At 47.9% G+C, this 281,886-nt stretch overlaps 2 long non-coding RNA genes and 14 pseudogenes across 2 annotated transcripts; 9 read left to right on the top strand and 7 right to left on the bottom strand.

Annotated features, from left to right (window-relative positions):
• Window positions 1-13,095: 13,095 nt before the first annotated feature.
• Window positions 13,096-13,214, bottom strand: LOC143958959 (5S ribosomal RNA; annotated as a pseudogene).
• A 287-nt stretch (window positions 13,215-13,501) lies between these two features.
• LOC143959001 (5S ribosomal RNA) lies at window positions 13,502-13,620 on the bottom strand (annotated as a pseudogene).
• A 26,949-nt stretch (window positions 13,621-40,569) lies between these two features.
• Window positions 40,570-141,649, top strand: LOC143958944 (uncharacterized). Its single transcript, XR_013270152.1, has 2 exons — window positions 40,570-40,950; window positions 141,448-141,649. It is a non-coding gene; the product is annotated as an uncharacterized LOC143958944 (long non-coding RNA).
• An 11,365-nt stretch (window positions 141,650-153,014) lies between these two features.
• Window positions 153,015-153,205, bottom strand: LOC143959023 (5S ribosomal RNA; annotated as a pseudogene).
• A 1,902-nt stretch (window positions 153,206-155,107) lies between these two features.
• LOC143959057 (5S ribosomal RNA) lies at window positions 155,108-155,226 on the bottom strand (annotated as a pseudogene).
• Window positions 155,227-156,001: 775 nt separating this feature from the next.
• Window positions 156,002-156,120, bottom strand: LOC143959108 (5S ribosomal RNA; annotated as a pseudogene).
• Window positions 156,121-156,414: 294 nt separating this feature from the next.
• Window positions 156,415-156,533, bottom strand: LOC143958989 (5S ribosomal RNA; annotated as a pseudogene).
• Window positions 156,534-165,234: 8,701 nt separating this feature from the next.
• On the top strand, window positions 165,235-165,353 carry LOC143958976 (5S ribosomal RNA; annotated as a pseudogene).
• A 294-nt stretch (window positions 165,354-165,647) lies between these two features.
• Window positions 165,648-165,766, top strand: LOC143959107 (5S ribosomal RNA; annotated as a pseudogene).
• Window positions 165,767-166,541: 775 nt separating this feature from the next.
• On the top strand, window positions 166,542-166,660 carry LOC143959056 (5S ribosomal RNA; annotated as a pseudogene).
• A 1,929-nt stretch (window positions 166,661-168,589) lies between these two features.
• Window positions 168,590-168,780, top strand: LOC143959022 (5S ribosomal RNA; annotated as a pseudogene).
• Window positions 168,781-205,830: 37,050 nt separating this feature from the next.
• LOC143958964 (5S ribosomal RNA) lies at window positions 205,831-205,949 on the top strand (annotated as a pseudogene).
• A 294-nt stretch (window positions 205,950-206,243) lies between these two features.
• Window positions 206,244-206,362, top strand: LOC143959106 (5S ribosomal RNA; annotated as a pseudogene).
• A 775-nt stretch (window positions 206,363-207,137) lies between these two features.
• LOC143959055 (5S ribosomal RNA) lies at window positions 207,138-207,256 on the top strand (annotated as a pseudogene).
• A 1,931-nt stretch (window positions 207,257-209,187) lies between these two features.
• On the top strand, window positions 209,188-209,378 carry LOC143959020 (5S ribosomal RNA; annotated as a pseudogene).
• An 11,045-nt stretch (window positions 209,379-220,423) lies between these two features.
• On the bottom strand, window positions 220,424-281,339 carry LOC143958943 (uncharacterized). Its single transcript, XR_013270151.1, has 2 exons — window positions 280,876-281,339; window positions 220,424-220,923 (listed from the first exon to the last, which is right to left on the bottom strand). It is a non-coding gene; the product is annotated as an uncharacterized LOC143958943 (long non-coding RNA).
• Between the last annotated feature and the right edge of the window lie 547 nt (window positions 281,340-281,886).

Below are 281,886 nucleotides of genomic sequence, written 5' to 3'. Positions count from 1 at the left end.
AGCAGGCGCTTTCATTCCGGGTGGCCATCCCTGGACGTCCTGTTTACTTCGGCAATGCGCGCCGCCGCGGGCGCGCATTGGAAGTTCTGTGTTTGCCGTGTCACCCGGGGACAGGCAAACACAGATCGCTGTAAACTGCCAATCACAGCGGCCGTTTACATCGCGATCGGCGTGTCCAATTGGAGATGATCTCATATGTAAACATATGAGATCTCTCAGCGCCGCTCTCCCTCCTCACACAGACAGAGTGTGAGAAGGGAGAGATGAATGGTTGCAGCGGCCGTCATTGTTAAAAAAATAAAAATAAAATTTAAAGTGCCATCCTGCCCCAGTGCCACCTGTTAGTGCTATCTGTCCCCAGTGCCACATGTTGTCAGTGCCATTTGTCCCCAGTTCCATCTGTCATCAGTGCAATCTCATCAGTGCCACGTATTAATGCCATCTGTCAGTGCCACCTGTCAGTGTCACGTGTCATCAACGCCACTTATCAGTGCCATGCGTCATCGGTGCCACATTTGTGCCATCTGTCATCTGTGCCACATTTGTGCCATCTGTCATCGGTGCCACATTTGTGCCATCTGTCATCGGTGCCACATTTGTGCCATCTGTCATCGGTGCCACATTTGTGCCATCTGTCATCGGTGCCACATTTGTGCCATCTGTCATCGGTGCCACATATTAGTGCCATCTGTCATCGGTGCCACATTTGTGGCATCTGTCATCGGTGGCACATATTAGTGCCATCTGTCATCAGTGCCACGTGTCATTGTCCTGGTGCTCCAGGGCATTCAAAAGTGTAATAAGTAGTCAACAAGTTAGATGTGTAATTTATGCTCCTAGAACACGTGATGGCGCTCCCTGCATGTTGGGCCTCTCTATCTGTGAAAAAGTCCCACACATGTGGTAATGTAATACTCAGGAGTAGCAGAATTTTTTTGGGTGTGTCATTTGTAGTATACACATGCCATGTTGGAGAAATAACCTATTACAATGACAATTTTGTGGAGTAATTTTGCAAAGAATAGTGGGAAAAAAATGACATCAAAAAGCTCCCCATGCCTCTTACTAAATACCTTGGAATGTCTACTTTCCAAAAAGGGGTCATTTGGGGGGTATTTGTACTTTCCTGACCTGTTCGGGTCACAAGAAGCGAGATAGGCCACCAGTACATCAGATGTGATCAATTTTGTGTGATTCGCACCACAGCTTGTAGACTCTCTAACTTTCACAAAGACCAAATAATATCCACTAATTTGGGTTATTTTTACCAAAGATATATAGCAGTATAAATTGTGGCCAAAATTTATGAAGAAAAATTAATAATTTGTATAATTCTGTCACAGAAACAAAGAAATATGCGTTTTTTTCAAAATTTTCGGTCTTTTTTCATTTATAGCGCAAAAAATAAAAACCCCAGAGGTGATCAAATACCACCAAAAGAAAGCTCTATTCGTGGGAAAAAAAAAGGACAAAAAATTAATTTGGGTACAGTGTTGCATGACTGAGTAATTGTCATTCAAAGTGTGAGAGCACCGAAAGCTGAAAATTGGTCTGGGCAGGAAGTGTTTTTAAAGTGGTTGTAAACCCTTACAAACCACTTTGACCTACAGGTAAGCCTAGATTAAGGCTTACCTGTAGGTCCAAGAAATATCTCCCAAACCTATACGGTTTAGGAGATATTTGCCCGAAGACGGGCACCGCTATCTACGGCGCATGCGCCGTAGACAGCGGTGCACTGAGCGGGGTATCGTCGATGATGGCAATGCCGAGAGTCTCAGCTCCCGTGCACATGTGCAGCAGTGACGACATCGCTGCTCCAGCGAATCACAGTGCCGGAGCAGCGAGACCCACCAAGAAGATGGACGCTTGGAACTACAGGGGACAGCGGTGACTTTGCTGGCTCCTGTGTCAGGTAAGTGACACATAATGGACTACTATGTGATGCATAGTAGTCCATTATGCTTTGCCTTTACAGGGAATGAAAGTGGAAGTAAATTTATCAGGGTTTACTTCCTCTTTAAGTGCCCAGTAAGCAAGTGGTTAAATAGCATCAATGTGTTCCTTCAAATGGTGACATAGCAGAATACTTGCTCTGTTTTAAAGGTGCATTCCTTGGAGTAAACGTTTACATCTTTTACAAAATCAGGGTCATGATGGCAAAACCATTTTCGCCAATGAGATTGCCGGACATGGCCATCACCCTTGCACTGCACAGTTATGGTTTATTTATTTGCAAGTACTTGTAAATATATGTAGATGTGACTTCAAAGGCCTGATTTTTGAAAAAGCGTCGATACATTGCTTCAAACAATTGCATAGCAGAATATGTGCTCTGTTTTAAAGGGTGTGACCATTGGCGTAAACATCGTTGCGGTATCTCCCAAATCTGGGTCGCAATGGCAAAACTGTTTTCTCCAATGAGATGGCCTGCCACGGAAAGCACCCTTGCACTGCACAGCCACCTCATACAGGGTATGCCCTGTTTTATTTATGTATTTAGAATTCCTTGTAAATGTAGATGTTCATTCAAAGGTCAGATTTTTTTAAATAGCGTTGGTACGTTGCTTTAAAGAATCGCATAGCAGAACACATGCTCTGTTTTAAAGGGTGCAACCATTGGAGTAAACATCGTTGTGTTTTTTCCCAAATCTGGGTCGCATCGGCAAAGCTGTTTTCTCCAATGAGATTGCCTGCCACGGAAAGCTGGGGTTTGCTGTGAGTGGGCCAGGTATGCCAACAGCCTACTATTCTTATTACCAAATTCAAATATGCGCTGCGCCTGGTATAAAAAAATGTTTCCGGGTCTTTTCTACTAATACAAGATCTAAGTGGCGCACCCCTTCCCTCCAACCTCTATATGTATCTGAATTGGGGTTTGCTATGTATTCCACCTCTGCATCTGTCACTTTCCTTTCTGCCTCCAGGAGTTTCTACTGCCTATCCGATCTAAGTTGTTTAATAACAACGGGCTACTGAGCCCCTAAGTGTGGCCTTAAACGCATCCCAGGTGACTCCGACAGGGGCCCCTGCCCGGTTGTCCACCCAGAAGTCACCAATAGACGACTGCGTAGACCTCTCAAAACTTTCCTCCTTGAGCCACAATGGGCTCAACCTCCACACCACGTACCCTCTCGGTCTCTCCATGTCAAAGGTGACCAGAAGTGGGGAGTGATCCGAGACAGCACGAGGCAGATATTGGGCCTCCAGCACTCTCGGCAATAATTCATTGGACACAAAACATAAATCAATCCTAGAAAGAGTATTAAACATTGTGGAGTGACAGGAGTAAGCTCTAACATGTGGGTTTTTCCACCTCCAGGCCTCCACCAGGTTATATGACCCAATACACTGAGCCAGCGGGGAGCCATGCTTAGGCGCCATTCCAAATCTGTCAGCATCAGGTGAGAGCACCACATTCATATCCCCAGCAAGAATAATGAGACCCTCTGCAACTCGGAGGGCAGCATCCATTATTATTCCCCATACTTCTATAGTAAAGGGGGGAGGAATGAAGAGGTTAGATTCATCACCACATTCAAAGAACAACATTTGCAAATTAAAGGAATCCTTCAGAGATACTGGTATCTCTTGAAGGGGGATCTCCTCTTAGCAAAACATCTCCCGGAATATCCGGGTATCACGTATAGGAGATCACGATCTTTGAAGGATTCTCTAGTACAAAGTCATTTCTCCCCTCCCCGTAAAGGTGGGTCCTAAACAAACAGGATGTACCCCGTGCCACAAATGTGGTTTTTGCAGATATTTACATGCATCGAGATCCATATGTCTGCCAAATGGTCGTTTATTTGAACCCAAATTTGCTGTGACCTGTCAATCAGTGGGGGTGGTGTACATTATGGTTTGTCAATGCAATGCTTTCTATGTTGGGAAGACAAAGCGTCCCTTCTTCCACCGCATCAGGGACCATGTGTCCCTGGTGCGGGGGAAGAAGATGGAAACTCCAATCAGCCGACATTTTGGTTTATATCATCAGTTCAACGATGGTCTCATGCACTTCTTTCCTTTGGAATATGTTCCCCCGGGAGATAGAGGGGGGGATTATAATCATACTCTTTTACAACGAGAGACTCGATGGATATTTAATTTGGAGGCTACCCGATCCCCGGGACTTAATGATGCAATCAGTTTCGAACCTTTTCTTTAAATGACTTTTTTTTTTTTTTTTTTTTTTTTTTTTTTTTTTACCCCCTGGTATATTGTAATAATAAATGATTGTATTTTGTCAAATAGGCAATATATTGGCGTGGATGTCTGATGGCTCGCGGATTGGGAGGGGGCTCCATACCTGAGGGGGACCCTCCGAGTGCTCCTTGCCCTTCCTGGGTCTGTACGGGCACCCCGGGGCGGGTCTGACCTACAACCTTTTCCAACCAGTTGGGGGTTCGATCGGCCCGCCCCGTTTCTAAATGTGAGGTCCCCTTCTCTCTTTTTTTGCTTGTCTGTTGCAAACAATTCTTTTTTCCATCTTTGAAATCAGGGATGTATGGTGATTGACATTTATGTCGGCCCATTTTCATCTCTGTGTATTTGCACTTTGATTTATCCGAGAGTAAGATCAGGGCATATTGCCCTTAGCCATCATGGCTGCCTGTCTCTGACCGAATGTCAGGTCTCTATCAGAGTACTGGCACAGATGGATCATCACTGGCAAATTTCCTGACTCTGGCCAGAATCCAACATGGCCGACGCGCTATACGGACGTAAATCACGTCCTTCGCGCATGCGCATCTGCCATCTAGACGCGCACGAAGGAGATCGCTTGTAAATCTCCTGACTTTTAGCCAGAATCCAACATGGCCGACGCGCTATATGGACGTAAATTACGTCCTTTGCGCATGCGCACTCGCCATCTAGACGCGCACGGAGGAGATCCTCCCAGTAGGTGTGCCCGCAGCCCGGCGGTGACGTCAGATGCCGCCGGGCTGGAAGCACGAGTTATAATGCGGGTCCCGGTCAGTGTCATCCAAGCAAGCGATGGAAGCCGACATGTGGAGCTGCTGCACGTATGAAAAAGCACTTAAACCTTTTTGACTGTATCATACCACTATATTCAACAGGTAGGAATGGAATGGCTCTGATGGGACTAGACGGATGATCCGGAAGTCCAAGTCTAGAGTCACGCATTCTATATTCTTGAGATGTTTATACAACACTGATGGGGACATGGCTTTTCTTCTTTTCTTTCAGAAAACAGCACAGAGAGATCTCTTGTGTTCAGAATTTATACCTTGTTTAATCTCTATCTGACAACACATAGGGTTCGTAGGTACTGGGTATGCCTAACTGGTTCTAGTTCAGCCATTTCCTTGGCTCCACCAGGTATGTTCTATAGTGTTTATTGTGCCATTTTTGACACTTCATTGAAGTGGTCTACATATATTATATTATATATATGTTTCTTGTGCTTCTGCAGATCCCTGGGGGGGAGCAATTGGGGGGTCCTCGGTGGGTGCCCTCGCCACGGTCCGCATGCTTGATGACAAAAAAGTTTGTCCTCACTTAAGTACTAATAGATGCATAGAACATTTGAAAACTACGATAGACAATTTGTATTAATTTACCAGACATATTGGGTAAGATGCTTTTCTTGTTCTCATTTGTTATATATTTTTTTATTTTCATTACAATATTTTTTACTTTTATTTTTCACCTTTTTCATTGTATTTGTATTCTTCACACATTTTATTTTATTTTCATTCTTATCTTTATTTTGACCCTATCTGCAATCTCCATAGAGGAGAACTATATTTTATACCTTATGTATTCAATCTTGGGACACCATCCATATGGTATGGTCTGGTTGTTCCCTTTTGGAGAACTAATAGGTTACTGAATATTGATATGCAAACTATGCTCTGTGTTTTAATACTCTAAGGGTGGGGGCTTCATTCCTCTCCAACCAATATGCTGGACATGAATGAATCCTACCACCAGATCTACTCAATGTAGATGTGTCAGCCTATGTGGGCAAAACACCTCTTGTACCCCTCGGGGTTGTGTGTGTACAGAACTATCTATGTATTTGTATCTCTAAACAAATGATCTGTTTGTATAATTTCAGTTTTCTACTGATTGCCGTATTCTGCAATTGTCCTGAGGAAGCTCAGAAGAGCGAAACATGTAGGAAAGAGACAATGCAGTTTAAATCGTATATAAATGTGGTAACTTATGGAGCCTTGTAGGCTTATATACCAACTTTTGTATACCCGCATCTTTTATTTTATATGGAAATGGATGTAATTGTTTGATAAATGCTTTTTGTACACTAAAATAAAAACTTCAATGATTTTATTTATGGATTGAATATATTTGGTGCCGTTGTAAAAGTCCCGGGGGTTGGTTACCCTCCAGTCCCCCTTTTTTTCAATTTCCCCTTTTCTTCAAATAATATTAGCCAGAATGGTTTTTGGCCAGAAAATTAAATGAGGGGGGCAACCCCCTCATTATTCACTTAATAAGTTTCTAATTATGTGAGATCCAACGTCAAAACCACTTGATCTTACCGGATCTAACAAATATTTTTTTTCTGGCCAAAATTGCATGTGGGGGGCTAATCCGTCCATAATATCTCTATTTTGATGGGAAAGGAGATAAGGGGAGGGGGCAGCCCCTCTCATTAATCTCTTAATAAGTCTCTAATTATGTGAGATCTAACATTAAAACCACTTGATCTTAGCGGATCTAACAAATATATTTATCAGCCTGAATGATTTTTGGCCAGAAAATTTGATAAGGCGGGCTGATGACGGGTTAGCCCCCCTGCAAATAACTGTTAATATTGCTTCTTCTGTGTGAGAACTAACGCAAACAGTTGATCTAACCTGATCTAACAAACTGAATACGATTTTTTTTAAATATTGATATGGGGGGGGCTAACCCGGCAAAGGTACTTTTACCTACTGTGCATTGTAATAAATCACAGCAGAGGGAGGCTAGAGGTTACAGAAAGGTCACTGTGCAATACAAACAACCAAACATTGAATACCAAAAATGGTCCTCAGTGATCAAAAAAAGCCTGGCCCTTCTAGGCTAAATATTATCCTTGGAGGCCAAAAATGGGCCCCAGTGAAAAAAAACAGCACACCCAGCTGTTTTTGGTCACCGACAGGGGCGGACGGACCAGTCGGTCACTCGGGTGCCGCCCGAGGTCATTAGGGGCCCGGCCCGGTCTCGGCCACATGAGAGGCCACTTGAAGTGGCTGTGCCGTATCACATGCCGTGATCATGCCGATTACAGTACTGCTAACGGTACTTCTAACGGTGCGCTGCTCCCCGCCGCCCCCCTCCTTCCCTCCCGTCCGTCCCAGGTGATGTCACAACGCATACCGTACAAGCACCTGGGACGGACGGGAGGGGAGGAGGGGCCAGCGGGGAGCAGTGCGCCGTTAGCAGTATTGTAATTGGCATGATCGCGGCATGTGATACGGGCACAGCAGAAGAGTGGAGGGGCCGGCGGGGAGCTGCGCCGTTATTATCGGCATTCGGTAAGTGAAGCCTGGGCCTGCCACAAGTGATGGGAGGCGGCGGTACAGAATGCATGGGGCCCCGGATCCCCCCCAACCCACAGTGTCCCCCGTGTGTGTGTGTCCCCCTGTGTTTGTGTCCCCGTGTGTGTGTGTCCCTGTCCACCTGTGTGTGTCTCCCCCTGTGTGAGTGTGCGTGTCCCCCTGTGTGTGTGTGAGTGTATCCCCCCTCTGTGTGTGTGTGTGTGTCCCTGTGTGTGGTGTGTGTGTGTGTCCCCGTGTGTGTGTCCCCCTGTTTGAGAGAATGTGTCCCCCTGTGTGTGTGTGTGTGCCTCCCCTTGTGTGTCTCCCCCTGTGTGTGTGTGTGTGAGAGAGTCTTCCCCCCTGTGTGTGTGTTTCCCCCTGTATAAATGTGTGTGTCTGTGTGAGTGATTGTGTGTCCCCCCCGTGTGAGTGTGCGTGCCCCCCGTGTGAGTGTGTGGTGTGTGTGTGTGTGTGTCCCTGTGTGTGTCCCCCTGTGTGTGTGTGTGTGTGTCTCCCCCTGTGTGTGTGTGTGTGTTTCTTGCCCTGTGTCTCTCCCCCTGTGTGCGAGTGTCTCCCCCTGTGTGTGTGTGTCTTCCCCTGTGTGTGTCCCCGTGTGTGTGTAAGTGGTTCCCCCTGTGTGTGTGTGTCCCTGTGTGAGCGTGTGCATTCTTCCTCCAGTTTCCCCCCTGTGTGCTCCCCCCGTGTCTCCCTGTGCAGGTGTGGCGCCCAAGGGGGCCCCATGAGCTTCTATTGCCTGGGGGCCCCATTAGTTGTCAGTCCGCCCCTGGTCACCTGACCTTTGAATGCCAAAAAGGTCCTCGGAGTGTGCCTTTTTTAGTCACCAAGGACCATTTTGGGCATTTAATCACTTCAGCGCCGGACCATTTGGCTGGCCAAAGACCAGAGCACTTTTTGCAATTCGGCACTGCTTCGCTTTAACCACTTGCCGACCATTGCATTCTGATGTACGTCCCTACTTTGGGGACAAACAGAGGCGTCTTTAGGGGGTGGCCATAGTCTGGGACCAATAGCCCAGAGTCTTGAGTCTCGGTCCAGAATGCAGGGAACAGGGGCAGACTGAGCCATGGTTGGCTCCAGCTTTAGCTCTGCCCCGCTTCCACCCGACTTTACTCTTGGTCACTGATTGCTATAGCCGCCTGGCGGCTAGCAACCATTAACATCACTGCCCACTGTGCCCACACTGCCCAACATTCAAAGCAGAGGAGGATTGCACTTCCTCCTCCTCCGCGCTAGTGCTCATGGGGCCTGGCCTACGACTTCTGGTCTGGATTGTCCCGCAGCTGTTATGGTAGCGTGGAGTGTAGAGCCCAGGAGGGAGAGAAAGGGATGACGTCGCCACCCTGAGCAGCATTCGCAGCGGCTCCCTTAGCCTACACTCCTCCAATCTTAGTCCTCTCCCAGCTCGCTGTCCTGGAGCAGGAAGAAGGCGGCAGAAATGACAATGCGGCGGCCGCACCACATCAATACCCACTTGGGTGGGCGGCTCTCCTCTGGCTGCCTTGCACACCAGCACCACGGATGAGCTGCTGCTGTAGTACCTGAACAAATGAAGTCTATCTCCTCCTGGTCAGGTAGGTCAATCAAGTTTGTATGTCAGGTACCAGGTCAGTGTGTGTCAGGTAGGTCAGTGTATGTCAGTGTGTGTCGTGTAGGTCAGTATATGTATGTCAGGTAGGTCAGAGTGTGTCGTGTGGGTCAGGTAGGTCAGTGTATGTATGTCGGGTAGGTCAGTGTGGGTCACGTAGGTCAGTGTATGTATGTCAGGTAGGTCAGTGTATGTATGTCAGGTAGGTCAGCGTGTGTCGGGTAGGTCAGTGTGGGTCACGTAGGTCATCCTTTTTTCCCACAAATAGAGCTTTATTTTGAAGGTATTTGATTGCCTCTGCAATTTTTTATTTTTTTTGCGATATAAACGGAAAAATCTAAAATATTGAAAGAAATTTATATTTTCTGCTTTTTGTTAAAAGAAAAATCCAATAAACTCAATTTTATTCATACTTTAAGGTCAAAATTTATTCAGCCACATGTCTTTGGTAATGTTAATAAGCGTATATTTATTGGTTTGCGCAAATGTTATAGCATCTGAAAACGATGGTACATTTTCTGGAATTTACGCATCTTTTAGTTTATGACTGCCTATCTCATTTCTTTAGGTGCTAATATGGCATAGTTGACTTCTTTTTTTCCCTTGTTTCCCAAGGTGACCATCTTGGTGTTAAGAGGGTTGAGGGTGCCAAAAGTGAGTGCCTATGGCAACATCACCCTGAAAGCATCTGATACTAAGCAGGGACGGGCCTGATTAGTACCTAGATGGGAGACCGCCTGGGAATACCCTCTTGAGAAATGCCAAGATGGTCACCTTGGGGAACCACAAAAAAAGGCGGTCTCCCATCTAGGTACTAAACAGGCCCATCTCTGCTTAGCCTTCAAGGCCAGATGAGCTTGGGTGCTTTCAGAGTGGAATGGCCAGAGGCAATCTCTTCTGGCACCCAAAACCCTCTTGAGAAATGCCAAGAAGGTCATCTTGGGAAACCAGAAATAAAAAACAGGTCAACTCTAAAAAAAAAAAAAAAAAAAGCCTACAGCACCTGGTATTCCCAGACGGTCTCCCATCCAGGTACTAACCAGGCCCTACCCAGCCCATAGGCAATCTCTTTGGGCACCCTCATCCCTATTGACAAATGCAAAGATGGTCACTAGGCCCGACCCTGCTTAGCCTTCGAGATCAGACGAGATTGGGCGCTTTCACGGTGATATGGCCGTAGGCAATCTCTTTGGGTATCCCCAACCCTCTTTGACAAGCGCCAAGATGGTCACCTTGAGAAACAAGGGAAAAAAACAAGTCAACGGCAAAAAAATAAAAAATTACGGCACCTTGTATTCCCAGGCGGTCTCCCACTCAGGTACTAACCAGGCCCGACCCTGCTTAGCCTCTGAGATTAAACGAGATTGGTTGCTTTCAGGGTGTCGTGGCCATAAGCAATACCTTTGGGCACTCTCAACCCTCTTGACAAGCACCAAGATGGTCACCTAGGGAAAGTAGGGGAAAAAACAAGTCAACGCCCAAAAAAAAAAAGAAGCAAATGGGACTGGTTATTGCCAGGATGTCTCACATTTGTTACTAACTAGTAGACATGTGCGCTTCGTTTCGTACGAATCGCAAATTCGTACGAATTTCTCAAAATTTGTACGTTCGGGAGGATCCGAAATACAAATTGCCGTGCGTCCGAATTCTGTACGGAATACGAACTTTTGTTTACGAATTCCGGATCTCAATCATTATGCTTATCATGACTTGCAGAAGACTTCTGTGATAGAAGTCAATGTAAATTGCCTGAAGACATCAGTGAAGGACTTTCAACCTCTCTGGGCAGGCTGCCAAGAAAAGAACAAAATGATACAATGTTTCTTCTTCAATGGGCTGAACTCCGTGTGTAGAAGTTTTCAGTTTAACCATTTAAAGACTAAATCTTTTCTGACACTTGTTGCTTACAAGTAAAAATCCAGTATTTTCTGCTAGAAAATCACTCAGAAGCCCCAAAAATTATATTTTTTTTTTTTAGCAGAGACCCTAGGTAATAAAATAGCGGTTGTTGCAATATTTTGTGACGTGGTATTTGTGCAGAGGTCTTTCAAATGCAAATTAGCCCTTTATCATGGTGCAGGTGTCATTGCTGTATGTCACACTGCTGTCAGTGCTCTCTATCACGGTGCAGGTGTCATTGCTGTATGTCACGCTGCTGATGTCAGTGCTCTCTATCACGGTGCTGTTGTCAGATCACTCTATCACGGTGCAGGTGTCATTGCTGTATGTCACGCTACTAATGTCACTGCTCCCTAGAGGTCGACTGAAAAAAAAAAGGGCTAACTTGCGTTTGAAAGACCTACTGGATTTTTACTTGTAAGCAACAAGTGTCAGAAAAGATTTAGTCTTTAAATGGTTAAACTGAGAACTTCTACACATGGAGTTCAGCCCATTGAAGAAGAAACATTGTATCATTTTGTTCTTTTCTTGGCAGCCTGCCCAGAGAGGATGAACGTCCTTCACTGATGTCTTCAGGCAACTTACATTGACTTCTATCACAGAAGTCTTCTGCAAGTCATAATAAGCATAATGAGCAATGTTTTTGCCTTTAAATTTATCGTAAAGAACGTTCGTACACGTTAACGACAATTCGTATTTCGTACGAAACAGAACGGAATTTAGGGCACGAAATACGAAGTACGAATTAATTTTATTACGAATCAAAATGGAACAGAACGAAATGAATTTATCGACGGCGTCCATGTCTACTAACCAGGGCAGACGCTGCTCAGCCTCCGAGATCAGACAAGATCAGGCACTTTCAGGGTGATGTGGCCGTATTAAATCTCTTTCGGCACCCTCAACCCTCTTGAGAAACTCCAAGATGGTCACCTTGGGAAACAAGTGAAAAAAACTAATCGTCGCCAAAGAAAAAAAAAAAGAAACCTACGGCACTTGATAATCCCAGGGGGTCTCCCCATCCAGGTTCTAGCCAAGCCCGACCCTGCTAAGCCTCCGAGATCAGGGGCTTTCAGGGTCATGTTCCCATAGGCAATGTCTTTCGGCACCCTCAACCCTCTTGACAAACGCCAAGATGGTCACCTTAGGAAACAAGGGAAAAAAACAAGTCAACAACAAAAAAAAAGAAACCTACAGCACTTGGTATTCCTAGGGTGTCTCCCATCCAGGTTCTAACCAGGCCCAACCCTGCTAAGCATCCGAGATCAGATGAGATTAGTTGCTTTCAGGGAGATGTGGCCATGGGCAATCGCTTTGGGCACCCTGAACCCTCTTGAAAAAAAAAGCCAAAAAAAGAAAAAAAAGAGAAGCCTATGGCACCTGGTATTCCCAGGCAGTCTCTCATCCGGGTACTAACCAGGCCTGACCATGCTTAGCCTCCGAGATTAGTCACTTTGAGGGTGATGTGGCCATAGTCAATTTCTTCAGACACCCTCAACCATCTTGACAAACGCCAATATAGTCACCTTGGGAAACGAGGGAAAAAAACAAGTAAACGCAAAAAAAAATAAGCCTACGGCACCTGGTATTCCCAGGCGGTCTGCCATCCAGGTATTAACCAGGCTCAGCCCCTGCTTAGCCTCTGAGGTGAGACAAGATGGGGCGCTTTCAAGGTGATGTGGCCGTAGCCAATCTTTTTGGGCACCGTCAACCCCCTTGACAAATGCCAAAATGCACTTTGGGGAAACAAGGGAAAAAACAAGTCAACGCCCAAATGAAAAAAAAAGGAAGCCTACAGCACCTTGTATTCCTAGGTGATCTCCCATCCAGGTACTTACCAGGCCCGACCCTACCCATGGGCAATCTCTATAGGCAACCTCATCCCTCTTGACAAACGCAAAGATGATCACTAGGCTCGACCATGCTTAGCCTCCGAGATCAGATGAGATTGGGCGCTTTCACAGTGATATGGCTGTATGCAATCTCTTTGGGTATCCTCAACCCTTTTTGACAAACGCCAAGCTGGTCACCTTGAGAAACAAGGGAAAAAAACAAGTCAATGCCAAAAAGAAAAAAAAAAGAAGCCTATAGCACCTGATATTCCCAGGCGGTCTCCCATCCAAGTACTAACCAGGCCCACCACTGCTTAGTCTCCGAGATCAGATGAGATGGTGCGCTTTCAGGGTGATGTGGCCGTAGGCAATCTTTGTGCAACTTCAACCCTCTTGACAAATGCCAAGATGGTATCCATGGGTAAAAAGAGAAAAAAAGAAAAGAAACCTACATCACCTAGTATTCCCAGGCGCTCTCCCATCTGCGTACTAACCCGGCCCGCCCCTACTTCTCCTCAGATATGCGGTGAGATGGGGCGCTTTTAGGGTGATGTGCCCGTAGACAATCTCTTTGGGCACCCTCAACCCTCTTGACAAATGCCAAGATTGTCACCTTGGGAAACAAGGGAAAAAAACAAGTCAACACCAAAAAAATAAACCTACGGCACCTGGTATTCCCAGGCGGTCTCCCATCCAGGTACTAACCAGGCTCGACCCTGCATAACCTCCGAGATCGGATGAGATGGGGTGTTTTCAGGGTGATGTGCCCATAGGCAATTGCTTTGGGCACCCTCAACCCTCTTGACAAACACCAACATTGTCACCTTGGGAAACAAGAGAAAAAAACAAGTCAACACCAAAAAAAAATAATAATAATATTTACGGCACCTGGTATTCCCAGGCGGTCTCCCAACTAGGTATAAATCAGGCCCGATGCTGCTTAGCCTCTGAGATAAGACGAGATTTGTCGCTTTCAGGGTGATGTGGTCTTAGGCAACCACTTTGCGCATGCTCAACCCTCTTGACAAAATGCCAAGATGGTCACCTTGGGAAACAAGGGAAATAACAAGTCAACGCCAAAAAAAAGAAAAAAAAAAAGAAGCATGTGGCAATGGGTATTCCCAGGCAGTCTCCCATCCAGCTACTAACCAGGCCCAACCCTGCTTAGCCTTTGAGATCAGGTTCTTTCAGGGTCATGTGCCCATAGGCAATCTTTTTGGACAGCCTCAGCCCTCTTGACAAACGCTACAGTGGTCACCTTGGGAAACCAGGGAAAAAAACAAGTTGATGCCAAACCTACGGCACATGGTATTCCTGGGGGTCTCCTATCCAGATCTAACCAGGCCCGACCCTGCTTAGCCTCTGAGATCAAACAAGATCGGTTGATTTCAGGGTGTCGTGGCCATAGGCAATCTCTTTGGGCACCCTCAACCCTCTTGACAAGCGCCAAGATGGTCACCTCAACGCCAAGTCAACGCCAAAAAAAAAACAAAAAACAAAAAGAAGCCCGTGGCACTGGGTATTCCCAGGAGGTCTCCCGTTTGTTACTAACCATTTCAGACGCTGCTCAGCCTCCGAGATCAGACAAGATCGAGCACTTTCAGGGTGATGTGGCTGTAAGAAATCTCTTTCTGCACCCTCAACCCTCTTGACAAACGCCAAGATGGTCACCTTGGGAAACAAAGGAAAAAAACAAGTCAACGCCAAAAAAAAAAAGAAACCTACTGCACATGGTATTCCTGGGGGTCTCCCACCCAGGTTCTAACCAGGCCTGACCCTGCTAAGCCTCCGAGATCAGACAAGATCGGTTGCTTTAAGGGAGATGTGGCCTTAGGCAATAGCTTTGGGCACCCTGAACTCTCTTGAAAAACGTCAAGATGGTCACCTTGGTAAACAAGGGAAAAAAACAAACTAATGCCAAAAAAAAAAAGAAGCATATGGCACCTGGTATTCCCAGGCGGTCTGCCATCCAGGTACTAACAAGTCCTGAATCTGCTTAGCCTCTGAGATCAGACGCTTTCAGGGTGATGAGTCCATAGACAATCTCTTTGGGCACCCTCAACCCTCTTGACAAACGCCAAGACTGCCACCATGGAAAACAAAGTAAAAACAAGTCAACGGCAAAAAAAAAAAAAAAATTCCTAGAGCACCTGGTATTCCCAGGTGGTCTCCCATCCAAGTACTAACCAGGACCGCCACTGCTTAGTCTCCGAGATCAGATGACATGGTGCGCTTTCAGGGTGATGTGGCCATAGGCAATCTCTTTGGGCACCTTCAACCCTCTTTTTTTTTTTTTTCAGTTTAGTTTTTATTAGAAATATTTTCAGAACATAACAGAAGTATAAATTTCCATACATATTTGTTACAAGAGGTCGTTATAGGTGTATAAAATTCCATAATGTCATGATAGTATCAATAATCAGCAGTAAATCTTGAGCCAGTATACATATATCACACATGGAACATTTGGATCAATAGTCAACAGCATTGATTAAAATTTTTTACAGGTGATTAATGTAGTACTTAACAGTTGCAGACTTTCCTTTACACGTAAAAGGATATATACGCCTCTAAGTTAGGAAAGCAGATATATAGAAAAGGTGAAAGAAAAAGAAGACCATAGAAAAAGAAAAAGAGAACTGAGAAAAACCAAGACCGGGATTTAAGTGGTCTGGCAATAAATCCTCTAACAAAATATAATCTGAAGAGTATTATATTACCAATTTGGACCTCCAGTATGGACCTATAGGTATATATCCGCTATGGTACAGCATAAATAACTTCCTGCCTTATCTCTTGAAAGTAATGGACTCACCCTTTTGGGCAAACTTCAGTATTTACTAGTATAATCTCACGACTACTGTGGAAATTTTTCCAGCCAGCATTTCCACCTACCATCAATCTGTCTCTTGGAACCTGATTTTACAGCCCATAAGGCTTCCCCATTTGTAGTGTGTTTGTATGATAGGATATATGTCCGAAATGTTTTTGGGAACATCACTTTTCCACTTCCTAGTAATAAGTAATCTAGCCGCAATCAGTATATGTGTAACCACCGTGCGAAAATCTGGCGGAAATACCTCAATTCCCAGATTAAATAGAGCCAAGCTGTTCTTTGGATATGTAATCAACCCGGTAATAGAGGAAATTAATCGAAACACAGCATTCCAAAAACTAGTTATATGTTTACAGGTCCACATGATGTGCATAACCTTACTCACCTCTCCACATCCCCTCCAGCATAAAGAGGAATGACCTGGAAAAAACGTATGAAGACGGTATGGAGTCAAGTACCATCTCAATGTGATTTTGTGAGTCAATTCCCAGTGATTCACACACTTTGATGATTTATACACAGTGTTTAGGGCTTTTTGCCATTGTTGAGATGTGAATGTGGTCTGCATTTCTGTCTCCCATTTCTGAAATGGTACTGATTTAATAAAGGTGGTTTTGCGTTGAAAAAGCGTGTAAAAAAATGGAGATCCCTTTTGGGGTAGCAGCAGAGACTGTGAAAAATTTCCAAGCAGCTTCTTGAATATATAAATGATGAACCCCTAACGGTTTTAAGAGATGGGAGATCTGATCATATGTGTAACGTTTCATTACTTGGAAGACCGTATTGTTCTTGCCGCTGTGGGAATGTTTTTAGGAAGTCGTTATGGAACATATCACTTAACTGGGTAATCCCCCTGGACGTCCAATTAATAAGTCTGTTTGGAATAGCACCTTCAATTGTAACCAGGGGTATTGGTATTTCTATTTGTTTATCCGACGGGGTTAAGGCACCACATAGATCCCTCCAAGCTTTTCATGAGGCCCGGAGGGTCATGGGTAAGTTTTGTAAAGGAACATGGCTCCAACTATCAAGTAAAAGAAGGTGAGAAAGATCTCTGGTGGGGCTTAGGGTCTGTTCTAGTTTGCACCACGGAATGTCCGCTCCACATAGGAACCATGTTCTAAGTTGAGTGAGCAGAGATGCACGGTAGTAGTCCAGCAGGACTGGGAACCCCATACCCCCTGCCCCTCTTTGTTTAGCTAATATGACTGTGGTACATCTCAGTTTTTTTTTTAGTTAGATATATTTTGTCAGTATGGAATCTAGTGCTTTTAAATGGGTGGTCTTGAGGGGTATTGGGAGGGTGCGGAAGATGTATAAGATTTGGGGAAGAAGTAACATCTTAAAAGACGCTAGGCGTCCAGACCATGTTAATTCGGATTTGGCAAGTCGAGCGGTTTGTAAGGTTAATTTCTTTATAAGGGCATGATAGTTAGTATCTGCTAATTTAGAGGGGTCTTTGGTAATTTGGAGGCCAAGATAAGTTATTTGTTCTGCAGTCCATGAGTAGGGGAATTGGAGTTGTAGTCGATTTTGAAGAGCAGGTGGGACATGTATAGGGAGAGTTAGTGATTTGGTGAAATTAACTTTATAATAGGAGATTTTACGAAATTCGTTAAGGACTATGTGGGCATTGATTAAGGAATGTGACGGGGAGGTTAGGAATAAAATAACATCGTCGGCAAATACGTTTATTTTATGAGTATGATTGGGGAAAGAGAAACCTGTGATATTTGGGTGGGATCTAATTTTTTCCGCTAGGGGCTCCATAAGAAGGTTGGAAATAAAAGGGGAGAGGGGGCACCCCTGTCTAGTCCCGTTGGAGATTGTAAAGGATCGCGATAGTGTATTGGATGTGTATACTTGTGCGGAAGGTGAGGAGTATAAGGCTAATATGGCTGACAATATAGGTCCCCCAAGGCCAAACTTTTTAAGGGTATGGACCATGTATTCCCAGTGTATCCTGTCAAACGCCTTCTCCACATCCAAAGATAGGAGCAGAGAAGGCGTCCGACAGGAATTTTTACAGTGGAGGATATCCACCACCCTGCGAGTTGCGTCCGATGGCTGCCTACCAGGTGTGAAACCCGATTGGTCAGGATTAAATTTTAAAAGAGGAATAAGCTGGGCTAGTCTCTGGGCAATTATTTTAGCGTATAATTTAACATCTGTATTTAAAAGAGAAATCGGACGGAAATTGGTGGGTTCATCAGGGCTTTTCCCCGGTTTGGGTATAGTGACAATGTATGCTTTAAGCATTTCAGGGGGGGAACGAAAATGTCTGTATTGCATGAGTAAATGTATCTTTTAGAGGAGACACTAGAGTGGAGGCAAATGTTTTGTAATAATCATTGGGTAGCCCATCTGGGCCTGGGGATTTGCCAATCGGTTGAGAGTGGATTGCTTTCTGTATTTCTAGTGGTGAGATTGGTGCATTTAAAGATTGTAGTTGTTCCCGGGAAAGGGCCGGGAGAGCTATCTCCTCCAAAAAACCTTATATGTCTGATTCTGAGGGTTGATAGGTGTTTCCATCCTGCTGGAGGTTGTACAGGGTAGAATAATAATTAGCGAAGGCATCAGCAATACCCTTAGGATCAATGATCCTGCCGTTGCCCACAGAGCATTTAATATAAGGGATTCTGGTACGGGCTCTGTGTTCTTTTAAAATATAGGCCAGTAATTTACTTGCTCTATTGCCCAGAGCATAATGATTAAACCTTAATAGCTGCGATATATTTATCATAGCGTTCTAAAAGCATACGTCTAAGATCACAACGGAGTTTGGTCAATTTGTCTGCCAGAGAAACCATGGGTGCGACCTTATTCTGGATTTCAAGTGATTTAATCTCTTGTAATAGGAGATCTAGTTGTTTATTTTTTTGTTTATTAATTCTCGAATTTAGTTGTATCATTATGCCCCTTATGTATGCCTTATGGGCACACCACAGAACTGACGGGTCAGAGACTGAGGATGAATTAATTTCAAAATATTCCTTTAATTTGTTTGATATGAAGGTCGCATGTTCGGGTACACTGAGCAGATTAGAATTGTCCCTCCACACAAAATCTCCCAAATAAGCGTTCCCCTCCGCCACCGCGACTGACACTGTAGCATGGTCAGACCATGAGATGTCGTGGATGGCGGAGGAGGACAGCTGTTGCAACACAACTCTATCTACTAAAATCATGTCAATACGAGAGTAGGAATTATGTCTGGCATTATGTGGAATGAAAAGTCCCTTTCTCCTGGGTGCTGACACCTCCAGGCGTCGTAGAGCTCTTCCGAATGAAAGAGCGTTTGTAGGGAAGACAAAGGGCGTCTGGACTTAGTGGTAGTGTCGATTGCATAGTCTGCGGTAAGATTGAAATCTCCAAAAACCACCAAGGCCCCTTTCTTAACAGTGGATATGCTCTTTAATAGCCATTTTAGGAAACTCATCTGGTGGGAGTTTGGAGCATAGAGACAAACGATCGTGTAGGTTTTGTTATTTATATCTCCTATTAAGATCAAATACCTCCCTTCCTTATCCGGGATTGTCTCCAGTTCTTTAAAAGAAACAGTATCTCTAATGGCGATGGCAACTCCTCTGGTTTTTTGTGCAGCAGAAGCAAAAAAGATTTGGGGATATCTGGGATGTTTTAATCGAAACTGATCAGATGGTAGCAGATGGGACTCCTGGATGCATAAAATATCAGCCTGCAGTTTCAGAGCTTCCTTCCATAGAGCAGTTCTTTCCACAGGGTGATTTAAGCCGTAAGTGTTAAAAGAGATTATGTTCAACATTTTACCTTACTATCGGATGATAGGTAGTTGCGTTCGTATTGGACGTGATTACGTCTATAAAAGATCCACGAGTCCATATTCGAGGGTTCAGTTCCACAGAGTGACAAGAAGTAAACATGCTTGGTACTGAGGTCCATCCTGGAGAGAGTAGAGGAGTAAAAACAAAAAAGCAAACCAAAACTAGCAAAAATAAACATAGTAGAAACAGGTAAAGGTCTGTATCCCAAACAGTAGGAGTAAAAAGAGGGATTACGAATTGAATTCTGAGGCAGTAGGACTGCCCAACAATATTTGGGGTGAAGTATAATGTCTTAGCCATCTAAGTGGCCATGAGAACTAAAACGTTGCGTTAAAGTGGTAGCGTAGGGTGTTCAACCAGTGTATTTTCATTTCTTAGCTTTGTGCTTGCGAGAAACTGTTTGGCCAGGAGTTATCGGTGTAGCAGTGGAAGCTGGGGTAACTGTTGAAGATTCTGGAATGATGTCACGTCCTTAATAGAGCCAGCCCTTCTTCTAACGTAGTCACTACTTCAGTGTGATCATCTCTTGAAATAGTTAGCTTTGAAGGGCATCCCCAGCGATATATAGAATGGCATGGGATCTGTGTTTTGTTCCTGGCTCTGTACACTGGTTGTTCCCTCGTCTGTACACCCGCTGGCCCCATTATGAGAGGGTTCTCACCATCCCTGTGCAGAGTTCCCGCATCTGTAGACATGTGCACATTGAGGAGTTCTTACCGTTGCTGTGCTGAGCTCCTGGGTCTGTACATCTGCTGGCTGCTGTGCCCATTAAGAGTGGGCACAGTCTGTGCTGAGTTCCCAGTTATGTACACCTGCTGTGCCCATTCTGAATGGTTCTCACCATCCCTGTGCTGTGTTCCCAGGTCTGTATAACTTTTTCCCCATTATGAGGGGCTCCCATGTTTGTACACCTGCTGGCTGCTGTGCCAGTTGTGAGTGGTTCCCACCATCCCTGTGCTGAGCGCTTGGGCACAGGTGTACAGACCCATGAGGGGTTCTCACCATCCCTGTGCTGTGCTCCCAGTTCTGTAAACCTGCTGGCACTAACCCTGTGATGATTTCCCAGGTCTTTACACCTGATGTGATTATGAGGGGTTCCCAACATCCTGGTGATGTGTTCCCACGTCTATACAACTTACAACTGCTATGCCCATTATGTAGGCTTCCCACCATCCCTGTGCTGAGTTTCCAGGTCTGTACACCTGTTGTGCCATTATGAGGGGTTCCCAGGGCAGATGGAAGAATTTGGCACATTACAGTATATATTTAAGAATTTTAAGACCCTTTTGCATTTACCCAACTGTGAAGCATCAGCATGCAAGAAAAATCCATGCGTTTTAGGCTACTTTCTCTCTGAGGCGCTAAAAATAGCACTTGCAAAGCGCTCTGAAGAAGCGGCTCCTCACACTGTAGTGGATGTTGTTAGGCACCTGTGGACCTGTAACCTGTCATTATCCTGTGTTAGGAGGGTAACTTTGTGCTTTTTTTTATAGTAATTCCTTTAACCACTTGCTTACTGGGCACTTAAACCCCCCTCAGTCCCAGACCAATTTTCAGCTTTCAGCGCTGATGCACTTTGAATGACAATTGCGCGGGCATACAACACTGTACCCAAATGAAATTTTTATCATTTTTTTCCCACAAATAGAGCTTTCTTTTGGTGGTATTTAGTTACAGCTCAGAGTTTTATTTTTTGCTAAACAAACAAAAAAAGATGCAAAAAAAAAAAAAAATCATGTTTTAATAGTTTGTTATAAAATTTTGCAAACGGGTCATTTTTCTCCTTCATTGAAGTGCGCTGATTAGGCGGCACTGATGGCTGCATTGGTGGGCACTGATGGGCTGCATTGGTGGGCACTGATGGGCTGCATTGGTGGGCACTGATGGGCTGCATTGGTGGGCACTGATAGGCATAGTTAAGGCGGCACTAATAGGCACAGATAAGGCGGCACCGATGGGCACAGATAAGGCGGCACTGATGGGCAAAGATGGGCACAGATAAGATGGCATGGATGGGTGGCACGGATAAGTGGCACGGATAGGTGGCACGGATGGGCACTGATAGGTACCACTGATAGATGGGACTGATGGGCACTGATAGGTGGCACTGATAGGTGGCACTGCTGGGCACTGATGGGCGGCACTGCTGGGCACTGATGGGCGGCACTGCTGGGCACTGATGGGCGGCACTGGGGTGCAGCACCTTTGAGGCACATTGTGGGCACTGTGGGTGGCACTGTTGGTGGCACTGCTGGATGGCACTGTGGGTGGCACTGTGGGCACTGCTGGGTGGCACTTACTTTTATTCAGGATGGCACTGCGGTGGGCAGGTGGGCACTGGCAGGGGGCAGGTGGTCAGCTGTATTGCTGGCCGCGATCGGGACTGATCAGATCAGCCGGTCATTTAAAGGTGTTTACAACACCTTTAAATTTGTTTGCAGATATTAAAGATTTTAACTATCTGGTGGAGCTCTGTACAGAAACCAATCTGCTTCTAGGTTTGTCAGTTTGATTGAACAAGCGAAAGTTATAAAGCAGATTGTCTACTGTATTTTGCACTCTCCAGTTTTAATAAATCAACCCAATTGTGCTCTGTTGGCAGGGATCCTTTCCAGCCGGCAGACCGCAATAGCGCTGTGGATGGAATTCCCCATCAATACAGATATGTCTATGGGGGAACAAGGAAAGGGAAAAAAAAAACACATAATCCACAAGTTGCTCAATATGTAAATATGGCCCAATTAAAAATATACCAAATATAAAATACAAATACCCACCAGCGCATAAGTGTATCTAACCCAATATAAAATACACATGAAACAAAATATATATAAAAAAATTTAATTATGGGACCTGCAAATCATGTCCATGTATGTGTGGCTGCAGCTCAATAGTGCAGAGAATGTTCCTCAATCAAATGTCATGGACAAAACAATGATGGCTAGCATAGAAGATAAATGGCTTAAATGAAGATTCAAAGAACAGTATAAAATCAAATGCACTTACTCCTCTGATGCCATGGTAGATTTTTTAGAAATCCTAAAATACAAAAACAGGTTATAGTACAAACAGAAGTTCAAATGGAAATAAAAAATATTAACCAGTATTAATGCAGTGCACAGTAACTGGCAATAATAAACAATAATAATAATCTACACAATATCTATAACTATAAAAAGGGAGGCAATCTTCAAAATGGCAATCCAATATCGCAAGCGATCTCAGGATCAGGAGTTCTGCTTGAAATGGCTGTGTTTGTAGAATTTATAGAGGTTTGGAATTGCGGACAACCAATAGGACTTTTTCTTTTTTTTATATACTACCAATGATTGGCTAAGCCCTTTTTACACTGATGTCTGAAAATTAGGAGCCTTAAAGAGGAGGGCCGTTTAAAAAAAAAAAAAAATTAAAAGTCAGCAGCTGAAAACACTGCAGCTGCTGACTTAATAAGCCAACTTACCTGTCCAGGGCACCCGCGATGTCGGCCGCCCGAGGCCGACCCGTCCCTCGGCTCTTGGGTCCCGGCGCCGCCGTTCCTTCTAAGGGAAACAGGCAGTGGAGCCTTGAGGCTTCACTGCCCGTTTCCTACTGCACATGCGCGAGTCGCGCAGCACTTTGTGAATGGGACGCGCTGTGTTCTGGGACACACAGTCCCCAGAACACAGCGCGACCCATTACCCAGAAGACAACGCGACGAGGGAGAAGAAAGAAGATCTCCGCGGAGGAGGAAGAAGATTAGGATTATGTGCCTAGCAACAGGCATTTCTGGTAAGTAAGAAGAAAAAATTTTCTTCATTTTTTTTTTTTTTTGATTTTTTTGTAATTTTTAATATTTTTTTTTTTTCAGGGTGGCCCTCCACTTTAAGGTCTGAGTCTATCTTTTTTTGATTTCTCATCTCCACCTTTGTCTGTGACAAGTCTGGGACATCATGCCTCATTAGCATAAAAAAAAAAAAATCACACCTGTTCAGTATTGCTCTTCAATGTTGATGTATACGTTCTACTGAAACAGACATCTGAGTCTCAAATTGCTTCATAATTGTCACGTTATAAAAGTCTAATCTCTTTACGCGCATAAACAATTCTCCCCAAATATGCAAATCATAGAACTCATTTTAATAGATGTCGTTTTAGTTTTCTGCCTTAGTACCTGTAATTTTAAGTTTTAGCCCAGTTTCACACTGCTGCGATCTCAGACATAGCATGTGATTCGCACCCGCACCGCAGGTGTCGATCACATGCGATTTCTATGTAATGCCAGTACAGGCACACAGTTGTATGTCTGAACTCACATTAACCACCTCGCGCCCGCCCTATAGCCGAATGACGGCCGTAGAGCAGGCGCGTTCATCCGGGTGGTCGTCCCTTGGCGTCCTGATGTTTACTTACGCAATGCGTGCGGGCGCGCATCGCGGAAGTTCGGTGTTCGCCGTGTCCCCCGGGGACAGGCAAACACAGATCGCTGTAAACGGCCAATCACAGCGGCCGTTTACAGCGTGATCGGCGTGTCCAATGGGAGATGATCTCATATGTAAACATATGAGATCATCTCTCAGCGCCGCTCTCCCTCCTCGCACAGACAGTGTGAGAGGGGAGAGATGAACGGCTGCAGCGGCAGCCGTTCTGCCTCTAGTGAAAAAAAAAAAGTAAAAAAAAAAAAAAAAAAGTGCCATCCTCCCCCAGCAGTGCCATCCTCCCCCAGCAGTGCCATCCACCCCAGTGCTACCTGCCCCCAGTGCCACCTGTTGTCAGTGCCACCTGTCGTCAGTGCCATCTGTCGTCAGTGCCATCTGTCATCAGTGCCACGTATAAGTGCCATCTGTCATCAGTGCCACGTATCAGTGCCATCTGTCATTAGTGCCACCTGTCAGTGTCACGTGTCATCAATGCCACTTATCAGTGCCATCTGTCATCAGTGTCACGCGTCATCGGTGCCATGTATTAGTGCCATCTGTCATCAGTGCCACGTATTAGTGCCACATGTCTTCAGTGCCACATATTAGTGCCACGTGTCATCAGTGCCACGTATAAGTGCCACGTGTCATCAGTGCCACATATTAGTGCCATCTGTCATCAGTGCCACATATTAGTGCCATCTGTCATCAGTGCCACCTGTCATCATTGCCACGTATCAGTGCCATCTGTCATCAGTGTCACGTGTCATTGTCCTGGTGCTTCAAAAGTGTAATAAATAGTCAACAAGTTAGATGTGTAATTTATGTTCCTAGAACACATGATGGCACTACCTGCATGTTGGGCCTCTCTATGTGGCCAGGCTGTGAAAAAGTCCCACACATGTGGTATTGTAATACTCAGGAGGAGTAGCAGAATTTTTTGGGGGGGGGGGTGTCATTTGTGGTATACATATGCCACGTGAGAGAAATAACCTATTACAATGACAATTTTGTGGAGAAAAAAAAAAAAAGAAGAAAAATCTTAATTTTGCAAAGAATTGTGGGAAAAAAATGACAACATCAAAAAGCTCACTATGCCTCTTACTAAATACCTTGGAATGTCTACTTTCCAAAAAGGGGTCATTTGGGGGGTATTTGTACTTTCCTGGCTTGTTCGGGTCACAAGAAGCGAGATAGGCCACCAGTACATCAGATGTGATCAATTTTGTGCGATTCGCACCACACCTTGTAGACTCTCTAACTTTCACAATGACCAAATAATATCCACTAATTTGGGTTATTTTTACCAAAGATATGTAGCAGTATAAATTGTGGCCAAAATTTATGAAGAAAAATTTATAATTTGCATAATTCTGTCACAGAAACAAAGAAATATGCGTTTTTAAAAAATTTTGGACTTTTTTCATTTATAGCGCAAAAAATAAAAACCCCAGAGGTGATCAAATACCACCAAAAGAAAGCTCTATTTGTGGGGAAAAAAAAGGACAAAAAATTCATTTGGGTACAGTGTTGCATGACTGAGTAATTGTCATTCAAATTGTGAGAGCACCGAAAGCTGAAAATTGGTCTGGGCAGGAAGGGTGTTTAAGTGCCCAGTAAGCAAGTGGTTAAATTCACAGGGAAAAACAAAAGTAATGGGACCCCCTCCCACACTGAAAATCGGATGGCATAGGTGTTCTTACCTATGCAAGTTCACAGTTTACACTGCGATCTATGAACCAATCTGGTGGTGTTAATAACAATGTAATGCATCTGCCATGGTTTGCAGAAGCCAGTGTGAACTGCCTGTGGGAGAGGAGCGATGTGGGAACAAATGCTGGAATTGCACTTGTTCCTACATTGCAGCAGTGTGAACCTAGGCTTAGGGCCAGTTCACACCAGATGCCGTTCCGTGTGATTTTCTCTGCGCTAAAAAAGCATATTTATCGAATACATTTTCCATGTATTCCAATGGCTCTAGTTCACACCAATGCAGTCAGTTCGTCAGTTTCTGCATGGTGAACTGACTGCACTGGTGTGAACTAGAGCCATTGGAATACATGGAAAACACTGTGTATGCATATAATGCATAAAAAAGCGCACGGAACTGCATGCAGTCAGACTTTGGGGTAATTTTACAGACATTTATGAGGGTTCATACAAATAAATCCCTTCAAATCACCCTTGAAGTCGCCAAAAGTAGTACAGGCATTACTTTTGGTAATCAGTGCATTGCCACAAAGTCGGCATTGCACCAATTTGGACGGCACCATTGCCGGCAATAGTCAAATCGACTCAATGTGAATGTGGGCTATTTTTTTTTTTAAACAAAGTTACATGGCCCTTTGTCATTTCCAGCAGCATTGCACATGGTAATGGTGGCTCACTTTTTTAAAACCATCATACCTATTTAATGAAGTTTTGTTTAAGGCTGATTGTACCTTATTAATGTTAGGTGCCTTTCACACATGGCATGTCTATTTTGATAGACTGCTAGCTCAGTGAGGATCACTCTGTTTATGCGTTGCATTTAAAAATTGAAAGGTAGAAAAAGTAAAAAGCCCCACCTACTCAATGGGCAGGGGCATTTTGAAAGCGCTAAATACAGTGCTTCCAAGCCGCTCAAAAATGCTGCTTGGAGGAATTTTTCTAACATCCCGCAAGTGCACTGCCCCAGTGTGAAAGCACACAATGCACAGAATGGGAGGCAGTTTCCAGGCACTTTTTAGAGGCCATTTTTAGTGCTAAAATGTCTGAAAACCGCCTCAGTGTGAAAGGGGTCTTAAGGAGATTGTATAGTGTATGACCACCCTAAATGTGCATAACAAGACAGAAAAACTAGGTCTATGCAATGCGTTTTTGTTATGGTTGAAGTCAAGATCTCAAATAGGATACAAGTCCCTGGCATATTCCCTAATCTGTAGTGTCTTAATACAGTAAACATAAGGAACACAGCAAATCAATTTCCCTCATGCTTCATTCACAAATGGAACATAATCGCCAACTTACAGTAAACTGAAAGATACACTTGAGTATCTGCACTTCAAAATAAGCCCCTCTATCACCTGGAATGTTATTGACAAGAGACACTAAAATCTTTTGCATTTTCAGCTGGCCATACAAAAGACAATCTGATTGTACAGAGGTTGTGCTTTAGAGTTAGCCTGGCTGTACATGGAGTCAAAAAATTCTGCTTGTTTAGCAGGAATGGCTGAATTTTGATCCATGTATAGGCTGGCTGGTTGTACAGAAGTTGATCTATTGGATGACTTGTGTACAACCAGACAATTTTCCCCAATGATCAGTGTGGCTATAGCTGACAACACTAGTAATTTGAAAACAGCCCACTGTCATACTGCAATGCCACAGTGCGAAAGATTACCCCATCCAAAGAGAAATGTGTGAATGGGGGGGGGGGGGGGTCCACTTTTCCCTCCTTCAACCTGCATGTTAAAGTAAAATAAAAAAAACACCATGTGTATGGCTTGAATAAAACTATGCGAAAGAACACAAATGGACAGTCACTTGCACCGTATAGTTTCTGGTAGTTCTAAAGAAGGTTGTAAAATCACATTGTACAGTGTATGGCAAGCTTAAATGTGCTTACAATACAGAAAAACTACAGAATGCAAGATGTTTGCATTAAATATCACATACTGCACAATATAGAGTATACAGCAGTCAGTGGCGTAACTAGAAACTTCAGGGCCCCGATGCAGGAAACCTTGGGGGACCGCCCCCCCCCCCCCGACCTCCGGACAGGGCTCTTTTCTCCGAGCCCGATGGTGGAACACCAGGGCCCAGTCCCAAGTGGGAACCGATTTAAAAAACATCAATTAAAGCCACTGTGCCCATCAAACGCTACCACTGTACCATCAAGCGCCACCACTGTACCATCAAATGTCACCACTGTGCCCATCAAACTCTGCCGCTGTGCCCAACAAACTCTGCCGCTGTGCCCATCATCAAATGCCACCGCTGTGCCCATCAAATGCTGCCAGTGTACCCAACAAATGCTGCCACTGTGCCCATCAAATGCTGTTGGTGTGCCCATCAAATGCCGCCACTGTGCACATCAAATGCTGTTGGTGTGCCCATCAAATGCTGCCACTGTGAATCCCCACCACCCGCTCGCTGTCTGCCCGCCACTTACCCTGTCTGGGTGGGGCAGGGGTAACGGCCATGAGTGGGGTCCTCCATGCATCTCCTGCAATCCTCATCTCCTGTCCTCTCCTCCTGATAGGCATCCAATAGCTGCGCCTATGGTTTCAGCCAATCAGGTGATGGGTAACAGACCCGCACACCTGATTGGTGGAGAGGCGGTTCAGTGTTAGGAAAGTGAATATTAATTCACTTTTCTAACACACCTGGGTAGACTGTGAGCGTCAAGCATGGCACTCGCAGTTCACCTATTTTGAAGCCTATTAGAGCCCATGGCTCTAATCAGGTGCTGCAAAAACACCCCCCGCCGCTGTAATTCAGGCGCCCGACACCCCAAAAGGGACCAGGCACCTAAATATGAGGGTGCCAGCGGTGGCTATGGATAGATTCATGCTATGCTATGCATGAATCTATCCATTGGTCATAGAGGGTGTGGCTGGAGAGAGGGGGTGGCACCTGTGCACCCTTTTGGATGCACCGCCACTGATAAACACATGCACATTCACATACATACATATGCATACATGCACACTCACATACATGCGCACACACACATGCATACATACACATACATATATGAACACACACACACATACATGCTTACACACACACACATACACGCATGCTCACACACACGCATGCTCACACACACACATACATGCATGCTCACACACGCACATACAAGCATGCTCACACACACACACATACAAGCATGCTCACACACATGCATACATACAAGCATGCATGGTCACACACACACACACACACGCACATACTAGCATGTTCACACACACACACACACACACACATACAAGCATGCTCACACACACACACACGCACACATACAAGCATGCTCACACACACACACACACACATACATGCATGCTCACACACACACATACATGCATGCTCACACACGCACATACAAGCATGCTCACACACGCACATACAAGCATGCTCACACACACGCACATACAAGCATGCTCACACACACACACACACACACACATACAAGCATGCTCACACACACATACAAGCATGCTCACACACACACAAACAAACATGCTCTCACACACTGTGCCCATCAAATGCCGCCACTGTGCACATCAAATGCTGTTGGTGTGCCCATCAAATGCTGCCACTGTGAATCCCCACCACCCGTTCGCTGTCTGCCCGCCACTTAGTCTGTCTGGGTGGGGCAGCGGGTAACGGCCATGAGCGGGGTCCTCCATGCATCTCCTGCCATCCTCATCTCCTGTCCTCTCCTGATAGGCGTCCAATAGCTGCGCCTATCGTTTCAGCCAATCAGGTGATGGGTAACAGACTCGCACACCTGATTGGTGGAGAGGCGGTTCAGTGTTAGGAAAGTGAATATTAATTCACTTTTCTAACACACCTGGGTAGACTGTGAGCGTCAAGCATGGCGCTCGCAGTTCACCTATTTTGAAGCCTATTAGAGCCCATGGCTCTAATCAGGTGCTGCAAAACACCCCCGCCGCTGTAATTCAGGCGCCCGACACCCCAAAAGGGACCAGGCACCTAAATATGAGGGTGCCAGCGGTGGCTATGGATAGATTCATGCTATGCTATGCATGAATCTATCCATTGGTCATAGAGTGTGTGGCTGGAGAGAGGGGGGTGGCACCTGTGCACCCTTTTGGATGTACCGCCACTGATAAACACATGCACATTCACATACATACATATGCATACATGCACACGGACATACATGCGCACACACACATGCATACATACATATATGAACACACACACATATACATGCTCACACACATACATGCTTACACACACACACACACACACACACACACACACACATACATGCATGCTCACACACATACATGCATGCTCACACACACGCATGCTCACACACACACACACACATACAAGCATGCTCACACACATACATGCATGCTCACACACGCACATACAAGCATGCTCACACACACACATACACACATACAAGCATGCTCACACGCACATACATACAAGCATGGTCACACACACGCACATACAAGCATGCTCACACACACACGCACATACAAGCATGCTCACACACACACACACACACATACATGCATGCTCACACACACACATACAAGCATGCTCACACACGCACATACAAGCATGCTCACACACGCACATACAAGCATGCTCACACACACACACACACACATACATGCATGCTCACACACGCACATACAAGCATGCTCACACACATACACACATACAAGCATGCTCACACACATACATACATACATACAAGCATGCTTGCTCACACACCCATACATACAAGCATGGTCACACACACACACGCACATACAAGCATGCTCACACACACACACATACATGCATGCTCACACACGCACATACAAGCATGCTCACACATGCACATACAAGCATGCTTACACACACATACATACAAGCATGCTCACACACACACAAATACAAGCATGCTCACACACACACACACATACAAGCATGCTCACACACACATACATACAAGCATGCTCACACACACACAAACAAACATGCTCTCACACACTGTGCCCATCAAATGCCGCCACTGTGCACATCAAATGCTGTTGGTGTGCCCATCAAATGCTGCCACTGTGAATCCCCACCACCCGTTCGCTGTCTGCCCGCCACTTAGTCTGTCTGGGTGGGGCAGCGGGTAACGGCCATGAGCGGGGTCCTCCATGCATCTGCAAAAACACCCCCCGCCGCTGTAATTCAGGCGCCCGACACCCCAAAAGGGACCAGGCACCTAAATATGAGGGTGCCAGCGGTGGCTATGGATAGATTCATGCTATGCTATGCATGAATCTATCCATTGGTCATAGAGGGTGTGGCTGGAGAGAGGGGGTGGCACCTGTGCACCCTTTTGGATGCACCGCCACTGATAAACACATGCACATTCACATACATACATATGCATACATGCACACGGACATACATGCGCACACACACATGCATACATACACATACTTATATGAACACACACACATATACATGCTCACACACATACATGCTTACACACACACACACACACACACACACACATGCTCACACACACACACGCATGCTCACACACACACACACACACGCATGCTCACACACATACATGCATGCTCACACACACGCATGCTCACACACACATACAAGCATGCTCACACACACACACACACACACATACATGCATGCTCACACACACACACATACACACATACAAGCATGCTCACACACTTACACACATACAAGCATGCTCACACACATACATACAAGCATGCTTGCTCACACGCACATACATACAAGCATGGTCACACACACGCACATACAAGCATGCTCACACACACACACGCACATACAAGCATGCTCACACACACATACAAGCATGCTCACACACACATACAAGCATGCTCACACACACACGCACATACAAGCATGCTCACACACACATACAAGCATGCTCACACACACACACACACATACAAGCATGCTCACACACGCACATACAAGCATGCTCACACACGCACATACAAGCATGCTCTCACACACACACACACACACACATACAAGCATGCTCACACACACACATACATACAAGCATGCTCTCACACATACAAGCATGCTCACACACACGCATATAAACACAAATGCAGTAGCTAGTCTTATAAAAAAAACGGCAGACGTTTACAGTAGCTTGGCTCTTCCTGCTGGGTACTGCACTGTAGGGGGAGACAAAGAGCACACACTTTACCCTAATGTGAGGAGCTCCCGCACAGAGCCGATTTCAGTTCGGCTGATGATAGAGGAGCTCCTCTCAGCCTCCCCTCCTACGGAAGATTACAGGGGGCCTGAGGGCCCCCTGCAGCAAGGGGCCCGGTCGCCATGGCGATCTTGGCGACCCCTATAATTCCGCCACTGACAGCAGTATGCTCTACCCTTGCATTCTAAGTATATAACATTTAAAAATAAAAAAGGAAGAAGAAACCCTGCAAACCAACTTTCTAGATAAATCTCTCATTCACCAATAGACAGCATCACGCAGGTTTACAAAAGCGGCAAACTGCACTTCAAAAATAAGCCCACGTCACCTCTCTAGTGACTGACAAACTTCACAACATGAAAGTTGTGTACATACCGGAATGTGACTTGATATTCACTTCTTCCAACGCACTGGATGATCTGGTCACAGACTCTGATAAATTCAATCCACTCTAGATAAAATCCAAAATGGAAAGTAAGAAACAGCACAGAGTCACCTGGGTTTAAAAGTCCAAAACCTGTCCTGAAAGGAGGATACAACATTGTAACAAGTTAGGGTTCACTGTCTGGTCACAAGCAAAGGCCAGTGCTCCAAATTTTAAAAAAAATGCTGCAAATCTCTTGTCTGAAAAACTGGCATCCTGGGAGACAGAAGAAAGCTTTTGCAAGCAAAACCTATGCATTAAAAAAAGGTAAGGGTTTTTCCTTGGATAGGTTTTTCTTCATAAGCTATAAGGCTTGATTCACACCCATGCATTTTTGGTGCTTTTTGCATTCTGCAGATTTTCACTACAGCCCACTTAAAGCGGTTCTGCACACATAATAATACATTTTCCCATTCTGTTGCCTCTAGACCGTACATTTGATAATGCCACATTATTATTATTTTTTTGATTAATCTACCTTTTGTAATTTGTAGTATTTGATTTTCCTCCCCTGCGGCGATGGGCGGTCTCTTGCGGGGATCAGCATCACTTCCTGCTGAACCCCGCACTGTCTCCTGGGATCTCGTCCAAGTAATCCCAGGAGACATTGCGGCTAATACAGCCGAAATCTCGCGTGATTTCGGCTATTACAGCTGAAATCTTGCGAGATTTCGGCTGTATTAGCCGAAATCTCGCGAGATTTCGGCTGCATTAGCCGCAATGTCTCCTGGGATTACTTGGACGAGATCCCAGGAGACAGTGCGGGGTTCAGCAGGAAGTGATGCTGATCCCCGCAAGAGACCGCCCATCGCCGCAGGGGAGGAAAATCAAATACTACAAATTACAAAAGGTAGATTAATAAAAAAATAAAAAAATGTGGCATTATCAAATGTACGGTCTAGAGGCAACAGAATGGGAAAATTTATTTTCCTGGTGCCTCCATGGCAGCATACCTGTGACAAGCTCCGCCTTGGCTCCTCCCTCAGGACTAGTGAATATTATAAAATAAAAGGTTAGTACAGCCCCCGCATTCTCCTTTTTTTCCTCATACCTCATGGCAGTGAATCCTGGTCGGCGTCCTTACCTTCTGCAGTCGGCAGCTTCCGTCCGGGTTCAAGCCTCTCCCAGACGCAGTTCCTTCTCTTGGGCAGCTAAACGCGCTTATAAGGTTGGAAGTCCCTTCTGTAGGATCTTTTGGGACAAGTAGTTTGTACACACGCGCGGACTGTTCGCCCAACTTTGTCCGTCCAACAGTTTCGGCAAACAGTCCGCTCAAACTTAGCATGGACGGACATGGCCACACACGACGGACGAACAGTTTGCTGAAACCGTGCGCGATGACGTGAACGGCACGTACGACGGGACGAAAAATACGACGTCCTATACACTGCATTATAACTTTCGGCATGAAAATCCTTTCTGAGCATGCGCGCAACTTTGTTTGACGAACAAGCCTACACACGAGCGGACTGTTCGCTGAAACAAGGTTTCAGCGGACAGTTTTACGGAATTTCCGAAAAACCTTGTCCGTCAAACTGTCCGCTGAAACTGTCCGCTGAAAGCCCACACACGAGCGGACTGTCCGCCCAAACACTGTTCAGCGGACAAAGTTGGGCGAACAGTCCGCCCGTGTGTACGCGGCCTAAGAGCTTTATCTGCAAGTTGATCAGGCACCAGCTCATTCATGGTAACGGAGGCAGCAGCTATTTCTACATTTCTTTTTTTTTTCCTCCTTCTCTCTTTTCTTCCTTCCTTTCCTTTCCCTTTTAGGTTTTATATCTTTTATCTTTTCTCTTCCCTCTCTCTTTTGCTCTCTTCCCCTCCCCAACCTTCCATTTCTTTCTTTCTTTCTTTCTTTCTTTTCTTTTGACCTCCCATTTGTTTGTTTCTCTCAGAGAAAAAAACCTCCCTCTTAGCCCCTGCCGCCATTCCCGGCTCCATAGGAGCCGTGCGCGCTCAGCGTCGGCGTTTTATTTAACTTTCGGCATTCCCCGCCGTGCTCTGCGCATGCGCCGGCGGTGTGAGGCTTCTAGCTTACTGTTCCGCCGATCGGCGCATGCGCAGTGGATTCGCAGGCCGCGGCGGCCATCTTTGATAAGGGCACAGTGACGTTTATGCCCTCAAAATGTCAAAGACAGGATAGAGGCGTGCCCTGCCTCTCCTGTTCTACTGTTTATCTCCCTGATGGCCTCAGTGGGACGCCTGTGGCTGCAGGGAGAACTGCTACTCTGAGCTTTAATATAATAAAAAAAAAAAAAAAAAAAAGAGAAGATGGGTTAATTAATTAATTAAATAGTATAAAATGACATAAACATATTAAATTATCAAATAAAATTAATAAAAAATAATTAAATAAATTATATTTTATTTACAAAAAATAAAAAATTAAAATATATATATAATTTAACCCCCCCAAAAAAAAAAAAAAAGGGACAAGAAGACAAAATGCAGATTTAGACGTATTTTAGATGTATTTATCGAAGTCCCTTTTTCCAGTCAAGGACACGGTTGGTTGATTTTTCTCCTCTAAAACTCTTTTCTTAGCTGCTGCTTCTGCTAATCCGTCTAGTATGAGCCATTCGCCACCCGCACAAGATCCTACTCTACACCTGAGGTAAGGACCTACATCCAGGTAAGTTGATACACTTTAAAAAAAACAAAAGAGTGCACTCAGGCTGGTACTTTATGTATTTCAGCCCTGTACCCCAGAAGATGTCTAAGAGGACCTCAAGGCGACATGAAGACGATGATGACTCTAGTCACAGCAGAGACAGGTCGTCCTGGCATGGGGATTATAGAAGTGGCAGAAAGCATCGGCCAAAAAGGCGCCATCACTCATGCTCCCCGAGACCTAGATCTCCAAGATGTCAGGCGTGTGGAGTTGCCCCACTTTGAGACAAACTGATCTGTTTGAGATTGCCTCAGGGACGATGCAGCGGACAGAGAATCTGAAGGTCTGCAAATGGCGGACCTACTTAAGAAAGCAGTAAAGGACTCCCTTGCGGAATTGGTAGCCACAATGACGACGCAACAACCAGCGTCTCCTCCTCAGGAGCAAACGGCTGAGGCTTCCATCCCGGGGCTGTCCACAAGTGGAATTTTTCGTCTGATGTCGGCATCCTCCTCTAAACATCAGGAAGAGAATGCCATCTCAGAGGAATCATCTGATGACCTAGATGCCTCTGGCTTTGCTTTCGCCATGGTCCAGCCTTATGTACAGGCAGCTAAACAAGCGATCGGCTGGGAGAGACCAACACCGAGGTTTAAGAAGTCTAAATCGTACTTCCCCTTTCTCAAACGCCAGATCTCAGTTTTTCCTCTCATGGAGGAGATCAGGGATGTGATTGAGGAAGAGTGGGAAAAGACAGAGGAAATGTTCTCTATTAAATCCGTTGGGAAAGTTATTCCCTCTCTCATAGGCTGATTCCGCAATGCTGGAGGGTTCTCCAGTGGTCGATGCAGCAGTGGTAAGGTTGGCAAAGAATGTCACATTGCCCCTGGAAGACTCAACTTCTTTTAAGGCTCCACTGGACAGAAGGATGGATCTCGATCTCAAGAAAGCGTACCAGATGGCAGACAACGCCTGTAAACCTGTCATAGCCCTGACATCAGTGTCCAATGCGCTACGCGTCTGGACAGATAATATAGAGTCGGCAATCCAACAGGACATCCCAGAGGAGGATATAATCAAGGCCTTGGATGAGCTGAAGTTCTCAGCAGACTTTATTGGTGAAGCCGCCATCGATTCAATTCCTTGCTCCGCAAGGGCAATGCTCCACACAGTTATGGCCAAATGGGCCTTGTGGCTGAAACCGTGGGCAGCAGATATCGCCTCCAAACAGAACTGGTGCAAGATACCATTTGATGGTGAAGCCTTGTTTGAGGGAAAAACTGGACAAGGACATCTCTCGAGTCACTGGTGGAAAATCAGGCCTGCTACCCCAAGACAGGTGATCTAGGCGCTCCAGGACAATCGCACCCAGATTCCAATACTCCAAGAATAAGGATTACCGATAGTCCAGGCAGGGAAAAGGCTTCAGGCATAATTGGGAAAGCACACAGTCCACGTTCCTCAAAACCCGAAGACAGAGACCAATACCTACCCCACAGGATTCTACTAAATCCTTTTGACGCCTGGCCAGCCCAAGCGATTCCTGTGTGGGCCAAGCTAAGACACTTCTCAAAGATCTGGGAACAAAAGTGCAGGGATTCTTGGGTAGTCTCCACAGTCAAATACGGCCATTTTTGGTCATTCCTAGACAAACCTCCCAAGGTCTTCTTCTCCCTGACAAGGGTGTCAAGGTTCCCCCCTAAAAAACGGAAGTGCTACAGCAATTTCTTCTCTCCTTGCAGTAACAGCAAGCGGTAGTTCCAGTGCCTCCATCAGAGAGATTTTTGGGTTTTTACTCAACCCTGTTTCTAGTCCCCAAGAGAAATGGAGGGTGGAGACCCGTGATAGACCTAAAAAGTCTAAATCGTTATTTCTTCCTAGTAAGATTCAAAATGGAGTCACTACGAACGATTATTTGTGTAGACCAACCAGGGGGCTGGATGTTGTCAATAGACTTGCAGGACGCTTACCTGCATATACCCATACTCCCTCCTTTCCAGAAGTATCTGAGATTGGCGGTGGGGCAGGTACATCTCTAATTCCAGAGTCTTCCATTGGGCCTCTGCACATCGCCAAGAGTCTTCACAAAGACCCCGATTGCCATCATAGCCCCTCTGAGAGAATTGGGGCTTCGGGTATGCCACTACTTGGACGACCTTCTACTCCTGGCAAAAGACTGTGGAACAGGTGGTATCTATCCCAACCCATACACTTGACGACCTTGATGCTCAGGAGTCTGCATTGGTGGACGAAGAAACAGACACTTCTGAAATCACGCCCGTTAGGGCATGTCGACTGGATCACAATTACTACCAATGCCAGTGCAGCAGGTTGGGGAGCACACTGCAACCGGATCTCAGTGCAGCGTAGATGGTCCTTCCATACAACAGGCCTGGTGTCGAATGTCCTGCAGGTCAGAGCGGCCTACCTTGCGTTACTAGCCCTAAGGTTCGAGGTTACAGGGAAACCTGTTCTCCTCCGAATGGACAACAGGGCTGCGGTATCCTATGTACACCGGCAAGGGGGGACACGCAGCAGGTCCCTCCTGAAGGAGGTGGAACCCATAATACTCTGGGCAGAAAGGAATCTAAAGGACCTGAGGGCAGTTTATCTGCCCGGCCATCTCAACTTGAGGGCCGACCGCCTTTCCCGCAAGTTTGCGGATGCCAACGAATGGTCTCTACACCCGGAGATTTTCGACTGGATAGTGAACCAGTGGGGTCCCCTCGAGCTAGACCTATTTGCAACAGCATTCAATACCAAGCTTCCAAGGTGCATCTCAAGGCTTCCTCAACCCCAAGCGGAGGCATTAGATGCCCTCTCAGCCCCCTGGGCATGCAATCGGGCCTATGCCTTCCCTCCACGGCCTTTCATTCCAAGATTCCTGTCAAGGCATATGATAGAAACCTCGACAGTGATAACGGTCCTACCGTACTGGCCAACACATCCTTGGTTCCCCACAGCAATGTATCTAAGTACCCGACTTCCAGTCAAGGTTCCAATAATATCTCTTCGCCTCTCGCAAGGATGTCACACCCTTCCAGATCCCCGCAGGCTGGATCTTCACATCTGGCAGCTGAAAGGGAAAGGTTCCAATCTCTAGGGTGTTCCAACAAAGTGATCGCAACCCCGCTCAAGGCAAGAAAACCATCCACAAACAAAAGTTCAGGGCCTTCATGATTGGCAGAAGCTGTGATCCAGATTCTCCATCATCCTCTCAAATTCTTGAGTTTTTGCAGGCAGGCCTAGACCTAGGTCTTGCACTAGGTACACTAAAAGTACAGGTATCAGCAATTTCATTGGCAAACCAGTAGAAGATGGGCCGAGGACTCATTAATAATACAGTTCTTCAAAGCTGTCAAAAAGATCCGACCGCCAACTAAACAATCTTTTCCCACTTGGGACCTTGCTATTATCCTAGAGTCCTTAGCCAGTCCACCTTTTTGCCCCTTCGGAGTCAGCATCGCTTTGGAATCTAGCCTAGAAGCTAGCCTTCCTGATAGCTATAACCTCTGGCAGACGGGTTTCAGAGCTCCAAGCTTTAGGAGCAGATCATAATCATATCATATTCTATCCGGACAGAGTAGAACTCAGAACAGTGCGAGGATTTATTCCCAAAGTCACATCATCCTTAAACATGTCAGAGCCTTGGGCACTCCCAACATTTTCAGAACAGGACTCTGGTTCTCTTCATGAGCTAGACATTGCCTCCACTTTGAAATGCTATCTGCAGGCCACAGCATCATTCAGGGATTCCATCAGGCTGTTTATAATTCCCTGGGGCAAACACCAAGGCAAGGAGGCGTCAGCAAGAACGATTGCCTCATGGATCGTTAGACTCATCCACAAGGTGTACAGGACAAAGGGGCTGGAACCCCCTTTGGCGGTCAGGGCGCTCTCCACCAGAGCAGTTTCTGCCTTTTGGGCGGCAAGAGCGAATGTGTTAATTGAAACTATTTGTGGGGCAGCGACTTGGTCGTCCCGACATACATTTCTGAAACATTGCAGGGTGGACCCAGGAGCTCTTGCATCGGTGGAGTTTGGCAGACAGGCAGTCACATCAGCCCTCGCTTCTTCTAAATAATAATTTCTTTAAAATAGACTTCTAAGCATCCCACCCATCTCAGCTAGTTATTTGTCACAGGTATGCTGCCATGGAGGCACCAGGAAAACAGAAAATTGTACCATACTTACCGTAATTTTCTTTTCCTGGTGCCTATCCATGGCAGCATACAATCCCACCCTCGGTATTCTATATTACGGAGAATGCGGGGGCTGTACTAACCTTTTCTTTTATAATATTCACTAGTCCTGAGGGAGGAGCCAAGGCGGAGCTTGTCACAGGTATGCTGCCATGGATAGGCACCAGGAAAAGAAAATTACGGTAAGTATGGTACAATTTTCTGTTATTATGTGTGCAGAACCGCTTTAACATGTTTTCATATGGAACACGTTCTGTAGTACAAATCTCCAAAATGCACAGGCGTGAATCCAGCCTTAGTGCCCATGCACACTGCAGCTTCTAAATCTGTCCAAGGTCTGATTCACACTTGTGCAGGTTGCAGTTTGCATATTGCAGGTGTATTTAATATTTTTCGATGCGCATCTTTAGACCATTTAAACCATCTAATGTAACCAAAAAAAACGAAAATCCCTGGCCCTTTCCAAAAAATGCACAGATGTGAACTACATCCATAGCAAACCATGTTAAATGGACTGTAGGGTGTTTATGCAAAACTGAAAATGCACAAAAAAAAAAAAGCATAGGTGTGCTTTTTTATGCATTTTACTCCAGACTATTGACTATTAGGCCTCATTTACACTGGCACTGTCAAGGCTGCATCTATAGTCATTTAGAGGAAATTTCTAAATAAAATATAATGGATTTTAAGGCTGGATTCACACTAACGCGTTTTTTGATGCATTTTGCAGAAATGCAGGGACATTTTTTTTTTACATGTGTTCCTATGGAACATGTTCGCATCAATGCATTTTTGTGCCTCTGCATTTTTGGAAAGGGCGGGGCATTTTTTTCATGCAAAATGCAGTGTTTATTCATGTAATAGAAGTCAATGGAGCTGCATCAAAAAACGCAAGCACTGCATTTTTACTGCAATGTGCAGTTTTTTTTTTTTTTTGTTTTTTTTTTCACTGTACATAGCTGGTTGTCAAGCAACCACAGTGAAGAAAAAAAAAGAAAAACGCGGCAAAAACGCATGTCCAAAAACGCAACAAGCACTGCAAAAACGCTCAAAAGCAACATGCATAGATGTGAATCGAGCCTAAGGCCCCCTTCACACTGGGGTGGTTTTCAGGCGCTACATCGCTAAAAATAGCGCTTATGTAGCGCCTGAAAAAAACAGCCCCTTTCACTCCAGTGTGAAAGCCGGAGGGCTTTCACACTGGAGTGGTGCGCTAGCAGGGCAGTGAAAAAAGTCCTGCTAGCCGCATCTATGGAGCGGTTTATTCACCGCTCCTACCCATTGAAATCAATGTGATGCTCAAAATGCATATACAATGCCACCAAGGAGGAACAGGAAGTTAGAAATTCTAAGAAAAAACAAAAACCATTTAGAAGGGAAATCAGCTGATGGGTAACACGAGCTGCCTGTGAGAGAGGGGAGGGACCCGATGACGGCGCCCGTGTGAGCAGATGGGGGCGGTCCTGCTGATCAGCTGGAGCAGCGTGAGGGGAAAGGATGCTGAGCTCCATGAATGAAGCCGCCCGGACCGTCCTATCCCATCACTAAACAGACGGACTGTACACACGGGGGTGTACACCCTCGGGGTGTTAAGCGGGCAAAAGCGCTGTTCAGAGTCCGTCGACCCCCTCCCCCCCCCTCCTCGTATTGTCTCTGCTGACCTCGTACGAGACCTACAGTGGGCTAGTGCACAGCCAGGATCCAGGACCAGATGGAGTGATAATAAAACAGCGTCTGAAGAGATTCCTGGAGCACTGGCAAACACAGGGGAAGCACTGACTGATACTCCCTTGATGATCCCCTGGAGGCTGTATGGACAGAGGAACGAGATGGACTGAGGATTGAGGACACTATAAGAATATTTATAAGTAACCACCTCCTCCCCAGGTACTTTTTGAACCATTTATGCTGAATACATGTTAAACCTCATTTGAAATGTATTTGAACATTGCCTGTTGAATGCTCTGGGCGGCCCTAGATGAAAAGACTCAGTGTAAGGAGGAGGAGTGGAACAGAGCAAAACAGTGGAGGCTCAGGAAATTGATCCCACACATTTTTGAGAGGGCAGACCAGGATGTAATAGGAATAAGTGGAGCTTAAACATAAATGACTTATAAAACGACATATATCCACAAAAACGATGTATATGACTTGCATATGAAGTATATGGAATGATCGCCGGAAGGTTATGTGTGATAAGGTGTTGCCCTCTTTTTGGAGTCTTGTAAACTTCTTTTTAGAAGAGATCGCAGTAATAGCTCTCACTTAAAAACACAGAGAAAGTAGGCGGGGATCTGGGAGCCGGGCTCTCACCGCAGTGCAGGTGGCACAATCAAAGAAAGACTGAATAAAGAATTTTTTTTATTTTTTTCTCTTAACCCTGGGGAGGCAAAGGACAAAAGGTGGGAACATGAGGGGAAGAAATCAAAAGGCGAATGAATCAAAGGAGAGTCTTAACACAAGTACGATTCAGAAGTATGTGAAGGAAATCAGTGTAAAAAGCCCCGGATTAGAAAAAAAGCAGCAGGGGGTAAAGGAGAAGAAGAGAGAAGTAGCTAAGTCAGCAGGGGCCCCGGGAGATAACTCAGGGGAGGAGTTGGACTCAGATTTGGAAGGCAAAATGAGGGGGCAGAGGGATATCGCTCAAATCCCCACAAAAGGTGAAATGCTGGAAATGTTCGCCAAACTAGAGAATACCATCAAAGTAGAAATTTCAAACGTCAGGACGGATATGGGCCATTTATTGAGGAGAGTGGAAGAAGCAGAGGAACTAACAGGTAAACAGGCCCATGAAATATTAGAACTGAAAACGCAAGTTGGGAAACTGCAAACGGACCAGCGGGACATTTTATATAAGCTGGAAGAACAAGAAAACCAAAACAGACGTCAAAACCTAAGGATTAGAGCATTGCCTGAACAACAAGGAGAAGATTTGGGGGTTAAGATGGGAAAAATATTTAACCCTATATTAGGAAGAGGGATAGGAGAGGATTTAAAGATTGAGCGGGTTTATAGGGTGAGGAAACCCCCAGGTCTGAGGGAAGAGGTCCCGAGAGACGTAATTATAAAATTTTGCCTCATTGAAGATAAAGCCAAGATATGGAGCAGGCTCAGAGGGCTGCCCCCGTTACAATATGAGGGAGTATCTTTACAGGTTTTCTCGGACTTATCGGCAGGAACATTGGCTCGGAGGAGACGTTTAAAACCGTTATTAGAACAAATGAAACTGGCGAATATCCGATATAGTTGGGGGTTTCCAGCGGCCCTATTGGTCCAGCGGGACGGAAGAACATTTAGATTAAAATTTCTAGACGAGTTGGAGGTCTTCTGTAATAATCTGGGGATCCCAGTACCAAAGATTTCTAAAGATCCCTAATGGACTTATATAAAGGACATTGATATTGGGAGTTGGATTTGGGGAAGGCTTATACGGTTGTTGATCTCCTTCTCTCTTTTTGCTTTTTTTTTTTCTTCTCTCTTCTTTTTCTTTGTGGAGGAGGGGGAGAGTGGGGAGGGGGGATGGTGGAAAGAGGGTGGCGGAGGGATCAGGTAGGGCCCCGGGACATCATACCAGGTCTGAGGGGGGACCCTGACACGGGTGGCCGCGATCGGAGTCGCACCCTAGTGGGTAAAAATCTGCAGAATAGAGGGGGTCCTCAGCTGCAGAGTAGAGGTCGGGATTTGGCCAGGGGGGGCGGGGAGGGGGAGGAGGCTCCTTGCAGCACCAACTAAGGTAATATGTATTGAGATGAGGCAGAAAAGAAGACGGAAGTATTACATCTTATTGGAAAGCTATAGATGATAGAAGTAAACTTCCTGTCATATAATGTTAAGGGTCTGAATTCTCTGGTTAAGCGGCATAAATTATTGAAGGAATTACAGCAGTACAGAGCGGGGGTGGTGTTCCTGCAGGAGACCCACTTGTCGCAGGACACAAATATCAAATTATATTCAGATAGTTATCCAAATTGGTTATATGGGGACTCGCCTATAAAGAGAGCTAAGGGAGTCGCAATAGGGTTCGAGAAATGTATAAAGTTCACATTGCTTGATAGGATAACAGACCCTGAAGGCCGATACCTGTTTGTAAAAGGAAAATTAGGGGATAAGATTCTCACCCTAGCAAATGTATATTGCCCCAATAAGAATCCCATAAGTTATTTGAAAGCAGTTCTGGGGAAGTTAGAAGATTTTAAGGAAGGGGAGGTTGTCCTTGCAGGAGATTTCAACTTTTGTATGGATCCATCTAGGGATAGTATGTCCCAGGCTAGGGGACTAAATACGAAAGCATTGAAAATGATTAAACTATGGTTGAAACAACACCAGATGATGGATGTTTGGAGGCTGCAGCACGATAAAATAGAAGATTACACCTTTTTTTCCCCCGTGCATGGGACGTACTCCAGGTTGGATCACATACTGGTTGATCACAGGCTATTGGACCTAGTGATGGAAACCAAGATAGGAATAATTACATTATCAGACCATGCCCCGGTGTCAATGAAGATGAGGATGCTCGGAACGCAGAGGCAATCGTTCACGTGGCGATTGAACGAGAACCTTTTGCAGGACGAGAAAATTGCGGAGGCAGTACTAAAGGAAATTGAATTTTATTTCTCCGTTAACGACACAGCTGAAATTTCTGGTGCCTCTCTTTGGGAGGCACATAAAGTATATATTAGGGGCATCCTCATCTCCATGGGCACAAGAAAAAAAAAAGGAAAGACTTGAGAAAATAGAAAACTTAAGAGAAGAGGTATATAAATTAGAACAGGCCCATAAAAAATTAAGGCGGCAACAGCAGGAAGATCTCCACTTATTGGTGATTAAGAGGGATGAACTTAAAGATATGATGGAACAGGAATCAAAGAGGACATTGGACAGGAGAACTAGAGAGAGATACTATCTGGGAAATAAAATAAGTAGTCATCTAGCAAGACAGCTGAAAAGGAAGAGAGGGATTAATTTTATTGATAAAATACAAGACAAGAATGGGAAGATGACCCATACTACCAGGGAGATAGCCGAGGTGTTTAAACAATACTATGAAGCTCTGTATAATTTAGGACAAAAAGGGGCAAAAGATTTTAGAAAAAAAGACAAAATTAAAGAATTCCTGAATAAAGTGAAACTACCGAGCTTAGCAGAGAGTGATAGATGTGACTTAGATAGACCCATTACAGAAAAAGAGATCTTTAAGGCTCTGAAAGAAGCCGCCTTCGGCAAAAGTCCGGGACCAGACGGATTCACGATCTCGTATTTGAAAAAATATAAAGAGATCTTGGTCCCTAAGCTCTGCAAGTACATGAACGGCCTGGACAGAGATTTTGGGATGGAAGGGGAGGCCTTGCGGGCCTCAATCACGGTGCTGCTAAAGGAGGGGAAGGATAGCACGCTTTGCTCTAGTTACAGACCGATAGCCTTATTAAACGCGGATACCAAACTATTCGCCAAGGTCTTAGCATCTAGGCTGAAGGAAAGGATGACCGAACTGGTTCATCCGGACCAGGTCGGATTCATCCCTGAGAGAGAAGGTAGGGACAACGGAGTGCGTTCGTTGCTCCTGCTACAGGCCTTAAAAATGAGTGGGTCCCCAGGACTATTCCTGTCGATAGATGCGGAGAAGGCATTCGACAGGGTAGACTGGGGACTCATGTTTGAAACGCTGGAAGTGCTGGGCCTTGGACCAAGAATGATCCAATGGATCAAGGTGTTATACAATCATCCTCAGGCATCTGTAAAAGTGAATGGGATGTCATCCTCCCAATTCCAAATGGAGAATGGAACAAGACAGGGGTGCCCTTTGTCACCCCTTCTTTTTGTACTGTTCTTGGAACCGTTATTGGCCTCCATCCGAGATAACCCAGACATAAAAGGGATTAAAGTAGGTGAGGAAGAGCACAAACTCGCAGCATATGCGGACAATGTGCTGTTCTACATCTCCAACCCAAGGATCACGATTCCGAACTTGCTGAGGTTGTTGGAAAAATACGGGGAAATCTCGAATTTAAAAATAAACCTCAGCAAGTCCGAAGTTCTAAATATTAATATCAAGGGAGAGGAAAAGGCAAGACTCACCGAGGAATTCCGATTTCCTTGGCGAAAGGAGATTAAATATTTGGGAGTTCTCCTCGCCGATACCATTAAGAAAATCTATGTTAACAATTATATTCCATTACTAGAGGAAATTAAGAGAGAAATTTTCAACATGCCACCTCTCCTGGTTTGGGCGAATCAACGCGGTCAAAATGGTTCTGGCCCCAAAGATTCTATATAAGTTTCAAATGCTGCCCATTTCTCTCCCCCTAGCTTTCTTTAGGACATTAAAAGGGCTAATCTCAAGGTATATTTGGCAACATAAAAAACCAAGAATTGCTTATGCGGTTCTGAGCAGGGAAAAAAAAAAGGGGGGCCTTGCAGTCCCGGATTTTAAAAAATATTACAATGCGGTGGTTCTTACACGAGTGGTGGAATGGGGGAAAGAGGCAAATAATAAAAGGTGGGTAAGGGTAGAAAAGGCGATGAGCCAAGCACAGTTAGGACGGATAATTTGGAATCCCCCCCAGTATAGGTCAGTAGGAGTAAACACACATGAAATAACACGTAATGCACTTAAGTTATGGGATCGAATTCACGCACATAATAAATGGAGTTACAACTCACCTTTGATTTACTTAAAAGACAACGACTATTTTATACCTGGGAAACAAGAGGTGGGGGGTAATTGGATAATAAAAAGTAATGCACAGGTAAAAGATATTATTTACAGAGGTAAAATTAACACGTTTGAAGTACTTAGGAAGGACAGGGAACTTATGCGGATTGATGCATGGAGGTATCTTCAGTTAAGCCACTTTATTACAAAACTCCCCCATCCAATTCGGAGTGAGGAAGAATATAGGCCTTTTGAGCGGCTGTGTCTGAGAGACAAATCAAAAAATAATATAGCTCGAATTTATAAAATTCTATTAGGGGGGGAAGGACTGGAGGGCCCGCCCTATATTAAAAAATGGGAGAGAGAGTTGGGGACTCGTTGCAGCACTCAGACCATGGAGAAAATAATGAAATTAACTCATAGCGCGACGGCAGATAATAAGATGACAGAGTTGAACTATAAGTGTCTCGCAAGGTGGTACGCGACCCCAGACAAAGTGAGTAGATATGTAGTTGCACAATCCCCAGAGTGTTGGCGGGGGTGTAAGATAACAGGAACTATGGCTCACATCTGGTGGGATTGCCCGATTATTAAAAAATATTGGAAGGAGGTGTTGGAGTTAATAAAGGTTGTAACGAATAAACACATAATTGAGGATCCTTGGACTGTTTTGTTTCACGGGACCGAAGGCCCGGTGAGGCAATATAAGTCCTCTATAATCCCCATACTGCTCAGTGCCGCTAAAAGTTTCATTCCAAAAAAATGGCGGGAGCCGGATAGCCCTAAAATACGGGACTGGATACTCCGGGTAAATGAAATACAGAACATGGAGTGCCCAGCGGAAGAGGGGGAGGAAATTGTATCCGGAGAAGGGCGTACGGGCAAATGGGTATCTTGGAAAGAATTCAAAAATTCCTGGAGGTATGTAGAGGAAATTATAAAATAAAGCCGGGATAGATATACATAGGGTTGGTGATGGTGGATACAACTCTGAACCCACTGCAAGGAAGGGAGGGGGGGGGGGGGTGGGAGGAGGGAGAAGAAATGTTAAGCATATTTGGTTGTAAAAAGATATTAAGAAAAGATTGAGTTTGTGATCGATTGTATTGTTTTTTGACTTTTGTTTTTTGTATACTCTATTTTGTAAAGGAAAAGAAAAAGGAATTAAATAAAGAATTAAAAAAAAAAAAAGAAGGGAAATCGAAGGGGGAAAAAAAAAAAAAGTGTAAGTGACCAACAATGCACTAGCTTAAAGGAACCTATTTAGGAAAAAAAAACAAACAAAAAAAACAAACCTTTACAACCTCTTTAAATCCCTTTACAAACATGTCAAAATGGACTTGCTCCTTGCAACATTCACTGGCAGGATCAAAAACATAAAATAATAAAGAGAAGGACATGACTGATTGTAAATAACTCTCTACAGTGATTTGATCTAGTACATGAGCAATTTTGCCTCTACAGTACTTGCACACTTTCAAAGTAGTATTGCCATAGTTTTCCAATTATAGAATCCCACAGAGGACCATCTGTCACAAAAGGGAACCTGTGCGACACACCCTCTCCCTCCTGTACAACCTATTGAGTAGTCAGGAGGAGGAGTCGACCCCCACCATTTATCCACAAATGGGAGAGGGACTTAGGCATCATATTTAAGGTACTCTATGCAGTTGCATAGAGTACCTTCATCCGATTCATGCTATGGTTGCCCGGTATGGTGGTGGTAAACACCTGCCCTCCACTCTGGCAAGGCTGATGAGGGTCCTGCAACAGTAGATTAAGGCTGAACTTTCAGACACAGAGCTTCGGGCTGGACCTATTTAGACTTTGCTCTCATTTACGGCGGAAGCTGCTTGATGTCTGGACACCAGGTAGGTATAAAGCGAATTTTCTTCTTAAGGGCTCAGTGCAGATGCAGTGGCCACATCCATGGCTTGTCTTCACTCAATGCCATCAATGATGGTGGTGGCTCTTTTCCATGCAGAGAACTAGCTGGTTGTTTGCTGGCGTAATTGCATTTAGGGCTGCAACTAACGGACATTTTCATAATTCATTAGTTAGCCGATTGTTTTGATTAAATCAGATAAAATAAAAATTAAAAATATAAAAAATAAAACACACGACGACCTGCAATACTATTCTGCAGATTTTCAGACAGGACTACTAATATAATGCATGACAGAGTCCCTTGTCATATACAGGTATCCTGCCGTGTCTATTTCACCTGGGGCCACCAATGACGGGGCACCCTATTCCACCCGGGACCACCAATGGGGCACCATTTGCTCCCACCCCCCCCCCCCGAACACCAATGGAGCACTATTTGCCCCCCCCCCCACTCCCCAGAACACCAATGATGGGCAGCATGTCTCCCCTTGGTGCTCAGTGATGGGCAGCACGTCTCCCCTTGGTGGTCAATGAGGATTCACTATTGAGTTGGCCCACCCTTTTGCAGCTACAACAGCTTCAATTCTTCTGGGCAGGCTGACCACAAGGTTTAGGTGTGTGTCTTTGGGAATGTTTGACCATTTTTCCAGGAAGAGCATTTGTGAAGTCAGGCACTGATGTGGACGAGTAGGCTTGGCTCGGGATTCTCTGCTCTAATTCATCCCAAAGGTGTTCTATTGGGTTGAGGTCAAGAATCTGTCCAGCCCAGTAAAGCTCCTCCACCCCAAACTCGCTCATCCATGTCTTTTATGGATTATGCTTTGTACACTGGTGCACAGTCATGTTGGAACAGAAAGGGGCCTTCCTCAAACTTCCCACAAAGTTGAGAGCATGAAATTGTCCAACATTTCTTGGTATGCTGACACCTTAAGTGTTGCCTTCACTGGAATTTAGGGGCCAAGCCCAACCCCTGAAAAACAACACCACACCATAATCCCCCCTCCACCAAGTGATTTGGACCAGTGCACAAAGCAAGATCCATAAAGACATGGATGAGCGTGTTTGGGGTGGAGGAACGTGACTGGAATGCAGAGTCCTGACCTCAACCCAATAGAATACCTTTGGGGTGAAATAGAGTGAAGGCTGCGAGATGGGCCTTTCTCGTCCAACATCAGTGCCTGACCTCACAAATGTACTATAGGAAGAATGGTCAAATATTCCCATAGACACTCTCCTAAACCTTGTAGACAGCCTTCCCAGAATAGTTGAAGCTGTTAGAACTGCAAAGAGTGTGCCAACTAAATATTGAACCCTATGGACGAAGACTGATATTCCATTAAAGTTTGTGTGTAAAGGCAGGTGTCCCAATACTTTTGACAATATAGTGTATGTGTAAGGGGGCACTCTGCCACACTCTGATGCAAGGGGGCGATACTCTGCTATAAAGTGGGACTCTGATGTAAGGTGTTGTGGGTGATGCAATGGGCTTTGGGGAGATTCGATGTTCTGGGGAGATGCGTTTGGGCGATGGGATTCGATGTGTTGGGGCGAAGCGATTCGATGTGCTGATGTGATTCGATGTGATGCGATGTGCTGTGATGTGCTGGGGCGATGCGATGTGATGTGCTGGGGCGATGCGATGTGATGTGCTGGGGGCGATTTGAAGTTCTGGGGATATGTGATGCGATTGGGCGATGGGATTCTAGGTGTTGGGGTGAAGCGATTCGATGTGCTGATGCAATTCGATGTGTTGGGGGTGATGCAATGTGCTTTGGGCGTTGCGATGTGCTGGGGGTGATTCGATGTTCGTGGGAGATGTGATTCGATGTGTTGGGGGAGATGCAATTTGATGTGCTGAGGGTGATGCGATTCGATGTGCTGTGGGAGATGCGATCCTATGTGCTGGGAGCAATGTGGTGCGATGTGCTGGGGGCGATGCGATGTGCTGGGGGGTTGCAATTTGATGTGATGTGCTGGGGGCGATGCGATTCGATGTGTTGCGGGTGATGTAATGTACTTTGGGAGATGCGATATGCTGGGGGTGATTCGATGTGCTGGGGAGATGTGATTCGATGTGCTGGGGGAGATGCTGGGGGAGATGCGATTCGATGTGCTGGGGGAGATGCAATTCGATGTGATGCCAAGTGCTGGGGGGCGATGCGATGTGATGTGCTGGGGGCGATTTGAAGTTCTGGGGATATGTGATGTGATTGGGCGATGGGATTCTAGGTGTTGGGGTGAAGCCATTCGATGTGCTGATGCAATTCGATGTGTTGGGGGTGATGCAATGTGCTTTGGGCGATGCGCTGGGGGTGATTCGATGTTCGTGGGAGATGTGATTCGATGTGTTGGGGGAGATGCAATTCGATGTGCTGAGGGTGATGCGATTCGATGTGCTGTGGGAGATGCGATCCTATGTGCTGGGAGCAATGTGGTGCGATGTGCTGGGGGCGATGCGATGTGCTGGGGGGTTGCAATTTGATGTGATGTGCTGGGGGCGATGCGATTCGATGTGTTGCGGGTGATGTAATGTACTTTGGGAGATGCGATATGCTGGGGGTGATTCGATGTGCTGGGGAGATGTGATTCGATGTGCTGGGGGAGATGCGATTCGATGTGCTGGGGGAGATGCAATTCGATGTGATGCCAAGTGCTGGGGGGCGATGCGATGTGATGTGCTGGGGGCGATTCGATGTTCTGGGGAGATGTGATGCGATTGGGCAATGGGATTCGAGGTGTTGGGGTGAAGCGATTCGATGTGCTGATGCGATTCGATGTGTTGGGGGTGATGCAATGTGCTTTGGGCGATGCAATGTGCTTTGGGCGATGCGTTGTGCTGGGGGAGTTGCGATTCGATGTGCTGGGGGAGATGCGATTCTATGTGCTGGGGGAGATGCGATTATATGTGCTGGGGGCAATGTGATGTAATATGCTGGGGGCGATGCAATGTGCTGGGGCGATGTGATTTGATGTGATGTGCTGTGGGCGATGCGATTCGATGTGTTGCGGGTGATGCAATGTGCTTTGGGGAGAGTCGATGTTCTGGGGAGATGCGATGTGTTGGGGCGAAGCGATTCGATGTGCTGATGCGATTCGATGTTTTGGGGGTGATGCAATGTGCTTTGGGCGATGCGATGTGCTGGGGAGATGCGATTCGATGTGCTGGGGCCAATGTGATGTGCTGGGGGCGAATCGATGTGCTGGGGTGATGCAATGTGCTGGGGGTTATGCGATTCGATGTTCTGGGGAGATGCGATTCGATGTGCTGGGGCGATGCGATGTGCTTGGGTGATGTGTTTCGATGCGATGTGGTGGGGCAAAGCGATTTGATGTGCTGATGTGATTCGATGTGTTGGGGGTGATGCAATGTGCTTTGGGCGATTTAATGCGCTGGGGGAGATACAATGTGCTGGGGAGATGCAAATCGATTTGCTGAGGAGATGTGATGTGCTGGGGCTATGCGATTCGATGTGCTGATGCAATTTGAAGTGTTGGGGGTGATACAATGTGCTGGGGTGATGCGATTCAATGTTCTGGGTGAGATGCAATTCGATGTGCTGGGGCGATTCAATGCGATGTGCTTGGGTGATGCGATTCGATGCGATGGGTGATGCGATTTGATGTGCTGGGGCGATGTGATGTGCTTGGGCAATGCGTTTTGATGCTATGTGGTGGGGCAAAGCGATTTGATGTGCTGATGCGATTCGATGTGCTGGGAGATGCGATTCGATTTGCTGGGGCGATGCGATGTGCTGGGGCGATGCGATTCGACGTGATGATGCAATTCGAAGTGTTGGGGGTGATGCAATGTGCTGGGGTGATGTGATTCGATGTTCTGGGGGAGATGCGATTCGATGTGCTGGGGCGATTCAATGCGATGTACTTGGGTGATGTGATTCGATGCAATGTTTTGGGGGCGGCGCGATTCGATGTTCTGATGCGATTTGATGTGTTGGGGTGATGCAATGTGCTTTGGGCGATGCAATTTGCTGGGGGCGATTCAGTGTGCTGGGGGAGATGCGATTCGATGTTCTGGGGAGATGCGATTCGATGTGCTTTGGGCATTTCGATGCGCTGGGGGTGATGCAATGTGCTGGGGGAGATGCAATGTGATGGGGGAGATGCGATTCGATTTGCTGGGGCGATGGAGATGTGCTGGGGTGATGCGATTCGATGTACTGATACAATTCGACGTGTTGGGGGTGATGCAATGTGCTGGGGGTGATGCGATTCGATGTTCTGGGGGAGATGCAATGCGATGTGCTTGGGTGTTGCGATTTGATGTTCTGGGAGAGATGCGATTCAATGTGCTGGGGCGATTCAATGCGATGTGCTTGGGTGATGCGATTTGATGCGATCTGTTGGAGGCGACGCGATTCGATGTTCTGATGCGATTTAATGTGTCGGGGTGATGCAATGTGCTTTGGGGGATGCGATGAGAAGTGTTGGGGGAGATTCGATTCAATGTGCTGGGGGCGTTGTGATGCAATGTGCTGGGGCGATGCGATTTTACGGGGAGGGGGGTGATGCGATGTGCTGGGGGAATATTTTCTTATTTTTAACCCGATTATCTATGTAACATAGAGAAAGTTGTTTGTGCAAATAGTTGTAAATAAGCAGTTTTTTTAAATACTCCCACCATCCCATCTAAGGCCCCATTCACACATGCGGACATTATGTGCGTATTTCATCCATCCGTTTGCGGATGAAGTACGGACATACATGCATTCCTATGGGATAGCGGGAGTCGGCAGATGAACATCCGCAAAGACCCGATATCGTCCGCCTCCGCAATTGTCCGATTCTGCAGACGGAGGAAAATCCTATTTTTCTATCCGTCTGCAGAGCGGATCGGATGAACACGGACAGACGATCCCCCATAGAGGAGAGCGGAGAGCTGACAGGGCGGTCCATGCACAGTGTACTGGGACCGCCCTGTTATCCTCCGGCTCAGCGGGGACAACAGAGCGATCCCCGCTGAGCAAGCGGATCATTACTGATCCATCCCGTGTGAAAGGGGCCTAACACCAAAACACAAGCACAATTTTTCAAAATTAATATGCACAGTTTGAACTTCATAAAGTCGTCTTCAATACGTCTAGATTCATAAATGAATTGTGTTGCTGACATTATTATTTTTTTAATTATTTTTTTTTTCTTTTTAAATGAAAAGCTGTACAGAAAAAAGTATCAGCTGAGTGTAGATATGTGTGTGTGTGTATATGTACAGAACACGATATATATATATAGTGTGTGTGTGTGTTTCTTGAATAATATTTCTTGTACATGCAGTATATTTACTAGTTCCTGGAGGGAGGAGGGGTTTGCATAGATATGGGTGGCAACTTCCTCTAACACTGCCGTTGCCATGGAAACCTGACCTGAAACTTATTACACTGCTTGTGCAGCATTGAGCATGTGCGAGATCTGCAAGGCTGAATCCAGGAAGAAATACGGTCTGGCTTCAGATGCCCACACTTAAGATGGCCACAGTCTGCTGCTAGTTTATAAACTTTCAAAATGCTGTAATAACCTAACAAAACGGACCTTGGTTTACAGACCAACTTTACTGAATACATTAAGCTTGTGTATTATAGGGGTATTTTTATTTAAAAAGTGTAATTTTGGCCTGAGCACCACTTTAACCACTTGCTTACTGGGCACTTAAACCCCCCTCCTGCCCAGACCAATTTTCAGCTTTCAGCGCTGATGCACTTTGAATGACAATTGCGCGGTCATACAACACTGTACCCAAATGGAATTTTTATCATTTTTTTCCCACAAATAGAGCTTTCTTTTGGTGGTATTTAATTACAGCTGGGAGTTTTATTTTTTGCTAAACAAACAAAAAAAGATGCAAAAAAATAAAAAAATCATGTTTAATAGTTTGTTATAAAATTTTGCAAACAGGTCATTTTTCTCCTTCATTGAAGTGCACTGATGAGGCGGCACTGGTGGGCACTGATAGGCATAGTTAAGGCGACACTAATAGGCACAGATAAAGTGGCACCGATAGGCACAGATAAAGTGGCACCGATAGGCACAGATAAAGTGGCACCGATAGGCACAGATAAGGCAGTACTGATGGGCACAGATAAGGCGGCACTGATGGGCAAAGATGGGCACAGATAAGATGGCACGGATGGGTGGCACTAATAGGTACCACTGATAGATGGGTCTGATGGGCACTGATAGGTGGCACTGATAGGTGGCTCTGATAGGTGGCATTGCTGGGCACTGATGTGCGGCACTGATGGGCACTGGTAGATGACACTGATGGGCACGGATATGTGGCACTGGGGTGCAGCACCGTTGTTGAGGCAGATTGTGGGCACTGATGGGTGGCACTGTGGGCACTGATGTGTGGCACAGTGGGCACTGATGTGTGGCACTGTGGGCACTGCTGGGTGGCACTGTGGGCACTGCTGGGTGGCACTATGGGCACTGCTGGGTGGCACTGATGGAGGGCCCCTTTTTTTATTACAGAGGTGGCACTGGCAGGGGGCAGGTGGGTACTGGTAAGCTGGCCGTGATCGGGACTGATGTCCCAATCACGGCCACCGGCGATTGTATCACATGATCAGCTGTCATTGGCTGATCACGTGGTAAGGGGTCGGGATCGACCCCTTGCTCGGATCCGTGATCAGGCGAGTCTTCTAGACTCGCCGATCACAGAGCACGCCGCGTGTGCCCCTCAGGCTGCTCGTGCACGGGACAACGTCAATAGACGTTGTCCCAGCAAAGGAGGTCCACGCTGTAGCCGTCATTTGGCTATAGCGCGGGTCTCTACTGGTTAAACTGAGCCGCAGATCTAAACCATTGTGCAGAAACTCCAAAACTACTGAGGTGGACGGAGTGGTGGGGTCCCACTGCTTACTTTCTGAAATTTTTTTAAATGTATTCCATATTTTAGAATAGATAAAGTTCGTGGAAGGTTTCCTAGCCTTTAGGAGAGTAGAAATCACCCCCACTGAGAATCCTAATGACTGGAAATTCTGCCGCTCAAGATCCAAAGCTGTAGATTCAGTTTGTGAGGAGCTGGGTGCACCAATTTCCCCTGTGAGAGAAGCTGCGGGAACACTGGGATCTTGAACGGCGGGGCATACGCTGAGGTTCACTGCCCAAGGGAACCACGGCCTCTTCGGCCAGTACGGCAGAATAGCTATCACTCTGACTGGCTCCATCAATAATCTGATTAAAAACTTTGCGATAAAGGGTCTGGGGGGAAACGCATATGCGGTCTCGCATCGCCACAGACTCGAGAGGGCATCTACTGCTTCTGCACGGGGATGAGGCAGACGGGATGGAAATCTCAGCAGCTTCGCATTCATTGGAGAAGCAAAGAGATCTATTTCTGGTGGCTTCTGCAGACTCATGATCCAACTGAAGTCTGATGGGTGCACTGCCCACTCGTTGCTGTCTGGAAAACAACGTGATAGGCGATCCGCCTGCTGATTCAAACGGCCCGGAAGGTAAACTGCCTTTAAATCCAACAAATTTATTTCCGCCCATAACATAATGGGCTCTACTTCCTTTAATAATGTGATGCTGTGCGTTCACCCCTGCCGTTATATATATGAAACTGCTGCTCTGTTGTCTAGCCGCACTAGCACTTGTTTCTGCCGTAGATGTTCTTTTAGACTCAGCAGAGCTAAGTACACTGCTCGCAGCTCTAAGACGTTGGAGACTACTACGTCCCATTTCCCTTGCACTGCCAGGTGATCTTAGTGTGCTCCCCACCCTTTCGAACTTGCCTCGGTGGTAAGAATGGTCCAGGAAGGGCATTGCAGGAGCCGAGGCTTTGAAATGAGGTCTTCCTTCGACCCCCAGAGGAGACTTCTCTTTATAGAAGTTGAAATTGATATTCTCTGACATAGGGACTTCTTCCTCCACTGCGTCAAAAAGCCCCATTGAAAAGTCCTCAGATGCCAATGAGCCCAAGGTAACATTGGAAGGCAAGCCGCCATGGTCCCGATTAAACTCAAGCAATTCGAGGCTGACAGGTGAGAGAGAGATCTGACGTGGACCATCTTCTGAACAATCGCCTTCACCTTCTGGGGAGGGAGGCGCACTGTACCAGCCTTGGTGTTGAATAGAGCACCCAGGTAAATCATCACCTGAGTTGGGGTTAGGAGGCTCTTCTCTGTATTTACTAACCACCCAAACTCTCTCAGAGTCCTCAGAAGAATCTCCTTGTGGTCCCGTAGCTGGGCTTGATCGGACGCTAGCAGTAGAATGTCATCCAAAAAGTGAAAGACTCGAAGGTGCCAGGGCTGAAATTAGAACTTTTGAGAATATCCTTGGTGATGTGCATAGGCCAAAAGGCAGGCATTGAAACTGGAGATGTGTTGAGCCTATTGCCACTCTCAAAAATCTTTGGAACGCTGGTAACACGGGAACATGGAAATAAGCATCTTGCGAGTCTACCTATACCATCCAGAGGAGAATAGAATCCAATGAATCTCTTGGAGGGAGGGACCGGTAAAACTGCCTGTTGTACTACAAGAAGCTGAAGATATTTCTGCAGAGCTTCCGCTTTCTGCTGTGAAGTTGGACTTTTTGTTAGAACTAACGAGTCCTGTGGGGGCACATCTTGGAAGGTCCAAAAATGGGTAAAACGGACTGTAGAAACCACCCACGGATCTTCGCAACGACTGCCCGATACCTCCGCAAACCTCTTCAACCTGGCTGCAGTGGCCTTTTGTCAAATGGACTTTGTCCCCTCCTGATTATTGGAGAGGCTTCTCTATTTGCCTTTAGAAACGTGGCCTGAGTACTCCTCCAATTCTTTTTGGGGTCTCTGCCTTGTCTAAAGTTGGAGAAATTCCTATTCCTGGAAGCTTGGAATTTTGTTGATACTACATGTGAATGCCTCACCCTTCTATCCTGGGGAAGTAGCCCCAACTTCCCTCCTGTCACTAATCCATAAAAGACATGGATGAGCGAGTTTGGGATGGAGGAGCTTTACTGGGCTGGACAGATTCTTGACCTCAACCCAATAGAACACCTTTGGGATGAATTAGAGCAGAGAATCCCGAGCCAAGCCTACTCGTCCACATCAGTGCCTGACTTCACAAATGCTCTCCCTGGAAGAATGGTCAAACATTCCCAAAGACACACACCTAAACCTTGTGGTCAGCCTGCCCAGAAGAATTGAAGCTGTTGTAGCTGCAAAAGGGTGGGCCAACTCAATAGTGAATCCTCATTGACCACCAAGGGGAGACGTGCTGCCCACCATTGACCACCAAGGGGAGACATGCTGCCCATCATTGACCACCAAGGGGAGACGTGCTGCCCATCATTGACCACCAAGGGGAGACTTGCTGCCTATCATTGACCACCAAGGGGAGACGTGCTGCCCATCATTGACCACCAAGGGGAGACATGCTGCCCATTGACCACCAAGGGGAGACATGCTGCCCATCATTGACCACCAAGGGGAGACATGCTGCCCATTGACCACCAAGGGGAGACATGCTGCCCATTGACCACCAATGGGATGAACGTGCCCTGGAGTTAAAGGCTAAATGCATCTTTAAAGAAAAATAAATGTATAAAATGAAGAAAAAATGTGTACCCTTCACTTACTTTAGATCGAACAGCAGCCCAGCCATACTGGATCATTCCAGTCAGAAGGAAGAAAGAAATGACTGCAGATCCAGAACTTCCGATTGCCTTTTATATTGTTTCACACAGATAACACCAAAGACACCAAACTATGGTCATGTGGACGCATTTCACACATACATCTTGTGCTCATTCCAGTCATCTGCAACGAGATATTGGTAACAATAAAAAACACAAGGAGGATGATATGGGGCTTTAGGCCCCATCTAAAAAAATAAAGCATTCAGCAGTGAAAATATACATCATTTTCACATTAAACAATATGGTTCTAATGCTAACTAATAACCGTACTAAAGCCTAACAAAAAAATAAAAATAAATCAATTATGTGCATTGTGTCTGAATACTGCTCTGTTGCTCCTTCCCTTCCGTTCACCCCAGGTGCTTGTATTTGTCATCACCTCGGACGGACGAGAAGAGAGGAGGGACCGGCGGAGAGGAGCGCATCACGAGAGGTCTGTGTACAGCAGCTTCCCGCACTACTCTGCATGTAGGAAGGAAAGTGCAGCAGCAGCTTGTATGCTGTCCTGTGCTTAAGTGTGTACCACATGCGGCTATTAGAAAGTTGCTGCACAGCTTCCCACCCCCCACAGTGTCCCCCTGTAATACCCCCCCCCCCCCAGTGTCCCCCTGTGCCCTCCACCCCCCCGCTGTGTCCCTCTGTAACACCCCCCACAGTGTCCCCCTGTGTCCTCCACCCCCCCCGTGTCCCCCTGTAACACCCATCCACAGCGTCCCCTTGTGCCACCTCCACACAGTGTCCCCCTGTGCCCTCCACCCCCCCCGTGTCCCCCTGTGCCCTTTACCTCCCCACAGTGTCCCCCCTCTAACACCCCCCACAGTGTCCCCCCGTGCCCTCCACCCCCCCACAGTGACCCCCTGTAACACTCCCCCAACAGTGACCCCCTGTGCCACCTCCCCACAGTGTCCCCTTGTACCCTCCACCCCCCCCCCCACAGTGACCCCCTGTAACACCCCCCACAGTGACCCCTTTAACACCCCCACAGTGTCCCCTTGTACCCTCCACCCCCCCCCACAGTGACCCACTGTAACACCCACCCACAGTGTCCCCTGTAACACCCCCCACAGTGACCCCTTTAACACCCCCCACAGTGTCCCCTTGTGCCCTCCACCCCCCCACAGTGACCCCCTGTAACACTCCCCCAACAGTGACCCCCCTGTGCCACCTCCCCACAGTGTCCCTCCCCACAGTGTCCCCTTGTACCCTCCACCTCCCCACAGTGTCCCTCCCCACAATGTCCCCTTGTACCCTCCACCCCCCACAGTGACCCCCTGTAACACCCACCCACAGTGTCCCCCTGTAACACCTCCCCACAGGGTGCCCTCCACCCCCCCATAGTGTCCCCCCTGTGTCCTCCACCCCCCACAGTGACCCCCTGTAACACCCACCCACAGCGTCCCCTTGTGCCACCTCCACACAGTGTCCCCCTGTGCCCTCCACCCACCCCACAGTGTCCCCCTGTGCCCTTTACCTCCCCACAGTGTCCCCCTGTAACACCCCCCACAGTGACCCCCTTTAACACCCCCCCACAGTGTCCCCCTGTGCCCTCCACCTCCCCACAGTGTCCCCTTGTACCCTCCACCCCCCACAGTGACCCCCTGTAACACCTCCCCACAGGGTGCCCTCCACCCCCCCACAGTGTCCCCCTGTGTCCTCCACCCCCCACAGTGACCCCCTGTAACACCCACCCACAGCGTCCCCTTGTGCCACCTCCCCACAGTGTCCCCCTGTGCCATCCACCCCCCTCCCCCAAACAGTATCTCCCTGTAACACCCACCCACAGTGTCCCCCTGTGCCCTCCACCAACCTTTCCCCCTGATGGCTACCCTGGGAGACACTGTGCTGAGTCCAGAGGATCCCAGTGCTCTACTGTGTGCCCTGTGTTTTGGTTTGTGCCCTGCTATTTGCCCTACTGCGTGCCCCATGGCCTTTGATGTGCCCTGCTGTGTACCCCCTGATGTGCTCTGCTGTGTGCCCCTTGCCCTGTGATGTGTCCTGTGCCTTGTGATGTGCCCTATGTGCCCCATGCCCTGCTGTGTACCACCTGTTGTGCTCTACTGTGTGCCCTGTGATGTGCTCTACTGTGTGCGCTATGCCCTGGGATGTGTGCCTCATGCCCTGTGGTGTGCCCTGATGTGTACCGCCTAATGTGTCGTGTTCCCAAGGATGTGCCCTGGGATGTGCCCTACTGTGTGCCCTGTGCTCTGCTGTGTGCCCTACTATGTGCCACATGCCCAGTGATGTGCGGCATCCCCTGCTCTGTATCTCCTGATGTGCCCCGCTGTGTACCCACTGATGTGCCCTGTACCCCCTGTGATGCACCATGCTGTGCTCGATAATGTGCCCTGTTTTGTACATAATAAACCCTGCTGTGTGCCCCGTGCTCTGCTGTGTGCCATGTGATGTGCCTTACTGTGTGCCCCATGATTATTGTAGGTGGGGCTCTGTGTAGGTGCGGCTTGAGTGTGAGCGGAGACAAAGGGGGCCCCATGATCTTCTATTGCCCAGGGGCCCCATAAGTTGTCAGTCCACCCCTGATGACCAAGCCCTCTTCATCCTCCTCATCCTCTCTCACCCAGTCTCAGGGTACTAGCAAAGCAGCTGCCAACGCATCGTCTTCCCTCCTCTCAATGTCATCATCAGTGACTCCTTCCCTAGACCCACCACGTCCTCCTGAGGAGTCTCCTGAACTCTTTGAGCACAGTGTTGGGTACATGCTCCAGGAGGATGCCCAGTGTTTTGTAGCCTCTGATGATGACACTCAGCTAGAGGAAGGCAGTAGCGTGAATGCAGAGAGAGGGGATGCTTAAGAAGGACAGCAATCTGGCAGTCATGTTCCACAAGCTGCAGCATACTGCCAGGTTTGCTACAGCGATGAAGAGGGAGGGGATGATGAGGGCACTGACTCCACGTGGGTGCCTGGTAGGAGAGAGGAGGAGGAGGAGGCACATGTCCAACGAGGCAGGATGCCCTCCGAGGGCCAGCTTAGGGGCAGCACACCGACTGAATCACACCGCAGAGCTCCGCCTGTGCAGGGCGCTGCCTCTGAATGTTATGCTAAAAGTTCTTTGGTGTGGGCCTTTTTTGAGACGAGTGCATCAGATCGCACCGCTGCTATTTGCAACATATGTCTTAAGCGTATCTCGCGTGGCCAAAACATCAGCCGCTTGGGCACGACATGCTTGACCAGACATATGTTGACCTGCCATGCAGCTCGTTGGCAAGCGTACCTCAAAGACCCACACCAAAGAACAAAGCGGCCCTCTCCTTGCTCCTCATTAGCTGGCATCTCCAACCCCACTAGACCTTCAGTCCTCTCTGAAACCTGCTCTGAGAGGAATGAAGGTGTAGAATTAGGTGTGTCACAGCCAAGTGCTTCCGGGCACTCTGCTAGCAGTAGACCCACGTCCGATTATAGCAGGCAAATGTCCCTGCCCCAGCTGCTGAACCGGCGAAAGAAGTTCACTCCCAGCCATCCACATGCCCAGCGGTTGAATGCTAGCTTGGCTAAATTGCTAGCACTTCAACTGCTGCCTTTTCAGTTGGTAGACTTGGCCCCCTTCCGTGAGTTTGTACAATGTGCGGTTCCTCAGTGGCAGGTCCCCAAACGCCACTTTTTCTCACGGAAGGCGATTCCGGCTCTCTACAGGCATGTGGAAGGCAATGTCCTTGCCTCGCTGGACAGGGCGGTCAGCGGTAAGGTGCATATTACCGTTGACTCATGGTCCAGCAGGCATGGACAGGGACGTTACCTGTCTTTCATGGCCCATTGGGTCACTCTTCTGGCAGCTGGGAAGGATGCAGGACAAGGTGCAGTAGTGTTGGAGGTTGTTCCGCCACCACGCCTCCAAAATGCTACTATTGGTTGTGACACACCTCTCTCCTCCACCCCCTCCTCTTCTTCTTCCTCCATGGCCTCTTCCAGTGCTCTGTCCTCAGAACCAGCGGTGCTCCGTAGGCGTTCCAGGGGCTACGCAAGTACGCAGGCAAAACAATGCCATGCCGTGCTTGCGCTGGTTTGTTTGGGGGACAGGAGCCACACTGGGGCGGATGTTTTGTCAGCTCTGCAGGGGCAGGCCGAGAGGTGGTTGACGCCACGCCAGCTTAAGCCAGGATTGGTGGTTTGCGACAATGGCACCAACCTCCTCTCCGTCCTCCGACAGGGACAACTGACCCATGTGCCCTGTGTAGCTCACGTCCTTAACCTGGTGGTGCAGCGGTTCTTGGGCAGGTACCCCGGCTTACAGGATGTCCTGAAGCAGGCCAGGAAAGTCTGTGTGCATTTCCGCCGATCATTTAATGCCTGTGCTCGGCTGGCTGAGCTCCAAAAGGAGTTGAACCTGCCCAAGAACCACCTTATATGTGACATGCCCACCAGGTGGAACTCAACGTTGGCCGTGCTGCAGCGGCTGCACACGCAGCAGAGGGCCATCAATGAGTACCTGTGCGACTACGGCACCAGGGCAGGGTCAGGTGAGCTCGGATTTTTCTCACCACGCCAGTGGGGCATGATCAGGGATGCATGCACTGTCCTGTCACCGTTTGAGGAGGCCACAAGGATGGTGAGCAGTGACAGTGCATGCATCAGTGACACTGTACCTCTTGTCCACCTCTTGGAGCATACGCTGCATGGAATAATGGACAGGGCACTTGAGGCAGAACAGAGGCAGGAAGAGGAGGACTTCCTTGCCTCTCAAGGCCCCCTTTATCCAGACAGTGTTCCTACTGTGCCACCCATCACACAGGAAGAGGATGAGGAGGAGGAAGAGAAAGAGGAGGATGATTGTGTCAGCATGGAGGTGGAGGCTGGCACTCAGCATCAGCAGCAGCAGCAGCAGTCTTGTAGGGATGATTTACAGTCCCAAGAAACACGTGGACTTCTACGTGGCTGGGAGGAGGTAGCTGCGGATCATGTTGTCCTTAGTGACCCAGAGGACTCCGGACTGAATGCCTCAGCTAACCTACGCTGCATGGCCTCCCTGATCCTGCAAAGCCTGCGGAAGGATCCTCGTATTCTTCGGATCAAGGAGAGGGACCATTACTGGCTGGCCACTCTCCTTGATCCACGGTACAAGGGTAAGGTTGCCGACCTTATCTTGCCATCGCAGAGGGAGCAGAGGATGAGACATCTCCGGGAGGCCTTGCAGAAAGGTCTGTGCAACGCGTTCCCAGAGACTGGGAGGTTACAAACTCCTGGTCCTGGACAACGTGTTGCTGAGGCATCAGTCAGAAGGAGCGTGGAGAAGGTGGCCGTCTGATGCTTTCAGACAAAATTTTAGTCCGCAGCCCCAAGGTATGATCGGTTCCAGCAACCATCGCCAGCGTCTGATTTACATGGTGCAGGAATACCTAGGGGCAAGGTCAGACTTGGACACCTTTTCCATCAAAAATCCTCTGGCTTACTGGGTCTTGAGGATGGATCACTGGCCAGAGCTTACACAGTATGCAATTGAGCTACTGGCCTGTCCTGCATTCAGCGTTCTTTCGGAACGCACCTTCAGTGCTGCTGGTGGCTTTGTTACCGATCACAGGGTACGGCTGTCTACCGAATCAGTTGATCGACTGACCTTCATCAAGATGAATCAGTCTTGGATCACCCACAGCTACCAAGCACCTGAAGCTGATGTAACCGAATAATTTTTTTTTAAATATCACATCCCTTCAAGACTGCCTATGCTGATGCTGAGTGACTGTCCTGTTATGTTGATTGTCTATCCTCTTCCTCCTCCGATGATATCTTGGAAGAACATTTTTGGTTCTGGGTGATGCCACCAGCCCAATTTTTCTGCCCCTGTTTAACAGGGGCATTTAAGTACAATTTTTGATGCAATGCTTTGCAGCAGGGCTAATTCCTGCAATAAAACTAGAGTATATGGGAGAGGTTGCAGTGTCGTGGCACCAGCACCAGTGCCTAAGGCCCAATTTTTCTGCCCCTCTTTAACAGGGGTGTTTAAGTTCAATTTTTGATGCAATGCTTTGCAGCAGGGCTAATTCCTGCAATAAAACTAGAGTATATGGGAGAGGTTGCAGTGTCGTGGCACCAGTGCCATCAGCCCAATTTTTCTGCCCCTGTTTAACAGGGGCGTTTAATTACAATTTTTGATGCAATGCTTTGCAGCAGGGCTAATTCCTGCAATAAAACTAGAGTATATGGGAGAGGTTGCAGTGTCGTGGCACCAGCACCAGTGCCTAAGGCCCAATTTTTCTGCCCCTGTTTAACAGGGACATGTAATTACAATTCTTGATATAATATTTCACAGGAGGACCCGTTTCTGTGCCCACCCAGAGTAACTGTGAGGACTTATAGTGTTGTGGCACCAGCACCACAACCACCAAAGGTCAATTTTTCTACCACTGTTCAACAATGGCATGTAATTACAATTCTTGATATAATCGTTCACAGCAGGGCGCTCCAGCGCCCACCAAGAGTCACTTTGAGGGCTTACAATGTTGTGGCAAAACCAACACCTTGTTCCGCCATTTCTGCAGAGCATATAGGGCAGGCCCCTACTTTCAAACATCCAACTTACAAACATCTCCTACTTGCAAACGGAAGGAGACAACAGCAAGTGAGATGAAAAAAAGATGGACGACAAAACAAATTATACAGGGGTGATGACCCTTCCCTATGTTTTCCAAAAAGCTTAAAATTATTTTTTGACTGGAGCTACACTTTAAAAATGTACCAGTTGAAAATTACAAACAGATTCAACTTAACACAACAAACCTACACAGTCCCTGTCTTGTTTGCACCGCCTGTATACTGCTGTTCTGAGTATATACGGCCTGGGGGCCACGCGCATTTCCTTTTTTTAATATGGGTACGGGGTTCCCCTTAATATGCATACAAGACCCAAAGGGGCTGGTAATGGGCATTGAGGGCTACCCATGCCATTTTTCTCAATGATTTTCAACCATATTGCAGGAACCAGATATTACATTAAAACCGCAAGCAGCTTTAAATGACGTTATTTCCGTTAAATGTAATTTTGTGCAGGGACTGTTCTAAACACGGGAAACACGTGGCACTTCACAGGCATACTACAGACACCCCCCAGGCACCATATTTAAAGGAATATTTCACTTTTTTTTCCACTTTAATCGTCATTAAAATCAGTGCTCCCGCCAAAACTGCCATTTTTAAAACATTTTTTCTTGCATTGACCCATGTCCCCTGGGGCAGGAGCCAGGTCCCCAAACCCTTTTTAGGACAGTATCTTGCATATTAGCCGGTAAAATTAGCACTTTTAATTTCGAACGTTCAAGTCCCATAGACTTCAATGGGGTTCTAACGTTCGAACGAATTTGGGATCCGTTCAAAAGTTCTGGTGCGAACCGAACCAGGGGGTTTCCGGCTCAACCCTATTTCTTAATATATAGGGATTTGTCATTAGGAAATAACAATTCGTAGGAGTGGTGAAGTTGGGTTAAACTTTGGAAGAATTTTTCCTCTATCAGAAACGGAATTAGGGACCCTGAGGTCTTACCTGGATGACAACCTGGAGAAGGGGTTCATCCGACCTTCCACCTCCCCGGCGGGTGCAGGAATCTTCTTCGTTGAGAAGAAAGACCACTCCCTACGTCCTTGTGTTGATTATCGGGCTCTTAATAAGGTCACCATCAAGAACCAATATCCTTTGCCTTTAGTGCCCGAATTGTTTCAAAGACTGGGATCAGCTGTAGTAATTTCAAAGTTGGATCTTCGGGGTGCCTACAATCTCGTTCGCATTCGGAGGGGAGATGAGTGGAAGACCGCCTTCCGTACACGTTTCGGGCACTTTGAATATTTGGTTATGCCTTTTGGTCTGTGCAACGCCCCCGCCACGTTCCAACACTTTGTAAACGACATTTTCAGAGACTACCTTGATCTATTCGTAATTATCTATTTGGATGATATTCTAATCTTTTCTTCCTCCCTAGCCGAACATCGGGAACTCGTTAGAAACGTTTAATCGCGACTCTGACTTCACGGTCTTTACGCCAAGCCAGAAAAATGTGTCTTTGAGCAACGAAGTATCCAGTTCCTTGGTCTGATCATCTCAGTGGAAGGCATTAAGATGGACAATTTCTGCCATCCGGGACTGGCCCGCACCTACTGACAGGAAGGGGATCCAATGGTTCGTGGGCTTCGCAAACTTTTATAGGAAATTCATAAAGGGATTCTCCACTATCATTTCTCCCATCACAGGACTGACCAAGCAGGGCTTAAAGTTCCATTGGACTCCCGAAGCTCAAGAAGCCTTTACTACTCTGAAGGACTTGTTCATCTCAGCCTCAGTTCTAAAGCATCCTGACTTGACCCTGCCATATATCTTAGAAGTGGATGCCTCAGAGATAGCAGTGCTTTCTCAGAGACAAGGGCCTAAATCCCTTCTGCACCCAGTCGCATTCTTCTCTCGTAAATTATCCGAGGCAGAGAGGAACTACGACGTAGGTGATCGTGAGCTACTGGCTATTAAAGCAGCACTTGAAGAATGGCGCTATCTTCTGGAAGGAGCAGCCCACCCGATCCTTGTGTATACGGATCATAAGAATCTAGAATACTTGAAGACTGCTAAAAGACTGAGACCACGACAGGCCAGGTGGGCACTTTTCTTCACCAGATTCTCGTTCCATATCACCTATCGCCCCGGTTCGAAGAACACCAAGCCTGACCCCTTGTCACGTATGTACAGCGAACCTGAAACTCCTTTGTCCCCAGACACCATCCTGTCCTCAGGAAACTTCCTCCTGCTCCAGGGGGATTTATTGTCCCAAATCAAGCAAGCTTCCTCTAGTGCTGTTTTTCCGCCTGATACCCCCTACTGGCCAGGGATGACCTCCTATGGTATGAGGATAAAATCTACGTCCCCCAGGAAGTGCGAGTTTCGGTCCTGAGTTCCTGTCACGACCACTTACTGGCTGGCCATTTTGGGGTACTTAAGACCACTGAACTGCTTCAACGTGCGTTCTGGTGGCCAGAATTGAAGAAGGATTGTAAAGAGTATATGGAGGCATGTGTCACCTGCATTCAGAACAAGGTCAGCAAGTCTAAAGCATGGGGTTTGTTGAAGCCGTTACCCGTCCTGGACAGACCATGGAGGATGATCTCCATGGACTTCGTTGTCGAGCTGCCACTTTCGGATAATTATTCTACTGTCTTTGTGGTGGTGGATAGACTATCTAAAATGGCCCACTTTTTCCCAATGAAGGGCACTCCCTCTGCCGCGGAGACGGCCAAGACGTTTATCAGGGAAATTGTGAGGCTCCATGGCATCCCCGCAAATATCACGTCAGATAGGGGGGTGCAATTCACTTCCAAGTTCTGGAGGGCACTTTGTGGGACTCTGAAGATAGATCTCTGCTTCTCCTCTGCCTATCATACCCAAACCAATGGTCAAACTGAGAGAACGAATCAGACGCTGGAACAGTATTTGCGCTGCTTTTCCTCGTTCTCTCAAGCTGACTGGGCTCCGCTTCTACCCCTTGCCGAATTCACATACAATAATTCTGTTCATTCTGCCACGAAGCAATCCCCGTTTTTTGGGAATTACGGTTTTCATCCTCTGTTCCTATCCAACAACCTCCCTGAATGCCCAGTACCAGCTGTCCAAGAAAACCTTAACTTCTTCAAGGCAAACAATAGGCTTCTACAGGAGACCATGACAAAGACTCAGAACTACAACAAGGAGGTGTTTGACAGAAAAAGAAGGGGGAAACTTGATCTCAAGGTCGGGGATCGGGTTTGGTTATCCACCTTGAATTTGAAGCTGGCTTTCCCATCCAAGAAATTGGGTCCAAGGTTTGTGGGTCCCTTTCCGGTTGTAAGGAAGGTGAATAGCGTGGCATATGAGCTGAAGTTACCAGAATCATTTCGGATCCATCCGGTTTTTCATGTGGCCCTACTCAAACCTGCAGTTCCAGATTCCTTTGCCAACCGGAAGGTCGGTCCCCCTGAACCTGTGATCGTCAATGGAGAAGTCGAATACGAGGTTGAATCCATTTTGGATTGCAGGAGAAGACGTAATTAGATTCAATTTCTGGTGAAATGGAAGGGGTATGGGCCTGAGGAAAATTCCTGGGAGCCGGAATCCAATATCCATGCCAAGAGATTGATTGTTGCCTTTGAGAAGTCCCATCCAGGTAAGATGGCACAGTTGGGCATCCGGAGGCTGCCCCTTGGGGGGGGGCAATGTCATGGTCGTTCCAGTAATTCAATGGTACATGGGAGGCCTGCCCGCAGAATTCCTATGTTAAGAACTAACCGGTATCCTAGGGCGCGCGTTGGCGCGAACGGGCGCACGTGGGTGTGCGTTGGTACGAACAGGCGCACACGGGTGCGCGATGACACAAACGGGCGCACGCGGGTGCGCGAGGTTACGAATGGGTGCACGCGGGTGCGCGAAGTCACGAACGGGCGCACGGTTACACGCGGGTGCGCGCAGATGCGCCGTTCGACCGTTTTTGGCACCCAGAAGGCTACTTAAGGGAACCTGTTACTGTGCCTCCCTGCTGTCCAGTCTACAGCGTGTCCGGTGTTCCTGCTTTCTGCTACTCTGTTGTCCTTGATTCCTGTTTACCCGGCCTGATCCTGACGACGTCTGTTTGCTGCCAGCCTCCGACCCTCGGCCTGTCTGACTACGCTTTTGCCTCTTCCTTGGAACTGTTTGCTGCCCGTCTGTTACCGACCCGGCTTGTACCTTGACTACCCCTGGCTTTCCGCTGTTCCTGCTCGACTGTTGTGTTCCTTCTGCTACCTTCTGCTCCAGCCTGCCTACCGAGTGTACCGGCCTCCAGCTTCTTCTGTGCTTCAGGACACCTCCTCACTGTCAGCTGCTCCAGTGTCCCTGCCACGTTCCTGTGCATCTCCTGCTGCCTGCTGATCCAGCGCTCTGCCAAGTTCCTGTGCATCTCCTGCTGCCTGCTGATCCAGTGCTCTGCCAAGTTCCTGTGCATCTCCTGCTGCCTGCTGATCCAGCGTTCCTGTGTTCTTACGCCTTCCCTGAGGTCCGGACCAGTCCTACACCTGCTTGGCACTTGTGCCCTCTGAACTCTAGAGTCCCTGTCCCCACTTTCAGGGGTTCTCGAGCCAGAGGCTTACGAGAGGCCGCTCCCTGCATTCTGGGCTCCTACACCAGGTACGTGACACCCCCCTCTCTCTCGCCCACCCCTCTCTCTCGCCCACCCCTCTCTCTCGCCCACCCCTCTCTCTCGCTCACCCCCTCTCTCTCTCGCCCACCCCTCTCTCTCTCGCGCCCACCGCCTCTCTCTCTCTCTCTCTCTCGCTCAACACCCTCTCTCTCTCGAGATCAACACCCTCTCTCTCTTGCTCAACACCCTCTCTCTCTTGCTCAACACCCTCTCTCTCTTGCTCAACACCCTCTCTCTCTTGCTCAACACCCTCTCTCTCGCTCTCTCGCTCAACACCCTCTCTCTCTCTCAATACCCTCTCTCTCTCTCGCTCACCACCTCTCTCTCTCTCGCTCACCACCTCTCTCTCGCTCACCCCCTCTCTCTCACCCCCTCTCTCTCTCTCTGCCTCTCGCTCACCCCCTCTCTCGCACCCACCACTTTTTTCTCTAATTCCCCCTCTTGCACCCCCACCTTCTCATCCCCATCCTCTCACCCCCACCCCCTCTCTCTCATCCCCATCCCTCTCACCCCCACCATCTCACCCCACTCTCACGCCCTTTCACTAACCCCCCTCCCCTCTCTCACCCCCCCCACCACCGCCTCTCTCTCACCTCCTCCTCTTACCTTCCTCTTTCTCGCCTCCCTCCCCCCACCTCTTTCCCTCCTCAGGGGATGGGGGCCCCATGAGTATAGCTCTATGGGGCCCCAATAATTGCTAACAGCAGCCTAGTGAGTGAATGCACAATTTCACGTGTCCTGAATCCTGTGTTTTGCCGGCACACTTCTCCCCAAGGCTCCCCACACAATGGAAGGAAGGAAAACATCACTACAGTAGAGGAGCTCCACCCCCAAACTCCAGCTCCTACACTTCCTGGCTCATAGCAGCTCTCGGTAAGGCAGTCCAATGGGGGTCTTTTGGGGGAGGGGTTTTGGGTGGGTTCCCTGATCTAATTGAGGGGGGTGACCAATATAAGGAAGGGGAGTCTGTGGGGAGAGAGGTGGACGATGTCACCAGGGCAGTGGACGGTGTCGGTAGGGCAGAGGATGGTGTCGGTAGAGCAGAGGACGGTGTCGGTAGGGCAGTGGATGGTACCAGTAGTTTCAGTAAAATCCTATAGTGCATACCACAAAAAAATTTGCCATGCGCCACTAAAGTGTTCAGGTTTGGCTTGAGGAAAAGGTGGCAACCCTAAGAGCCCCGCAAATTCAGGTGTTCGCTAAACAGGCGATGTTCGGCCCGAACTTTTGCTTGGCTCAAACTGTTCACCAAACTCTAGCTGCAAACAAGGGTCTGCTACCCCTTAAATTCCTTTCTTGTGGACTAGTTCCCTAATCTGCTTTCAGTGATGGTCTCCTGAAGAAGATCCTTGGGTGAGGCCTAGTGTCATGTGGCATCACTACTGTGAAGGGGCTCCTCCTTCACAAACTTTTATGTACAAAGTTTTATTTTTTGCCAGCAGGATTATAACCTCCTGTTAGCAGAATGTACAGATAATTAATTTAGTCTGAGGATGTATTTTCTTCTGTTTCTTGCAGTACCATCATGAACGGCTGTCGTCTAGTTCTGGACTTTTAGGACCTGCTATTCTTACAGTCATGCTGGGAGGGCTTCTCTTTTGGGGGAGGTGCTCCAGAAAACATGTACATTAGGGATGAACTGAACACCCCCCGGTTCGGTTCGCACCAGAACTTTCGATCGGACTGCAAATTCGTGCGAACTTTAGAACCCCATTAAAGTCTATTGGATTCGAACGTTCGAAATAAAAAGTGCTAATTTGAATGCCTAAAAAGGGTTTGGGGACCTTGCTCCTGCCCCAGGGGACATGGGTCAATGCCTAAAATGTTTTTAAAAACGGCCGTTTTTTCGGGAGCACTGACTTTAAAAACGATTAAAGTGAAAAAAAAAGTGAAATATTCCTTTAAATATCGTGCCTAGGGGGTGTCTATAGTATGCCTGTGAAGTGCCACGTGATTCCCGTGTTTAGAACAGTCCCTGCACAAAATGACAATTTAAAAAAGTCATTTAAAACTGCTTGCGGTTTTAATGTAATATCTGGTTCCTGCAATATGGATGAAAATCATTGAGAAAAATGGTATGGGTAGACCCCCTGCCCATTACCAGCCCCTTTGGGTCTTGTACGGGTATTAAGGGGAACCCCGTACCCATATTAAAAAAAAGGAAAGACGTGGGGCCCCCAGGCCCTATATACCCAGAACAGCAGTATACAGGCGGTACAAACAAGACAGGGACTGTGTAGATTTGTTGTGTTAAGTAGAATCTGTTTGTAATTTTGAACTAGTACATTTTTAAAGTGTAGCTCCAGTCAAAAAATCAATTTTTAAGCTTTTTGGAAAACATAGAGAAGGGTTATCACCCCTGTATAATTTTTTTGCCGTACGTCTTTTTTCATCTCACTTCCTGTTGTCTCCTTCCGTTTGCAAGTAGGAGACGTTTGTAAGTTGGATGTTTGAAAGTAGGGGCCTGCCCTATATGCTCAGCAGAAATGGCGGAACAAGGTGTTGGTGTTGCCACAACATTGTAAGCCCTCAAAGTGACTCTTGGTGGGCACTGAAGCGCCCTGCTGTGAACGATGATATCAAGAATTGTAATTACATGCCATTGATGAACAGTGATAGAAAAATTGGGCTTTTGGTGGTTGTGGTGGTGCTGGTGCCACAACACTATTTGTCCTCACAGTTACTCTCGGTGGGCACAGGAATGGGCCCTGCTGTGAAATATTATATCAAGAATTGTAATTACATGCCCCTGTTAAACAGGGGCTGAGAAATTGGGCCTTAGGCACTGGTGCTGGTGCCACGACACTGCAACCTCTCCCATATACTCTAGTTGTAGTGCAGGAATGAGCCCTGCTGCAAAGCATTGCATCAAAAATTGTAACTACATGCCCCTGTTAAGCAGAGGCTGAAAAATTGGGCCTTAGGCACTGCAACCTCTCCCATATACTCTAGTTGTAGTGCAGGAATGAGCCCTGCTGTAAAGCATTGCATCAAAAATTGTAATTACATGCCCCTGTTAAACAGGGGCAGAAAAATTGAGCCTTAGGCACTGCTGCTGCTGCCACGACACTGCAACCTCTCCCATATACTCTAGTTGTAGTGCAGGAATGAGCCCTGCTGCAAAGCATTGCATCAAAAATTGTAAATACATGCCCCTGTTAAACAGAGGCTGAAAAATTGGGCCTTGGGCACTGCAACCTCTCCCATATACTCTAGTTGTAGTGCAGGAATGAGCCCTGCTGCAAAGCATTGCATCAAAAATTGTAATTACATGCCTCTGTTAAACAGGGGCTGAAAAATTGGGCCTTAGGCACCGCAACCTCTCCCATATATTCTAGTTGTAGTGCAGGAATGAGCCCTGCTGCAAAGCATTGCATAAAAAATTGTAATTAAACACCCCTGTTAAACAGGGGCTGAAAAATTGGGCCTTAGGCACTGGTGCTGGTGCCATGACAATACAACCTCTCCCATATACTGTAGATGTAGTGCGGGAATGAGCCCTGCTGCAAAGCATTGCATCAAAAATTGTAATTACATGCCCCTGTTAAACAGGGGCTGAAAAATTGGGCCTTAGGCACTGGTGCTAGTGCCACGACACTGCAACCTCTCCCATATACTCTAGTTGTAGTGCAGGAATGAGCCCTGCTGCAAAGCATTACATTAAAATTGGGCTGGTGGCATCACCCAGAACCAAAAATGTTCTTCCAAGATATCAGCGGAGGAGGAAGAGGATAGACAGTCAACATAACAGGACAGTCACTCCGCATCAGCATAGGCAGTCTTGAAGGGATGTGATATTTCAAAAAAAATTATTCGGTTACATCAGCTTCAGGTGCTTGGTAGCTGTGGGTGATCCAAGACTGGTTCATCTTTATGAAGGTCAGTCGATCAACCGAGTTGGTAGACAGGCACACCTTGTGATTGGTAACAAAGCCACCAGCAGCACTGAAGGTGCGTTCCGAAAGAACGCTGGATGCAGGACAGGCCAGTAGCTCAATTGCATACTGTGCAAGCACTGGACAGTGATCCATCCTCAAGACCCAGTAAGCCAGAGGATTTTCAGTGGGAAAGGTGTCCAAGTCTGACCTTTTCCTAGGTATTCCTGCACCATGTAAATCAGACGCTGGTGATGGTTGCTGGAACCGATCATACCTTGCGGCTGCAGACTAAAAAATTGTCTGAACGCATCGGTCAGACGCCACCTTCTCCACCGCTCCTTCTGACCTATGCCTCAGCAACACGTTGTCCAGGACCAGGAGTTTGTAACCTCCCAGTCTCTGGGAACGCATTGCACAGACCTTTCTGCAAGGCCTCCCGGAGATGTCTCATCCTCTGCTCCCTCTGCGATGGAAAGCTAAGCTCCACAACCTTACCCTTGTACCGTGGATCAAGGAGAGTGGCCAGCCAGTAATGATCCCTCTCCTTGATCCGAAGAATACGAGGATCCTTCCGCAGACTTTCCAGGATCAGGGAGGCCATGCAGCGTAGGTTAGCTGAGGCATTCAGTCCGGATTCCTCTGGGTCACTAAGGACAACATGATCCGTAGCTACCTCCTTCCAGCCACGTACAAGTCTTGGGACTGTAAATCATCCCTACAAGACTGCTGCTGCTGATGCTGAGTGCCAGCCTCCACCTCCATGTTGACACAATCATCCTCCTCTTCCTGTGTGATGGGTGGGACAGCAGGAACACTGTCTGGAAAAGGGGGCCTTGAGAGGCAAGGAAGTCCTCCTCTTCCTGCCTCTGTTCTGCCTCAAGTGCCCTGTCCATTATTGTACGCAGCGTATGCTCCAACAGGTGGATGAGAGGTACAGTGTCACTGATGCATGCACTGTCACTGCTCACCATCCTTGTGGCCTCCTCAAACGGTGACAAAACAAGCTTCCCTGACCCTGTCCTGGTGCCGTAGTCGCACAGGTACTCATTGATGGCCCTCTGCTGCGTGTGCAGCCGCTGCAGCATGGCCAACGTTGAGTTCCACCTGGTGGGCATGTCACATATAAGGCGGTTCTTGGGCAGGTTCAACTCCTTTTGGAGCTCAGCCAGCCGAGCACAGGCATTAAATGATCGGCGGAAATGCACACAGACTTTCCTGGCCTGCTTCAGGACATCCTGTAAGCCCGGGTACCTGCCCAAGAACCGTCGCACCACCAGATTAAGGACATGAGCCACACAGGGCACATGGGTCAGTTGTCCCTGTCGGAAGGTGGAGAGGAGGTTGGTGCCATTGTCGCAAACCACAAATCCTGGCTTAAGCTGGCGTGGCGTCAACCACCTCTCGGCCTGCCCCTGCAGAGCTGACAAACTATCTGCCCCAGTGTGGCTCCTGTCCCCCAAACAAACCAGTGCAAGCACAGCATGGCATCGTTTTGCTTGCATAGCCCCTTGAACGCCTACGGAGCACCGCTGGTTCGGAGGACAGAGCACTGGAAGAGGCCATGGAGGAAGAAGAAGAGGAGGGGGTGGAGGAGAGAGGTGTGTCACAACCAGTAGTAGTATTTTGGAGGCATGGTGGTGGAACAACCTCCAACACTACTGCACCTTGTCCTGCATCCTTCCCAGCTGCCAGAAGAGTGACCCAATGGGCCGTGAAAGACAGGTAACGTCCCTGTCCATGCCTGGTGGACCATGAGTCAGCAGTAATATGCACCTTACCGCTGACCGCCCTGTCCAGCGAGGCAAGGAGATTGCCTTCCACATGCCGGTAGAGAGCCGGAATCTCCTTCCGTGAGAAAAAGTGGCGTGTGGATGGCTGGGAGTGAACTTCTTTCTACGGTCCAGCAGCTGGGGCAGGGAAATTTGCCAGCTACAATCGGACGTGGCTGTACTGCTAGCAGAGTGCCTGCAAGCAATTGGCTGTGACACACCTAATTCTAGACCTTCATTCCTCTCAGCGCAGGTTTCAGAGAGGACTGAAGGTCTAGTGGGGTTGGAGATCCCAGCTGATGAGGAGAAAGGAGAGGTCCGCTTTGTTCTTTGGTGTGGGTCTTTGAGGTACACTTGCCAACGAGCTGCATGGCAGATCAACATATGTCTGGTCAAGCATGTGGTGCCCAGAGATAGACTTGAGACATATGTTGCAAATAGCAGCAGTGTGATCTGATGCACTTGTCTCAAAAAAGGCCCACACCAAAGAACTTTTAGAATAACGCGCAGAGGCAGCGCCCTGCACAGGCGGAGCTCTGCGGTGTGATTCAGTCGGTGTGCTGCCCCTAAGCTGGCCCCCGGAGGGCATCCTGCATCGTTGGAGATGTGCCTCTTCCTCCTCTCTCCTACCAGGCACCCATGTGGAGTCAGTGCCCTCATCATCCCCTACCTCTTCATCGCTGGAGCAAACCTGGCAGTATGCTGCAGCTTGTGGAACATGACTGCTAGATTGCTGTCCTTCTTGAGCATTCCCTCTCTCTGCATTCACGCTACTGCCTTCCTCTAGCTGAGTATCATCATCAGAGCCTAAAAAACACTGGGCATCCTCCTGAAGCATGTACCCAACACTGTGCTCAAAGAGTTCAGGGGACTCCTCAGGAGGATGTGGTGGGTCTAGGGAAGGAGTCACTGATGATGACATTGAGACGAGGGAAGAGGATGCGTTGGCAGCTGCTTTGCTAGTACCCTGAGCCTAGGTGAGAGAGGATGAGGAGGATGAAGAGGGCTTGGTCATCCACTCTACCAAGTCTTCAGTATGATGCGGCTCAACACGTCCAGCTGCCAAAAATAATGACAAGTGTGTCCCATGGCCACGTGCTGATGACGATGCACCGAGTCCACGACCAGCACTGTTGTCTCTAGACACAGAGCCTGCTTGCCCTCTTATCGGCTCGCACCTGTTTGCCTCTCCTTGTTGGCCTTCCAGACATGGTAATGGCCTGAAGGGAGATGGGAAAACCAGAAATTGGGTAGTGTATATTGTGCTGGAGGCACACAACACCCACTAACTCCTGCAGATGCCTTTATTATAGAACAACAGGAATTAAAGGGTAGATACCGGTGTATACTGTGCTGTGCTGGAGGCACACAACACCAACTAACTCCTGCAGATGGCAGATGGCTCAATTAGAGAAGAGCAAAATAGGTGGATAAAGGTGTATACTGCGCTCAGGGCACACAGACAACACCCAGAAACTCCTGCAGATGGCTGATAGCTCAATTACAGAAGAGCAATATAGCTATATAGGTGGATAATGGTGTATACTGCACTCAGGGCACACAGACAACACCCAGAAACTCCTGCAGATGGCTTATAGCTCAATTACAGAAGAGCAATATAGCTATATAGGTGGATAATGGACGTTGTATACTGCGTTGAAGGTACACAGAGAACACCCACTAACTCCTGCAGACGCTGGCGGCCTTATATAGTGTGGGGCATGTACTACACAGCCTGAGCTATGATTGGCCACAGGGAATCATGGCTGTCCTCATTGCCGGCGCTGTGATTGGCCAAGCATGTGGGGTCACAGTGCATGCTTGGCCAATCATGAGCCAGCAATGCACTGCGATGGCGCAGAGTTCTGGCTTCGCCGAACGGGCGAAGAGCCGGTGTTCGAGTCGAACATGTGTTTGTCTCAAACACCAAGCTCATCCCTAATGTACATATGTTGACATTGACAGATCTTTCTAGCTACAGGGACCTGTAGTCAGGATGTACACATTATGTATATGGTTTCTGTTTGTGAAAGAAAATATATACCGTATATACTCGAGTATAAGCCGAGTTTTTCAGTCCACTTTTTGGGCTGAAAAAAGCCGCCTCGGCTTATACTCGAGTCACTGAAATTTTGCCGGAGATGGAGGAGAAAAAGGGGCGGGGCCATGCCGCTGGCTGACGCTGGTGAATGCCCTGTGTAAGTTTACCGCTCAGCACCATCCCCTCTGCTGCCTTTCGTTCGGTACAGTTTTTTTTTTTCTCCATGTGCTGTACGGCTGCAGTGGCGGGGGGGACTCTTTCTTCTATTTCGGGCGCGGAGGAATACATCCTCTGCACCCGCGCCGCACGCCGCTCACCGCTCAGCATTAGGATAGGTCACTGCAGTGGGGGGACTCTTTCTGCTTTTTCGGGCGCGGAGGAATACATCCTCTGCCTCCGCTCCGCACACCGCTCAGCATTAGGATAGGTTGCTGTGTGTTGCGGAGTGATATGCCCAATCCTCTCTCTCTGCACGACTACCATAACAAGAAGCAGAGAGAGCAGGGGCCGGGCGATTCAGTCATCCTGAAGTTGAGGTGAGAGCCAAAAAATACCGTATGACACAAACTGACCTGCTTTTGTGATTACCGTACCTTAGTATCTATAGTGATTAAAATCCTGTATGTATAGAATCCTGATTTTTTTTTTAAATCTTAAGCAATTTTGTCCTTTAAGGCTGGGTTCACACTGCAGAGGTTACGAGAACTGGATGTGATTCGCACTGCACTGCAGTGCAAATCACATGCGATCCTTGTGCGATGCGAGTTCAGCCATACAGATAGTATGGCTGAATTGGCATCGCATCCGGCCCAAACTCGCACAGGACCCTTTTTTTGGCCTGCAGCAGAATCGGATCGCATGGGTGTTCACACCATGCGATCCGATTCCTGTCCGAGTTTGCAGATCGCACTGCGATATGCGATCTGATCTGGGGGTGTCATTAACATTTCACTGACACTCCCAGCAGTTCGCATAGGGCAGTGTGAAGTGCCGCTGGGAGGTATGCGATGCGGGAACCCGCCGCGGATTCACGGCGTTCCCGCATCGCTGCAGTGTGAACCCAGCCTAAAGTGCAATTATTACCGTAAAATTATGTTTCAAAAGGCTGGGTTCACACTGCAGAGATGCGGGAACGCCGCAAATCCGCGGCGGGTTCCCACATCGCATACCTCCCAGCGGCACTTCACACTGCCCTATGCGAACTGCTGGGAGTGTCAGTGAAATGTTAATGACACCCCCAGATCAGATCGCATATCGCAGTGCGATCTGCAAACTCGGACAGGAATCGGATCGTATGGTGTGAACACCCATGCGATCCAATTCTGCTGCGGACCAAAAAAAAGGGTCCTGTGCGAGTTTGGGGCAGGTGCGATGCGAATTCAGCCATACTATCTGTATGGCTGAACTCGCATCGCACAGAGATCGGATGTGATTTTGCACTGCAGTGCGGTGCGAATGACATCCGGTTCTCGTAGCCGCAGCAGTGTGAACCCAGCCTTAATGAATTCTAGCACATGTAAACACAAAAGAATACCGGTACCCTTTTTTTTTTTTGTTAAATATAAAAGATGTTGCACCGAGTGGTGAATAGATACGGTACCAAACAGACCATGCTTTAAAACGATGCCCACCTGTGGAATGGCAGCACACTACGGTAAATTTATATTACGGTATCCATAGACGGCGCCGGGGTCTGGGGAGGGGCAATGGGTGGGGCCAGGGTGGAGCTGAAGGGGGCCCCGTCAGGTAGGCTGTACGGGGCCCCATGATTTCTATCAGCGGCCCTGTCTGCGGACATCATCATCACAGCGGGACATCAGCATCATGAGGTGAGTGAAAATTCACAATGGTTACTGTATATTTAATGGGCAGGCTGTATACCGGTATGTGTCTAATGTGTTATCCAGAGCATTATTACAATGGGTACTGTATATTTAATGGACACAGGCAGGCTGTTCGGTATATTTAATGGACACAGGCAGGCTGTACGGTATATTTAATGGACACAGGCAGGCTGTACGGTACGGTATATTTAATGGACACAGGCAGGCTGTACGGTATATTTAATGGACACAGGCAGGCTGTACGGTATATTTAATGGACACAGGCAGGCTGTATATTTAATGGGCACAGGCAGGACACTGGTAGAATGTACGGTATATTATGAGCCCTAACACAGGCTGCTCTATGCAAACAGTCATGTCATCACTTTCTGTAATATCAGCCTGCATTAGGCCTCAAAAGGTACCCAAACAAGTCTTTTTTTTTTTTTATCCTGTTAGAAATGGATCCCAACACTTCTACCGGTAATCCTGGACCAAAAGAAAAACGCAGGTCATTCGAAGCTGGTTTCAAACTTAAGGTTGTGTCAAGAGCAGAAGAAAGCAATAACAGTATTGCAAGTAGGGAATTTTGTGTTGATGAAAAACAAGTGAGGGAATGGCGGAAAAAGAAAGCTGACTTGGAAAAGATTCCAAAGGCAAAAAAAGCTCAACGTGGTTTAACAACTTCATATGGGGCTCTAGAGACTGAATTGCATAAATGGGTTATGGAGTGTCGTCAAAATGGTTACTGCGTAACACGCATGGGAATTCGCTTACGTGCCCTTCAAATGGCTAAAGATGACAAATTAAAAGCACCAGGCATTGAAAAATTTGCTGCGTCAGCAGGATGGTGTACCCGCTTCATGAATAGGTTTGGCCTATGTTTGCGGCAAAGAACAAAGATTTCACAGAAGTTGCCAAAAGACCTTGATGAAAAAGTGATGTCATTCCATTCATTCATCATAAAACAAAGAAGGATCCATAACTATGACCTGGGAGATATTGGAAATATGGATGAAACACCGATGACCTTTGATCTTCCAAGCAACAGAACTGTGGCAAGTTTGGGAGATAAAACTATTTTTCTCAGAACCACAGGAAATGAAAAAAATCATTTCACAGTTGTTCTGTCATGTTTGGCTAATGGAACAAAGCTGCGGCCTGTCATTATTTTTAAAAGAAAGACCTTGCCTAAAAAGGTCAAATTCCCACCACGAATTACAGTGCGCGCACATGTGAAAGGCTGGATGGATGAAGACGGAACAAAAAAATGGCTGGAAGAAATTTGGAAAGAACGACCAGGAGCAGCCTTAAAGAAAAAACCATCATTGCTAGTTTGGGATATGTTCAGAGCCCACACATCTGATGGCATAAAAGAAATGGCAAAATCTTCTCAAGTTACTTTGGCTGTTATTCCAGGTGGGCTTACATCTGTATTGCAACCGCTAGATGTGTGTTTAAATAAACCTTTTAAAGACCGTGTGAGAAAGATGTGGCATGAATGGATGTCATCTGGTCAAGCCCGACTGACAAAAGGTGGAAATCTGATGAAGCCCGACATAGAATTGATAGCAAAGTGGGTTTGTGATGCATGGGAAGAGATTCCGGAGGACATGGTGCAACGCGCCTTCAAGAAATGTGGCATTAGTAATGCTATGGATGGCAGTGAAGACAGCGCTTTGTATGAGAACGACAGCAGTGATAGTGATGACTCCGAACTCAGTGATGATGACAATGTCTACGCTGATAATCTCACACCAGCTAATGCTGAAGCTCTGTTTGGACATACAGATGATGAGGAATCCAGTTTTGAAGGATTTTAACTCTTGTGTTTTAGCTTGGTTGCTGAATGAGCTAAGGTTTTTGTACTTTTAAAGTTATTGTTGATACCATATTGTTTTATTGACCCTCTTTACACTTTTATATTTTTTTACAGAGATAGTTTACTGGTTTTCTTTGAAATAAATATTCAAAAACATTATTGGTATCTATTTTTATTTTTGAAATTTACCGGTAGCTGCTGCATTTCCCACCCTAGGCTTATACTCGAGTCAATAACTTTTTCCAGTTTTTTGTGGTAAAAGTAGGTGCCTCGGCTTATATTCGGGTCGGCCTATACTCGAGTATATACGGTAAATCATCTTTTTTTGATCACATATTTATTTGTACAAAGCCCTTTTCCAGGTGTATTGCCTTTTTCCCCTTCCCATTTTTGCTTATGGGATGCCCTTGCTCCTGGGTGCAGGACCAATTTTTGTTTTTTCATAAATTATTGGAGGGACATCCAGTTATTGGTAATGTCACTGTGGTGCCATATTTTCTCCACTTGATGACTCTATTCACTGTGTTCCATGGTATATCTAATGCCTTAAATTCTTTTGTACCCTTCTGACGGATACCTCTTTAACAATGGGATCCCTCTGATGCTTTGGAAACTCTCTGTGGATCGTGCTTTTGCTGAAGTATGCGACTAAGAAAATGTCAGGAAAGACTTTATAGAACTGAACTTTATTGGGGTTAATCGGAAGAATTTTAAATGATGGCACTTAGAAATAAAGTAGCGGCTAGTGTGCCAACATCCCTGAGATGGATCTCACAAAAGTGAGTATACTCCTCAGTTTTTTAAATGTTTTGTTAGCTTTTATGTGACAACACTGAAGAAATTACACTTTGCTACAATGTATAGTAGTGAGTGTATAACAGTGCAAATTCGCTGTCCCCCTCAAAATAACGCAACAGCCATTCATGTTGAAATTGACAACAAAAGTGAGTAAAACCCCTAAGTGAAACTGTGTCCGATTTGGGCCCAATTAGTCACTTTCCCCCTCTGCTGTCATGTGACTCATTAGTGCTGCAAGGTCTCAGGTGTGAATGAGAAGCAGTTGTGTTAAATTTGGGGTTATCGCTCACTTTCATACTAGTCACTGGAAATTCAGCAAGGCACCTCATGGCAAAGAACTGAGGACCTGAAAAAAAGAATTGTTGCTCTACATAAGGATAGCCTAGGATAGAATGCAGAGACCCTGAAACTGAGCTGCAGCATGGTGGCCAAGACTAACTGCATTTTAACAAGACAGGTTCCGCTCAAAATGGGCCTCACCATGGTCGACCAAACAAGTTGAGTGTGCTCAGCGCCATATCCAGAGGTTGTCTATGGGAAATGTATGAGTGCTGCCAGCTTTGTTGAATGGGTGGGGGTCAGCCATTCAGTGCTCACACCATAAGCCACACCTCAAATTGGTCTGCATGGCTGTCATCCCAGAAGGAAGCCCATTTAAAAGAAGCGCAAAGCCCGCAAACAGTTTGTAGACAAGCGGAATAAGGACATGGTCTGACCATGTCCTGTGGTCTTAGACAAATATAAACCTATTTGGTTCAGATGCTGTCAAGCGTGTGGCAGCAACCAGGTGATGAGTACAGACCAGTGTCTTGCCTACAGTCAAGCATGGTGGTGGGAGTGTCGTGGTCTGTGGCTGCATGAGTGCACGGGGGCGCTGCAGTTCATTGAGGGAACCATGAATGCCAACATGTACTGTGGCATACCGAAGCAGAGTATGATCCGCTCCTTTTGAAGACTGGGCTGCAGGGCAGAATTCTAACATAACAACCCCAAACGCACCTCCAAGATGACCACTGCCTTACTAAAAAAGCTGAGGAAAGAGGACTTAAGTGGCAACCTGTGAAGCTCTGGTGAACTCCATGCCCAAGAGGGTTAAGACAGTGATGGAAACAATTGGTCCAATTTGAACATTTTCACTTGGATTTAAAAAAAATGAGGGGTGTACTCACTTTTGTGTGTGTGTGTATTTCTATATTGCCCTGTTTCCCTGAAAATAAAACCTAGTGTGATTGTCTGTGATGGCTGCAATATAAGCCCTACCCCCCAAATAAGCCCTAGTTAAATTCCTTGTAGGTCTTATTTTCAGGGTAGGGCTTATTTGGAGGGTAGGCCTTATATTTTATTCACCTTCTGACACAGCTCCTCTCTTTAGCCATTGGGTTGTTAGGCCACCTTTAGGAGAGGACTAGGCATAACATGTAATGAGAACTCAGAACTTCTAGTTCCACCCAAGGGGCGGTCCCTTAGGTAACAACCCCTCAGCCTGCCATGCAGCTTCAGTTTTATTTTGCCTAGTGGAGCTTTGCTTTTTGCGCAAGACAGCAGATCACAGCATCTGCTATCAACAGCCGGCTGGGTGACAGGCTGGATACCCTTATCCTTGTAGTCCTGGGCCAGCCACGACGTACCTCAGCTCCAGGTGGTTAATGCTCTGGAGCACACACATGACCGGGGTACTGATATCTGCGTCAGTGGGCCGGGCCAACAGCCACCCTGTACTGATCGGCGAGTGGGTTTGTGATGGAATGTCTCCCAGCTCTGCAGGACTGGTAAGTACAGCTCTACCTGCCTCGGTGGGGCTCAGCAGCTGGGAATTCCCTGGGAGGTCTATTTGGGGGTCCCTCACCACCTCTTCTCTCCCTGTCCCCATCTCCCCCCCCCCGTGGGGATGCTACGTGAGTCTGCTGAGCCGTGTGTCAGATGCAGAGGCTTTCTGGGGGGGGGGGGGTGATTCTCTCCCTGGGGGGTGTCTGGTGGCTGTGCCTGTCGATCGCTGCAGCGCTGTTCGCCACCATTCTCTTCCACTGTCCACTGTATACAGTGTTCGGCTATCTTGGGTGAGGGCAAGGAGCAGCATGCTTTCCTGGAGCTTGGCGGCCATTTTCCCTGTTTTGTGTGCTTTATACTTTGTATGCTCGGTGGCCATTTTTCTTGGCGCCAGAACACGTTGTGGATCAGTTCAGCGCCATAGGCAGCAGCTCTAGACAGCGCAGTGTGATCTCCTATGCACCTGGGGGCTGACAAGGGACACGGGCACTACTAGCTGGACAGCGCAGAGCCAGTCAGGGTGGTGAGTCCTGCGGGAAAGAGCCTCTCAGCCAGCAGCAGTTAGGAGGGTGGGACCATCACTGTCCTAAGTCCCCATTGGGTGGCAGACAGGGGTAGGGTCAGCATTGCTTCAGAAACTGGTGTTTCTTCCCCCAAAATCCAGGCAATTGCAACCGGTTCGCCTGCAGATGGATGCTTTGTCGGTTTCCTGCCCCCCACCTTCCTCCGGGGAGAGCTCTGACAAAGACTCGGGCCCTGCTGAGGCTGGTGACCCCTGTTCTGTCGTTTTCAGATGACACTGAGTCCGGGTCCATGCGCGACAAAGAGCTTGTTGAAGCACTTATCACAGCTGTGCGTGATACCCTGAAGATTCAGGAGCCAGCAGATCCCTCTGCTGATGTAGCGGTCCCTTTTGGGTCCCGTAAGCCAGCCTGTTAACCTAAGGTGTTCCCGTATCTGACTTATTTTGACAAGTTCATTTACAAGGAATGGGGTTGACCACAACAGACCTTTTCGGTCCCCAAATACATTGCAGTGCGTTACCTCCGGTCGTGGACCCCCCAGTATCCAGGTTAAACAAATTCACCACGATCCCGGGAGAGGGGACTCCTGCATTTAAGGACCCCACAGACAGGAAGGCAGAGGCAATGGCTTGTTTCTTTACGGTTGTGGGGTCAACCATGCAACCAGAACTGCCATCTGCACTTGTCTCAGACACTAACTGATTGGGCAAAACTGTTGCACTGCGAATTGGGAGAACGGGCTTCTCCTGTCTGCGTGGAACTAGAAGACAACTAGTGCAAGGCCTTAAGTACGTTTGTGACACAGCCCTGGATACCCTGCCTCTGTTATCCAGGGCTTCAGTGTCAGCAGTGGTGCTGAGGTCCCTGATTTGGTTAAGATGCTGGTCTACAGACCAGGCATCCAAAAAAGCCCTGACGGATCTTCCCTTCCTTGGCGATCAGCTCTTTGGATGACATTATTAAAAATACCACAGGTGGTAAGAGTAGTCTACTCCCACAGGCCAGGAAGGCTAAGTAGCCATGCTGTAGACAAGGGCCCTCTTTATCCACTCACAAACTGCTTTTTCGTCTGCCTGGGGCTTCGTCCAAGTGTCCCCAGCACGACAGGACGACTTCTGAAGGACCCAAGAGTCCCTGAAACCGAAAGCGTGTGAGCAAAAGTGCTACCGCATGAAGGTTTGCCACCACCCGTGACACGGTGGGGGTTCGCCTTTGGGAGTTTGCAGCCCGGTGGACCTCTTGGCTGTCTGACCAATGGGTCTTCGATCTGATTTCCTCCTGCTACAAGATAGTTCCTCTCTTGGCCGCAAGGGACCTGCTGAGTCGTGGGGTGATAGTACCTGTTCCGTAATTGGAATGTTTCCAGGGGTTCTACTCACTGAACTTGAGCTGTTTTGCAAGGAAGAATGGGCAAGAATTTCAGTCTCTCGATGTGCAAAACTGATAGACATACCCCAAGCGACTTGCAGCTGTAATCGCAGCAAAAGGTGGCTCTACAAAGTGTTAACGCAAGGGGGCCGAATAATTTTGCACGCCCCACTTTTCAGTTTTTTATTAGTTAAAGTTTAAAATATCCAATAGATTTCGTTCCACTTCACAATTGTGTCCCACTTGTTGGTGATTCTTCGCAAAAAATTTAAATGTTATATCTTTATGTTTGAAGCCTGAAATGTGCCAAAAGGTTGAAAAGTTCAAGGGGACCGAATACTTTCGCAAGGCACTGTATTTCTCCAGCAAGGAGTTGACCAGAGATTGGCATTAAGCACCATCAAAGGACAAATTTCAGCATTGGCTGTCTTTTTTTTTTTTTTTTTTTCCAACAACCCCTGTCATAGCACTCCTTAATGAGTACCTTTGTCCAGGGGGTTCCAATGAGCAGAAGTTCCACTGTAGGGTGTAACCCCGCTTTAAGTATGTCTGTGATGTGGCCCTGGATACGGTCCCCCTGCTCTCTAGAGAATCGGTATCGACAGTGGTGCTATGGCGCCTGTTTTAGCTGAAATGCTGGTCTGTGGACCAGGCATCTAAAAAAGCTCTGGCGGATTTGCCCTTCCAAGGTGAGAGGCTTTTTGGAGCTTCGCTGGATGACCTATTAAAAATGTTACCGGTGGGAAGAGTACGTTGCCCCCACAGTCCAGGAAGGATAAGGAGCCATGCCATAGGCAAGGGCCCTCTCTTTCCGCTCGAACTGCTTTTTCGCCCGCCCAGGTCGGCAGGTAAGTGCTCCCAGTCAGACAAGGGGCCTGCTGAATGACAAAGTATTCCTGGTTTTGCAAGCCAAACAAGTCTGTGAACAAACATGTTACCGCATGAAGGTTTGCTCCTGCCCAACTCTTGGGTGGGGAATCGCCTTCAGGAATTTGCAGCCCAATGGACCTCTCTACTGTCCGACCAGTGGGTTTGTGAGCTGGTTTCATCGGGATACAAGATGGCGTTTCTTTCTTGTCCACCAAACAGATTTTTGCCCTCCAATGTACCTCTACTTCCAGCTCACCGGAAGCCCTGTTCGGGGGCCGTACAGGACCTGCTACTGCGCGGCGTGATAGTACCTGTACCGACTCTGGAAAGGTTTCAGGAATTCTACTCAAATCTGTTTGTAGTCCTCAAAAAGAAAGGGGTATGTCCAATCCTGGACCTCAAGGCCCTCAACAGCTTTGTGAAATTGCAAAGGTTCAGGATGGTATAAGCACTCCATCAGGGGGACTTCCTGGCATCCCTGGATATCCAGGATACGTACTTACCTGTACTCATATGCTTCAGGCATCAGATTTCTGCGATTTGCATTTGGAAGAGCACTATCAGTTTGTGGCTCTGCTTTTTTGGCCTTGCGTCAGCACCCAAAGTTCTTTCAAAGTGTTAGGCCCAATTCTGCTGCTGTTAAGGCAACGTGGAGTCACAATCGTGGGTTACCTAGACAACCTCCTGAGAGCAGCTTCCGCCTCAGACTTAAGGGAGGGTGTAGTGATCACCATGCAGACTCTCCGGGAGTTTAGTTGGGTGCTGAACCTAAAGATGTTGGCGTTGGTGCTGACTCAACACCTGGAGTGCCTGGGCTTGCTGTTGGAGTCCTCCAGAAGCAAGCGGTTTTTATCCCTTCAGACAAGCTGCAGACTGTTCAAACTGCAGTGAAGTTGATAAACTGCATATGGTCGTTGCTGCGCTTCTGCATGCACTTTCTGGACCTCAAGGTAGCCACATTCGAGGTGGGACCGTATGCTCAATTTCACACGAGTCTTGCAGAAGGAGATTTTGTCAAAATGGAACAAATGATCCCTGGATTGTCAAATTGGGGTGAACCAGTTAGTCAGGGATTCCCTTCTCTGGTGGCTGAGATCTCTGGCCAGATTGTTCCTTCCTCTCAATTGGACAGTGATCACAACGGATGCCAGCCTGACCGGTTGGGGGGGGGGGGGGCGAGTGCTGGGTGTACAGTCGGCCCAGGTCCTTTGGTCGCGGGAAGAATTCCATCTGCCAATCAATGTGCTAGAGCTTCGGGCAATCAGACTTTGCCTTTCCATATGGTCAATGAGGCTACAAGGGCAGGATCCAGTCAAACAACGCACGCAGTGGCGTACGTCAACCAAGGAGGAACAAGGAGCTCAGCTGCAGCATGTGAGGTTGCTCACATCCTCCAGTGGGCAGAGTGACATGTGCCGGCCATATATATCCCGGGTGTAGAAAACTGGCAGGCGGACTACCTAAGTCATCAGATGCTGGACCCAGGTGAATGGTCGTTGCATTTGGAGGTATTCAGGCTCCATTGCCTAAGGGGGGGGGGGGGGACACCAGATGTGGACTTCTCGGCTCAATCAGAAGGTGCAGAGGTTTGTGTCCAGCACAAGAGACCCCTGGGTGGACGCGTCAAGCACTCAAGCTTCTACCACGTCTGCTGCGCAGAGTGGAGGCCGAGGGGATTCCAGCAATTCTGATTGTCCCAGATTGGCCTCTGCGTCCTTGGTACGCCGACCTAGTACAACTGGTGGCGTATGTTCCTTGGTGGCTACCGCTGTGAGAGGACCTTCTAGCGCAAGGTCCGATGCTTCATCCTGCTTTACCATCGCTGGTTTTAACGGCATGGCTGTTGAAAGCCAGGTGCTAAAGGACCGATGTCTGTCAGACTCAGTCATTTCCACAGAAGTCGTCTTCCCTGAAGATTTACCATCGTACATGGAAGGTTCCACGTGTGAAGAGATGGTGTGACGTCCGCACTTATTCAGTTTCCAGTATCCTTGCAGCAAGGAGTGGATCAGAAACTTGCCTTAAGCAACATCGAGGGACAGATATCTGCCTTGGCTGCCCTTTTCCAACATCCCTTGGTGACTCACTCATTGGTGAGTATCTTTGTGCAAGGGGTTCAACACATAGTCCCTGCGGTTTGACCACTGCTACCTCCGTGGGATCTGAATCTGGTGCTATCAGAAACCGGCATTTGAGAACATTGGGGAGATTCCCTTGTTAACACTCAGAAGTTTTTCTAGTAGCTATTAGCTCTGCCAGGAGGGTTTCTGAATTGGTGGCATTGTCATGCAAGTCTCCCTACCTGGTCGTCCGCAGCCCTCTTTCCTTCCAAAGGTGGTTTCGGTATTCCATCTAAATGAGGACCTTGCGTTGCCTTCCTTAAGTCCTAAGTTGACACACCCAAAAGAGGTTGCCTTACATTCCCTGGACGTGGTCTGGGCTCTACGAGCGTATCTGTCTGCTTCAGCTCCCTTCCAGAAGTCAGACTGGTTGTCTCAGGGGCTGGTCCAAAAAAAAGCTCTGGCGGTCTCGTCAACCATTTCTCGGTGGATCAAACGGATTGGGGTTCAGGCCTATGCCTTAAAGGGGCAGGTCCCCCTTTTCCTGTCACGGCTCATTCCACCAGAGCAATTGGGACCTCCTGGGCTTTCCGACATCATCAAGCGTCTGTCTCCCAGGTGTGTAAGGCGTCCGTTCACACTTTCACTAAATTCTACAAAGTTGACGTAAGTGGATCTCAAAAGCTTGCTTTGTCCAAGGTTTTGCAGGCGGCTGTGTAAGGTTACAATTACACTTTAAGTTACTAGTTTGTTATGCATCTTTTGATGCATAAGTTTGCTACTGGTTTTGATGGTAGCTGTTTAAGATGGTGACTCCTCTGTTGAGGTGTTCCCTTTGTTGTGGGTGAAGTTATGTTTTGCTGTTTCCACCCCTCGTTTTTTGCTTGGGGACGTCCCTAAGGTCAAGAATTAAAGGAGCTGTGTCCGTCAATCAACGAAAGAGAAAATGGGATTTTTGTACTCACCGTAAAAACCTTTTTCTCTGAAGTTCAGACAGACACAGCACCGACCCCTCCTATTTGTACTGCTTTTTGACGTACTGAGCCGCAGGAAGCGGGGTGAGGGAGTTATAGCCACAGGGACCGCCCCCTGGGCGGTGCTGAGCAGTCTTGCTGTTTTTACACATGTTACATGTTCTAAGTCCTCTCCTGAAGTGGTTTGATAACCCAAAGGTCAAGAATTAAAGTTGTCAATGAACTTCAGAGAAAAGCATTTTACTGTGAGTACAGAAAGCCAATTTTTTTTTTCAGCTTTCAGTGCTGTCGCACTTTCACAATTGCGCGGCCATGCTACACTGTACCCAAACAAACTTTTCTTCACACAAATAGAACTTTCTTTTGGTGGTCTTCACTACCGGGTTTATTATGTACAATAAAAACCCCAAAAATTTTGGAAAGGTTTTTTTACTCTGTGTTCGTGTTTACATGGCTTAGATTAAGGCTGTGATTGAACGCAGCCAATCACATGGTTAAAGAGCCACAGCTCTTTACACAGATCGGAGTTGCGCCGTGACCTAGCAACATAACGTGGCTGTGCAAGAGTGGCTGTTCTGGGCCGCCGTCCTATGATGCTGTATAGAACAAGAGCTGCACCGTTGTCATTTGACAGTGGTTGGGTAGCAAGCAGTTAGAGATTTAAAAGAATAGCCTTTTTATAATACAAAAACAGCTGATAATCGCTACTATAAGGGGTTAATGTATACTTTGGAACACTGAAAGTAATATAAAAAATTACATACTCACTGGCCACTTTATTAAGTACACCTGTTCAATTGCTTAGCAACACAAATTGCTAATCGGCCAATCACATGGCAGCAACTTCATTTAAGCATCTAGATGTAGGGAAAATTACTTTCTGAAGCTCAAACAGAGCAGCGGAATGGGGAAGAAAGTGACTTTGAACATGGCATGGTTGTTGGTGCCAGATGAGCTGGTCTGAGTATTTCAAAAACTGGGATCTTCAAGCACAACCATCTTTAACCACTTGCTTACTGGGCACTTAAACCCCCCTCCAGACCAATTTTCAGTTTTCAGCGCTGATGCACTTTGAATGACAATTGCGCGGCCATATAACACTGTACCCAAATGAAATTTTTATCATTTTTTTCCCCCACAAATAGAGCTTTCTTTTGGTGGTATTTACAGCTGGGAGTTTATTTTTTGCTAAACAAACAAAAAAAGATGCAAAAAAAAAATCCTGTTTAATAGTTATAAAATTTTGCAAACAGGCCATTTTTCTCCTTCATTGAAATGCCCTGATGAGGCGGCAGTGGTGGGCACAGATAAGATGGCACGGATATGTGGCACTGAGGTGCAGCACTGTTGAGGCAGATTGTGGGCACTGATGGGTGGCACTGTGGGCACTGATGGGTGGCATAGGCAGGGGGCAGGTGGGCACTGATGAGCTGGCCGTGACTGAAGTCCCTCTCACGGCCGCCGGTGATCGGCTTTTTTTTTTTTCCTCGTGCTGTCAGCGTGAGGAGTAAAAATAGCCGATTTACCGGCTTTGTGTCACATGATCAGCTGTCATTGGCTGACAGCTGATCACGTGGTAAGGGGTCGGGATCGACCCCTTGCTCCGATCCGTGATCAGGCGAGTCTTATTGACTCGCTGATCAGAGCGCGCTGCGTGCGCCCCTCAGGGGGCGTGCAGGCTGCTCGTGCACGGGACGACGTCAATAGACATCGTCCCGGCAAAGCAGGTCCGCGCTGTAGCCGTCATTCGGCTATAGCGCGGATCGCTATTGGTTAGGGAATGGTCAGAAAGAGAATATCCAGTGAGCGGCAGTTGTGTTGATGGAAAGTAGTTTTGTCAGAAGAATGGGCAGGTTTGAGATGATAAAGGCAACAGTAACGCAAATTAACATTCTTTACAACCAAGGTATGCAGAATGCCATCTCCACTCACAACACATTAAACCTTGAAGCAGATGTGCTACAGCAGCAGTAGACCACACAGAGTGCCACTCCTGTCAGCTAAGAGCAGGAAATATAGGCTACAATTCACACAGGCTCACAAAAGTTGCACAATAGAAGATTGGAAAAATGTTGCCTGGTCTGAGTCTTTATTTCAGCTGCGACATTCAGATAGTAGGGTCAAGATTTGGCATAATCATATAAAACGACGTCTGATGAAACAAGCAAGGTGGAGATTGATGCGCAATCATGTCACTTCCGGTTTATTTATACCCGGTCTGTGGAACGCACGCTGTCCCAGACCTATGGACTACTTTGTTTTGATTTGCTCCTGGCAGGTCCTAAGTGCCCAATTTTAGATTTGATTACAATAAATTCCCTTTTTGGATTTACACTGAGTGTTTGCTTTTCCTATTCGTTCATATGTGGATCTCCCACTATTTAATACGTCGTGAAGGAGGCTATTCCATTGGACATCAGGATCAAAGACAGATCTAAATACATGCGCTTTTTCCCCTGAAGGGGTGTAGCTATTTGAGTGTGGAACCAAAAGGGGAGCATGAGTGTTCACTATTTTTGATATAAGATGTGATCTATTCTATTCTATCCACAAGTCACATTGGAAAATCATTTATAAGGACATTTGCACCAGTTACATTGGAATGCCAAAGGGCAATATATTTGATTTTTGATATTTTTTATCCTGCCATACTTCACATTTTTAATTAGTGCAACATCTAATTATTGTGGTGTATATCTGGACTTTCGGTTAGCATTTTGCACTTATCAGTTTCAACAAATTCTAATGGCAATATTCGGATATTGCTCTACATCAAGTTAATATGGGTTTTACGTTATATATTAGCACCTGCACCACTTTGTCAGTTTGCACATTTATGAAGGATTATGCACTTTAGCACTTCATCGGGTTTATGATCTGACCGTGCACAGTCCTTTTTACTGTTAGCTGTTCTGGCTGTGCCATTTACCTCTTTACATACAATGCAAGCCTTGTATCAGTGGTTCAGGCTGGTAGTGTAATGGTGTGGGGGGTATTTTCTTTGTACACTTGGTATCAATTGAGCATTGTTTAACTACTTCAGCCTCTGAAGAATTTATCCCCTTCCTGACCAGAGAACTTTTTGCGATACGGCACTACGTCGCTTTAATTGCGAATTGCGTGGTTGTGCGACGTTGCACCCAAACAATGTTTTCCTCACAAATCGCTTTCTTTTGGTATTTGATCACCTCTGCATTTTTTTTTTTTTTTTACGCTATAAACAAAAAAGCGACTGTTTTAAAGGAAAAATAAAGCTAAGCAAATATTTTTTATTTTGCTATAATGTCCCCAAAAAATATAAAAACAAATTTCTTTCTCAGTTTAGGCAGATATGTATTGTACATATTTTTGGTAAAAAATATTGCAATAAGCGTATATTGATTGGTTTGCTCAAGTTATAGCGTTTTTTACAAAATAGATTTATGACTTTTTTTCTTTTTTTTTTTTTTTTTTAATTGCGACTGCGACATTGTGGCGGACGCATCAGACACTTTTGACACTATTTTGGGACCAGTGACATTTATACAGCATCAGTGATATAAAAATGCACTGATTACTGTGTAAATTACACTGGCAGGGAAGGGGTTGAACACTAGGGGGTGATCAAGGGGTTAAGTGTGTCCTAGGGAGTGATTCTAACTGTGGGGGGTGGGCTCACTAAACATGATGGAGCAGTAGCTCCCTGTCATATTGCTGGGCAGAACAGGGTAATGTCTTGTCTTGTTTACATTAGGCATCTCCCAGTTCTGCCGCTCTGTCACAATTGCAGGCCACCGGAGGACAGAGTATGCAGGGAACCCTCAGAGTACCCGGCGCCCACTAAGCCATGTCTTAAAAGGGACGTACAGGTACGCCCATTTGACCAGCCGTGCCATTGTGTCGACTTAGATCGTGCGCTGGTCGACAAGCAGTCAAATGCCACGGCCTACCTGAGTATTGTTGCGGACCATGTCCACCCCTTCGACTACAGTGTACCCATCTTCTGACGGCTACTTCCAGCAGTATAATGCACCATGTCACAGCTCAAATCCTCTCAAACTGGTTTCTTGAACATGACATTGAGTTTACTGTATTCCAATGGCCTCCAGTCACCAGATCTCAATCCAAAAGTGCACCTTTGGGATGTGGTGGCATGGAGGATTCGCATCATGGATCTGCAGCTGACAAGTCTGCAGCAACTGCATGATATGTCAATATGGACCACATTCTCTGAGGAATGTTTCCAACACCTTGAATTTATGCCATGAAGAATTAAGGCAGTTCTGAAGGCAAAAGGGGGTCCAACCCGGTACTAGCAAGGTGTACCTAATAGTGGCCGGTGAGTGTGTATGTACAGTGGGAAAAGAGAACAATTGGATCCCCTGCAGATTTTGTAAGTTTGCCAACTTAGAAATTAATGGTCTATAATTTTTATCATGGGTGTATTTTAAGTGTTAGAGACAGAAAATCCAGAAAACTCATAAAACAAATGCTATAAATTAAGCTGCAGTTCAGTGCGTAAAATAAGTATTTGATCCCAAAGCAAAACATGACTTGGTACTTGTAGACAAAACACTTTGAATTATAGTAAATGTACCGAAGAATTTTATTGGTACAAACACATTAAAATTGAGGAAAAAAAACCCTATTGTATACAAAATAATTTCAGATCTACAGCAGAAAATCGTAACATGTCCTCTAGTTTGACATATGCTGTTGGATTTACATATTTTCATATAATGAGTAACTATTCTGCAGATTTTCAGACAGGACTACTAATATAATGCATGACAGAGTCCCTTGTCATATACAGGTATCCTGCCGTGTCTATTTCACCTGGGGCCACCAATGACGGGGCACCCTATTCCACCCGGGACCACCAATGGGGCACCATTTGCTCCCACCCCCCCCGAACACCAATGGAGCACTATTTGCCCCCCCCCCCCCACTCCCCAGAACACCAATGATGGGCAGCACGTCTCCCCTTGGTGCTCAGTGATGGGCAGCACGTCTCCCCTTGGTGGTCAATGAGGATTCACTATTGAGTTGGCCCACCCTTTTGCAGCTACAACAGCTTCAATTCTTCTGGGCAGGCTGACCACAAGGTTTAGGTGTGTGTCTTTGGAAATGTTTGACCATTCTTCCAGGAAGAGCATTTGTGAAGTCAGGCACTGATGTGGACGAGTAGGCTTGGCTCGGGATTCTCTGCTCTAATTCATCCCAAAGGTGTTCTATTGGGTTGAGGTCAAGAATCTGTCCAGCCCAGTAAAGCTCCTCCACCCCAAACTCGCTCATCCATGTCTTTTATGGATTATGCTTTGTACACTGGTGCACAGTCATGTTGGAACAGAAAGGGGCCTTCCTCAAACTTCCCACAAAGTTGAGAGCATGAAATTGTCCAACATTTCTTGGTATGCTGACACCTTAAGTGTTGCCTTCACTGGAATTTAGGGGCCAAGCCCAACCCCTGAAAAACAACACCACACCATAATCCCCCCTCCACCAAGTGATTTGGACCAGTGCACAAAGCAAGATCCATAAAGACATGGATGAGCGTGTTTGGGGTGGAGGAACGTGACTGGAATGCAGAGTCCTGACCTCAACCCAATAGAATACCTTTGGGGTGAAATAGAGTGAAGGCTGCGAGATGGGCCTTTCTCGTCCAACATCAGTGCCTGACCTCACAAATGTACTATTGGAAGAATGGTCAAATATTCCCATAGACACTCTCCTAAACCTTGTAGACAGCCTTCCCAGAATAGTTGAAGCTGTTAGAACTGCAAAGAGTGTGCCAACTAAATATTGAACCCTATGGACGAAGACTGATATTCCATTAAAGTTTGTGTGTAAAGGCAGGTGTCCCAATACTTTTGACAATATAGTGTATGTGTAAGGGGGCACTCTGCCACACTCTGATGCAAGGGGGCGATACTCTGCTATAAAGTGGGACTCTGATGTAAGGTGTTGTGTGTGATGCAATGGGCTTTGGGGAGATTCGATGTTCTGGGGAGATGCGTTTGGGCGATGGGATTCGATGTGTTGGGGCGAAGCGATTCGATGTGCTGATGTGATTCGATGTGATGCGATGTGCTGCGATGTGCTGGGGCGATGCGATGTGATGTGCTGGGGGCGATTTGAAGTTCTGGGGATATGTGATGCGATTGGGCGATGGGATTCTAGGTGTTGGGGTGAAGCGATTCGATGTGCTGATGCAATTCGATGTGTTGGGGGTGATGCAATGTGCTTTGGGCGTTGCGATGTGCTGGGGGTGATTCGATGTTCGTGGGAGATGTGATTCGATGTGTTGGGGGAGATGCAATTTGATGTGCTGAGGGTGATGCGATTCGATGTGCTGTGGGAGATGCGATCCTATGTGCTGGAAGCAATGTGGTGCGATGTGCTGGGGGCGATGCGATGTGCTGGGGGGTTGCAATTTGATGTGATGTGCTGGGGGCGATGCGATTCGATGTGTTGCGGGTGATGTAATGTACTTTGGGAGATGCGATATGCTGGGGGTGATTCGATGTGCTGGGGAGATGTGATTCGATGTGCTGGGGGAGATGCTGGGGGAGATGCGATTCGATGTGCTGGGGGAGATGCAATTCGATGTGATGCCAAGTGCTGGGGGGCGATGCGATGTGATGTGCTGGGGGCGATTTGAAGTTCTGGGGATATGTGATGCGATTGGGCGATGGGATTCTAGGTGTTGGGGTGAAGCCATTCGATGTGCTGATGCAATTCGATGTGTTGGGGGTGATGCAATGTGCTTTGGGCGTTGCGATGTGCTGGGGGTGATTCGATGTTCGTGGGAGATGTGATTCGATGTGTTGGGGGAGATGCAATTTGATGTGCTGAGGGTGATGCGATTCGATGTGCTGTGGGAGATGCGATCCTATGTGCTGGGAGCAATGTGGTGCGATGTGCTGGGGGCGATGCGATGTGCTGGGGGGTTGCAATTTGATGTGATGTGCTGGGGGCGATGCGATTCGATGTGTTGCGGGTGATGTAATGTACTTTGGGAGATGCGATATGCTGGGGGTGATTCGATGTGCTGGGGAGATGTGATTCGATGTGCTGGGGGAGATGCTGGGGGAGATGCGATTCGATGTGCTGGGGGAGATGCGATTCGATGTGATGCCAAGTGCTGGGGGGCGATGCGATGTGATGTGCTGGGGGCGATTTGAAGTTCTGGGGATATGTGATGCGATTGGGCGATGGGATTCTAGGTGTTGGGGTGAAGCCATTCGATGTGCTGATGCAATTCGATGTGTTGGGGGTGATGCAATGTGCTTTGGGCGATGCGCTGGGGGTGATTCGATGTTCGTGGGAGATGTGATTCGATGTGTTGGGGGAGATGCAATTCGATGTGCTGAGGGTGATGCGATTCGATGTGCTGTGGGAGATGCGATCCTATGTGCTGGGAGCAATGTGGTGCGATGTGCTGGGGGCGATGCGATGTGCTGGGGGGTTGCAATTTGATGTGATGTGCTGGGGGCGATGCGATTCGATGTGTTGGGGGTGATGTAATGTACTTTGGGAGATGCGATATGCTGGGGGTGATTCGATGTGCTGGGGAGATGTGATTCGATGTGCTGGGGGAGATGCTGGGGGAGATGTGCTGGGGGAGATGCAATTCGATGTGATGCCAAGTGCTGGGGGGCGATGCGATGTGATGTGCTGGGGGCGATTCGATGTTCTGGGGAGATGTGATGCGATTGGGCAATGGGATTCGAGGTGTTGGGGTGAAGCGATTCGATGTGCTGATGCGATTCGATGTGTTGGGGGTGATGCAATGTGCTTTGGGCGATGCGATGTGCTGGGGAGATGCGATTCGATGTGCTGGGGCCAATGTGATGTGCTGGGGGCGAATCGATGTGCTGGGGTGATGCAATGTGCTGGGGGTTATGCGATTCGATGTTCTGGGGAGATGCGATTTGATGTGCTGGGGCGATGCGATGTGCTTGGGTGATGTGTTTCGATGCGATGTGGTGGGGCAAAGCGATTTGATGTGCTGATGTGATTCGATGTGTTGGGGGTGATGCAATGTGCTTTGGGCGATTTGATGCGCTGGGGGAGATACAATGTGCTGGGGAGATGCAAATCGATTTGCTGACGAGATGTGATGTGCTGGGGCTATGCGATTCGATGTGCTGATGCAATTTGAAGTGTTGGGGGTGATACAATGTGCTGGGGTGATGCGATTCAATGTTCTGGGTGAGATGCAATTCGATGTGCTGGGGCGATTCAATGCGATGTGCTTGGGTGATGCGATTCGATGCGATGGGTGATGCGATTTGATGTGCTGGGGCGATGTGATGTGCTTGGGCAATGCGTTTTGATGCTATGTGGTGGGGCAAAGCGATTTGATGTGCTGATGCGATTCGATGTGCTGGGAGATGCGATTCGATTTGCTGGGGCGATGCGATGTGCTGGGGCGATGCGATTCGATGTGATGATGCAATTCGAAGTGTTGGGGGTGATGCAATGTGCTGGGGTGATGTGATTCGATGTTCTGGGGGAGATGCGATTCGATGTGCTGGGGCGATTCAATGCGATGTACTTGGGTGATGTGATTCGATGCGATGTTTTGGGGGCGGCGCGATTCGATGTTCTGATGCGATTTGATGTGTTGGGGTGATGCAATGTGCTTTGGGCGATGCAATTTGCTGGGGGCGATTCAATGTGCTGGGGGAGATGCGATTCGATGTTCTGGGGAGATGCAATTCGATGTGCTTTGGGCATTTCGATGCGCTGGGGGTGATGCAATGTGCTGGGGGAGATGCAATGTGATGGGGGAGATGCGATTCGATTTGCTGGGGCGATGGAGATGTGCTGGGGTGATGCGATTCGATGTACTGATACAATTCGACGTGTTGGGGGTGATGCAATGTGCTGGGGGTGATGCGATTCGATGTTCTGGGGGAGATGCAATGCGATGTGCTTGGGTGTTGCGATTTGATGTTCTGGGAGAGATGCGATTCAATGTGCTGGGGCGATTCAATGCGATGTGCTTGGGTGATGCGATTTGATGCGATCTGTTGGAGGCGACGCGATTCGATGTTCTGATGCGATTTAATGTGTCGGGGTGATGCAATGTGCTTTGGGGGATGCGATGAGAAGTGTTGGGGGAGATTCGATTCAATGTGCTGGGGGCGTTGTGATGCAATGTGCTGGGGCGATGCGATTTTACGGGGAGGGGGGTGATGCGATGTGCTGGGGGAATATTTTCTTATTTTTAACCCGATTATCTATGTAACATAGAGAAAGTTGTTTGTGCAAATAGTTGTAAATAAGCAGTTTTTTTAAATACTCCCACCATCCCATCTAAGGCCCCATTCACACATGCGGACATTATGTGCGTATTTCATCCATCCGTTTGCGGATGAAGTACGGACATACATGCATTCCTATGGGATAGCGGGAGTCGGCGGATGAACATCCGCAAACACCCGATATCGTCCGCCTCCGCAATTGTCCGATTCTGCAGACGGAGGAAAATCCTATTTTTCTATCCGTCTGCAGAGCGGATCGGATGAACACGGACAGACGATCCCCCATAGAGGAGAGCGGAGAGCTGACAGGGCGGTCCATGCACAGTGTACTGGGACCGCCCTGTTATCCTCCGGCTCAGCGGGGACAACAGAGCGATCCCCGCTGAGCAAGCGGATCATTACTGATCCATCCCGTGTGAAAGGGGCCTAACACCAAAACACAAGCACAATTTTTCAAAATTAATATGCACAGTTTGAACTTCATAAAGTCGTCTTCAATACGTCTAGATTCATAAATGAATTGTGTTGCTGACATTATTATTTTTTTAATTATTTTTTTTTCTTTTTAAATGAAAAGCTGTACAGAAAAAAGTATCAGCTGAGTGTAGATATGTGTGTGTGTGTATATGTACAGAACACGATATATATATATAGTGTGTGTGTGTGTTTCTTGAATAATATTTCTTGTACATGCAGTATATTTACTAGTTCCTGGAGGGAGGAGGGGTTTGCATAGATATGGGTGGCAACTTCCTCTAACACTGCCGTTGCCATGGAAACCTGACCTGAAACTTATTACACTGCTTGTGCAGCATTGAGCATGTGCGAGATCTGCAAGGCTGAAATCCAGGAAGAAATACTGTCTGGCTTCAGATGCCCACACTTAAGATGGCCACAGTCTGCTGCTAGTTTACCAACTTTACTGAATATATTAAGCTTGTGTATTCATAGTTTCATAGTTAGTTAGGTTGAATAAAGACACCAGTCCATCCAGTTCAACCTGAGTGTCTACAATTGTCCCTTTCCCTGTACATTGCTACACCCACAACGGTCCCTATCCTCAAGAACCTGACCTGAAACTTATTACACTGCTTGTGCAGCATTGAGCATGTGCGAGATCTGCAAGGCTGAAATCCAGGAAGAAATACGGTCTGGCTTCAGATGCCCACACTTAAGATGGCCACAGTCTGCTGCTAGTTTATAAACTTTCAAAATGCTGTAATAACCTAACAAAACGGACCTTAGTTTACAGACCAACTTTACTGAATACATTAAGCTTGTGTATTATAGGGGTATTTTTATTTAAAAAGTGTAATTTTGGCCTGAGCACCACTTTAACCACTTGCTTACTGGGCACTTAAACCCCCCTCCTGCCCAGACCAATTTTCAGCTTTCAGCGCTGATGCACTTTGAATGACAATTGCGCGGTCATACAACACTGTACCCAAATGGAATTTTTATCATTTTTTTCCCACAAATAGAGCTTTCTTTTGGTGGTATTTAATTACAGCTGGGAGTTTTATTTTTTGCTAAACAAACAAAAAAAGATGCAAAAAAATAAAAAAATCATGTTTAATAGTTTGTTATAAAATTTTGCAAACAGGTCATTTTTCTCCTTCATTGAAGTGCACTGATGAGGCGGCACTGGTGGGCACTGATAGGCATAGTTAAGGCGACACTAATAGGCACAGATAAAGTGGCACCGATAGGCACAGCTAAAGTGGCACCGATAGGCACAGATAAAGTGGCACCGATAGGCACAGATAAGGCAGTACTGATGGGCACAGATAAGGCGGCACTGATGGGCAAAGATGGCACGGATGGGTGGCACTAATAGGTACCACTGATAGATGGGTCTGATGGGCACTGATAGGTGGCTCTGATAGGTGGCATTGCTGGGCACTGATGTGCGGCACTGATGGGCACTGGTAGATGACACTGATGGGCACGGATATGTGGCACTGGGGTGCAGCACCGTTGTTGAGGCAGATTGTGGGCACTGATGGGTGGCACTGTGGGCACTGATGTGTGGCACGGTGGGCACTGATGTGTGGCACTGTGGGCACTGCTGGGTGGCACTGTGGGCACTGCTGGGTGGCACTATGGGCACTGCTGGGTGGCACTGATGGAGGGCCCCTTTTTTTATTACAGAGGTGGTACTGGCAGGGGGCAGGTGGGTACTGGTAAGCTGGCCGTGATCGGGACTGATGTCCCAATCACGGCCACCGGCGATTGTATCACATGATCAGCTGTCATTGGCTGATCACGTGGTAAGGGGTCGGGATCGACCCCTTGTTCGGATCTGTGATCAGGCGAGTCTTGTAGACTCGCCGATCACAGAGCACGCCGCGTGTGCCCCTCAGGCTGCTCGTGCACGGGACAACGTCAATAGACGTTGTCCCAGCAAAGGAGGTCCACGCTGTAGCCGTCATTTGGCTATAGCGCGGGTCTCTACTGGTTAAACTGAGCCGCAGATCTAAACCATTGTGCAGAAACTCCAAAACTACTGAGGTGGACGGAGTGGTGGGGTCCCACTGCTTACTTTCTGAAAATGTTTTAAATGTATTCCATATTTTAGAATAGATAAAGTTCGTGGAAGGTTTCCTAGCCTTTAGGAGAGTAGAAATCACCCCCACTGAGAATCCTAATGACTGGAAATTCTGCCGCTCAAGATCCAAAGCTGTAGATTCAGTTTGTGAGGAGCTGGGTGCACCAATTTCCCCTGTGAGAGAAGCTTCGGGAACACTGGGATCTTGAACGGCGGGGCATACGCTGAGGTTCACTGCCCAAGGGAACCATGGCCTCTTCGGCCAGTACGGCAGAATAGCTATCACTCTGACTGGCTCCATCGATAATCTGATTAAAAACTTTGCGATAAAGGGTCTGGGGGGAAACGCATATGCGGTCTCGCATCGCCACAGACTCGAGAGGGCATCTACTGCTTCTGCACGGGGATGAGACAGACGGGATGGAAATCTCAGCAGCTTCGCATTCATTGGAGAAGCAAAGAGATCTATTTCTGGTGGCTTCTGCAGACTCATGATCCAACTGAAGTCTGATGGGTGCACTGCCCACTCGTTGCTGGCTGGAAAACAACGTGATAGGCGATCCGCCTGCTGATTCAAACGGCCCGGAAGGTAAACTGCCTTTAAATCCAACAAATTTATTTCCGCCCATAACATAATGGGCTCTACTTCCTTTAATAATGTGATGCTGTGCGTTCACCCCTGCCGTTATATATATGAAACTGCTGCTCTGTTGTCTAGCCGCACTAGCACTTGTTTCTGCCGTAGATGTTCTTTTAGACTCAGCAGAGCTAAGTACACTGCTCGCAGCTCTAAGACGTTGGAGACTACTACGTCCCATTTCCCTTGCACTGCCAGGTGATCTTAGTGTGCTCCCCACCCTTTCGAACTTGCCTCGGTGGTAAGAATGGTCCAGGAAGGGCATTGCAGGAGCCGAGGCTTTGAAATGAGGTCTTCCTTCGACCCCCAGAGGAGACTTCTCTTTATAGAAGTTGAAATTGATATTCTCTGACATAGGGACTTCTTCCTCCACTGCGTCAAAAACCCCCATTGAAAAGTCCTCAGATGCCAATGAGCCCAAGGTAACATTGGAAGGCAAGCCGCCATGGTCCCGATTAAACTCAAGCAATTCGAGGCTGACAGGTGAGAGAGAGATCTGACGTGGACCATCTTCTGAACAATCGCCTTCACCTTCTGGGGAGGGAGGCGCACTGTACCAGCCTTGGTGTTGAATAGAGCACCCAGGTAAATCATCACCTGAGTTGGGGTTAGGAGGCTCTTCTCTGTATTTACTAACCACCCAAACTCTCTCAGAGTCCTCAGAAGAATCTCCTTGTGGTCCCGTAGCTGGGCTTGATCGGACGCTAGCAGTAGAATGTCATCCAAAAAGTGAAAGACTCGAAGGTGCCAGGGCTGAAATTAGAACTTTTGAGAATATCCTTGGTGATGTGCATAGGCCAAAAGGCAGGCATTGAAACTGGAGATGTGTTGAGCCTATTGCCACTCTCAAAAATCTTTGGAACGCTGGTAACACGGGAACATGGAAATAAGCATCTTGCGAGTCTACCTATACCATCCAGAGGAGAATAGAATCCCATGAATCTCTTGGAGGGAGGGACCGGTAAAACTGCCTGTTGTACTACAAGAAGCTGAAGATATTTCTGCAGAGCTTCCGCTTTCTGCTGTGAAGTTGGACTTTTTGTTAGAACTAACGAGTCCTGTGGGGGCACATCTTGGAAGGTCCAAAAATGGGTAAAACGGACTGTAGAAACCACCCACGGATCTTCGCAACGACTGCCCGATACCTCCGCAAACCTCTTCAACCTGGCTGCAGTGGCCTTTTGTCAAATGGACTTTGTCCCCTCCTGATTATTGGAGAGGCTTCTCTATTTGCCTTTAGAAACGTGGCCTGAGTACTCCTCCAATTCTTTTTGGGGTCTCTGCCTTGTCTAAAGTTGGAGAAATTCCTATTCCTGGAAGCTTGGAATTTTGTTGATACTACATGTGAATGCCTCACCCTTCTATCCTGGGGAAGTAGCCCCAACTTCCCTCCTGTCACTAATCCATAAAAGACATGGATGAGCGAGTTTGGGATGGAGGAGCTTTACTGGGCTGGACAGATTCTTGACCTCAACCCAATAGAACACCTTTGGGATGAATTAGAGCAGAGAATCCCGAGCCAAGCCTACTCGTCCACATCAGTGCCTGACTTCACAAATGCTCTCCCTGGAAGAATGGTCAAACATTCCCAAAGACACACACCTAAACCTTGTGGTCAGCCTGCCCAGAAGAATTGAAGCTGTTGTAGCTGCAAAAGGGTGGGCCAACTCAATAGTGAATCCTCATTGACCACCAAGGGGAGACGTGCTGCCCACCATTGACCACCAAGGGGAGACATGCTGCCCATCATTGACCACCAAGGGGAGACTTGCTGCCTATCATTGACCACCAAGGGGAGACGTGCTGCCCATCATTGACCACCAAGGGGAGACATGCTGCCCATTGACCACCAAGGGGAGACATGCTGCCCATCATTGACCACCAAGGGGAGACATGCTGCCCATTGACCACCAAGGGGAGACATGCTGCCCATTGACCACCAATGGGATGAACGTGCCCTGGAGTTAAAGGCTAAATGCATCTTTAAAGAAAAATAAATGTATAAAATGAAGAAAAAATGTGTACCCTTCACTTACTTTAGATCGAACAGCAGCCCAGCCATACTGGATCATTCCAGTCAGAAGGAAGAAAGAAATGACTGCAGATCCAGAACTTCCGATTGCCTTTTATATTGTTTCACACAGATAACACCAAAGACACCAAACTATGGTCATGTGGACGCATTTCACACATACATCTTGTGCTCATTCCAGTCATCTGCAACGAGATATTGGTAACAATAAAAAACACAAGGAGGATGATATGGGGCTTTAGGCCCCATCTAAAAAAATAAAGCATTCAGCAGTGAAAATATACATCATTTTCACATTAAACAATATGGTTCTAATGCTAACTAATAACCGTACTAAAGCCTAACAAAAAAATAAAAATAAATCAATTATGTGCATTGTGTCTGAATACTGCTCTGTTGCTCCTTCCCTTCTGTTCACCCCAGGTGCTTGTATTTGTCATCACCTCGGACGGACGAGAAGAGAGGAGGGACCGGCGGAGAGGAGCGCATCACGAGAGGTCTGTGTACAGCAGCTTCCCGCACTACTCTGCATGTAGGAAGGAAAGTGCAGCAGCAGCTTGTATGCTGTCCTGTGCTTAAGTGTGTACCACATGCGGCTATTAGAAAGTTGCTGCACAGCTTCCCACCCCCCACAGTGTCCCCCTGTAATACCCCCCCAGTGTCCCCCTGTGCCCTCCACCCCCCCCGCTGTGTCCCTCTGTAACACCCCCCACAGTGTCCCCCTGTGTCCTCCACCCCCCACATTGACCCCCTGTAACACCCATCCACAGCGTCCCCCTGTGCCACCTCCCCACAGTGTCCCCCTGTGCCCTCCACCCCCCCCCCCGTGTCCCCCTGTGCCCTTTACCTCCCCACAGTGTCCCCCCTCTAACACCCCCCACAGTGACCCCCTTTAACACCCCCACAGTGTCCCCCCGTGCCCTCCACCCCCCCACAGTGACCCCCTGTAACACTCCCCCAACAGTGACCCCCTGTGCCACCTCCCCACAGTGTCCCCTTGTACCCTCCACCCCCCCCCCCCACAGTGACCCCCCTGTAACACCCCCCACAGTGACCCCTTTAACACCCCCACAGTGTCCCCTTGTACCCTCCACCCCCCCCCCCCCCCACAGTGACCCCCTGTAACACCCACCCACAGTGTCCCCTGTAACACCCCCCACAGTGACCCCTTTAACACCCCCCACAGTGTCCCCTTGTGCCCTCCACCCCCCCACAGTGACCCCCTGTAACACTCCCCCAACAGTGACCCCCCTGTGCCACCTCCCCACAGTGTCCCTCCCCACAGTGTCCCCTTGTACCCTCCACCTCCCCAGTGTCCCTCCCCACAGTGTCCCCTTGTACCCTCCACCCCCCACAGTGACCCCCTGTAACACCCACCCACAGTGTCCCCCTGTAACACCTCCCCACAGGGTGCCCTCCACCCCCCCATAGTGCCCCCCCTGTGTCCTCCACCCCCCACAGTGACCCCCTGTAACACCCACCCACAGCGTCCCCTTGTGCCACCTCCACACAGTGTCCCCCTGTGCCCTCCACCCCCCCCACAGTGTCCCCCTGTGCCCTTTACCTCCCCACAGTGTCCCCCTGTAACACCCCCCACAGTGACCCCCTTTAACACCCCCCCACAGTGTCCCCCTGTGCCCTCCACCTCCCCACAGTGTCCCCTTGTACCCTCCACCCCCCACAGTGACCCCCTGTAACACCTCCCCACAGGGTGCCCTCCACCCCCCCACAGTGTCCCCCTGTGTCCTCCACCCCCCACAGTGACCCCCTGTAACACCCACCCACAGCGTCCCCTTGTGCCACCTCCCCACAGTGTCCCCCTGTGCCATCCACCCCCCTCCCCCAAACAGTATCTCCCTGTAACACCCACCCACAGTGTCCCCCTGTGCCCTCCACCAACCTTTCCCCCTGATGGCTACCCTGGGAGACACTGTGCTGAGTCCAGAGGATCCCAGTGCTCTACTGTGTGCCCTGTGTTTTGGTTTGTGCCCTGCTATTTGCCCTACTGCGTGCCCCATGGCCTTTGATGTGCCCTGCTGTGTACCCCCTGATGTGCTCTGCTGTGTGCCCCTTGCCCTGTGATGTGTCCTGTGCCTTGTGATGTGCCCTATGTGCCCCATGCCCTGCTGTGTACCACCTGTTGTGCTCTACTGTGTGCCCTGTGATGTGCTCTACTGTGTGCGCTATGCCCTGGGATGTGTGCCTCATGCCCTGTGGTGTGCCCTGATGTGTACCGCCTAATGTGTCGTGTTCCCAAGGATGTGCCCTACTGTGTGCCCTGTGCTCTGCTGTGTGCCCTACTATGTGCCACATGCCCAGTGATGTGCGGCATCCCCTGCTCTGTATCTCCTGATGTGCCCCGCTGTGTACCCACTGATGTGCCCTGTACCCCCTGTGATGCACCATGCTGTGCTCGATAATGTGCCCTGTTTTGTACATAATAAACCCTGCTGTGTGCCCCGTGCTCTGCTGTGTGCCATGTGATGTGCCTTACTGTGTGCCCCATGATTATTGTAGGTGGGGCTTTGTGTAGGTGCGGCTTGAGTGTGAGCGGAGACAAAGGGGGCCCCATGATCTTCTATTGCCCAGGGGCCCCATAAGTTGTCAGTCCACCCCTGATGACCAAGCCCTCTTCATCCTCCTCATCCTCTCTCACCCAGTCTCAGGGTACTAGCAAAGCAGCTGCCAACGCATCGTCTTCCCTCCTCTCAATGTCATCATCAGTGACTCCTTCCCTAGACCCACCACGTCCTCCTGAGGAGTCTCCTGAACTCTTTGAGCACAGTGTTGGGTACATGCTCCAGGAGGATGCCCAGTGTTTTGTAGCCTCTGATGATGACACTCAGCTAGAGGAAGGCAGTAGCGTGAATGCAGAGAGAGGGGATGCTTAAGAAGGACAGTAATCTGGCAGTCATGTTCCACAAGCTGCAGCATACTGCCAGGTTTGCTACAGCGATGAAGAGGGAGGGGATGATGAGGGCACTGACTCCACGTGGGTGCCTGGTAGGAGAGAGGAGGAGGAGGAGGCACATGTCCAACGAGGCAGGATGCCCTCCGAGGGCCAGCTTAGGGGCAGCACACCGACTGAATCACACCGCAGAGCTCCGCCTGTGCAGGGCGCTGCCTCTGAACGTTATGCTAAAAGTTCTTTGGTGTGGGCCTTTTTTGAGACGAGTGCATCAGATCGCACCGCTGCTATTTGCAACAAATGTCTTAAGCGTATCTCGCGTGGCCAAAACATCAGCCGCTTGGGCACGACATGCTTGACCAGACATATGTTGACCTGCCATGCAGCTCGTTGGCAAGCGTACCTCAAAGACCCACACCAAAGAACAAAGCGGCCCTCTCCTTGCTCCTCATTAGCTGGCATCTCCAACCCCACTAGACCTTCAGTCCTCTCTGAAACCTGCTCTGAGAGGAATGAAGGTGTAGAATTAGGTGTGTCACAGCCAAGTGCTTCCGGGCACTCTGCTAGCAGTAGACCCACGTCCGATTATAGCAGGCAAATGTCCCTGCCCCAGCTGCTGAACCGGCGAAAGAAGTTCACTCCCAGCCATCCACATGCCCAGCGGTTGAATGCTAGCTTGGCTAAATTGCTAGCACTTCAACTGCTGCCTTTTCAGTTGGTAGACTTGGCCCCCTTCCGTGAGTTTGTACAATGTGCGGTTCCTCAGTGGCAGGTCCCCAAACGCCACTTTTTCTCACGGAAGGCGATTCCGGCTCTCTACCGGCATGTGGAAGGCAATGTCCTTGCCTCGCTGGACAGGGCGGTCAGCGGTAAGGTGCATATTACCACTGACTCATGGTCCAGCAGGCATGGACAGGGACGTTACCTGTCTTTCATGGCCCATTGGGTCACTCTTCTGGCAGCTGGGAAGGATGCAGGACAAGGTGCAGTAGTGTTGGAGGTTGTTCCGCCACCACGCCTCCAAAATGCTACTATTGGTTGTGACACACCTCTCTCCTCCACCCCCTCCTCTTCTTCTTCCTCCATGGCCTCTTCCAGTGCTCTGTCCTCAGAACCAGCGGTGCTCCGTAGGCGTTCCAGGGGCTACGCAAGTACGCAGGCAAAACAATGCCATGCCGTGCTTGCGCTGGTTTGTTTGGGGGACAGGAGCCACACTGGGGCGGATGTTTTGTCAGCTCTGCAGGGGCAGGCCGAGAGGTGGTTGACACCACGCCAGCTTAAGCCAGGATTGGTGGTTTGCGACAATGGCACCAACCTCCTCTCCGTCCTCCGACAGGGACAACTGACCCATGTGCCCTGTGTAGCTCACGTCCTTAACCTGGTGGTGCAGCGGTTCTTGGGCAGGTACCCCGGCTTACAGGATGTCCTGAAGCAGGCCAGGAAAGTCTGTGTGCATTTCCGCCGATCATTTAATGCCTGTGCTCGGCTGGCTGAGCTCCAAAAGGAGTTGAACCTGCCCAAGAACCACCTTATATGTGACATGCCCACCAGGTGGAACTCAACGTTGGCCGTGCTGCAGCGGCTGCACACGCAGCAGAGGGCCATCAATGAGTACCTGTGCGACTACAGCACCAGGGCAGGGTCAGGTGAGCTCGGATTTTTCTCACCACGCCAGTGGGGCATGATCAGGGATGCATGCACTGTCCTGTCACCGTTTGAGGAGGCCACAAGGATGGTGAGCAGTGACAGTGCATGCATCAGTGACACTGTACCTCTTGTCCACCTCTTGGAGCATACGCTGCGTGGAATAATGGACAGGGCACTTGAGGCAGAACAGAGGCAGGAAGAGGAGGACTTCCTTGCCTCTCAAGGCCCCCTTTATCCAGACAGTGTTCCTACTGTGCCACCCATCACACAGGAAGAGGATGAGGAGGAGGAAGAGGAAGAGGAGGATGATTGTGTCAGCATGGAGGTGGAGGCTGGCACTCAGCATCAGCAGCAGCAGCAGCAGTCTTGTAGGGATGATTTACAGTCCCAAGAAACACGTGGACTTCTACGTGGCTGGGAGGAGGTAGCTGCGGATCATGTTGTCCTTAGTGACCCAGAGGACTCCGGACTGAATGCCTCAGCTAACCTACGCTGCATGGCCTCCCTGATCCTGCAAAGCCTGCGGAAGGATCCTCGTATTCTTCGGATCAAGGAGAGGGACCATTACTGGCTGGCCACTCTCCTTGATCCACGGTACAAGGGTAAGGTTGCCGACCTTATCTTGCCATCGCAGAGGGAGCAGAGGATGAGACATCTCCGGGAGGCCTTGCAGAAAGGTCTGTGCAACGCGTTCCCAGAGACTGGGAGGTTACAAACTCCTGGTCCTGGACAACGTGTTGCTGAGGCATCGGTCAGAAGGAGCGTGGAGAAGGTGGCCGTCTGATGCTTTCAGACAATTTTTTAGTCCGCAGCCCCAAGGTATGATCGGTTCCAGCAACCATCGCCAGCGTCTGATTTACATGGTGCAGGAATACCTAGGGGCAAGGTCAGACTTGGACACCTTTTCCATCAAAAATCCTCTGGCTTACTGGGTCTTGAGGATGGATCACTGGCCAGAGCTTACACAGTATGCAATTGAGCTACTGGCCTGTCCTGCATTCAGCGTTCTTTCGGAACGCACCTTCAGTGCTGCTGGTGGCTTTGTTACCGATCACAGGGTGCGGCTGTCTACCGAATCAGTTGATCGACTGACCTTCATCAAGATGAATCAGTCTTGGATCACCCACAGCTACCAAGCACCTGAAGCTGATGTAACCGAATAATTTTTTTTTAAATATCACATCCCTTCAAGACTGCCTATGCTGATGCTGAGTGACTGTCCTGTTATGTTGATTGTCTATCCTCTTCCTCCTCCGATGATATCTTGGAAGAACATTTTTGGTTCTGGGTGATGCCACCAGCCCAATTTTTCTGCCCCTGTTTAACAGGGGCATTTAAGTACAATTTTTGATGCAATGCTTTGCAGCAGGGCTAATTCCTGCAATAAAACTAGAGTATATGGGAGAGGTTGCAGTGTCGTGGCACCAGCACCAGTGCCATCAGCCCAATTTTTCTGCCCCTGTTTAACAGGGGCGTTTAATTACAATTTTTGATGCAATGCTTTGCAGCAGGGCTAATTCCTGCAATAAAGCTAGAGTATATGGGAGAGGTTGCAGTGTCGTGGCACCAGCACCAGTGCCTAAGGCCCAATTTTTCTGCCCCTGTTTAACAGGGACATGTAATTACAATTCTTGATATAATATTTCACAGGAGGACCCGTTCCTGTGCCCACCCAGAGTAACTGTGAGGACTTATAGTGTTGTGGCACCAGCACCACAACCACCAAAGGTCAATTTTTCTACCACTGTTCAACAATGGCATGTAATTACAATTCTTGATATAATCGTTCACAGCAGGGCGCTCCAGCGCCCACCAAGAGTCACTTTGAGGGCTTACAATGTTGTGGCAAAACCAACACCTTGTTCCGCCATTTCTGCAGAGCATATAGGGCAGGCCCCTACTTTCAAACATCCAACTTACAAACATCTCCTACTTGCAAACGGAAGGAGACAACAGCAAGTGAGATGAAAAAAGATGGACGACAAAACAAATTATACAGGGGTGATAACCCTTCCCTATGTTTTCCAAAAAGCTTAAAATTATTTTTTGACTGGAGCTACACTTTAAAAATGTACCAGTTGAAAATTACAAACAGATTCAACTTAACACAACAAACCTACACAGTCCCTGTCTTGTTTGCACCGCCTGTATACTGCTGTTCTGAGTATATACGGCCTGGGGGCCACGCGCATTTCCTTTTTTTAATATGGGTACGGGGTTCCCCTTAATATGCATACAAGACCCAAAGGGGCTGGTAATGGGCATTGAGGGCTACCCATGCCATTTTTCTCAATGATTTTCAACCATATTGCAGGAACCAGATATTACATTAAAACCGCAAGCAGCTTTAAATGACGTTATTTCCGTTAAATGTAATTTTGTGCAGGGACTGTTCTAAACACGGGAAACACGTGGCACTTCACAGGCATACTACAGACACCCCCCAGGCACCATATTTAAAGGAATATTTCACTTTTTTTTCCACTTTAATCGTCATTAAAATCAGTGCTCCCGCCAAAACTGCCATTTTTAAAACATTTTTTCTTGCATTGACCCATGTCCCCTGGGGCAGGAGCCAGGTCCCCAAACCCTTTTTAGGACAGTATCTTGCATATTAGCCGTTAAAATTAGCACTTTTAATTTCGAACGTTCAAGTCCCATAGACTTCAATGGGGTTCTAACGTTCGAACGAATTTGGGATCCGTTCAAAAGTTCTGGTGCGAACCGAACCAGGGGGTTTCCGGCTCAACCCTATTTCTTAATATATAGGGATTTGTCATTAGGAAATAACAATTCGTAGGAGTGGTGAAGTTGGGTTAAACTTTGGAAGAATTTTTCCTCTATCAGAAACGGAATTAGGGACCCTGAGGTCTTACCTGGATGACAACCTGGAGAAGGGGTTCATCCGACCTTCCACCTCCCCGGCGGGTGCAGGAATCTTCTTCGTTGAGAAGAAAGACCACTCCCTACGTCCTTGTGTTGATTATCGGGCTCTTAATAAGGTCACCATCAAGAACCAATATCCTTTGCCTTTAGTGCCCGAATTGTTTCAAAGACTGGGATCAGCTGTAGTAATTTCCAAGTTGGATCTTCGGGGTGCCTACAATCTCGTTCGCATTCGGAGGGGAGATGAGTGGAAGACCGCCTTCCGTACACGTTTCGGGCACTTTGAATATTTGGTTATGCCTTTTGGTCTGTGCAACGCCCCCGCCACGTTCCAACACTTTGTAAACGACATTTTCAGAGACTACCTTGATCTATTCGTAATTATCTATTTGGATGATATTCTAATCTTTTCTTCCTCCCTAGCTGAACATCGGGAACTCGTTAGAAACGTTTTATCGCGACTCTGACTTCACGGTCTTTACGCCAAGCCAGAAAAATGTGTCTTTGAGCAACGAAGTATCCAGTTCCTTGGTCTGATCATCTCAGTGGAAGGCATTAAGATGGACAATTTCTGCCATCCGGGACTGGCCCGCACCTACTGACAGGAAGGGGATCCAATGGTTCGTGGGCTTCGCAAACTTTTATAGGAAATTCATAAAGGGATTCTCCACTATCATTTCTCCCATCACAGGACTGACCAAGCAGGGCTTAAAGTTCCATTGGACTCCCGAAGCTCAAGAAGCCTTTACTACTCTGAAGGACTTGTTCATCTCAGCCTCAGTTCTAAAGCATCCTGACTTGACCCTGCCATATATCTTAGAAGTGGATGCCTCAGAGATAGCAGTGCTTTCTCAGAGACAAGGGCCTAAATCCCTTCTGCACCCAGTCGCATTCTTCTCTCGTAAATTATCCGAGGCAGAGAGGAACTACGACGTAGGTGATCGTGAGCTACTGGCTATTAAAGCGGCACTTGAAGAATGGCGCTATCTTCTGGAAGGAGCAGCCCACCCGATCCTTGTGTATACGGATCATAAGAATCTAGAATACTTGAAGACTGCTAAAAGACTGAGACCACGACAGGCCAGGTGGGCACTTTTCTTCACCAGATTCTCGTTCCATATCACCTATCGCCCCGGTTCGAAGAACACCAAGCCTGACCCCTTGTCACGTATGTACAGCGAACCTGAAACTCCTTTGTCCCCAGACACCATCCTGTCCTCAGGAAACTTCCTCCTGCTCCAGGGGGATTTATTGTCCCAAATCAAGCAAGCTTCCTCTAGTGCTGTTTTTCCGCCTGATACCCCCTACTGGCCAGGGATGACCTCCTATGGTATGAGGATAAAATCTACGTCCCCCAGGAAGTGCGAGTTTCGGTCCTGAGTTCCTGTCACGACCACTTACTGGCTGGCCATTTTGGGGTACTTAAGACCACTGAACTGCTTCAACGTGCGTTCTGGTGGCCAGAATTGAAGAAGGATTGTAAAGAGTATATGGAGGCATGTGTCACCTGCATTCAGAACAAGGTCAGCAAGTCTAAAGCATGGGGTTTGTTGAAGCCGTTACCCGTCCTGGACAGACCATGGAGGATGATCTCCATGGACTTCATTGTCGAGCTGCCACTTTCGGATAATTATTCTACTGTCTTTGTGGTGGTGGATAGACTATCTAAAATGGCCCACTTTTTCCCAATGAAGGGCACTCCCTCTGCCGCGGAGACGGCCAAGATGTTTATCAGGGAAATTGTGAGGCTCCATGGCATCCCCGCAAATATCACGTCAGATAGGGGGGTGCAATTCACTTCCAAGTTCTGGAGGGCACTTTGTGGGACTCTGAAGATAGATCTCTGCTTCTCCTCTGCCTATCATACCCAAACCAATGGTCAAACTGAGAGAACGAATCAGACGCTGGAACAGTATTTGCGCTGCTTTTCCTCGTTCTCTCAAGCTGACTGGGCTTCGCTTCTACCCCTTGCCGAATTCACATACAATAATTCTGTTCATTCTGCCACGAAGCAATCCCCGTTTTTTCGGGAATTACGGTTTTCATCCTCTGTTCCTATCCAACAACCTCCCTGAATGCCCAGTACCAGCTGTCCAAGAAAACCTTAACTTCTTCAAGGCAAACAATAGGCTTCTACAGGAGACCATGACAAAGACTCAGAACTACAACAAGGAGGTGTTTGACAGAAAAAGAAGGGGGAAACTTGATCTCAAGGTCGGGGATCAGGTTTGGTTATCCACCTTGAATTTGAAGCTGGCTTTCCCATCCAAGAAATTGGGTCCAAGGTTTGTGGGTCCCTTTCCGGTTGTAAGGAAGGTGAATAGCGTGGCATATGAGCTGAAGTTACCAGAATCATTTCGGATCCATCCGGTTTTTCATGTGGCCCTACTCAAACCTGCAGTTCCAGATTCCTTTGCCAACCGGAAGGTCGGTCCCCCTGAACCTGTGATCGTCAATGGAGAAGTCGAATACGAGGTTGAATCCATTTTGGATTGCAGGAGAAGACGTAATTAGATTCAATTTCTGGTGAAATGGAAGGGGTATGGGCCTGAGGAGAATTCCTGGGAGCCGGAATCCAATATCCATGCCAAGAGATTGATTGTTGCCTTTGAGAAGTCCCATCCAGGTAAGATGGCACAGTTGGGCATCCGGAGGCTGCCCCTTGGGGGGGGGGCAATGTCATGGTCGTTCCAGTAATCCAATGGTACATGGGAGGCCTGCCCGCAGAATTCCTATGTTAAGAACTAACCTGTATCCTAGGGCGCGCGTTGGCGCGAACGGGCGCACGTGGGTGTGCGTTGGTACGAACAGGCGCACACGGGTGCGCGATGACACAAACGGGCGCACGCGGGTGCGCGAGGTTACGAATGGGTGCACGCGGGTGCGCGAAGTCACGAACGGGCGCACGGTTACACGCGGGTGCGCGCAGATGCGCCGTTCGACCGTTTTTGGCACCCAGAAGGCTACTTAAGGGAACCTGTTACTGTGCCTCCCTGCTGTCCAGTCTACAGCGTGTCCGGTGTTCCTGCTTTCTGCTACTCTGTTGTCCTTGATTCCTGTTTACCCGGCCTGATCCTGACGACGTCTGTTTGCTGCCAGCCTCCGACCCTCGGCCTGTCTGACTACGCTTTTGCCTCTTCCTTGGAACTGTTTGCTGCCCGTCTGTTACCGACCCGGCTTGTACCTTGACTACCCCTGGCTTTCCGCTGTTCCTGCTCGACTGTTGTGTTCCTTCTGCTACCTTCTGCTCCAGCCTGCCTACCGAGTGTACCGGCCTCCAGCTTCTTCTGTGCTTCAGGACACCTCCTCACTGTCAGCTGCTCCAGTGTCCCTGCCACGTTCCTGTGCATCTCCTGCTGCCTGCTGATCCAGCGCTCTGCCAAGTTCCTGTGCATCTCCTGCTGCCTGCTGATCCAGTGCTCTGCCAAGTTCCTGTGCATCTCCTGCTGCCTGCTGATCCAGCGCTCTGCCAAGTTCCTGTGCATCTCCTGCTGCCTGCTGATCCAGCGTTCCTGTGTTCTTACGCCTTCCCTGAGGTCCGGACCAGTCCTACACCTGCTTGGCACTTGTGCCCTCTGAACTCTAGAGTCCCTGTCCCCACTTTCAGGGGTTCTCGAGCCAGAGGCTTACGAGAGGCCGCTCCCTGCATTCTGGGCTCCTACACCAGGTACGTGACACCCCCCTCTCTCTCGCCCACCCCTCTCTCTCGCCCACCCCTCTCTCTCGCTCACCCCCTCTCTCTCTCGCCCACCCCTCTCTCTCTCGCGCCCACCGCCTCTCTCTCTCTCTCGCTCAACACCCTCTCTCTCTCTCTCTCTTGCTCAACACCCTCTCTCTCTTGCTCAACACCCTCTCTCTCTTGCTCAACACCCTCTCTCTCTTGCTCAACACCCTCTCTCTCTCTCAACACCCTCTCTCTCGCTCTCTCGCTCAACACCCTCTCTCTCTCTCAATACCCTCTCTCTCTCTCGCTCACCACCTCTCTCTCTCTCGCTCACCACCTCTCTCTCGCTCACCCCCCTCTCTCTCATCCCCTCTCTCTCTCTCTGCCTCTCGCTCACCCCCTCTCTCGCACCCACCACTTTTTTCTCTAATTCCCCCTCTTGCACCCCCACCTTCTCATCCCCATCCTCTCACCCCCACCCCCTCTCTCTCATCCCCATCCCTCTCACCCCCACCATCTCACCCCACTCTCACGCCCTTTCACTAACCCCCCTCCCCTCTCTCACCCCCCCCACCACCGCCTCTCTCTCACCTCCTCCTCTTACCTTCCTCTTTCTCGCCTCCCTCCCCCCACCTCTTTCCCTCCTCAGGGGATGGGGGCCCCATGAGTATAGCTCTATGGGGCCCCAATAATTGCTAACAGCAGCCTAGTGAGTGAATGCACAATTTCACGTGTCCTGAATCCTGTGTTTTGCCGGCACACTTCTCCCCAAGGCTCCCCACACAATGGAAGGAAGGAAAACAGCACTACAGTAGAGGAGCTCCACCCCCAAACTCCAGCTCCTACACTTCCTGGCTCATAGCAGCTCTCGGTAAGGCAGTCCAATGGGGGTCTTTTGGGGGAGGGGTTTTGGGTGGGTTCCCTGATCTAATTGAGGGGGGTGACCAATATAAGGAAGGGGAGTCTGTGGGGAGAGAGGTGGACGATGTCACCAGGGCAGTGGACGGTGTCGGTAGGGCAGAGGATGGTGTCGGTAGAGCAGAGGACGGTGTCGGTAGGGCAGTGGATGGTACCTAGTTTCAGTAAAATCCTATAGTGCATACCACAAAAAAATTTGCCATGCGCCACTAAAGTGTTCAGGTTTGGCTTGAGGAAAAGGTGGCAACCCTAAGAGCCCCGCAAATTCAGGTGTTCGCTAAACAGGCGATGTTCGGCCCGAACTTTTGCTTGGCTCAAACTGTTCACCAAACTCTAGCTGCAAACAAGGGTCTGCTACCCCTTAAATTCCTTTCTTGTGGACTAGTTCCCTAATCTGCTTCCAGTGATGGTCTCCTGAAGAAGATCCTTGGGTGAGGCCTAGTGTCATGTGGCATCACTACTGTGAAGAGGCTCCCCCTTCACAAACTTTTATGTACAAAGTTTTATTTTTTGCCAGCAGGATTATAACCTCCTGTTAGCAGAATGTACAGATAATTAATTTAGTCTGAGGATGTATTTTCTTCTGTTTCTTGCAGTACCATCATGAACGGCTGTCGTCTAGTTCTGGACTTTTAGGACCTGCTATTCTTACAGTCATGCTGGGAGGGCTTCTCTTTTGGGGGAGGTGCTCCAGAAAACATGTACATTAGGGATGAGCTGAACACCCCCCGGTTCGGTTCGCACCAGAACTTTCGATCGGACTGCAAATTCGTGCGAACTTTAGAACCCCATTAAAGTCTATTGGATTCGAACGTTCGAAATAAAAAGTGCTAATTTGAATGCCTAAAAAGGGTTTGGGGACCTTGCTCCTGCCCCAGGGGACATGGGTCAATGCCTAAAATGTTTTTAAAAACGGCCGTTTTTTCGGGAGCACTGACTTTAAAAACGATTAAAGTGAAAAAAAAAGTGAAATATTCCTTTAAATATCGTGCCTAGGGGGTGTCTATAGTATGCCTGTGAAGTGCCACGTGATTCCCGTGTTTAGAACAGTCCCTGCACAAAATGACAATTTAAAAAAGTCATTTAAAACTGCTTGCGGTTTTAATGTAATATCTGGTTCCTGCAATATGGATGAAAATCATTGAGAAAAATGGTATGGGTAGACCCCCTGCCCATTACCAGCCCCTTTGGGTCTTGTACGGGTATTAAGGGGAACCCCGTACCCATATTAAAAAAAAGGAAAGACGTGGGGCCCCCAGGCCCTATATACCCAGAACAGCAGTATACAGGCGGTACAAACAAGACAGGGACTGTGTAGATTTGTTGTGTTAAGTAGAATCTGTTTGTAATTTTGAACTAGTACATTTTTAAAGTGTAGCTCCAGTCAAAAAATCAATTTTTAAGCTTTTTGGAAAACATAGAGAAGGGTTATCACCCCTGTATAATTTTTTTGCCGTACGTCTTTTTTCATCTCACTTCCTGTTGTCTCCTTCCGTTTGCAAGTAGGAGACGTTTGTAAGTTGGATGTTTGAAAGTAGGGGCCTGCCCTATATGCTCAGCAGAAATGGCGGAACAAGGTGTTGGTGTTGCCACAACATTGTAAGCCCTCAAAGTGACTCTTGGTGGGCACTGAAGCGCCCTGCTGTGAACGATGATATCAAGAATTGTAATTACATGCCATTGATGAACAGTGATAGAAAAATTGGGCTTTTGGTGGTTGTGGTGGTGCTGGTGCCACAACACTATTTGTCCTCACAGTTACTCTCGGTGGGCACAGGAATGGGCCCTGCTGTGAAATATTATATCAAGAATTGTAATTACATGCCCCTGTTAAACAGGGGCTGAGAAATTGGGCCTTAGGCACTGGTGCTGGTGCCACGACACTGCAACCTCTCCCATATACTCTAGTTGTAGTGCAGGAATGAGCCCTGCTGCAAAGCATTGCATCAAAAATTGTAACTACATGCCCCTGTTAAGCAGAGGCTGAAAAATTGGGCCTTAGGCACTGCAACCTCTCCCATATACTCTAGTTGTAGTGCAGGAATGAGCCCTGCTGTAAAGCATTGCATCAAAAATTGTAATTACATGCCCCTGTTAAACAGGGGCAGAAAAATTGAGCCTTAGGCACTGCTGCTGCTGCCACGACACTGCAACCTCTCCCATATACTCTAGTTGTAGTGCAGGAATGAGCCCTGCTGCAAAGCATTGCATCAAAAATTGTAAATACATGCCCCTGTTAAACAGAGGCTGAAAAATTGGGCCTTGGGCACTGCAACCTCTCCCATATACTCTAGTTGTAGTGCAGGAATGAGCCCTGCTGCAAAGCATTGCATCAAAAATTGTAATTACATGCCTCTGTTAAACAGGGGCTGAAAAATTGGGCCTTAGGCACCGCAACCTCTCCCATATATTCTAGTTGTAGTGCAGGAATGAGCCCTGCTGCAAAGCATTGCATAAAAAATTGTAATTAAACACCCCTGTTAAACAGGGGCTGAAAAATTGGGCCTTAGGCACTGGTGCTGGTGCCATGACAATACAACCTCTCCCATATACTGTAGATGTAGTGCGGGAATGAGCCCTGCTGCAAAGCATTGCATCAAAAATTGTAATTACATGCCCCTGTTAAACAGGGGCTGAAAAATTGGGCCTTAGGCACTGGTGCTAGTGCCACGACACTGCAACCTCTCCCATATACTCTAGTTGTAGTGCAGGAATGAGCCCTGCTGCAAAGCATTACATTAAAATTGGGCTGGTGGCATCACCCAGAACCAAAAATGTTCTTCCAAGATATCAGCGGAGGAGGAAGAGGATAGACAGTCAACATAACAGGACAGTCACTCCGCATCAGCATAGGCAGTCTTGAAGGGATGTGATATTTCAAAAAAAATTATTCGGTTACATCAGCTTCAGGTGCTTGGTAGCTGTGGGTGATCCAAGACTGGTTCATCTTTATGAAGGTCAGTCGATCAACCGAGTTGGTAGACAGGCACACCTTGTGATTGGTAACAAAGCCACCAGCAGCACTGAAGGTGCGTTCCGAAAGAACGCTGGATGCAGGACAGGCCAGTAGCTCAATTGCATACTGTGCAAGCACTGGACAGTGATCCATCCTCAAGACCCAGTAAGCCAGAGGATTTTCAGTGGGAAAGGTGTCCAAGTCTGACCTTTTCCTAGGTATTCCTGCACCATGTAAATCAGACGCTGGTGATGGTTGCTGGAACCGATCATACCTTGCGGCTGCAGACTAAAAAATTGTCTGAACGCATCGGTCAGACGCCACCTTCTCCACCGCTCCTTCTGACCTATGCCTCAGCAACACGTTGTCCAGGACCAGGAGTTTGTAACCTCCCAGTCTCTGGGAACGCATTGCACAGACCTTTCTGCAAGGCCTCCCGGAGATGTCTCATCCTCTGCTCCCTCTGCGATGGAAAGCTAAGCTCCACAACCTTACCCTTGTACCGTGGATCAAGGAGAGTGGCCAGCCAGTAATGATCCCTCTCCTTGATCCGAAGAATACGAGGATCCTTCCGCAGACTTTCCAGGATCAGGGAGGCCATGCAGCGTAGGTTAGCTGAGGCATTCAGTCCGGATTCCTCTGGGTCACTAAGGACAACATGATCCGTAGCTACCTCCTTCCAGCCACGTACAAGTCTTGGGACTGTAAATCATCCCTACAAGACTGCTGCTGCTGATGCTGAGTGCCAGCCTCCACCTCCATGTTGACACAATCATCCTCCTCTTCCTGTGTGATGGGTGGGACAGCAGGAACACTGTCTGGAAAAGGGGGCCTTGAGAGGCAAGGAAGTCCTCCTCTTCCTGCCTCTGTTCTGCCTCAAGTGCCCTGTCCATTATTGTACGCAGCGTATGCTCCAACAGGTGGATGAGAGGTACAGTGTCACTGATGCATGCACTGTCACTGCTCACCATCCTTGTGGCCTCCTCAAACGGTGACAAAACAAGCTTCCCTGACCCTGTCCTGGTGCCGTAGTCGCACAGGTACTCATTGATGGCCCTCTGCTGCGTGTGCAGCCGCTGCAGCATGGCCAACGTTGAGTTCCACCTGGTGGGCATGTCACATATAAGGCGGTTCTTGGGCAGGTTCAACTCCTTTTGGAGCTCAGCCAGCCGAGCACAGGCATTAAATGATCGGCGGAAATGCACACAGACTTTCCTGGCCTGCTTCAGGACATCCTGTAAGCCCGGGTACCTGCCCAAGAACCGTCGCACCACCAGATTAAGGACATGAGCCACACAGGGCACATGGGTCAGTTGTCCCTGTCGGAAGGTGGAGAGGAGGTTGGTGCCATTGTCGCAAACCACAAATCCTGGCTTAAGCTGGCGTGGCGTCAACCACCACTCGGCCTGCCCCTGCAGAGCTGACAAACTATCTGCCCCAGTGTGGCTCCTGTCCCCCAAACAAACCAGTGCAAGCACAGCATGGCATCGTTTTGCTTGCATAGCCCCTTGAACGCCTACGGAGCACCGCTGGTTCGGAGGACAGAGCACTGGAAGAGGCCATGGAGGAAGAAGAAGAGGAGGGGGTGGAGGAGAGAGGTGTGTCACAACCAGTAGTAGTATTTTGGAGGCATGGTGGTGGAACAACCTCCAACACTACTGCACCTTGTCCTGCATCCTTCCCAGCTGCCAGAAGAGTGACCCAATGGGCCGTGAAAGACAGGTAACGTCCCTGTCCATGCCTGGTGGACCATGAGTCAGCAGTAATATGCACCTTACCGCTGACCGCCCTGTCCAGCGAGGCAAGGAGATTGCCTTCCACATGCCGGTAGAGAGCCGGAATCTCCTTCCGTGAGAAAAAGTGGCGTTTGAGGACCTGCCACTGAGGAACCGCATATTGCACAAACTCACGAAAGGGGCCGAGTCTACCAACTGAAAAGGTAGCAGTTGAAGTGCTAGCAATTTAGCCAAGCTAGCATTCAACCGCTGGGCATGTGGATGGCTGGGAGTGAACTTCTTTCTACGGTCCAGCAGCTGGGGCAGGGAAATTTGCCAGCTACAATCGGACGTGGCTGTACTGCTAGCAGAGTGCCTGCAAGCAATTGGCTGTGACACACCTAATTCTAGACCTTCATTCCTCTCAGCGCAGGTTTCAGAGAGGACTGAAGGTCTAGTGGGGTTGGAGATCCCAGCTGATGAGGAGAAAGGAGAGGTCCGCTTTGTTCTTTGGTGTGGGTCTTTGAGGTACACTTGCCAACGAGCTGCATGGCAGATCAACATATGTCTGGTCAAGCATGTGGTGCCCAGAGATAGACTTGAGACATATGTTGCAAATAGCAGCAGTGTGATCTGATGCACTTGTCTCAAAAAAGGCCCACACCAAAGAACTTTTAGAATAACGCGCAGAGGCAGCGCCCTGCACAGGCGGAGCTCTGCGGTGTGATTCAGTCGGTGTGCTGCCCCTAAGCTGGCCCCCGGAGGGCATCCTGCATCGTTGGAGATGTGCCTCTTCCTCCTCTCTCCTACCAGGCACCCATGTGGAGTCAGTGCCCTCATCATCCCCTACCTCTTCATCGCTGGAGCAAACCTGGCAGTATGCTGCAGCTTGTGGAACATGACTGCTAGATTGCTGTCCTTCTTGAGCATTCCCTCTCTCTGCACTCACGCTACTGCCTTCCTCTAGCTGAGTATCATCATCAGAGCCTAAAAAACACTGGGCATCCTCCTGAAGCATGTACCCAACACTGTGCTCAAAGAGTTCAGGGGACTCCTCAGGAGGATGTGGTGGGTCTAGGGAAGGAGTCACTGATGATGACATTGAGACGAGGGAAGAGGATGCGTTGGCAGCTGCTTTGCTAGTACCCTGAGCCTAGGTGAGAGAGGATGAGGAGGATGAAGAGGGCTTGGTCATCCACTCTACCAAGTCTTCAGTATGATGCGGCTCAACACGTCCAGCTGCCAAAAATAAGGACAAGCGTGTCCCATGGCCACGTGCTGATGACGATGCACCGAGTCCACGACCAGCACTGTTGTCTCTAGACACAGAGCCTGCTTGCCCTCTTTTATCGGCTCGCACCTGTTTGCCTCTCCTTGTTGGCCTTCCAGACATGGTAATGGCCTGAAGGGAGATGGGAAAACCAGAAATTGGGTAGTGTATATTGTGCTGGAGGCACACAACACCCACTAACTCCTGCAGATGCCTTTATTATAGAACAACAGGAATTAAAGGGTAGATACCGGTGTATACTGTGCTGTGCTGGAGGCACACAACACCAACTAACTCCTGCAGATGGCAGATGGCTCAATTAGAGAAGAGCAAAATAGGTGGATAAAGGTGTATACTGCGCTCAGGGCACACAGACAACACCCAGAAACTCCTGCAGATGGCTGATAGCTCAATTACAGAAGAGCAATATAGCTATATAGGTGGATAAAGGTGTATACTGCACTCAGGGCACACAGACAACACCCAGAAACTCCTGCAGATGGCTTATAGCTCAATTACAGAAGAGCAATATAGCTATATAGGTGGATAATGGACGTTGTATACTGCGTTGAAGGTACACAGAGAACACCCACTAACTCCTGCAGACGCTGGCGGCCTTATATAGTGTGGGGCATGTACTACACAGCCTGAGCTATGATTGGCCACAGGGAATCATGGCTGTCCTCATTGCCGGCGCTGTGATTGGCCAAGCATGTGGGGTCACAGTGCATGCTTGGCCAATCATGAGCCAGCAATGCACTGCGATGGCGCAGAGTTCTGGCTTCGCCGAACGGGCGAAGAGCCGGTGTTCGAGTCGAACATGTGTTTGTCTCAAACACCAAGCTCATCCCTAATGTACATATGTTGACATTGACAGATCTTTCTAGCTACAGGGACCTGTAGTCAGGATGTACACATTATGTATATGGTTTCTGTTTGTGAAAGAAAATATATAAATCATCTTTTTTTGATCACATATTTATTTGTACAAAGCCCTTTTCCAGGTGTATTGCCTTTTTCCCCTTCCCATTTTTGCTTATGGGATGCCCTTGCTCCTGGGTGCAGGACCAATTTTTGTTTTTTCATAAATTATTGGAGGGACATCCAGTTATTGGTAATGTCACTGTGGTGCCATATTTTCTCCACTTGATGACTCTATTCACTGTGTTCCATGGTATATCTAATGCCTTAAATTCTTTTGTACCCTTCTGACGGATACCTCTTTAACAATGGGATCCCTCTGATGCTTTGGAAACTCTCTGTGGATCGTGCTTTTGCTGAAGTATGCGACTAAGAAAATGTCAGGAAAGACTTTATAGAACTGAACTTTATTGGGGTTAATCGGAAGAATTTTAAATGATGGCACTTAGAAATAAAGTAGCGGCTAGTGTGCCAACATCCCTGAGATGGATCTCACAAAAGTGAGTATACTCCTCAGTTTTTTAAATGTTTTGTTAGCTTTTATGTGACAACACTGAAGAAATTACACTTTGCTACAATGTATAGTAGTGAGTGTATAACAGTGCAAATTCGCTGTCCCCCTCAAAATAACGCAACAGCCATTCATGTTGAAATTGACAACAAAAGTGAGTAAAACCCCTAAGTGAAACTGTGTCCGATTTGGGCCCAATTAGTCACTTTCCCCCTCTGCTGTCATGTGACTCATTAGTGCTGCAAGGTCTCAGGTGTGAATGAGAAGCAGTTGTGTTAAATTTGGGGTTATCGCTCACTTTCATACTAGTCACTGGAAATTCAGCAAGGCACCTCATGGCAAAGAACTGGGGACCTGAAAAAAAGAATTGTTGCTCTACATAAGGATAGCCTAGGATAGAATGCAGAGACCCTGAAACTGAGCTGCAGCATGGTGGCCAAGACTAACTGCATTTTAACAAGACAGGTTCCGCTCAAAATGGGCCTCACCATGGTCGACCAAACAAGTTGAGTGTGCTCAGCGCCATATCCAGAGGTTGTCTATAGGAAATGTATGAGTGCTGCCAGCTTTGTTGAATGGGTGGGGGTCAGCCATTCAGTGCTCACACCATAAGCCACACCTCAAATTGGTCTGCATGGCTGTCATCCCAGAAGGAAGCCCATTTAAAAGAAGCGCAAAGCCCGCAAACAGTTTGTAGACAAGCGGAATAAGGACATGGTCTGACCATGTCCTGTGGTCTTAGACAAATATAAACCTATTTGGTTCAGATGCTGTCAAGCGTGTGGCAGCAACCAGGTGATGAGTACAGACCAGTGTCTTGCCTACAGTCAAGCATGGTGGTGGGAGTGTCGTGGTCTGTGGCTGCATGAGTGCACGGGGGCGCTGCAGTTCATTGAGGGAACCATGAATGCCAACATGTACTGTGGCATACCGAAGCAGAGTATGATCCGCTCCTTTTGAAGACTGGGCTGCAGGGCAGAATTCTAACATAACAACCCCAAACGCACCTCCAAGATGACCACTGCCTTACTAAAAAAGCTGAGGAAAGAGGACTTAAGTGGCAACCTGTGAAGCTCTGGTGAACTCCATGCCCAAGAGGGTTAAGACAGTGATGGAAACAATTGGTCCAATTTGAACATTTTCACTTGGATTTTAAAAAAATGAGGGGTGTACTCACTTTTGTGTGTGTGTGTATTTCTATATTGCCCTGTTTCCCTGAAAATAAAACCTAGTGTGATTGTCTGTGATGGCTGCAATATAAGCCCTACCCCCCAAATAAGCCCTAGTTAAATTCCTTGTAGGTCTTATTTTCAGGGTAGGGCTTATTTGGAGGGTAGGCCTTATATTTTATTCACCTTCTGACACAGCTCCTCTCTTTAGCCATTGGGTTGTTAGGCCACCTTTAGGAGAGGACTAGGCATAACATGTAATGAGAACTCAGAACTTCTAGTTCCACCCAAGGGGCGGTCCCTTAGGTAACAACCCCTCAGCCTGCCATGCAGCTTCAGTTTTATTTTGCCTAGTGGAGAAGGACCTAGGAACCCTGCAGGCCCATCGGTCCATTTTTTATTTTTCTGCAGAAGCTTTGCTTTTTGCGCAAGACAGCAGATCACAGCATCTGCTATCAACAGCCGGCTGGGTGACAGGCTGGATACCCTTATCCTTGTAGTCCAGCCTGGTCAGCAAGCGCGTGCAGACCAGAGCTACGCACTGGGCCAGCCACGACGTATCTCAGCTCCAGGTGGTTAATGCTCTGGAGCACACACATGACCGGGGTACTGATATCTGCGTCAGTGGGCCGGGCCAACAGCCACCCTGTACTGATCGGCGAGTGGGTTTGTGATGGAATGTCTCCCAGCTCTGCAGGACTGGTAAGTACAGCTCTACCTGCCTCGGTGGGGCTCAGCAGCTGGGAATTCCCTGGGAGGTCTATTTGGGGGTCCCTCACCACCTCTTCTCTCCCTATCCCCCCCCCCCCCTGCGGGGATGCTACGTGAGTCTGCTGAGCCGTGTGTCAGATGCAGAGGCTTTCTGGGAGGGGGGGGGTCTGTGCTGGCTGTGCCCTGATGTGATTCTCTCCCTGGGGGGTGTCTGGTGGCTGTGCCTGTCGATCGCTGCAGCGCTGTTCGCCACCATTTCTCTTCCACTGTCCACTGTATACAGTGTTCGGCTATCTTGGGTGAGGGCAAGGAGCAGCATGCTTTCCTGGAGCTTGGCGGCCATTTTCCCTGTTTTGTGTGCTTTATACTTTGTATGCTCGGTGGCCATTTTTCTTGGCGCCAGAACACGTTGTGGATCAGTTCAGCGCCATAGGCAGCAGCTCTAGACAGCGCAGTGTGATCTCCTATGCACCTGGGGGCTGACAAGGGACACGGGCACTACTAGCTGGACAGCGCAGAGCCAGTCAGGGTGGTGAGTCCTGCGGGAAAGAGCCTCTCAGCCAGCAGCAGTTAGGAGGGTGGGACCATCACTGTCCTAAGTCCCCATTGGGTGGCAGACAGGGGTAGGGTCAGCATTGCTTCAGAAACTGGTGTTTCTTCCCCCAAAATCCAGGCAATTGCAACCGGTTCACCTGCAGATGGATGCTTTGTCGGTTTCCTGCCCCCCACCTTCCTCCGGGGAGAGCTCTGCTGAGGCTGGTGACCCCTGTTCTGTCGTTTTCAGATGACACTGAGTCCGGGTCAATGCGCGACAAAGAGCTTGTTGAAGCACTTATCACAGCTGTGCGTGATACCCTGAAGATTCAGGAGCCAGCAGATCCCTCTGCTGATGTAGCGGTCCCTTTTGGGTCCCGTAAGCCAGCCTGTTAACCTAAGGTGTTCCCGTATCTGACTTATTTTGACAAGTTCATTTACAAGGAATGGGGTCGACCACAACAGACCTTTTCGGTCCCCAAATACATTGCAGTGCGTTACCTCCGGTCGTGGACCCCCCAGTATCCAGGTTAAACAAATTCACCACGATCCCGGGAGAGGGGACTCCTGCATTTAAGGACCCCACAGACAGGAAGGCAGAGGCAATGGCTTGTTTCTTTACGGTTGTGGGGTCAACCATGCAACCAGAACTGCCATCTGCACTTGTCTCAGACACTAACTGATTGGGCAAAACTGTTGCACTGCGAATTGGGAGAACGGGCTTCTCCTGTCTGCGTGGAACTAGAAGACAACTAGTGCAAGACCTTAAGTACGTTTGTGACGCAGCCCTGGATACCCTGCCTCTGTTATCCAGGGCTTCAGTGTCAGCAGTGGTGCTGAGGTCCCTGATTTGGTTAAGATGCTGGTCTACAGACCAGGCATCCAAAAAAGCCCTGACGGATCTTCCCTTCCTTGGCGATCAGCTCTTTGGATGACATTATTAAAAATACCACAGGTGGTAAGAGTAGTCTACTCCCACAGGCCAGGAAGGCTAAGTAGCCATGCTGTAGACAAGGGCCCTCTTTATCCGCTCACAAACTGCTTTTTCGTCTGCCTGGGGCTTCGTCCAAGTGTCCCCAGCACGACAGGACGACTTCTGAAGGACCCAAGAGTCCCTGAAACCGAAAGCCTGTGAGCAAAAGTGCTACCGCATGAAGGTTTGCCACCACCCGTGACACGGTGGGGGTTCGCCTTTGGGAGTTTGCAGCCCGGTGGACCTCTTGGCTGTCTGACCAATGGGTCTTCGATCTGATTTCCTCCTGCTACAAGATAGTTCCTCTCTTGGCCGCAAGGGACCTGCTGAGTCGTGGGGTGATAGTACCTGTTCCGTAATTGGAATGTTTCCAGGGGTTCTACTCAAACCTGTTTGAAGTCCCCAAGAAGGAAGTACCTGCACATACCCATATGCCTCCGGCATCAGAAGTTTCTGCGACTTGCAGTCAAGGAAGCCCACTACCAGTTTGTGGTGCTCCCCTTTGGTTTGGCATCAGCCCCCGAGTCTTTGCCAAGGAATTGTCTCCTGTTTTGGTGTTGCCGTGGGATCGCGATCGTGGGATACCTAGACGATCTCCTCCTGAGAGCATCTTCCGCTTCAGAGTTAGGATGTGGCGATCACCATGCAGACCCTGCAGGAATTTTGGTGGCTGTTGAAAGTAAAAAAACGTCTGTGATTGTACCAACTCAGCGTTTGGAGTACCTATGTTTACTGCTGGACTCCACGGAAGCGAGTGTTTCTCCCTTCAGACAAGCTGCAGACTCATGTTAGTAAAACTGCTAATGAACCGCAGGTAGTCGTCGCTATGTTTCTGCATGCAAGTCCTGGGGCTCATGGTGGCCTCCTTTTTGAGGCAGTACCGTATGCCCAGTTTCACACCAGAGTCCTGCAGAAGGAGATTTTGTCAAAATGGGACATATTTCCGTTGTCCCTGGATCGGCAGATTCAGTTGAGCCAATTAGTCAAGGATTCCCTGCTCTGGTGGCTGAGGTCCCTGGCACTTCCATCGAAGTTGCTCCTACCTCTGAAATGGACACTGATCACAACGGACGCCAGCCTATCAGGCTGGGGTGGAGTAATGGGAGTTCAGTTGACCCATTGTCTCTGGTTGGTGGAGGAATCCAAGTTGCTGGGCAATCTGCTCGAACGGAGAGCGATCAAGCTATACCTCTCCACATGGTCGATAAGACTGCAAGGGCGTCTGATCAGGATCCAGTTAGACAACACCACGGCTGTGGCATACGTCAATCACCCAGGAGGAACAAGAAGCTCGGCCGCTGCACGGAAGGTCGCTCCCATACTTCGGTGGGCAGAGCGACATTTATCGGCCATTTACATCCCGGGAGTGGAACTGGCAGGTGGACTAAGTCGCCAGATGCTGGACCCAGGAGAATGGGCGTGGCATCCGTAGGTGTTCACGCTACTGTGCCTGCGGTGGTCCACACCCATTCTGGATGAAAACCTGTTGGAGTGTGCAAAAGACCTGAAACTGGGACGGAGATTTATCTTTCAACAAGACAATGATCCCAAACATACAGCAAAATCTACAAAGGAATGGTTCACAAATGTATCCAGGTGTTAGAATGGCCAAGTCAAAGTCCAGACCTGAATCCAATCGAGAATCTGTGGAAAGAGCTGAAAACTGCTGTTCACAAACGCTCTCCATCCAACCTCACTGAACTTGAGCTGTTTTGCAAGGAAGAATGGGCAAGAATTTCAGTCTCTCGATGTGCAAAACTGATAGACATACCCCAAGCGACTTGCAGCTGTAATCGCAGCAAAAGGTGGCTCTACAAAGTGTTAACGCAAGGGGGCCGAATAATTTTGCACGCCCCACTTTTCAGTTTTTTATTAGTTAAAGTTTAAAATATCCAATAGATTTCGTTCCACTTCACAATTGTGTCCCACTTGTTGGTGATTCTTCGCAAAAAATTTAAATGTTATATCTTTATGTTTGAAGCCTGAAATGTGCCAAAAGGTTGAAAAGTTCAAGGGGACCGAATACTTTCGCAAGGCACTGTATTTCTCCAGCAAGGAGTTGACCAGAGATTGGCATTAAGCACCATCAAAGGACAAATTTCAGCATTGGCTGTCTTTTTTTTTTTTCCCAACAACCCCTGTCATAGCACTCCTTAATGAGTACCTTTGTCCAGGGGGTTCCAATGAGCAGAAGTTCCACTGTAGGGTGTAACCCCGCTTTAAGTATGTCTGTGATGTGGCCCTGGATATGGTCCCCCTGCTCTCTAGAGAATCGGTATCGACAGTGGTGCTATGGCGCCTGTTTTAGCTGAAATGCTGGTCTGTGGACCAGGCATCTAAAAAAGCTCTGGTGGATTTGCCCTTCCAAGGTGAGAGGCTTTTTGGAGCTTCGCTGGATGACCTATTAAAAATGTTACCGGTGGGAAGAGCACGTTGCTCCCACAGTCCAGGAAGGATAAGGAGCCATGCCATAGGCAAGGGCCCTCTCTTTCCGCTCGAACTGCTTTTTCGCCCGCCCAGGTCGGCAGGTAAGTGCTCCCAGTCAGACAAGGGGCCTGCTGAATGACAAAGTATTCCTGGTTTTGCAAGCCAAACAAGTCTGTGAACAAACATGTTACCGCATGAAGGTTTGCTCCTGCCCAACTCTCGGGTGGGGAATCGCCTTCAGGAATTTGCAGCCCAATGGACCTCTCTACTGTCCGACCAGTGGGTTTGTGAGCTGGTTTCATCGGGATACAAGATGGCGTTTCTTTCTTGTCCACCAAACAGATTTTTGCCCTCCAATGTACCTCTACTTCCAGCTCACCGGAAGCCCTGTTCGGGGGCCGTACAGGACCTGCTACTGCGCGGCGTGATAGTACCTGTACCGACTCTGGAAAGGTTTCAGGAATTCTACTCAAATCTGTTTGTAGTCCTCAAAAAGAAAGGGGTATGTCCAATCCTGGACCTCAAGGCCCTCAACAGCTTTGTGAAATTGCAAAGGTTCAGGATGGTATAAGCACTCCATCAGGGGGACTTCCTGGCATCCCTGGATATCCAGGATACGTACTTACCTGTACTCATATGCTTCAGGCATCAGATTTCTGCGATTTGCATTTGGAAGAGCACTATCAGTTTGTGGCTCTCCTTTTTTGGCCTTGCGTCAGCACCCAAAGTTCTTTCAAAGTGTTAGGCCCAATTCTGCTGCTGTTAAGGCAACGTGGAGTCACAATCGTGGGTTACCTAGACAACCTCCTGAGAGCAGCTTCCGCCTCAGACTTAAGGGAGGGTGTAGTGATCACCATGCAGACTCTCCGGGAGTTTAGTTGGGTGCTGAACCTAAAGATGTTGGCGTTGGTGCTGACTCAACACCTGGAGTGCCTGGGCTTGCTGTTGGAGTCCTCCAGAAGCAAGCGGTTTTTATCCCTTCAGACAAGCTGCAGACTGTTCAAACTGCAGTGAAGTTGATAAACTGCATATGGTCGTTGCTGCGCTTCTGCATGCGCTTTCTGGACCTCAAGGTAGCCACATTCGAGGTGGGACCGTATGCTCAATTTCACACGAGTCTTGCAGAAGGAGATTTTGTCAAAATGGAACAAATGATCCCTGGATTGTCAAATTGGGGTGAACCAGTTAGTCAGGGATTCCCTTCTCTGGTGGCTGAGATCTCTGGCCAGATTGTTCCTTCCTCTCAATTGGACAGTGATCACAACGGATGCCAGCCTGACCGGTTGGGGGGGGGGGGGGGGGGCGAGTGCTGGGTGTACAGTCGGCCCAGGTCCTTTGGTCGCGGGAAGAATTCCATCTGCCAATCAATGTGCTAGAGCTTCGGGCAATCAGACTTTGCCTTTCCATATGGTCAATGAGGCTACAAGGGCAGGATCCAGTCAAACAACGCACGCAGTGGCGTACGTCAACCAAGGAGGAACAAGGAGCTCAGCTGCAGCATGTGAGGTTGCTCACATCCTCCAGTGGGCAGAGTGACATGTGCCGGCCATATATATCCCGGGTGTAGAAAACTGGCAGGCGGACTACCTAAGTCATCAGATGCTGGACCCAGGTGAATGGTCGTTGCATTTGGAGGTATTCAGGCTCCATTGCCTAAGGGGGGGGGGGGACACCAGATGTGGACTTCTCGGCTTAATCAGAAGGTGCAGAGGTTTGTGTCCAGCACAAGAGACCCCTGGGTGGACGCGTCAAGCACTCAAGCTTCTACCACGTCTGCTGCGCAGAGTGGAGGCCGAGGGGATTCCAGCAATTCTGATTGTCCCAGATTGGCCTCTGCGTCCTTGGTACGCCGACCTAGTACAACTGGTGGCGTATGTTCCTTGGTGGCTACCGCTGTGAGAGGACCTTCTAGCGCAAGGTCCGATGCTTCATCCTGCTTTACCATCGTTGGTTTTAACGGCATGGCTGTTGAAAGCCAGGTGCTAAAGGACCGATGTCTGTCAGACTCAGTCATTTCCACAGAAGTCGTCTTCCCTGAAGATTTACCATCATACATGGAAGGTTCCACGTGTGAAGAGATGGTGTGACGTCCGCACTTATTCAGTTTCCAGTATCCTTGCAGCAAGGAGTGGATCAGAAACTTGCCTTAAGCAACATCGAGGGACAGATATCTGCCTTGGCTGCCCTTTTCCAACATCCCTTGGTGACTCACTCATTGGTGAGTATCTTTGTGCAAGGGGTTCAACACATAGTCCCTGCGGTTTGACCACTGCTACCTCCGTGGGATCTGAATCTGGTGCTATCAGAAACCGGCATTTGAGAACATTGGGGAGATTCCCTTGTTAACACTCAGAAGTTTTTCTAGTAGCTATTAGCTCTGCCACGAGGGTTTCTGAATTGGTGGCATTGTCATGCAAGTCTCCCTACCTGGTCGTCCGCAGCCCTCTTTCCTTCCAAAGGTGGTTTCGGCATTCCATCTAAATGAGGACCTTGCGTTGCCTTCCTTAAGTCCTAAGTTGACACACCCAAAAGAGGTTGCCTTACATTCCCTGGACGTGGTCTGGGCTCTACGAGCGTATCTGTCTGCTTCAGCTCCCTTCCAGAAGTCAGACTGGTTGTCTCAGGGGCTGGTCCAAAAAAAAGCTCTGGCGGTCTCGTCAACCATTTCTCGGTGGATCAAACGGATTGGGGTTCAGGCCTATGCCTTAAAGGGGCAGGTCCCCCTTTTCCTGTCACGGCTCATTCCACCAGAGCAATTGGGACCTCCTGGGCTTTCCGACATCATCAAGCGTCTGTCTCCCAGGTGTGTAAGGCGTCCGTTCACACTTTCACTAAATTCTACAAAGTTGACGTAAGTGGATCTCAAAAGCTTGCTTTGTCCAAGGTTTTGCAGGCGGCTGTGTAAGGTTACAATTACACTTTAAGTTACTAGTTTGTTATGCATCTTTTGATGCATAAGTTTGCTACTGGTTTTGATGGTAGCTGTTTAAGATGGTGACTCCTCTGTTGAGGTGTTCCCTTTGTTGTGGGTGAAGTTATGTTTTGCTGTTTCCACCCCTCGTTTTTTGCTTGGGGACGTCCCTAAGGTCAAGAATTAAAGGAGCTGTGTCCGTCAATCAACGAAAGAGAAAATGGGATTTTTGTACTCACCGTAAAAACCTTTTTCTCTGAAGTTCAGACAGACACAGCACCGACCCCTCCTATTTGTACTGCTTTTTGACGTACTGAGCCGCAGGAAGCGGGGTGAGGGAGTTATAGCCACAGGGACCGCCCCCTGGGCGGTGCTGAGCAGTCTTGCTGTTTTTACACATGTTACATGTTCTAAGTCCTCTCCTGAAGTGGTTTGATAACCCAAAGGTCAAGAATTAAAGTTGTCAATGAACTTCAGAGAAAAGCATTTTACTGTGAGTACAGAAAGCCAATTTTTTTTTTCAGCTTTCAGTGCTGTCGCACTTTGACAATTGCGCGGCCATGCTACACTGTACCCAAACAAACTTTTCTTCACACAAATAGAACTTTCTTTTGGTGGTCTTCACAACCGGGTTTATTATGTACAATAAAAACCCCAAAAATTTTGGAAAGGTTTTTTTACTCTGTGTTCGTGTTTACATGGCTTAGATTAAGGCTGTGATTGGACGCAGCCAATCACATGGTTAAAGAGCCACAGCTCTTTACACAGATCGGAGTTGCGCCGTGACCTAGCAACATAACGTGGCTGTGCGAGAGTGGCTGTTCTGGGCCGCCGTCCTATGATGCTGTATAGAACAAGAGCTGCACCGCTGTCATTTGACAGTGGTTGGGTAGCAAGCAGTTAGAGATTTAAAAGAATAGCCTTTTTATAATACAAAAACAGCTGATAATCGCTACTATAAGGGGTTAATGTATACTTTGGAACACTGAAAGTAATATAAAAAATTACATACTCACTGGCCACTTTATTAAGTACACCTGTTCAATTGCTTAGCAACACAAATTGCTAATCGGCCAATCACATGGCAGCAACTTCATTTAAGCATCTAGATGTAGGGAAAATTACTTTCTGAAGCTCAAACAGAGCAGCGGAATGGGGAAGAAAGTGACTTTGAACATGGCATGGTTGTTGGTGCCAGATGAGCTGGTCTGAGTATTTCAAAAACTGGGATCTTCAAGCACAACCATCTTTAACCACTTGCTTAACTGGGCACTTAAACCCCCCTCCAGACCAATTTTCAGTTTTCAGCGCTGATGCACTTTGAATGACGATACTGATAGCAGATCACAAGATCTTTAATGTTAAGCAAAAAGCAAAGCTTCTGCAAAGAAAAAATCCATGGGCCCATGGCCCTGCGGGGTTACTAGGTCCTTCTCCTTCACTAGGCAGAAAAACCCCTAATTATTGTGGTGTATATCTGGACTTTCGGTTAGCATTTTGCACTTATCAGTTTCAACAAATTCTAATGGCAATATTCGGATATTGCTCTACATCAAGTTAATATGGGTTTTACGTTATATATTAGCACCTGCACCACTTTGTCAGTTTGCACATTTATGAAGGATTATGCACTTTAGCACTTCATCGGGTTTATGATCTGACCGTGCACAGTCCTTTTTACTGTTAGCTGTTCTGGCTGTGCCATTTACCTCTTTACATACAATGCAAGCCTTGTATCAGTGGTTCAGGCTGGTAGTGTAATGGTGTGGGGGGTATTTTCTTTGTACACTTGGTATCAATTGAGCATTGTTTAACCACTTCAGCCTCTGAAGAATTTATCCCCTTCCTGACCAGAGAACTTTTTGCGATACGGCACTACGTCGCTTTAATTGCGAATTGCGTGGTTGTGCGACGTTGCACCCAAACAACGTTTTCCTCACAAATCGCTTTCTTTTGGTATTTGATCACCTCTGCAATTTTTTTTTTTTTTTTACGCTATAAACAAAAAAGCGACTGTTTTAAAGGAAAAATAAAGCTAAGCAAATATTTTTTATTTTGCTATAATGTCCCCAAAAAATATAAAAACAAATTTCTTTCTCAGTTTAGGCAGATATGTATTGTACATATTTTTGGTAAAAAATATTGCAATAAGCGTATATTCATTGGTTTGCTCAAGTTATAGCGTTTTTTACAAAATAGATTTATGACTTTTTTTCTTTTTTTTTTTTTTTTTTTAATTGCGACTGCGACATTGTGGCGGACGCATCAGACACTTTTGACACTATTTTGGGACCAGTGACATTTATACAGCATCCGTGATATAAAAATGCACTGATTACTGTGTAAATTACACTGGCAGGGAAGGGGTTGAACACTAGGGGGTGATCAAGGGGTTAAGTGTGTCCTAGGGAGTGATTCTAACTGTGGGGGGTGGGCTCACTAAACATGATGGAGCAGTAGCTCCCTGTCATATTGCTGGGCAGAACAGGGTAATGTCTTGTCTTGTTTACATTAGGCATCTCCCAGTTCTGCCGCTCTGTCACAATTGCAGGCCACCGGAGGACAGAGTATGCAGGGAACCCTCAGAGTACCCGGCGCCCACTAAGCCATGTCTTAAAAGGGACGTACAGGTACGCCCATTTGACCAGCCATGCCATTGTGTCGACTTAGATCGTGCGCTGGTCGACAAGCAGTCAAATGCCACGGCCTACCTGAGTATTGTTGCGGACCATGTCCACCCCTTCGACTACAGTGTACCCATCTTCTGACGGCTACTTCCAGCAGTATAATGCACCATGTCACAGCTCAAATCCTCTCAAACTGGTTTCTTGAACATGACATTGAGTTTACTTTATTCCAATGGCCTCCAGTCACCAGATCTCAATCCAAAAGTGCACCTTTGGGATGTGGTGGCATGGAGGATTCGCATCATGGATCTGCAGCTGACAAGTCTGCAGCAACTGCATGATATGTCAATATGGACCACATTCTCTGAGCAATGTTTCCAACACCTTGAATTTATGCCATGAAGAATTAAGGCAGTTCTGAAGGCAAAAGGGGGTCCAACCCGGTACTAGCAAGGTGTACCTAATAGTGGCCGGTGAGTGTGTATGTACAGTGGGAAAAGAGAACAATTGGATCCCCTGCAGATTTTGTAAGTTTGCCAACTTAGAAATTAATGGTCTATAATTTTTATCATGGGTGTATTTTAAGTGTTAGAGACAGAAAATCCAGAAAACTCATAAAACAAATGCTATAAATTAAGCTGCAGTTCAGTGCGTAAAATAAGTATTTGATCCCAAAGCAAAACATGACTTGGTACTTGTAGACAAAACACTTTGAATTATAGTAAATGTAACGAAGAATTTTATTGGTACAAACACATTAAAATTGAGGAAAAAAAACCCTATTGTATACAAAATAATTTCAGATCTACAGCAGAAAATCGTAACATGTCCTCTAGTTTGACATATGCTGTTGGATTTACATATTTTCATATAATGAGTAAGTCAATTATTGACCTTGGCAAATGTGAAAAAATGTGGTGTGCATTTGTATTAGGCCTCCCTGAGAATACTTTGTAGAACTGCCTTTTCACTGCAATTACAGCTGAAAGTCTTTTTTGGGTATGTCTCTACCAGCTTTGCACATCTAGAGTGAAATTTTTGCCCATTTCTTAACTGCAAAATAGTCCAATCTCTGTCACATTCGATGGAGAGCATCTGAACAGCAGTTATTAGTCTTGCCACAGATTTGCAATTGGATTTAGGTCTAGGACTTTGACTGGGACATTCTATCATATAAATATGCTTTGATCTAAAACATTCAATTGTAGCTCTGACTGTATGTTTAGGGTCATTGTCCTGGAAGGGGAACCTCTGCCCCAGTTTTTTCCCCAACAGGTCTTTGGGTGGGAGAGCAACCTGCCTCTGTAGGTCTGTAGTTGCAGCCCCTCTGTTTACCTCAGTCAATGATCCAGGTTGCTACCTTTTGGAGATCTTAGGTCAGCGATGTTGAAACTTGGCACCCTAGATGTTTTGGAACTACATTTTCATTGATGATACACAGAAGAGTGCGTGAGCCCCATTGGAAATATATTTCCAAAACATTTGGGGTGCCAAGGTCCTTCATCACTGTCCTAGGTGATTGAGGCTGCTCATTCCGTTTGTTTTAAGCTGGTGTCAGGCCTGGCACACTTTGATGGTTTGTGAAAGCCCAACCCCCCCCCCCCCCCCCAGGACAAGGTGGTCTCGCACCCATTTCTACTCTGATCTGTGAATCTGGCCTTTTGACCTGAGCTCACTCACCTATTCATATCGTTGCTCTTGCATTTGGAAGCGTGCATCTTTACCTAGTCGTGCTCCCGTTTTGACTTGGCTTGCGCTCTCCCCGTTTGCTCACCAAGTAGCCGGCTCTGATCTTGGCATGGCTGAGACGGCAGGGGATTTCTGCGATAGGCTATCTGGCCAACTTCTTCCTGTAAGCATAGTCTTATTCTGCACACCCGGACAATGTGGCAATCGCCATGTGTTTTTTTCATGGCTTTAGCACGGGAGTTTGACCTCAAGTGCTCCGCTCTGACCTCAACCAGTTATCTGAATTGACGGCGTCTTCTTTTTGACCCGGCACGGGCCAAGGCGTTCCCTTGCCGGTTAAGCGTCGCAACCGCTTTTAAAAAAAATAAATCTTTCATTTTATTTTTTTTGCTATTATGTTTTACGATGGCTGTCCGTTTGTGGTTTTGGTGATCTTTATGCTTTAGTTTGGTCATTAGGCTATCCGGAGACTTTTAAGTAGCACTATTATGTTTTACTTAATTAGTACTAAAATATAGACTGTATTTCTCTTACGTTCACTGTCTGACACAGCTCGTTATGCCACCTTCAGGAGAGGACTAGGCATAACATGTCATATAAAAACAACAACTTTCTAGTTCTGCCCAAGGGGGACGACCCCACAGCCTGCCTTGCAGCTTCAGTTTTTTGGGGGGTTTTTCTGCCTAGTGAAGGAGAAGGACCTAGTAACCCCGCAGGGCCATGGGCCCATGGATTTTTTCTTTGCAGAAGCTTTGCTTTTTGCTTAACATTAAAGATCCTGTGATCTGCTATCGGCTGGGTGACAGGCTGGATACTCTTATCCTTGTCTCTCCAGCCTGGCCAGCGAGCGTGTGCAGACCAGAGCCACGACATGCCTCAGCTCCAGAGGTGGCTGGTGAGCGCAAATGCTCCGGGGCACACACGTGACCAGGCTACTCCTTTCTGCGTCTCAGTGGGACGGGCCAGCAGCCATCCCACACTGATTGGAGAGCGGGTCTGTGATGGAATGTCTCCCAGCTCTTCAGAACCGGGTAAGTACAGCTCTCCCTGCCTCAGTGGGGCTGAGCAGTTGGGCAATCCCTGGGAGGTGGATCTCTGTGTGTGTGTGCGCGCGCCATATACAGGGGCTCTCTGGGGGGCTTTTACCTGGGGGAGGGATTGCGCTTGCTGGCTGTGCCCTGGCTGTGTGTGGATCTCTCCTTGAGGTGTCTGGAGGCTGTGTCTGTTGATCGCTGTAGTGCTGTTTCACCACCATTTATCTGCCTGTTTAGTTCGCTGTCCCTCGTGGTATACAGTGCTCGGCGGCCATCTTTGGTGAGGCAAGGAGCAGCAGGCTCTCTGACCATTTTCATGTGTTTTGGCGGCCGTTTTCCCTGTGATTATGTCCTTTTTATACTGGACGCTCGGCGGCCATTTGATTTTGGTCAGTTTCAGCGCCATTCAAAACAGCTCTGCACAGCGCTGTGCGGTCTCCTATGCATCTGGGAGTTGGCACAGGACACAGGCTCTACTAGCTGGACAGCCAGCGCAGAACCAGTCAGGGTGGGGAGTTCTGTGCGGAAGAGCCCCTCAGCCAGCAGCTGTTAGGAGGGTGGGACCATCGCTTTCCTAAGTCCCCAACAGGTGGCAGACAGGGTAGGGCAGTGATGGCGAACCTTGGCACCCCAGATGTTTTGGAACTACATTTCCCATGATGCACCCCTACACTGCAGAGTGCCTGAGCATGGTGGGAAATGTATTTCCAAAACATCTGGGGTGCCAAGTTTTGCCATCGCTGGGGTTGGGTCAGCATGGCTTCAGAAACTGGTGTTTCTTCCCCCGAAATCCAGGCAATTGCAACCGGTTCACCTGCAGGCAGTGCCTCTGGATGCTTTGTCGGCGGTCCTCTATTTGTTGCCAAGATGGAGGCGGTGCGTGGGCGTAAAGGTTGTAAAAACCGGCCCCCGTCCTCTGGAGGGGAGCTCTGATGCAGACTCGGGCCCTGCTGAGGCCGGTGACCCCCCCCCCCCCCCCGCTCTGTCATTTCAGATGACGCTGACCAGGACCGAACTGACAGCGAAGATGAGTCCCCGTCCGGGTCCGTGCGCGAGAATCGCTTGTTTCGAGCACTTATCACAGCTGTGCGTGAAGAATCGGGAGGGAGCCAGAAGATCCCTTTGCTGATGTAGCGGGGTCCCTTTTGCCTTTTGGGTCCCGTAAGCCAGCCCGTTGACTTAAGCTGTTCCCGTATGTGACTTAAGTTCATTTACAAGGAACGGTGTCGACCGCAATTTGAGCTTTTCGGACCCCAAATACATGGTGGTGCGTTATCCCCTTTCTCAAAAAGCTGTCGGCTCCTCTGGTCGTGGACCCCCCCGGTACAAAGTAACCACCATCCCAGTAGAGGGGACTCCTGCCTTTAAGGACCCCATGGGCAGGAAGGCCGAGGCAGAGGCTCGTTCCTTGTTTACGGATGTGGGGTCAACTAGGCGACCGGTACTGGCATCCACACTCGTGTCTCAGACACTAACCGAGTGGGCAAAACTTTTGCGCCGCGAATTGGGAGAGCAACAGGCTTCTCCTGTCTAACTAGCAGACCAACTAGTGCGAGGCCCGAAGTACAATTTTGTGATGCAGCCCTGGATACCCTTCCTCTGTTATCCAGGCCTTCAGTATCAGCAGTGGTGCCTAAAATGCTGGCCTGCTCACCAGGCATCCAAAAAAGCCCTGACGGATCTTCCCTTCCTTGGCAACCGTCTCTTTGAAGCCTCATTGCATGACATTATTAAAAATGCCAGAGGTGGTAAGAGTACACTAGTCCCACAGGCCAGGAAGGCTAGGAAGGCTAAGGAGCCACGCCGTTGGCAAGGGCCCTCATTCTCCGCTCACAAACGGCTTTTTCGTCCACCCAGGGCTTTGACCAAGCGTCCCCCGACAGGACGACCTTTAAAGGACCAAAGCGTGTGTGGAACCACGAGCCTGCGAGCAAAAGTGCTACCTCATGAAGGTTTTCTCCCGTCCGCAAGACGGGGGGGGGGGTGCCTTCGGGAGTTTGCAGCCCGGTTGGCCTCTCGGCTGTCCGACCAATGGGTCTGCGATCTGATTTCCTCAGGCTACAAGATAGAGTTCCTCTCTTGGCCGCAAAAGAGATTCTTCCCCTGAAGCATACCCGTACTCCCAGCTCGCCAGGAGGCCCTGAAGGGGGCGGTAAGGGACCTGCTTAGTCGTGGGGTGATATTACCCGTTCCAGGAATTGGCATGTTTCCAAGGGTTCTACTCAAACCTGCAAAATGGAAGGGGAACGTCCAGTTTTGGACCTGAAAGCCCTCAATTACTTTGCAAAAGTACAGAGGTTCAGAACGGAATCGCTGAGAAATCGCTGCACTCCATCAAGGGTACTCCCTGGTGGCCTTGGACATCCAGAATGCGTACCTGCACATACCCATATGCCTTCGGCATCAGAGATTTCTGCGATTTGCAGTCTAGGAAGCCCACTACCAGTTTGTGGCTCTGCCTTTTTGGTTTTGCCTCTGCCCTCCCCCAAGGTATTGTCTCTTGTTTTGGCAACGCTGTGGGATCGCGATCGGGGGATACCTAGGCGATCTCCTTCCGAGAGCATCTTCTGCTTCAGAGTTAGGAGGAGGATGTGGCGATCACCATGCAGACCCTGCAGCAATTTTTTATTGGCTGTTGAACCTAAAGAAGTTGGTGATTGTACCGACTCAGCGTTTGAAGTAGCTAGGCTTACTGCTGGACTCCATGGAAGCAAGAGCGTTTCTCCCTTCAGACAAGCTGCTGCAGACTCTCAGAGCTGCGGTAAAACTGTTGAGGAACCGCACAGGGGGTCGTCGCTACGCTTTGCATGCGAGTTCTGGGACTCATGGTGGCCTCCTTGAGGCATTACCCTATGCCCAGTTTCACACCAGAGTCCTGCTGAAGGAGATTTTGACAAAATGGGACAAATCTCCTTTATCCCTGGATGGGCAGATTCAGGTGAGCCAGCTGGTCAGGGATTCCCTGCTGAGGTCCCCGGCACTTTGGTCCGTGAAGTCGTTCCTACCTCTGAAATGGACAGTGATCACCACGGCCCCCAGCCCAACCGGCTGGGGTAGGGTAATGGGAGTTCAGTCGACTCAGGGCCTCTGGTCGGTGGGTGGTGCGATCCAAGTTGCCGATCAATCTGCTTGAGCCGAGAGCGATCAGGCTATGCCTCTCCACGTGGTCAATAAGACTTTGAGGGGCGTTTGATCAGGTTCCACTCTGACGTATGCCTGCCACTGCCGTGACATTCTGTCGCCAAGGAGGAACAAGAAGCTTGGCCGCTGCACGGGAGGACGCTTGCCCTCACATCCTTCAGTGGGCAGAGCGACATGTACCTGCCCCCGTCGGCCGTTTACATCCCGGGAGCAGAGAACTGGCAGGCAGACTACCTAAGTCGCCAGATGCTGGACCCAGGAGAATGGGCATTGCCATTGCATCCGGAGGCGTTCTGGCTACTGTGCCCGCAATGGGGCACACCAGACGCGGCTCTTCTGGCCGCCCGTCTCAACGGGAAGGTGCCGAGGTTCGTGTCCAGGGCAACAGATCCTTGGGCAGACACGCTGGTGGTGCCATGGGGGATCAGTACCAGCTGATCTATGCACCAGCTGATCTATGCCTTTCCTCCGTTGAAACGGCCTCCACTCAGCGGAGCAGACGTGGTAACAGAGGGGATCCCAGTAATACCGATTGCCCCAGATCGGTCCCAGCGACCCTGGTACTCAGACCTGGTGGCGGACGCCCCGTGTCGACTGCCGCTACGAGAGGACCTTCTGTCTCGATTTCCGATTCTCCGTTCTGCTTTACCATCGCTGGTTTTAACGGCATGGCTATTGAGAGTCGGGTGTTGAGGAACCGGGGTCTTTGGGACTCTGCGATTCCAACTATGCCGAGAGCACGGAAAGCTTCTTCTCGGTAGGTCATCGTACCTGGAAGGCCTACATCTCCATGTGTGAGAAGGGATGGCGTCCGCGCTCCCTTTTTTTTTTTTTTTTTTCCTATATCCAGGATTGATCCTGTTTCTACAGCAATGAGTAGTTCAGAAATTGGCTTTAAGCACCATATTTAAAGGACAAATATCAGCGTTGGCTGTCTTTTTTTTTTTTTTCCAGCGAGCACTTTTTGTTCAAGCTGTCCAAAATGTAGTTCCTCCGTGCGTGGGCCGTTACCCCCGTGGGATCTGAACCTGGCGTTATCGGTGCTTGAAAAAAACCGCCATTTGAAAATATCAGAGATCCCTCTGTTGACTCTTTCCCAGAAAGTGGTCTTTCTAGCGGCCATTACTTTCGGCCAGGAGGGTTTTGTACCCGGCGGCCTGGTCTTGCAAGTCGCCCTATCTGGTGATCCACAAGGATAAGGTGATGTTGTGTCCAACAGTCTTTTCTGCCGAAGGTGGTTTCGGCAGAAAAGCATCAACGAAGACATTGTCTTACCATCTCTGTGTGCTAAGTCGACACATTCTAAGGAGGTGGCTCTTCATGCCCTGGACGTGGTTAAGGCTCTGAGGGTGTATTTGTCTGCTACACCTCCCTTTCAGAAGTCAGACTCCTTGTTTGTTTTTCGGTGGCTGTTTGAAAAAAAAAAAAAAGCACGGCGGTCTCGTCGGCCACCATTTCCAGGGGGGGATCAGACAGATTGTAGTACAGGCCTATGCTTTGAAGAGGCAGGTGCCCCCCTTTCTGGTCACGGCTCACTCCACAAGGCAATCGGAACGACTTTGGCCTTCTGACATCAAGCGTCTGTGAACAGGCGACCAAGTCACCCCCTGAGCGACAGTTTCAAAATTCTACAAGGTCGACGTCGGTGCATGGGGCTGATGCCGATTTTGGCCGCAAAGTTTTGCAGGCGGCTGTACAATTGCACTTACGTTTTTTTTCCTTGTTTTTGGTAAAAACGCAGTACCTTTTTAAGTAATGCACTGTTGCATTTGTTACCGCAGTTCTGGTGCAGTTTGGTGGTAGTGCCTTTTTGGTGGGTAAAAAAAGTTTTGGTCACACTCACAATGTAGTTTTTTGTGGTTAAAGTTTTATACTAGTGGGTGTAGTTTTTATGCTGTTTTGCCACCCCTCATTTTGGCACTGCTTGGGGATGTCCCAGTGGTCTAAGAGCAGCTGTGTCAGGTGGTGAACTGCAGAGAAAAGGATTTTATGGTAAGTATAAAAATCATATCTTTTCTTAAAGATATATCACTGTATTTTCGTGCCTATAAAGTCCATAGGGTTCCAAAAAAGCAAATCAATGTTGTAATTCATTTTGTGATGTGGTGCTGTTTCAACCATATTCCCATCCGCACGATCACCCTGTGAGTATGCAAATAGGACAGTGACTGGGTCCATCATTTAGCCATGCCTGCTCTAGGGGATGTTACTCCCAATAATTAATGTTCACAAATCGGTAAGGCATCTTTGAACTTGCATTCACCTGTTTACTCTCTATTTCTTTTGTAAGGAATCAACTTGATGGGATGTAATTACACAAACAACAGAGGGATCTGCATGTGAGAAAATGAGAAATAGAACAAACCGCAAGAGCATCCTATGAGCGTGGTTGAAGAATACCAAGCTGAATGTCACGGGACCCATGCCTCCATCCAAAAAAAAAAAACTAAAAAGGAAATAAACCTGCATTTTTTTTTTTTTTTTAAATAAAGGACACTGAAAGGCAAGAAGAGAGAAGCACACCTGTTAATACAGAGTTTAATTGTATTTACATACTCTAGTTATGTGGGGAGGGAGAGGAGAGAAGAGAGACATGGTGGGCAGGGGGAGAAAGATGACTTTTTGCACCATCTATAACATGACGTTTCTTCCATCTTGATGTATTCTGAGCTTGTAGTGTTACTTGTAATATTTACTTCCCTCTGTGTAATTTTGATTCTAAAATTCATGTGGAGAGCTTCCTTAAGCACTGATCTGAAAAACAACAAAAATAAATAAATCTTAATTAAGTTATAAAAAAAATCAATTGTTTTTATTTTATCTGTTTTAGAGATTGTAAGCTCTAATGAGCAGGCTACCCTCATGTCTCCTGTATTGAATTGTATTTCCAATGTACGGTTTACTCATAAGTTCCTAAAGCTCTTTGGTAATTGCCATGCTGGACACGCAGAACACTCTCTGTGCCACAACTGAGGTATGGGATCGCAGGTAAGTACCAGACCCTGGATGTCACGATCCCCCCTTAATTTCACACTTTCCCCTGCAACATCGCTGTCCTTGAACCTTCCTTCACATCATAGCCCCAACACTCCTGGCCCTCCTTTTCCTCACAGCCTCTTTATGCTCTGGCCCCCTTCACCCAACAAACACTCATCCTACTGTATGTGTATGACATTTATTTTCCATCAAATCACACATCTTTGATCCTCCATCAATGTGTATCTTGGCATGAACCGGTTTCTCCAATGAGATTGCCTGACCTGTAAAGCACACTTGCATTGTAAAGCTAGCTCATACACGTGATCCCATGATTTATTTTTTTCTAATTACTCGTATCTCTAGCTATAGATAGAGGTTGAGCACAACCCATGTTTTTTTTTGCAATAGCGTTGCATTTGAAGAAAAATAAACTTTTTTTTTTTTAATGAGATTGCCTGATGTGGAAAGCAGCAACCTCATCCATGGGATCCCATATTTTATTTTTATTTATAAGTACTTGTAAAAATATATATGTGCATCGCATCCCAGATTTTTTAACCTCTTCGCGCCCGCCCTATAGCCGAATGACGGCCGTAGAGCAGGCGCTTTCATTCCAGGTGGCCATCCCTGGACGTCCTGTTTACTTCCGCAATGCGCGCCGCCGCGGACGCGCATCAGAAGTTCTGTGTTTGCCGTGTCACCCGGGGACAGGCAAACACAGATCGCTGTAAACGGCCAATCACAGCGGCCGTTTACATCGCGATCGGCGTGTCCAATGGGAGATGATCTCATATGTAAACATATGAGATCTCTCAGCGCCGCTCTCCCTCCTCACACAGACAGAGTGTGAGAAGGGAGAGATGAATGGCTGCAGCGGCCGTCATTGTTAAAAAAAAAAAAAATGTAAAGTGCCATCCTGCCCCAGTGCCATCCACCCCAGTGCCACCTGTTAGTGCTATCTGTCCCCAGTGCCACATGTTGTCAGTGCCATTTGTCCCCAGTTCCATCTGTCATCAGTGCCACGTATAAGTGCCATCGGTCATCAGTGCAATCTCATCAGTGCCACGTATTAATGCCATCTGTCAGTGCCACCTGTCAGTGTCACGTGTCATCAACGCCACTTATTAGTGCCATCTGTCATCGGTGCCACATATTAGTGCCATCTGTCATCGGTGCCACATATTTGTGCCATCTGTCATCGGTGGCACATATTAGTGCCATCTGTCATCAGTGCCACGTGTCATTGTCCTGGTGCTCCAGGGCATTCAAAAGTGTAATAAGTAGTCAACAAGTTAGATGTGTAATTTATGCTCCTAGAACACGTGATGGCGCTCCCTGCATGTTGGGCCTCTCTATGTGTGAAAAAGTCCCACACATGTGGTATTGTAATACTCAGGAGGAGTAGCAGAATTTTTTGGGGTGTGTCATTTGTAGTATACACATGCCATGTTGGAGAAATAACCTATTACAATGACAATTTTGTGGAGTAATTTTGCAAAGAATAGTGGAATAAAAAATGACATCAAAAAGCTCACCATGCCTCTTACTAAATACCTTGGAATGTCTACTTTCCAAAAAGGGGTCATTTGGGGGGTATTTGTACTTTCCTGACCTGTTCGGGTCACAAGAAGCGAGATAGGCCACCAGTACATCAGATGTGATCAATTTTGTGCGATTCGCACCACAGCTTGTAGACTCTCTAACTTTCACAAAGACCAAATAATATCCACTAATTTGGGTTATTTTTACCAAAGATATATAGCAGTATAAATTGTGGCCAAAATTTATGAAGAAAAATTAATAATTTGTATAATTCTGTCACAGAAACAAAGAAATATGCGTTTTTTTCAAAATTTTCGGTCTTTTTTCATTTATAGCGCAAAAAATAAAAACCCCAGAGGTGATCAAATACCACCAAAAGAAAGCTCTATTCGTGGGAAAAAAGGACAAAAAATTAATTTGGGTACAGTGTTGCATGACTGAGTAATTGTCATTCAAAGTGTGAGAGCACCGAAAGCTGAAAATTGGTCTGGGCAGGAAGTGTTTTTAAAGTGGTTGTAAACCCTTACAAACCACTTTGACCTACAGGTAAGCCTAGATTAAGGCTTACCTGTAGGTCCAAGAAATATCTCCCAAACCTATACGGTTTAGGAGATATTTGCCCGAAGACAGGCACCGCTATCTACGGCGCATGCGCCGTAGACAGCGGTGCACTGAGCGGGGTATCGTCGATGATGGCAATGCCGAGAGTCTCAGCTCCCGTGCACATGTGCAGCAGTGACGACATCGCTGCTCCAGCGAATCACAGTGCTTGGGCAGCGAGACCCACCAAGAAGATGGACGCTTGGAACTACAGGGGACAGCGGTGACTTTGCTGGCTCCTGTGTCAGGTAAGTGACACATAATGGACTACTATGTGATGCATAGTAGTCCATTATGCTTTGCCTTTACAGGGAATGAAAGCGGAAGTAAACTCATCAGGGTTTACTTCCTCTTTAAGTGCCCAGTAAGCAAGTGGTTAAATAGCATCAATGTGTTCCTTCAAACGGTGACATAGCAGAATACTTGCTCTGTTTTAAAGGTGCATTCGTTGGAGTAAACGTTTACATCATTTACAAAATCAGGGTCATGATGGCAAAACCATTTTCGCCAATGAGATTGCCGGACATGGCCATCACCCTTGCACTGCACAGTTATGGTTTATTTATTTGCAAGTTCTTGTAAATATATGTAGATGTGACTTCAAAGGCCTGATTTTTGAAAAAGCGTCGATACATTGCTTCAAACAATTGCATAGCAGAATATGTGCTCTGTTTTAAAGGGTGTGACCATTGGCGTAAACATCGTTGCGGTATCTCCCAAATCTGGGTCGCAATGGCAAAACTGTTTTCTCCAATGAGATGGCCTGCCACGGAAAGCACCCTTGCACTGCACAGCCACCTCATACAGGGTATGCCCTGTTTTATTTATGTATTTAGAATTCCTTGTAAATAGATGTAGATGTTCATTCAAAGGTCAGATTTTTTTAAATAGCGTTGGTACGTTGCTTCAAAGAATCGCATAGCAGAACACGTGCTCTGTTTTAAAGGGTGCAACCATTGGAGTAAACATCGTTGTGTTTTTTCCCAAATCTGGGTCGCATCGGCAAAGCTGTTTTCTCCAATGAGATTGCCTGCCACGGAAAGCTGGGGTTTGCTGTGAGTGGGCCAGGTATGCCAACAGCCTACTATTCTTATTACCAAATTCAAATATGCGCTGCGCCTGGTATAAAAAAAATTTCCGGGTCTTTTCTACTAATACAAGATCTAAGTGGCGCACCCCTTCCCTCCAACCTCTATATGTATCTGAATTGGGGTTTGCTATGTATTCCACCTCTGCATCTGTCACTTTCCTTTCTGCCTCCAGGAGTTTCTACTGCCTATCCGATCTAAGTTGTTTAATAACAACGGGCTACTGAGCCCCTAAGTGTGGCCTTAAACGCATCCCAGGTGACTCCGACAGGGGCCCCTGCCCGGTTGTCCACCCAGAAGTCACCAATAGACGACTGCGTAGACCTCTCAAATCGTTCCTCCTTGAGCCACAATGGGCTCAACCTCCACACCACGTACCCTCTCGGTCTCTCCATGTCAAAGGTGACCAGAAGTGGGGAGTGATCCGAGACAGCACGAGGCAGATATTGGGCCTCCAGCACTCTCGGCAATAATTCATTGGACACAAAACATAAATCAATCCTAGAAAGAGTATTAAACATGGTGGAGTGACAGGAGTAAGCTCTAACATGTGGGTTTTTCCACCTCCAGGCCTCCACCAGGTTATATGACCCAATACACTGAGCCAGCGGGGAGCCATGCTTAGGCGCCATTCCAAATCTGTCAGCATCAGGTGAGAGCACCACATTCATATCCCCAGCAAGAATAATGAGACCCTCTGCAACTCGGAGGGCAGCATCCATTATTATTCCCCATACTTCTATAGTAAAGGGGGGAGGAATGAAGAGGTTAGATTCATCACCACATTCAACGAACAACATTCGCAAATTAAAGGAATCCTTCAGAGATACTGGTATCTCTTGAAGGGGGATCTCCTCTTAGCAAAACATCTCCCGGAATATCCGGGTATCACGTATAGGAGATCACGATCTTTGAAGGATTCTCTAGTACAAAGTCATTTCTCCCCTCCCGTAAAGGTGGGTCCTAAACAAACAGGATGTACCCCGTGCCACAAATGTGGTTTTTGCAGATATTTACATGCATCGAGATCCATACGTCTGCCAAATGGTCGTTTATTTGAACCCAAATTTGCTGTGACCTGTCAATCAGTGGGGGTGGTGTACATTATGGTTTGTCAATGCAATGCTTTCTATGTTGGGAAGACAAAGCGTCCCTTCTTCCACCGCATCAGGGACCATGTGTCCCTGGTGCGGGGGAAGAAGATGGAAACTCCAATCAGCCGACATTTTGGTTTATATCATCAGTTCAACGATGGTCTCATGCACTTCTTTCCTTTGAAATATGTTCCCCCGGGAGATAGAGGGGGGGATTATAATCATACTCTTTTACAACGAGAGACTCGATGGATATTTAATTTGGAGGCTACCCGATCCCCGGGACTTAATGATGCAATCAGTTTCAAACCTTTTCTTTAAATGACTTTTTTTTTTTTTTTTTACCCCCTGGTATATTGTAATAATAAATGATTGTATTTTGTCAAATAGGCAATATATTGGCGTGGATGTCTGATGGCTCGCGGATTGGGAGGGGGCTCCATACCTGAAGGGGACCCTCCGAGTGCTCCTTGCCCTTCCTGGGTCTGTACGGGCACCCCGGGGCGGGTCTGACCTACAACCTTTTCCAACCAGTTGGGGGTTCGATCAGCCCGCCCCGTTTCTAAATGTGAGGTCCCCTTCTCTCTTTTTTTGCTTGTCTGTTGCAAACAATTCTTTTTTCCATCTTTGAAATCAGGGATGTATGGTGATTGACATTTATGTCGGCCCATTTTCATCTCTGTGTATTTGCACTTTGATTTATCCGAGAGTAAGATCAGGGCATATTGCCCTTAGCCATCATGGCTGCCTGTCTCTGACCGAATGTCAGGTCTCTATCAGAGTACTGGCACAGATGGATCATCACTGGCAAATTTCCTGACTCTGGCCAGAATCCAACATGGCCGACGCGCTATACGGACGTAAATCACGTCCTTCGCGCATGCGCATCTGCCATCTAGACGCGCACGAAGGAGATCGCTGGTAAATCTCCTGACTTTTAGCCAGAATCCAACATGGCCGACGCACTATATGGACGTAAATTACGTCCTTTGCGCATGCGCACTCGCCATCTAGACGCGCACGAAGGAGATCCTCCCAGTAGGTGTGCCCGCAGCCCGGCGGTGACGTCAGATGCCGCCGGGCTGGAAGCACGAGTTATAATGCGGGTCCCGGTCAGTGTCATCCAAGCAAGCGATGGAAGCTGACATGTGGAGCTGCTGCACGTATGAAAAAGCACTTAAACCCTTTTGACTGTATCATACCACTATATTCAACAGGTAGGAATGGAATGGCTCTGATGGGACTAGACGGATGATCCGGAAGTCCAAGTCTAGAGTCACGCATTCTATATTCTTGAGATGTTTATACAACACTGATGGGGACATGGCTTTTCTTCTTATTCTTTTCTTTCAGAAAACAGCACAGAGAGATCTCTTGTGTTCAGAATTTATACCTTGTTTAATCTCTATCTGACAACACATAGGGTTCGTAGGTACTGGGTATGCCTAACTGGTTCTAGTTCAGCCATCTCCTTGGCTCCACCAGGTATGTTCTATAGTGTTTATTGTGCCATTTTTGACACTTCATTGAAGTGGTCTACATATATTATATTATATATATGTTTCTCGTGCTTCTGCAGATCCCTGGGGGGGAGCAATTGGGGGGTCCTCGGTGGGTGCCCTCGCCACGGTCCGCATGCTTGATGACAAAAAAGTTTGTCCTCGTTCAAGTACTAATAGATGCATAGAACATTTGAAAACTACGATAGACAATTTGTATTAATTTACCAGACATATTGGGTAAGATGCTTTTCTTGTTCTCATTTGTTATATATTTTTTTATTTTCATTACAATATTTTTTACTTTTATTTTTCACCTTTTTCATTGTATTTGTATTCTTCACACATTTTATTTTATTTTCATTCTTATCTTTATTTTGACCCTATCTGCAATCTCCATAGAGGAGAACTATATTTTATACCTTATGTATTCAATCTTGGGACACCATCCATATGGTATGGTCTGGTTGTTCCCTTTTGGAGAACTAATAGGTTACTGAATATTGATATGCAAACTATGCTCTGTGTTTTAATACTCTAAGGGTGGGGGCTTCATTCCTCTCCAACCAATATGCTGGACATGAATGAATCCTACCACCAGATCTACTCAATATAGATGTGTCAGCCTATGTGGGCAAAACACCTCTTGTACCCCTCGGGGTTGTGTGTGTACAGAACTATCTATGTATTTGTTTCTCTAAACAAATGATCTGTTTGTATAATTTCAGTTTTCTACTGATTGCTGTATTCTGCAATTGTCCTGAGGAAGTTCCGAAGAGCGAAACATGTAGGACAGAAACAATGCAGTTTAAATCGTATATAAATGTGGTAACTTATGGAGCCTTGTAGGCTTATATACCAACTTTTGTATACCCGCATCTTTTATTTTATATGTAAATGGATGTAATTGTTTGATAAATGCTTTTTGTACACTAAAATAAAAACTTCAATGATTTTATTTATGGATTGAATATATTTGGTGCCGTTGTAAAAGTCCCGGGGGTTGGTTACCCTCCAGTCCCCCTTTTTTCAATTTCCCCTTTTCTTCAAATAATATTAGTCAGAATGGTTTTTGGCCAGAAAATTAAATAAGGGGGGCAACCCCCTCATTATTCACTTAATAAGTTTCTAATTATGTGAGATCCAACGTCAAAACCACTTGATCTTACCGGATCTAACAAATATTTTTTTTCTGGCCAAAATTGCATGTGGGGGGCTAACCCGTCCATAATATCTCTATTTTGATGGGAAAGGAGATAAGGGGAGGGGGCAGCCCCCCTCATTAATCTCTTAATAAGTCTCTAATTATGTGAGATCTAACATTAAAACCACTTGATCTTAGCGGATCTAACAAATATTTATCAGCCTGAATGATTTTTGGCCAGAAAATTTGATAAGGCGGGCTGATGACGGTTTAGCCCCCCTGCAAATAACTGTTAATATTGCTTCTTCTGTGTGAGATCTAACGCAAACAACAGTTGATCTAACCTGATCTAAAAAAGATCTAACAAACTGAATACGATTTTTTTAAAATATTGATATGGGGGGGGCTAACCCGGCAAAGGTACTTTTACCTACTGTGCATTGTAATAAATCACAGCAGAGGGAGGCTAGAGGTTACAGAAAGGTCACTGTGCAATACAAACAACCAAACATTGAATACCAAAAATGGTCCTCAGTGACCAAAAAAAGCCTGGCCATTCTAGGCTAAATATTATCCTTGGAGGCCAAAAATGGGCCCCAGTGAAAAAAAACAGCACACCCAGCTGTTTTTGGTCACCGACAGGGGCGGACTGACCAGTCGGTCACTCGGGTGCCGCCCGAGGTCATTAGGGACCCAGCCCGGTCTCGGCCACATGAGAGGCCACTTGAAGTGGCTGTGCCGTATCACATGCCGTGATCATGCCGATTACAGTACTGCTAACGGTACTTCTAACGGTGCGCTGCTCCCCGCCGCCCCCCTCCTTCCCTCCCGTCCGTCCCAGGTGATGTCACAACGCATACCGTACAAGCACCTGGGACGGACGGGAGGGGAGGAGGGGCCAGCGGGGAGCAGTGCGCCGTTAGCAGTATTGTAATTGGCATGATCGCGGCATGTGATACGGGCACAGCAGAAGAGTGGAGGGGCCGGCGGGGAGCTGCGCCGTTATTATCGGCATTCGGTAAGTGAAGCCTGGGCCTGCCACAAGTGATGGGAGGCGGCGGTACAGAATGCATGGGGCCCCGGATCCCCCCAACCCACAGTGTCCCCCGTGTGTGTGTCCCCCGTGTGTGTGTGTCCCCCTGTGTTTGTGTCCCCATGTGTGTGAGTGTCCCCCTGTGTTTGTGTCCCCGTGTGTGTGTGTGAATGTCCCCCTGTGTGTGTGTCCCTGTCCACCTGTGTGTGTCTCCCCCTGTGTGAGTGTGGGTGTCCCCCTGTGTGTGTGTGTGTGTGTGTGTGAGAGTGTATTCCCCTGTGTGTGTGTGAGAGTGTATCCCCCCTCTGTGTGTGTGTGTGTGTGTGTGGTGTGAGTGTGTGTGTGTCCCCCTGTGTGTGGTGTGTGTGTGTGTGTCCCCGTGTTCGTGTCCCCCTGTTTGAGAGAATGTGTCCCCCTGTGTGTGTGTGCCTCCCCTTGTGTGTCTCCCCCTGTGTGTGTGTGTGAGAGAGTCTTCCCCCCTGTGTGTGTGAGTTTCCCCCTGTATAAATGTGTGTGTCTCTGTGTGAGTGTGTGTGTGTCCCCGTCTGAGTGTGTGTGTCCCACCATGTGATTGTGTGTCCCCCCCGTGTGAGTGTGCGTCCCCCCCCGTGTGAGTGTGTGGTGTGTGTGTGTGTCCCCCTGTGTGTGTGTGTAGGTTTCTTCCCCTGTGTGTGTGTGTGTGTGTTTCTTGCCCTGTGTCTCTCCCCCTGTGTGCGAGTGTGTCCCCCTGTGTGTGTCTCCCCCTGTGTGTGTGTGTGTGTCTTCCCCTGTGTGTGTGTCCCCCTGTGTGCGTCAGTGTGTCCCTGTGTGTGTGTAAGTGGTTCCCCCTGTGTGTGTGTGCGAGTGTGTCCCCCTGTGTGTGTGTGTGTCCCTGTGTGAGCGTGTGCATTCTTCATCCAGTTTCCCCCTGTGTGCTCCCCCCGTGTCTCCCTGTGCAGGTGTGGCGCCCAAGGGGGCCCCATGAGCTTCTATTGCCTGGGGGCCCCATTAGTTGTCAGTCCGCCCCTGGTCACCGAGGACCTTTTTGGCATTCAAAGGTCAGGAGTGTGCCTTTTTTAGTCACCAAGGACCATTTTGGGCATTTAATCACTTCAGCGCCGGACCATTTGGCTGGCCAAAGACCAGAGCACTTTTTGCGATTCGGCACTGCGTCGCTTTAACCACTTGCCGACCATTGCACTCTGATGTACGTCCCTACTTTGGGGACAAACAGAGGCGTCTTTAGGGGGTGGCCGTAGTCTGGGACCAATAGCCCAGAGTCTTGAGTCTCGGTCCAGAATGCAGGGAACAGGGGCAGACTGAGCCATGGTTGGCTCCAGCTCCAGCTTTAGCTCTGCCCCGCTTCCACCCGACTTTACTCTTGGTCACTGATTGCTATAGCCGCCTGGCGGCTAGCAACCATTAACATCAATGCCCACTGTGCCCACACTGCCCAACATTCAAAGCAGAGGAGGATTGCACTTCCTCCTCCTCCGCGCTAGTGCTCATGGGGCCTGGCCTACGACTTCTGGTCTGGATTGTCCCGCAGCTGTTATGGTAGCGTGGAGTGTAGAGCCCAGGAGGGAGAGAAAGGGATGACGTCGCCACCCTGAGCAGCATTCGCAGCGGCTCCCTTAGCCTACACTCCTCCAATCTTAGTCCTCTCCCAGCTCGCTGTCCTGGAGCAGGAAGAAGGCGGCAGAAATGACAATGCGGCGGCCGCACCACATCAATACCCACTTGGGTGGGGGCGGCTCTCCTCTGGCTGCCTTGCACACCAGCACCACGGATGAGCTGCTGCTGTAGTACCTGAACAAATGAAGTCTATCTCCTCCTGGTCAGGTAGGTCAATCAAGTTTGTATGTCAGGTACCAGGTCAGTGTGTGTCAGGTAGGTCAGTGTATGTCAGTGTGTGTCGTGTAGGTCAGTATATGTATGTCAGGTAGGTCAGAGTGTGTCGTGTACGTCAGTGTGGGTCAGGTAGGTCAGTGTATGTATGTCGGGTAGGTCAGTGTGGGTCACGTAGGTCAGTGTATGTATGTCGGGTAGGTCAGTGTGGGTCACGTAGGTCAGTGTATGTATGTCAGGTAGGTCAGTGTATGTATGTCGGGTAGGTCAGCGTGTGTCGGGTAGGTCGGTGTGGGTCACGTAGGTCATCCTTTTTTCCCACAAATAGAGCTTTATTTTGAAGGTATTTGATTGCCTCTGCAATTTTTTACTTTTTTTTGCGATATAAACGGAAAAATCTAAAATATTGAAAGAAATTTATATTTTCTGCTTTTTGTTATAAGAAAAATCCAATAAACTCAATTTTATTCATACTTTTAGGTCAAAATTTATTCAGCCACATGTCTTTGGTAATGTTAATAAGCGTATATTTATTGGTTTGCGCAAATGTTATAGCATCTGAAAACGATGGTACATTTTCTGGAATTTACGCATCTTTTAGTTTATGACTGCCTATCTCATTTCTTTAGGTGCTAATATGGCATAGTTGACTTCTTTTTTTCCCTTGTTTCCCAAGGTGACCATCTTGGTGTTTGTCAAGAGGGTTGAGGGTGCCAAAAGTGAGTGCCTATGGCAACATCACCCTGAAAGCATCTGATACTAAGCAGGGACGGGCCTGATTAGTACCTAGATGGGAGACCGCCTGGGAATACCCTCTTGAGAAATGCCAAGATGGTCACCTTGGGGAACCACAAAAAAAGGCGGTCTCCCATCTAGGTACTAAACAGGCCCATCTCTGCTTAGCCTTCAAGGCCAGATGAGCTTGGGTGCTTTCAGAGTGGAATGGCCAGAGGCAATCTCTTCTGGCACCCAAAACCCTCTTGAGAAATGCCAAGAAGGTCATCTTGGGAAACCAGAAATAAAAAACAGGTCAACTCCAAAAAAAAAAAAAAGCCTACAGCACCTGGTATTCCCAGACGGTCTCCCATCCAGGTACTAACCAGGCCCTACCCAGCCCATAGGCAATCTCTTTGGGCACCCTCATCCCTCTTGACAAATGCAAAGATGGTCACTAGGCCCGACCCTGCTTAGCCTTCGAGATCAGACGAGATCGGGCGCTTTCACGGTGATATGGCCGTAGGCAATCTCTTTGGGTATCCCCAACCCTCTTTGACAAGCGCCAAGATGGTCACCTTGAGAAACAAGGGAAAAAAACAAGTCAACGGCAAAAAAATAAAAAATTACGGCACCTTGTATTCCCAGGCGGTCTCCCACTCAGGTACTAACCAGGCCCGACCCTGCTTAGCCTCTGAGATTAAACGAGATTGGTTGCTTTCAGGGTGTCGTGGCCATAAGCAATACCTTTGGGCACTCTCAACCCTCTTGACAAGCACCAAGATGGTCACCTAGGGAAAGTAGGGGAAAAAACAAGTCAACGCCCAAAAAAAAAAGAAGCAAATGGGACTGGTTATTGCCAGGATGTCTCACATTTGTTACTAACTAGTAGACATGTGCGCTTCGTTTCGTACGAATCGCAAATTCGTACGAATTTCTCAAAATTTGTACGTTCGGGAGGATCCGAAATACAAATTGCCGTGCGTCCGAATTCTGTACGGAATATGAACTTTTGTTTACGAATTCCGGATCTCAACCATTATGCTTATTATGACTTGCAGAAGACTTCTGTGATAGAAGTCAATGTAAATTGCCTGAAGACATCAGTGAAGGACTTTCAACCTCTCTGGGCAGGCTGCCAAGAAAAGAACAAAATGATACAATGTTTCTTCTTCAATGGGCTGAACTCTGTGTGTAGAAGTTTTCAGTTTAACCATTTAAAGACTAAAGCTTTTCTGACACTTGTTGCTTACAAGTAAAAATCCAGTATTTTCTGCTAGAAAATCACTCAGAAGCCCCAAAAATTATATATTTTTTTTTAGCAGAGACCCTAGGTAATAAAATAGCGGTTGTTGCAATATTTTGTGACGTGGTATTTGCGCAGAGGTCTTTCAAATGCAAATTAGCCCTTTATCACGGTGCAGGTGTCATTGCTGTATGTCACACTGCTGTCAGTGCTCTCTATCACGGTGCAGGTGTCATTGCTGTATGTCACGCTGCTGATGTCAGTGCTCTCTATCACGGTGCTGTTGTCAGATCACTCTATCACGGTGCAGGTGTCATTGCTGTATGTCACGCTACTAATGTCACTGCTCCCTAGAGGTCGACTGAAAAAAAAAAGGGCTAACTTGCGTTTGAAAGACCTACTGGATTTTTACTTGTAAGCAACAAGTGTCAGAAAAGATTTAGTCTTTAAATGGTTAAACTGAGAACTTCTACACATGGAGTTCAGCCCATTGAAGAAGAAACATTGTATCATTTTGTTCTTTTCTTGGCAGCCTGCCCAGAGAGGATGAACGTCCTTCACTGATGTCTTCAGGCAACTTACATTGACTTCTATCACAGAAGTCTTCTGCAAGTCATAATAAGCATAATGAGCAATGTTTTTGCCTTTAAATTTATCGTAAAAAACGTTCGTACACGTTAACGACAATTCGTATTTCGTACGAAACAGAACGGAATTTCGGGCACGAAATACGAAGTACGAATTAATTTTATTACGAATCAAAATGGAACAGAACGAAATGAATTTATCGACGGCGTCCATGTCTACTAACCAGGGCAGACGCTGCTCAGCCTCCGAGATCAGACAAGATCAGGCACTTTCAGGGTGATGTGGCCGTATTAAATCTCTTTCGGCACCCTCAACCCTCTTGAGAAACTCCAAGATGGTCACCTTGGGAAACAAGTGAAAAAAACTAATCGTCGCCAAAGAAAAAAAAAAGAAACCTACGGCACTTGATAATCCCAGGGGGTCTCCCCATCCAGGTTCTAGCCAAGCCCGACCCTGCTAAGCCTCCGAGATCAGGCGCTTTCAGGGTCATGTTCCCATAGGCAATGTCTTTCGGCACCCTCAACCCTCTTGACAAACGCCAAGATGTTCACCTTAGGAAACAAGGGAAAAAAACAAGTCAACAACAAAAAAAAAGAAACCTACAGCACTTGGTATTCCTAGGGGGTCTCCCATCCAGGTTCTAACCAGGCCCAACCCTGCTAAGCATCCGAGATCAGATGAGATTAGTTGCTTTCAGGGAGATGTGGCCATGGGCAATCGCTTTGGGCACCCTGAACCCTCTTGAAAAAAAAGCCAAAAAAAGAAAAAAAAGAGAAGCCTATGGCACCTGGTATTCCCAGGCAGTCTCTCATCCGGGTACTAACCAGGCCTGACCATGCTTAGCCTCCGAGATTAGTCACTTTGAGGGTGATGTGGCCATAGTCAATTTCTTCAGACACCCTCAACCATCTTGACAAACGCCAATATAGTCACCTTGGGAAACAAGGGAAAAAAACAAGTAAACGCAAAAAAAAATAAGCCTACGGCACCTGGTATTCCCAGGCGGTCTGCCATCCAGGTATTAACCAGGCTCAGCCCCTGCTTAGCCTCTGAGGTGAGACAAGATGGGGCGCTTTCAAGGTGATGTGGCCGTAGCCAATCTTTTTGGGCACCGTCAACCCCCTTGACAAATGCCAAAATGCACTTTGGGGAAACAAGGGAAAAAACAAGTCAACGCCCAAATGAAAAAAAAAAGGAAGCCTACAGCACCTTGTATTCCTAGGTGATCTCCCATCCAGGTACTTACCAGGCCCGACCCTACCCATGGGCAATCTCTATAGGCAACCTCATCCCTCTTGACAAACGCAAAGATGGTCACTAGGCTCGACCATGCTTAGCCTCCGAGATCAGATGAGATTGGGCGCTTTCACAGTGATATGGCTGTATGCAATCTCTTTGGGTATCCTCAACCCTTTTTGACAAACGCCAAGCTGGTCACCTTGAGAAACAAGGGAAAAAAACAAGTCAATGCCAAAAAGAAAAAAAAAAGAAGCCTATAGCACCTGATATTCCCAGGCGGTCTCCCATCCAAGTACTAACCAGGCCCACCACTGCTTAGTCTCCGAGATCAGATGAGATGGTGCGCTTTCAGGGTGATGTGGCCGTAGGCAATCTTTGTGCAACTTCAACCCTCTTGACAAATGCCAAGATGGTATCCATGGGTAAAAAGAGAAAAAAGAAAAGAAACCTACATCACCTAGTATTCCCAGGCGCTCTCCCATCTGCGTACTAACCCGGCCCGCCCCTACTTCTCCTCAGATATGCGGTGAGATGGGGCGCTTTTAGGGTGATGTGCCCGTAGACAATCTCTTTGGGCACCCTCAACCCTCTTGACAAATGCCAAGATTGTCACCTTGGGAAACAAGGGAAAAAAACAAGTCAACACCAAAAAAATAAAAAAATAAACCTACGGCACCTGGTATTCCCAGGCGGTCTCCCATCCAGGTACTAACCAGGCTCGACCCTGCATAACCTCCGAGATCGGATGAGATGGGGTGTTTTCAGGGTGATGTGCCCATAGGCAATTGCTTTGGGCACCCTCAACCCTCTTGACAAACACCAAGATTGTCACCTTGGGAAACAAGAGAAAAAAACAAGTCAACACCAAAAAAAAATAATAATAATATTTACGGCACCTGGTATTCCCAGGCGGTCTCCCAACTAGGTATAAATCAGGCCCGATGCTGCTTAGCCTCCGAGATAAGACGAGATTTGTCGCTTTCAGGGTGATGTGGCCTTAGGCAACCACTTTGCGCATGCTCAACCCTCTTGACAAAATGCCAAGATGGTCACCTTGGGAAACAAGGGAAATAACAAGTCAACGCCAAAAAAAAGAAAAAAAAAAAGAAGCATGTGGCAATGGGTATTCCCAGGCAGTCTCCCATCCAGCTACTAACCAGGCCCAACCCTGCTTAGCCTTTGAGATCAGGTGCTTTCAGGGTCATGTGCCCATAGGCAATCTTTTTGGGCAGCCTCAGCCCTCTTGACAAACGCTACAGTGGTCACCTTGGGAAACCAGGGAAAAAAACAAGTTGATGCCAAACCTACGGCACATGGTATTCCTGGGGGTCTCCCATCCAGATCTAACCAGGCCCGACCCTGCTTAGCCTCTGAGATCAAACAAGATCGGTTGATTTCAGGGTGTCGTGGCCATAGGCAATCTCTTTGGGCACCCTCAACCCTCTTGACAAGCGCCAAGATGGTCACCTCAACGCCAAGTCAACGCCAAGTCAACGCCAAAAAAAAACAAAAAGAAGCCCGTGGCACTGGGTATTCCCAGGAGGTCTCCCGTTTGTTACTAACCATTTCAACCGCTGCTCAGCCTCCGAGATCAGACAAGATCGAGCACTTTCAGGGTGATGTGGCTGTAAGAAATCTCTTTCTGCACCCTCAACCCTCTTGACAAACGCCAAGATGGTCACCTTGGGAAACAAAGGAAAAAAACAAGTCAACGCCAAAAAAAAAAAGAAACCTACTGCACATGGTATTCCTGGGGGTCTCCCACCCAGGTTCTAACCAGGCCTGACCCTGCTAAGCCTCCGAGATCAGACAAGATCGGTTGCTTTAAGGGAGATGTGGCCTTAGGCAATAGCTTTGGGCACCCTGAACTCTCTTGAAAAACGTCAAGATGGTCACCTTGGTAAACAAGGGAAAAAAACAAACCAATGCCAAAAAAAAAAAAGAAGCCTATGGCACCTGGTATTCCCAGGCGGTCTGCCATCCAGGTACTAACAAGTCCTGAATCTGCTTAGCCTCTGAGATCAGACGCTTTCAGGGTGATGAGTCCATAGACAATCTCTTTGGGCACCCTCAACCCTCTTGACAAACGCCAAGACTGCCACCATGGAAAACAAAGTAAAAACAAGTCAACGGCAAAAAAAAAAAAAAATTCCTAGAGCACCTGGTATTCCCAGGCGGTCTCCCATCCAAGTACTAACCAGGACCGCCACTGCTTAGTCTCCGAGATCAGATGACATGGTGCGCTTTCAGGGTGATGTGGCCATAGGCAATCTCTTTGGGCACCTTCAACCCTCTTTTTTTTTTTCAGTTTAGTTTTTATTAGAAATATTTTCAGAACATAACAGAAGTATAAATTTCCATACATATTTGTTACAAGAGGTCGTTATAGGTGTATAAAATTCCATAATGTCATGATAGTATCAATAATCAGCAGTAAATCTTGAGCCAGTATACATATATCACACATGGAACATTTGGATCAATAGTCAACAGCATTGATTAAAATTTTTTACAGGTGATTAATGTAGTACTTAACAGTTGCAGACTTTCCTTTACACGTAAAAGGATATATACGCCTCTAAGTTAGGAAAGCAGATATATAGAAAAGGTGAAAGAAAAAGAAGACCATAGAAAAAAAAAAGAAAAAGAGAACTGAGAAAAACCAAGACCAGGATTTAAGTGGTCTGGCAATAAATCCTCTAACAAAATATAATCTGAAGAGTATTATATTACCAATTTGGACCTCCAGTATGGACCTATAGGTATATATCCGCTATGGTACAGCATAAATAACTTCCTGCCTTATCTCTTGAAAGTAATGGAGTCAATTCCCAGTGATTCACACACTTTGATGATTTATACACAGTGTTTAGGGCTTTTTGCCATTGTTGAGATGTGAATGTGGTCTGCATTTCTGTCTCCCATTTCTGAAATGGTACTGATTTAATAAAGGTGGTTTTGCGTTGAAAAAGCGTGTAAAAAATGGAGATCCCTTTTGGGGTAGCAGCAGAGACTGTGAAAAATTTCCAAGCAGCTTCTTGAATATATAAATGATGAACCCCTAACGGTTTTAAGAGATGGGAGATCTGATCATATGTGTAACGTTCACTACTTGGAAGACCGTATTGTTCTTGCCGCTGTGGGAATGTTTTTAGGAAGTCGTTATGGAACATATCACTTAACTGGGTAATCCCCCTGGACGTCCAATTAATAAGTCTAATGTTTGGAATAGCACCTTCAATTGTAACCAGGGGTATTGGTATTTCTATTTGTTTATCCGACGGGGTTAAGGCACCACATAGATCCCTCCAAGCTTTTCATGAGGCCCGGAGGGTCATGGGTAAGTTTTGTAAAGGAACATGGCTCCAACTATCAAGTAAAAGAAGGTGAGAAAGATCTCTGGTGGGGCTTAGGGTCTGTTCTAGTTTGCACCACGGAATGTCCGCTCCACATAGGAACCATGTTCTAAATTGAGTGAGCAGAGATGCACGGTAGTAGTCCAGCAGGACTGGGAACCCCATACCCCCTGCCCCTCTTTGTTTAGCTAATATGACTGTGGTACATCTCAGTTTTTTTTTAGTTAGATATATTTTGTCAGTATGGAATCTAGTGCTTTTAAATGGGTGGTCTTGAGGGGTATTGGGAGGGTGCGGAAGATGTATAAGATTTGGGGAAGAAGTAACATCTTAAAAGACGCTAGGCGTCCAGACCATGTTAATTCGGATTTGGCAAGTCGAGCGGTTTGTAAGGTTAATTTCTTTATAAGGGCATGATAGTTAGTATCTGCTAATTTAGAGGGGTCTTTGGTAATTTGGAGGCCAAGATAAGTTATTTGTTCTGCAGTCCATGAGTAGGGGAATTGGAGTTGTAGTCGATTTTGAAGAGCAGGTGGGACATGTATAGGGAGAATTAGTGATTTGGTGAAATTAACTTTATAATAGGAGATTTTACGAAATTCGTTAAGGACTGTGTGGGCATTGATTAAGGAATGTGACTGGGAGGTTAGGAATAAAATAACATCGTCGGCAAATACGTTTATTTTATGAGTATGATTGGGGAAAGAGAAACCTGTGATATTTGGGTGGGATCTAATTTTTTCCGCTAGGGGCTCCATAAGAAGGTTGGAAATAAAAGGGGAGAGGGGGCACCCCTGTCTAGTCCCGTTGGAGATTGTAAAGGATCGTGATAGTGTATTGGATGTGTATACTTGTGCGGAAGGTGAGGAGTATAAGGCTAATATGGCTGACAATATAGGTCCCCCAAGGCCAAACTTTTTAAGGGTATGGACCATGTATTCCCAGTGTATCCTGTCAAACGCCTTCTCCACATCCAAAGATAGGAGCAGAGAAGGCGTCCGACAGGAATTTTTACAGTGGAGGATATCCACCACCCTGCGAGTTGCGTCCGATGGCTAACTACCAGGTGTGAAACCCGATTGGTCAGGATTAATCAAAAGAGGAATAAGCTGGGCTAGTCTCTGGGCAATTATTTTAGCGTATAATTTAACATCTGTATTTAAAAGAGAAATCGGACGGAAATTGGTGGGTTCATCAGGGCTTTTCCCCGGTTTGGGTATAGTGACAATGTATGCTTTAAGCATTTCAGGGGGGGAACGAAAATGTCTGTATTGCATGAGTAAATGTATCTTTTAGAGGAGACACTAGAGTGGAGGCAAATGTTTTGTAATAATCATTGGGTAGCCCATCTGGGCCTGGGGATTTGCCAATCGGTTGAGAGTGGATTGCTTTCTGTATTTCTAGTGGTGAGATTGGTGCATTTAAAGATTGTAGTTGTTCCCGGGAAAGGGCCGGGAGAGCTATCTCCTCCAAAAAACCTTATATGTCTGATTCTGAGGGTTGATAGGTGTTTCCATCCTGCTGGAGGTTGTACAGGGTAGAATAATAATTAGCGAAGGCATCAGCAATACCCTTAGGATCAATGATCCTGCCGTTGCCCACAGAGCATTTAATATAAGGGATTCTGGTACGGGCTCTGTGTTCTTTTAAAATATAGGCCAGTAATTTACTTGCTCTATTGCCCAGAGCATAATGATTAAACCTTAATAGCTGCGATATATTTATCATAGCGTTCTAAAAGCATACGTCTAAGATCACAACGGAGTTTGGTCAATTTATCTGCCAGAGAAACCATGGGTGCGACCTTATTCTGGATTTCAAGTGATTTAATCTCTTGTAATAGGAGATCTAGTTGTTTATTTTTTTGTTTATTAATTCTCGAATTTAGTTGTATCATTATGCCCCTTATGTATGCCTTATGGGCACACCACAGAACTGACGGGTCAGAGACTGAGGATGAATTAATTTCAAAATATTCCTTTAATTTGTTTGATATGAAGGTCGCATGTTCGGGTACACTGAGCAGATTAGAATTGGCCCTCCACACAAAATCTCCCAAATAAGCGTTCCCCCTCCGCCACCGCGACTGACACTGTAGCATGGTCAGACCATGAGATGTCATGGATGGTGGAGGAGGACAGCTGTTGCAACACAACTCTATCTACTAAAATCATGTCAATACGAGAGTAGGAATTATGTCTGGCATTATGTGGAATGAAAAGTCCCTTTCTCCTGGGTGCTGACACCTCCAGGCGTCGTAGAGCTCTTCCGAATGAAAGAGCGTTTGTAGGGAAGACAAAGGGCGTCTGGACTTAGTGGTAGTGTCGATTGCATAGTCTGCGGTAAGATTGAAATCTCCAAAAACCACCAAGGGCCCTTTCTTAACAGTGGATATGCTCTTTAATAGCCATTTTAGGAAACACATCTGGTGGGAGTTTGCAGCATAGAGACAAACGATCCTGTAGGTTTTGTTATTTATATCTCCTATTAAGATCAAATACCTCCCTTCCTTATCCGGGATTGTCTCCAGTTCTTTAAAAGAAACAGTATCTCTAATGGCGATGGCAACTCCTCTGGTTTTTTGTGCAGCAGAAGCAAAAAAGATTTGGGGATATCTGGGATGTTTTAATCGAAACTGATCAGATGGTAGCAGATGGGACTCCTGGATGCATAAAATATCAGCCTGCAGTTTCAGAGCTTCCTTCCATAGAGCAGTTCTTTCCACAGGGTGATTTAAGCCGTAAGTGTTAAAAGAGATTATGTTCAACATTTTACCTTACTATCGGATGATAGGTAGTTGCGTTCGTATTGGACGTGACTGGACTGTCACATCATGGGGACTGGTAATACATCATCGCCTCCCGGAAGCGATTCGATGTGCCGATGCCATTCGATGTGCTGATGCGATTCGATATGCTGGGGTGATGCAATGTGCTTTGGGAGATGCGATGTGCTTTGGGAGTTGCGATGGGGAGATGCAATTCTATGTCCTGGGAGCAAAGTGATGCAATGTGCTGGGGCGATGTGATTCGATGTGTTGCGGGTGATGCAATGTACTTTGGGAGATGCGATGCGCTGGGGGTGATTTACATGGTGCAGGAATACCTAGGGGCAAGGTCAGACTTGGACACCTTTTCCATCAAAAATCCTCTGGCTTACTGGGTCTTGAGGATGGATCACTGGCCAGAGCTTACACAGTATGCAATTGAGCTACTGGCCTGTCCTGCATTCAGCGTTCTTTCGGAACGCACCTTCAGTGCTGCTGGTGGCTTTGTTACCGATCACAGGGTGCGGCTGTCTACCGAATCAGTTGATCGACTGACCTTCATCAAGATGAATCAGTCTTGGATCACCCACAGCTACCAAGCACCTGAAGCTGATGTAACCGAATAATTTTTTTTAAAATATCACATCCCTTGCATTTTTTACACGCTTTTTCAACGCAAAACCACCTTTATTAAATCAGTACCATTTCAGAAATGGGAGACAGAAATGCAGACCACATTCACATCTCAACAATGGCAAAAAGCCCTAAACACTGTGTATAAATCATCAAAGTGTGTGAATCACTGGGAATTGACTCACAAAATCACATTGAGATGGTACTTGACTCCACACCGTCTTCATACGTTTTTTCCAGGTCATTCCTCTTTATGCTGGAGGGGATGTGGAGAGGTGAGTAACGTTATGCACATCATGTGGACCTGTAAACATATAACTAGTTTTTGGAATGCTGTGTTTCGAATTAATTTCCTCTATTACCGGGTTGATTACATATCCAAAGAACAGCTTGGCTCTATTTAATCTGGGAATTGAGGTATTTCCGCCAGATTTTCGCACGGTGGTTACACATATACTGATTGCGGCTAGATTACTTATTACTAGGAAGTGGAAAAGTGATGTTCCCAAAAACATTTCGGACATATATCCTATCATACAAACACACTACAAATGGGGAAGCCTTATGGGCTGTAAAATCAGGTTCCAAGAGACAGATTGATGGTAGGTGGAAATGCTGGCTGGAAAAATTTCCACAGTAGTCGTGAGATTATACTAGTAAATACTGAAGTTTGCCCAAAAGGGTGAGTCCATTACTTTCAAGAGATAAGGCAGGAAGTTATTTATGCTGTACCATAGCGGATATATACCTATAGGTCCATACTGGAGGTCCAAATTGGTAATATAATACTCTTCAGATTATATTTTGTTAGAGGATTTATTGCCAGACCACTTAAATCCTGGTCTTGGTTTTTCTCAGTTCTCTTTTTCTTTTTTTTTTCTATGGTCTTCTTTTTCTTTCACCTTTTCTATATATCTGCTTTCCTAACTTAGAGGCGTATATATCCTTTTACGTGTAAAGGAAAGTCTGCAACTGTTAAGTACTACATTAATCACCTGTAAAAATTTTTAATCAATGCTGTTGACTATTGATCCAAATGTTCCATGTGTGATATATGTATACTGGCTCAAGATTTACTGCTGATTATTGATACTATCATGACATTATGGAATTTTATACACCTATAACGACCTCTTGTAACAAATATGTATGGAAATTTATACTTCTGTTATGTTCTGAAAATATTTCTAATAAAAACTAAACTGAAAAAAAAAAAGAGGGTTGAAGGTGCCCAAAGAGATTGCCTATGGCCACATCACCCTGAAAGCGCACCATGTCATCTGATCTCGGAGACTAAGCAGTGGCGGTCCTGGTTAGTACTTGGATGGGAGACCGCCTGGGAATACCAGGTGCTCTAGGAATTTTTTTTTTTTTTTGCCGTTGACTTGTTTTTACTTTGTTTTCCATGGTGGCAGTCTTGGCGTTTGTCAAGAGGGTTGAGGGTGCCCAAAGAGATTGTCTATGGACTCATCACCCTGAAAGCGTCTGATCTCAGAGGCTAAGCAGATTCAGGACTTGTTAGTACCTGGATGGCAGACCGCCTGGGAATACCAGGTGCCATAGGCTTCTTTTTTTTTTTGGCATTGGTTTGTTTTTTTCCCTTGTTTACCAAGGTGACCATCTTGACGTTTTTCAAGAGAGTTCAGGGTGCCCAAAGCTATTGCCTAAGGCCACATCTCCCTTAAAGCAACCGATCTTGTCTGATCTCGGAGGCTTAGCAGGGTCAGGCCTGGTTAGAACCTGGGTGGGAGACCCCCAGGAATACCATGTGCAGTAGGTTTCTTTTTTTTTTTGGCGTTGACTTGTTTTTTTCCTTTGTTTCCCAAGGTGACCATCTTGGCGTTTGTCAAGAGGGTTGAGGGTGCAGAAAGAGATTTCTTACAGCCACATCACCCTGAAAGTGCTCGATCTTGTCTGATCTCAGAGGCTGAGCAGCGTCTGAAATGGTTAGTAACAAACGGGAGACCTCCTGGGAATACCCAGTGCCACGGGCTTCTTTTTGTTTTTTTTTTGGCGTTGACTTGGCGTTGACTTGGCGTTGAGGTGACCATCTTGGCGCTTGTCAAGAGGGTTGAGGGTGCCCAAAGAGATTGCCTATGGCCACGACACCCTGAAATCAACCGATCTTGTTTGATCTCAGAGGCTAAGCAGGGTCGGGCCTGGTTAGATCTGGATGGGAGACCCCCAGGAATACCATGTGCCGTAGGTTTGGCATCAACTTGTTTTTTTCCCTGGTTTCCCAAGGTGACCACTGTAGCGTTTGTCAAGAGGGCTGAGGCTGCCCAAAAAGATTGCCTATGGGCACATGACCCTGAAAGCACCTGATCTCAAAGGCTAAGCAGGGTTGGGCCTGGTTAGTAGCTGGATGGGAGACTGCCTGGGAATACCCATTGCCACATGCTTCTTTTTTTTTTTTCTTTTTTTTGGCGTTGACTTGTTATTTCCCTTGTTTCCCAAGGTGACCATCTTGGCATTTTGTCAAGAGGGTTGAGCATGCGCAAAGTGGTTGCCTAAGGCCACATCACCCTGAAAGCGACAAATCTCGTCTTATCTCGGAGGCTAAGCAGCATCGGGCCTGATTTATACCTAGTTGGGAGACCGCCTGGGAATACCAGGTGCCGTAAATATTATTATTATTTTTTTTTGGTGTTGACTTGTTTTTTTCTCTTGTTTCCCAAGGTGACAATCTTGGTGTTTGTCAAGAGGGTTGAGGGTGCCCAAAGCAATTGCCTATGGGCACATCACCCTGAAAACACCCCATCTCATCCGATCTCGGAGGTTATGCAGGGTCGAGCCTGGTTAGTACCTGGATGGGAGACCGCCTGGGAATACCAGGTGCCGTAGGTTTATTTTTTTATTTTTTTGGTGTTGACTTGTTTTTTTCCCTTGTTTCCCAAGGTGACAATCTTGGCATTTGTCAAGAGGGTTGAGGGTGCCCAAAGAGATTGTCTACGGGCACATCACCCTAAAAGCGCCCCATCTCACCGCATATCTGAGGAGAAGTAGGGGCGGGCCGGGTTAGTACGCAGATGGGAGAGCGCCTGGGAATACTAGGTGATGTAGGTTTCTTTTCTTTTTTCTCTTTTTACCCATGGATACCATCTTGGCATTTGTCAAGAGGGTTGAAGTTGCACAAAGATTGCCTACGGCCACATCACCCTGAAAGCGCACCATCTCATCTGATCTCGGAGACTAAGCAGTGGTGGGCCTGGTTAGTACTTGGATGGGAGACCGCCTGGGAATATCAGGTGCTATAGGCTTCTTTTTTTTTTCTTTTTGGCATTGACTTGTTTTTTTCCCTTGTTTCTCAAGGTGACCAGCTTGGCGTTTGTCAAAAAGGGTTGAGGATACCCAAAGAGATTGCATACAGCCATATCACTGTGAAAGCGCCCAATCTCATCTGATCTCGGAGGCTAAGCATGGTCGAGCCTAGTGACCATCTTTGCGTTTGTCAAGAGGGATGAGGTTGCCTATAGAGATTGCCCATGGGTAGGGTCGGGCCTGGTAAGTACCTGGATGGGAGATCACCTAGGAATACAAGGTGCTGTAGGCTTCCTTTTTTTTTTCATTTGGGCGTTGACTTGTTTTTTCCCTTGTTTCCCCAAAGTGCATTTTGGCATTTGTCAAGGGGGTTGACGGTGCCCAAAAAGATTGGCTACGGCCACATCACCTTGAAAGCGCCCCATCTTGTCTCACCTCAGAGGCTAAGCAGGGGCTGAGCCTGGTTAATACCTGGATGGCAGACCGCCTGGGAATACCAGGTGCCGTAGGCTTATTTTTTTTTGCGTTTACTTGTTTTTTTCCCTTGTTTCCCAAGGTGACTATATTGGCGTTTGTCAAGATGGTTGAGGGTGTCTGAAGAAATTGACTATGGCCACATCACCCTCAAAGTGACTAATCTCGGAGGCTAAGCATGGTCAGGCCTGGTTAGTACCCGGATGAGAGACTGCCTGGGAATACCAGGTGCCATAGGCTTCTCTTTTTTTTCTTTTTTTGGCTTTTTTTTCAAGAGGGTTCAGGGTGCCCAAAGCAATTGCCCATGGCCACATCTCCCTGAAAGCAACTAATCTCATCTGATCTCGGATGCTTAGCAGGGTTGGGCCTGGTTAGAACCTGGATGGGAGACCCCCTAGGAATACCAAGTGCTGTAGGTTTCTTTTTTTTTGTTGTTGACTTGTTTTTTTCCCTTGTTTCCTAAGGTGAACATCTTGGCGTTTGTCAAGAGGGTTGAGGGTGCCGAAAGACATTGCCTATGGGAACATGACCCTGAAAGCGCCTGATCTCGGAGGCTTAGCAGGGTCGGGCTTGGCTAGAACCTGGATGGGGAGACCCCCTGGGATTATCAAGTGCCGTAGGTTTCTTTTTTTTTTTCTTTGGCGACGATTCGTTTTTTTCACTTGTTTCCCAAGGTGACCATCTTGGAGTTTCTCAAGAGGGTTGAGGGTGCCGAAAGAGATTTAATACGGCCACATCACCCTGAAAGTGCCTGATCTTGTCTGATCTCGGAGGCTGAGCAGCGTCTGCCCTGGTTAGTAGACATGGACGCCGTCGATAAATTCATTTCGTTCTGTTCCATTTTGATTCGTAATAAAATTAATTCGTACTTCGTATTTCGTGCCCGAAATTCCGTTCTGTTTCGTACGAAATACGAATTGTCGTTAACGTGTACGAACGTTCTTTACGATAAATTTAAAGGCAAAAACATTGCTCATTATGCTTATTATGACTTGCAGAAGACTTCTGTGATAGAAGTCAATGTAAGTTGCCTGAAGACATCAGTGAAGGACGTTCATCCTCTCTGGGCAGGCTGCCAAGAAAAGAACAAAATGATACAATGTTTCTTCTTCAATGGGCTGAACTCCATGTGTAGAAGTTCTCAGTTTAACCATTTAAAGACTAAATCTTTTCTGACACTTGTTGCTTACAAGTAAAAATCCAGTAGGTCTTTCAAACGCAAGTTAGCCCTTTTTTTTTCAGTCGACCTCTAGGGAGCAGTGACATTAGTAGCGTGACATACAGCAATGACACCTGCACCGTGATAGAGTGATCTGACAACAGCACCGTGATAGAGAGCACTGACATCAGCAGCGTGACATACAGCAATGACACCTGCACCGTGATATACAGCACTGACAGCAGCACCGTGATAGAGAGCACTGACAGCAGCGTGACATACAGCAATGACACCTGCACCGTGATAAAGGGCTAATTTGCATTTGAAAGACCTCTGCGCAAATACCACGTCACAAAATATTGCAACAACCGCTATTTTATTACCTAGGGTCTCTGCTAAAAAAAAATATATAATTTTTGGGGCTTCTGAGTGATTTTCTAGCAGAAAATACTGGATTTTTACTTGTAAGCAACAAGTGTCAGAAAAGATTTAGTCTTTAAATGGTTAAACTGAAAACTTCTACACACGGAGTTCAGCCCATTGAAGAAGAAACATTGTATCATTTTGTTCTTTTCTTGGCAGCCTGCCCAGAGAGGTTGAAAGTCCTTCACTGATGTCTTCAGGCAATTTACATTGACTTCTATCACAGAAGTCTTCTGCAAGTCATAATAAGCATAATGGTTGAGATCCGGAATTCGTAAACAAAAGTTCGTATTCCGTACAGAATTCGGACGCACGGCAATTTGTATTTCGGATCCTCCCGAACGTACAAATTTTGAGAAATTCGTACGAATTTGCGATTCGTACGAAACGAAGCGCACATGTCTACTAGTTAGTAACAAATGTGAGACATCCTGGCAATAACCAGTCCCATTTGCTTCTTTTTTTTTTGGGCGTTGACTTGTTTTTTCCCCTACTTTCCCTAGGTGACCATCTTGGTGCTTGTCAAGAGGGTTGAGAGTGCCCAAAGGTATTGCTTATGGCCACGACACCCTGAAAGCAACCAATCTCGTTTAATCTCAGAGGCTAAGCAGGGTCGGGCCTGGTTAGTACCTGAGTGGGAGACCGCCTGGGAATACAAGGTGCCGTGATTTTTTATTTTTTTGCCGTTGACTTGTTTTTTTCCCTTGTTTCTCAAGGTGACCATCTTGGCGCTTGTCAAAGAGGGTTGGGGATACCCAAAGAGATTGCCTACGGCCATATCACCGTGAAAGCGCCCGATCTCGTCTGATCTCGAAGGCTAAGCAGGGTCGGGCCTAGTGACCATCTTTGCATTTGTCAAGAGGGATGAGGGTGCCCAAAGAGATTGCCTATGGGCTGGGTAGGGCCTGGTTAGTACCTGGATGGGAGACCGTCTGGGAATACCAGGTGCTGTAGGCTTTTTTTTTTTTTTGGAGTTGACCTGTTTTTTATTTCTGGTTTCCCAAGATGACCTTCTTGGCATTTCTCAAGAGGGTTTTGGGTGCCAGAAGAGATTGCCTCTGGCCATTCCACTCTGAAAGCACCCAAGCTCATCTGGCCTTGAAGGCTAAGCAGAGATGGGCCTGTTTAGTACCTAGATGGGAGACCGCCTTTTTTTGTGGTTCCCCAAGGTGACCATCTTGGCATTTCTCAAGAGGGTATTCCCAGGCGGTCTCCCATCTAGGTACTAATCAGGCCCGTCCCTGCTTAGTATCAGATGCTTTCAGGGTGATGTTGCCATAGGCACTCACTTTTGGCACCCTCAACCCTCTTGACAAACACCAAGATGGTCACCTTGGGAAACAAGGGAAAAAAAGAAGTCAACTATGCCATATTAGCACCTAAAGAAATGAGATAGGCAGTCATAAACTAAAAGATGCGTAAATTCCAGAAAATGTACCATCGTTTTCAGATGCTATAACATTTGCGCAAACCAATAAATATACGCTTATTAACATTACCAAAGACATGTGGCTGAATAAATTTTGACCTAAAAGTATGAATAAAATTGAGTTTATTGGATTTTTCTTATAACAAAAAGCAGAAAATATAAATTTCTTTCAATATTTTAGATTTTTCCGTTTATATCGCAAAAAAAAGTAAAAAATTGCAGAGGCAATCAAATACCTTCAAAATAAAGCTCTATTTGTGGGAAAAAAGGATGACCTACGTGACCCACACCGACCTACCCGACACACGCTGACCTACCCGACATACATACACTGACCTACCTGACATACATACACTGACCTACGTGACCCACACTGACCTACCCGACATACATACACTGACCTACGTGACCCACACTGACCTACCCGACATACATACACTGACCTACCTGACCCACACTGACGTACACGACACACTCTGACCTACCTGACATACATATACTGACCTACACGACACACACTGACATACACTGACCTACCTGACACACACTGACCTGGTACCTGACATACAAACTTGATTGACCTACCTGACCAGGAGGAGATAGACTTCATTTGTTCAGGTACTACAGCAGCAGCTCATCCGTGGTGCTGGTGTGCAAGGCAGCCAGAGGAGAGCCGCCCACCCAAGTGGGTATTGATGTGGTGCGGCCGCCGCATTGTCATTTCTGCCGCCTTCTTCCTGCTCCAGGACAGCGAGCTGGGAGAGGACTAAGATTGGAGGAGTGTAGGCTAAGGGAGCCGCTGCGAATGCTGCTCAGGGTGGCGACGTCATCCCTTTCTCTCCCTCCTGGGCTCTACACTCCACGCTACCATAACAGCTGCGGGACAATCCAGACCAGAAGTCGTAGGCCAGGCCCCATGAGCACTAGCGCGGAGGAGGAGGAAGTGCAATCCTCCTCTGCTTTGAATGTTGGGCAGTGTGGGCACAGTGGGCAGTGATGTTAATGGTTGCTAGCCGCCAGGCGGCTATAGCAATCAGTGACCAAGAGTCAGTGACCAAGAGTAAAGTCCGTGTGTAAAGGCAGGTGTCCCAATACTTTTGACAATATAGTGTATGTGTAAGGGGGCACTCTGCCACACTCTGATGCAAGGGGGCGATACTCTGCTATAAAGTGGGACTCTGATGTAAGGTGGGACTTTAGAGACATGGATGTAAAGGAGAACCCTGTTGTTTATGTGGCAGTTATCCTTACTGCTGTACTCTGTTTTGTTTATTGCTTGCTCTTAATCCCTGTACTCTATACAATATGCATAGATATACTGTACATAGACCTGACCAAGGTGTTCATTGTCTCAACTGTTGCTGGTTTTAATGAAGTTCTTCTTTCATGTAAGCTCAGTCCATACATCAGAATGTTTCTTTGTGCTCAACCAGTGGGTTGAACAAAAACGGCTTGATTTTTTTTCCCCCATTACCATGTAGCATGGTTTTATTTGGACCTGCACTTTGCTAATGAACCCCCCTTGACTTGACTCAGTCCCCTTGACACAGCTGTGGTGCAATATGAATGTGTAATGAAATGGTGAGAGGTAACGCCACAATACAATATAATATACCTGTATTATTACCAGGACACCCGATGGCTCCACCTGCTGAGAGAAAACAATACTCCACACAATTGAAGTACTTAACCATAAATATACTTTACTGTAATTATGATAAACAGGTGCTTAGAATAATTGTACTGTCATCCTAATGTAAAATGACAGAACAATGAATGCAAAACAACAATTTTACAAGGTGAAACCACAAGGGAGCTCCCCCTACTTTAATAGCTAGTTGCAAGATCTTGTTAATAGTAAACATTCTTTAATCTTCTTTTCTTCTGCTAGCTATGATGGTCCTTTATAATTTGTAATCCAAAGGATAAGGAAGTTTGGCTGATCTTAAAAGTACATTGCACCCCATACTCATTCACATAGGGCGGGGGGACGCTATCCGGGGACCCCCTTATTAAAGGGGGCTCCCAGATTCCGATAAGCCCCCCGCCCGCAGACCCCGACAACCAACGGCCAGGGTTGTCGGGAAGAGGCCCTTGTCCTCATCAACATGGGGACAAGGTGCTTTGGGGTGGGGGGGCCGTGCCGCCCCCCTTCTCCAAGGCACCCCCCATGTTGAGCCTGGTATAGCTCAGGAGGGGGGGTGCTCGCTCGTCCCCACCCCCTTTCCTGACCGGCCGGGCTACGTGCTCGGATAGGGGTCTGGTATGGATTTTGAGGGGGACCCCGTGCCTTTTTTTTTCGGCGTAGGGGATTCCCCTTAAAATTCCTACCGGACCTAAGGGCCTGGTATACCCCCGAGACATTATCGCCGCTCTCTCGCTCTCGCTACTATAGGAAAATGACAGGGTCGCGCTGGAAACACAATATCGGCGGCACCTACTGTATATATATATATATATATATATATATATATTTTAGCATAGACCCTAGCGAATAAATTGGTGATCGTTGAAATCGTTTTTTTTTGTCTCATGATATTTGCGCAGTACTCTTTCAAACACATTTTTGGGGGGAAAAATACACTTTTATGAAAAAAAACCCCCCCATAAAGTTAGCCCAATTTTTTTCTATAATGTAAAAGATGATGTTATGCCAAGTAAATAGATACCTAACATGTCATGCTTGTGAACATTACTGGAATGACGACAAACTAAGGAACCTAATAAATCTCCATAGACAGCGCTTTTAAAAATAATGTAACGGTTACCAGGTTAGAGTTAAGGAGAAGATCTAGTGCTAGTATTATTGCTCTTACTCTGACGATTGTGGCAATACCTCATGTGTGATTTGAACACCATTTATATATGAGGTGTGACTTACGTAAGCGTTTTCTTTGCTGCGCAAGCATGTGAAGATGGGAGGGGGGTGCTTTAAAAAAAAAAAAAATACGATTTTTTTTTTCTTTTTTTGCATTGTCCCTTTAAAAAAAAAAAAAAATCTGATCACTTTTATTGCTGTCACAAGGAATGTGACAGTAATAGGCATGTAAATGGTACTCTTTATGGAGGTATCAGGGGTCTAAAAGACCCTCCTTTTGCACTTACAAGTATTCAGATCGCCAAAATCAGCGATTCTGAATACTGTTATTTTTTTTTATAAATCGGTGCTGTTGGGATTTTACATCGGAGACCTGATCCAAACCAAATCTGGCTTTGTTCAGGTCTCAGCTTGGGGGGCGGACATGCCGACTGGTGGCTCAGGTCTACCAGTGGGACAGGAAGAGCTGCTGGAGGGGGGGGGGTTGGACGTCCCCTCTCGAACGGCTTTTAGCCGCCTTGGTTGTTATCACTAAAAAGCCAACCGTTCTAAAAAAAAAAGTAACACCTTCAAGCCACGAACGCAAATTTGCATACAGTAAGAGTGACGTCGTGCCCAAATATTGTCCTTTTCCTTTATTTTTTTATTTTTTCCCCACAAATAAAACTTTCCTGGTGCCACCATGGCAGCATACCTGTAATAGCTCCGCCCCGGAGTCCTCCCCTCAGGATAGTTAATAGCTTCTAAAAATGACAACCCTACCCCCTCCCCAGCATTCTCCTTTTTTTCCTCATACCTAACGGATAGTGTTTGGACGTATCTTACCTCTGCCCTGGGCAGTTTTCCTTCTGGGTTCTGGCCTCTCCCAGATGCAGTCCCCGGTCTTGGGTTGCTAACTAGCGCTTATAAGAGTGGAGCCCCTTCTGGGGGTCTTTTGGGGCAGCAGCCACTTCCTACATTGGAATTCGGTTCTGCTTACATATATATATATATATCATAGTTGCCAACATTGTAAAAAAAAAAATCGGGATGCTTTTTTGGCACTAGGCGGAGCCTTGTTATTATTAGGGGGTGGGGCATGCAAACAGGGGCGTGGTTTACGTAAATAGTGGACGTGTCTTACATAGGGCGAGGCTCAAATGGGTGTGGTTAGAGTCTGAGATGAATGCTGGATGGAGAGGGAAAGGAGGGGGATGGAGAGGGAACGGAGGGGGGGGAGAGGGAAAGGAGGGACAGCAGCCCCCCGATCCTACACCACAATAGCAATATGTGTTTTCCAGAGTTTGACAATCAGCAGATAAAGATACTCCAAATACCTGGTGTTGGCGCTTCAATCATCCCGGCACCATGATTGTTATGGTGTCAGGATGATTGAAGCACATTATTTCTATTATTACATTGTAACATGAAATGAAATCATTCAACTCACCATAATGCCGAATCAGTGGGAGCCATGAGCGCGTCACTAGCCATGTTGCCTGCCACCAGATGCCATCAGGTGTCCCAAGCGGAGTCTGTCCTTACATCAGGTGCCCCATCAGAGGTATCTTCCTCACATCTATGTCCATCAGCGGAACCCCTCCTTACATCTGGTGGCCCTCTGACATCCACAGACCGCCCCCCCACATCCACAGACCGCCCCCCCACATCCTGCACAGACCTGCCCCCACATACTCCACAGACCGGCCCCCACATCTCCAGACTGGCCCCCGACATACCATTGGCCCCCAACATCCACAGACTGGCCCCCCACATCCACAGACTGGCCCCCGACATACCACTGGCCCCCCACATCCACAGACTGGCCCCCGACATACCACTGGCCCCGACATCCACAGACTGGCCCCCAAAATCCACAGACTAGCCCCCACATCCACAGACTGGCCCCCAACATTCACAGACTGGCCCCCAACATTCACAGACTGGCCCCCAACATTCACAGACTGGCCCCCACATTCACAGACTGACCCCCGACATCCACAGACTGGCCCTCGACATCCACAGACTGGCCCCCGACATCCACATACCATGACTGGCCCCCGACATCCGACTGGCCCCCGCCCCGACATCCACAGTGACAGACTGGCCCCCGACATGCCGCCGTTGCGGTGCGGAGATATTTAACTGTGGCGCCGCCCACTGCACTTTACACTGACACACACACACACACTGGCAGCGGGGGTGGGCGGCACCACAGGTGTAGACCAACTTCTGGTCTTCTTAAAAATGGCGGCTGGCGGAGACATCGTCCTCCCATAGACCTCTAGAGGCCGGCGGCAAAAAAACGGGAAATTCAATTTCCCGGGACAAACCGAATTTCCCAGGACATTTCCCGGGACAAAATTAATTTGGGACAAATGTCCTAATCCCGGGAAATTCGGGACAGTTGGCAACTATGATATATATATATATAATTAGGGGGGGTGTATGGCCAGGGGGTTTCATGGGATTCTATTGTGCTTTCTTTAGTATTCTGTCCAGTCGCTTTCTGCCCTTGCCTGCCCTGCGATTATGAGTCAGCCGCTGCTAGACCAAGACCCTTCCTTTCTTAGGTAAGGGTTCGTACCTCATGTTTTTTATTTTTTTTTCATTTTTTTTGTGTTTATCCCAGACTAAAAGAGTGCCTTGCACTATTACTTTCGTTTCAGCCCTATACACAAGAGAATGTCTAATCAGACATCTGGTCATCACAACGGACGCACACGCCCAAGTTCGGCGCACAGCCGCTCAACTAGCTCTCATCATTCTAAGGAAAGAGCAATATCCAAAAGGCATCGGTCTGCTAGCCCTCCCAGGCAGGTAAAGAGGGAATGTAGGGCGTGATGTGCACCCCCGATGACAGATAAACTGATCTGTAAAGACTGTTTTCAAGCCTGCACGGATCGCGAAAAGGCAGAGGTGGAACAAGTTACAGAGTTGATCAAAAGAGTGGTTAACCACTTGACCACTGGGCACTTAAACACCCTTAATAACCAGACCAATTTTCAGCTTTCGGTGCTCTCACATTTTGAATGACAATTACTCAGTCATGCAACACTGGACCTATATGACATTTTTGTCCTTTTTTTTCACACAAATAGAGCTTTCTTTTGGTGGTATTTAATCACCGCTCTGTTTTTTATTTTTTGTGCTATAAAAGAAAAAATACAGAAAATTCTGTAAAAAAAAAAATTTTTTATTTGTTTCTGTTATAAAAGTTAGCAGATTAGTAATTTTTTCTTCATAAATTTTGGCCAAAATTTATACTACTGCATATCTTTGGTAAAAATAAGTACAAATTGGTGGATATTATTTGGTCTTTGTGAAAGTTATAGAGTCCACAAGCTATGGTGCCAATATCTGAAAATTGATCACACCTGAAGTACTGACGGCCTATTTGAATTCTTGAGACCCTAACATGCCAGAAAAGTACAAATACCCCCCAAATGACCCCTTTTTGGAAAGAAGACATTCCAATGTATTTAGTAAGAGGCATGATGAGTTTTTTTAGGTTGTCATTTTTTTCCCACAATTCTTTGCAAAATCAAGATTTTTCTAACTTTTTTTTTTTCTCACAAAATTGTCATATTATCAGTTTATTTCTCACACACAGCATATGCATACCACAAATTACACCCCAAAACACATTCTGTTATTACTCCCGAGTACGGCGATACCACATGTGTGAGATTTTTACACAGTGTGGCCACATACAGAGGCCCAACATGCAGGGAGCGCCATCAGGCGTTCTTGAGCACCCAGGACAATTCTGACATTTCTCTTCTACATGTAAAAATCATCATTTATTTGCTAGAAAATTACATAGAATCCCAAAACATTATATATGTTTTTTTAGCAAACACCCTGGAGAATACAATGGTGGTCGTTGCAACATTTTATCTCACACGGTATTTGCGCAACAATTTTTCAAATGCTTTTTTTTGGAAAAAAAAAACAGTTTCGTGCTTAAAAAAAAAAAACACAGTAAAGTTAGCCCCATTTTTGCATAATGTGAACGATGAAGTTACGCTGAGTAAATAGATACCTAACATGTCACTCTTCAAAATTGCACACGCTCGTGGAATGGCGCCAAACGTCTCTACTTAAAAATCCCCATAGGCGATGACTTAATTTTTTTTTTACTGGTTATATGTTTGAGTTACAGAGGAGGTCTAGAGCTAGAATTATTGCTCTCGCTGTAACGTTCGCAGTGATACCTCACATGTGTGGTTTGAACACCGTTTTCATATGTGGGCGGGACTTACGTATGCGTTCGCTTCTGCATGCGAGCACATGGGGACAGGGGCGCTTTAAAAAAAAAAAATGTATTGTTCATTTTACTTTATTTATTTTAGTTTGACTTTTTTTCCCCCCCAAAAAATTTTTTGATCACTTTTATTCCTATTACAAGGAATGTAAACATCCCTTGTAATAGGAATATGGCATGACAGGTCCTCTTTACAGTGAGATATGGGGTCAATAAGACCCCACATCTCACCTCTAAGCTGGGAAGCCTGAAAAAAAAAAAAAGATTCTGGCTTTGATCGTATTGGCGAGTCGGTAGAAGCACCGGAGGGCGGCGGGAGGGGGGGGTGTCTATGGGTATCACCGACTATGGCTGGGTATGGCTGGGTATCTCCGAGTATGGCTGGGTATCTCCGAGTATGGCTGGGTATCTCCAAGTATGGCTGGGTATCTCCGAGTATGACTGGGTATCTCCAATTATGACTGGGTATCTCCAATTATGACTGGGTATCTCCAAGTAGGACTGGGTGTCTCCAAGTATGACTGGGTGTCTCAGAGTATGACTGGATATCTCAGAGTATGGCGTTGCAGAGTATTGCATTGCAGGGCATTGCAGGGTATTGGCAGGTGTTGCAGAGCATTGCAGAGTGTTGCAGGGTATTGGCGGGTGTTGCAGAGCATTGCAGAGTGTTGCAGGGTATTGGCGGGTGTTGCAGAGCGTTGCAGGGTGTTGCAGGGTGTTGCAGGGTATTGCAGGGTATTGCAGGGTGTTGCAGGGTGTTGCAGGGTGTTGCAGGGTATTGGCGGGTGTTGCAGAGCATTGCAGAATGTTGCAGGGTATTGGCGGGTGTTGCAGAGTATTGCAGCAGAGTATTGCAGCAGAGTAATGGCAGGGTATGATGGGGTTAATTTTTGGTGAGCAGCGATGTGGGCACTGCAGATGCAGCCCACAGCGCTGCTGACACCGATCTCTTCCCCCTCCGCTGTACCGATCGGTACAGAGAGGAGGAGGGAGGAACCGGCGTCATAACATGACGCCGGTTTGTTTACAAGTGATCACTCCGTCATTTGATGGAGCGATCACGTGGTAAACGGCCGCGATGAGCAGCCGTTTACCGTGATCCGTGATGCGTCGGGTCCTGTGGACCCCGCGGTCAAGAATGCTCTCGAGTGCGTGCCCCAGGGGGCGCGCAAGAGCGGAATTCTGAGAGGACGTCATATGACGGCCTCCCAGAGTTAAACATCCGCCCTGTAGCCGTCATTCGGCTATGGGCCGGTTGTTAAGTGGTTAAAGACTCATTAGCAGAGCTAATTCATACAACTCCCTCCCTGCAAGACACGCTTAGGGGTCAAACATCAGAAATAACTAACCAGGGTCAATCATCCGTGGACCCAGCAGGCACTTCTTCAACCCTGCCTCCCTTATCTGCTGGGGACAGTGCCGAGTCGGAGGATTCCTTAGATGAATCAGAACCCTCGGGGTTTAATTTTTTATTAGTACAACCTTTTGTCTTGGCGGTTAAACAAGCTATCTGCTGGGAAGAGGTGGAAGAGCCTCCTAAAAAGACAAAAAACTTTTTTCCATTTCTGAAAATGAAATTCATTTTTTTCCCTTTCTAGAAGAATTAAAGGATTTAATAGAAGGGGAGTAGAAGAGGACGGATAAACACTTCTCTATAAATAGACTCCAGAAGATGTACCAGCTGGCCAAGTCAGATACAGCCTTCCTGGATACACCTCCAGTAGTTGATGCAGCAGTGGTGCGTTTAACCAAGAACATCACCCTACCTATGGAGGATTCGACCTCTTTTTAAAGATCCTCTGGAAAGGTGTATAGATGGATTTGAAAAAAGCCTATCAGTTGGCTGGAGGAGCATGTAGACTGGCTGTGGCTTTAGCCTTGGTGTCTAATGCCATTAAAGTTTGGACAGAAAACATTGAAGTAGTCATCAGAGAAGATGTACCAAAGGACGACATTATAAAAGCCATTGGCAGCCGATGCAGCATCAAAACAAAACTGGTGCAAAATCCCTTTTGATGGGAAGGCACTCTTTGGAGAAAGACTGGAAAAGGCAATCTCGAGAGTGACAGGAGGGAAGTTGGGGCTACTTCCCCAGGATAGAAGGGTGAGGCATTCACGCGTGGTATCAACAAAATTCCAAGCTTCCAGGAATAGGAATTTCTCCAACTTTAGACAAGGCAGAGACCCCAAAAAGAATTGGAGGAGTACTCAGGCCACGTTTCTAAAGGCAAATAGAGAAGCCTCTCCAATACTCAGGAGGGGACAAAGTCCTTTTGACAAAAGGCCAATGCAGCCAGGTTGAAGTGGTTTGCGGAGGTATCGGGCAGTCGTTGCGAAGATCCGTGGGTGGTCTCTACAGTCCGTTTTACCCATTTTTGGACCTTCCAAGATGTGCCCCCACAAGACTCGTTAGTTCTAACAAAAAGTCCAACTTCACAGCAGAAAGCGGAAGCTCTGCACAAATATCTTCACCTTCTTGTAGTACAACAGGCAATTTTACTGGTCCCTCCCTCCGAGAGATTCATGGGATTTTATTCTCCTCTCTTCCTCATCCCCAAGAAGAGTGGAGAGTGGAGACCAGTGGTGGATCTGAAGAGGTTAAATCGTTTCATACGTTTCACAGCTCGACTCGTTCAAGATGTAATCCTTGCAGATGATAATCCAGATGGTCCAACCAGGAGACTGGATGGTATCGGTAGACTTGCAAGATGCTTATTTCCATGTTCCTGTGTTACCAGCGTTCCAAAGATTTTTGAGAGTGGCAATAGGCTCAACACATCTCCAGTTTCAATGCCTGCCTTTTGGCCTATGCACATCACCAAGGATATTCTCAAAAGTTCTATAATTTCAGCCCTGGCACCTTCGAGTCTTTCACTTTTTGGATGACATTCTACTGCTAGAGTCCAATCAAGCCCAGCTACGGAACCACAAGGAGATTCTTCTGAGGACTCTGAGAGAGTTTGGATGGTTAGTAAATACAGAGAAGAGCCTCCTAACCCCAACTCAGGTGATGATTTACCTGGGTGCTCTATTCAACACCAAGGCTGGTACAGTCCGCCTCCCTCCCCAGAAGGTGAAGGCGATTGTTCAGAAGCCGGTCCACGTCAGATCTCTCTCCCACCTGTCAGCCTCGAATTGCTTGAGTTTAATCGGGACCATGGCGGCTTGCCTTCCAATGTTACCTTGGGCTCATTGGCATCTGAGGACTTTTCAATGGGGCTTTTTGACGCAGTGGAGGAAGAAGTCCCTATGTCAGAGAATATAAATTTCAGCTTCCAAGAAGAGAAGTCTCCACTGGGGGTCGAAGGAAGACCTTATTTCAAAGCCTTGGCTCCTGCAATGCCCTTCCTGGACCATTCTTACCACCGACGCAAGTTCGAAAGGGTAGGGAGCACACTGAGATCACCTGGCAGTGCAAGAGAAATGGGACGTCCCTGTGGCGGGGGTAGTCTCCAACGTCTTAGAGCTGCGAGCAGTGTATTTAGCTCTGCTGAGTCTAAAAGAACATCTACGGCAGAAACAAGTGCTAGTGCGGCTAGACAACAGAGCAGCAGTTTCATATATTTAACGGCAGGGGTGAACACACAGCATCACATTATTAAAGGAAGTAGAGCCCATTATGTTATGGGCAGAAAGAAATTTGTTGGATTTAAAGGCAGTTTACCTTCTGGGCCGTTTGAATCAGCAGGCGGATCGCCTATCACGTTGTTTTCCAGACAGCAACGAGTGGGCAGTGCACCCATCAGAGTTCAGTTGGATCATGAGTCTGCAGAAGCCACCAGAAATAGATCTCTTTGCTTCTCTAATGAATGCGAAGCTGCCGAGATTTCCATCCCGTTTGCCTCATCCCCATGCAGAAGCAGTAGATGCCCTCTCGAGTCCGTGGCGATGCGAGACCGCATATGCGTTTTCCCCCAGACCCTTGATCGCAAAGTTTTTAATCAGATTATCGATGGAGCCAGTCAGAGTGATAGCTATTCTGCCGTACTGGCCGAAGAGGCCGTGGTTCCCTTGGGCAGTGAACCTCAGCGTATGCCCCGCCGTTCAAGATCCCAGTGTTCCCGCAGCTTCTCTCACAGGGGAAATTGGTGCACCCAGCTCCTCACAAACTGAATCTACATCTTTGGATCTTGAGCAGCAGAATTTCCAGTCATTAGGATTCTCAGTGGGGGTGATTTCTACTCTCCTAAAGGCTAGGAAACCTTCCACGAACTTTATCTATTCTAAAATATGGAATACATTTAAAACATTTGCAGAAAGTAAGCAGTGGGACCCCACCACTCCGTCCACCTCAGTAGTTTTGGAGTTTCTGCAGAATGGTTTAGATCTGCGGCTCAGTTTAACCAGTAGAGACCCGCGCTATAGCCAAATGACGGCTACAGCGCGGACCTCCTTTGCCGGTCCCGTGCACGAGCGGCCTGCGCGCCCCCTGTATACGAGACTCACCTGATCACGGATCCGAGCAAGGGGTCGATCCCGACCCCTTACCACGTGATCAGCTATCAGCCAATGACAGCAGTCCCGATCATGGCCAGCTTACCAGTACCCACCTGCCCCCTTCCAGTGCCACCTCTGTAATAAAAAAGGGGCCCCCCATCAGTGCCACTCAGCTGTGCCCATAGTGCCACCCAGCAGTGCCCACAGTGCCACACATCAGTGCCCACAGTGCCACACATCAGTGCCCACAATGCCACCCATGAGTGCCCACAATCTGCCTCAACAACGGTGCTGCACCCCAGTGCCACATATCTGTGCCCATCAGTGTCATCTACCAGTGCCCATCAGTGCCGCCCATCAGTGCCCAGCAGTGCCACCTATCAGAGCCACCTATCAGTTCCACCTATCAGTGCCCATCAGTCCCATCAGTCAGTGGTACCTATTAGTGCCACCCATCCATGCCATCTTATCTGTGCCCATCTTTGCCCATCAGTGCCACCTTATCTGTGCCCATCAGTACTGCCTTATCTGTGCCTATCGGTGCCACTTTATCTGTGCCTACCGGTGCCACTTTATCTGTGCCTATTAGTGCCGCCTTAACTATGCCTATCAGTGCCCACCAGTGCAGCCTATCAGTGCCCACCAGTGCAGCCTATCAGTGCCCACCAGTGCCGCCTCATCAGTGCACTTCAATGAAGGAGAAAAATGACCTGTTTGCAAAATTTTATAACAAACTATTAAACATGATTTATTTTTTATTTTTTATATTGTGCATCTTTTTTGTTTGTTTAGCAAAAAATAAAACTCCCAGCTGTAATTAAATACCACCAAAAGAAAGCTCTATTTGTGGTAAAAAAATGATAAAAATTTCATTTGGGTACGGTGTTGTATGACCGCGCAATTGTCATTCAAAGTGCATCAGCGCTGAAAGCTGAAAATTGGTCTGGGCAGGAGGGGGGTTTAAGTGCCCAGTAAGCAAGTGGTTAACCACTTGAGATCCGCGCTATAGTCAATTGACGGCTACAGCGCGGATCTCCTTTTCCGGGACTACGTCTGTTGACGTCGTCCCGTGTACGAGCGGCCTGCGCGCGCCCTGAGGGGCGCGCGCGGCGCGCTCTGTGATAGGCGAGTCCATGAGACTCGCCTGATCACCGATCCGTGCAAGGGGTCGATCCCGACCCCTTATCACGTGATCAGCTGTCAGCCAATGACAGCTGATCAGGTGACATAACGGAGCCGGTAATCGGCTAGTATTCCTCCTTGCCCTGACAGCGCGAGGAGAAAAAAAAAAAGCCGATCACCGGCGGCCGTGATCGGTACATCAGTCCCGATCACGGCCAGCAATGCAAGCGCCCACCTGCCCCCTGCCAGTGCCCACCTGCCCCCTGCAGTGCCACCCTAATAAAAAGTAAGTGCCCCCCATCAGTGCCACCCAGCAGTGCCCACAGTGCCACCCACAGTGCCCACAATCTGCCACAAAGGTGCTGCACCCCAGTGCCGCCCAGCAGTGCCGCCCATCAGTGCCCAGCAGTGCCGCCCATCAGTGCCCAGCAGTGCCACCTATCAGAGCCACCTATCAGTGCCACCTATCAGTGCCCATCAGTCCCATCTATCAGTGGTACCTATCAGTGCCCATCCGTGCCCCCATCCGTGCCACCCATCCGTGCCATCTTATCTGTGCCCATCTTTGCCCATCAGTGCCGCCTTATCTGTGCCCATCGGTGCCGCCTTATCTGTGCCTATTAGTGCCGCCTTAACTATGCCTATCAGTGCCCACCAGTGCAGCCTATCAGTGCCCACCAGTGCAGCCTATCAGTGTCCATAAGTGCCGCCTCATCAGTGCACTTCAATGAAGGAGAAAAATGACCTGTTTGCAAAATTTTATAACAAACTATTAAACATGATTTATTTTTTATTTTTTTTATTTTGCATCTTTTTTGTTTGTTTAGCAAAAAATAAAACTCCCAGCTGTAATTAACCGCTTCCCACCCGCCCTATGGCTGAATGACGGCCTTAGAGCGGGCGGCTTCCTTCGCCTGGCCGTCCCTGGACGGCCTGGTGTTTACTTCCGCAATGCGCGCCGCCGGGGGCGCGCATCGCGGAAGTATTGTATTTGCCGTGTCTCCCGGAGACAGGCAAATGCAGATCGCCGTGAACGGCCAATCAAAGCGGCCGTTCACAGCGCGATCGCAGCTGCCAATGGGAGATGATCTCATATGTAAACATATGAGATCATCTCCCATTGCCGTGTCTCTCCCTCCTCACACAGAGACAGCGTGTGAGGAGGGAGAGCGATCTAAGTGTCAGCCCCAGTGCAGCCCCAGTGCCAGTCTCAGCCCCAGTGCCAGTCTCAGCCCCAGTGCCAGTCTCAGCCCCAGTGCCTGTGTCAGCCCCAGTGCCTGTGTCAGCCCCAGTGCCATCTGTCAGCCCCAGTGCCATCTGTCAGACCAGTGCCATCTGTCAGCCCAGTGCCATCTGCCAGTAGTGCCAGTGCCGCCAGTGCCACCTGCCAGCGCCTGCCGTCAGCCCCAGTGCAGTCAGCCCCAGTGCCGTCAGCCCGTGCCGCCAGCGCCAGTGCCGCCTGCCAGCCCCAGTGCCGCCCGTCAGCCCCAGTGCCGCCCGTCAGCCCCAGTGCCGTCCGTCAGCCCCAGTGCCGTCAGTGCCGTCAGCCCCAGTGCCGTCAGTGCCGTCAGCCCCAGTGCCGCCAGTGCCGTCAGCCCCAGTGCCACCTGCCAGTGCCACCTGCCAGCACCAGTGCCACCTGCCAGTGCCACCTGCCAGTGCCATCCATCAGCCCCAGTGCCGTCAGCCCCAGTGCCGTCAGCCCCAGTGCCGTCAGTGCCGCCAGTGCCAGTGCCACCTGCCAGCGCCAGTGCCACCTGCCAGCGCCAGTGCCATCCATCAGTGCCATCCGTCAGCCCCAGTGCCAGTGCCGCCAGTGCCACCTGCCAGTGCCACCACCAGTGCCGCCAGTGCCAGTGCCACCAGTGCCACTTGCTAGTGCCACCTGCCACCTGCCAGTGCCACCTGCCAGCGCCACCTGCCAGCGCCATTCGTCAGCCCCAGTGCCGTCAGCCCCAGTGCCACCAGCCCCAGTGCCAGCCCCAGTGCCACCTGCCAGTGCCACCTGCCAGCGCCAGTGCCACCTGCCAGTGCCACCTGCCAGCGCCAATGCCACCTGTCAGTGCCACCTGCCAGCGCCAGTGCCACCTGCCAGCACCAGTGCCATCCGTCAGCCCCAGTGCCATCCGTCAGCCCCAGTGCCGCCAGCCCCAGTGCCACCTGCCAGTGCCATCTGCCAGCCCCATTTGCCAGAGCAAATAGCCAGCACCATCTGCCAGTGCCAGCCCCAGTGCCAGCCCCAGCCCCATCTGCCAGCGACATCTGCCAACCCCATCTGCCAGCCCCATCTGCCAGCCCCATCTGTCAGCCCCATCTGCCAGCCCCATCTGTCAGCCCCATCTGTCAGCCCCATCTGTCAGCCCCATCTGCCAGCCCCATCTGCCTCCAGTGCCATCTGCCTCCAGTGCTATCTGCCTCCAGTGCCATCTGTCAGTGCCACGTGTCGTCAGTGCCACGTGGGGTCACTTTGTGGGCATTTCCATTGTCCTGGTGCTCCAGGGCCTTCAAAACTGTAATAGGTGGTTGAGAAATAAGATGTGTAATTTATGCTCCTAGAACGCCTGATGGTGCTATTTCAATATTGGGCCTCTGTATGTGGTCAGGCTGTGTAAAAGTCTCACACATTTGGTATCGTTATACTCAGGAGGAGTAGTAGAACGTATTCTGGGGTGTCATTTTTGCTATGTACATGCCATGTGTTGGAAATATCTTATAAATGGACAACTTTGCGTAAAAAAAAATGCGATTTCATTTTTTTCCACATTTTCCCAAAACTTCTGGAAAAAAAATGAACCATTCAAACGACTCATTATGCCTCATAGATTATACGTTGGGGTGTTAGCTTTCCAAAATGGGGTCACTTTGTGGGCATTTCCATTGTTCTGGTGCTCCAGGGCCTTCAAAAATGTAATAGGTGGTTGAGAAATAAGATGTGTAATTTATGCTCCTAGAACGCCTGATGGTGCTATTTCAATATTGGGCCTCTGTATGTGGTCAGGCTGTGTAAAAGTCTCACACATTTGGTATCGTAATACTCAGAAGGAGTAGCAGAACGTATTTTGGGGTGTCATTTGTGGTATACACATGCTATGTGAGAGAAATAACCTATTACATTGAAAATTTTGTGAGAAAAAAAAAAAAAAAATCTTCATTTTGCAAAGAATTGTGGGAAAAAGATGACAACATCAAAAACCTCACCATGCATCTTAGTAAATACCTTGGAATGTCTACTTTCAAAAAAGGGGTCATTTGGGGGGTATTTGTACTTTCCTGACTTGTTCGGGTCGCAAGAAATGAGATAGGCCACCAGTACATCAGGTGTGATCAATTTTGTGCGATTCGCACCACAGTTTGTAGACTCTCTAACTTTCACAAAGACCAAATAATATCCACTAATTTGGGTTATTTTTACCAAAGACATGTAGCAGTATAAATTGTGGCCAAAATTTATGAAAAAAAAATTATAATTTGCAAAATTTTATCACAGAAACAAAGAAATATGCGTTTTTTTCAAAATTTTCGGTCTTTTTTCATTTATAGCGCAAAAAATAAAAACCCCAGAGGTGATCAAATACCACCAAAAGAAAGCTCTATTTGTTGGAAAAAAAGGACACAAAATTCATTTGGGTACAGTGTTGCATGACTGAGTAATTGTCATTCAAAGTGTGAGAGCACCAAAAGCTGAAAATTGGTCTGGTCAGGAAGGGTGTTTAAGTGCCCAGTAAGCAAGTGGTTAAATACCACCAAAAGAAAGCTCTATTTGTGGTAAAAAAATGATAAAAATTTAATTTGGGTACGGTGTTGTATGACCGCGCAATTGTCATTCAAAGTGCATCAGCACTAAAAGCTGAAAATTGGTCTGGGCAGGAGGGGGGGTTAAGTGCCCAGTAAGCAAGTGGTTAACCACTTGAGATCCGCGCTATAGTCAACTGACGGCTACAGCGCGGATCTCCTTTTCCGGGACTATGTCTATTGACGTCGTCCCGTGTACGAGCGGCCTGCGCGCGCCCTGAGGGGCGCGAGCGGCGCGCTCTGTGATCGGCGAGTCCATGAGACTCGCCTGATCACCGATCCGTGCAAGGGGTCGATCCCGACCCCTTATCACGTGATCAGCTGTCAGCCAATGACAGCTGATCAGGTGACATAACGGAGCCAGTAATCGGCTAGTATTCCTCCTCGCGCTGACAGCGCGAGGAGAAAAAAAAAAAGCCGATCACCGGCGGCCGTGATCGGGACATCAGTCCCGATCACGGCCAGCAATGCAAGCGCCCACCTGCCCCCTGCCAGTGCCCACCTGCCCCCTGCAGTGCCACCCTAATAAAAAGTAAGTGCCCCCATCAGTGCCACCCAGCAGTGCCCATAGTGCCACCCAGCAGTGCCCACAGTGCCACCCAGCAGTGCCCACAGTGCCACCCAGCAGTGCCACCCACAGTGCCACCCACAGTGCCCACAATCTGCCTCAAAGGTGCTGCACCCCAGTGCCGCCCATCAGTGCCCAGAAGTGCCGCCTATCAGTGCCCAGCAGTGCCACCTATCAGAGCCACCTATCAGTGCCACCTATCAGTGCCCATCAGTCCCATCTATCAGTACCTATTAGTGCCACCCATCCGTGCCACCCATCCGTGCCATCTTATCTGTGCCCATCAGTGCCGCCTTATCTGTGCCCATCGGTGCCGCCTTATCTGTGCCTATTAGTGCCGCCTTAACTATGCCTATCAGTGCCCACCAGTGCAGCCTATCAGTGCCCACCAATGCAGCCTATCAGTGCCCACCAATGCAGCCCATCAGTGCCCATCAATGCAGCCTATCAGTGACGCCTAATCAGCGCACTTCAATGAAGGAGAAAAATGACCCGTTTGCAAAATTTTATAACAAACTATTAAAACATGATTTTTTTTTTGCATCTTTTTTTGTTTGTTTAGCAAAAAATAAAACTCCGAGCTGTAACTAAATACCACCAAAAGAAAGCTCTATTTGTGGGAAAAAAATGATAAAAATTTCATTTGGGTACAGTGTTGTATGCCCGCGCAATTGTCATTCAAAGTGCATCAGCGCTGAAAGCTGAAAATTGGTCTGGGACTGAGGGGGGTTTAAGTGCCCAGTAAGCAAGTGGTTAAAGTGGTGCTCAGGCCAAAATTACACTTTTTAAATAAAAATATCCCTATAATACACAAGCTTAATATATTCAGTAAAGTTGGTCTGTAAACTAAGGTCCGTTTTGTTAGGTTATTACAGCATTTTGAAAGTTTATAAACTAGCAGCAGACTGTGGCCATCTTAAGTGTGGGCATCTGAAGCCAGACAGTATTTCTTCCTGGATTTCAGCCTTGCAGATCTCGCACATGCTCAATGCTGCACAAGCAGTGTAATAAGTTAAGGTCAGGTTTCCATGGCAACGGCAGTGTTAGAGGAAGTTGCCACCCATATCTATGCAAACCCCTCCTCCCTCCAGGAACCAGTAAATATACTGCATGTAAAAGGAATATTATTCAAGAAACACACACACACACTATATATATATTGTGTTCTGTACATATATACACACACATATCTACACTCAGCTGATACTTTTTTCTGTACAGCTTTTCATTTAAAAAGAAAAAAAAAATTATTAAAAAAATAATAATCACAGCAACACAATTCATTTATGCATCTAGACGTATTGAAGACAACTTTATGAAGTTCAAACTGTGCATATTAATTTTGAAAAATTGTGCTTGTGTTTTGGTGTTAGGCCCCTTTCACACGGGATGGATCAGTAATGATCCGCCCCGTGATGATCCACTTGCTCAACGGGGATCGCTCTGTTATCCCCGCTGAGCCGGAGGATAACAGGACGGTCCCAGCACACTGTGCAGGGACCGCCCTGTCAGCTCTCCGCTCTCCTCTATGGGGGATCGTCTGTCCGTGTTCATCTGATCCGCTCTGCAGACGGATAGAAAAATAGGATTTTCCTCCGTCTGCAGAATCGGACAATTGCGGAGGCGGACGATATCGGGTTTTTGCACATGTTCATCCGCCGACACCCGCTATCCCATAGGAATGCATGTATGTCCGTACTTCATTTGCAAACGGATGGATGAAATACGCACATAATGTCCGCATGTGTGAATGGGGCCTTAGATGGGATGGTGGGAGTATTTAAAAAAACTGCTTATTTACAACTATTTGCACAAACAACTTTCTCTATGTTACATAGATAATCGGGTTAAAAATAAGAAAATATTGCCCCAGCACATTGCATCACAATGCCCCCAGCACATCGAATCGCATCTCCCCCAACACTTCTCATCGCATCACCCAAAGCACATTGCATCACCCCCGACACATCAAATCACATCAGAACATCGAATCTCGTCGCCCCAACAGATCGCATCAAATCGCATCAACCAAGCACATCGCATTGAATCGCCCCAGCACATTGAATCGCATCTCTCACAGAACATCAAATCGCAACACCCAAGAACATCGCATCGCATCTCCCCCAGAACATCGAATCGCATCACCCCAGCACATTGCATCACCCCAACACTTCGAATTGCATCAGCACATCGAATCGCATCGCCCCAGCACATCTCATCGCCCCTGCAAATCGAATCGCATCACCCCCATCACATTGCATCTCCCCAGCACATTGCATCACCCCCAGCGCATCGAAATGCCCAAAGCCCATTGCATCACCTACAACACATAGAATCGCATCAGCATATCGAATCGCTTCGCCCCACCATATCGCATCAAAATGCATTGCCCAAGCACATCGCATCGCCTCAGCACATCGAATCGCATCTCCCCCAGCACATCGAATCGCCCCCAGCACATCGCATCGCCCAAAGCACATTGCATCACCCCAACACATCAAATCGCATCAGAACATCGAATCGCGCCGCCCCCAACACATCGCATCGAATCACATCACCCAAGCACATCGCATTGAATCGCCCCAGCACATCGAATCGCATCTCCCCCAGAACATCGAATCACATCACCCCAGCACATTGCATCCCCCAACACTTTGAATTGCATCATCACATCGAATTGCATCACCTCAGCACATCGCATCGCCCCAGCAAATCGAATCGCATCTCCCCCAGCACATTGCATCTCCCAGCACATCGAATCACCCCAGCACATCGAATCGCCCAAAGCACATTGCATCACCCCAAAACATCAGCACATCGAATCGCTTTGCCCCACCACATAGCATCAAAACGCATTGCCCAAGCACATCGCATCGCCTCCGGCACATCAAATCGCATAACCCCCAGCACATTGCATCACCCCAGCACATCGAATCGCATCACCCATCACATCGAATCGCATCACCCAAGCACATCGCATTGAATCGCCCCAGCACATCGAATCGCATCTCTCCCAGAACATCGAATTGCATCACCCCCAACACTTCGAATTGCATCAGCACATTGAATAGCATAGCCCCAGCACATCTCATCGCCCCCAGCACATCACATCTCCCCAGCAAATCGAATAGCATCTCCCCCAGCACATTGCATCTCCCCCAGCACATCGAATCGCCCCAGCGTATCAAGTCGCCCAAAGCACATTGCATCACCCCCAACACATTGAATCACATCAGCACATCGAATCGCTTTGCCCCACCACACCGCATCGAAACGCATCACCCAAGCACATCGCATCGCCCCAGCACATCGAATCGCATCTCCCCAGAACATCGAATCGCATAACCCCCAGCACATTGCATCACCCCAGCACATCGAATCGCCCCAGCACATCACATTGGCCCCAGCACATCGAATCGCATCTCCCCAGCACATCGCATCGCCCAAAGAACATTGCATCACCCCCAAAACATCGAATCGCATCAGCACATCGAATCCCATCGCCCAATCGCATCGCATCTCCCCAGAACATCGACTCTCCCCAAAGCACATCGCATCGCCCACAGCACATCACATTGAATCACATCGTCCCAGCACATCGCAGGGCCCCCAGCATATCACATCACATTGCCCCCAGCACATAGAATCACATCTCCCCCAGCACATAGAATCGCATCTCCCCCGGCACATCGAATCGCAACTCCCCCAGCACATTAAATCACCCCCAGCACAACGCATTGCCCAAAGCACATTGCATCGCCCAAAGCACATTGCATCACCCCCAACACATCGAATCGTATCAGCACATCGAATCGCTTCACCCCAACACCTCGAATCCCTTCGCCCAATCGCATCACATCTCCCCAGAACATAGAATCGCCCCCAGCACATCACATCGAATCGCATCACCCCAGCACATCGCATCGCCCCCCAGCACATGGCATCACATCGAATTGCATCTCCCCCAGCATATCGAATCGCATCTCCCCCAGCATATCGAATCGCATCTCCCCCAGCACATCGAATCACATCTCCCCAGCACATCGAATCACCCCCAGCGCATCGCATCTCCCAAAGTACATTGCATCACCCGCAACACATCGAATCACATCGCCCCAGCACATTGCATCACTTTGCTCCCAGGACATAGAATCGCATCTCCCCATCGCAACTCCCAAAGCACATTGCATCTCCCAAAGCACATTGCATCACCCCAGCATATCGAATGGCATCAGCACATCGAATGGCATCGGCACATCGAATCGCTTCCGGGAGGCGATGATGTATTACCAGTCCCCATGATGTGACAGTCCAGTCACGTCCAATACGAACGCAACTACCTATCATCCGATAGTAAGGTAAAATGTTGAACATAATCTCTTTTAACACTTACGGCTTAAATCACCCTGTGGAAAGAACTGCTCTATGGAAGGAAGCTCTGAAACTGCAGGCTGATATTTTATGCATCCAGGAGTCCCATCTGCTACCATCTGATCAGTTTCGATTAAAACATCCCAGATATCCCCAAATCTTTTTTGCTTCTGCTGCACAAAAAACCAGAGGAGTTGCCATCGCCATTAGAGATACTGTTTCTTTTAAAGAACTGGAGACAATCCCGGATAAGGAAGGGAGGTATTTGATCTTAATAGGAGATATAAATAACAAAACCTACACGATCGTTTGTCTCTATGCTCCAAACTCCCACCAGATGTGTTTCCTAAAATGGCTATTAAAGAGCATATCCACTGTTAAGAAAGGGCCCTTGGTGGTTTTTGGAGATTTCAATCTTACCGCAGACTATGCAATCGACACTACCACTAAGTCCAGACGCCCTTTGTCTTCCCTACAAACGCTCTTTCATTCGGAAGAGCTCTACGACGCCTGGAGGTGTCAGCACCCAGGAGAAAGGGACTTTTGATTCCACATAATGCCAGACATAATTCCTACTCTCGTATTGACATGATTTTAGTAGATAGAGTTGTGTTGCAACAGCTGTCCTCCTCCACCATCCACGACATCTCATGGTCTGACCATGCTACAGTGTCAGTCGCGGTGGCGGAGGGGGAACGCTTATTTGGGAGATTTTGTGTGGAGGGCCAATTCTAATCTGCTCAGTGTACCCGAACATGCGACCTTCATATCAAACAAATTAAAGGAATATTTTGAAATTAATTCATCCTCAGTCTCTGACCCGTCAGTTCTGTGGTGTGCCCATAAGGCATACATAAGGGGCATAATGATACAACTAAATTCGAGAATTAATAAACAAAAAAATAAACAACTAGATCTCCTATTACAAGAGATTAAATCACTTGAAATCCAGAATAAGGTCGCACCCATGGTTTCTCTGGCAGATAAATTGACCAAACTCCGTTGTGATCTTAGACATATGCTTTTAGAACGCTATGATAAATATATCGCAGCTATTAAGGTTTAATCATTATGCTCTGGGCAATAGAGCAAGTAAATTACTGGCCTATATTTTAAAAGAACACAGAGCCCGTACCAGAATCCCTTATATTAAATGCTCTGTGGGCAACGGCAGGATCATTGATCCTAAGGGTATTGCTGATGCCTTCGCTAATTATTATTCTACCCTGTACAACCTCCAGCAGGATGGAAACACCTATCAACCCTCAGAATCAGACATATAAGGTTTTTTGGAGGAGATAGCTCTCCCGGCCCTTTCCCGGGAACAACTACAATCTTTAAATGCACCAATCTCACCACTAGAAATACAGAAAGCAATCCACTCTCAACCGATTGGCAAATCCCCAGGCCCAGATGGGCTACCCAATGATTATTACAAAACATTTGCCTCCACTCTAGTGTCTCCTCTAAAAGATACATTTACTCATGCAATACAGACATTTTCGTTCCCCCCCTGAAATGCTTAAAGCATACATTGTCACTATACCCAAACCGGGGAAAAGCCCTGATGAACCCACCAATTTCCGTCCGATTTCTCTTTTAAATACAGATGTTAAATTATACGCTAAAATAATTGCCCAGAGACTAGCCCAGCTTATTCCTCTTTTGATTAATCCTGACCAATCGGGTTTCACACCTGGTAGGCAGCCATCGGACGCAACTCGCAGGGTGGTGGATATCCTCCACTGTAAAAATTCCTGTTGGACGCCTTCTCTGCTCCTATCTTTGGATGTGGAGAAGGCGTTTGACAGGATACACTGGGAATACATGGTCCATACCCTTAAAAAGTTTGGCCTTGGGGGACCTATATTGTCAGCCATATTAGCCTTATACTCCTCACCTTCCGCACAAGTATACACATCCAATACACTATCACGATCCTTTACAATCTCCAACGGGACTAGACAGGGGTGCCCCCTCTCCCCTTTTATTTCCAACCTTCTTATGGAGCCCCTAGCGGAAAAAATTAGATCCCACCCAAATATCACAGGTTTCTCTTTCCCCAATCATACTCATAAAATAAACGTATTTGCCGACGATGTTATTTTATTCCTAACCTCCCAGTCACATTCCTTAATCAATGCAAACACAGTCCTTAACGAATTTCGTAAAATCTCCTATTATAAAGTTAATTTCACCAAATCACTAATTCTCCCTATACATGTCCCACCTGCTCTTCAAAATCGACTACAACTCCAATTCCCCTACTCATGGACTGCAGAACAAATAACTTATCTTGGCCTCCAAATTACCAAAGACCCCTCTAAATTAGCAGATACTAACTATCATGCCCTTATAAAGAAATTAACCTTACAAACCGCTCGACTTGCCAAATCCGAATTAACATGGTCTGGACGCCTAGCGTCTTTTAAGATGTTACTTCTTCCCCAAATCTTATACATCTTCCGCACCCTCCCAATACCCCTCAAGACCACCCATTTAAAAGCACTAGATTCCATACTGACAAAATATATCTAACTAAAAAAAAACTGAGATGTACCACAGTCATATTAGCTAAACAAAGAGGGGCAGGGGGTATGGGGTTCCCAGTCCTGCTGGACTACTACCGTGCATCTCTGCTCACTCAATTTAGAACATGGTTCCTATGTGGAGCGGACATTCCGTGGTGCAAACTAGAACAGACCCTAAGCCCCACCAGAGATCTTTCTCACCTTCTTTTACTTGATAGTTGGAGCCATGTTCCTTTACAAAACTTACCCATGACCCTCCGGGCCTCATGAAAAGCTTGGAGGGATCTATGTGGTGCCTTAACCCCGTCGGATAAACAAATATGATTTGCATATTTGGGGAGAATTGTTTTTGCGCGTAAAGAGATTAGACTTTTATAACGTGACAATTATGAAGCAATTTGAGACTCAGATGTCTGTTTCAGTAGAACGTATACATCAACATTGAAGAGCAATACTGAACAGGTGTGATTTTTTTTTTTTAATGCTAATGAGGCATGATGTCCCAGACTTGTCACAGACAAAGGTGGAGATGAGAAATCAAAAAAAGATAGACTCAGACCTTAAAGTGGAGGGCCACCCTGAAAAAAAAAAAATATTAAAAATTACAAAAAAATCAAAAAAAAAAAAAAATGAAGAAAATTTTTTCTTCTTACTTACCAGAAATGCCTGTTGCTAGGCACATAATCCTAATCTTCTTCCTCCTCCGCGGAGATCTTCTTTCTTCTCCCTCGTCGCGTTGTCTTCTGGGTAATGGGTCGCGCTGTGTTCTGGGGACTGTGTGTCCCAGAACACAGCGCGTCCCATTCACAAAGCGCTGCGCGACTCGCGCATGTGCAGTAGGAAACGGGCAGTGAAGCCTCAAGGCTCCACTGCCTGTTTCCCTTAGAAGGAACGGCGGCGCCGGGACCCAAGAGCCGAGGGACGGGTCGGCCTCGGGCGGCCGACATCGCGGGCGCCCTGGACAGGTAAGTTGGCTTATTAAGTCAGCAGCTGCAGTGTTTTCAGCTGCTGACTTTTAATTTTTTTTTTTTTTAAACGGCCCTCCTCTTTAAGGCTCCTAATTTTCAGACATCAGTGTAAAAAGGGCTTAGCCAATCATTGGTAGTATATAAAAAAAAGAAAAAGTCCTATTGGTTGTCCGCAATTCCAAACCTCTATAAATTCTACAAACACAGCCATTTCAAGCAGAACTCCTGATCCTGAGATCGCTTGCGATATTGGATTGCCATTTTGAAGATTGCCTCCCTTTTTATAGTTATAGATATTGTGTAGATTATTATTATTGTTTATTATTGCCAGTTACTGTGCACTGCATTAATACTGGTTAATATTTTTTATTTCCATTTGAACTTCTGTTTGTACTATAACCTGTTTTTGTATTTTAGGATTTCTAAAAAATCTACCATGGCATCAGAGGGGTAAGTGCATTTGATTTTATACTGTTCTTTAAATCTTCATTTAAGCCATTTATCTTCTATGCTAGCCATCATTGTTTTGTCCATGACATTTGATTGAGGAACATTCTCTGCACTATTGAGCTGCAGCCACACATACATGGACATGATTTGCAGGTCCCATAATTAAATTTTTTTATATATATTTTGTTTCATGTGTATTTTATATTGGGTTAGATACACTTATGCGCTGGTGGGTATTTGTATTTTATATTTGGTATATTTTTAATTGGGCCATATTTACATATTGAGCAACTTGTGGATTATGTGTTTTTTTTTTCCCTTTCCTTGTTCCCCCATAGACATATCTGTATTGATGGGGAATTCCATCCACAGCGCTATTGCGGTCTGCCGGCTGGAAAGGATCCCTGCCAACAGAGCACAATTGGGTTGATTTATTAAAACTGGAGAGTGCAAAATACAGTAGACAATCTGCTTTATAACTTTCGCTTGTTCAATCAAACTGACAAACCTAGAAGCAGATTGGTTTCTGTACAGAGCTCCACCAGATAGTTAAAATCTTTAATATCTGCAAACAAATTTAAAGGTGTTGTAAACACCTTTAAATGATCGGCTGATCTGATCAGTCCCGATCGCGGCCAGCAATACAGCTGACCACCTGCCCCCTGCCAGTGCCCACCTGCCCACCGCAGTGCCATCCTGAATAAAAGTAAGTGCCCCCCATCAGTGCCACCCACAGTGCCATCCAGCAGTGCCCTCAACAGTGCCACCCACAGTGCCCACAATGTGCCTCAAAGGTACTGCACCCCAGTGCCGCCCATCAGTGCCCAGCAGTGCCGCCCATCAGTGCCCATCAGTCCCATCTATCAGTGGTACCTATCAGTGCCCATCCGTGCCACCTATCCGTGCCACTTATCCGTGCCACCCATCCATGCCATCTTATCTGTGCCCATCTTTGCCCATCAGTGCCGCCTTATCTGTGCCTATTAGTGCCGCCTTAACTATGCCTATCAGTGCCCACCAATGCAGCCCATCAGTGCCCACCAATGCAGCCCATCAGTGCCCACCAATGCAGCCCATCAGTGCCCACCAATGCAGCCCATCAGTGCCCACCAATGCAGCCCATCAGTGCCCACCAATGCAGCCATCAGTGCCGCCTAATCAGCGCACTTCAATGAAGGAGAAAAATGACCCGTTTGCAAAATTTTATAACAAACTATTAAAACATGATTTTTTTTTTTTTTTTGCATCTTTTTTTGTTTGTTTAGCAAAAAATAAAACTCTGAGCTGTAACTAAATACCACCAAAAGAAAGCTCTATTTGTGGGAAAAAAATGATAAAAATTTCATTTGGGTACAGTGTTGTATGCCCGCGCAATTGTCATTCAAAGTGCATCAGCGCTGAAAGCTGAAAATTGGTCTGGGACTGAGGGGGGTTTAAGTGCCCAGTAAGCAAGTGGTTAAAGGAATTACTATAAAAAAAGCACAAAGTTACCCTCCTAACACAGGATAATGACAGGTTACAGGTCCACAGGTGCCTAACAACATCCGCTACAGTGTGAGGAGCCGCTTCTTCAGAGCGCTTTGGAAGTGCTATTTTTAGCGCCTCAGTGAGAAAGTAGCCTAAAACGCATGGATTTTTTTGCATGCTGATGCTTCAAAGTTGGGTAAATGCAAAAGGGTCTTAAAATTCTTAAATATATACTGTAATGTGCCAAATTCTTCCATCTGCCCTGGGAACCCCTCATAATGGCACAACAGGTGTACAGACCTGGAAACTCAGCACAGGGATGGTGGGAAGCCTACATAATGGGCATAGCAGTTGTAAGTTGTATAGACGTGGGAACACATCACCAGGATGTTGGGAACCCCTCATAATCACATCAGGTGTAAAGACCTGGGAAATCATCACAGGGTTAGTGCCAGCAGGTTTACAGAACTGGGAGCACAGCACAGGGATGGTGAGAACCCCTCATGGGTCTGTACACCTGTGCCCAAGCGCTCAGCACAGGGATGGTGGGAACCACTCACAACTGGCACAGCAGCCAGCAGGTGTACAAACATGGGAGCCCCTCTTAATGGGGAAAAAGTTATACAGACCTGGGAACACAGCACAGGGATGGTGAGAACCATTCAGAATGGGCACAGCAGGTGTACATAACTGGGAACTCAGCACAGACTGTGCCCACTCTTAATGGGCACAGCAGCCAGCAGATGTACAGACCCAGGAGCTCAGCACAGCAACGGTAAGAACTCCTCAATGTGCACATGTCTACAGATGCGGGAACTCTGCACAGGGATGGTGAGAACCCTCTCATAATGGGGCCAGCGGGTGTACAGACGAGGGAACAACCAGTGTACAGAGCCAGGAACAAAACACAGATCCCATGCCATTCTATATATCGCTGGGGATGCCCTTCAAAGCTAACTATTTCAAGAGATGATCACACTGAAGTAGTGACTACGTTAGAAGAAGGGCTGGCTCTATTAAGGACGTGACATCATTCCAGAATCTTCAACAGTTACCCCAGCTTCCACTGCTACACCGATAACTCCTGGCCAAACAGTTTCTCGCAAGCACAAAGCTAAGAAATGAAAATACACTGGTTGAACACCCTACGCTACCACTTTAACGCAACGTTTTAGTTCTCATGGCCACTTAGATGGCTAAGACATTATACTTCACCCCAAATATTGTTGGGCAGTCCTACTGCCTCAGAATTCAATTCGTAATCCCTCTTTTTACTCCTACTGTTTGGGATACAGACCTTTACCTGTTTCTACTATGTTTATTTTTGCTAGTTTTGGTTTGCTTTTTTGTTTTTACTCCTCTACTCTCTCCAGGATGGACCTCAGTACCAAGCATGTTTACTTCTTGTCACTCTGTGGAACTGAACCCTCGAATATGGACTCGTGGATCTTTTATAGACGTAATCACGTCCAATACGAACGCAACTACCTATCATCCGATAGTAAGGTAAAATGTTGAACATAATCTCTTTTAACACTTACGGCTTAAATTACCCTGTGGAAAGAACTGCTCTATGGAAGGAAGCTCTGAAACTGCAGGCTGATATTTTATGCATCCAGGAGTCCCATCTGCTACCATCTGATCAGTTTCGATTAAAACATCCCAGATATCCCCAAATCTTTTTTGCTTCTGCTGCACAAAAAACCAGAGGAGTTGCCATCGCCATTAGAGATAATGTTTCTTTTAAAGAACTGGAGACAATCCCGGATAAGGAAGGGAGGTATTTGATCTTAATAGGAGATATAAATAACAAAACCTACACGATTGTTTGTCTCTATGCTCCAAACTCCCACCAGATGAGTTTCCTAAAATGGCTATTAAAGAGCATATCCACTGTTAAGAAAGGGGCCTTGGTGGTTTTTGGAGATTTCAATCTTACCGCAGACTATGCAATCGGCACTACCACTAAGTCCAGATGCCCTTTGTCTTCCCTACAAACGCTCTTTCATTCGGAAGAGCTCTACGACGCCTGGAGGTGTCAGCACCCAGGAGAAAGGGACTTTTCATTCCACATAATGCCAGACATAATTCCTACTCTCGTATTGACATGATTTTAGTAGATAGAGTTGTGTTGCAACAGCTGTCCTCCTCCGCCATCCACGACATCTCATGGTCTGACCATGCTACAGTGTCAGTCGCGGTGGCGGAGGGGAACGCTTATTTGGGAGATTTTGTGTGGAGGGACAATTCTAATCTGCTCAGTGTACCCGAACATGTGACCTTCATATCAAACAAATTAAAGGAATATTTTGAAATTAATTCATCCTCAGTCTCTGACCCGTCAGTTCTGTGGTGTGCCCATAAGGCATACATAAGGGGCATAATGATACAACTAAATTCGAGAATTAATAAACAAAAAAATAAACAACTAGATCTCCTATTACAAGAGATTAAATCACTTGAAATCCAGAATAAGGTTGCACCCATGGTTTCTCTGGCAGATAAATTGACCAAACTCCGTTGTGATCTTAGACGTATGCTTTTAGAACGCTATGATAAATATATCGCAGCTATTAAGGTTTAATCATTATGCTCTGGGCAATAGAGCAAGTAAATTACTGGCCTATATTTTAAAAGAACACAGAGCCCGTACCAGAATCCCTTATATTAAATGCTCTGTGGGCAACGGCAGGATCATTGATCCTAAGGGTATTGCTGATGCCTTCGCTAATTATTATTCTACCCTGTACAACCTCCAGCAGGATGGAAACACCTATCAACCCTCAGAATCAGACATATAAGGTTTTTTGGAGGAGATAGCTCTCCCGGCCCTTTCCCGGGAACAACTACAATCTTTAAATGCACCAATCTCACCACTAGAAATACAGAAAGCAATCCACTCTCAACCGATTGGCAAATCCCCAGGCCCAGATGGGCTACCCAATGATTATTACAAAACATTTGCCTCCACTCTAGTGTCTCCTCTAAAAGATACATTTACTCATGCAATACAGACATTTTCGTTCCCCCCCTGAAATGCTTAAAGCATACATTGCCACTATACCCAAACCGGGGAAAAGCCCTGATGAACCCACCAATTTCCGTCCGATTTCTCTTTTAAATACAGATGTTAAATTATACGCTAAAATAATTGCCCAGAGACTAGCCCAGCTTATTCCTCTTTTGATTAATCCTGACCAATCGGGTTTCACACCTGGTAGGCAGCCATCGGACGCAACTCGCAGGGTGGTGGATATCCTCCACTGTAAAAATTCCTGTCGGACGCCATCTCTGCTCCTATCTTTGGATGTGGAGAAGGCGTTTGACAGGATACACTGGGAATACATGGTCCATACCCTTAAAAAGTTTGGCCTTGGGGGACCTATATTGTCAGCCATATTAGCCTTAGGCCGCGTACACACGCGCGGACTGTTCGCCCAACCTTGTTCGTCAAACAGTTTGGGCAAACAGTCCGCTCAAAATTTGCATGAGCGGACTTGCCCACACACGAGTGGACTGTTTGACGAACAAGGTTGGGCAAACAGTTCGCTCAACTTTTGAAATGAACGGACTCGCCCACGTAAGGAGGAGGCAAATCCGCCCATTCCGAGCGCGTGTACAGGTAGGCGGGGCCCGCGAAGGAGACGTCGCGGGCTCCGCCGCCTGGAATGGGCTTAAAGGGGAACCCCAACGCCGAAAAAAAACGGCGTGGGGGTTCCCCCCAAGTCCACACCAGACCCTTGTCCGAGCACGCTACCCGGCCGGCCAGGAAAGGGGGGCGAGCGAGCGCGCCCCCCCTCCTGAGCCGTACCAGGCCGCGTGCCCTCAACATGGGGGGTGCCTTGGGGAAGGGGGGGCCGCGCGGCCCCCCCACCCCAAAGCACCTTGTCCCCATGTTGATGAGGACAAGGGCCTCTTCCCGACAACCCTGGCCGTTGGTTGTCTGGGTCTGCGGGCGGGGGGCTTATCGGAATCCGGGAGCCCCCTTTAAGAAGGGGGCCCCGGATACCGGCCCCCCACCCTATGTGAATGAGTATGGGGTACAATGTACCCCTACCCATTCACCTGTGAAATAAAGTACAAAAAAAAACACAACACAGGGGAAAAAAATATTTTATTGCACAGCCGGGGGTCTTCCGTCTTCGGGGGTCTTCTCGCCGGACTCCTCCGCTATGTGTGTGTAGCTCTTTTGCTAGCGGAGGAGTCCGGCTTTCTTCCTCCCCGCCGCCGGCCTCTTCTCCCGACTTCGGGGGTCTTGTCCCCCTCTTCGGTTCTTCTGCCGGGCCACCGCGCCTGGTTCGGTGGCCCGGTCTTCTGTCGCCGTCTTCCGTTCTTCTGTCGCCGCCTTCGGTTCTTCTGCCGGGCCACCGCGCCTTCTTGTAGCTCTTTTACAGGCGGTGGCCCGGTCTTCTGTCGCCGCCGACTTCCGTTCGTGTTCTTCTTGTTCTTCTTGTTCTTCTCCAGGAGATGTTGACACGTCGCTCCCTCCGGCCGGAATGCCAGAGCCGCGCTGTGCGGTCACTTATATAGTGACAATGGGGCGGTGTCACATGGTATATGTCACATGGGTTGGTCACATGGTGACCCCGCCCCCTTACGATGTCATAGTCCCCATGTGACATCAACCCATGTGACCAACCCATGTGACATATACCATGTGACACCGCCCCATTGTCACTATATAAGTGGCAGCGGAGCGTGTCCCTGGCATTCCGGCCGGAGAGCTCGTCGAGTCAACATCTCCAGGAGAAGAAGAAGAAGAAGAAGAACAAGAAGAACAAGAACGGAAGGCGGCGGCGGCGGCGGCGACAGAAGACCGGGCCACCGCCTGTAAAAGAGCTACAAGAAGGCGCGGTGGCCCGGCAGAAGAACCGAAGGCGGCGACAGAAGAACGGAAGACGGCGACAGAAGACCGGGCCACCGGACCAGGCGCGGTGGCCCGGCAGAAGAACCGAAGAGGGGGACAAGACCCCCGAAGTCGGGAGAAGAGGCCGGCGGCGGGGAGGAAGAAAGCCGGACTCCTCCGCTAGCAAAAGAGCTACACACACATAGCGGAGGAGTCCGGCGAGAAGACCCCCGAAGACGGAAGACCCCCGGCTGTGCAATAAAATATTTTTTTCCCCTGTGTTGTGTTTTTTTTTGTACTTTATTTCACAGGTGAATGGGTAGGGGTACATTGTACCCCATACTCATTCACATAGGGTGGGGGGCCGGTATCCGGGGCCCCCTTCTTAAAGGGGGCTCCCGGATTCCGATAAGCCCCCCGCCCGCAGACCCCGACAACCAACGGCCAGGGTTGTCGGGAAGAGGCCCTTGTCCTCATCAACATGGGGACAAGGTGCTTTGGGGTGGGGGGGCCGCGCGGCCCCCCCTTCCCCAAGGCACCCCCCATGTTGAGGGCACGCGGCCTGGTACGGCTCAGGAGGGGGGGCGCGCTCGCTCGCCCCCCCTTCCTGGCCGGCCGGGTAGCGTGCTCGTACAAGGGTCTGGTGTGGACTTGGGGGGAACCCCCACGCCGATTTTTTTCGGCGTTTGGGTTCCCCTTTAAGCCCATTCCAGGCGGCGGAGCCCGCGACGTCTCCTTCGCGGGCCCCGCCTACCTGTACACGCGCTCGAAATGGGCGGACTTTCCGAGCGGGAACAGTCCGCTCATTTCGAAAGTACAGCGGACAAGCCCACACACGGGCGGACTGTTCGCTCAAACACAGTTTCAGCGGACAGTTTTTCGGAATTTCCGAAAGACTTTGTCCGTCCAACTGTCCGCTGAAACTGTCCGCTGAAAGCCCACACACGAGCGGACTGTCCGCCCAAACACTGTTCAGCGGACAAGGTTGGGCGAACAGTCCGCCCGTGTGTACGCGGCCTTATACTCCTCACCTTCCGCACAAGTATACACATCCAATACACTATCGCGATCCTTTACAATCTCCAACGGGACTAGACAGGGGTGCCCCCTCTCCCCTTTTATTTCCAACCTTCTTATGGAGCCCCTAGCGGAAAAAATTAGATCCCACCCAAATATCACAGGTTTCTCTTTCCCCAATCATACTCATAAAATAAACGTATTTGCCGACGATGTTATTTTATTCCTAACCTCCCCGTCACATTCCTTAATCAATGCCCACATAGTCCTTAACGAATTTCGTAAAATCTCCTATTATAAAGTTAATTTCACCAAATCACTAACTCTCCCTATACATGTCCCACCTGCTCTTCAAAATCGACTACAACTCCAATTCCCCTACTCATGGACTGCAGAACAAATAACTTATCTTGGCCTCCAAATTACCAAAGACCCCTCTAAATTAGCAGATACTAACTATCATGCCCTTATAAAGAAATTAACCTTACAAACCGCTCGACTTGCCAAATCCGAATTAACATGGTCTGGACGCCTAGCGTCTTTTAAGATGTTACTTCTTCCCCAAATCTTATACATCTTCCGCACCCTCCCAATACCCCTCAAGACCACCCATTTAAAAGCACTAGATTCCATACTGACAAAATATATCTAACTAAAAAAAAACTGAGATGTACCACAGTCATATTAGCTAAACAAAGAGGGGCAGGGGGTATGGGGTTCCCAGTCCTGCTGGACTACTACCGTGCATCTCTGCTCACTCAACTTAGAACATGGTTCCTATGTGGAGCGGACATTCCGTGGTGCAAACTAGAACAGACCCTAAGCCCCACCAGAGATCTTTCTCACCTTCTTTTACTTGATAGTTGGAGCCATGTTCCTTTACAAAACTTACCCATGACCCTCCGGGCCTCATGAAAAGCTTGGAGGGATCTATGTGGTGCCTTAACCCCATCGGATAAACAAATAGAAATACCAATACCCCTGGTTACAATTGAAGGTGCTATTCCAAACATTAGACTTATTAATTGGACGTCCAGGGGGATTACCCAGTTAAGTGATATGTTCCATAACGACTTCCTAAAAACATTCCCACAGCGGCAAGAACAATACGGTCTTCCAAGTAGTGAACGTTACACATATGATCAGATCTCCCATCTCTTAAAACCGTTAGGGGTTCATCATTTATATATTCAAGAAGCTGCTTGGAAATTTTTCACAGTCTCTGCTGCTACCCCAAAAGGGATCTCCATTTTTTTACACGCTTTTTCAACGCAAAACCACCTTTATTAAATCAGTACCATTTCAGAAATGGGAGACAGAAATGCAGACCACATTCACATCTCAACAATGGCAAAAAGCCCTAAACACTGTGTATAAATCATCAAAGTGTGTGAATCACTGGGAATTGACTCACAAAATCACGTTGAGATGGTACTTGACTCCATACCGTCTTCATACGTTTTTTCCAGGTCATTCCTCTTTATGCTGGAGGGGATGTGGAGAGGTGAGTAACGTTATGCACATCATGTGGACCTGTAAACATATAACTAGTTTTTGGAATGCTGTGTTTCGATTAATTTCCTCTATTACCGGGTTGATTACATATCCAAAGAACAGCTTGGCTCTATTTAATCTGGGAATTGAGGTATTTCCGCCAGATTTTCGCACGGTGATTACACATATACTGATTGCGGCTAGATTACTTATTACTAGGAAGTGGAAAAGTGATGTTCCCAAAAACATTTCGGACATATATCCTATCATACAAACACACTACAAATGGGGAAGCCTTATGGGCTGTAAAATCAGGTTCCAAGAGACAGATTGATGGTAGGTGGAAATGCTGGCTGGAAAAATTTCCACAGTAGTCGTGAGATTATACTAGTAAATACTGAAGTTTGCCCAAAAGGGTGAGTCCATTACTTTCAAGAGATAAGGCAGGAAGTTATTTATGCTGTACCATAGCGGATATATACCTATAGGTCCATACTGGAGGTCCAAATTGGTAATATAATACTCTTCAGATTATATTTTGTTAGAGGATTTATTGCCAGACCACTTAAATCCCGGTCTTGGTTTTTCTCAGTTCACTTTTTCTTTTTCTATGGTCTTCTTTTTCTTTCACCTTTTCTATATATCTGCTTTCCTAACTTAGAGGCGTATATATCCTTTTACGTGTAAAGGAAAGTCTGCAACTGTTAAGTACTACATTAATCACCTGTAAAAAATTTTAATCAATGCTGTTGACTATTGATCCAAATGTTCCATGTGTGATATATGTATACTGGCTCAAGATTTACTGCTGATTATTGATACTATCATGACATTATGGAATTTTATACACCTATAACGACCTCTTGTAACAAATATGTATGGAAATTTATACTTCTGTTATGTTCTGAAAATATTTCTAATAAAAACTAAACTGAAAAAAAAAAGAGGGTTGAAGGTGCCCAAAGAGATTGCCTATGGCCACATCACCCTGAAAGCGCACCATGTCATCTGATCTCGGAGACTAAGCAGTGGCGGTCCTGGTTAGTACTTGGATGGGAGACCGCCTGGGAATACCAGGTGCTCTAGGAATTTTTTATTTTTTTTGCCGTTGACTTGTTTTTACTTTGTTTTCCATGGTGGCAGTCTTGGCGTTTGTCAAGAGGGTTGAGGGTGCCCAAAGAGATTGTCTATGGACTCATCACCCTGAAAGCGTCTGATCTCAGAGGCTAAGCAGATTCAGGACTTGTTAGTACCTGGATGGCAGACCGCCTGGGAATACCAGGTGCCATAGGCTTCTTTTTTTTTTTGGCATTAGTTTGTTTTTTTCCCTTGTTTACCAAGGTGACCATCTTGACGTTTTTCAAGAGAGTTCAGGGTGCCCAAAGCTATTGCCTAAGGCCACGTCTCCCTTAAAGCAACTGATCTTGTCTGATCTCGGAGGCTTAGCAGGGTCAGGCCTGGTTAGAACCTGGGTGGGAGACCCCCAGGAATACCATGTGCAGTAGGTTTCTTTTTTTTTTTGGCGTTGACTTGTTTTTTTCCTTTGTTTCCCAAGGTGACCATCTTGGCGTTTGTCAAGAGGGTTGAGGGTGCAGAAAGAGATTTCTTACAGCCACATCACCCTGAAAGTGCTCGATCTTGTCTGATCTCGGAGGCTGAGCAGCGTCTGAAATGGTTAGTAACAAACGGGAGACCTCCTGGGAATACCCAGTGCCACGGGCTTCTTTTTGTTTTTTGTTTTTTTTTTGGCGTTGACTTGGCGTTGAGGTGACCATCTTGGCGCTTGTCAAGAGGGTTGAGGGTGCCCAAAGAGATTGCCTATGGCCACGACACCCTGAAATCAACCGATCTTGTTTGATCTCAGAGGCTAAGCAGGGTCGGGCCTGGTTAGATCTGGATGGGAGACCCCCAGGAATACCATGTGCCGTAGGTTTGGCATCAACTTGTTTTTTTCCCTGGTTTCCCAAGGTGACCACTGTAGCGTTTGTCAAGAGGGCTGAGGCTGCCCAAAAAGATTGCCTATGGGCACATGACCCTGAAAGCACCTGATCTCAAAGGCTAAGCAGGGTTGGGCCTGGTTAGTAGCTGGATGGGAGACTGCCTGGGAATACCCATTGCCACATGCTTCTTTTTTTTTTTCTTTTTTTTGGCGTTGACTTGTTATTTCCCTTGTTTCCCAAGGTGACCATCTTGGCATTTTGTCAAGAGGGTTGAGCATGCGCAAAGTGGTTGCCTAAGGCCACATCACCCTGAAAGCGACAAATCTCGTCTTATCTCGGAGGCTAAGCAGCATCGGGCCTGATTTATACCTAGTTGGGAGACCGCCTGGGAATACCAGGTGCCGTAAATATTATTATTATTTTTTTTTGGTGTTGACTTGTTTTTTTCTCTTGTTTCCCAAGGTGACAATCTTGGTGTTTGTCAAGAGGGTTGAGGGTGCCCAAAGCAATTGCCTATGGGCACATCACCCTGAAAACACCCCATCTCATCCGATCTCGGAGGTTATGCAGGGTCGAGCCTGGTTAGTACCTGGATGGGAGACCGCCTGGGAATACCAGGTGCCGTAGGTTTATTTTTTTATTTTTTTGGTGTTGACTTGTTTTTTTCCCTTGTTTCCCAAGGTGACAATCTTGGCATTTGTCAAGAGGGTTGAGGGTGCCCAAAGAGATTGTCTATGGGCACATCACCCTAAAAGCGCCCCATCTCACCGCATATCTGAGGAGAAGTAGGGGCGGGCCGGGTTAGTACGCAGATGGGAGAGCGCCTGGGAATACTAGGTGATGTAGGTTTCTTTTCTTTTTTCTCTTTTTACCCATGGATACCATCTTGGCATTTGTCAAGAGGGTTGAAGTTGCACAAAGATTGCCTACGGCCACATCACCCTGAAAGCGCACCATCTCATCTGATCTCGGAGACTAAGCAGTGGTGGGCCTGGTTAGTACTTGGATGGGAGACCGCCTGGGAATATCAGGTGCTATAGGCTTCTTTTTTTTTTCTTTTTGGCATTGACTTGTTTTTTTCCCTTGTTTCTCAAGGTGACCAGCTTGGCGTTTGTCAAAAAGGGTTGAGGATACCCAAAGAGATTGCATACAGCCATATCACTGTGAAAGCGCCCAATCTCATCTGATCTCGGAGGCTAAGCATGGTCGAGCCTAGTGACCATCTTTGCGTTTGTCAAGAGGGATGAGGTTGCCTATAGAGATTGCCCATGGGTAGGGTCGGGCCTGGTAAGTACCTGGATGGGAGATCACCTAGGAATACAAGGTGCTGTAGGCTTCCTTTTTTTTTTCATTTGGGCGTTGACTTGTTTTTTCCCTTGTTTCCCCAAAGTGCATTTTGGCATTTGTCAAGGGGGTTGACGGTGCCCAAAAAGATTGGCTACGGCCACATCACCTTGAAAGCGCCCCATCTTGTCTCACCTCAGAGGCTAAGCAGGGGCTGAGCCTGGTTAATACCTGGATGGCAGACCGCCTGGGAATACCAGGTGCCGTAGGCTTATTTTTTTTTGCGTTTACTTGTTTTTTCCCCTTGTTTCCCAAGGTGACTATATTGGCGTTTGTCAAGATGGTTGAGGGTGTCTGAAGAAATTGACTATGGCCACATCACCCTCAAAGTGACTAATCTCGGAGGCTAAGCATGGTCAGGCCTGGTTAGTACCCGGATGAGAGACTGCCTGGGAATACCAGGTGCCATAGGCTTCTCTTTTTTTTCTTTTTTTGGCTTTTTTTTCAAGAGGGTTCAGGGTGCCCAAAGCGATTGCCCATGGCCACATCTCCCTGAAAGCAACTAATCTCATCTGATCTCGGATGCTTAGCAGGGTTGGGCCTGGTTAGAACCTGGATGGGAGACCCCCTAGGAATACCAAGTGCTGTAGGTTTCTTTTTTTTTGTTGTTGACTTGTTTTTTTCCCTAGTTTCCTAAGGTGACCATCTTGGCGTTTGTCAAGAGGGTTGAGGGTGCCGAAAGACATTGCCTATGGGAACATGACCCTGAAAGCGCCTGATCTCGGAGGCTTAGCAGGGTCGGGCTTGGCTAGAACCTGGATGGGGAGACCCCCTGGGATTATCAAGTGCCGTAGGTTTCTTTTTTTTTTTCTTTGGCGACGATTAGTTTTTTTCACTTGTTTCCCAAGGTGACCATCTTGGAGTTTCTCAAGAGGGTTGAGGGTGCCGAAAGAGATTTAATACGGCCACATCACCCTGAAAGTGCCTGATCTTGTCTGATCTCGGAGGCTGAGCAGCGTCTGCCCTGGTTAGTAGACATGGACGCCGTCGATAAATTCATTTCGTTCTGTTCCGTTTTGATTCGTAATAAAATTAATTCGTACTTCGTATTTCGTGCCCGAAATTCCGTTCTGTTTCGTACGAAATACGAATTGTCGTTAACGTGTACGAACGTTCTTTACGATAAATTTAAAGGCAAAAACATTGCTCATTATGCTTATTATGACTTGCAGAAGACTTCTGTGATAGAAGTCAATGTAAGTTGCCTGAAGACATCAGTGAAGGACGTTCATCCTCTCTGGGCAGGCTGCCAAGAAAAGAACAAAATGATACAATGTTTCTTCTTCAATGGGCTGAACTCCATGTGTAGAAGTTCTCAGTTTAACCATTTAAAGACTAAATCTTTTCTGACACTTGTTGCTTACAAGTAAAAATCCAGTAGGTCTTTCAAACGCAAGTTAGCCCTTTTTTTTTCAGTCGACCTCTAGGGAGCAGTGACATTAGTAGCGTGACATACAGCAATGACACCTGCACCGTGATAGAGTGATCTGACAACAGCACCGTGATAGAGAGCACTGACATCAGCAGCGTGACATACAGCAATGACACCTGCACCGTGATATACAGCACTGACAGCAGCACCGTGATAGAGAGCACTGACAGCAGCGTGACATACAGCAATGACACCTGCACCGTGATAAAGGGCTAATTTGCATTTGAAAGACCTCTGCGCAAATACCACGTCACAAAATATTGCAACAACCGCTATTTTATTACCTAGGGTCTCTGCTAAAAAAAATATATATAATTTTTGGGGCTTCTGAGTGATTTTCTAGCAGAAAATACTGGATTTTTACTTGTAAGCAACAAGTGTCAGAAAAGATTTAGTCTTTAAATGGTTAAACTGAAAACTTCTACACACGGAGTTCAGCCCATTGAAGAAGAAACATTGTATCATTTTGTTCTTTTCTTGGCAGCCTGCCCAGAGAGGTTGAAAGTCCTTCACTGATGTCTTCAGGCAATTTACATTGACTTCTATCACAGAAGTCTTCTGCAAGTCATAATAAGCATAATGGTTGAGATCCGGAATTCGTAAACAAAAGTTCGTATTCCGTACAGAATTCGGACGCACGGCAATTTGTATTTCGGATCCTCCCGAACGTACAAATTTTGAGAAATTCGTACGAATTTGCGATTCGTACGAAACGAAGCGCACATGTCTACTAGTTAGTAACAAATGTGAGACATCCTGGCAATAACCAGTCCCATTTGCTTCTTTTTTTTTTTGGGCGTTGACTTGTTTTTTCCCCTACTTTCCCTAGGTGACCATCTTGGTGCTTGTCAAGAGGGTTGAGAGTGCCCAAAGGTATTGCTTATGGCCACGACACCCTGAAAGCAACCAATCTCATTTAATCTCAGAGGCTAAGCAGGGTCGGGCCTGGTTAGTACCTGAGTGGGAGACCGCCTGGGAATACAAGGTGCCGTAATTTTTTATTTTTTTGCCGTTGACTTGTTTTTTTCCCTTGTTTCTCAAGGTGACCATCTTGGCGCTTGTCAAAGAGGGTTGGGGATACCCAAAGAGATTGCCTACGGCCATATCACCGTGAAAGCGCCCGATCTCGTCTGATCTCGAAGGCTAAGCAGGGTCGGGCCTAGTGACCATCTTTGCATTTGTCAAGAGGGATGAGGGTGCCCAAAGAGATTGCCTATGGGCTGGGTAGGGCCTGGTTAGTACCTGGATGGGAGACCGTCTGGGAATACCAGGTGCTGTAGGCTTTTTTTTTTTTTTTGGAGTTGACCTGTTTTTTATTTCTGGTTTCCCAAGATGACCTTCTTGGCATTTCTCAAGAGGGTTTTGGGTGCCAGAAGAGATTGCCTCTGGCCATTCCACTCTGAAAGCACCCAAGCTCATCTGGCCTTGAAGGCTAAGCAGAGATGGGCCTGTTTAGTACCTAGATGGGAGACCGCCTTTTTTTGTGGTTCCCCAAGGTGACCATCTTGGCATTTCTCAAGAGGGTATTCCCAGGCGGTCTCCCATCTAGGTACTAATCAGGCCCGTCCCTGCTTAGTATCAGATGCTTTCAGGGTGATGTTGCCATAGGCACTCACTTTTGGCACCCTCAACCCTCTTGACACCAAGATGGTCACCTTGGGAAACAAGGGAAAAAAAGAAGTCAACTATGCCATATTAGCACCTAAAGAAATGAGATAGGCAGTCATAAACTAAAAGATGCGTAAATTCCAGAAAATGTACCATCGTTTTCAGATGCTATAACATTTGCGCAAACCAATAAATATACGCTTATTAACATTACCAAAGACATGTGGCTGAATAAATTTTGACCTTAAAGTATGAATAAAATTGAGTTTATTGGATTTTTCTTTTAACAAAAAGCAGAAAATATAAATTTCTTTCAATATTTTAGATTTTTCCGATTATATCGCAAAAAAAATAAAAAATTGCAGAGGCAATCAAATACCTTCAAAATAAAGCTCTATTTGTGGGAAAAAAGGATGACCTACCCACACTGACCTACCCGACACACGCTGACCTACCCGACATACATACACTGACCTACCTGACATACATACACTGACCTACGTGACCCACACTGACCTACCCGACATACATACACTGACCTACGTGACCCACACTGACCTACCCGACGTACATACACTGACCTACCTGACCCACACTGACGTACACGACACACTCTGACCTACCTGACATACATATACTGACCTACACGACACACACTGACATACACTGACCTACCTGACACACACTGACCTGGTACCTGACATACAAACTTGATTGACCTACCTGACCAGGAGGAGATAGACTTCATTTGTTCAGGTACTACAGCAGCAGCTCATCCGTGGTGCTGGTGTGCAAGGCAGCCAGAGGAGAGCCGCCCACCCAAGTGGGTATTGATGTGGTGCGGCCGCCGCATTGTCATTTCTGCCGCCTTCTTCCTGCTCCAGGACAGCGAGCTGGGAGAGGACTAAGATTGGAGGAGTGTAGGCTAAGGGAGCTGCTGCGAATGCTGCTCAGGGTGGCGACGTCATCCCTTTCTCTCCCTCCTGGGCTCTACACTCCACGCTACCATAACAGCTGCGGGACAATCCAGACCAGAAGTCGTAGGCCAGGCCCCATGAGCACTAGCGCGGAGGAGGAGGAAGTGCAATCCTCCTCTGCTTTGAATGTTGGGCAGTGTGGGCACAGTGGGCAGTGATGTTAATGGTTGCTAGCCGCCAGGCGGCTATAGCAATCAGTGACCAAGAGTAAAGTCGGGTGGAAGCGGGGCAGAGCTAAAGCTGGAGCTGGAGCCAACCATGGCTCAGTCTGCCCCTGTTCCCTGCATTCTGGACCGAGACTCAAGACTCTGGGCTATTGGTCCCAGACTATGGCCACCCCCTAAAGACGCCTCTGTTCGTCCCCAAAGTAGGGACGTACATCAGAGTGCAATGGTCGGCAAGTGGTTAAAGCGACGCAGTGCCGAATCGCAAAAAGTGCTCTGGTCTTTGGCCAGCCAAATGGTCCGGCGCTGAAGTGATTAAATGCCCAAAATGGTCCTTGGTGACTAAAAAAGGCACACTCCTGACCTTTGAATGCCAAAAAGGTCCTCGGTGACCAGGGGCGGACTGACAACTAATGGGGCCCCCAGGCAATAGAAGCTCATGGGGCCCCCTTGGGCGCCACACCTGCACAGGGAGACACGGGGGGAGCACACAGGGGGAAACTGGAGGAAGAATGCACACGCTCACACAGGGACACACACACACACAGGGGGACACACACGCACACACACACAGGGGGAACCACTTACACACACACGGGGACACACTGACGCACACAGGGGGGGCACACACAGGGGGACACACTCGCACACAGGGGGAGAGACACAGGGCAAGAAACACACACACACACACACAGGGGAAGAAACCTACGCACACACACAGGGGGACACACACACACACACCACACACTCACACGGGGGGCACGCACACTCACACGGGGGGGGGACACACAATCACATGGTGGGACACACACACTCAGACGGGGACACACACACACTCACACAGAGACACACACATTTATACTGGGGGAAACTCACACACACAGGGGGGAAGACTCTCTCACACACACACACAGGGGGAGACACACAAGGGGAGGCACACACACACAGGGGGACACATTCTCTCAAACAGGGGGACACACACACGGGGACACACACACACACCACACACAGGGGGACACACACACACTCACACCACACACACACACACACACACACAGAGGGGGGATACACTCTCACACACACACAGGGGAATACACTCTCTCACACACACACACACACACACGGGGGGACACCCACTCTCACACAGGGGGAGACACACACAGGTGGACAGGGACACACACACAGGGGGACATTCACACACACACACGAGGACACAAACACAGGGGGACACTCACACACATGGGGACACAAACACAGGGGGACACACACACACGGGGGACACACACACGGGGGACACTGTGGGTTGGGGGGATCCGGGGCCCCATGCATTCTGTACCGCCGCCTCCCATCACTTGTGGCAGGCCCAGGCTTCACTTACCGAATGCCGATAATAACGGCGCAGCTCCCCGCCGGCCCCTCCACTCTTCTGCTGTGCCCGTATCACATGCCGCGATCATGCCAATTACAATACTGCTAACGGCGCACTGCTCCCCGCTGGCCCCTCCTCCCCTCCCGTCCGTCCCAGGTGCTTGTACGGTATGCGTTGTGACATCACCTGGGACGGACGGGAGGGAAGGAGGGGGGCGGCGGGGAGCAGCGCACCGTTAGAAGTACCGTTAGCAGTACTGTAATCGGCATGATCACGGCATGTGATACGGCACAGCCACTTCAAGTGGCCTCTCATGTGGCCGAGACCGGGCCGGGCCCCTAATGACCTCGGGCGGCACCCGAGTGACCGACTGGTCAGTCCGCCCCTGTCAGTGACCAAAAACAGCTGGGTGTGCTGTTTTTTTTCACTGGGGCCCGTTTTTGGCCTCCAAGGATAATATTTAGCCTAGAAGGGCCAGGCTTTTTTTGGTCACTGAGGACCATTTTTGGTATTCAATGTTTGGTTGTTTGTATTGCACAGTGACCTTTCTGTAACCTCTAGCCTCCCTCTGCTGTGATTTATTACAATGCACAGTAGGTAAAAGTACCTTTGCCGGGTTAGCCCCCCCCCCCCCCATATCAATATTTTAAAAAAATCGTATTCAGTTTGTTAGATCTTTTTTAGATCAGGTTAGATCAACTGTTGTTTGCGTTAGATCTCACACAGAAGAAGCAATATTAACAGTTATTTGCAGGGGGGCTAAACCGTCATCAGCCCGCCTTATCAAATTTTCTGGCCAAAAATCATTCAGGCTGATAAATATTTGTTAGATCCGCTAAGATCAAGTGGTTTTAATGTTAGATCTCACATAATTAGAGACTTATTAAGAGATTAATGAGGGGGGCTGCCCCCTCCCCTTATCTCCTTTCCCATCAAAATAGAGATATTATGGACGGGTTAGCCCCCCACATGCAATTTTGGCCAGAAAAAAAATATTTGTTAGATCCGGTAAGATCAAGTGGTTTTGACGTTGGATCTCACATAATTAGAAACTTATTAAGTGAATAATGAGGGGGTTGCCCCCCTTATTTAATTTTCTGGCCAAAAACCATTCTGGCTAATATTATTTGAAGAAAAGGGGAAATTGAAAAAAGGGGGACTGGAGGGTAACCAACCCCCGGGACTTTTACAACGGCACCAAATATATTCAATCCATAAATAAAATCATTGAAGTTTTTATTTTAGTGTACAAAAAGCATTTATCAAACAATTACATCCATTTACATATAAAATAAAAGATGCGGGTATACAAAAGTTGGTATATAAGCCTACAAGGCTCCATAAGTTACCACATTTATATACGATTTAAACTGCATTGTTTCTGTCCTACATGTTTCGCTCTTCGGAGCTTCCTCAGGACAATTGCAGAATACAGCAATCAGTAGAAAACTGAAATTATACAAACAGATCATTTGTTTAGAGAAACAAATACATAGATAGTTCTGTACACACACAACCCCGAGGGGTACAAGAGGTGTTTTGCCCACATAGGCTGACACATCTATATTGAGTAGATCTGGTGGTAGGATTCATTCATGTCCAGCATATTGGTTGGAGAGGAATGAAGCCCCCACCCTTAGAGTATTAAAACACAGAGCATAGTTTGCATATCAATATTCAGTAACCTATTAGTTCTCCAAAAGGGAACAACCAGACCATACCATATGGATGGTGTCCCAAGATTGAATACATAAGGTATAAAATATAGTTCTCCTCTATGGAGATTGCAGATAGGGTCAAAATAAAGATAAGAATGAAAATAAAATAAAATGTGTGAAGAATACAAATACAATGAAAAAGGTGAAAAATAAAAGTTAAAAATATTGTAATGAAAATAAAAAAATATATAACAAATGAGAACAAGAAAAGCATCTTACCCAATATGTCTGGTAAATTAATACAAATTGTCTATCGTAGTTTTCAAATGTTCTATGCATCTATTAGTACTTAAGCGAGGACAAACTTTTTTGTCATCAAGCATGCGGACCGTGGCGAGGGCACCCACCGAGGACCCCCCAATTGCTCCCCCCCAGGGATCTGCAGAAGCACGAGAAACATATATATAATATAATATATGTAGACCACTTCAATGAAGTGTCAAAAATGGCACAATAAACACTATAGAACATACCTGGTGGAGCCAAGGAGATGTCTGAACTAGAACCAGTTAGGCATACCCAGTACCTACGAACCCTATGTGTTGTCAGATAGAGATTAAACAAGGTATAAATTCTGAACACAAGAGATCTCTCTGTGCTGTTTTCTGAAAGAAAAGAATAAGAAGAAAAGCCATGTCCCCATCAGTGTTGTATAAACATCTCAAGAATATAGAATGCGTGACTCTAGACTTGGACTTCCGGATCATCCGTCTAGTCCCATCAGAGCCATTCCATTCCTACCTGTTGAATATAGTGGTATGATACAGTCAAAAAGGTTTAAGTGCTTTTTCATACGTGCAGCAGCTCCACATGTCAGCTTCCATCGCTTGCTTGGATGACACTGACCGGGACCCGCATTATAACTCGTGCTTACAGCCCGGCGGCATCTGACGTCACCGCCGGGCTGCGGGCACACCTACTGGGAGGATCTCCTTCGTGCGCGTCTAGATGGCGAGTGCGCATGCGCAAAGGACGTAATTTACGTCCATATAGCGCGTCGGCCATGTTGGATTCTGGCTAAAAGTCAGGAGATTTACCAGCGATCTCCTTCGTGCGCGTCTAGATGGCAGATGCGCATGCGCGAAGGACGTGATTTACGTCCGTATAGCGCGTCGGCCATGTTGGATTCTGGCCAGAGTCAGGAAATTTGCCAGTGATGATCCATCTGTGCCAGTACTCTGATAGAGACCTGACATTCGGTCAGAGACAGGCAGCCATGATGGCTAAGGGCAATATGCCCTGATCTTACTCTCGGATAAATCAAAGTGCAAATACACAGAGATGAAAATGGGCCGACATAAATGTCAATCACCATACATCCCTGATTTCAAAGATGGAAAAAAGAATTGTTTGCAACAGACAAGCAAAAAAAGAGAGAAGGGGACCTCACATTTAGAAACGGGGCGGGCTAATCGAACCCCCAACTGGTTGGAAAAGGTTGTAGGTCAGACCCGGCCCGGGGTGCCCGTACAGACCCAGGAAGGGCAAGGAGCACTCGGAGGGTCCCCCTCAGGTATGGAGCCCCCTCCCAATCCGCGAGCCATCAGACATCCACGCCAATATATTGCCTATTTGACAAAATACAATCATTTATTATTACAATATACCAGGGGGTAAAAAAAAAAAAAAAAGTCATTTAAAGAAAAGGTTTGAAACTGATTGCATCATTAAGTCCCGGGGATCGGGTAGCCTCCAAATTAAATATCCATCGAGTCTCTCGTTGTAAAAGAGTATGATTATAATCCCCCCCTCTATCTCCCGGGGGAACATATTCCAAAGGAAAGAAGTGCATGAGACCATCGTTGAACTGATGATATAAACCAAAATGTCGGCTGATTGGAGTTTCCATCTTCTTCCCCCGCACCAGGGACACATGGTCCCTGATGCGGTGGAAGAAGGGACGCTTTGTCTTCCCAACATAGAAAGCATTGCATTGACAAACCATAATGTACACCACCCCCACTGATTGACAGGTCACAGCAAATGTGGGTTCAAATAAACGACCATTTGGCAGACGTATGGATCTCGATGCATGTAAATATCTGCAAAAAACACATTTGTGGCACGGGGTACATCCTGTTTGTTTAGGACCCACCTTTACGGGAGGGGAGAAATGACTTTGTACTAGAGAATCCTTCAAAGATCGTGATCTCCTATACGTGATACCCGGATATTCCGGGAGATGTTTTGCTAAGAGGAGATCCCCCTTCAAGAGATACCAGTATCTCTGAAGGATTCCTTTAATTTGCGAATGTTGTTCGTTGAATGTGGTGATGAATCTAACCTCTTCATTCTTCCCCCCTTTACTATAGAAGTATGGGGAATAATAATGGATGCTGCCCTCCGAGTTGCAGAGGGTCTCATTATTCTTGCTGGGGATATGAATGTGGTGCTCTCACCTGATGCTGACAGATTTGGAATGGCGCCTAAGCATGGCTCCCCGCTGGCTCAGTGTATTGGGTCATATAACCTGGTGGAGGCCTGGAGGTGGAAAAACCCACATGTTAGAGCTTACTCCTGTCACTCCACCATGTTTAATACTCTTTCTAGGATTGATTTATGTTTTGTGTCCAATGAATTATTGCCGAAAGTGCTGGAGGCCCAATATCTGCCTCGTGCTGTCTCGGATCACTCCCCACTTCTGGTCACCTTTGACATGGAGAGACCGAGAGGGTACGTGGTGTGGAGGTTGAGCCCATTGTGGCTCAAGGAGGAAAGTTTTGAGAGGTCTACGCAGTCGTCTATTGGTGACTTCTGGGTGGACAACCGGGCAGGGGCCCCTGTCGGAGTCACCTGGGATGCGTTTAAGGCCACACTTAGGGGCTCAGTAGCCCGTTGTTATTAAACAACTTAGATCGGATAGGCAGTAGAAACTCCTGGAGGCAGAAAGGAAAGTGACAGATGCAGAGGTGGAATACATAGCAAACCCCAATTCAGATACATATAGAGGTTGGAGGGAAGGGGTGCGCCACTTAGATCTTGTATTAGTAGAAAAGACCCGGAAATTTTTTTTATACCAGGCGCAGCGCATATTTGAATTTGGTAATAAGAATAGTAGGCTGTTGGCATACCTGGCCCACTCACAGCAAACCCCAGCTTTCCGTGGCAGGCAATCTCATTGGAGAAAACAGCTTTGCCGATGCGACCCAGATTTGGGAAAAAACACAACGATGTTTACTCCAATGGTTGCACCCTTTAAAACAGAGCACGTGTTCTGCTATGCGATTCTTTGAAGCAACGTACCAACGCTATTTAAAAAAATCTGACCTTTGAATGAACATCTACATCTATTTACAAGGAATTCTAAATACATAAATAAAACAGGGCATACCCTGTATGAGGTGGCTGTGCAGTGCAAGGGTGCTTTCCGTGGCAGGCCATCTCATTGGAGAAAACAGTTTTGCCATTGCGACCCAGATTTGGGAGATACCGCAACGATGTTTACGCCAATGGTCACACCCTTTAAAACAGAGCACATATTCTGCTATGCAATTGTTTGAAGCAATGTATCGACGCTTTTTCAAAAATCAGGCCTTTGAAGTCACATCTACATATATTTACAAGTACTTGCAAATAAATAAACCATAACTGTGCAGTGCAAGGGTGATGGCCATGTCCGGCAATCTCATTGGCGAAAATGGTTTTGCCATCATGACCCTGATTTTGTAAATGATGTAAACGTTTACTCCAACGAATGCACCTTTAAAACAGAGCAAGTATTCTGCTATGTCACCGTTTGAAGGAACACATTGATGCTATTTAACCACTTGCTTACTGGGCACTTAAAGAGGAAGTAAACCCTGATGAGTTTACTTCCGCTTTCATTCCCTGTAAAGGCAAAGCATAATGGACTACTATGCATCACATAGTAGTCCATTATGTGTCACTTACCTGACACAGGAGCCAGCAAAGTCACCGCTGTCCCCTGTAGTTCCAAGCGTCCATCTTCTTGGTGGGTCTCGCTGCTCCGGCACTGTGATTCGCTGGAGCAGCGATGTCGTCACTGCTGCACATGTGCACGGGAGCTGAGACTCTCGGCATTGCCATCATCGACGATACCCCGCTCAGTGCACCGCTGTCTACGGCGCATGCGCCGTAGATAGCGGTGCCCGTCTTCGGGCAAATATCTCCTAAACCGTATAGGTTTGGGAGATATTTCTTGGACCTACAGGTAAGCCTTAATCTAGGCTTACCTGTAGGTCAAAGTGGTTTGTAAGGGTTTACAACCACTTTAAAAACACTTCCTGCCCAGACCAATTTTCAGCTTTCGGTGCTCTCACACTTTGAATGACAATTACTCAGTCATGCAACACTGTACCCAAATGAATTTTTTGTCCTTTTTTTTCCCCACGAATAGAGCTTTCTTTTGGTGGTATTTGATCACCTCTGGGGTTTTTATTTTTTGCGCTATAAATGAAAAAAGACCGAAAATTTTGAAAAAAACGCATATTTCTTTGTTTCTGTGACAGAATTATACAAATTATTAATTTTTCTTCATAAATTTTGGCCACAATTTATACTGCTATATATCTTTGGTAAAAATAACCCAAATTAGTGGATATTATTTGGTCTTTGTGAAAGTTAGAGAGTCTACAAGCTGTGGTGCGAATCGCACAAAATTGATCACATCTGATGTACTGGTGGCCTATCTCGCTTCTTGTGACCCGAACAGGTCAGGAAAGTACAAATACCCCCCAAATGACGCCTTTTTGGAAAGTAGACATTCCAAGGTATTTAGTAAGAGGCATGGTGAGCTTTTTGATGTCATTTTTTTCCCACTATTCTTTGCAAAATTACTGCACAAAATTGTCATTGTAATAGGTTATTTCTCCAACATGGCATGTGTATACTACAAATGACACACCCAGAAAAATTCTGCTACTCCTCCTGAGTATTACAATACCACATGTGTGGGACTTTTTCACACATAGAGAGGCCCAACATGCAGGGAGCGCCATCACGTGTTCTAGGAGCATAAATTACACATCTAACTTGTTGACTACTTATTACACTTTTGAATGCCCTGGAGCACCAGGACAATGACACGTGGCACTGATGACAGGTGGCACTAATATGTGCCACCGATGACAGATGGCACAAATATGTGGCACCGATGACAGATGGCACAAATATGTGGCACCGATGACAGATGGCACTAATATGTGGCACCGATGACAGATGGCACTAATAAGTGGCGTTGATGACACGTGACACTGACAGGTGGCACTGACAGATGGCATTAATACGTGGCACTGATGAGATTGCACTGATGACCGATGGCACTTATACGTGGCACTGATGACAGATGGAACTGGGGACAAATGGCACTGACAACATGTGGCACTGGGGACAGATAGCACTAACAGGTGGCACTGGGGGTGGATGGCACTGGGGCAGGATGGCACTTTAAATTTTTTTTTTTTTTAACAATGACGGCCGCTGCAGCCATTCATCTCTCCCTTCACACACTCTGTCTGTGTGAGGAGGGAGAGCGGCGCTGAGAGATCTCATATGTTTACATATGAGATCATCTCCCATTGGACACGCCGATCGCGATGTAAACGGCCGCTGTGATTGGCCGTTTACAGCGATCTGTGTTTGCCTGTCCCCGGGGGACATGGCAAACACAGAACTTCCGATGCGCGTCCGCGGCGGCGCGCATTGCGGAAGTAAACAGGACGTCCAGGGATGGCCACCCGGAATGAAAGCGCCTGCTCTACGGCCGTCATTCGGCTATAGGGCGGGCGCGAAGAGGTTAAAAAATCTGGGATGCGATGCACATATATATTTTTACAAGTACTTATAAATAAAAATAAAATATGGGATCCCATGGATGAGGTTGCTGCTTTCCACGTCAGGCAATCTCATATAAAAAAAAAAAGTTTATTTTTCTTCAAATGCAACGCTATTGCAAAAAAAAACATGGGTTGTGCTCAACCTCTATCTATAGCTAGAGATACGAGTAATTAATCATGGGATCACGTGTATGAGCTAGCTTTACAATGCAAGTGTGCTTTACAGGTCAGGCAATCTCATTGGAGAAACCGGTTCATGCCAAGATACACATTGATGGAGGATCAAAGATGTGTGATTTGATGGAAAATAAATGTCATACACATACAGTAGGATGAGTGTTTGTTGGGTGAAGGGGGCCAGAGCATAAAGAGGCTGTGAGGAAAAGGAGGGCCAGGAGTGTTGGGGCTATGATGTGAAGGAAGGTTCAAGGACAGCGATGTTGCAGGGGAAAGTGTGAAATTAAGGGGGGATCGTGACATCCAGGGTCTGGTACTTACCTGCGATCCCATACCTCAGTTGTGGCACAGAGAGTGTTCTGCGTGTCCAGCATGGCAATTACCAAAGAGCTTTAGGAACTTATGAGTAAACCGTACATTGGAAATACAATTCAATACAGGAGACATGAGGGTAGCCTGCTCATTAGAGCTTACAATCTCTAAAACAGATAAAATAAAAACAATAGATTTTTTTTATAACTTAATTAAGATTTATTTATTTTTGTTGTTTTTCAGATCAGTGCTTAAGGAAGCTCACCACATGAATTTTAGAATCAAAATTACACAGAGGGAAGTAAATATTACAAGTAACACTACAAGCTCAGAATACATCAAGATGGAAGAAACGTCATGTTATAGATGGTGCAAAAAGTCATCTTTCTCCCCCTGCCCACCATGTCTCTCTTCTCTCCTCTCCCTCCCCACATAACTAGAGTATGTAAATACAATTAAACTCTGTATTAACAGGTGTGCTTCTCTCTTCTTGCCTTTCAGTGTCCTTTATTTAAAAAAAAAAAAAAAAATGCAGGTTTATTTCCTTTTTAGTTTTTTTTTTTTGGATGGAGGCATGGGTCCCGTGACATTCAGCTTGGTATTCTTCAACCACGCTCATAGGATGCTCTTGCGGTTTGTTCTATTTCTCATTTTCTCACATGCAGATCCCTCTGTTGTTTGTGTAATTACATCCCATCAAGTTGATTCCTTACAAAAGAAATAGAGAGTAAACAGGTGAATGCAAGTTCAAAGATGCCTTACCGATTTGTGAACATTAATTATTGGGAGTAACATCCCCTAGAGCAGGCATGGCTAAATGATGGACCCAGTCACTGTCCTATTTGCATACTCACAGGGTGATCGTGTGGATGGGAATATGGTTGAAACAGCACCACATCACAAAATGAATTACAACATTGATTTGCTTTTTTGGAACCCTATGGACTTTATAGGCACGAAAATACAGTGATATATCTTTAAGAAAAGATATGATTTTTATACTTACCATAAAATCCTTTTCTCTGCAGTTCACCACCTGACACAGCTGCTCTTAGACCACTGGGACATCCCCAAGCAGTGCCAAAATGAGGGGTGGCAAAACAGCATAAAAACTACACCCACTAGTATAAAACTTTAACCACAAAAAACGACATTGTGAGTGTGACCAAAACTTTTTTTACCCACCAAAAAGGCAGGATGCTCCTCAACTAAGGCACTACCACCAAACTGCACCAGAACTGCGGTAACAAATGCAACAGTGCATTACTTAAAAAGGTACTGCGTTTTTACCAAAAAACAAGGAAAAAAAACGTAAGTGCAATTGTACAGCCGCCTGCAAAACTTTGCGGCCAAAATGGGCATCAGCCCCATGCACCGACGTCGACCTTGTAGAATTTTGAAACTGTCGCTCAGGGGGTGACTTGGTCGCCTGTTCACAGACGCTTGATGTCGGAAGGCCAAAGTCGTTCCGATTGCCTTGTGGAGTGAGCCGTGACCAGAAAGGGGGGCACCTGCCTCTTCAAAGCATAGGCCTGTACTACAATCTGTCTGATCCCCCCCTGGAAATGGTGGCCGACGAGACCGCCGTGCTTTTTTTTTTTTTCAAACAGCCACCGAAAAACAAACAAGGAGTCTGACTTCTGAAAGGGAGGTGTAGCAGACAAATACACCCTCAGAGCCTTAACCACGTCCAGGGCATGAAGAGCCACCTCCTTAGAATGTGTCGACTTAGCACACAGAGATGGTAAGACAATGTCTTCGTTGATGCTTTTCTGCCGAAACCACCTTCGGCAGAAAAGACTGTTGGACACAACATCACCTTATCCTTGTGGATCACCAGATAGGGCGACTTGCAAGACCAGGCCGCCGGGTACAAAACCCTCCTGGCCGAAAGTAATGGCCGCTAGAAAGACCACTTTCTGGGAAAGAGTCAACAGAGGGATCTCTGATATTTTCAAATGGCGGTTTTTTCAAGCACCGATAACGCCAGGTTCAGATCCCACGGGGGTAACGGCCCACGCACAGAGGAACTACATTTTGGACAGCTTGAACAAAAATTGCTCGCTGGAAAAAAAAAAAAAAAGACAGCCAACGCTGATTTTTGTCCTTTAAATATGGTGCTTAAAGCCAATTTCTGAACTACTCATTGCTGTAGAAACAGGATCAATCCTGGATATAGGAAAAAAAAAAAAAGGGAGCGCGAACGCCATCCCTTCTAACACATGGAGATATAGGCCTTCCAGGTACGATGACCTACCGAGAAGAAGCTTTCCGTGCTCTCGGCATAGTTGGAATCGCCGAGTCCCAAAGACCCCGGTTCCTCAACACCCGACTCTCAATAGCCATGCCGTTAAAACCAGCGATGGTAAAGCAGAACGGAGAATCGGAAATCGAGACAGAAGGTCCTCTCGTAACGGCAGTCGACACGGGGCGTCCGCCACCAGGTCTGAGTACCAGGGTCGCTGGGACCGATCTGGGGCAATCGGTATTACTGGGATCCCCTCTGTTACCACGTCTGCTCCACTGAGTGGAGGCCGTTTCAACGGAGGAAAGGCATAGATCAGCTGGTGCATAGATCAGCTGGTACTGATCCCCCATGGCACCACCAGCGTGTCTGCCCAAGGATCTGTTGCCCTGGACACGAACCTCGGCACCTTCCCATTGAGACGGGCGGCCAGAAGAGCCGCGTCTGGTGTGCCCCATCGCGGGCACAGTAGCCAGAACGCCTCCGGATGCAATGGCAATGCCCATTCTCCTGGGTCCAGCATCTGGCGACTTAGGTAGTCTGCCTGCCAGTTCTCCGCTCCTGGGATGTAAACGGCCGACGGGGGCAGGTACATGTCGCTCTGCCCACTGAAGGATGTGAGTGCAAGCGTCCTCCCGTGCAGCGGCCAAGCTTCTTGTTCCTCCTTGGCGACAGAATGTCACGGCAGTGGCAGGCATACGTCAGAGTGGAACCTGATCAAACGCCCCTCAAAGTCTTATCAACCACGTGGAGAGGCATAGCCTGATCGCTCTCGGCTCAAGCAGATTGATCGGCAACTTGGATCGCACCACCCACCGACCAGAGGCCCTGAGTCGACTGAACTCCCATTACCCTACCCCAGCCGGTTGGGCTGGGGGCCGTGGTGATCACTGTCCATTTCAGAGGTAGGAACGACTTCACGGACCAAAGTGCCGGGGACCTCAGCAGGGAATCCCTGACCAGCTGGCTCACCTGAATCTGCCCATCCAGGGATAAAGGAGATTTGTCCCATTTTGTCAAAATCTCCTTCAGCAGGACTCTGGTGTGAAACTGGGCATAGGGTAATGCCTCAAGGAGGCCACCATGAGTCCCAGAACTCGCATGCAAAGCGTAGCGACGACCCCCTGTGCGGTTCCTCAACAGTTTTACCGCAGCTCTGAGAGTCTGCAGCAGCTTGTCTGAAGGGAGAAACGCTCTTGCTTCCATGGAGTCCAGCAGTAAGCCTAGCTACTCCAAACGCTGAGTCGGTACAATCACCAACTTCTTTAGGTTCAACAGCCAACAAAAAATTGCTGCAGGGTCTGCATGGTGATCGCCACATCCTCCTCCTAACTCTGAAGCAGAAGATGCTCTCGGAAGGAGATCGCCTAGGTATCCCCCGATTGCGATCCCACAGCGTTGCAAAACAAGAGACAATACCTTGGGGGAGGGCAGAGGCAAAACCAAAAAGGCAGAGCCACAAACTGGTAGTGGGCTTCCTAGACTGCAAATCGCAGAAATCTCTGATGCCGAAGGCATATGGGTATGTGCAGGTACGCATTCTGGATGTCCAAGGCCACCAGGGAGTACCCTTGATGGAGTGCAGCGATTTCTCAGCGATTCCGTTCTGAACCTCTGTACTTTTGCAAAGTAATTGAGGGCTTTCAGGTCCAAAATTGGACGTTCCCCTTCCATTTTGCAGGTTCGAGTAGAACCCTTGGAAACATGCCAATTCCTGGAACGGGTAATATCACCCCACGACTAAGCAGGTCCCTTACCGCCCCCTTCAGGGCCTCCTGGCGAGCTGGGAGTACGGGTATGCTTCAGGGGAAGAATCTCTTTTGCGGCCAAGAGAGGAACTCTATCTTGTAGCCTGAGGAAATCAGATCGCAGACCCATTGGTCGGACAGCCGAGAGGCCAACCGGGCTGCAAACTCCCGAAGGCACCCCCCCCCCCCCCCGTCTTGCGGACGGGAGAAAACCTTCATGAGGTAGCACTTTTGCTCGCAGGCTCGTGGTTCCACACACGCTTTGGTCCTTTAAAGGTCGTCCTGTCGGGGGACGCTTGGTCAAAGCCCTGGGTGGACGAAAAAGCCGTTTGTGAGCGGAGAATGAGGGCCCTTGCCAACGGCGTGGCTCCTTAGCCTTCCTAGCCTTCCTGGCCTGTGGGACTAGTGTACTCTTACCACCTCTGGCATTTTTAATAATGTCATGCAATGAGGCTTCAAAGAGACGGTTGCCAAGGAAGGGAAGATCCGTCAGGGCTTTTTTGGATGCCTGGTGAGCAGGCCAGCATTTTAGGCAAATCGGGCGCCTCAGCACCACTGCTGATACTGAAGGCCTGGATAACAGAGGAAGGGTATCCAGGGCTGCATCACAAAATTGTACTTCGGGCCTCGCACTAGTTGGTCTGCTAGTTAGACAGGAGAAGCCTGTTGCTCTCCCAATTCGCGGCGCAAAAGTTTTGCCCACTCGGTTAGTGTCTGAGACACGAGTGTGGATGCCAGTACCGGTCGCCTAGTTGACCCCACATCCGTAAACAAGGAACGAGCCTCTGCCTCGGCCTTCCTGCCCATGGGGTCCTTAAAGGCAGGAGTCCCCTCTACTGGGATGGTGGTTACTTTGTACCAGGGGGGTCCACGACCAGAGGAGCCGACAGCTTTTTGAGAAAGGGGATAACGCACCACCATGTATTTGGGGTCCGAAAAGCTCAAATTGCGGTCGACACCGTTCCTTGTAAATGAACGTAAGTCACATACGGGAACAGCTTAAGTCAACGGGCTGGCTTACGGGACCCAAAAGGCAAAAGGGACCCCGCTACATCAGCAAAGGGATCTTCTGGCTCCCTCCCGATTCTTCACGCACAGCTGTGATAAGTGCTCGAAACAAGCGATTCTCGCGCACGGACCCGGACGGGGACTCATCTTCGCTGTCAGTTCGGTCCTGGTCAGCGTCATCTGAAATGACAGAGCAGGGGGGGGGGGGTCACCGGCCTCAGCAGGGCCCGAGTCTGCATCAGAGCTCCCCTCCAGAGGACGGGGGCCGGTTTTTACAACCTTTACGCCCACGCACCGCCTCCATCTTGGCAACAAATAAATTGAGGACCGCCGACAAAGCATCCAGAGGCACTGCCTGCAGGTGAACCGGTTGCAATTGCCTGGATTTCGGGGGAAGAAACACCAGTTTCTGAAGCCATGCTGATCCAACCCCAGCGATGGCAAAACTTGGCACCCCAGATGTTTTGGAAATACATTTCCCACCATGCTCAGGCACTCTGCAGTGTAGGGGTGCATCATGGGAAATGTAGTTCCAAAACATCTGGGGTGCCAAGGTTCGCCATCACTGCCCTACCCTGTCTGCCACCTGTTGGGGACTTAGGAAAGCGATGGTCCCACCCTCCTAACTGCTGCTGGCTGAGGGGCTCTTCCGCACAGAACTCCCCACCCTGACTGGTTCTGCGCTGGCTGTCCAGCTAGTAGAGCCTGTGTCCTGTGCCAACTCCCAGATGCATAGGAGACCGCACAGCGCTGTGCAGAGCTGTTTTGAATGGCGCTGAAACTGACCAAAATCAAATGGCCGCCGAGCGTCCAGTATAAAAAGGACATAATCACAGGGAAAACGGCCGCCAAAACACATGAAAATGGTCAGAGAGCCTGCTGCTCCTTGCCTCACCAAAGATGGCCGCCGAGCACTGTATACCACGAGGGACAGCGAACTAAACAGGCAGATAAATGGTGGTGAAACAGCACTACAGCGATCAACAGACACAGCCTCCAGACACCTCAAGGAGAGATCCACACACAGCCAGGGCACAGCCAGCAAGCGCAATCCCTCCCCCAGGTGAGAGCCCCCCAGAGAGCCCCTGTATATGGCGCGCGCACACACACACAGAGATCCACCTCCCAGGGATTGCCCAACTGCTCAGCCCCACTGAGGCAGGGAGAGCTGTACTTACCCGGTTCTGAAGAGCTGGGAGACATTCCATCACAGACCCGCTCTCCAATCAGTGTGGGATGGCTGCTGGCCCGTCCCACTGAGACGCAGAAAGGAGTAGCCTGGTCACGTGTGTGCCCCGGAGCATTTGCGCTCACCAGCCACCTCTGGAGCTGAGGCATGTCGTGGCTCTGGTCTGCACACGCTCGCTGGCCAGGCTGGAGAGACAAGGATAAGAGTATCCAGCCTGTCACCCAGCCGATAGCAGATCACATGATCTTTAATGTTAAGCAAAAAGCAAAGCTTCTGCAAAGAAAAAATCCATGGGCCCATGGCCCTGCGGGGTTACTAGGTCCTTCTCCTTCACTAGGCAGAAAAACCCCCCAAAAAACTGAAGCTGCAAGGCAGGCTGTGGGGTCGTCCCCCTTGGGCAGAACTAGAAAGTTGTTGTTTTTATATGACATGTTATGCCTAGTCCTCTCCTGAAGGTGGCATAACGAGCTGTGTCAGACAGTGAACGTAAGAGAAATACAGTCTATATTTTAGTACTAATTAAGTAAAACATAATAGTGCTACTTAAAAGTCTCCGGATAGCCTAATGACCAAACTAAAGCATAAAGATCACCAAAACCACAAACGGACAGCCATCGTAAAACATAATTGACGTGCCAGTGAATTGCTAAAGGGCCTACCCGCATCCTAGCAAAAAAAATAAAATGAAAGATTTATTTTTTTTAAAAGCGGTTGCGACGCTTAACCGGCAAGGGAACGCCTTGGCCCGTGCCGGGTCAAAAAGAAGACGCCGTCAATTCAGATAACTGGTTGAGGTCAGAGCGGAGCACTTGAGGTCAAACTCCCGTGCTAAAGCCATGAAAAAAACACATGGCGATTGCCACATTGTCCGGGTGTGCAGAATAAGACTATGCTTACAGGAAGAAGTTGGCCAGATAGCCTATCGCAGAAATCCCCTGCCATCTCAGCCATGCCAAGATCAGAGCCGGCTACTTGGTGAGCAAACGGGGAGAGCGCAAGCCAAGTCAAAACGGGAGCACGACTAGGTAAAGATGCACGCTTCCAAATGCAAGAGCAACGATATGAATAGGTGAGTGAGCTCAGGTCAAAAGGCCAGATTCACAGATCAGAGTAGAAATGGGTGCGAGACCACCTTGTCCTGGGGGGGGGGGGGTTGGGCTTTCACAAACCATCAAAGTGTGCCAGGCCTGACACCAGCTTAAAACAAACGGAATGAGCAGCCTCAATCACCTAGGACAGTGATGAAGGACCTTGGCACCCCAAATGTTTTGGAAATATATTTCCAATGGGGCTCACGCACTCTTCTGTGTATCATCAATGAAAATGTAGTTCCAAAACATCTAGGGTGCCAAGTTTCAACATCGCTGACCTAAGATCTCCAAAAGGTAGCAACCTGGATCATTGACTGAGGTAAACAGAGGGGCTGCAACTACAGACCTACAGAGGCAGGTTGCTCTCCCACCCAAAGACCTGTTGGGGAAAAAACTGGGGCAGAGGTTCCCCTTCCAGGACAATGACCCTAAACATACAGTCAGAGCTACAATTGAATGTTTTAGATCAAAGCATATTTATATGATAGAATGTCCCAGTCAAAGTCCTAGACCTAAATCCAATTGCAAATCTGTGGCAAGACTAATAACTGCTGTTCAGATGCTCTCCATCGAATGTGACAGAGATTGGACTATTTTGCAGTTAAGAAATGGGCAAAAATTTCACTCTAGATGTGCAAAGCTGGTAGAGACATACCCAAAAAAGACTTTCAGCTGTAATTGCAGTGAAAAGGCAGTTCTACAAAGTATTCTCAGGGAGGCCTAATACAAATGCACACCACATTTTTTCACATTTGCCAAGGTCAATAATTGACTTACTCATTATATGAAAATATGTAAATCCAACAGCATATGTCAAACTAGAGGACATGTTACGATTTTCTGCTGTAGATCTGAAATTATTTTGTATACAATAGGGTTTTTTTTCCTCAATTTTAATGTGTTTGTACCAATAAAATTCTTCGGTACATTTACTATAATTCAAAGTGTTTTGTCTACAAGTACCAAGTCATGTTTTGCTTTGGGATCAAATACTTATTTTACGCACTGAACTGCAGCTTAATTTATAGCATTTGTTTTATGAGTTTTCTGGATTTTCTGTCTCTAACACTTAAAATACACCCATGATAAAAATTATAGACCATTAATTTCTAAGTTGGCAAACTTACAAAATTTGCAGGGGATCCAATTGTTCTCTTTTCCCACTGTACATACACACTCACCGGCCACTATTAGGTACACCTTGCTAGTACCGGGTTGGACCCCCTTTTGCCTTCAGAACTGCCTTAATTCTTCATGGCATAAATTCAAGGTGTTGGAAACATTCCTCAGAGAATGTGGTCCATATTGACATATCATGCAGTTGCTGCAGACTTGTCAGCTGCAGATCCATGATGCGAATCCTCCATGCCACCACATCCCAAAGGTGCACTTTTGGATTGAGATCTGGTGACTGGAGGCCATTGGAATACAGTAAACTCAATGTCATGTTCAAGAAACCAGTTTGAGAGGATTTGAGCTGTGACATGGTGCATTATACTGCTGGAAGTAGCCGTCAGAAGATGGGTACACTGTAGTCGAAGGCGTGGACATGGTCCGCAACAATACTCAGGTAGGCCGTGGCATTTGACTGCTTGTCGACCAGCGCACGATCTAAGTCGACACAATGGCACGGCTGGTCAAATGGGCGTACCTGTACGTCCCTTTTAAGACATGGCTTAGTGGGCGCCGGGTACTCTGAGGGTTCCCTGCATACTCTGTCCTCCGGTGGCCTGCAATTGTGACAGAGCGGCAGAACTGGGAGATGCCTAATGTAAACAAGACAAGACATTACCCTGTTCTGCCCAGCAATATGACAGGGAGCTACTGCTCCATCATGTTTAGTGAGCCCACCCCCCACAGTTAGAATCACTCCCTAGGACACACTTAACCCCTTGATCACCCCCTAGTGTTCAACCCCTTCCCTGCCAGTGTAATTTACACAGTAATCAGTGCATTTTTATATCACGGATGCTGTATAAATGTCACTGGTCCCAAAATAGTGTCAAAAGTGTCTGATGCGTCCGCCACAATGTCAATTAGCACCTGCACCACTTTGTCAGTTTGCACATTTATGAAGGATTATGCACTTTAGCACTTCATCGGGTTTATGATCTGACCGTGCACAGCCCTTTTTACTGTTAGCTGTTCTGGCTGTGCCATTTACCTCTTTACATACAATGCAAGCCTTGTATCAGTGGTTCAGGCTGGTAGTGTAATGGTGTGGGGGGTATTTTCTTTGTACACTTGGTATCAATTGAGCATTGTTTAACCACTTTGCTTGTTTCATCAGACGTCGTTTTATATGATTATGCCAAATCTTGACCCTACTATCTGAATGTCGCAGCTGAAATAAAGACTCAGACCAGGCAACATTTTTCCAATCTTCTATTGTGCAACTTTTGTGAGCCTGTGTGAATTGTAGCCTATATTTCCTGCTCTTAGCTGACAGGAGTGGCACTCTGTGTGGTCTACTGCTGCTGTAGCACATCTGCTTCAAGGTTTAATGTGTTGTGAGTGGAGATGGCATTCTGCATACCTTGGTTGTAAAGAATGTTAATTTGCGTTACTGTTGCCTTTATCATCTCAAACCTGCCCATTCTTCTGACAAAACTACTTTCCATCCACACAACTGCCGCTCACTGGATATTCTCTTTCTGACCATTCCCTAACCAATAGCGATCCGCGCTATAGCCGAATGACGGCTACAGCGCGGACCTGCTTTGCCGGGACGATGTCTATTGACGTCGTCCCGTGCACGAGCAGCCTGCACGCCCCCTGAGGGGCGCACGCGGCGCGCTCTGATCAGCGAGTCAATAAGACTCGCCTGATCACGGATCGGAGCAAGGGGTCGATCCCGACCCCTTACCACGTGATCAGCTGTCAGCCAATGACAGCTGATCATGTGACACAAAGCCGGTAAATCGGCTATTTTTACTCCTCACGCTGACAGCACGAGGAAAAAAAAAAAAGCCGATCACCGGCGGCCGTGAGAGGGACTTCAGTCACGGCCAGCTCATCAGTGCCCACCTGCCCCCTGCCTACGCCACCCATAAGTGCCCACAGTGCCACCCATCAGTGCCCACAATCTGCCTCAACAGTGCTGCACCTCAGTGCCACATATCCGTGCCATCTTATCTGTGCCCACCACTGCCGCCTCATCAGGGCATTTCAATGAAGGAGAAAAATGGCCTGTTTGCAAAATTTTATAACTATTAAACAGGATTTTTTTTTTGCATCTTTTTTTGTTTGTTTAGCAAAAAATAAACTCCCAGCTGTAAATACCACCAAAAGAAAGCTCTATTTGTGGGGGAAAAAAATGATAAAAATTTCATTTGGGTACAGTGTTATATGGCCGCGCAATTGTCATTCAAAGTGCATCAGCGCTGAAAACTGAAAATTGGTCTGGAGGGGGGTTTAAGTGCCCAGTAAGCAAGTGGTTAAAGATGGTTGTGCTTGAAGATCCCAGTTTTTGAAATACTCAGACCAGCTCATCTGGCACCAACAACCATGCCATGTTCAAAGTCACTTTCTTCCCCATTCCGCTGCTCTGTTTGAGCTTCAGAAAGTAATTTTCCCTACATCTAGATGCTTAAATGAAGTTGCTGCCATGTGATTGGCCGATTAGCAATTTGTGTTGCTAAGCAATTGAACAGGTGTACTTAATAAAGTGGCCAGTGAGTATGTAATTTTTTATATTACTTTCAGTGTTCCAAAGTATACATTAACCCCTTATAGTAGCGATTATCAGCTGTTTTTGTATTATAAAAAGGCTATTCTTTTAAATCTCTAACTGCTTGCTACCCAACCACTGTCAAATGACAGCGGTGCAGCTCTTGTTCTATACAGCATCATAGGACGGCGGCCCAGAACAGCCACTCTTGCACAGCCACGTTATGTATCTAGGTCACGGCGCAACTCCGATCTGTGTAAAGAGCTGTGGCTCTTTAACCATGTGATTGGCTGCGTCCAATCACAGCCTTAATCTAAGCCATGTAAACACGAACACAGAGTAAAAAAACCTTTCCAAAATTTTTGGGGTTTTTATTGTACATAATAAACCCGGTAGTGAAGACCACCAAAAGAAAGTTCTATTTGTGTGAAGAAAAGTTTGTTTGGGTACAGTGTAGCATGGCCGCGCAATTGTCAAAGTGCGACAGCACTGAAAGCTGAAAAAAAAAATTGGCTTTCTGTACTCACAGTAAAATGCTTTTCTCTGAAGTTCATTGACAACTTTAATTCTTGACCTTTGGGTTATCAAACCACTTCAGGAGAGGACTTAGAACATGTAACATGTGTAAAAACAGCAAGACTGCTCAGCACCGCCCAGGGGGCGGTCCCTGTGGCTATAACTCCCTCACCCCGCTTCCTGCGGCTCAGTACGTCAAAAAGCAGTACAAATAGGAGGGGTCGGTGCTGTGTCTGTCTAAACTTCAGAGAAAAAGGTTTTTACGGTGAGTACAAAAATCCCATTTTCTCTTTCGTTGATTGACGGACACAGCTCCTTTAATTCTTGACCTTAGGGACGTCCCCAAGCAAAAAACGAGGGGTGGAAACAGCAAAACATAACTTCACCCACAACAAAGGGAACACCTCAACAGAGGAGTCACTATCTTAAACAGCTACCATCAAAACCAGTAGCAAACTTATGCATCAAAAGATGCATAACAAACTAGTAACTTAAAGTGTAATTGTAACCTTACACAGCCGCCTGCAAAACCTTGGACAAAGCAAGCTTTTGAGATCCACTTACGTCAACTTTGTAGAATTTAGTGAAAGTGTGAACGGACGCCTTACACACCTGGGAGACAGACGCTTGATGATGTCGGAAAGCCCAGGAGGTCCCAATTGCTCTGGTGGAATGAGCCGTGACAGGAAAAGGGGGACCTGCCCCTTTAAGGCATAGGCCTGAACCCCAATCCGTTTGATCCACCGAGAAATGGTTGACGAGACCGCCAGAGCTTTTTTTTGGACCAGCCCCTGAGACAACCAGTCTGACTTCTGGAAGGGAGCTGAAGCAGACAGATACGCTCGTAGAGCCCAGACCACGTCCAGGGAATGTAAGGCAACCTCTTTTGGGTGTGTCAACTTAGGACTTAAGGAAGGCAACGCAAGGTCCTCATTTAGATGGAATGCCGAAACCACCTTTGGAAGGAAAGAGGGCTGCGGACGACCAGGTAGGGAGACTTGCATGACAATGCCACCAATTCAGAAACCCTCCTGGCAGAGCTAATAGCTACTAGAAAAACTTCTGAGTGTTAACAAGGGAATCTCCCCAATGTTCTCAAATGCCGGTTTCTGATAGCACCAGATTCAGATCCCACGGAGGTAGCAGTGGTCAAACCGCAGGGACTATGTGTTGAACCCCTTGCACAAAGATACTCACCAATGAGTGAGTCACCAAGGGATGTTGGAAAAGGGCAGCCAAGGCAGATATCTGTCCCTCGATGTTGCTTAAGGCAAGTTTCTGATCCACTCCTTGCTGCAAGGATACTGGAAACTGAATAAGTGCGGACGTCACACCATCTCTTCACACGTGGAACCTTCCATGTACGATGGTAAATCTTCAGGGAAGACGACTTCTGTGGAAATGACTGAGTCTGACAGACATCGGTCCTTTAGCACCTGGCTTTCAACAGCCATGCCGTTAAAACCAGCGATGGTAAAGCAGGATGAAGCATCGGACCTTGCGCTAGAAGGTCCTCTCACAGCGGTAGCCACCAAGGAACATACGCCACTAGTTGTACTAGGTCGGCGTACCAAGGACGCAGAGGCCAATCTGGGACAATCAGAATTGCTGGAATCCCCTCGGCCTCCACTCTGCGCAGCAGACGTGGTAGAAGCTTGAGTGCTTGACGCGTCCACCCAGGGGTCTCTTGTGCTGGACACAAACCTCTGCACCTTCTGATTGAGCCGAGAAGTCCACATCTGGTGTCCCCCCCCCCTTAGGCAATGGAGCCTGAATACCTCCAAATGCAACGACCATTCACCTGGGTCCAGCATCTGATGACTTAGGTAGTCCGCCTGCCAGTTTTCTACACCCGGGATATATATGGCCGGCACATGTCACTCTGCCCACTGGAGGATGTGAGCAACCTCACATGCTGCAGCTGAGCTCCTTGTTCCTCCTTGGTTGACGTACGCCACTGCGTGCGTTGTTTGACTGGATCCTGCCCTTGTAGCCTCATTGACCATATGGAAAGGCAAAGTCTGATTGCCCGAAGCTCTAGCACATTGATTGGCAGATGGAATTCTTCCCGCGACCAAAGGACCTGGGCCGACTGTACACCCAGCACTCGCCCCCCCCCCCCCAACCGGTCAGGCTGGCATCCGTTGTGATCACTGTCCAATTGAGAGGAAGGAACAATCTGGCCAGAGATCTCAGCCACCAGAGAAGGGAATCCCTGACTAACTGGTTCACCCCAATTTGACAATCCAGGGATCATTTGTTCCATTTTGACAAAATCTCCTTCTGCAAGACTCGTGTGAAATTGAGCATACGGTCCCACCTCGAATGTGGCTACCTTGAGGTCCAGAAAGCGCATGCAGAAGCAACGACCATATGCAGTTTATCAACTTCACTGCAGTTTGAACAGTCTGCAGCTTGTCTGAAGGGATAAAAACCGCTTGCTTCTGGAGGACTCCAACAGCAAGCCCAGGCACTCCAGGTGTTGAGTCAGCACCAACGCCAACATCTTTAGGTTCAGCACCCAACTAAACTCCCGGAGAGTCTGCATGGTGATCACTACACCCTCCCTTAAGTCTGAGGCGGAAGCTGCTCTCAGGAGGTTGTCTAGGTAACCCACGATTGTGACTCCACGTTGCCTTAACAGCAGCAGAATTGGGCCTAACACTTTGAAAGAACTTTGGGTGCTGACGCAAGGCCAAAAAAGCAGAGCCACAAACTGATAGTGCTCTTCCAAATGCAAATCGCAGAAATCTGATGCCTGAAGCATATGAGTACAGGTAAGTACGTATCCTGGATATCCAGGGATGCCAGGAAGTCCCCCTGATGGAGTGCTTATACCATCCTGAACCTTTGCAATTTCACAAAGCTGTTGAGGGCCTTGAGGTCCAGGATTGGACATACCCCTTTCTTTTTGAGGACTACAAACAGATTTGAGTAGAATTCCTGAAACCTTTCCAGAGTCGGTACAGGTACTATCACGCCGCGCAGTAGCAGGTCCTGTACGGCCCCCGAACAGGGCTTCCGGTGAGCTGGAAGTAGAGGTACATTGGAGGGCAAAAATCTGTTTGGTGGACAAGAAAGAAACGCCATCTTGTATCCCGATGAAACCAGCTCACAAACCCACTGGTCGGACAGTAGAGAGGTCCATTGGGCTGCAAATTCCTGAAGGCGATTCCCCACCCGAGAGTTGGGCAGGAGCAAACCTTCATGCGGTAACATGTTTGTTCACAGACTTGTTTGGCTTGCAAAACCAGGAATACTTTGTCATTCAGCAGGCCCCTTGTCTGACTGGGAGCACTTACCTGCCGACCTGGGCGGGCGAAAAAGCAGTTCGAGCGGAAAGAGAGGGCCCTTGCCTATGGCATGGCTCCTTATCCTTCCTGGACTGTGGGAGCAACGTGCTCTTCCCACCGGTAACATTTTTAATAGGACATCCAGCGAAGCTCCAAAAAGCCTCTCACCTTGGAAGGGCAAATCCGCCAGAGTTTTTTTAGATGCCTGGTCCACAGACCAGCATTTCAGCTAAAACAGGCGCCATAGCACCACTGTCGATACCGATTCTCTAGAGAGCAGGGGGACCGTATCCAGGGCCACATCACAGACATACTTAAAGCGGGGTTACACCCTACAGTGGCACTTCTGCTCATTGGAACCCCCTGGACAAAGGTACTCATTAAGGAGTGCTATGACAGGGGTTGTTGGGAAAAAAAAAAAAAAAAAGACAGCCAATGCTGAAATTTGTCCTTTGATGGTGCTTAATGCCAATCTCTGGTCAACTCCTTGCTGGAGAAATACAGTGCCTTGCGAAAGTATTCGGTCCCCTTGAACTTTTCAACCTTTTGGCACATTTCAGGCTTCAAACATAAAGATATAACATTTAAATTTTTTGCGAAGAATCACCAACAAGTGGGACACAATTGTGAAGTGGAACGAAATCTATTGGATATTTTAAACTTTAACTAATAAAAAACTGAAAAGTGGGGCGTGCAAAATTATTCGGCCCCCTTGCGTTAACACTTTGTAGAGCCACCTTTTGCTGCGATTACAGCTGCAAGTCGCTTGGGGTATGTCTATCAGTTTTGCACATCGAGAGACTGAAATTCTTGCCCATTCTTCCTTGCAAAACAGCTCAAGTTCAGTGAGTAGAACCCCTGGAAACATTCCAATTACGGAACAGGTACTATCACCCCACGACTCAGCAGGTCCCTTGCGGCCAAGAGAGGAACTATCTTGTAGCAGGAGGAAATCAGATCGAAGACCCATTGGTCAGACAGCCAAGAGGTCCACCGGGCTGCAAACTCCCAAAGGCGAACCCCCACCGTGTCACGGGTGGTGGCAAACCTTCATGCGGTAGCACTTTTGCTCACACGCTTTCGGTTTCAGGGACTCTTGGGTCCTTCAGAAGTCGTCCTGTCGTGCTGGGGACACTTGGACGAAGCCCCAGGCAGACGAAAAAGCAGTTTGTGAGCGGATAAAGAGGGCCCTTGTCTACAGCATGGCTACTTAGCCTTCCTGGCCTGTGGGAGTAGACTACTCTTACCACCTGTGGTATTTTTAATAATGTCATCCAAAGAGCTGATCGCCAAGGAAGGGAAGATCCATCAGGGCTTTTTTGGATGCCTGGTCTGTAGACCAGCATCTTAACCAAATCAGGGACCTCAGCACCACTGCTGACACTGAAGCCCTGGATAACAGAGGCAGGGTATCCAGGGCTGCGTCACAAACGTACTTAAGGCCTTGCACTAGTTGTCTTCTAGTTCCACGCAGACAGGAGAAGCCCGTTCTCCCAATTCGCAGTGCAACAGTTTTGCCCAATCAGTTAGTGTCTGAGACAAGTGCAGATGGCAGTTCTGGTTGCATGGTTGACCCCACAACCGTAAAGAAACAAGCCATTGCCTCTGCCTTCCTGTCTGTGGGGTCCTTAAATGCAGGAGTCCCCTCTCCCGGGATCGTGGTGAATTTGTTTAACCTGGATACTGGGGGGTCCACGACCGGAGGTAACGCACTGCAATGTATTTGGGGACCGAAAAGGTCTGTTGTGGTCGACCCCATTCCTTGTAAATGAACTTGTCAAAATAAGTCAGATACGGGAACACCTTAGGTTAACAGGCTGGCTTACGGGACCCAAAAGGGACCGCTACATCAGCAGAGGGATCTGCTGGCTCCTGAATCTTCAGGGTATCACGCACAGCTGTGATAAGTGCTTCAACAAGCTCTTTGTCGCGCATGGACCCGGACTCAGTGTCATCTGAAAACGACAGAACAGGGGTCACCAGCCTCAGCAGGGCCCGAGTCTTTGTCAGAGCTCTCCCCGGAGGAAGGTGGGGGGCAGGAAACCGACAAAGCATCCATCTGCAGGCGAACCGGTTGCAATTGCCTGGATTTTGGGGGAAGAAACACCAGTTTCTGAAGCAATGCTGACCCTACCCCTGTCTGCCACCCAATGGGGACTTAGGACAGTGATGGTCCCACCCTCCTAACTGCTGCTGGCTGAGAGGCTCTTTCCCGCAGGACTCACCACCCTGACTGGCTCTGCGCTGTCCAGCTAGTAGTGCCCGTGTCCCTTGTCAGCCCCCAGGTGCATAGGAGATCACACTGCGCTGTCTAGAGCTGCTGCCTATGGCGCTGAACTGATCCACAACGTGTTCTGGCGCCAAGAAAAATGGCCACCGAGCATACAAAGTATAAAGCACACAAAACAGGGAAAATGGCCGCCAAGCTCCAGGAAAGCATGCTGCTCCTTGCCCTCACCCAAGATAGCCGAACACTGTATACAGTGGACAGTGGAAGAGAAATGGTGGCGAACAGCGCTGCAGCGATCGACAGGCACAGCCACCAGACACCCCCCAGGGAGAGAATCACATCAGGGCACAGCCAGCACAGACCCCCCCCCCCCAGAAAGCCTCTGCATCTGACACACGGCTCAGCAGACTCATGTAGCATCCCCACGGGGGGGGGGGGGAGATGGGGACAGGGAGAGAAGAGGTGGTGAGGGACCCCCAAATAGACCTCCCAGGGAATTCCCAGCTGCTGAGCCCCACCGAGGCAGGTAGAGCTGTACTTACCAGTCCTGCAGAGCTGGGAGACATTCCATCACAAACCCACTCGCCGATCAGTACAGGGTGGCTGTTGGCCCGGCCCACTGACGCAGATATCAGTACCCCGGTCATGTGTGTGCTCCAGAGCATTAACCACCTGGAGCTGAGGTACGTCGTGGCTGGCCCAGGACTACAAGGATAAGGGTATCCAGCCTGTCACCCAGCCGGCTGTTGATAGCAGATGCTGTGATCTGCTGTCTTGCGCAAAAAGCAAAGCTCCACTAGGCAAAATAAAACTGAAGCTGCATGGCAGGCTGAGGGGTTGTTACCTAAGGGACCGCCCCTTGGGTGGAACTAGAAGTTCTGAGTTCTCATTACATGTTATGCCTAGTCCTCTCCTAAAGGTGGCCTAACAACCCAATGGCTAAAGAGAGGAGCTGTGTCAGAAGGTGAATAAAATATAAGGCCTACCCTCCAAATAAGCCCTACCCTGAAAATAAGACCTACAAGGAATTTAACTAGGGCTTATTTGGGGGGTAGGGCTTATATTGCAGCCATCACAGACAATCACACTAGGTTTTATTTTCAGGGAAACAGGGCAATATAGAAATACACACACACACAAAAGTGAGTACACCCCTCATTTTTTTTAAATCCAAGTGAAAATGTTCAAATTGGACCAATTGTTTCCATCACTGTCTTAACCCTCTTGGGCATGGAGTTCACCAGAGCTTCACAGGTTGCCACTTAAGTCCTCTTTCCTCAGCTTTTTTAGTAAGGCAGTGGTCATCTTGGAGGTGCGTTTGGGGTTGTTATGTTAGAATTCTGCCCTGCAGCCCAGTCTTCAAAAGGAGCGGATCATACTCTGCTTCGGTATGCCACAGTACATGTTGGCATTCATGGTTCCCTCAATGAACTGCAGCGCCCCCGTGCACTCATGCAGCCACAGACCACGACACTCCCACCACCATGCTTGACTGTAGGCAAGACACTGGTCTGTACTCATCACCTGGTTGCTGCCACACGCTTGACAGCATCTGAACCAAATAGGTTTATATTTGTCTAAGACCACAGGACATGGTCAGACCATGTCCTTATTCCGCTTGTCTACAAACTGTTTGCGGGCTTTGCGCTTCTTTTAAATGGGCTTCCTTCTGGGATGACAGCCATGCAGACCAATTTGAGGTGTGGCTTATGGTGTGAGCACTGAATGGCTGACCCCCACCCATTCAACAAAGCTGGCAGCACTCATACATTTCCCATAGACAACCTCTGGATATGGCGCTGAGCACACTCAACTTGTTTGGTCGACCATGGTGAGGCCCATTTTGAGCGGAACCTGTCTTGTTAAAATGCAGTTAGTCTTGGCCACCATGCTGCAGCTCAGTTTCAGGGTCTCTGCATTCTATCCTAGGCTATCCTTATGTAGAGCAACAATTCTTTTTTTCAGGTCCTCAGTTCTTTGCCATGAGGTGCCTTGCTGAATTTCCAGTGACTAGTATGAAAGTGAGCGATAACCCCAAATTTAACACAACTGCTTCTCATTCACACCTGAGACCTTGCAGCACTAATGAGTCACATGACAGCAGAGGGGGAAAGTGACTAATTGGGCCCAAATCGGACACAGTTTCACTTAGGGGTTTTACTCACTTTTGTTGTCAATTTCAACATGAATGGCTGTTGCGTTATTTTGAGGGGGACAGCGAATTTGCACTGTTATACACTCACTACTATACATTGTAGCAAAGTGTAATTTCTTCAGTGTTGTCACATAAAAGCTAACAAAACATTTAAAAAACTGAGGAGTATACTCACTTTTGTGAGATCCATCTCAGGGATGTTGGCACACTAGCCGCTACTTTATTTCTAAGTGCCATCATTTAAAATTCTTCCGATTAACCCCAATAAAGTTCAGTTCTATAAAGTCTTTCCTGACATTTTCTTAGTCGCATACTTCAGCAAAAGCACGATCCACAGAGAGTTTCCAAAGCATCAGAGGGATCCCATTGTTAAAGAGGTATCCGTCAGAAGGGTACAAAAGAATTTAAGGCATTAGATATACCATGGAACACAGTGAATAGAGTCATCAAGTGGAGAAAATATGGCACCACAGTGACATTACCAATAACTGGATGTCCCTCCAATAATTTATGAAAAAACAAAAATTGGTCCTGCACCCAGGAGCAAGGGCATCCCATAAGCAAAAATGGGAAGGGGAAAAAGGCAATACACCTGGAAAAGGGCTTTGTACAAATAAATATGTGATCAAAAAAAGATGATTTATATATTTTCTTTCACAAACAGAAACCATATACATAATGTGTACATCCTGACTACAGGTCCCTGTAGCTAGAAAGATCTGTCAATGTCAACATATGTACATTAGGGATGAGCTTGGTGTTTGAGACAAACACATGTTCGACTCGAACACCGGCTCTTCGCCCGTTCGGCGAAGCCAGAACTCTGCGCCATCGCAGTGCATTGCTGGCTCATGATTGGCCAAGCATGCACTGTGACCCCACATGCTTGGCCAATCACAGCGCCGGCAATGAGGACAGCCATGATTCCCTGTGGCCAATCATAGCTCAGGCTGTGTAGTACATGCCCCACACTATATAAGGCCGCCAGCGTCTGCAGGAGTTAGTGGGTGTTCTCTGTGTACCTTCAACGCAGTATACAACGTCCATTATCCACCTATATAGCTATATTGCTCTTCTGTAATTGAGCTATAAGCCATCTGCAGGAGTTTCTGGGTGTTGTCTGTGTGCCCTGAGTGCAGTATACACCATTATCCACCTATATAGCTATATTGCTCTTCTGTAATTGAGCTATCAGCCATCTGCAGGAGTTTCTGGGTGTTGTCTGTGTGCCCTGAGCGCAGTATACACCTTTATCCACCTATTTTGCTCTTCTCTAATTGAGCCATCTGCCATCTGCAGGAGTTAGTTGGTGTTGTGTGCCTCCAGCACAGCACAGTATACACCGGTATCTACCCTTTAATTCCTGTTGTTCTATAATAAAGGCATCTGCAGGAGTTAGTGGGTGTTGTGTGCCTCCAGCACAATATACACTACCCAATTTCTGGTTTTCCCATCTCCCTTCAGGCCATTACCATGTCTGGAAGGCCAACAAGGAGAGGCAAACAGGTACGAGCCGATAAGAGGGCAAGCAGGCTCTGTGTCTAGAGACAACAGTGCTGGTCGTGGACTCGGTGCATCGTCATCAGCACGTGGCCATGGGACACACTTGTCATTATTTTTGGCAGCTGGACGTGTTGAGCCGCATCATACTGAAGACTTGGTAGAGTGGATGACCAAGCCCTCTTCATCCTCCTCATCCTCTCTCACCTAGGCTCAGGGTACTAGCAAAGCAGCTGCCAACGCATCCTCTTCCCTCGTCTCAATGTCATCATCAGTGACTCCTTCCCTAGACCCACCACATCCTCCTGAGGAGTCCCCTGAACTCTTTGAGCACAGTGTTGGGTACATGCTTCAGGAGGATGCCCAGTGTTTTTTAGGCTCTGATGATGATACTCAGCTAGAGGAAGGCAGTAGCGTGAGTGCAGAGAGAGGGAATGCTCAAGAAGGACAGCAATCTAGCAGTCATGTTCCACAAGCTGCAGCATACTGCCAGGTTTGCTCCAGCGATGAAGAGGTAGGGGATGATGAGGGCACTGACTCCACATGGGTGCCTGGTAGGAGAGAGGAGGAAGAGGCACATCTCCAACGATGCAGGATGCCCTCCGGGGGCCAGCTTAGGGGCAGCACACCGACTGAATCACACCGCAGAGCTCCGCCTGTGCAGGGCGCTGCCTCTGCGCGTTATTCTAAAAGTTCTTTGGTGTGGGCCTTTTTTGAGACAAGTGCATCAGATCACACTGCTGCTATTTGCAACATATGTCTCAAGTCTATCTCTGGGCACCACATGCTTGACCAGACATATGTTGATCTGCCATGCAGCTCGTTGGCAAGTGTACCTCAAAGACCCACACCAAAGAACAAAGCGGACCTCTCCTTTCTCCTCATCAGCTGGGATCTCCAACCCCACTAGACCTTCAGTCCTCTCTGAAACCTGCGCTGAGAGGAATGAAGGTCTAGAATTAGGTGTGTCACAGCCAATTGCTTGCAGGCACTCTGCTAGCAGTACAGCCACGTCCGATTGTAGCTGGCAAATTTCCCTGCCCCAGCTGCTGGACCGTAGAAAGAAGTTCACTCCCAGCCATCCACACGCCACTTTTTCTCACGGAAGGAGATTCCGGCTCTCTACCGGCATGTGGAAGGCAATCTCCTTGCCTCGCTGGACAGGGCGGTCAGCGGTAAGGTGCATATTACTGCTGACTCATGGTCCACCAGGCATGGACAGGGACGTTACCTGTCTTTCACGGCCCATTGGGTCACTCTTCTGGCAGCTGGGAAGGATGCAGGACAAGGTGCAGTAGTGTTGGAGGTTGTTCCACCACCATGCCTCCAAAATACTACTACTGGTTGTGACACACCTCTCTCCTCCACCCCCTCCTCTTCTTCTTCCTCCATGGCCTCTTCCAGTGCTCTGTCCTCCGAACCAGCGGTGCTCCGTAGGCGTTCAAGGGGCTATGCAAGCAAAACGATGCCATGCTGTGCTTGCACTGGTTTGTTTGGGGGACAGGAGCCACACTGGGGCAGATAGTTTGTCAGCTCTGCAGGGGCAGGCCGAGAGGTGGTTGACGCCACGCCAGCTTAAGCCAGGATTTGTGGTTTGCGACAATGGCACCAACCTCCTCTCCACCTTCCGACAGGGACAACTGACCCATGTGCCCTGTGTGGCTCATGTCCTTAATCTGGTGGTGCGACGGTTCTTGGGCAGGTACCCGGGCTTACAGGATGTCCTGAAGCAGGCCAGGAAAGTCTGTGTGCATTTCCGCCGATCATTTAATGCCTGTGCTCGGCTGGCTGAGCTCCAAAAGGAGTTGAACCTGCCCAAGAACCGCCTTATATGTGACATGCCCACCAGGTGGAACTCAACGTTGGCCATGCTGCAGCGGCTGCACACGCAGCAGAGGGCCATCAATGAGTACCTGTGCGACTACGGCACCAGGACAGGGTCAGGGAAGCTTGTTTTGTCACCGTTTGAGGAGGCCACAAGGATGGTGAGCAGTGACAGTGCATGCATCAGTGACACTGTACCTCTCATCCACCTGTTGGAGCATACGCTGCGTACAATAATGGACAGGGCACTTGAGGCAGAACAGAGGCAGGAAGAGGAGGACTTCCTTGCCTCTCAAGGCCCCCTTTTCCAGACAGTGTTCCTGCTGTCCCACCCATCACACAGGAAGAGGAGGATGATTGTGTCAACATGGAGGTGGAGGCTGGCACTCAGCATCAGCAGCAGCAGTCTTGTAGGGATGATTTACAGTCCCAAGACTTGTACGTGGCTGGAAGGAGGTAGCTACGGATCATGTTGTCCTTAGTGACCCAGAGGAATCCGGACTGAATGCCTCAGCTAACCTACGCTGCATGGCCTCCCTGATCCTGGAAAGTCTGCGGAAGGATCCTCGTATTCTTCGGATCAAGGAGAGGGATCATTACTGGCTGGCCACTCTCCTTGATCCACGGTACAAGGGTAAGGTTGTGGAGCTTAGCTTTCCATCGCAGAGGGAGCAGAGGATGAGACATCTCCGGGAGGCCTTGCAGAAAGGTCTGTGCAATGCGTTCCCAGAGACTGGGAGGTTACAAACTCCTGGTCCTGGACAACGTGTTGCTGAGGCATAGGTCAGAAGGAGCGGTGGAGAAGGTGGCGTCTGACCGATGCGTTTAGACAATTTTTTAGTCTGCAGCCGCAAGGTATGATCGGTTCCAGCAACCATCACCAGCGTCTGATTTACATGGTGCAGGAATACCTAGGAAAAGGTCAGACTTGGACACCTTTCCCACTGAAAATCCTCTGGCTTACTGGGTCTTGAGGATGGATCACTGTCCAGTGCTTGCACAGTATGCAATTGAGCTACTGGCCTGTCCTGCATCCAGCGTTCTTTCGGAACGCACCTTCAGTGCTGCTGGTGGCTTTGTTACCAATCACAAGGTGTGCCTGTCTACCAACTCGGTTGATCGACTGACCTTCATAAAGATGAACCAGTCTTGGATCACCCACAGCTACCAAGCACCTGAAGCTGATGTAACCGAATAATTTTTTTTGAAATATCACATCCCTTCAAGACTGCCTATGCTGATGCGGAGTGACTGTCCTGTTATGTTGACTGTCTATCCTCTTCCTCCTCCGCTGATATCTTGGAAGAACATTTTTGGTTCTGGGTGATGCCACCAGCCCAATTTTAATGTAATGCTTTGCAGCAGGGCTCATTCCTGCACTACAACTAGAGTATATGGGAGAGGTTGCAGTGTCGTGGCACTAGCACCAGTGCCTAAGGCCCAATTTTTCAGCCCCTGTTTAACAGGGGCATGTAATTACAATTTTTGATGCAATGCTTTGCAGCAGGGCTCATTCCCGCACTACATCTACAGTATATGGGAGAGGTTGTATTGTCATGGCACCAGCACCAGTGCCTAAGGCCCAATTTTTCAGCCCCTGTTTAACAGGGGTGTTTAATTACAATTTTTTATGCAATGCTTTGCAGCAGGGCTCATTCCTGCACTACAACTAGAATATATGGGAGAGGTTGCGGTGCCTAAGGCCCAATTTTTCAGCCCCTGTTTAACAGAGGCATGTAATTACAATTTTTGATGCAATGCTTTGCAGCAGGGCTCATTCCTGCACTACAACTAGAGTATATGGGAGAGGTTGCAGTGCCCAAGGCCCAATTTTTCAGCCTCTGTTTAACAGGGGCATGTATTTACAATTTTTGATGCAATGCTTTGCAGCAGGGCTCATTCCTGCACTACAACTAGAGTATATGGGAGAGGTTGCAGTGTCGTGGCAGCAGCAGCAGTGCCTAAGGCTCAATTTTTCTGCCCCTGTTTAACAGGGGCATGTAATTACAATTTTTGATGCAATGCTTTACAGCAGGGCTCATTCCTGCACTACAACTAGAGTATATGGGAGAGGTTGCAGTGCCTAAGGCCCAATTTTTCAGCCTCTGCTTAACAGGGGCATGTAGTTACAATTTTTGATGCAATGCTTTGCAGCAGGGCTCATTCCTGCACTACAACTAGAGTATATGGGAGAGGTTGCAGTGTCGTGGCACCAGCACCAGTGCCTAAGGCCCAATTTCTCAGCCCCTGTTTAACAGGGGCATGTAATTACAATTCTTGATATAATATTTCACAGCAGGGCCCATTCCTGTGCCCACCGAGAGTAACTGTGAGGACAAATAGTGTTGTGGCACCAGCACCACCACAACCACCAAAAGCCCAATTTTTCTATCACTGTTCATCAATGGCATGTAATTACAATTCTTGATATCATCGTTCACAGCAGGGCGCTTCAGTGCCCACCAAGAGTCACTTTGAGGGCTTACAATGTTGTGGCAACACCAACACCTTGTTCCGCCATTTCTGCTGAGCATATAGGGCAGGCCCCTACTTTCAAACATCCAACTTACAAACGTCTCCTACTTGCAAACGGAAGGAGACAACAGGAAGTGAGATGAAAAAAGACGTACGGCAAAAAAATTATACATGGGTGATAACCCTTCTCTATGTTTTCCAAAAAGCTTAAAAATTGATTTTTTGACTGGAGCTACACTTTAAAAATGTACTAGTTCAAAATTACAAACAGATTCTACTTAACACAACAAATCTACACAGTCCCTGTCTTGTTTGTACCGCCTGTATACTGCTGTTCTGGGTATATAGGGCCTGGGGGCCCCACGTCTTTCCTTTTTTTTTATATGGGTACGGGGTTCCCCTTAATACCCGTACAAGACCCAAAGGGGCTGGTAATGGGCAGGGGGTCTACCCATACCATTTTTCTCAATGATTTTCATCCATATTGCAGGAACCAGATATTACATTAAAACCGCAAGCAGTTTTAAATGACTTTTTTAAAATGTCATTTTGTGCAGGGACTGTTCTAAACACGGGAATCACGTGGCACTTCACAGGCATACTATAGACACCCCCTAGGCACGATATTTAAAGGAATATTTCACTTTTTTTTTCACTTTAATCGTTATTAAAGTCAGTGCTCCCGAAAAAACGGCCGTTTTTAAAAACATTTTAGGCATTGACCCATGTCCCCTGGGGCAGGAGCAAGGTCCCCAAACCCTTTTTAGCCATTCAAATTAGCACTTTTTATTTCGAACGTTCGAATCCAATAGACTTTAATGGGGTTCTAAAGTTCGCACGAATTTGCAGTCCGATCGAAAGTTCTGGTGCGAACCGAACCGGGGGGTGTTCAGTTCATCCCTAATATACATGTTTTCTGGAGCACCTCCCCCAAAAGAGAAGCCCTCCCAGCATGACTGTAAGAATAGCAGTGTCAGGGAAATAGGAGTTACCTTGTGGGACGCGATCGTATTAACGCGCGTCAGCGCCCACGAAGACGCAATATGATTCCCAGACGAACGCCTGATGGAGCCTCCGATCGAGTACGCGTGCGCCGGGTAGTACGAACGCATTACGTTACACGTCGTAGGCGTACGGACGCGGTGGCGCGCTCACGACGTAATCCAAGCGCCGTGTCTATTTAAACGTTCACCTGACAGCATCACATTGCTGGTTTATCGTCAGCTCTTCCTGAGTACCCGTGCCTGTTATCTCTGCTACCTGATCTCCTGTTACCGACCCGGCTTGTTTGACCTGCTTCCGATTACTCTCCTGGCTCCGACTTCTGGCTTGTTCCTGATACTCCTTGTCTGCTCCCGGCACCCGACCTCGGCTTGGCTTGACCTCCGTTCCTGATCTCCAGTTCAGTATTCATCCTTCTTACCTCTGGATTGACCTCCCGTGTTTGACCTTCGGCTTGACCCTGACCCTGCCTTGGACTTCTTGCACAGTTGCCTCCAGAGACTGGTCTGCTCAGCATTTCCATCTACTGCTGCTACCCGGCAACCTGTGCTACTGTGGGCACTGCATCCCTGTGCCATCTCCAGGGTTGCACTGCACTCGGCCGCAAGGGGAGCCCTCTCAGCATCTCGGCCTCCTAACCTCGGTAGTGACAGTATAAACCAGCCAGATGCCAGAGGCCGACAGAGGCAACTCCCCGATAGAGGCCATCTTACGGGAAGTCATGGCCCTGACCCCAGCGATTAAGGGTCTCCAAGAGAAGTACCTTCGATTGGAAGAACGTCTGCAGCACCCTCCTGAGCCATCTGTCCTCTCTGGCCAAGATCCTAGCGCTATAGTCTCAACCTCTCCCGAGCCACGAGTCCCTGCACCAGAATATTTTCATGGGGACCGAAGAAAATTCAGAACCTTCAGGAACTCATGCTACTTGTACTTCTCTCTGCAGCCTCAGACATTTACTTCTGAAATGACCAAAGTGGGTTTTACCATCTCACTACTAAGGGACGATCCCCAGACCTGGGCTCACGGCTTACTAGAGCAACGCAGCTCTTCCATTAGTACCTTGGATCAGTTTTTTCAAGCTATGGCCCGTCTTTACGATGATCCCTTTCGGACAACTACAGCCGAAGCAACCTTGTACTCCCTCCGCCAGGGCGAGCGGCCTGCAGAAGATTATACAGTAGAGTTCCGTACTTGGTCTGCAGATGTCGGCTGGAATGAGGCAGCTTTAAAATATCAGTACCGGATGGGGCTGTCCGAGGTCCTCAAGGACGAGCTAGCCAGATTGGAGGTTCCCCCAACACTTGAGGAACTCATCCAACTTACCACACAGCTTGACAGGCGCCTACGTGAACGCCGGTCTGAAACCACTTGGACCTTTAACTCTACCCAGGCTCCACCTCCGGCCTGCCCAGCGGCATCCTCTGTTCTGAATGGCCCGTTCCGCTCTCCCTTGACCACTGAAGAGAGGCTTCGCCGCCGTCAGGCACATCTCTGCTTCTATTGTGGGGAATCAGGACATCGTATTGACCACTGTCCCACCAGGCCAAGTAAATCCACCCTCTGCACTCCATGTCATCTCCAGGTAACGAAACCCGCTTCAACCCACATCGCCCTTCCTGTCACATTGACGATGTCAGGTCAGGAGATCCACTTACAGGCAATACTGGACTCTGGGGCCTGCAGCTGCTTTCTGGACTCAACCCTGGCTAAAAATCTTGCTCTCCCGCTTCTCTTGAAGAAACAAAAGCTGACTGTCCGTCTGGCCGACGGCTCCCTACCTAGCTCCGGCCATGTCACCAGGGAAACAAGACCCATCCTAACGACCACAGATTCTGGTCATCGGGAGTTTATCAAATTCGACGTCCTGTGTTCTCCCATGTTCCCTGTCATCCTAGGAATCCCGTGGCTTCAGGCACACAATCCTCGGATTGATTGGTCCAAGAAAGAAATAGCCTTCACTTCAGCTTACTGCCAACAACACTGTCTGGACCCCGAATCTAGAAACTTGCCCAGCTGTTTGACCGTCCAACCCGTGCCCAGTCCCGCTCCTAACATACCAGCAGCATACCAAGAGTTCAGGGACGTATTCGACAAGGGAAAGGCAGATATCTTGCCTCCGCACCGTCCCTATGACTGCCCCATCGAATTATTGCCGGGAGCTCCCATTCCCTTCGGCCGGATTTTCCCTCTCTCCGAGACTGAACTTGAGGCCTTAAGACAATATATAGATGAGAATCTGGCAAAGGGGTTCATCCGCCCTTCCTCATCCCCTGCTGGTGCGGGCATCTTTTTCGTAGAAAAAAAGGACAAGACTCTGAGACCGTGCGTGGACTACAGGGAACTAAATAACATCACCCTCAAGAACCGCTACCCACTTCCGCTCATCCCAGAACTTTTCCAAAGGTTCCACACTTCCCGCATTTTTACTAAGCTTGACCTACGTGGAGCCTACAACCTCGTCCGTATCCGGAAGGGGGACGAGTGGAAGACGGCATTCAGAACAAGATTTGGGCATTTCGAATACTTGGTCATGCCCTTCGGATTGTGCAATGCCCCAGCAACTTTCCAGCACTTTATTAATGACGTCCTCCGGGAGTACTTGGATCACTTTGTCGTCGCCTACCTGGACGACATTCTGATCTTCTCGACCACTCTAGAACTCCATAGAATACATGTTAAAAAAGTGTTAGGTATTCTCAGGACCCACGGACTATTCGTTAAGGCCGAGAAATGCGACTTCGAAAAGGAGTCTATTCAGTTCCTGGGACTCATCATTTCCACAGGTGGAATCGCCATGGACCCCCAGAAAGTGAAATCCATCCTAGACTGGCCCGCTCCTTCTGACAAGAAGGCTGTTCAAAGGTTCATTGGGTTTGCTAATTTCTACCGGAGGTTTATAAGGAGCTTCTCCACCATAGCAGCACCCATCACGCAGACCACTCGTCAACATATCAAGTTTCTCTGGACTCCAGCAGCACAATCTGCCTTTGACCAACTCAAAACCCTCTTCACTACCGCACCTATCCTGCAGCACCCAGATCCCGCCTTACCCTACGTTCTGGAGGTCGATGCCTCAGAGGTGGCCACAGGAGCAATTCTATCCCAGCGACAAGGGCCCAAGGCATTATTGCACCCTGTAGCCTTCTTTTCACGGAAGATGAGCCCCCCAGAGAGAAACTACGATGTAGGTGACCGGGAGCTTTTGGCAATCAAGACCGCCCTTGAAGAGTGGAGGTATCTCTTGGAAGGTGCCGCTCACCCCATCCTGGTCTTCACCGACCATAAAAATTTAGAATATCTTCGCACAGCTAAACGTCTGAGACCCCGACAAGCCCGCTGGGCTTTATTCTTCTCAAGGTTTAATTTTCATGTGACCTACCGTCCAGGATCAAAAAATGGCAAGGCAGATGCCCTGTCCCGGATGTTCCCAGACTCCTCAGAAAAGACTACACCTAGTACAATTCTGTCTCCCCAGAATTTCCTGCTAATGCAACCAGACCTAAGGGCTTCGATAGCACAGGCCTCTAACCAATGTACTGACGTAGAAGCTTCTTCCTTGAGAAGTCAGGACGGGCTTCTATGGCACCAGAACAAAATTTTTGTGCCTCAGCAGGCCAGGTTACTCGTACTAAGGACCTTCCACGACCACCCCCTGGCCGGCCATTTCGGGGTGCGGAAGACGATTGATCTTGTGCAACGGTCCTTATGGTGGCCTACCTTAAGATCCGACTGTAAAGAGTACGTTGATTCCTGTACAACCTGCCAACGAAACAAGGGGTCTAACGCTAGACCCTGGGGCCTGTTAAGGCCGCTACCAGTCCCAGAAAAACCGTGGAAGGAAATCTCTTTGGACTTCATTGTGGAGTTGCCCCCTTCTGAAGAGCACACTACCATCTTGGTAGTGGTGGATCGCCTATCTAAGATGGCGCACTTTCTGCCTATGAAAGGGACCCCCTCCGCCTTGGATACCTCAAAAATCTTCATTAAGGAAATTGTCCGCCTACATGGTGTACCCGACAGCATCGTATCAGATAGAGGGGTGCAGTTTACCTCCAGGTTCTGGAAAGAGCTCTGTAAGTTGTTATCGATTAGAATATGTCTATCCTCAGCCTACCACCCACAGAGTAATGGACAAACAGAGAGAACCAACCAGACGCTCGAACAATATCTGCGATGCTTTTGTTCTTTTTCCCAGGATGATTGGGCCTCCCTGCTCCCTTGCGCGGAATTCGCGTATAACAATTCAGTGCATGCCTCGACCAACCAATCACCCTTTTGGGCAAACTACGGGTTCCACCCTTCGTTCTTACCCAATACCATTCCTGAATCTACGGTCCCAGCCGTTCAGGATAGAGTAAACCTCATCCAAACGAACTATCAGTTGCTTCAGGATACCATGAAGAAGGCTCAGGAGGAATACAAGAGACATTATGATAAGAAAAAGAGAATTAACCCTGCCTTTAAGATAGGGGACAAAGTGTGGCTCTCTGCTGTGAACTTAAAACTGTCATGTCCTTCTCGGAAGTTGGGACCCAAGTTCCTGGGCCCTTTTGAGATTAGACGTATAATTAACCCTGTAGCATTCGAACTTGCTTTGCCTAATTCTCTTAGAATTCATCCCGTTTTCCATGTCTCCCTTCTCAAACGTGTCATCTCCAGTCCTTTTTCAGGTAGAGAAGAAGTGCCCCCGCCTCCGGTCCAGGTTGGTGATGAAACCGAATTTGAAGTCGAATCTATCCTTGATTGTCGTCGGAGAGGTAGGACAATCCAATTTCTAATTAAATGGAAGGGGTATTCGGCTGAGGAAAATTCTTGGGAACCTGCAAGTTTTGTACATGCACCTAGACTCATACACAGGTTTCGATGTCTTCATCCTGAAAAATGGGCTCGTTTAGGCATCCGGAGGCTGCCCCTTGGGGGGGGGCACTGTCAGGGAAATAGGAGTTACCTTGTGGGACGCGATCGTATTAACGCGCGTCAGCGCCCACGAAGACGCAATATGATTCCCAGACGAACGCCTGATGGAGCCTCCGATCGAGTACGCGTGCGCCGGGTAGTACGAACGCATTACGTTACACGTCGTAGGCGTACGGACGCGGTGGCGCGCTCACGACGTAATCCAAGCGCCGTGTCTATTTAAACGTTCACCTGACAGCATCACATTGCTGGTTTATCGTCAGCTCTTCCTGAGTACCCGTGCCTGTTATCTCTGCTACCTGATCTCCTGTTACCGACCCGGCTTGTTTGACCTGCTTCCGATTACTCTCCTGGCTCCGACTTCTGGCTTGTTCCTGATACTCCTTGTCTGCTCCCGGCACCCGACCTCGGCTTGGCTTGACCTCCGTTCCTGATCTCCAGTTCAGTATTCATCCTTCTTACCTCTGGATTGACCTCCCGTGTTTGACCTTCGGCTTGACCCTGACCCTGCCTTGGACTTCTTGCACAGTTGCCTCCAGAGACTGGTCTGCTCAGCATTTCCATCTACTGCTGCTACCCGGCAACCTGTGCTACTGTGGGCACTGCATCCCTGTGCCATCTCCAGGGTTGCACTGCACTCGGCCGCAAGGGGAGCCCTCTCAGCATCTCGGCCTCCTAACCTCGGTAGTGACAAGCAGGTCCTAAAAGTCCAGAACTAGACGACAGCCGTTCATGATGGTACTGCAAGAAACAGAAGAAAATACATCCTCAGACTAAATTAATTATCTGTACATTCTGCTAACAGGAGGTTATAATCCTGCTGGCAAAAAATAAAACTTTGTACATAAAAGTTTGTGAAGCAGGAGCCCCTTCACAGTAGTGATGCCACATGACACTAGGCCTCACCCAAGGATCTTCTTCAGGAGACCATCACTGAAAGCAGATTAGGGAACTAGTCCACAAGAAAGGAATTTAAGGGGTAGCAGACCCTTGTTTGCAGCTAGAGTTTGGTGAACAGTTTGAGCCAAGCAAAAGTTCGGGCCGAACATCGCCTGTTTAGCGAACACCTGAATTTGCGGGGCTCTTAGGGTTGCCACCTTTTCCTCAAGCCAAACCTGAACACTTTAGTGGCGCATGGCAAATTTTTTTGTGGTATGCACTATAGGATTTTACTGAAACTACTGGTACCATCCACTGCCCTACCGACACCGTCCTCTGCTCTACCGACACCATCCTCTGCCCTACCGACACCGTCCACTGCCCAGGTGACATCGTCCACCTCTCTCCCCACAGACTCCCCTTCCTTATATTGGTCACCCCCCTCAATTAGATCAGGGAACCCACCCAAAACCCCTCCCCCAAAAGACCCCCATTGGACTGCCTTACCGAGAGCTGCTATGAGCCAGGAAGTGTAGGAGCTGGAGTTTGGGGGTGGAGCTCCTCTACTGTAGTGATGTTTTCCTTCCTTCCATTGTGTGGGGAGCCTTGGGGAGAAGTGTGCCGGCAAAACACAGGATTCAGGACACGTGAAATTGTGCATTCACTCACTAGGCTGCTGTTAGCAATTATTGGGGCCCCATAGAGCTATACTCATGGGGCCCCCATCCCCTGAGGAGGGAAAGAGGTGGGGGGAGGGAGGCGAGAAAGAGGAAGGTAAGAGGAGGAGGTGAGAGAGAGGCGGTGGTGGGGGGGGGGTGAGAGAGGGGAGGGGGGTTAGTGAAAGGGCGTGAGAGTGGGGTGGGAGGGATGGGGATGAGAGAGAGGGGGTGGGGGTGAGAGGATGGGGATGAGAAGGTGGGGGTGCAAGAGGGGGAATTAGAGAAAAAAGTGGTGGGTGCGAGAGAGGGGGTGAGCGAGAGGCAGAGAGAGAGAGGGGGGGTGAGAGAGAGGGGGTGAGCGAGAGAGAGGTGGTGAGCGAGAGAGAGAGAGGTGGTGAGCGAGAGAGAGAGAGGGTATTGAGAGAGAGAGAGGGTGTTGAGCGAGAGAGCGAGAGAGAGGGTGTTGAGCAAGAGAGAGAGGGTGTTGAGCAAGAGAGAGAGGGTGTTGAGCAAGAGAGAGAGGGTGTTGAGCAAGAGAGAGAGGGTGTTGATCTCGAGAGAGAGAGAGAGAGGGTGTTGAGCGAGAGAGAGAGAGAGAGAGAGAGAGAGAGAGAGGCGGTGGGCGCGAGAGAGAGAGGGGTGGGCGAGAGAGAGAGGGGGTGAGCGAGAGAGAGGGGTGGGCGAGAGAGAGGGGTGGGCGAGAGAGAGGGGGGTGTCACGTACCTGGTGTAGGAGCCCAGAATGCAGGGAGCGGCCTCTCGTAAGCCTCTGGCTCGAGAACCCCTGAAAGTGGGGACAAGGGACTCTAGAGTTCAGAGGGCACAAGTGCCAAGCAGGTGTAGGACTGGTCCGGACCTCAGGGAAGGCGTAAGAACACAGGAACGCTGGATCAGCAGGCAGCAGGAGATGCACAGGAACTTGGCAGAGCGCTGGATCAGCAGGCAGCAGGAGATGCACAGGAACTTGGCAGAGCACTGGATCAGCAGGCAGCAGGAGATGCACAGGAACTTGGCAGAGCGCTGGATCAGCAGGCAGCAGGAGATGCACAGGAACGTGGCAGGGACACTGGAGCAGCTGACAGTGAGGAGGTGTCCTGAAGCACAGAAGAAGCTGGAGGCCGGTACACTCGGTAGGCAGGCTGGAGCAGAAGGTAGCAGAAGGAACACAACAGTCGAGCAGGAACAGCGGAAAGCCAGGGGTAGTCAAGGTACAAGCCGGGTCGGTAACAGACGGGCAGCAAACAGTTTCAAGGAAGAGGCAAAAGCGTAGTCAGACAGGCCGAGGGTCGGAGGCTGGCAGCAAACAGACGTCGTCAGGATCAGGCCGGGTAAACAGGAATCAAGGACAACAGAGTAGCAGAAAGCAGGAACACCGGACACGCTGTAGACTGGACAGCAGGGAGGCACAGTAACAGGTTCCCTTAAGTAGCCTTCTGGGTGCCAAAAACGGTCGAACGGCGCATCTGCGTGCACCCGCGTGTAACCGTGCGCCCGTTCGTGACTTCGCGCACCCGCGTGCACCCATTCGTAACCTCGCGCACCCGCGTGCGCCCGTTTGTGTCATCGCGCACCCGTGTGCGCCTGTTCGTACCAACGCACACCCACGTGCGCCCGTTCGCGCCAACGCGCGCCCTAGGATACCGGTTAGTTCTTAACATAGGAATTCTGCGGGCAGGCCTCCCATGTACCATTGGATTACTGGAACGACCATGACATTGCCCCCCCCCCAAGGGGCAGCCTCCGGATGCCCAACTGTGCCATCTTACCTGGATGGGACTTCTCAAAGGCAACAATCAATCTCTTGGCATGGATATTGGATTCCGGCTCCCAGGAATTCTCCTCAGGCCCATACCCCTTCCATTTCACCAGAAATTGAATCTAATTACGTCTTCTCCTGCAATCCAAAATGGATTCAACCTCGTATTCGACTTCTCCATTGACGATCACAGGTTCAGGGGGACAGACCTTCCGGTTGGCAAAGGAATCTGGAACTGCAGGTTTGAGTAGGGCCACATGAAAAACCGGATGGATCCGAAATGATTCTGGTAACTTCAGCTCATATGCCACGCTATTCACCTTCCTTACAACCGGAAAGGGACCCACAAACCTTGGACCCAATTTCTTGGATGGGAAAGCCAGCTTCAAATTCAAGGTGGATAACCAAACCTGATCCCCGACCTTGAGATCAAGTTTCCCCCTTCTTTTTCTGTCAAACACCTCCTTGTTGTAGTTCTGAGTCTTTGTCATGGTCTCCTGTAGAAGCCTATTGTTTGCCTTGAAGAAGTTAAGGTTTTCTTGGACAGCTGGTACTGGGCATTCAGGGAGGTTGTTGGATAGGAACAGAGGATGAAAACCGTAATTCCCAAAAAACGGGGATTGCTTCGTGGCAGAATGAACAGAATTATTGTATGTGAATTCGGCAAGGGGTAGAAGCGGAGCCCAGTCAGCTTGAGAGAACGAGGAAAAGCAGCGCAAATACTGTTCCAGCGTCTGATTCGTTCTCTCAGTTTGACCATTGGTTTGGGTATGATAGGCAGAGGAGAAGCAGAGATCTATCTTCAGAGTCCCACAAAGTGCCCTCCAGAACTTGGAAGTGAATTGCACCCCCCTATCTGACGTGATATTTGCGGGGATGCCATGGAGCCTCACAATTTCCCTGATAAACGTCTTGGCCGTCTCCACGGCAGAGGGAGTGCCCTTCATTGGGAAAAAGTGGGCCATTTTAGATAGTCTATCCACCACCACAAAGACAGTAGAATAATTATCCGAAAGTGGCAGCTCGACAATGAAGTCCATGGAGATCATCCTCCATGGTCTGTCCAGGACGGGTAACGGCTTCAACAAACCCCATGCTTTAGACTTGCTGACCTTGTTCTGAATGCAGGTGACACATGCCTCCATATACTCTTTACAATCCTTCTTCAATTCTGGCCACCAGAACGCACGTTGAAGCAGTTCAGTGGTCTTAAGTACCCCAAAATGGCCAGCCAGTAAGTGGTCGTGACAGGAACTCAGGACCGAAACTCGCACTTCCTGGGGGACGTAGATTTTATCCTCATACCATAGGAGGTCATCCCTGGCCAGTAGGGGGTATCAGGCGGAAAAAAAGCACTAGAGGAAGCTTGCTTGATTTGGGACAATAAATCCCCCTGGAGCAGGAGGAAGTTTCCTGAGGACAGGATGGTGTCTGGGGACAAAGGAGTTTCAGGTTCGCTGTACATACGTGACAAGGGGTCAGGCTTGGTGTTCTTCGAACCGGGGCGATAGGTGATATGGAACGAGAATCTGGTGAAGAAAAGTGCCCACCTGGCCTGTCGTGGTCTCAGTCTTTTAGCAGTCTTCAAGTATTCTAGATTCTTATGATCCGTATACACAAGGATCGGGTGGGCTGCTCCTTCCAGAAGATAGCGCCATTCTTCAAGTGCTGCTTTAATAGCCAGTAGCTCACGATCACCTACGTCGTAGTTCCTCTCTGCCTCGGATAATTTACGAGAGAAGAATGCGACTGGGTGCAGAAGAGATTTAGGCCCTTGTCTCTGAGAAAGCACTGCTATCTCTGAGGCATCCACTTCTAAGATATATGGCAGGGTCAAGTCAGGATGCTTTAGAACTGAGGCTGAGATGAACAAGTCCTTCAGAGTAGTAAAGGCTTCTTGAGCTTCGGGAGTCCAATGGAACTTTAAGCCCTGCTTGGTCAGTCCTGTGATGGGAGAAATGATAGTGGAGAATCCCTTTATGAATTTCCTATAAAAGTTTGCGAAGCCCACGAACCATTGGATCCCCTTCCTGTCAGTAGGTGCGGGCCAGTCCCGGATGGCAGAAATTGTCCATCTTAATGCCTTCCACTGAGATGATCAGACCAAGGAACTGGATACTTCGTTGCTCAAAGACACATTTTTCTGGCTTGGCGTAAAGACCGTGAAGTCAGAGTCGCGATAAAACGTTTCTAACGAGTTCCCGATGTTCGGCTAGGGAGGAAGAAAAGATTAGAATATCATCCAAATAGATAATTACGAATAGATCAAGGTAGTCTCTGAAAATGTCGTTTACAAAGTGTTGGAACGTGGCGGGGGCGTTGCACAGACCAAAAGGCATAACCAAATATTCAAAGTGCCCGAAACGTGTACGGAAGGCGGTCTTCCACTCATCTCCCCTCCGAATGCGAACGAGATTGTAGGCACCCCGAAGATCCAACTTGGAAATTACTACAGCTGATCCCAGTCTTTGAAACAATTCGGGCACTAAAGGCAAAGGATATTGGTTCTTGATGGTGACCTTATTAAGAGCCCGATAATCAACACAAGGACGTAGGGAGTGGTCTTTCTTCTCAACGAAGAAGATTCCTGCACCCGCCGGGGAGGTGGAAGGTCGGATGAACCCCTTCTCCAGGTTGTCATCCAGGTAAGACCTCAGGGTCCCTAATTCTGTTTCTGATAGAGGAAAAATTCTTCCAAAGTTTAACCCAACTTCACCACTCCTACGAATTGTTATTTCCTAATGACAAATCCCTATATATTAAGAAATAGGGTTGAGCCGGAAACCCCCTGGTTCGGTTCGCACCAGAACTTTTGAACGGATCCCAAATTCGTACGAACGTTAGAACCCCATTGAAGTCTATGGGACTTGAACGTTCAAAATTAAAAGTGCTAATTTTACCGGCTAATATGCAAGATACTGTCCTAAAAAGGGTTTGGGGACCTGGCTCCTGCCCCAGGGGACATGGGTCAATGCAAGAAAAAATGTTTTAAAAATGGCAGTTTTGGCGGGAGCACTGATTTTAATGACGATTAAAGTGGAAAAAAAAGTGAAATATTCCTTTAAATATGGTGCCTGGGGGGTGTCTGTAGTATGCCTGTGAAGTGCCACGTGTTTCCCGTGTTTAGAACAGTCCCTGCACAAAATTACATTTAACGGAAATAACGTCATTTAAAGCTGCTTGCGGTTTTAATGTAATATCTGGTTCCTGCAATATGGTTGAAAATCATTGAGAAAAATGGCATGGGTAGCCCTCAATGCCCATTACCAGCCCCTTTGGGTCTTGTATGCATATTAAGGGGAACCCCGTACCCATATTAAAAAAAGGAAATGCGCGTGGCCCCCAGGCCGTATATACTCAGAACAGCAGTATACAGGCGGTGCAAACAAGACAGGGACTGTGTAGGTTTGTTGTGTTAAGTTGAATCTGTTTGTAATTTTCAACTGGTACATTTTTAAAGTGTAGCTCCAGTCAAAAAATAATTTTAAGCTTTTTGGAAAACATAGGGAAGGGTTATCACCCCTGTATAATTTGTTTTGTCGTCCATCTTTTTTCATCTCACTTGCTGTTGTCTCCTTCTGTTTGCAAGTAGGAGATGTTTGTAAGTTGGATGTTTGAAAGTAGGGGCCTGCCCTATATGCTCTGCAGAAATGGCGGAACAAGGTGTTGGTTTTGCCACAACATTGTAAGCCCTCAAAGTGACTCTTGGTGGGCGCTGGAGCGCCCTGCTGTGAACGATTATATCAAGAATTGTAATTACATGCCATTGTTGAACAGTGGTAGAAAAATTGACCTTTGGTGGTTGTGGTGCTGGTGCCACAACACTATAAGTCCTCACAGTTACTCTGGGTGGGCACAGGAACGGGTCCTCCTGTGAAATATTATATCAAGAATTGTAATTACATGTCCCTGTTAAACAGGGGCAGAAAAATTGGGCCTTAGGCACTGGTGCTGGTGCCACGACACTGCAACCTCTCCCATATACTCTAGTTTTATTGCAGGAATTAGCCCTGCTGCAAAGCATTGCATCAAAAATTGTAATTAAACGCCCCTGTTAAACAGGGGCAGAAAAATTGGGCTGATGGCACTGGTGCCACGACACTGCAACCTCTCCCATATACTCTAGTTTTATTGCAGGAATTAGCCCTGCTGCAAAGCATTGCATCAAAAATTGAACTTAAACACCCCTGTTAAAGAGGGGCAGAAAAATTGGGCCTTAGGCACTGGTGCTGGTGCCACGACACTGCAACCTCTCCCATATACTCTAGTTTTATTGCAGGAATTAGCCCTGCTGCAAAGCATTGTATCAAAAATTGTACTTAAATGCCCCTGTTAAACAGGGGCAGAAAAATTGGGCTGGTGGCATCACCCAGAACCAAAAATGTTCTTCCAAGATATCATCGGAGGAGGAAGAGGATAGACAATCAACATAACAGGACAGTCACTCAGCATCAGCATAGGCAGTCTTGAAGGGATGTGATATTTAAAAAAAAATTATTCGGTTACATCAGCTTCAGGTGCTTGGTAGCTGTGGGTGATCCAAGACTGATTCATCTTGATGAAGGTCAGTCGATCAACTGATTCGGTAGACAGCCGCACCCTGTGATCGGTAATAAAGCCACCAGCAGCACTGAAGGTGCGTTCCGAAAGAACGCTGAATGCAGGACAGGCCAGTAGCTCAATTGCATACTGTGTAAGCTCTGGCCAGTGATCCATCCTCAAGACCCAGTAAGCCAGAGGATTTTTGATGGAAAAGGTGTCCAAGTCTGACCTTGCCCCTAGGTATTCCTGCACCATGTAAATCAGACGCTGGCGATGGTTGCTGGAACCGATCATACCTTGGGGCTGCGGACTAAAATTTTGTCTGAAAGCATCAGACGGCCACCTTCTCCACGCTCCTTCTGACCGATGCCTCAGCAACACGTTGTCCAGGACCAGGAGTTTGTAACCTCCCAGTCTCTGGGAACACGTTGCACAGACCTTTCTGCAAGGCCTCCCGGAGATGTCTCATCCTCTGCTCCCTCTGCGATGGCAAGATAAGGTCGGCAACCTTACCCTTGTACCGTGGATCAAGGAGAGTGGCCAGCCAGTAATGGTCCCTCTCCTTGATCCGAAGAATACGAGGATCCTTCCGCAGGCTTTGCAGGATCAGGGAGGCCATGCAGCGTAGGTTAGCTGAGGCATTCAGTCCGGAGTCCTCTGGGTCACTAAGGACAACATGATCCGCAGCTACCTCCTCCCAGCCACGTAGAAGTCCACGTGTTTCTTGGGACTGTAAATCATCCCTACAAGACTGCTGCTGCTGCTGCTGATGCTGAGTGCCAGCCTCCACCTCCATGCTGACACAATCATCCTCCTCTTCCTCTTCCTCCTCCTCATCCTCTTCCTGTGTGATGGGTGGCACAGTAGGAACACTGTCTGGATAAAGGGGGCCTTGAGAGGCAAGGAAGTCCTCCTCTTCCTGCCTCTGTTCTGCCTCAAGTGCCCTGTCCATTATTCCACGCAGCGTATGCTCCAAGAGGTGGACAAGAGGTACAGTGTCACTGATGCATGCACTGTCACTGCTCACCATCCTTGTGGCCTCCTCAAACGGTGACAGAACAGTGCATGCATCCCTGATCATGCCCCACTGGCGTGGTGAGAAAAATCCGAGCTCACCTGACCCTGCCCTGGTGCCGTAGTCGCACAGGTACTCATTGATGGCCCTCTGCTGCGTGTGCAGCCGCTGCAGCACGGCCAACGTTGAGTTCCACCTGGTGGGCATGTCACATATAAGGTGGTTCTTGGGCAGGTTCAACTCCTTTTGGAGCTCAGCCAGCCGAGCACAGGCATTAAATGATCGGCGGAAATGCACACAGACTTTCCTGGCCTGCTTCAGGACATCCTGTAAGCCGGGGTACCTGCCCAAGAACCGCTGCACCACCAGGTTAAGGACGTGAGCTACACAGGGCACATGGGTCAGTTGTCCCTGTCGGAGGACGGAGAGGAGGTTGGTGCCATTGTCGCAAACCACCAATCCTGGCTTAAGCTGGCGTGGCGTCAACCACCTCTCGGCCTGCCCCTGCAGAGCTGACAAAACATCCGCCCCAGTGTGGCTCCTGTCCCCCAAACAAACCAGCGCAAGCACGGCATGGCATTGTTTTGCCTGCGTACTTGCGTAGCCCCTGGAACGCCTACGGAGCACCGCTGGTTCTGAGGACAGAGCACTGGAAGAGGCCATGGAGGAAGAAGAAGAGGAGGGGGTGGAGGAGAGAGGTGTGTCACAACCAATAGTAGCATTTTGGAGGCGTGGTGGCGGAACAACCTCCAACACTACTGCACCTTGTCCTGCATCCTTCCCAGCTGCCAGAAGAGTGACCCAATGGGCCATGAAAGACAGGTAACGTCCCTGTCCATGCCTGCTGGACCATGAGTCAGCGGTAATATGCACCTTACCGCTGACCGCCCTGTCCAGCGAGGCAAGGACATTGCCTTCCACATGCCGGTAGAGAGCCGGAATCGCCTTCCGTGAGAAAAAGTGGCGTTTGGGGACCTGCCACTGAGGAACCGCACATTGTACAAACTCACGGAAGGGGGCCAAGTCTACCAACTGAAAAGGCAGCAGTTGAAGTGCTAGCAATTTAGCCAAGCTAGCATTCAACCGCTGGGCATGTGGATGGCTGGGAGTGAACTTCTTTCGCCGGTTCAGCAGCTGGGGCAGGGACATTTGCCTGCTATAATCGGACGTGGGTCTACTGCTAGCAGAGTGCCCGGAAGCACTTGGCTGTGACACACCTAATTCTACACCTTCATTCCTCTCAGAGCAGGTTTCAGAGAGGACTGAAGGTCTAGTGGGGTTGGAGATGCCAGCTAATGAGGAGCAAGGAGAGGGCCACTTTGTTCTTTGGTGTGGGTCTTTGAGGTACGCTTGCCAACGAGCTGCATGGCAGGTCAACATATGTCTGGTCAAGCATGTCGTGCCCAAGCGGCTGATGTTTTGGCCACGCGAGATACGCTTAAGACATATGTTGCAAATAGCAGCGGTGCGATCTGATGCACTCGTCTCAAAAAAGGCCCACACCAAAGAACTTTTAGCATAACGTTCAGAGGCAGCGCCCTGCACAGGCGGAGCTCTGCGGTGTGATTCAGTCGGTGTGCTGCCCCTAAGCTGGCCCTCGGAGGGCATCCTGCCTCGTTGGACATGTGCCTCCTCCTCCTCCTCTCTCCTACCAGGCACCCACGTGGAGTCAGTGCCCTCATCATCCCCTCCCTCTTCATCGCTGTAGCAAACCTGGCAGTATGCTGCAGCTTGTGGAACATGACTGCCAGATTGCTGTCCTTCTTAAGCATCCCCTCTCTCTGCATTCACGCTACTGCCTTCCTCTAGCTGAGTGTCATCATCAGAGGCTACAAAACACTGGGCATCCTCCTGGAGCATGTACCCAACACTGTGCTCAAAGAGTTCAGGAGACTCCTCAGGAGGACGTGGTGGGTCTAGGGAAGGAGTCACTGATGATGACATTGAGAGGAGGGAAGACGATGCGTTGGCAGCTGCTTTGCTAGTACCCTGAGACTGGGTGAGAGAGGATGAGGAGGATGAAGAGGGCTTGGTCATCAGGGGTGGACTGACAACTTATGGGGCCCCTGGGCAATAGAAGATCATGGGGCCCCCTTTGTCTCCGCTCACACTCAAGCCGCACCTACACAAAGCCCCACCTACAATAATCATGGGGCACACAGTAAGGCACATCACATGGCACACAGCAGAGCACGGGGCACACAGCAGGGTTTATTATGTACAAAACAGGGCACATTATCGAGCACAGCATGGTGCATCACAGGGGGTACAGGGCACATCAGTGGGTACACAGCGGGGCACATCAGGAGATACAGAGCAGGGGATGCCGCACATCACTGGGCATGTGGCACATAGTAGGGCACACAGCAGAGCACAGGGCACACAGTAGGGCACATCCCAGGGCACATCCTTGGGAACAGGACACATTAGGCGGTACACATCAGGGCACACCACAGGGCATGAGGCACACATCCCAGGGCATAGCGCACACAGTAGAGCACATCACAGGGCACACAGTAGAGCACAACAGGTGGTACACAGCAGGGCATGGGGCACATAGGGCACATCACAAGGCACAGGACACATCACAGGGCAAGGGGCACACAGCAGAGCACATCAGGGGGTACACAGCAGGGCACATCAAAGGCCATGGGGCACGCAGTAGGGCAAATAGCAGGGCACAAACCAAAACACAGGGCACACAGTAGAGCACTGGGATCCTCTGGACTCAGCACAGTGTCTCCCAGGGTAGCCATCAGGGGGAAAGGTTGGTGGAGGGCACAGGGGGACACTGTGGGTGGGTGTTACAGGGAGATACTGTTTGGGGGAGGGGGGTGGATGGCACAGGGGGACACTGTGGGGAGGTGGCACAAGGGGACGCTGTGGGTGGGTGTTACAGGGGGTCACTGTGGGGGGTGGAGGACACAGGGGGACTGTGGGGGGGTGGAGGGCACCCTGTGGGGAGGTGTTACAGGGGGTCACTGTGGGGGGTGGAGGGTACAAGGGGACACTGTGGGGAGGTGGAGGGCACAGGGGGACACTGTGGGGGGGTGTTAAAGGGGGTCACTGTGGGGGGTGTTACAGGGGGACACTGTGGGGAGGTAAAGGGCACAGGGGGACACTGTGGGGGGGTGGAGGGCACAGGGGGACACTGTGTGGAGGTGGCACAAGGGGACGCTGTGGGTGGGTGTTACAGGGGGTCACTGTGGGGGGTGGAGGACACAGGGGGGACACTATGGGGGGGTGGAGGGCACCCTGTGGGGAGGTGTTACAGGGGGACACTGTGGGTGGGTGTTACAGGGGGTCACTGTGGGGGGTGGAGGGTACAAGGGGACACTGTGGGGAGGGACACTGTGGGGAGGTGGAGGGTACAAGGGGACATTGTGGGGAGGGACACTGTGGGGAGGTGGCACAGGGGGGTCACTGTTGGGGGAGTGTTACAGGGGGTCACTGTGGGGGGGTGGAGGGCACAAGGGGACACTGTGGGGGGTGTTAAAGGGGTCACTGTGGGGGGTGTTACAGGGGACACTGTGGGTGGGTGTTACAGTGGGTCACTGTGGGGGGGGGTGGAGGGTACAAGGGGACACTGTGGGGGTGTTAAAGGGGTCACTGTGGGGGGTGTTACAGGGGGTCACTATGGGGGGGGGGGGGTGGAGGGTACAAGGGGACACTGTGGGGAGGTGGCACAGGGGGTCACTGTTGGGGGAGTGTTACAGGGGGTCACTGTGGGGGGGTGGAGGGCACGGGGGGACACTGTGGGGGGTGTTAGAGGGGGGACACTGTGGGGAGGTAAAGGGCACAGGGGGACACGGGGGGGGGTGGAGGGCACAGGGGGACACTGTGTGGAGGTGGCACAAGGGGACGCTGTGGATGGGTGTTACAGGGGGTCAATGTGGGGGGTGGAGGACACAGGGGGACACTGTGGGGGGTGTTACAGAGGGACACAGCGGGGGGGTGGAGGGCACAGGGGGACACTGGGGGGGGTATTACAGGGGGACACTGTGGGGGGTGGGAAGCTGTGCAGCAACTTTCTAATAGCCGCATGTGGTATACACTTAAGCACAGGACAGCATACAAGCTGCTGCTGCACTTTCCTTCCTACATGCAGAGTAGTGCGGGAAGCTGCTGTACACAGACCTCTCGTGATGCGCTCCTCTCCGCCGGTCCCTCCTCTCTTCTCGTCCGTCCGAGGTGATGACAAATACAAGCACCTGGGGTGAACGGAAGGGAAGGAGCAACAGAGCAGTATTCAGACACAATGCACATAATTGATTTATTTTTATTTTTTTGTTAGGCTTTAGTACGGTTATTAGTTAGCATTAGAACCATATTGTTTAATGTGAAAATGATGTATATTTTCACTGCTGAATGCTTTATTTTTTAGATGGGGCCTAAAGCCCCATATCATCCTCCTTGTGTTTTTTATTGTTACCAATATCTCGTTGCAGATGACTGGAATGAGCACAAGATGTATGTGTGAAATGCGTCCACATGACCATAGTTTGGTGTCTTTGGTGTTATCTGTGTGAAACAATATAAAAGGCAATCGGAAGTTCTGGATCTGCAGTCATTTCTTTCTTCCTTCTGACTGGAATGATCCAGTATGGCTGGGCTGCTGTTCGATCTAAAGTAAGTGAAGGGTACACATTTTTTCTTCATTTTATACATTTATTTTTCTTTAAAGATGCATTTAGCCTTTAACTCCAGGGCACGTTCATCCCATTGGTGGTCAATGGGCAGCATGTCTCCCCTTGGTGGTCAATGGGCAGCATGTCTCCCCTTGGTGGTCAATGATGGGCAGCATGTCTCCCCTTGGTGGTCAATGGGCAGCATGTCTCCCCTTGGTGGTCAATGATGGGCAGCACGTCTCCCCTTGGTGGTCAATGATAGGCAGCAAGTCTCCCCTTGGTGGTCAATGATGGGCAGCACGTCTCCCCTTGGTGGTCAATGATGGGCAGCATGTCTCCCCTTGGTGGTCAATGGTGGGCAGCACGTCTCCCCTTGGTGGTCAATGAGGATTCACTATTGAGTTGGCCCACCCTTTTGCAGCTACAACAGCTTCAATTCTTCTGGGCAGGCTGACCACAAGGTTTAGGTGTGTGTCTTTGGGAATGTTTGACCATTCTTCCAGGGAGAGCATTTGTGAAGTCAGGCACTGATGTGGACGAGTAGGCTTGGCTCGGGATTCTCTGCTCTAATTCATCCCAAAGGTGTTCTATTGGGTTGAGGTCAAGAATCTGTCTAGCCCAGTAAAGCTCCTCCATCCCAAACTCGCTCATCCATGTCTTTTATGGATTAGTGACAGGAGGGAAGTTGGGGCTACTTCCCCAGGATAGAAGGGTGAGGCATTCACATGTAGTATCAACAAAATTCCAAGCTTCCAGGAATAGGAATTTCTCCAACTTTAGACAAGGCAGAGACCCCAAAAAGAATTGGAGGAGTACTCAGGCCACGTTTCTAAAGGCAAATAGAGAAGCCTCTCCAATAATCAGGAGGGGACAAAGTCCATTTGACAAAAGGCCACTGCAGCCAGGTTGAAGAGGTTTGCGGAGGTATCGGGCAGTCGTTGCGAAGATCCGTGGGTGGTTTCTACAGTCCGTTTTACCCATTTTTGGACCTTCCAAGATGTGCCCCCACAGGACTCGTTAGTTCTAACAAAAAGTCCAACTTCACAGCAGAAAGCGGAAGCTCTGCAGAAATATCTCCAGCTTCTTGTAGTACAACAGGCAGTTTTACCGGTCCCTCCCTCCAAGAGATTCATGGGATTCTATTCTCCTCTGGATGGTATAGGTAGACTCGCAAGATGCTTATTTCCATGTTCCCGTGTTACCAGCGTTCCAAAGATTTTTGAGAGTGGCAATAGGCTCAACACATCTCCAGTTTCAATGCCTGCCTTTTGGCCTATGCACATCACCAAGGATATTCTCAAAAGTTCTAATTTTAGCCCTGGCACCTTCGAGTCTTTCACTTTTTGGATGACATTCTACTGCTAGCGTCCGATCAAGCCCAGCTACGGGACCACAAGGAGATTCTTCTGAGGACTCTGAGAGAGTTTGGGTGGTTAGTAAATACAGAGAAGAGCCTCCTAACCCCAACTCAGGTGATGATTTACCTGGGTGCTCTATTCAACACCAAGGCTGGTACAGTGCGCCTCCCTCCCCAGAAGGTGAAGGCGATTGTTCAGAAGATGGTCCACGTCAGATCTCTCTCTCACCTGTCAGCCTCGAATTGCTTGAGTTTAATCGGGACCATGGCGGCTTGCCTTCCAATGTTACCTTGGGCTCATTGGCATCTGAGGACTTTTCAATGGGGCTTTTTGACGCAGTGGAGGAAGAAGTCCCTATGTCAGAGAATATCAATTTCAACTTCTATAAAGAGAAGTCTCCTCTGGGGGTCGAAGGAAGACCTCATTTCAAAGCCTCGGCTCCTGCAATGCCCTTCCTGGACCATTCTTACCACCGAGGCAAGTTCGAAAGGGTGGGGAGCACACTAAGATCACCTGGCAGTGCAAGGGAAATGGGACGTAGTAGTCTCCAACGTCTTAGAGCTGCGAGCAGTGTACTTAGCTCTGCTGAGTCTAAAAGAACATCTACGGCAGAAACAAGTGCTAGTGTGGCTAGACAACAGAGCAGCAGTTTCATATATATAACGGCAGGGGTGAACGCACAGCATCACATTATTAAAGGAAGTAGAGCCCATTATGTTATGGGCGGAAATAAATTTGTTGGATTTAAAGGCAGTTTACCTTCCGGGCCGTTTGAATCAGCAGGCGGATCGCCTATCACGTTGTTTTCCAGACAGCAACGAGTGGGCAGTGCACCCATCAGACTTCAGTTGGATCATGAGTCTGCAGAAGCCACCAGAAATAGATCTCTTTGCTTCTCCAATGAATGCGAAGCTGCTGAGATTTCCATCCCATCTGCCTCATCCCCGTGCAGAAGCAGTAGATGCCCTCTCGAGTCTGTGGCGATGCGAGACCGCATATGCGTTTCCCCCCAGACCCTTTATCGCAAAGTTTTTAATCAGATTATCGATGGAGCCAGTCAGAGTGATAGCTATTCTGCCGTACTGGCCGAAGAGGCCGTGGTTCCCTTGGGCAGTGAACCTCAGCGTATGCCCCGCCGTTCAAGATCCCAGTGTTCCCGCAGCTTCTCTCACAGGGGAAATTGGTGCACCCAGCTCCTCACAAACTGAATCTACAGCTTTGGATCTTGAGCGGCAGAATTTCCAGTCATTAGGATTCTCAGTGGGGGTGATTTCTACTCTCCTAAAGGCTAGGAAACCTTCCACGAACTTTAACTATTCTAAAATATGGAATACATTTAAAAAATTTTCAGAAAGTAAGCAGTGGGACCCCACCACTCCGTCCACCTCAGTAGTTTTGGAGTTTCTGCACAATGGTTTAGATCTGCGGCTCAGTTTAACCAGTAGAGACCCGCGCTATAGCCAAATGACGGCTACAGCGTGGACCTCCTTTGCTGGGACAACGTCTATTGACGTTGTCCCGTGCACGAGCAGCCTGAGGGGCACACGCGGCGTGCTCTGTGATCGGCGAGTCTACAAGACTCGCCTGATCACGGATCCGAGCAAGGGGTCGATCCCGACCCCTTACCACGTGATCAGCCAATGACAGCTGATCATGTGATACAATCGCCGGTGGCCGTGATTGGGACATCAGTCCCGATCACGGCCAGCTTACCAGTACCCACCTGCCCCCTGCCAGTGCCACCTCTGTAATAAAAAAAGGGGCCCTCCATCAGTGCCACCCAGCAGTGCCCATAGTGCCACCCAGTAGTGCCCACAGTGCCACCCAGCAGTGCCCACAGTGCCACACATCAGTGCCCACTGTGCCACACATCAGTGCCCACAGTGCCACCCATCAGTGCCCACAATCTGCCTCAACAACGGTGCTGCACCCCAGTGCCACATATCCGTGCCCATCAGTGTCATCTACCAGTGCCCATCAGTGCCGCACATCAGTGCCCAGCAATGCCACCTATCAGAGCCACCTATCAGTGCCACCTATCAGTGCCCATCAGACCCATCTATCAGTGGTACCTATTAGTGCCACCCATCCGTGCCATCTTATCTGTGTCCATCTTTGCCCATCAGTGCCGCCTTATCTGTGCCCATCAGTACTGCCTTATCTGTGCCTATCGGTGCCATTTTATCTGTGCCTATCGGTGCCACTTTATCTGTGCCTATCGGTGCCACTTTATCTGTGCCTATTAGTGTCGCCTTAACTATGCCTATCAGTGCCCACCAGTGCCGCCTCATCAGTGCACTTCAATGAAGGAGAAAAATGACCTGTTTGCAAAATTTTATAACAAACTATTAAACATGATTTTTTTATTTTTTTGCATCTTTTTTTGTTTGTTTAGCAAAAAATAAAACTCCCAGCTGTAATTAAATACCACCAAAAGAAAGCTCTATTTGTGGGAAAAAAATGATAAAAATTCCATTTGGGTACAGTGTTGTATGACCGCGCAATTGTCATTCAAAGTGCATCAGCGCTGAAAGCTGAAAATTGGTCTGGGCAGGAGGGGGGTTTAAGTGCCCAGTAAGCAAGTGGTTAAAGTGGTGCTCAGGCCAAAATTACACTTTTTAAATAAAAATACCCCTATAATACACAAGCTTAATGTATTCAGTAAAGTTGGTCTGTAAACTAAGGTCCGTTTTGTTAGGTTATTACAGCATTTTGAAAGTTTATAAACTAGCAGCAGACTGTGGCCATCTTAAGTGTGGGCATCTGAAGCCAGACCGTATTTCTTCCTGGATTTCAGCCTTGCAGATCTCGCACATGCTCAATGCTGCACAAACAGTGTAATAAGTTCAGGTCAGGTTTCCATGGCAACGGCAGTGTTAGAGGAAGTTGCCACCCATATCTATGCAAACCCCTCCTCCCTCCAGGAACTAGTAAATATACTGCATGTACAAGAAATATTATTCAAGAAACACACACACACACTATATATATATATCGTGTTCTGTACATATACACACACACACATATCTACACTCAGCTGATACTTTTTTCTGTACAGCTTTTCATTTAAAAAGAAAAAAAAAATAATTAAAAAAATAATAATGTCAGCAACACAATTCATTTATGAATCTAGACGTATTGAAGACGACTTTATGAAGTTCAAACTGTGCATATTAATTTTGAAAAATTGTGCTTGTGTTTTGGTGTTAGGCCCCTTTCACACGGGATGGATCAGTAATGATCCGCTTGCTCAGCGGGGATCGCTCTGTTGTCCCCGCTGAGCCGGAGGATAACAGGGCGGTCCCAGTACACTGTGCATGGACCGCCCTGTCAGCTCTCCGCTCTCCTCTATGGGGGATCGTCTGTCCGTGTTCATCCGATCCGCTCTGCAGACGGATAGAAAAATAGGATTTTCCTCCGTCTGCAGAATCGGACAATTGCGGAGGCGGACGATATCGGGTGTTTGCGGATGTTCATCCGCCGACTCCCGCTATCCCATAGGAATGCATGTATGTCCGTACTTCATCCGCAAACGGATGGATGAAATACGCACATAATGTCCGCATGTGTGAATGGGGCCTTAGATGGGATGGTGGGAGTATTTAAAAAAACTGCTTATTTACAACTATTTGCACAAACAACTTTCTCTATGTTACATAGATAATCGGGTTAAAAATAAGAAAATATTCCCCCAGCACATCGCATCACCCCCCTCCCCGTAAAATCGCATCGCCCCAGCACATTGCATCACAACGCCCCCAGCACATTGAATCGAATCTCCCCCAACACTTCTCATCGCATCCCCCAAAGCACATTGCATCACCCCGACACATTAAATCGCATCAGAACATCGAATCGCGTCGCCTCCAACAGATCGCATCAAATCGCATCACCCAAGCACATCGCATTGAATCGCCCCAGCACATTGAATCGCATCTCTCCCAGAACATCAAATCGCAACACCCAAGCACATCGCATTGCATCTCCCCCAGAACATCGAATCGCATCACCCCCAGCACATTGCATCACCCCCAACACGTCGAATTGTATCAGTACATCGAATCGCATCACCCCAGCACATCTCCATCGCCCCAGCAAATCGAATCGCATCTCCCCCATCACATTGCATCTCCCCCAGCACATTGCATCACCCCCAGCGCATCGAAATGCCCAAAGCACATCGAATCGCATCTCCCCAGAACATCGAATCGCATCTCCCCCAGCACATTGAATCGCCCCCAGCAAATTGCATCGCCCAAAGCACATTGCATCACCCCAACACATCAAATCGCATCAGAACATCGAATCGCGCCGCCCCCAAAACATCGCATCGAATCACATCACCCAAGTACATCGCATTGAATCGCCCCAGCACATCGAATCGCATCTCCCCCAGAACATCGAATCACATCACCCCAGCACATTGCATCACCCCCAACACTTCGAATTGCATCATCACGTCGAATCGCATCGCCCCAGCACATCGCATCGCCCCAGCAAATCGAATCGCATCTCCCAGCACATCGAATCGCATCAGCAAATCAAATCGCTTTGCCCCACCACAAAGCATCAAAACGCATTGCCCAAGCACATCACATCGCCCCAGCACATCAAATCGCATCACCCATCGCATCGAATCGCATCACCCAAGCACATCGCATTGAATCGCCCCAGCACATCGAATTGCATCTCACCCAGAACATTGAATCGCATCACCCCAGCACATTGTATCACCCCCAACACTTCAAATTGCATCAGCACATCGAATCGCATAGCCCCAGCACATCACATCTCCTCAGCAAATCGATTTGCATCTCCCCAGCACATTGTATCTCCCCCAGCGCATCAAATCGCCCAAAGCACATTGCATCACCCCCAACACATCGAATCACATCAGCACATCAAATCGCTTTGCCCCACCACATCGCATCGAAACACATCACCCAAGCACATCGCATCGCCCCAGCACATCGAATCGCATCTCCCCAGAACATCGAATCGCATAACCCCCAGCACATTGCATCACCCCAGCACATCGAATCGCCCCAGCACATCACATTGGCCCCAGCACATCGAATCGCATCTCCCCAGCACATCGCATCGCCCAAAGCACATTGCATCACCCCCAAAACATCGAATCGCATCAGCACATCGAATCGCTTCGCCCCAACACATCGCATCTCCCCAGAACATCGACTCTCCCCAAAGCACATTGCATCACCCGCAACACATCGAATCGCATCGCCCACAGCACATCACATCAAATCACATCGCCCCAGCACATCGCATCGCCCCCAGCATATTACATCACATTGCCCCCAGCACATAGAATCGCATCTCCCCCAGCACATAGAATCGCATCTCCCCCAGCACATCGAATCGCAACTCCCCCAGCACAACGCATCGCCCAAAGCACATTGCATCGCCCAAAGCACATTGCATCACCCCCAACACATCGAATCGCATCAGCACATCGAATCGCTTCACCCCAACACCTCGAATCCCATTGCCCAATCGCATCACATCTCCCCAGAACATCGAATCGCCCCCAGCACATCACATCACATCGCCCCCCAGCACTTGGCATCACATCGAATTGCATCTCCCCCAGCACATCGAATCGCATCTCCCCCAGCATCTCCCCCAGCACATCGAATCACATCTCCCCAGCACATCGAATCACCCCCAGCATATCGCATCTCCCAAAGTACATTACATCACCCGCAACACATCGAATCGCATCGCTCCCAGCACATCACATCAAATTGCAACCCCCCAGCACATCGCATCGCCCCCAGCACATCGCACCACATTGCTCCCAGCACATAGGATCGCATCTCCCACAGCACATCGAATCGCATCACCCTCAGCACATCGAATTGCATCTCCCCCAACACATCGAATCACATCTCCCACGAACATCGAATCACCCCCAGCGCATCGCCCAAAGCACATTGCATCACCCCCAACACATCGAATTGCATCAGCACATCGAATGGCTTCACCCCAACACCTAGAATCCCATCGCCCAATCGCATCACATATCCCCAGAACTTCAAATCGCCCCCAGCACATCACATCGCATCGCCCCCCAGCACTTGGCATCACATCGAATCGCATCTCCCCCAGCACATCGAATCGCATCTCCCCCAGCATCTCCCCCAGCACATCGAATCACATCTCCCCAGCACATCGAATCACCCCCAGCATATCGCATCTCCCAAAGTACATTACATCACCCGCAACACATCGAATCGCATCGCCCCCAGCACATCACATCAAATTGCAACCCCCCAGAACATCGCATCGCCCCCAGCACATCGCACCACATTGCTCCCAGCACATAGGATCGCATCTCCCACAGCACATCGAATCGCATCACCCTCAGCACATCAAATTGCATCTCCCCCAACACATCGAATCACATCTCCCACGAACATCGAATCACCCCCAGCACATCGCAACGCCCAAAGCACATTGCATCACCCCCAACACATCGAATTGCATCAGCACATCGAATCGCTTCACCCCAACACCTAGAATCCCATCGCCCAATCGCATCACATATCCCCAGAACTTCAAATCGCCCCCAGCACATCACATCGCATCGCCCCAGCACATCACATCACATCGCCCCAGCACATCGCAGCACATCGCATCACATCGAATCACATCAGCACATCGAATCGCTTCGCCCCAACACATCGAATCCCATCGCCCAAACGCATCTCCCCAGAACATCGAATCTCCCCAAAGCCCATTGCATCACCCACAACACCTTACATCAGAGTCCCACTTTATAGCAGAGTATCGCCCCCTTGCATCAGAGTGTGGCAGAGTGCCCCCTTACACATACACTATATTGTCAAAAGTATTGGGACACCTGCCTTTACACACAAACTTTAATGGAATATCAGTCTTCGTCCATAGGGTTCAATATTTAGTTGGCACACTCTTTGCAGTTCTAACAGCTTCAACTATTCTGGGAAGGCTGTCTACAAGGTTTAGGAGAGTGTCTATGGGAATATTTGACCATTCTTCCAATAGTACATTTGTGAGGTCAGGCACTGATGTTGGACGAGAAAGGCCCATCTCGCAGCCTTCACTCTATTTCACCCCAAAGGTATTCTATTGGGTTGAGGTCAGGACTCTGCATTCCAGTCACGTTCCTCCACCCCAAACACGCTCATCCATGTCTTTATGGATCTTGCTTTGTGCACTGGTCCAAATCACTTGGTGGAGGGGGGATTATGGTGTGGTGTTGTTTTTCAGGGGTTGGGCTTGGCCCCTAAATTCCAGTGAAGGCAACACTTAAGGTGTCAGCATACCAAGAAATGTTGGACAATTTCATGCTCTCAACTTTGTGGGAAGTTTGAGGAAGGCCCCTTTCTGTTCCAACATGACTGTGCACCAGTGTACAAAGCATAATCCATAAAAGACATGGATGAGCGAGTTTGGGGTGGAGGAGCTTTACTGGGCTGGACAGATTCTTGACCTCAACCCAATAGAACACCTTTGGGATGAATTAGAGCAGAGAATCCCGAGCCAAGCCTACTCGTCCACATCAGTGCCTGACTTCACAAATGCTCTTCCTGGAAGAATGGTCAAACATTCCCAAAGACACACACCTAAACCTTGTGGTCAGCCTGCCCAGAAGAATTGAAGCTGTTGTAGCTGCAAAAGGGTGGGCCAACTCAATAGTGAATCCTCATTGACCACCAAGGGGAGACGTGCTGCCCATCACTGAGCACCAAGGGGAGACGTGCTGCCCATCATTGGTGTTCTGGGGAGTGGGGGGGGGGGCAAATAGTGCTCCATTGGTGTTCGGGGGGGGTGGGAGCAAATGGTGCCCCATTGGTGGTCCCGGGTGGAATAGGGTGCCCCGTCATTGGTGGCCCCAGGTGAAATAGACACGGCAGGATACCTGTATATGACAAGGGACTCTGTCATGCATTATATTAGTAGTCCTGTCTGAAAATCTGCAGAATAGTATTGCAGGTCGTCGTGTGTTTTATTTTTTATATTTTTAATTTTTATTTTATCTGATTTAATCAAAACAATCGGCTAACTAATGAATTATGAAAATGTCCGTTAGTTGCAGCCCTAAATGCAATTATGCCAGCAAACAACCAGCTAGTTCTCTGCATGGAAAAGAGCCACCACCATCATTGATGGCATTGAGTGAAGACAAGCCATGGATGTGGCCACTGCATCTGCACTGAGCCCTTAAGAAGAAAATTAGCTTTATACCTACCTGGTGTCCAGACATCAAGCAGCTTCCGCCGTAAATGAGAGCAAAGTCTAAATAGGTCCAGCCCGAAGCTCTGTGTCTGAAAGTTCAGCCTTAATCTACTGTTGCAGGACCCTCATCAGCCTTGCCAGAGTGGAGGGCAGGTGTTTACCACCACCATACCGGGCAACCATAGCATGAATCGGATGAAGGTACTCTATGCAACTGCATAGAGTACCTTAAATATGATGCCTAAGTCCCTCTCCCATTTGTGGATAAATGGTGGGGGTCGACTCCTCCTCCTGACTACTCAATAGGTTGTACAGGAGGGAGAGGGTGTGTCGCACAGGTTCCCTTTTGTGACAGATGGTCCTCTGTGGGATTCTATAATTGGAAAACTATGGCAATACTACTTTGAAAGTGTGCAAGTACTGTAGAGGCAAAATTGCTCATGTACTAGATCAAATCACTGTAGAGAGTTATTTACAATCAGTCATGTCCTTCTCTTTATTATTTTATGTTTTTGATCCTGCCAGTGAATGTTGCAAGGAGCAAGTCCATTTTGACATGTTTGTAAAGGGATTTAAAGAGGTTGTAAAGGTTTGTTTTTTTTTGTTTGTTTTTTTTTCCTAAATAGGTTCCTTTAAGCTAGTGCATTGTTGGTCACTTACACTTTTTTTTTTTTTCCCCCTTCGATTTCCCTTCTTTTTTTTTTTTTAATTCTTTATTTAATTCCTTTTTCTTTTCCTTTACAAAATAGAGTATACAAAAAACAAAAGTCAAAAAACAATACAATCGATCACAAACTCAATCTTTTCTTAATATCTTTTTACAACCAAATATGCTTAACATTTCTTCTCCCTCCTCCCACCCCCCCCCCCCCTCCCTTCCTTGCAGTGGGTTCAGAGTTGTATCCACCATCACCAACCCTATGTATATCTATCCCGGCTTTATTTTATAATTTCCTCTACATACCTCCAGGAATTTTTGAATTCTTTCCAAGATACCCATTTGCCCGTACGCCCTTCTCCGGATACAATTTCCTCCCCCTCTTCCGCTGGGCACTCCATGTTCTGTATTTCATTTACCCGGAGTATCCAGTCCCGTATTTTAGGGCTATCCGGCTCCCGCCATTTTTTTGGAATGAAACTTTTAGCGGCACTGAGCAGTATGGGGATTATAGAGGACTTATATTGCCTCACCGGGCCTTCGGTCCCGTGAAACAAAACAGTCCAAGGATCCTCAATTATGTGTTTATTCGTTACAACCTTTATTAACTCCAACACCTCCTTCCAATATTTTTTAATAATCGGGCAATCCCACCAGATGTGAGCCATAGTTCCTGTTATCTTACACCCCCGCCAACACTCTGGGGATTGTGCAACTACATATCTACTCACTTTGTCTGGGGTCGCGTACCACCTTGCGAGACACTTATAGTTCAACTCTGTCATCTTATTATCTGCCGTCGCGCTATGAGTTAATTTCATTATTTTCTCCATGGTCTGAGTGCTGCAACGAGTCCCCAACTCTCTCTCCCATTTTTTAATATAGGGCGGGCCCTCCAGTCCTTCCCCCCCTAATAGAATTTTATAAATTCGAGCTATATTATTTTTTGATTTGTCTCTCAGACACAGCCGCTCAAAAGGCCTATATTCTTCCTCACTCCGAATTGGATGGGGGAGTTTTGTAATAAAGTGGCTTAACTGAAGATACCTCCATGCATCAATCCGCATAAGTTCCCTGTCCTTCCTAAGTACTTCAAACGTGTTAATTTTACCTCTGTAAATAATATCTTTTACCTGTGCATTACTTTTTATTATCCAATTATACCCCCCACCTCTTGTTTCCCAGGTATAAAATAGTCGTTGTCTTTTAAGTAAATCAAAGGTGAGTTGTAACTCCATTTATTATGTGCGTGAATTCGATCCCATAACTTAAGTGCATTACGTGTTATTTCATGTGTGTTTACTCCTACTGACCTATACTGGGGGGGATTCCAAATTATCCGTCCTAACTGTGCTTGGCTCATCGCCTTTTCTACCCTTACCCACCTTTTATTATTTGCCTCTTTCCCCCATTCCACCACTCGTGTAAGAACCACCGCATTGTAATATTTTTTAAAATCCGGGACTGCAAGGCCCCCCTTTTTTTTTTCCCTGCTCAGAACCGCATAAGCAATTCTTGGTTTTTTATGTTGCCAAATATACCTTGAGATTAGCCCTTTTAATGTCCTAAAGAAAGCTAGGGGGAGAGAAATGGGCAGCATTTGAAACTTATATAGAATCTTTGGGGCCAGAACCATTTTGACCGCGTTGATTCGCCCAAACCAGGAGAGGTGGCATGTTGAAAATTTTTTTATTTCTCTCTTAATTTCCTCTAGTAATGGAATATAATTGTTAACATAGATTTTCTTAATGGTATCGGCGAGGAGAACTCCCAAATATTTAATCTCCTTTCGCCAAGGAAATCGGAATTCCTCGGTGAGTCTTGCCTTTTCCTTTCCCTTGATATTAATATTTAGAACTTCGGACTTGCTGAGGTTTATTTTTAAATTCGAGATTTCCCCGTATTTTTCCAACAACCTCAGCAAGTTCGGAATCGTGATCCTTGGGTTGGAGATGTAGAACAGCACATTGTCCGCATATGCTGCGAGTTTGTGCTCTTCCTCACCTACTTTAATCCCTTTTATGTCTGGGTTATCTCGGATGGAGGCCAATAACGGTTCCAAGGACAGTACAAAAAGAAGGGGTGACAAAGGGCACCCCTGTCTTGTTCCATTCTCCATTTGGAATTGGGAGGATGACATCCCATTCACTTTTACAGATGCCTGAGGATGATTGTATAACACCTTGATCCATTGGATCATTCTTGGTCCAAGGCCCAGCACTTCCAGCGTTTCAAACATGAGTCCCCAGTCTACCCTGTCGAATGCCTTCTCCGCATCTATCGACAGGAATAGTCCTGGGGACCCACTCATTTTTAAGGCCTGTAGCAGGAGCAACGAACACACTCCGTTGTCCCTACCTTCTCTCTCAGGGATGAATCCGACCTGCTCCGGATGAACCAGTTCGGTCATCCTTTCCTTCAGCCTAGATGCTAAGACCTTGGCGAATAGTTTGGTATCCGCGTTTAATAAGGCTATCGGTCTGTAACTAGAGCAAAGCGTGCTATCCTTCCCCTCCTTTAGCAGCACCGTGATTGAGGCCCGCAAGGCCTCCCCTTCCATCCCAAAATCTCTGTCCAGGCCGTTCATGTACTTGCAGAGCTTAGGGACCAAGATCTCTTTATATTTTTTCAAATACGAGATCGTGAATCCGTCTGGTCCCGGACTTTTGCCGAAGGCGGCTTCTTTCAGAGCCTTAAAGATCTCTTTTTCTGTAATGGGTCTATCTAAGTCACATCTATCACTCTCTGCTAAGCTCGGTAGTTTCACTTTATTCAGGAATTCTTTAATTTTGTCTTTTTTTCTAAAATCTTTTGCCCCTTTTTGTCCTAAATTATACAGAGCTTCATAGTATTGTTTAAACACCTCGGCTATCTCCCTGGTAGTATGGGTCATCTTCCCGTTCTTGTCTTGTATTTTATCAATAAAATTAATCCCTCTCTTCCTTTTCAGCTGTCTTGCTAGATGACTACTTATTTTATTTCCCAGATAGTATCTCTCTCTAGTTCTCCTGTCCAATGTCCTCTTTGATTCCTGTTCCATCATATCTTTAAGTTCATCCCTCTTAATCACCAATAAGTGGAGATCTTCCTGCTGTTGCCGCCTTAATTTTTTATGGGCCTGTTCTAATTTATATACCTCTTCTCTTAAGTTTTCTATTTTCTCAAGTCTTTCCTTTTTTTTTTCTTGTGCCCATGGAGATGAGGATGCCCCTAATATATACTTTATGTGCCTCCCAAAGAGAGGCACCAGAAATTTCAGCTGTGTCGTTAACGGAGAAATAAAATTCAATTTCCTTTAGTACTGCCTCCGCAATTTTCTCATCCTGCAAAAGGTTCTCGTTCAATCGCCACGTGAACGATTGCCTCTGCGTTCCGAGCATCCTCATCTTCATTGACACCGGGGCATGGTCTGATAATGTAATTATTCCTATCTTGGTTTCCATCACTAGGTCCAATAGCCTGTGATCAACCAGTATGTGATCCAACCTGGAGTACGTCCCATGCACGGGGGAAAAAAAGGTGTAATCTTCTATTTTATCGTGCTGCAGCCTCCAAACATCCATCATCTGGTGTTGTTTCAACCATAGTTTAATCATTTTCAATGCTTTCGTATTTAGTCCCCTAGCCTGGGACGTACTATCCCTAGATGGATCCATACAAAAGTTGAAATCTCCTGCAAGGACAACCTCCCCTTCCTTAAAATCTTCTAACTGCCCCAGAACTGCTTTCAAATAACTTATGGGATTCTTGTTGGGGCAATATACATTTGCTAGGGTGAGAATCTTATCCCCTAATTTTCCTTTTACAAACAGGTATCGGCCTTCAGGGTCTGTCATCCTATCAAGCAATGTGAACTTTATACATTTCTCGAACCCTATTGCGACTCCCTTAGCTCTCTTTATAGGCGAGTCCCCATATAACCAATTTGGATAACTATCTGAATATAATTTGATATTTGTGTCCTGCGACAAGTGGGTCTCCTGCAGGAACACCACCCCCGCTCTGTACTGCTGTAATTCCTTCAATAATTTATGCCTCTTAACCAGAGAATTCAGACCCTTAACATTATATGACAGGAAGTTTACTTCTATCATCTATAGCTTTCCAATAAGATGTAATACTTCCGTCTTCTTTTCTGCCTCATCTCAATACATATTACCTTAGTTGGTGCTGCAAGGAGCCTCCTCCCCCTCCCCGCCCTCCCCCCCTGGCCAAATCCCGACCTCTACTCTGCAGCTGAGGACCCCCTCTATTCTGCAGATTTTTACCCACTAGGGTGCGACTCCGATCGCGGCCACCCGTGTCAGGGTCCCCCCCCCTCCCACCCACCCCTGGGAGAATGGGGGTCCCCCCTCAGACCTGGTATGATGTCCCGGGGCCCCACCTGATCCCTCCGCCACCCTCTTTCCACCATCCCCCCTCCCCACTCTCCCCCTCCCCCTCCTCCACAAAGAAAAAGAAGAGAGAAGAAAAAAAAAAAAAGAAAAAAAGGAAAAAGAGAGAAGGAGATCAACAACCGTATAAGCCTTCCCCAAATCCAACTCCCAATATCAATGTCCTTTATATAAGTCCATTAGGGATCTTTAGAAATCTTTGGTACTGGGATCCCCAGATTATTACAGAAGACCTCCAACTCGTCTAGAAATTTTAATCTAAATGTTCTTCCGTCCCGCTGGACCAATAGGGCCGCTGGAAACCCCCAACTATATCGGATATTCGCCAGTTTCATTTGTTCTAATAACGGTTTTAAACGTCTCCTCCGAGCCAATGTTCCTGCCGATAAGTCCGAGAAAACCTGTAAAGATACTCCCTCATATTGTAACGGGGGCAGCCCTCTGAGCCTGCTCCATATCTTGGCTTTATCTTCAATGAGGCAAAATTTTATAATTACGTCTCTCGGGACCTCTTCCCTCAGACCTGGGGGTTTCCTCACCCTATAAACCCGCTCAATCTTTAAATCCTCTCCTATCCCTCTTCCTAATATAGGGTTAAATATTTTTCCCATCTTAACCCCCAAATCTTCTCCTTGTTGTTCAGGCAATGCTCTAATCCTTAGGTTTTGACGTCTGTTTTGGTTTTCTTGTTCTTCCAGCTTATATAAAATGTCCCGCTGGTCCGTTTGCAGTTTCCCAACTTGCGTTTTCAGTTCTAATATTTCATGGGCCTGTTTACCTGTTAGTTCCTCTGCTTCTTCCACTCTCCTCAATAAATGGCCCATATCCGTCCTGACGTTTGAAATTTCTACTTTGATGGTATTCTCTAGTTTGGCGAACATTTCCAGCATTTCACCTTTTGTGGGGATTTGAGCGATATCCCTCTGCCCCCTCATTTTGCCTTCCAAATCTGAGTCCAACTCCTCCCCTGAGTTATCTCCCGGGGCCCCTGCTGACTTAGCTACTTCTCTCTTCTTCTCCTTTACCCCCTGCTGCTTTTTTTCTAATCCGGGGCTTTTTACACTGATTTCCTTCATATACTTCTGAATCGTACTTGTGTTAAGACTCTCCTTTGATTCATTCGCCTTTTGATTTCTTCACCTCATGTTCCCACCTTTTGTCCTTTGCCTCCCCAGGGTTAAGAGAAAAAAATAAAAAAAATTCTTTATTCAGTCTTTCTTTGATTGTGCCACCTGCACTGCGGTGAGAGCCCGGCTCCCAGATCCCCGCCTACTTTCTCTGTGTTTTTAAGTGAGAGCTATTACTGCGATCTCTTCTAAAAAGAAGTTTACAAGACTCCAAAAAGAGGGCAACACCTTATCACACATAACCTTCCGGCGATCATTCCATATACTTCATATGCAAGTCATATACATCGTTTTTGTGGATATATGTCGTTTTATAAGTCATTTATGTTTAAGCTCCACTTATTCCTATTACATCCTGGTCTGCCCTCTCAAAAATGTGTGGGATCAATTTCCTGAGCCTCCACTGTTTTGCTCTGTTCCACTCCTCCTCCTTACACTGAGTCTTTTCATCTAGGGCCGCCCAGAGCATTCAACAGGCAATGTTCAAATACATTTCAAATGAGGTTTAACATGTATTCAGCATAAATGGTTCAAAAAGTACCTGGGGAGGAGGTGGTTACTTATAAATATTCTTATAGTGTCCTCAATCCTCAGTCCATCTCGTTCCTCTGTCCATACAGCCTCCAGGGGATCATCAAGGGAGTATCAGTCAGTGCTTCCCCTGTGTTTGCCAGTGCTCCAGGAATCTCTTCAGACGCTGTTTTATTATCACTCCATCTGGTCCTGGATCCTGGCTGTGCACTAGCCCACTGTAGGTCTCGTACGAGGTCAGCAGAGACAATACGAGGAGGGGGGGGGAGGGGGTCGACGGACTCTGAACAGCGCTTTTGCCCGCTTAACACCCCGAGGGTGTACACCCCCGTGTGTACAGTCCGTCTGTTTAGTGATGGGATAGGACGGTCCGGGCGGCTTCATTCATGGAGCTCAGCGTCCTTTCCCCTCACGCTGCTCCAGCTGATCAGCAGGACCGCCCCCATCTGCTCACACGGGCGCCGTCATCGGGTCCCTCCCCTCTCTCACAGGCAGCTCGTGTTACCCATCAGCTGATTTCCCTTCTAAATGGTTTTTGTTTTTTCTTAGAATTTCTAACTTCCTGTTCCTCCTTGGTGGCATTGTACCGTATATACTCGAGTATAGGCCGACCCGAATATAAGCCGAGGCCCCCAATTTACCCCCAAAAAAACTGGCAAACTTATTGACTCGTGTATAAGCCGAGGGTGAGACATGCCTGTCCATCCCTGTGTGTGTGTCCGTCCATCCCTGTGTGTCCGTTCATCCCTGTGTGTCCGTCCATCCCTGTGTGTCCGTCCATCCATCCCTGTGTGTGTGTGTGTCCATCCATCCATCCATCCCTGTGTGTGTGTGTGTCCATCCATCCATCCATCCCTGTGTGTGTGTGTCTCCATCCATCCATCCATCCCTGTGTGTGTGTGTCTCCATCCATCCATCCCTGTGTGTGTGTGTCTCCATCCATCCATCCATCCCTGTGTGTGTGTGTATCCATCCATCCCTGTGTGTGTGTGTCTCCATCCATCCATCCATCCCTGTGTGT

Source organism: Lithobates pipiens, unplaced genomic scaffold, assembly GCF_037356315.1.
Source record: "Lithobates pipiens isolate NorthernLeopardFrog02 unplaced genomic scaffold, aLitPip1_a1.2 Scaffold_66, whole genome shotgun sequence".
NCBI lineage: Eukaryota > Metazoa > Chordata > Amphibia > Anura > Ranidae > Lithobates > Lithobates pipiens.
This window is presented reverse-complemented; position numbering and strand designations above follow the sequence as displayed.